This window comes from Delphinus delphis, chromosome 4 (assembly GCF_949987515.2).
Source record: "Delphinus delphis chromosome 4, mDelDel1.2, whole genome shotgun sequence".
Lineage (NCBI taxonomy): Eukaryota > Metazoa > Chordata > Mammalia > Artiodactyla > Delphinidae > Delphinus > Delphinus delphis.
The window spans coordinates 13403864-13692221 of NC_082686.1; the positions used below are offsets into that span (position 1 = coordinate 13403864).

At 42.2% G+C, this 288358-nt stretch overlaps 1 protein-coding gene across 2 annotated transcripts; it reads left to right on the top strand.

Annotated features, from left to right (window-relative positions):
* Nucleotides 1-78849: 78849 nt before the first annotated feature.
* TIAM1 (TIAM Rac1 associated GEF 1) lies at nt 78850-225267 on the top strand. 2 transcript variants are annotated; one of them, XM_060010397.1, is made up of 27 exons: nt 78850-78992; nt 88433-89409; nt 105312-105759; nt 111614-111786; nt 126756-126980; nt 128862-129047; nt 134751-134897; nt 136407-136448; nt 137451-137525; nt 139995-140165; nt 146200-146304; nt 153466-153547; nt 159117-159203; nt 167368-167592; nt 181576-181679; nt 191177-191356; nt 192670-192738; nt 193051-193176; nt 198578-198686; nt 202153-202332; nt 202429-202547; nt 209198-209306; nt 213290-213348; nt 214265-214367; nt 216818-216905; nt 218844-219016; nt 222817-225267. In XM_060010397.1, the coding sequence occupies exons 2-27, from the start codon at nt 88444-88446 to the stop codon at nt 223284-223286; spliced, it is 4821 nt and encodes a 1606-aa protein (XP_059866380.1). In that variant the 5' UTR covers nt 78850-78992; nt 88433-88443; the 3' UTR covers nt 223287-225267. The 2 variants fall into 2 exon arrangements, with proteins under 2 accessions (XP_059866380.1, XP_059866379.1); XM_060010396.1 differs by lacking the exons at nt 78850-78992; nt 88433-89409; nt 105312-105759; ... (10 more) ...; nt 167368-167592; nt 181576-181679 and adding an exon at nt 185196-185822.
* The last annotated feature ends 63091 nt before the right edge of the window (nt 225268-288358 follow it).

The window sequence follows — 288358 nt, forward strand, 5'->3', positions numbered from 1 at the left end:
ATTTTCTCACAATGCTGGAGGTTAGAAGTGTGAGGCCAAGGTGTTGGCAGGGTTGATTCTTTCTGAGGCCTCTCTGCTTGGCTTGCAGGTGGCTGTTTTCTCCCTGTGTCTTCACATGGTTTTCCCTTTGTAACTGTGTCCTAATCTCCTCTTCTTATAATGACACCAATCCTCCTGGATTAGGGCCCACCCATATGAACTAATTTTAACTTAATTACTTCTTTAAAGACCCTATCTGCAAATACAGTCGTATTCTGGCATATTCTGAGGTACTAGGGGTTAGAACATATGAATTTTGGGAGACCCAATTAAGCCCATAATACGCATAAAGCCTAAAGCCTAAAACATTTTCTATCTGCTCTTTTTTATTTATTTATTTAATTTAATTTAATTTTATTTTTATTTTTTGCGGTACGCGGGCCTCTCACTGTTGTGGCCTCTCCCATTGAGGAGCACAGGCTCTGGACGCGCAGGCTCAGCGGCCATGGCTCACGGGCCCAGCCACTCCGCGTCATGTGGGACCCTCCCGGACCGGGGCACGAACCCGTGTCCCCTGCATCAGCAGGCGGACTCTCAACCACTGCGCCACCAGGGAAGCCCTCTTATTTATTTATTTATTTTTTGGCCGTGCCACACAGCTTGTGGGATCTTAGTTCCCCGACCAGGGATCGAACCTGCGCCCTCGGCAGTGAAAGCTCGGAGTCCTAACCGCTGGACTTCCGGGGAATTCCCTACTATCTGTTCTTCACAGAAAAAATCTGCCCACTCTGGCCTATGCCATTGCACAATTTTGGTGTGGTCTGCTTGCCCTCCTTATTCTCCCCTCCATCAGCACACACCCATTTGGTTGTAACTGTCACCATTCTCTTCTTAGTTTATCCATCCATCCATCCATGGTTTTTGGCCACCATGGCATCAGCTGCTCCAAGATTTGTTTACAGAGAATACAGAACTCTTACCAACCATTCCTGTAGGTTGAGCTGTGTTTTACTCTCCATCCGTGGCTGATGTTCTAGTATTTTCCCAGTTCCACTATTCCACTCTCAAACATAGATTCCTCTGCTCCCCAATAACTCAACTCCAGTTGCTGGATGCAAGGCCCACAGAGTGGGTATTCAGCAGAAAACTCTGAAGGGCTTCTCATTTGATCATAATTTTAGGTTGACAAATGGAACCCCATTCATTAAGCTCCGAGAGAGGTATCTACAAGCAGTTTCATTTTTTTTTTTTTTTTTTTTTTTTTTTTGCTGTACGGGGACCTCTCACTGTGTGGCCTCTCCCTTTGAGGAGCACAGGCTCTGGACGCGCAGGCTCAGCGGCCATGGCTCACGGGCCCAGCCGCTCCGCGGCATGTGGGATCCTCCCGGACCGGGGCACGAACCCGCGTCCCCGGCATCGGCAGGCGGACTCCCAACCACTGCGCCACCAGGGAAACCCAAGCAGTTTCATTTTTACATGGAACTTTGCTTAACAAATTTATTCCACCTGGGATACTTTTAAATTTTTTGTGGCCCATAGAAATGTAAAACAATGCAGTACGGGGGCGGGGGGGGGGGGGGCTGGGGGTGGGGGTGGGGGTGGCGGTGCTCTAATCGACTCTAGGAACTGGGCGTTCTGTGAAGCTCACCATGGAATTACTTAAGAAAGCAATTGGCTGGTGCAACGAGGAATGCATTTTTATCTTCTTATAAAACGCTGAAATTATGTGCTTTATTATCAAGATAATGGAGAGATGTATGAAGTCAATGCAAATGACTCCTGCGGCCCTGAATGTTCTCCCCTGTTGTCAAGGAGCAATTTTGCTCTGTGCTTTTCCTCACAGTGTTTCTTCCTTGAAACTGAAGACCACTGATCTCTTTTAAAGCAAAATGCTTCAGAAAATATACCGGAAGCGGCTTTTTTTTTTTCTTTCTGTTGTTCCATTACATGTGGTTGCAGAGGCACTTCCTTTGGTTGCCCCAAGCATGGAGTTTCCTCAAAACTAGAGACGTTTCTTTTGGAAGAGCTTTACGATCATAATCTGGATATCGCAGAAGCATCTTTAGCCACTGCTCCGTTTTCACTTCCTAATTTGGGGCTGATCACCATTCTCACAGAAGAGAGGAAAATCTGAGATATTCGCCATGTGGTCATTCAACATTTGGAAAAGAAAAGACAAAGATTAAATAAAGAAATAAATACAAAATCAGGGAGAAAATGCACACATAGGGTACAGTTTTAAAAGAAATAAAAAGAGAAAGCTTAGATTCTGCTTATAAGCGAACTTATTTACAAAATGGGAACAGACTCACAGACTTAGAGAATGAACTCATGGTTACCAGGGGGAAGCGTTGAGGGGAGGGATAGTTAGGGAGTTTCAGATTGTAGGTACGCACTGCTACATTTAGAATGGATAACCAACAAGGACCTACTGTACAGCACAGGGAACTCTGCTCAGTTATATCGCAACCTAAATGGGAAACGAATTTAGAAAAGAATAGATACATGTATATGTATAACTGAATCACTTTGCTGTACACCTGAAACTAACACAACATTGTTAGTCAACTGTACTCCAATATAAAATAAAAAGTTAAAAAAGAAAGAAGAGAAAGCTTAGGTACTCACAAAATATTTTTTCATAAACATGTTGTGTAGAGGTGTGCTGGGGATCGCAGGGACAGATCTTTGCTTCTTACTCCAGTAGAACAGCAACATCAACAACAAAACCATAAAAAAAAGAAAAATGAAATCCCAACGCTATTAGTTAGAACTTCGTGTTGCAAGGTTTAGAAATCCAAGTTGATTTAACGTCAAAATGGGAACATATTGGACCCTGTAAGGAGTAGGATAAAGCTGGACTCGGGGAACAGTTGGATCTAGGGAAGTCAGCACATCAGGCCTCTCTTTCTGTCTTTCATCCCAGTTTTTCCGAGTCAAATTAGATTTTTCTCAGTCTAATTTGAATGCAGCAGAGACATGGCTACCAGCAGCTCTAGGCTGACTTCCTCAGTTTAAAAAATTATTCGCGGGCCTCCCTGGTGGCGCAGTGGTTGAGAGTCCGCCTGCCGATGCAGGGGACACGGGTTCGTGCCGCGGTCCGGGAGGATCCCACATGCCGCGGAGCGGTTGGGCCCGTGAACCATGGCCGCTGAGCCTGCGCGTCCGGAGCCTGCGCTCCGCAGCGGGAGAGGCCGCAACTGTGAGAGGCCCGCATACCGCAAAAAAAAAAAAAAAAAAAAAAAAATTCCCAAGGAAGTTCTCTGATTGGCTAATATATATAGTTAACCCACCTTTGGACCAATCACTGTGTCCGGGGGCTTGAGGTTTAATGATTATCCCAGCCTGGATCATGCGCTCATCTTTGTGTCTGGGGATGGTGGAAGGAGAAAGTGTGGAGGTGTGAAGTGTGCAGAGAAAAATAGTAACAAACAAAGGAGGAAAGGAATGGTTCCCATCACCACACCTAGGCAAAACAGACATCAGAGAACTTGATGTTCCTGTTTCTAGGCTGGATACTAATCAGAAATTAAAGAAATGAACTGCCTCACTGTGCAGGTAGGAAAGACAGAGTGCTCATTGCCCCAAGAGGTGATAGATGGGCCTTTCTTTAAAAATAAAAATATAGCACATTCATGGGTAATGGATCCATGATTCATCATGAGGACAAAGGCAAACACTGTTGGGTGGATGGCTTGAATCTTTGGGCTCAGTGTGGGGGTGACCACCGCCCCTTTCTCACTTCCTTTCTGGTGCCCCTGGGTTGTAAGCCTCGGGCCCATAGCTCATGCTGTCCAGGGACTCCAGAGAAGAAGTAGGGAAGAGGGTGAGGGTTCTGAATCCACTCTTACCTGCAAGAGGTATATTCTTATGCTGACCATATACATAAACATGTATGTATATGTGTGTGGGGGGGCATATACATACATAAATATATATGCCATATCTGTCTATCAATCATCTAATCAATTATTTTTATGACAGTATTCCTTAAAGAAGACTCACCAGAATCTATAACCATATGACCTCCTATTAGTTTAATGGTTGGAGGAGAATGCCTTGATGCACTAAGTATCCCCTTTAGAACAAGTACGTCATCTTATGTGTCATTAACTGTCTTACTCATTAAACTTTTTTTTTTTTTTTTTTTTCCTTTTTTTGCCGTACGTGGGCCTCTCACTGTTGTGGCCTCTCCCGTTGCGGAGCACAGCCTCCAGACGCGCAGGCTCAGCGGCCATGGCTCACGGGCCCAACCGCTCCGCGGCATGTGGGATCTTCCCGGACCGGGGCACGAACCCGTGTCCCCTGCATCGGCAGGCGGAGTCTCAACCACTGCGCCACCAGGGAAGCCCGTTAGTTAGTTTTCATGTGGATTTTATTAAACTCTTTTTAAGTTGTGAAATCTGCCACACATCCAGAATAGTACACTTGAATGTACAGCCTAATGGGGGTGTGGTCATCACCAGCTCAAGAAATGGAACCTTGTCAGCCCTCCAGAAGACCTCCCCTCCATCCTCAATCACAATCTCCTCCCACCTCCTAAAGATAACAACTGGGCTAGACTTCTATGGAATCATGTTTTTGCTTTTCTTCACAGGTTTATTACTCAAGCATGTCTCTCTGAGCACTGTAGTTTAGTTTTGCTTGTATTTGAACCTTATATGAGTGGGGTCATTCTTCACTTACTCTTTTAGGTCTCGCTTCATTTCCTCACTTTTTAAAAATGAGATTCATTTCTGTTATGTGTAGGTCTAATTGTCTATTTTCATTAGTACACAGTTTCACTGTATGAATAGACTTTAACTGATGTAGCCATTCTAGTGCTAGTGAAATTTGGGTTAGTTCTAGCATTTGGCTACTGTGAATAACGCTGCAAAGAACTTTTGGGGACATCTTTCCCAGTGCACACGTGCATGCATTTCTTGGGGTTTATCACTAGGAGTGGAATTGCTGATTCTTCATCTTTAATAGAGAAAAGGTGGTTGACCCAGTTCCATGCTCCCCAAGAGTGTAAAGGAGTTCCTGGTGTTTCAGGTCCTCAGGGACACCTGGCATTATCACTCATTTTAATTCTAGCTGTTCTAGTAATAAGTGGATTTCCTGGGTTTAATTTACATTTTCCTGATAATCAATAAGGCTAAGCTCCTGCTCATAGGTTTATTGGCCATTTGGAATATCCTCTTTTATGGCCTGCCTGTTCAAATCACTTGTCATTTTTCTATTTGGTAGTTGGTCTTTTTCTTATTGATATATTGTGTGTGTGTGTGTGTGTGTGTGTGTGTGTGTGTGTGTGTGTGTTAACATATTCTGGATAATATCCTTTTGTTGACTCTATGAATTGTAAAGATTGTCTCCCAGTGTGGCTTGTCTTTCATTCTCTTATTTATTAATTAAATAAATAAGTTTTTATCCTGAATGTAATCAGAATTATTAGTAATTTGCCTTTTATGTCTGACCTATTTAAATAAAACCTCTTTTTGACCCAAGATTACCCATAGGTACCTGAGATTACAAAATCTTACATAAATGGTATTTTTATCCTTCCCAGATAATACTGGGATATTAGAGTGATTTAACTCTCTTTGCCCCCAGCTGGTTTATAGGATACTGTTATAGTATGTCATTTTTCTTTTATATTATTATTTTAAACGTCCTAAGACATTATGATTTTATTACTGTCTTAAATGGCCTTTATTTCTACAATATGGAATTCTCAGTTGGCAGTTCTTCTCTTTGAACACTTAGAAGAACCCATTCGTCATCCTTTGGCTTCTGTTCTGTGGAGAAGTCAGCTGGCCACCCAGTGGATGGTTTGCAGGCATCAGTCTTCTTCTTACTACTTGTACCATTTTTCTATCTTTGGCTTTTCCAATTCTCTGACATGTCAAGGTGTACATACCTTTTTATTTCTTCTGTTTGGGGTTTGTAGGACTTGGATCTTTGCCTTTATGAATCTTGAATTTGTGTTTTTTTGAAATTTCCAGCCTGTATCTCTTTTGCCCTTTTCTCTTTTCTCTGGCATGTTGCACCTTTTTGCTGTATTCTCTGTGTCTCTTAACTTCTCTTCCTCTATTTTTCATATTTTTGTCCCTCCCTTCTACCAACTAGTGTTGTAAAAAAGAAATACTATTTATTCACTCAACAAATGGTCTTTTTGGTCCTACTGTGTTCCAGGCACTGTCCGGGGTAGTTGAAATACTTCAGTGAACAAAAGAGACAAAGATCTCTGTCTTTGGGAATTATCATTAAGTAGTAAACAGTAGTTTGTTAATTGTGTTAGCTATCATTATTACTTCTTCATTTCAATTAATTAAACCTAAATGATATAATGTGTTAAGGAAAGCAGATCTGCTTTGGGAAGAAGGGCGGTCTGTGGTGGGGAAGTGCGCCCAGTTAGGGTACAATAATAATAAGGTACCATTTGAATGAAGACTTAAAGAATGTAAAGGAATTAGCCAACGGCATATCTGGAATGTTCCAGAAAGATGGATCATGTCTGGAAAGTTCAAGGAACATCAAGGAGGCTAAAGGAGCGTGAGCAAAGGTAGAAGGAGCAGAAGACGAGGTCAGAGAGGTAATGATGAGGCCCAAGCAAGAGGTGCCAGGCTTTGTAGGCCCCTCCTAGGAGTTTGGGTTTTACCCCTGGGTTGAGCAGATGAAGGATGTGGTCTCATTTTCACATTAAAAGGGTCCCCCTGGCTCCTGGGATGAGAATGGACTGTAGATGGGCATGTGTAGAAATAAGGGGACTTGTAGGAGGCTGTGCTGTGGTCCAGCAGGGAGAGGATGGAGCTCAGAGTATAGTGGCAGCAGTGGAGGTATTGAGAAGTGACTTAGATTTAGAGGCAAAAAAATCATATTTTCATACCTATGCAAATGCTCCAGTAGGATGAGGGAATTTGATGGTGTGGAGGAGAGAGAGGGAAATTGCTAGAGCATTGTCCTTGAGTGGAGGGAGGGGGATGCAGAGGGTCTAGGCACGGGTGGAGGGATTGGTTTGAGGTAGGATGTGGATGGTTATCTAAGATCCCAGGCAGCAGGGTAGAGTGGGTGCAGATAGATGCTTGTTGGTAAATATAGATAGACAGTCTAGGAAGTGGTGGTGGTCCTATGTGATTGCTTCAGTTTTGTCGGAGAAGTAGGATGAAAAATCATCAGCTGAGAAGCAAGATGGGGAGAAATTATTGGGCATCTGGGAAGAGAAGAGTAGATGGGAACTTCATGAGTGGGTGTGAATGGACTGGGAACTTTGGTTTTTTTAATTTTTTTAAATTTTTATTGGAGTATAGTTGATTTACAATGTTGTGTTAGTTTCTGCTGTACAGCAAAGTGAATCAGCTATACATATACATATATCCACTCTTTTTTTAGATTCTGTTCCCATATAGGCCATTACAGAGTATTGAGTAGCGTTCCCTGTACTATGCAGTAGGTCCTTGTTGGTTATCTGTTTTATATATAGTAGTGTGTATATGTCAATCCCAATCTCCCAATTTATCCCTCCTCCCACCTTTCCCCTTTGGTAACCATACATTTGTTTTCTATGTCTGTGAGTCTATTTCTGCATTGTATATAAGTTCATTTGTACCATTTTTTTTTAGATTCCACACATAAATGATATCATATGATATTTGTCTTTCTCTGCCTGACTTCACTCAGTATGACTGTCTCTAGGTCCATCCATGTTGCTGCAAATGGTATTATTTCATTCTTTTTTATGGCTGAGTAATATTCCATTGTATATATGTACCACATCTTCTTTATCCACTCCTCTGTCAATGGACATTTAGGTTACTTCCATGTCCTGGCTATTGTAAATAGTGCTGCAGTGAACACTGGAGTGCATTCATGAGTGGATGTGAATGGACTGGGAACTTTGGTGGGAGATTGCTGATTTCATTTAAAGGCACTTGATATTAGTGGTCATGGGTTTAAAGTAAGACAAGTGGGTTGTTTTTTTGTTTTCTTTCCCCCTCAGCCAGAGCCAACTGTCTGGGTGCAGTTACAAACCAGGCACTTTGTTGGATTTGACCACGTTAGCATATTTGCCAAACAGATGGGACCAAGTAATAGAGGGGCAAGGAAGTAAGAAAGAGAATTTAATGATGGGCCATGGAGGGCTGTGAGGAAGCCGGCTGGGAGGGCCAGCAGGAGGTGGAGGGGTATTTGGGTTAGGGCCTGAGAAGGAGTGGTCCGGGAGGATGGGAGCCAGTGAACTGAGGGTGGGATCCTTGAGGTTGACTTTATGGAGGCGTTATTGGCATCTTTCCCCCTTTCTGTTAACAACCCTATGTATTTTGGGTGCTCTGTCGGAGCAGTTCCACGTGTAGGTGTATTTCTGATGCATCTGTGGGGAGGAAGGTGATCTCCGCGTCCTACTCTTCCGCCATCTTCTCCTGTCTCCCTCCATCCTATGTATTTTGGAGATTCAGCATGCAGTGTCTTGAAAATTCTTAGTGAGGGTTACAAGTCGCAAAGCCCAACTATTTGTGTATTGGTGGAATAAATGTATACTTCTCCCCTTGTTCACTATTTCCCTTCTTGCTATGTGGGATTCTAAAGGAAAGTGGCAGAGAACTTTGCTCTGTGGTTTAAGGAGCGATCTCAGGCCTGGGTGGTCTTGATCATGCTTCTGATCTTGGTTATCATCACGAGGGTCTATTCAGTTTCAGTCCACAGATATTTGTTGAGGGTCCACCATGTACCAAGCACTCTTCTAGGTACTTGAGATAGAGTTGAGAGCAAAATAGATAAAAGTCCCTGCTCTTGTGGAACTTACATTCTAGTGGGTGGGGAGAGAAACAATAAATAAGAAAATAGGAAAATAAGAAAATTTAGTGTGTATAAAGGAGGAGAAAATAAAGCAGGGAAGTGGGAAAGGAGATGTGTCGGGGGAGAGAGGTGGGGGAAGGCAGCTGGGGGAGTGGCTGGGAGGACCCCACAGAGAAGGTACCTTGAGTAAAGAGCTGAGGTCTGTGGTCCATGTATATTTAGAACAAATGCTGGGCCCCATGGGAGCAAATAGCACGAGCTGGCACTACAGCCTTATGAAAACGAAATCCCATGCTGATGCCAAAGGCCAAGAATATTGTTTTTGGTTATTGAAGTCCACGGAGTCAGTAGGCTCCATGTATGTGCTGGTAGTGTCTATGAGACTGGAAATGGGCAGTTCATTAACAGCTGTATTTGATATTTTTTTGTGGGGGGTGGGTAGGGGGTCTTCCTTCAGGAGGCTGCTGACCTCAGACCCAGCCGCCCTGACTAATTTTCGCCAACGGAAAGTTATGTGTGGACGGGATTACAGCTGTTCTTGAATGGGCTGAGTTCATCTGTGGCCAGAAAAACCAACAAAGGCTCTCAGGATACAGGGCTTTGGGAGGAGTGACGAGTCTGAGTCATAAGCCCAAGCCTGAGCAAGTCGTGTGAACGCGTTGGAGCCGAGCCAGCCCTCTGCAAGGATTCTCAAGCTCGGCGGGTTGGCGTCCTTGTGACCCAATGCCGAGAAGTTCCTTTTCTCAGAAGCCACGAAGCTGGGAGTGGAAGACTGAGCTGTGGTGATTCAGGTGATCTAGTGAAGCAGTGGTCAGCCTGCTTCCACGAGCCTCCTCTATACCAACCAGCAGGCATGCGTAACTCTTGGTACCTACATCAAGAGCAGTGTGTCATCCTGTGAAACACCTGCTGTACGTTACCAGGAAGTCTGGGAGAGTGCGAACTGGTTGAGCTCAGGCAAGATTCTGCTCATCATGTATTTCTTTTGGCTGTGAACCAACATTGCACATAGCTTAGTATAAAATACCCACCCGATGGTTCATTATCTCAACCCGGACCTTGAACTTGCCTCTTGCAGGAGATCTTGCTTATGGGAGAGGCCCCTTTGAACGTATTTAGAAATTTTCTACGTGTGTATGAGGCATATTCCTTGACTGTTGCCCAGTTTAACTTGCTCATCTTAGATACTTTGTTCAGTCATCTTTCTCAGACAGGGTGATGATTACCTTCTAGGAGCTTCATGACAAACCCTGAAATATGTTCTTTTCCCACTACATTTGGCCTCGGGAGGGAGATGAGGTGCCCCGTGAGTAAGTGCAGCCTTCAGGAATCAGACTCAGCTCTGTGACTTTGTGAGCCCAGAATCTGAATACTAAAGGTGATAAGAATAATATAGACAAACGCAGTGCGTGTGAGGCTGCCCAGGCCAGTGACGATGACAAGCCTACAGGCCAACTGTAGCAATAAGATCCGGGAGAGCTGGGGTCCAGCCTAAGTGAGGCCAAGTTCGAATTTCAGACCTGCCTCCTACTTGTTGAGTAGCTTCGGGCAGGGCAGCTCACGTAACCTCTGTGTCTCAGTCTCTTTTTCTGTAGAATGGGTCCAGTCATAGTACTTTGTTGAGTTGGCATGAGGACCAGGTACAAAAATAGATGAGCAGACCCCAGCCCTATGGTTTTCACAAAGTACTCAGGAAATGTCAGTGACAGCCTTGCATAGCCTCATGAGCGAGATACTATTATAACCCATTTTACAGATGAGGGACTGGGGCTTTACAAAAATTTAGGTGATAGGCTTGTGACCAGAAAAGGAATTCCTGGCCAGTCTAGGCCTGTTGAATGGGATAAATGCGTAAAATGTGGTGTGTCAAGATGTGTGCCGTTTAGTACTTTCAGTTGGTAATTCGAATTTGATTTATTTCCTCCTCTTTCGGTTCTCGACTTAGATCCCACCCTCTCTGTCTTCATGTTCTGCTTCGCCATTTGGGATTGGGATGGGTTACTGGAAGTGGATCCATGACATTCCGTACAGGTGTGACACCTGGCACCTGGGAAAGCTCTTGATGTGCAAAGGTGTGCCTCGTTTTGTCTTCATGCTTATAAGAGATTGAATTTTATAGATTAGACAATCCCATTTTATCACTTACAATCAGAGAAAAATTTGCTCTTTCAGGTGTAGGATTAAGATCTTGGTGATGTGACAAGGAGAAAGGCACCTTTTAAAGCTTGGTTAATGTGCTTAAAGTTTCGATTACTTTTGGTTTTAACAGCAGTATTTTGAAAAGCTACCTGTACCTGAGCCAGTAGGCTGAAAATGATATGTCTTTTTTGAATCATTAAAAAAAATTGTGGTAAAAAATATATAGCATAAAATTTGCCATTTTAACCATTTTTATGTGTATAATTCAGTGACAGTAATTACATTCACAATGTCGTACAGCCATCACCGCTCTTTACGTCCCAAACTTTTTCATCACCCCAAGAAACACTGTAACCATTAAGCAATAACTCTCCATTTCCCCTGCCCCTCAGCGTCTGGTAACCTCTAAGCTCCTCTTTCTCTCCATGAATTTGCCTATTCTAGATATTTCATATAAGTGGGATCATGCACTAGTTGTCCTTTTGTGTCTGACCTTGTCGCTTAGCATAATATTTTCAAGGTTCGTCTGTATTGTAACATGAATCAAAACTCCATCCTTTTAATGACTGAGTAATATTCCACTACGTGGACCAGACCACGTTCTGTTTATCCATTCACCTGCTGATGGACACCTGGTTTGTTTTCACTTTCTACCTGTTGTGAATAATTCTGCAGTGAACATTCATGTGCACGTGAGAAATGATGCTGTTTTTCAGCATCTGTAGAGATATATTTTAACTTCTCGGGACTCTAGGAGTAGGACTTCCCTAACTGGGGGAGTCCTTGTCTTTGACCATGGCACCCCCATGACCCCTTGGGCGTACCTGAATGTGTCCCATGTCTCTACCAGGCTTCCCCCACAGTCTTGCCAAGCTCACCACAGTGATTTGGGAGGATGCTGTCTGCTGGTGAATCAGCCTGCCTTCAGCCATCCTAGATTGACTGTATCCTTCCATCCCAGGTCTCTGATCCTCCTGTTTGCTTGCTTGGGATTGAGCCAAGAATTTTCTCATGCGTCCAGTTATTATGGTTAGCTCTTAGTTTCAGATGGGATCAATGTATATCACTTTTTATTTATATATGCCTTTTGTACTGTGTTGGGGTACAGAATTATATTTGCATATACTGTCTTTAATGTTTATTTGATGGAATTTTTTTTTTAAAGCAGGTAATAATTGAGTTGGTGGAATGTACAGCAGGTTTGTTTCAGTAGATCTGGCTTCTAGGCCGAATCTGCCATCATTTTATTCTGTGCGCCTGAGGGGGGTCACTTAACCCTCTGACCTCAGATGAATGAGTGATTTGTAAGATCCCCTCCCCCCTTTCTGCTCTTAGGTATATGGGTCTGTGACCCTCCATGTGTCTATTGCCTTACCTCAGGCCATTTAATATTTTGAGATACAGGCTTGTTGTATTTCCTGATTGAAAATAACCTTTGCAGTTGGATCTTTGTTTAGGGAAAATGGTACCCTGTGCTCCTAGAGACCATAAAATCTCATGCCTGAGCGCTTGGAAGGGAACGCAAGACAAGTGGATTCCATTAGCATGTTCCCAACATTAGAAGTCCCCTAATTGTAATTGATTATGTCCCTGTCACTAGCAGAGAGCTCTGTCAGGTGTCAGGTGTTAGAAATGCATCTGTGGGTGTAGTCCTTTTCACCATTGTACCCAAGTGTTTGGTGTGTCCTTCCCACCCAGCTTCACCTGGATATGTTCCGGTCCAGACAATGTGAAATGACAATTACTGATGTATTTTAATATAAAATAAAAGTATTCTCGCTCATGAAAAACAGAACCAAATACTGTTTTATTAGCTGTCCCTGGTGAGTGCCAAGGGCTGATGTGGCTCACTGTTAGTGACACTCTTTTTTGTTTGTTTGTTTGTTTTTAGTTTTTTTGGTGGTACGCGGGCTTCTCACTGTTGTGGCCTCTCCTGTTGCGGAGCACAGGCTCCGGACACGCAGGCTCAGCGGCCATGGCTCATGGGCCCAGCCGCTCCGTGGCACGTGGGATCTTCCCGGACCGGGGCACGAACCCGTGTCCCCTGCATCGGCAGGCGGACTCTCAACCACTGCGCCACCAGGGAAGCCCTAGTGACACTCTTGAGGGGACTTGATGCTTCTCCACAATAGGGACTCGACAGGGAGGGCTCAAGAGGTCTCTCTGTTGCTCTGGGGTCTTGGAAGGGCCCCTGCTCTCTTATCTGACATATAACTAGTGTCTCAACTGTACTTTATCCATTACCAAAATATTGTAGTAATATCAACATAAAAACATCAAAAACATTCTAAACACTACCATAGCTTGAGATACAGGCTTTGCTTCTTTCCTGATTCGAAACTGACTGCCTGTGTAATGCCCTTTACTGTTTAGGGAAAATATTAGGCATGTGCCCATACAAAGCCTGTTAACCTATGCAGCCCATTGTCAAAGGCATCGATTTCAACTTCCCATTTCACTGAAGGGGAAGCTGGATGGCTTGCTTTAAGTTTCTCACCTGGCTGTTGGTGGAGCCTGGACTTGAACAAGGTCGTCTTACTTCCTGTCCTTGCTTCTCCCAGGACCAGATGAGGCCTCCCCAGTGGGAAAGCTCCCTGACCCGGCTTTTCCAGGAGGCTCTGTAGTACTGAATGGTAAGGTTATCCTGGCTACATGTTCTTTGGAAAGAAGGCGGGTCTGAAAATTAGAACTTGACTTCTTATCTTTGTCCTTTCGTTATTCAGCGTGATCCGACTTTCAGTGCCAGTGGTAATCATTATTGTTTACTGTGGCCAAGCAGAGAGGTGCCTGAAAGATCCCACACCAGTGAGAACCCAGATGCTCTCACCCCCAGCAACCACATGTACCTCTTGTGCAAGGCACACAGGGCCCTTGGAAGCGACAGCTTCACTGTGTGTGTGGGTAGGACAGCATCTGGCCCCCTATGGGCGATTGCTAGTAGGGACTAAGGGTTCATGGACTTTTCCTCTGTCTTCTTTGTTACCTTTATCCTCTGGTTGCACTTCCTCCCCTCTCCCCTTCACCCTTCCAGTTACAAGCGTGGGTTCAGTTATACGTATGTGGGCCACCACTGAGTCCTGAAACTCTCGACCTTGGCATGTGAGATAAAAGTTGTTCTGTAAAGAAATGTAATTTGGGGCAGCGAAAGCCAATGAGAATTTTAAAATCATGGAAGCATATAATTGGAAGATATATATATATATATATATATATATATTTTTTTTTCCCCCCCCTCTGGCTAGGAAGCCAGAGAAAATTAATTTGAACACCATCACTTAAATTGTTGAGGAAGGTGAAGCCTGCAGATTTTAGGGACCTTGCCACACACTCAAGTCACTGCAGTGTATCCTGGAGGTGGCGTCTAAAAGCAAACTATTAGAGTTCGCTTGGCCTCTTTTTTGCAGACATTGTATTTCTCAGGAATATTTCTGCTTATTGGTTAGGCATTCGGTTTTCAGACAGAGAAAACTATGTTAAGAGTCTCTAAGTTTGGTGGGTACAGAGTTTCAAGTTGTAAAACGTTCTTGTATCAAATCAAATTTAATGAGGGCTTTGCATATCAAGACATTGCCTGAAAGGACGAACCTTGGTTTTCTCTCAGAGAGAAGGAAGGCCTCGTCCAGGGCTGAATCAAGGGTTTTCAAACATGTCAGTTTCCTGAGCGGATCCTCAGATCACCAAGCCCGGGAGTGGGTGGGATGGATCCATATTTAGACTTTCAATCAGCTTCAAATATAAAAAATTGATTTTGGCAATCAGTTGTCAGCCAGCTGCAAAATGTATTCATGAATAAGCTTCTGAATTTCCATGGTGACATCATAGGATTAACAGGATCTGTGTTTGGATCTGTAATTATGCTGGGGAATGTCTTTTTATTTGGATTCAGCTCATTTGACTGTGTTAATTAACACCCCTTCTGGGCCTCACCTAGCTTGATGAGGAGAACACACTTTCTCCCCAGCTTTGCTGCTGATACAAGGTGACACAGGTAATGGCAGGTTGGTGTGAGCACTGCTTACCTTGTTCCTGGGAACCCTCCTTCCTAGCTCCGTATGCAAGCTGGGGATGGTGGTGGGGAGCTCCATTGCAGGCACTGGTAACAACTTTGCAGACCTTGTCAGTTCAGCTGATTGTAATGCTTTTGGGTTAAGCTTTCTCGATTCCTGAGCAGGTTGGTTTTGAAGACCCTTGAACAGATAATCCAGAAGCTTCTTGTTTAAGGAAGGCATTTGTGTTGTCGAGAGCACAATTTAAAAGGAATTTTAAAAGCCAGTTATTGTTGATCTAATGCAATAGCTGTATGCAGTGAGATCTACAATGCAATTGTAGATCTAAGCAAGTTAAAGACTGAGTAAAAATCTTTGGGGAGGATAAACTCTCTGGAATTTTTTGGTTTCTTAGTGTAAATTCAACTGACAAAGGGAAGGAGAGAAGTTTAATTCTTTGTGGCTTTCTTCCCCACGTACCAAATGGTGTTTCCCAACAGGTATTAATTGAGTGATTAATTAATTATAATTAATTATGTCTGTTGAGCTAGCTCTTGTGTAAATATCCATTTACAGTATAAATACCATATAAGGGCGTCATGGCTTGTAGTTTTTTTCAAAATGTTTTTTGTTTTTGCTTTTTTAAACATTTTAATTTATATTTTTCAAAAGGAAGGAGGTACAAACTTTATATCTGCAAATAATTCTAAGCCTCTCGATAGTGAAATACTAAGCTTATTGAATCAGATTGTGGAAATTTGAGAGCCTACAGAAATGGGAAAAATAATGCTGGATGACTTTTAATATAAGTGAAAATAAACATTTTGGAAAAATATTCCAAATTTTTGGATTAGTGACATGGTGGTGTTGGTCTAGCACCATCACTTAGTAAAGGCTTTTGAAAACATTTACAGTAGACATTAGCGTATGAAAAACTTACCCAACATGAAACTAAAAATAATAAAAATAAAATAGAGCATTATAAATTATGGAGCAAGTTTAATTTTGCTCATTCCTAGGAAAAAAAGAAAAACATTTTAGTTTTACATTAAACATGCTGTGTTCAGTGCCTATCTTATCTACTTAAATGTTGTATTATGCTATTATGATGCCATTTAAATTTGGAAAACAGTATATATTTTGAAGACCTGAAATCAAACCTATAAAATGAGGAGGCTAGCTTTTAATCTTTTTTTTCCCCCCATGTGTGGTAGTGCGTGATTATTTTTGTGACTTGTTTCATTTAACATCGTCCCCAGGTTTATCCTGATGGTGGATAATTGTTAAAAACAAAAGTCAGTTGTGCGCCCTCTACTGGTTGCATTTCTCTGGAACAGAAATACAGTACTTTCACGCTTAAGTTCATTTCTTTTGGTCTGGCTCATAACTGTGGTCGCTTTTTCTTTTCCTAAATTCATATGACTTTTTAAAAGCAAAATGAGTGGCATCAGAAACCTCAGGTTAAGAAGCTGGTAACTTAAGGAGGGCTCAAGTGTCTTCCTTAACGCCAATTTGTCAAGTGGTGTTTGGAGGGGACCCACAGCTTGGCACTCTTCCTTCTGTTATAGGAGTAAGCGCTTTGGTGCACAGAGACGTCCCACTGTGAGGCTGGTGGCCGCTGCTTGGGGACCTCTTGGGTTCTGATCTTGACGGGCTTTCACCTGTGTCAGGTCTTTGGCAATCTGTCAGCCGCTGAACGAAACCAACAGGTTTTCTATGCACTCACAGGTCACTCAGACTCTTGAACTCAGGGTGCCCTGCGGATTCCCCCAGAAGCAAGTATAGGGGACTCTTTATTTCCTGGCCTGAGAGGTGAGCAATAAAGTGGGGTACTCCTTCAGTTTAATCCCACATGCATTTATTGAGAACCTACCATCTGTTAGGTTTCAAGGGCGATTTAAGATGAACAAACCCACTGCCCCCTGCCTGGCCACACCTCCCCCCACCCCCCAGCAACAGCAAAACTCTTTCTTATTCAAGAAAGAAAAAAAAATATGGCATTCCAGTTAAAAGAAATACTTATTAGGTAATGATAAGACCAGAAAAACCTGTAGAAAAGATGTCTCCACTTTGTAAGTCCTTCACCCTGACCGGTAAACTTTGTGGTGTTTGCATTCTTTTTCTTGTAAGTGATTTGTAACTTGCTTTTCGATAAGCTGTAATGAGATTAAATGTCCTTCCTGTTCTCAATGGAGTGTCTCCTGCTAGTGACCGTCAATAGAGAAATGACTGATGTGTCCGGGATAAGCCTGACCCCATGTATCTTTCACATGTCTTTCACTTTGCACACCTTGCCTCCTTCCCCAACCATGCAGTGATTCTAAAGCTGATACTCTGGCTTTCCATCCTCTTCCTCCCACCCTTTCTTGATTATCATCCTCCAATTTCAACACAAGTTGTTGGCTTAGTGAGCTGCATGGACCTGAGGCTGTGCCCCAAGCCAGTAAACTGCTTTACTGATTCTGACCCCAGTGCCCAGTTTCTTCTGAGCCCACATAGATGGTTCTCAGCCATCAAATGCTGCACAGTGGAAATGAAGGAGAAATGCTGTGCTATATTTTCGTAGGTCCCAGGAGAGTCTCTTTATAATGTTGATGGTCATAGATGGAATAAGTCAATTAATCGACAGTTGATAGTGAAACCTCTATGTGAGAGTTTCTCACTAGCAGCATTGGCATCTTAGGCTAGATAACGCTTTGCTGTAGGAGGCTTTCCTGTGCTTTTTAAGATGGTTAGCAGCGTCCCTGACTTTCACCGATTAGACGCTAATAGCACCCCCAAGTCGTGACAACCAAGAATGTCTCCAGACATTGCTACATATTCCCTGGGGGCAAAGTCACCTCCTGTTAAGGACCACTGCTCTATCCACTCTCTTTTCATTCTGCTCCTTCAGAAGTCTTCATGGGCATTCTCTTGTTTGTTTGCTTCATTCATTTATCAAATAGTTATTACATTTCTACTTACGCTAGCCTCTCTGCAAGGTAGTGGGAATATAAAGATGAACTAGGCATCTACTTCTTATTCAATTTTGAATCAGTTTTGAACGGATCATGGTTTTTACCATTTTGATTTTTATCATGATTTTCTTGAAGGTTCCCTTTTCTGAGTATTGCTCCCAGCCTATAATAACTCCAGCAGGCACTTGAGCAATTAGGACTTCTTTCATGATGAATGCTGTGTTTCTATTTCTGTAGGCTGTTTGTTTGAAAAAAAAAGCCCCTTACAATGCGGGTCAGTATCCTTGGCTTTTGACACAGCTATTAATTAACCTTGTAAAACGATAATGCTGTATTAATCTATCAGTTTCGTCCATGAATGCTTCAACTCTTTCAGATACGGCCTCTTGCTTGTCATTCCAGATATCCTATTTTCTTATACTGTGATTTCTTTCATTCTCTTTAACCAGCCACCTGAGGCTTGATTTAATGTCTAGTCCTTTTAAGTTTTACTTAATTTAACTTCTGTTTGGGAAATAAGAGCAAGCCCAGGTGAAAGATACTCATTGGATTGCTTTCGGGTGAACTTTGTTAGCATGTGTCCTTTAGAATTTTTAGAAACTGATATAAAAATTGCTCTTGGGAAATCAAATTTATAGCAGTTATATTTCAAAGAGGAGGAAAACGGGGATGCATTTCAGGGAGGTGTTTACAGATGGCTTCAACAAGATTGGTAATTTTAATTTTTTGTGTTGCATGGTTCATTATATTATTTTCAAATATATTTCTGTATATCTGAAATATTTTGTAATAAGCTTTAAAGGAAAGATAGCCAGCTGAAAGGTGTTTTTTTAAAAATAAATTTATTTATTTTATTATTTTATTTATTTATCGTTTCTGGCTGCATTGTGTCATCGTTGCTGCATGCGGGCTTTCTCTAGTTGCAGCGAGCGGGGGCTACTCTGCGGTGCGCAGGCTTCTCATTGTGGTCGCTTCTCTTGTGGAGCACGGGCTCTAGGCATTCGAGCTTCAGAAGTTGTGGCACGTGGGCTCAGTAGTTGTGGCTCTTGGGCTCAGTAGTTGTGGTGCGTGGGCTCTAGAGCGCAGGCTCAGTAGTTGTGGCGCACCGGCTTAGTTGCTCCGCGGCATGTGGGATCTTCCCGGACCAGGGCTCGAACCCGTGTCCCCTTCACTGGCAGGTGGATTCTCAACCACTGCGCCACCAGGGAAGCCCTGAAAGGTGTTTTTTTGTTTTCCTTTTTTTCCCTGTCCTCCACTATTTTAAACTAGATGTTCAGGAATTAGGTCTCCACTTGCTAAAGCGCCCACATTCCTGCCGGGGAAGAGGGGGTGCTGAGCAGTTATTGAAGATTTATAGCCTCTTAAATCCGGTAAGAGGCACTGCTTTCTTGCCACGTGCTATCGAAAAATAATTTGAAAAGAACTTAGGCTTTCTGCAGGGCGACCAGGTTCATCTGTAAAATGGTTAAAACCTGTTAGGAATTAATTTCCCCTAAGGATGGGAGGAGCTGAGCGCAGGGGAGTTTGCGGCGTTGCCAGCTCCAAAGGGGAGAATTAAACTGGAGGAGGCGGAGAGCAGGGAGGTGACGGTGGGCGGGGAGGAGCCACAAACCCTCTCCAACACACCCAAATGACCAGATTCATCATAGCACGAAACTTCACAAGTTACGCCCACTCCCACTGCCAGAAGCCGGGGGAAGGCTGCTGCTTCCTCATTTGTGTTACTGGAAGTTTGAGAGATGGGAAGCAAGACGCGAGAAGCATGTGCGCCTTGCTGAGCAGTGGTGAGCTTGAATTTAAAAACCCTTTCTTTTCACCGGCAAATTTCTTTGTATTGGGTGGTGTGGGCCAGCCTCGGAGGGTGGCTCTGGGCTAGGAGAGGCGGGATGAGAGCCCCGGGTTCTGCAGCTGCCGCTCGGGGACTTGTGCGCCCCGAGCCCCACTCCCGGGGCCGGCGAGCCGCGACTCCACGCTGCCCTGGGGCTGCCCAGCGACGCCACCCATGTAAGTTTTAGCTTCAGGGAAAAGGGGTTCGGGCTTCGAAAGCGCTTCACTTGCCTTCTGTAACCAGGGACCGTGCACAGAGTCCGGGATTGGGAAGGAGGCTGTGGGATCATGTTACCCACCAAAGATGCGCCCTGTCCCCAAAGGTCCTGCTGCGCGTTCAGTAATTACGGCTCAGTGTCTTTGAAAATGAACCCCGTGAAAGTCTTGGGATTTAAGTGACAAAAACTTCCAAAGTAATACCTGAAGCTGTGGCACCCAGCAGGCTCCTGGATGGCAGTTCTGGAGTGAGGCATCCATCGGAAGTCTCGGTTTCTCGTTAATTTTGTGTCTGATTTAAGTGAGTTCAGCTCAAGGCTTCCTGGCTCTTGAGGTGTTATATATGTTTACGTGGATCTTTTTTCTTTTTTGAAAAATGTTAGTTTTTCTGTGGCAGCTGGTTTATCTTTAGATTGATTGCCTAAGTCAATTTCGGTTGGGAAGGGGAGAGGAAGTTTGGGTGGAGTGTGGTACCGGGGTTGGGATGATTGCAAGAGACACTTCATACGTCTCAGTAAACGATGAACTTGGCCAAGTGCAAACATTCTTTAGGTTTTGTTTCGAGGCCCTCAGGAGCTTTCATTTGACACGTGTGGTGTTTACTCACTGCAGAGGGAGTTAGGTGGAGGCTTTAGGGTTAACTGTTATCTGTGTCATCTATTTCATATCTGATCAGCAGGTCAGTACAGAGCAGTGTGAGCTGTGTGTGTGTGTGTGTGTTTTGTAAGCTAATGCTTTGTAAGAATTTTTAGAGAATTGTCTTCCTTTTAGGGCCAGAAAAGAAGGTTAATAAATGTGTGGATCTCACTCTATTTGTAGAAAACCAAATTGCATTTTACAAATGTTTCTCCCAGTTCTGGGGTGGGTGCGATTAGGAGGATGTTAGTAGCTGATTCTGTCATTCTTCTAATACCAGAACGGAAGAACCTGGCTTTCCCAGCCCACTTGAACTTCGGGGCTCAGGGGACAGGTTGCTGTGGCCACAGTTTTACATAGTTTGCTTTCACCCTCCACCTTCCCTGAAGTTTATGATACAGAAGTAAAATGAAATTACTTTTCAACCACTCTAGACATGTCCCAGGGAGGAACAACAGGCTGCATGGTCCAGGCTGGCACGGCTGCTGGAGCCCTGCTTTCTAGCTTGCTATGGGCTCAAAAAGAACATGCAGGTAGATACGAACTTGCTGCTGATTCCTCCTACCTCCCAAGCAACCTTTAGCAACTCACCCAACAGGAAAGACAACCAGACTGGATCTGGTGATAGTTCTGGTGAAACTGACTAATAGACCCTCGTTGGTGGACTTTTATGGAACAGGAATCCTCCTCTGGAGAAAGGGGAATATATTATTCATAAAGGTTTCTAGACACTGTCACGTGGGACTGCTGGGGAACATCACACAGACATTTGAAATTCGGTTAATTCTACTCTATGACCTTGCAGGTGTTATAACTTCTGTATCATTTTTTTTTCTTACAGTTCCTTTACCTCTCCCATAAATAACCTGGTGTGGCTCTGCCTATTTGAATTTTTTTTTTAATTTATTGCAGGTTCAATTTGTTCAATAGCAATAGGACCATTAAGACAATCTTGGTTTAGTAGCTAGTTTTGTTTTTTTAAATGGAAATTTTCCCATTTCATTAAAAAATTTATTGGTATAAAGTGACACATAATATTCTTTCATAATATTTTTAAGGACTATAGCATCTGTAGAAATGTTTCCTTTTTCATTTCTGGCATTGCTTATTTGTGCCTTTTCTCTTTTCTTCTTGATCAGCCTTGCTAAAGTATCATCAGTTTTATTGGTCTTTTGAAAGACCCAACCTTGGTTTTGTTTGTATTTTAAATGAAGCATAAACAAAGACTACTTCTTTTAAATTTACATGCATTTAAAAAATTCTGCCCTGTGGAACTCTGTCAAAAAAGATCTCAAGATCCTGTAAAACTAAGTAACTGAGTCTACTGGTTGTGTGAAGACATTATGTATTTATCTTTATGTGTCTTTGACATAATGTTTTTTAGTTTTATGAAAACATACCTTGTATTCTTGAGTATTACACACGTTGGATCAAGTTGTTGTAAGGTGGGTTTTGTATATTCACTGGGACACACCCTGCGAGATTGTTTTAGAAACATCTAACTAGAACTTACACAAGGCTTGCTGGGAATTTAATGTGGATTGGAGGTGCTTTCAACACGCTTCACAATGCAGGTTAACTTTGTACTGAGGCACAGAAAATTTGCTGTAATGACTGAGGAAGAATGTTTCATTTTGGTTCATATTTAATGCATGAGCCTTGGCATTTTGGTTTTCTCAGAAAATCTTTCTGAGTATGTGGCAGTATAAGAACAAGAACTTCGGAGGCAGAAGGAGCTGGGTTTGAATTCCTGCTCTGTCACTTTTAGCTGAGTGGCCCCGGGAAAATTACCTAACCTCTCTGAGCCTGCATTTCCCCTACTGTGAGATGGAAATAATGAAAACTGCTTTGGGGGGGCGGCTGCTGTGAGATTTCTATATGAGTTATCATGTAAGGTACCTGTCTTGTGGTTTGGCACAAAGTAGACACTTATTAAATTGTAGTACATTGAGTATTTTCCTCTCCTACCCTTTTCCAATACTATAGTTCTCTCAGTGCCTTCCTTCAAGGTCATTGCAACAGAATAAAACAATACCACTTCTATCATTTGTTTTTTCTTCATTATGGGGAGATGGAATTACCAGGGGCACTTTCCACATTTTCAGTATTTTCATCTTATCCTAGTTGATTGGTGGTAAACTGGCTGTATATTCTTTCCCCTCCACTTTTAATCTTATCTTCCTGGGATCATTGTTATTTTTCCCTTCAGTTCATCTCACCTCCTTGAGGGTCTCACTTCTGTGTTCTTATTTCCTCCCTCCCTCCCTCCCTCTCTCCCTCCCTCCCTCCCTTCCTCCCTTCCTTCTTTCCTTTCTTCCTCCCTTTTTTTTTTTTGCTGTCTTTAGGGTACAAATGAAACGGGTACAAAGCTCAAAACTTGGCAGAAACTGGTTTGTAAGTTAGCGGGGTTGCTTCTTTAAAGGCAAAGTTTGTTTAGTTACTCACAGAATTGAACTGTGAGGTAGACAGGGAGAATTGAACTGGGAGGTAGACGGGGCGGTGATCACCATATCGAGTTTGTATCGCCGCTGCATTTTCCTAGAATATTTTTCCTGAGCTTGCAGTTCCTCTGTGCTTTGGGGGGAAGTGTGGATTGTTGGATGCTACGGCTGATCTCATAACCAAGAAGGGAAAGGAAGAACACGGGGCGGAGGAGGTTGGCTGGTTAATATTCCTGCACAAAGGATTATAGTGTTATTGAAGTCACCAAACTAGCTGTTTGCTCCGTGGGGTTTCTCCACTGAAAAGATCCTGGGGAATCTACGGCATAATTAGTTAATATTTATTTAGGCATCCAGTATTGCAAAGTGCTGAACAGGGCACAGGAAGGGATTGTGAACCGGGAAAAGGCTTTATGGGGCGGTGCCAACGTCATTTGCTGTTCTGCCCAAGGAGTGAGTCTTGGTTTGCATTTTGTGGAGTGAATTGGCCTCTGCCATGGAGTTACTTTCCAAGACAGCAGATTGATTAACTAACTACCCTTGGTCTGGCCTGTCCGCTCTGCCCCCGAGTACGGACTAACAGCACCGGAGCTGCTGTTTGTTTTAGCTGGTGTTTATGAGGATGGAGAGCAAGAGAGCCCCTCGTCTTCCTTAGCGTTTTACAGCACCGCTTCCCCAGTTGATTTTGATTCTCTTGCTTGACCACAAAGTATGAGCATGGTGTTCATTGGTAAAACTTTTGGGAGAGAGGTCATCACTTTTGGAAAGCTGTATGTTTTAATGGTTCGGGGTGGATTTGTGAGATCTTGGACTAGATCATAGAGCCTCATGTGATACCTTGGAATCCTATGCTTTAGTGTTTGAGAATTCTGACTTTCATAAATTATGAGCTTTGGGTGGGCAAAAATAAGCGTGGCCAAAGTGCTTTCTACAAAGCCTTCGTGGAATAAGGGCCTGGTAAATGCTTCTTTGACCATTAAAATATGAATACTAAATACTGATTTATTTAGTGTCTACAACATATGAGGTACTTTTCCTGCATTATCTCATTAAGGTTTGAGAGGAGGAGCTTGCAACCTCTAGAGGAATATAAAAAATGAGCATGAAACCCATTCTTTACCTGTGTCTGCTCTTGTAGGTAGAACCACAGTGGGCTGAGGCCCACCTTTCTGGACCCGAAGGCCAGGAGGAGGGGAGGAGGGTTGGTACCATGGGGTGTGATGCTCTGAATCCTGGCCTCTCACCTAGAATGTGTGAGCTGCCCCTGCGGATGGCACGTCTGGAGACCTTGCGAAACCTCTTCTGTTTGGGATGGAGCAAGTGGGGTATTTGCTGAAGGCTGGGACGTGAAGAGTCAAGCTTTTAAAGACCTTCTTGTCTTAGATCCTGCCCGAATCCTCCTGTTCAGGACAATAGGAGGTTCCTTCTTTGTGACTGTTGTTTGGGTGGGAAGAGGGGTTCTGATTCTACCCAGTCAGAATCTGAGGCTTTGAAATTGATTTCCTGGGAATCCTCTGATGCGGGGTCCCTTTCTTCTTGGGTCATTTGCATGGACAGGCCAGTCTTTCGGGCTTGATGAGGCGGGGGTAGGGGTGCACCCCAAGTCAGGGCCACCGTGAGCTGGGTGGGTCTGCCCCTTGTGACCCTTCACCCCTGTGCACTGATTCCTTACGCCTTGAGTCATGAGGAAGAAGACTCCCGTGGATTCTGATTCTATTATTTTAGAGACTTTCCAGGGTAACCTTCCTACCTTTGTTTTCCTGGCTTCTCCTTTGCCTGCCCTCATGACACCAGAAAAGGGGAACAAGGAATCCATTTGGACAGCAGCAGGGGAAGCTTGGTATCGGAACGGGCTTTTTCTGGGCTGTTGGACAGGAGATCATGTTATTTTGAACAGAGAGGGTGAGCCGCCATCTAAACTTCATCTAACCTGGGAAGTGGGTGTGGTTACAGTGGAATATTTCACGTGGGCGTCACTGCTGTGCTCAGATGGGATGTCATCATTGCATGAGAGGCAAGGGGCTTCCCGCTGGAAGGATCCAATGGTAAAGGAGCACGATGTGCGGGCACTTGGAGGAAAGAAATCTGTTCCAGAGACCCCTTTCCTACTTCCTGTGTGTGGCACGAGGCTCTTCTAGGGAAGTCCAGCAAAAAGGGACTCGTGCCCTTCAGTTCCTTCTGCCATGTGGGGACCGTGACGTGTGCCCTGAGCAACCCCCCTCTACTTCACTGGGAGAGAATGATTTAGACCAAAAGGGGCTTTATAACTACACAGAGTTGTACTTATTCTTTTCAAGTTTGCCTTCCTCCCAAAAACAAAGCCACCCAAGCCTTGTTAGTAGGTACATAATTCTGTCTTACTTAACATGTATCAGATTTTGGTCCTATGCTTGTTGATCCAGGATTTGAACAAAAGATGTGACACCGATTTGATGGAGACGGTGAATCGCAGGTGCTTCCTGAGGCATGAGCCCTGCAATTTAAAAAAAAAATGTTTTTTTAAACTGTATTAAGAACCCAACATGCGATCTACCGTCTGATCAGATTTTTAAATGTACAATACAGTATGAGCAATAGGTACAGCATCTTACAGCGAGTCTCTGGAAACTACCCATCCGGTGTAACTGAAATTTAATACCTGTTGATTAGCACCTCCCCATTCCCCCTCCCTCCAGGCCCTGGCAACCAGCATTCTGTCCTTCACTTTCATGAGTTTGACTATTTTAGATACCTCATATAAGTGGAGTCACGCGACATTTGTCTTTCTGAGACTGGCTTATTTCACACAGCATAATGTTCTTAGGGTTCATCCGTGCTGTCACATATGGCAGGATATCCTTCTTTTTGAAGGCTGAATAATATTCTGGAGTGTGCGTGCACGCATGTGCATGTGTGCACGTGTGCACGCATGTGCACGTGTGCACGCGTGTATACCGCCTTTTTTCCCCCTCATTCCTCCATCGATGGACATTTAGGTGGTTTCCCCATTTTGACTACTGTGAATAATGCTGCAGTGAACAGTGCTGATATCTTTTTGAGATCCTGCTTTTATTTCTTTTGGGTAAATACCCAGATGTGGGATTGCTGGATCATATGGTAGTTCTATTTTTAGCTTTCTTCTGTGACGGCTGCACGCTTTTGCATTCTAATCCCTGTAGTCTGTAGTTTCCCACCAGCATCGCAGGCCTGCTTTGTGGGTCTCGGTGACCTGTTCTTCCTGTCTTACCTGTTCTCCTGGCCGCCTGAATCCAGACTGGCAGCTTTAGCCACGCCTTTCTCTGTCTGCACATGGCAGCCTGGAGACCTCTCACTCTACTTTACATCCCATTATATTGTCATAATTGGGTTATTGGCTTTTTTTTAAGGGGCAAAAATAATATAAAGGATAACACAATAATGATAAAAACAACGATTAACCCCTTGAGCACATGCCGTCTGTGCTCTGTCCCCATCCTTTCAGATCCATGTTATCTTCCGTGCATATAAGCTTCCCACACGTGCTTTCACCCCACCAGCCAGCAACCCCTTCTCTTTGTTGGCCAGCTGTCCTCAGGGTTTGATTCCCCTTTGACTGGAATCCTTGTACCCCTGGGGCAGTCCTTAGCTAGGGCTGACCATCAGGAGGGCACAGGTATTTCAGGACAGCTCTGAGGTTTCCCCTGTCCTGTCTCCAAAGAGCCCCTGTGGCTTCCTTCTCCTACTCTCCAAACTGGTTTTCTCTGGAAATGCTTCTAACAAGTAACTTAAACACGAGTTCTCATCTGTGGCTTAAGTAACTTGTTCCAAGTAACAGCGTTAGAAGCGGGGGGTGGGGGTGGGGGAGAGCTAGGGTTTGAAACCCGGTCGCCTGACTCCAGGGGCTGTGCTCTCAACCAGAGCGCTTCCGTGTGTCTCTCCAAGGCGGGACTACTCATCCTTTTCTGTATATTTGCCTCATCGTGGATTATAAAGACTGCCATGGCATATTTTGTAAATGCTTGCTTGATGAGTGGCTGAACAACCCAGCTGACCTTTGCACTGTCCCCAAACAGCCTTACTGAGACCTGTCACTGGGCAGGTGTCCACTGGCTCTCCTCCTGGAGTGACTTTTCCCCAGCTGTCTTTCGGAGTCAGTGCAAGCCCACCTCCTCCTTGCTGCTTTTCCAGCCTGTTGCAGCCCAGAGTTATTCTTTTCCCCTCAAACCAGTATTATTTGTCAGATGTTGCCTCTTCTGTCTTCTCTCCTCCCAACCCGACTGTAAATCCTTGAGTGCTGCGATGGTGCCCAGAACCACACAGTAAGCGTTTGGTGATTTGATTCTTTGGGAATTAATCAAAACCTGGTCCAAGCTGTCCAAAGAAATGCCACGGTTGTTTCCGGGTTCTATGAATGAAGGGAAATCACGAGGTCAAGGGGACAAAATTGAAAAAATGAAATAAGTGAGGCAGCAAATCTAAAAATTGTTAGACCATTTTTGGGCAAGCCCGTGTGCGCGTCTTCACGCTGCAGCTGTTCTAGCTGAATCACAGGGTGGATGGATCATCTCTTGGCTTCAAGCACGGTGGCTAGCGTCTTCCCCCTGAGGGAATTTAAGCAGACCTATGTGATGAATAATGTAGATTCTCTTCCACTTCTTGGGATGTGGTTTGACAAACTTTATGAAAATGGTAGGTGAAGGATGTCAAGTGTCTTTCTTTCCCCCCATTTGAAAAATGACCATGATGTCCCTTAGTAGAGTTTGTGTGTTGAGTTTGAGCTGGTGGTCAGCCTCACCGTCCACAGAGGCCTCTCCTCTTGGGCCAACTGGGTGTGCCCCCATTGTGAGGTCCTGGAAGGAGGGCTGCGCTGGAACTGAAGATGCAGAGGAGAAGAGACCACGTACACTGAGCACCTACTGTGTGCCTGGGATTCTGCCCAGTGCTGTCAACAGAGTCCGCGATGGAACCTCACCACCACCTTGGACGTGCTGTCCTTCCCAAGTCCGGCTTATGGAACCCACGTGACTTCACCAAACTCACACCGATGCGGTGCTCCTGGATTTGAACTGTGGTTTATCTGACTTTTACATCCATGACCACTCTCACGCATCTTGACCTGCCGTTCTAGATATAGACAGAGGTGTTTAGGTGAGGATTCTAGAATTCTGAGACCCCTGGGTTTGTTTCTGATCTCTACGTTTTCTACCTTAGCCAATTCCTCTTAGCACTTCATCGTTCATGAATTTGGTAAAGTCGGTATTGCCCGAAGTACCATGTTTAGGTAGGACTTTTTGGGGGTGAGTTGTGTCATATTTGAAAAATATTACAAAATTACTGCAAAATTAGGGAGCTGATTTTATTTTTAGATGCGTACCCACAGGTGAAACGTATCAAGCCCGTTCCTTGCACACCCTCAGGAAAGTTAGATAGTTTCAGCTTTCTTTCTAAGAAGAAGGAACCTCTCCAGGCAGACTGAGGACTTTCTTGTCACTTACTCTGTAGCACACGCAGCCTGGGGTGTCCTTGCCTTGGGTATGATGCAGCAGGATGCCCAGGATTCTTCGGTCGTCCTGTCCCTCTCCTGCCCACATTGCATAAACATTGGCATGGCAGGGACAGATGGCCACTCCGGGGGCTCCTTTGATGTCACATTTGGTTGCCTGGGTAGGGGGTAGGGGTGGTTGCCGCCAGTCTCCGTGGGAGGAGAGGCTGACTGGGAAATACCCACTTGACAGTGGGTAAACAAAAGCTTAACTCCAGAGGAGCTGGGTGCCCTGATGCGTGTGCAGGCTGGGCTGCAACGGAGTCAGGTTTACATAAGTGTGTTTAGCTTGGGAAGAAGCCAGTTAGCGCAAAGCACAGGCTTTTCCCTCTGCTCCTAAATGATGCTCCGTGGAGTTCTGTTTTATTTTGAGAATGTGAATGGACTGGGGTGGGGAAGAGAGAGATGGGACTGCAGATAATTACTTTCAGAGCTAGAAAAAAGAATTCATTCCAGAGGCCTGGGTTATCTTTGCTGGAGGTGCAGGCGAAAGTGTCTGAAATCCCAGGAGAGTTGAGAGAGAGAGTGGTGGGGACCCTGTTATCAGTGGGCCCCTTTGCTGGTCCTACAGCATCAATCTGTACAATGGGGACCGGAGGCTTTGATGGAAATGGGAAGCGTGGTAATGAAGAACCCCCAGACGGGGTGGGCATGAGGCAGCAGAGTCACGCCTGGACGAAAAATCAAGGGCTGACAGCCTGTGACAATCAAATAGTTTGTGGTTTTACCTTTAGAAGGAACACTGGAGGTAATTGCAGTTGCCTGCATGCAAACTCCAAGCATGGAGTTCCATCCAAGTGGAAAAGGCAAAAGCCACAAGGGTTGATTGAAAAAGCTTTTCCTAGTCCAGCCTCTGGGTAATAACTGTAGCTATTTATTTCTCTAATGCATTTACAAACCAAATTGAGATAATGTATTCAAGTTAACGGATTGACATCTAGTTACTAGGCTTCCTACTGATTGGGAGGGGGAAGGGGGGTTAGTTTATTTATTCATTCCACAAGTCACTCATTGGGTAGCTATGGGTATTGTCCTTGGAGGTGTCCTCGGGTGATTCAGTGAGGTGTGAGCGCAGCTCACACGCCCTCAAGGAGCTTATAGTGTAGAAGGGGAGAAAAGATAATTCCATGGGAAAGTTAGTAGGGGGCCAAAGAGGAGAGATATCATCTAGAATTTTGGTACATTTGAAGGGTCAGGACATTTGTCATTCAATGGTGAAATGATTGGGAAAATCATTAATAATAATATTATTACTAATTTCTCTTGTTTATTAAGTATTTGCTCTCTGGACTAGTCCATTTGCTCATGGACTAACACATTTAATCTTCCCCATGACCCAATGAACTATTATCATTCCAGCTTTACAGGTGAGGAAAGTGAGGCAGAGAGAGAGAGAGACAGAGACAGAGACAGAGACAGACATAAGCGTGACACAGCTGTGCACAGTTAAGTCCAGGTAGACACGTGGGCAGTTTGCACGCCCAACTCCCCCAGGCCTCTGTGGCTCTTCCCAATTCTGATTTTCCTGTGTTGCTGGGACAGTCCGTACATCTTCAGTGTTTCTTTCTGTCTAAGAGTCAGCAGCAAACCACCAATATGAGCAATTAGTTTCTGCTCCACTCTTTTCAGTATTTAGAGGAATCTAGTTTGTGTGGATGTCTGATGGGCCATTCAGTCATGAAAAGATCTAACCTACTGACTTTAGATCCTTGGAGGGTGATTTCAATTATCGTATAAATAGCATGACTATGAACATGGGAGTTGTATTACTCAGTTCCTTGGTCGTGGTTCCATTGTCAGTGTTGATACTGCTAGAAATTATCTCCTGCTAGGGCACAGTGAGTTTTCTCTTTTGGCGAATGGTCATTTTTATTTTTTTAAAAAATGAGGTGAGGGAGGTAAATAAACTCAGTCATTTGTGTTGAAACAAAGTGATTATCATTATTTGCTAGTGTTTATTCAGTAAAATATGAAAAGAACACTGGGCTACAAGTGAAGAGACCCAAGTTTTCTTGACTTGAGCTCTTCCTAACCCTTGGACATTTGGTGAGCCAGTTGCTTGGGTCAGGAAATTATATCCTTGGGGTCCTTGTGACGTACAGAAGTTTCTCTCTATATGGTAAGCCTGTAATAGGGGTATTATGTATCAAGACTCAACTTTTAGCTTGATATTGCTGTGTTGTTTATTTAAACATGTTGTTTTAGACCCGGATGCTGCAGCTGGATTTTGTTTTTGGTGTTGTATTTAAAATATTGTGTTATCTTCTTTCTTTCTTTCTTTCTTTTCTTTCCTTTCTTTCCTTCTTTCTTTTTTATTCCAGGAGTAGGGGGTTTCATATAGGATGGAAATGGAAACTAAAGAAGAGATTGGATCTGGAAGTAATTTTCAGCAGTGGAGAAATTAACCAAAATGGGGAAACACACCATTTTGCTGCTAGATAAAGGGAACACAGGAGTGTATACTTGCTTTCTCCGAGTAATCAGATACATTATACATGGATTACTTTTTCATTGGGACTTTATGGTTTAAAAGAAAGCAAAAAGCAGATCTGAATATTAAATATTTCTGTCTTTTCAAGAACACATCAAGTTGGCATTTAAACTCGGATTGCCTGCCTTTTATTTCTACAATTTGAAATCAGGTTGAAATCCTGCAAGTGGGGGCATTAGTTCGGGTGACCCCTGTCTGTTTATCCACCTGGCCTCCTCTCTGGTCTTTTTTTAAACTCACAAGTGGGAGTGGGTATGAAAGCCCAGGAATACTTTGAATGTGGTAGATACAGGATGTGGGAAATTTGTCTGCAAAATGTCAGCCTTGAGTAGACATTTTGTAAATGTCTACATTTACAAATATGAAATGGAAGGCCTTCTGAACTGCCTTGTGATTCGATTTGAGTTTTTAAAGCTGGTGTGGTACGGTCGAGGATTTCGGTCCTGAGTAGTATGGTTGCGTGGGAATTCATTTTGATTTTAGAAACTGAGAGTGAATTTTGACTTCAGAAATCGTTGAGAAGTGATTTCTACTGGTGTTTCATGTCCTACACGTTTGGGCTCTTGGGTACCATCTTTGCTCACGTCTCCCCTGAGAGGTGCTGTGGCGGGTAGTCCTTTGAGCCGTGAGGGCCTTAGGGCCTGCAGTCTGTGTTTGGAGGTGGTAAGCTGCTCTTTTCTAAAGAGATGGATCTCTCTGACTTGAGATGCCCACCTTTCTCTGGTTTTTGTTTAATAGTTAGTATGTGGATGTTGACATAGTTGATTGAATGCATGCTTACTTTGCTAATTTGTTTCTATACCTGTGTCCAGGGACTTTTATGAATCTTTGTCTGGAAATTTGTCATAATCTTGGTTGAATACTTGGTGGAATGTTCAGATGCATTTACCAGTTAGCAATTGTTTTTAGCACCTACTGTGTGCCTTACTTAGTGAGAGGCTCGTGGAATTCAGGCATGGATAGATATGTCAGGTATGGTAGATCCCGCAACAGAACTCAGGAGCTGGTGGTACCAGTTGGGGAAAATGGACTAAGTGGAATGGAATTGACAAGGAAGTCCCACAGAGAGACGTTATTAATAGGGACAAAAGAAAATATTCAAAACCTGTATGACGTTTCAGAGTTTATAATCCATTTGAAGTGCTTGAAAAAACCATAGTGTTGGAAATGAATTCATGTGTGTATAAATCTAAAACCAGACTTCTTTGACAAATTTAACTGCTCAAAAATATTCTTAGAAAGAGGGACTTTCTTCGAGAGTGTGAAGCCTATTTTGTCTTCAGCTCGCTAAGGTTGTGCTTTACATTTCTCTCTCTCTCCCTAAGATGCTATTAAAAACGTACAAGCATCGGCACAAAAACCCTGCACACGGATGCCTGTAGCAGCTTTATTCATAGTTGCTAGAACTTGGAAGCAACCAAGATGTCCTTCAGTAGGTGAATGGATAAATAAACTGTGGAACATCCAGACAATGGAATGTTATTCAAGGCTAAAAACTATCTTTCAAGCCATGAAAAGACATGGAGGAAACTTAAATGCATGTTACCAAGTGAAAGAAGCTAGTCTAAGAAAGTTACGTACTGCATGACTCCAACCATATGACGTAGTTTTGCTGGAAAAGGCAAAACTATGGGGGGTGGGGGGCCAGGATGAATAGTCAGAGCACAGGATTTTTTCTTTTTAATTAATTAATTTATTCATGACTGCGTTGGGTCTTCCGTTGCTGCGCGTGGGCTTTCTCTAGTTGCGGCAAGTGGGGGCTACTGTTTGTTGCGGTGTGTGGGCTCATTGCGGTGGCTTCTCTGGTTGTGGAGTGCGGGCTCAGTAGTTGTGGCACAGGGGCTCAGTAGTTGTGGCTCATGGGCTCTAGAGTGCAAGTTCTGTAGTTGTGGCTCATGGGCTTAGTTGTTCCGTGGCATTTGGGACCTTCCCGGACCAGGACTTGAACCCACGTCCCCTGCATTGGCAGGCGGATTCTTAAGCACTGCGCCACCAGGGAAGTCCTTAAGGATGCAGTTTTTGACGAACTGATTCCTTGGGTAGATTCCATGTGAGCCAGTCTTCCCTGCGTGGGGCATGGTGAGGGAGGAGCTGGGCTTGATAGTATTTGAAAGTGCTGCAGTCTGGGGACCGGAAATGGCCCAATCCTGCCTTGATCCTGTTACCTTTCTGCCAGGGGTCGCTATGGGCACAGGGCATATTAACATGGAACTGAGTGAGTTCAAAGATTTTTCCAGAAGTTTACATCAGCGTTTCTCCTTGAAACCTTTTACTTTTTTGAAGTCATCATTCACGTCTTCCACAAATATTTATTGAGCCCCTCACTTGGGGCCATGCGCACTTCCAGGTTGTGAGGGTATAGGAGTGAGCGAGACCCAGAAGAATCTCTGCACGCGTGTGTAGACATTCTAGGGGCGGAAGACAGGCAGTGATGAAGTAGTTAAAACGTGGAGTGTGTTGGAAGGTGATCATTGTGGTGGAGAACCAGGGAGCTAGGAAGGGAGCTAGGAAGTGCTGGGAGTTTGAACTTTTAAACAAGGGGGTTAGGGAATTGCATGGGTGACTTCGAAACAAAGGTGGCAAGGGGTTAAGAGAGTGAGATCTTTTGTTAACAGATGGGGAGTGATCCAGGTAGAAGGGCTGAGGTTGGGCCTGGCATGTTGGAGGCCACTGGGACCTGGCTGGAGAGAGCAAGGGGGAGACTCCAGGAGGTGAGTGTGGTCAGGGGAGGGGGCAGTAGGAGGGAGGCCTTTGGAGGATGGTGGGCGGGAGACATGATCTGACTGAGGTTTTTTTTTTTTTTAATTTTTTTTTTTAATCTGTTTTCCAGAGCAGTTATTTCCTTCTGTCTCATTTATTTATTTTTTATTTTTGCTGTGTTGGGTCTTCGTTTCTGCGCGAGGGCTTTCTCCAGTTGTGGCAAGTGGGGGCCACTCTTCATCGCTGTGCGTGGGCCTCTCACTGTCGCGGCCTCTCTTGTTGCGGAGCACAGGCTCCAGACGCGCAGGCTCAGTACTTGTAGCTCATGGGCCCAGTTGCTCCGTGGCATGTGGGATATTCCCAGACCAGGGCTCGAACCCGTGTCCCCTGCATTAGCAGGCAGATTCTCAACCACTGCGCCACCAGGGAAGCCCCCTGACTGAGGTTTTAATAGGATCCTTCTGCCTGCAGTGTTGAGAGTAAGCCAGACAGCCTTCTCCTTCTCACCCGTGTGGCCAGTAATCCTCATGTCTGAGCAGTGATTCGACTTTGTTATGGCTCACACAGCCCTGATCCCACTGGTGTTATTGGGTCTCTATTAGTAAGTTTTTTGTTTATTTGTTTGTTTTTGACTTCTCTAGGTGCAAATCTCTTTCTTCATAGCTGATGAGGAAAAGGTCTTTAACCATGCCAGGGTAGGTACCTGATGAGTTCCATATGGAGTTCAAGAGTGCTCGAGAGGGCTTCCCTGCTGGTGCAGTGGTTGAGAGCCCGCCTGCCGATTCAGGGGACACGGGTTTGTGCCCTGGTCCGGGAAGATCCCACATGCCGCGGAGCGGCTGGGCCCGTGAGCCATGGCCGCTGAGCCTGCGCGTCCACTCCGTAACGGGAGAGGCCATGACAGTGAGAGGCCCGCGTACTGCAAAAACAAAACAAAACAAAACAAAACAAACAAACAAAAAAAGAGTGCTCGAGAAATGCTCCAAGATCATTCAGGGTTCTCTGCAGTCAGATGCTTCATTTACCTTCAAAACAGAAAAATCCTCCTCTTCTTTTGCTCTGAGAGCCCCTTTCTTGTCTGTAATCAGGTTCGACTCTCTTTTCCACTTCACACACCCCATTTTGGTTCAGTCTGATCATGTTTTGGTTCTTAGAAAAGTGAACCATTTGTCCTATGTGTTACCTCCTCATGATGGCCTGAACATAGCTGGAGGGTACCTGAGCCTTTCAAAAATCCCTTCCTAAATATTTTGGTATTTGACCCTCGTTAGCCCATTTTAAGTGTCATGCGGTAAACTTGTCCACAGATGTTAGTTTACCAGTGTACTTTGAACAGAATAATAATAACTTTCACATCGGGTCACCTTTGCATCTAGGGATCTTAAACCCCAAGTGCACATTAATTAAACCTCACATCAATGGAAGGTAGGGAAGGGATGGAAGGGGATGGCTTTAATCACCACTGCAAAGAACTTAGAGGGACAGCCTCTGGGCCCAACACAATAAGAGGGATTTTGCGTTTCACGAATGCCTTTCATCTAGCATCTTAAGTCCTTGGCAAGTATTACCTGATGGGTAGTGTATTACCATGCACATCTACAGGGAGAGGGCTACAGGGTCTTGCCCTAGTTCTTCAGTACTATCATTGCAGAGGACTTCTTTTTTCCTAGTTCATGGGTCCTTATGGCTTATTATGGATTGTCTGGGATCTCATAGTGTGGACTGAAGCATGGTAGAGTTGACTGATAAGGTTGTTTGATTTTCTTTCCATTTTTTGGTTTGATATTCCAATAGGTAAGGAGTTCCTTTTTCAATGTCAGCTGCGTTCCAAGTTGGTAATGGATAATTCTCTTGTAGGGGCCTGAGACATCTCCCTCACCTTAACCCTGTTTCTCCAGAAAGTTTCCCAAGTGAATTGGGTCAACAGAAAGGCAGGAGAGAGCCATGTCTTTCTCCAGAAGAAGCTGCTTGAGTTCATTCCTGATAAATGAGGGCATTGGTTTAAAAAATGGAACAGAACCAAAAAATACAAATGGGAAGATGTTATGGTCATAGTCATTGATGGATGGAGAATTCAGCTGCTAACCTGTGGGAGGGAAGTGAAGGATCTGGCTCTCGCCAGGATCAGAGTGTTTATATGCACAGCCGCAGTCCTTCTGGAGCCAGAGCCAGGGGTCATTCCACAAGGGGACGCTGCATGGCAGTTGAGAAAGGCAAACGTTGGCAGCACATGGGAATGGTGTGAAATACACAGTTTGCAGAGAGATGGGCTTCTTTATTTTATCTTTTTTTGATTTTTAAAAAATTGAATTATAGTCAGTATACAATGTTGTCTTAATTTCTGCTGTACAGCAAAGTCATTCAGTTATATATATGCATTCATTTTATAAAAATATTCTTTTCCATTATGGTTTTTCATAGGATACTGAATATAGTTCTCTGTGCTGTACGGTAGGACCTTGTTGCTTCTCCATTCCGTATATAATAGCTTACATCTGCTCACCCCAGCCTCCCAACCCCCTCCCCCTTGGCAACCACCAGTCTCTTCTCTATGTCCGTGAGTCTGTTTCTGTTTTGTAGATAGGTTCATTTGTGCCATATTTTACATCCCACGTATAAGTGATATCATATGGTATTTGTCTTTCTCTTTCTGACTTCATTTAGTATGATAATCTCTAGTTCCATCTATGTTGTTGCAAATGGCATTATTTCGTTCTTTTTATGGCTGAGTAATATTCCGTTGTGTATATGGACCACATCTTTATCCTTTCCTCTGTCAGTGGACATTTAGGTTGTTTCCATGTCTTGGCTACTGTAAATAGTGCTGCTATGAACATAGGGGTGCATGTATCTTTTTGGATTAGAGTTTTGTCTGGATATATTGGACTTCTTTATTTTAAATAGAGTCTTCAGCTCTATTTTTAGAAATTCCCAAATGCCACTATAAAGTATGTTACTGATTTTATAATGTAATATTGCCTTATTTAGAGTTGCATGTGGAAATAAACAACATAATGGAAAAATGTTGAGTAGTATGGTTCTTTTGAATGTCTCCTCCATGTGGCACCTCCAGCCCATTGATTCCTGGTTTCTTTCCATCTTTATGACCTAAGAGGTAGAAAGATATCCATATTTCCACAGGTAAAAGATAAACGTGTGTATTATTTTAGATGAAGGCCCTTCTGAGTCAATTCCAAAAGCACACCCTCAGAACGTGTGTTTCCATGACTGTCCGTGAGCACTGTTGAACTGTCAAAAATCCTTAATTGTTTTAGTGTTGGTGTGTTTGTTTACCTTGGTGGAACAGTAATGGAAAGATCATCTGTTCTTATGTGGTGGGATTTCCTTGTGCTCCGGGAGCTCTAGTTGGTGAGAACATTACTGGAATGTTCCTTAAATACATAAATAATTTCTGCAAAGAAATGACCTAGAAATCCACTTAGTTGTTTGGAAGCCAAAACATGCAAACATCTTTGCCTTCAGCGTGAACGTCGGACTTTCAAGTTGGGTAGCTAATGTTTGCTCATGGCCGTGTCAAGAGCCCTGTAGATGGAATCCTAGAATTCTGAGGTAGCTCTCCGAAAGGTAGAGACAGAAAAAAAGGCTAAGAGCAGCAGACAGAATAAAAATCATAGTTCTAGCACTTACTAGCTGTGTGACCTTGGATAAGTCACTTAAACTCTCTGTGTGTTGGATTCTTCATTTATAAATTGTGGGTATTTTCCTTCTAGAACTGTTAAGAAGATTAATACATTTCTCCAGTGTCTGAGTTATGGTTGGTCCCCTCCCCCAAACTGTCAGCTTTATTGTTGTTGTCATTATTTCTCTGCTCTTAGGCTGGAGTCAAATGAGTGATATTGGGGCTTTTAAAAGATTTCTATTTTTTTCTCCTATTAAACCTTTGTTGGATTTAACCAGTTCTAAGCCAGTTCTCTCCATTTCCTGTCTGTGGAGCTCCATTAACTGCAGTAGGTGGACATCGTGAAATGATTGTGATTGACATGATTATCCGGCCCCTGTTTTCTGTTTCCTCTCCTGATGTGTCTATAGCACTACTTTTCATGGCTTCTGTATGACTAGTCTGTGTTTCTTAACTTTGGCTGTGAAGGTCAGAAGCGCACCTAGTAATTTCCCATGAACTTCACCAGCGAACCCGTTTCCTGAAGAAACATTTGGCTAACTGCTTCCTGGCTGAGGGGCTCATGCCTGAGCTATGTGGGAGGATCAATGAGCCACACTTGGCTCTAATTATCAGTGACTGCTTACCACTATCATGGAAATAGAAATAGAGGCGTACGTGTTCTATACAAGTATTTAAAAAATTCATTTGGTTTGGGACATACAATTGAGTAGTGACCAGTTCAGTAGCTGGACTAGAGAACCTAGTATGGGATGGATATTGCAGGTGGAGATCCGTCGGGGGCAGCTCCTGTCTCAGTGTGGCAGAGGTGACAGGAATGTCATTGCATAGTGCCAAAGAGAAAGGCAGTGACAACAATAGAAGTCCATCTAGGAGGGGGCAGGGTGTTGAGGCTAAGAATGCGGATTCAGGAGCTATACTGCCTGGGTGGGGGACCAGCTCTGTCACAGATCACTAGAGTGACTGTGGGCAAATTACAGTCCTCTTGGGGCTTCTGTTCCTTCCCCCATAAGATGGGGGACAGTGGTACCCACCTCATCAAGTTGTTGCAAATAGTCAATGGATTAGCATGTGTCAGAACTTAGAGGAGTGCCCAGCACTGGCACACCTTCAGTAAATGTGAGCTAGAACTGTCCTCTACATCGTGATGAGGCAGATGGAATACGTGAGTGTGAGTGATGGACTCTGGTCGGGGAGGGGAAGAGGAGGCAAGGAAGATTTGAGAGAAGTTGAACTCCAAGCTAGCCTCTTCTTTCTCTTTTGTAAATAATATTTTAAAATGATCATGCACCTTCATTACAGAAAAGTCGGAATATAGAGACAAGCAAAAAGAGAAGAATCAAAACTACCCCTTGGCCTGCCTCCAGAGGTACCCACTATTGACATGTAGCATATTTCCTTCTAGACTTCTTTCTTCCTTCTCCCTGAGTTGGATTTTGAAAGATGTCAGGGAGGGTTAATGTTTTCTTACACTTAATTCCATCAATTTGGTTACATCAATATGTTATATAAGGAGCAATTTTTACTTGCTTTTAAAATTCTGTCATGAAATATTTCAAAAAACACAGAAGAGCATGGAGGGGGCAGTGTCTAGATTGGGCTCAAATCATGTGGAGAAGACTGCGGTCTTAGGAAGGGGGGAGGTGAAGGCCGACTAAACGTACTGAGTGTCCCCTTAGGTCTGTCCCTGTGTTGGGCTTTTCAGGCAGGTGACTTCCTGTATCCCTACAGTAACCATCTGAGGTTAATCCCCAGCCCCCCACCCCCTTTTTGATCCTGTAACTAAGGAAGCTTTGAGAGGTTGAAGAATTCTCCCACCCTAGCACATGAATCAGCGTAGAGCTGGAAGTGTCGTGAGCTTGATACCACCTAACCTGAATGCTGTTTCCTCTTCACAGCTGCCTCAGGGCCCCCTGACTCAACCATCTTTGTCCTTCTTTTATGTTGTGAATATTTTTTTTTTGACAAATTATATTTGGAAGCATACAGTGAACAAAATTGAGCTGATTTTTTTGTGGTAAAATATATATAACAAAAGATTTACCATTTTAAACATCTTTAAATGAACAATTCAGCCAACTTAAGTATATTCATGACGTTGTGCAACCTTTACCACTATCTTTTTCCAGAGCTTTTCCTCATCCCAAACAGAAACTCTGTACCCATTAAGCAATAACATCCCCACCTCCAACTTCTGTTTTACATTCTGTCTCTACAAATTTGCGTATTCCAGATAGGCAATTCTTCACATAAGTGGAATACTTGTTCTTTTGTGACTGGTCGACCTATTTTACTTAGCATAATGCTTTCAAGCTTCATTCCTGTCCTAGCGTGTATCAGAAATTGTATTTCTTTTCGTTGACTGAATAGTATTTCATTACGTATACATACTACATTTTGTTTATCCGTTCATCTGCCAGTGGACATTTATGTTTCCACCTTTTGGCTATTGTGAATAGTGTAGCTATGAACATTCGTCATAGAACTCAATGAGAACAACAACAGAAAAACAACCCAATTTTAAAAATGGACAAATAGACATTTCTCCAAAGAAGATATACGTATGACCAATAAGCACATGAAAATATGCTCAGCATCATTAGTCATTAGGGAAATGCATATCAAAACCACAATGAGATCACTGTCCACCCACTGGAATAGCTATAATAAAAAAAAGGAAAATATCAAGTGTTAGTGAACACATGGAGAAATCGGAACCCTTGACATTGCTGTTGAGAATGCAAAATGGTGCAGCTACTGTGGAAAAGATTTTGATGGTTCCTCAAATTGTTAAGCATAAAATTACCGTATGACTCAGTGATTCCACTCCTAGGTATGTGCCCCAAAGAATTGAAAACAGGGACTCAAACAGATACTTTATACCAATTGAGCTCATTTTGAATGTGCATTATTATTCTTGTTTATCAATTCATCTTTCCTAAAGATGATTTACTTATGTTGCCATCTGGGCATTTAGCATGGAGAGCAGCAGAAATGAGAGCTCCAGAAAAAAACCCCACCTACACAATACAATGAAACTGAAGCCCTAGAGACACAAAAAGTTTGGTTCTACCACGGAGGCCAGCTTGTCATGTCAAGACACAAAGGGAACGTTTTGAAGGAGAATCGGGGCTGAATCAGATTTCTTCTGTCTAATAACATTGTCAAGATAATGATAAAATAATGTCAAGAAGATTTATCTACAGAACTTTTTTCTTCTAGTCTCAGAGCCCCAAAGATTTATTTCCCAAGTATTAGATTTTCTTGGTTGTACCGTGATGAAATTGGCAGGTCTTGCTAATCAGAGTTGGGAATAGAAAAATCTACTTAGAACATTTGTTTTGAGTTCTTAGGTAGTTATTCTGCAGAGTTGAGTCTCTTGACCACCTATTAACCATTGATAATTTATCCTGAACTTAAAGCCTTAGGGGGTGTATCAAAATATTCACACTTGAATACTTCTTATTCTGGAAATGCACTTTGAATTATAGAATGAAATACTCTCTCTGCAAAGATCTGGGAGCTGTAACTGCCCAAAGTGTTGTTAACTCCACCCTGCAGCCCTGCCATTAGTTCTGTGACTGGGCATTCACCTAAAGAAAGATACCTTTTGGGCTTCCCTGGTGGCGCAGTGGTTGAGAATCTGCCTGCCAATGCAGGGGGCACGGGTTCGAGCCCTGGTCTGGGAAGATCCCACGTGCCGCGGAGCAACTAGGCCCGTGAGCCACAACTACTGAGCCTGCGCGTCTGGAGCCTGTGCTCCGCAACAAGAGAGGCCACGACAGTGAGAGGCCCGTGCACCGCGATGAAGAGTGGCTCCCGCTCGCCACAACTAGAGAAAGCCCTCGCACAGAAACGAAGACCCAACACAGCCAAAAATAAATAAATAAATTTATTAAAAAAAAAAAAAAAGAAAGATACCTTTTTTCTGAAATCCTCTCTTGAGCTGGGTCAGTAGTTCCCTGTTTTAGTTTCTCTGCTGGGTGGCAGCTGCTTAAGGATGGGTATATGTAATATAGTTGTCTGATTAAGTTGGCACAGGTAGTCTGTCCTAAAATTACGAAGTAACAGCCGAATCAAGCACAGTCTTTTTTTCTTCTTTTTAATTCATTGATTTTTAATATATTCACAGAACTGTGCAATAATCAACACAATCAATTTTTAGAGTGTTTAAATTACCCCCATCCCCCCAAAACCCATGTACCCATCAGTTGTCACTCCCTGTTCTCCCCACCCTTACTCCCGTCTAGCTCTAAGAAATCATTAATTTACTCTATTTTTTTTTTTTATGGATTTGCCTATCCTGGATATTTTTTTTTATACAAATGGAATCATATAATATGTGGTCTTTTGTAACTGGCTTCTCTCATTGAGCATAATGTTTGCCCATGTTGTAGTGTGTAGCCTACTTTCATTCCTTTTTATTGATGAATAATATGTCAGTATATGGATATACCACATTTTGTTTATCCATCCATCCATGGATGGACATTTGGGTTGTCCCTTATTAGGTACATGATTTACAGATATTTTTTTCCCATTCTATGGGTTGTTCAAGCACAGTCTTTCAAGTGCTGTCAACCCACTTGAAATCCAGAATGTGGAGAGGATCGAGCCAGTGGGATTTGAGAAGCTCTCCTCCCTGCCCAAGTTCTGAACCAACTGGGAAAGACAGAGGAGTCAGCAGGTGGAGACCAAAAAGTCAGCTTCGTTATTGATAGATGTGGGATTGGAGGTTGTGGCTTAGAAGTAGGGCAACAGTAAGATTCTTGAAATCCTTACCTGGAAGAGTTAGATGGACTGGCCCACCTATGCAGACCTAGCCCTGGACAATAGTAGGTGGCCCCCCTACTAAAATTACCTTCTAAACTCACCTACCACATGATCCAGAGTGGGTCAGACCTTGGGTTCTCCGTGGGCCTGGGAGACCCCAAAGAGAGAGGGAAGAGAGAGGCTTGAGCTAGGCATGCGGGGGTCATTTTCCCAAACTAGGTGAGTGACCCTGCCCACCCACCCCCGTTAGCAGTCCAAGCAGTCAGTGAAGCCAGGGAGTTTCCTGTGCTTTACTGTACATGGATCTTCCCCAGGGAAGGAAACCTCAGGCCTGGGGACATGGTACACATGTTCCATCGGGATGAATGCTATCATAGTTCCCAAACAATTATTTTATCACCTTTGATCTGATAAAAGCGAACCACTTAGAGTCTTGATGCATTTTCAGTGAGAGGGCTGATTCTGCCCCAACCATAGGGTGAGGAGAAGGCCACGTTTGTGTGTGTGTTTTTTTAAAAAAATTTATTTATTTTTGGCTGCATTGGGTCTTCGTTGCTGCATGCAGGCTTTCTCTAGTTGCGGTGAGGGGGGCTACTCTTCGTTGTGGTGCACGGGCTTCTCATTGCGGTGGCTTCTCGTTGCAGAGCACGGGCTCTAGGCGCACGGGCTTCAGTAGTTGTGGCACGCAGGCTCGGTAGTTGTGGCTCACAGGCTCAGTAGTTGTGGCTCACGGGCTCTAGAGCGCAGGCTCACTAGTGGCGCACGGGCTTACTTGCTCCGTGGCATGTGGGATCTTCCCAGACCAGGGCTCAAACCCGTGTCCCCTGCATTGGCAGGTGGATTCTTAACCACTGAGCCACCAGGGAAGTCCCACGTTTTTGTCTTAATAGACATTCAGGTGTTTACTCCCCATAAAATGCTCCCCTTTGTGAAATGCGGACACCCCTTTTCATCCGAGGGTGGCTGCACTTCACGATTGTCTAAATCAGTGCAAACCTTTTCTTGAAATATTTCGGCTGTTTAATTAGGAATAAGCAGTGATGAAGCAATGATTTTGAAAGTAATTAGCTTAACATTCTGTCAGTTCTCTGTTGGACAGAAAATGTAGGTAGGTGACAGTCTTCCGTTCTGCAGATTCCAGAATCCTAGTGTCGTAGCGCTAGGACACCACAAAGGCATCAGGGACCCTCTAGTTTAACCCCCTCTCCTAATTTAACACCCAGAATCTTAATATGGTCAATCTTCCTTGGTAGGCACTCAAGTTTGTAGAATAAATGAATGAATGCTGTATATGTTCTGCTCTATTGCTACTCTTTCTTTTGTGACATAATTTCATGGCCATCTTGGCTGGAATGACCTGCTCTCCTGGCATGTTAATTTTATTTATATATAGGGGAAGCTTTATGTAGTTTGGTTGCCAGGTTTGGTGACCCTCATGAGATAAATACATTCATACACAAAACTTCTGTGGGTTCCACTCATTTGAAAAGCTGGTAAAAGCCATGGAAGTGCTCTTTTTACAAATGCAGATATGCCTATGCACATAATTTTGTCTCCAATTCCAGAAGGTTCAAAGGCCTTTGAAAGTTCTCCAGGGATCCTACTCTGAGAACCTTTGTTTTAGCGTCAACTCCCAAGACCTATGCAGAATTGCTAAAGTGAGCAAGGTTATGTGACCCCTGCCCTTTAAAAGCATGAATGTTTAAAAGAAATACAAATAGCTTCATGTGGAGACTTGTAATTTCCATCTGGGCAGTGATTTTTAACTGAGGGTTGAGACCCTTTTGGGGTTTATTAAATAATGTTAGTGGTTTGGGGCCAACATTACCAAAACAAGGTAATGGAACATAATAGTAAAGAAACCAGGCTATACATCTATATATTGAGTTGAGATGAAAAATATGGGCCCCAGTTTGAGAAGCCTGATGTCTGCTCTGCTTGTTTTGCTATATATATTTAGGGCAGTGGGAGCAATTTAAAGAAATTCATGCTTTCTTTTCATGATCTGTTTTGACTGTGTTGGCCCTTTTTTCTTCCTTATAAAAAAGGTCCAAGAGTCCACTGGTTCCACTAACATTTTAATGTCTTGACAGCCTATCCCAAGTCATCACTTATCCACAGTTGTGAAAATAAGCTTAAATCCTACTCTTGAAGGCTCTCCTGATTTTTCTTTATATTCAGTCTTTTTTTCCTCCTCTCCAGCTAAGTAAAGATCAGTGTGATCCCCACCAGGCCACCACTTAAGCACTTTTAGATAAGAGACTTAATGTTCCTAGACTCAGTTTCCTCATCTGTAAAATGATCCTGATAATGATAATTTCCTTCTCCCAGGATTATTGGGAAGATTATGAGTTTACACATGTAGAATGCATAGCATAAATCCTCAATAAGCATTAATCAGTATTCCTAGTAGTGGTTGAATTGTTTGTATACCGTAAGGGAATTGCATTTTTTAAAAATAAATTTATTTATTTATTTATTTTTGGCTGCATTGGGTCCTTGTTGCTGCGCGCGGGCTTCTCATTGCAGTGACTTCTCTTGTTGCCGAGCGTGGGCTCTAGGTGTGCAGGCTTCAGCAGTTGCACACCTGCCTGCAAGTAGTTGTGGCGCACGGGCTTAGTTGCTCAGTAGTTGTGGCGCACGGGCTTAGTTGCTCAGCAACATGTGGAACCTTCCCGGACCAGGGCTCGAACCTGTGTGCCTGGCATTGGCAGGCGGATTCTTAACCACTGCGCCACCAGGGAAGCCCGAGGAATCTCATTTTATACTTCCTTTAGAACTTCTCAGAATCCATCCATTTGGGCTGCATTTACCAAGGAGATGAGCACTCTGGTGATGTTCTTGTTTTAAAAGCATCTGCCTATCAATTTTTTTAAAATGTACTCTATTTAACTCCTCATTTTTTTGGTATAAATTATTTTGCCCCCGCACGTCATAAATGACATTAAAAGAACAGTCTCTCTTTCCTCTCTTTGGATTGTGAACCAACATTCTGTTCACTTACAAATGTTACAAATGTTGCAAGTGTTGATTTTTGGAACCCATATGGGAGTCTCCACAAAGACTCAGAATATCATTAAAACTCAAGTGCCAGGATCTGTTATTAAAGTAAATGTGGTAAAAAAAAAAAAATTCTCAGAGTTAAGTGACTTTCCTGGTGTTTTTCCCCCTCAGAAGTACTTTTTGTAGGTACTGTGTCAATCTTTAAGGAAAGGAGTTTATTGAATTTCCAGAGTTATCAACAATGCTCAAAGCAAATATTTCCCCCGAATCAATGTATTCAAATTCTTATAAATTTATTTATTTATTATTTCTTTTTGGCTGTGTTGGGTCTTCGTTGTGCACGGGCTTTCTCTAGATGTGGCGAGCAGGGGCTACTCTTTGTTGCTGTGTGCGGGCTTCTCATTGCGGTGGCTTCTCGTTGTGGAGCACAGGCTCTAGGCACGCGGGCTTCAGTAGTTGTGGCACGCAGGCTCAGTAGTTATGGCTCATAGGCTCTAGAGCGCAGGCTCAGTAGTTGTGGCGCACGGGCTTAGTTACTCCGTGACATGTGGAATCTTCCCGGACCAGGGCTCGAACCTGTGTCCCCTGCATTGACAGGCGGATTCTTAACCACTGCACCACCAGGGAAGTTGTCAAATTCTTAGAAGAGATAATTTATGCATGAAAATCTTGCTTCTCTACCACTCAGTGTATTGCCAGAAGATTTAAGTTAAAGCTCGTTGTAGCTTATAACATATAGGATGTACTCTATGCATATAAATATTATTTTTTGCTCCAGTAGCTGCTGTAATTTAAAGGTTGTGTGTGATGTGAGTTTGAGAAGGTTGCTGAGCTCTCTCTCGTGGGGCAGCCCTACCTTCATTAAAATGCTTCCTGACACTCCTTTCTGTTCCATGCCCTGCCCTGTTCATTCCTTCCATCTACATAATGTTTTCATATTCTCTTTTCTTCCTTTCACTCTCTCTAGCTATAAAAACTTTCCCCTCGGAAGGAATGCAGTTACTAGTATCTGGCAGAATTCTATAGGAAAAGGCCATCTATCTAGCGTCCAATGGACCAACGTTGGAATTCCCACTCAGCTACTTCTAAGAATTTGGGCAACACCATTGACCTCTCTGAGCTTCAGTTTGTTGTCTGTAAAAGGGGCCTCCTATTATCTGTGGATTCAGTGAATGGTTCATACTGATAAGGCGCAAGTTTACTTCTCTGAAAGGTATGTGTTTCTCGAGAAATAATTAAAAATCAACATTTAACAGTGGATTTTTTGGTTATTATTCAGCTGGGTAGGGAATGTATTTTGTGAACGAGGGGAGTCTTCTTAGAACCCCTGAAATCTCTTTATTTCTGTTTTCCTACTGTTTGCAAGGGCTCTGACATTACATGCTGAGTGATAGGTGCTAATGATAACTTTTATTGATCCATCTTTTACGTTCCAAGTCAAGTATGTGCTTTTGCATATTATTACATTTAATTGTCACTGGTCATTTGGGGGTAGGATGGTGGTGGTACAGTGTTACTAGGAACAATCACTAGAACTGACTTCTTACCATTTACAGATGAGACATTGAAGTTTAGTGATGTTGAGAGACTCACCCCATAGTCTTCCTGGCCCTCGAGGCTAATTTCTCAGTCACTGTTCAATCCTCTCTTTCCCTGTGAAGAGGTAGACAGAGATAATTAGACTGCTGAGTCAAAAATGGGGTGTCCCATCCACCGCCCCCACCCCCCGCCCCCGTCTCCCCAGTCCAAGAACTGCCCTTTGTGCACTGCTACACTCCAACACGGAGGAAATGGACCTGTTCTGAAATTGATCCATAGACCCAGGTGTGGGAGGATGAGTCTTTTAAGAAATTACTAAGTTGACTCAAACATGATGATAAACCACCTCCCATGGCTGTTTGGGCCAAAATCTGTGTCCCAAGTTACCGGGAACCTTGGTGGACATTTTTGGAGTGATTTCACTTCCATGTTTAAAGCTTCTATCTTTCACTGGGTGGTGTCATTGAAGAGAAAACACTTTCTTAGTAATATCAGCTGTTCCCTAGGTGGGGTCCTTCCCCTTTTTAGAAAACTGGCAGCTCAATTCAGGGCCTCCTGTCTCGCTTTGGAGGATATTAATTCCCCAGAGTGAGCGATTTTTGACCCTGTTCCTCTCTGTGCACCAACAAAGCAGTGTCAGAAAACATTTCGTGACAGTGAAGACGCTGGGCAAGGGAATCCAGGTTTTCCTCCTTCGTTCCAGCACCAGCGTAAGACGGTTCATGATTTACATATTGTGAGTCCTGCCAAGCCGATGCAGGTGTTGCTGACTTGTGAAGACATGTCGACTCTCCTTTCTCTAAAGAAAGGTTGAGATGCGGTCCTTTGTCATAGGGATCACGCTGTGCCAGTCACCGAGCTACACGTCAGTGTCTAAAAATACAGATTACACTGTGCTGTAGAAGTAAACATTTTGCCGTACTGCCTTGAATAGGTTTTCTTTCAATGAATTTCGTCCTCCTTCCTGCTCACATCCCACGTTGCTGGGTAGCCCTTCCTTTAGGGTTGCTGGCTGTGATGATGAGATCATCTTAGTTGGCTTTGCCTTTTTGGTGTCAGTAAATTGTTAGGAGAGAACACAGTCGCTGGGAGTTTCCACGTGGGAGTGGTTAACTTCTACTTCTGAAAGGTAGCTAGTAAGGCTGGGTTTTCAGGAATCCAGTATGTCTCAGTTGTAAGTCTGTGAAATTAAGTTCACTTCCATGATGGTAAATTTCGAAGGATTTTTTTGGAGCTGGTAGCTTTGTGACCACCCAGAAGATTCTCACCGAAGTTCTTTAACCCAAGGCAGTTTTTTGTCTAGATAGGCTGACCCCTTTAACATACAACCCCAGATTTCAGTGGCTTCGTATACTCGGAGGTTTATGATGGCCCTCGTCAATCTATTGCAGGTTCTCTTTCTTCACAAGGTCATCCAGGGACCCAAGGCTGCTCCACCTGCTTGGCTTCTGGCTTCTCTGCATTTGATGTGTAGGGAAGAGAAGAGGCACCACCCGGAGGGTCTCAGGGGAGGTGTCAGGGCTAGATTCTGGAAGTGGCCAACATTATATGAGTTTGTATTCCATTGGCTGTGACACAGGCACGTGGCCCCCGCATAGGTTTTTTTGTCTGGGCTGGGAAGCTACATTTCCTCACTTCCCAGGTGAAAAAGGAATAAATTTAACGTCACAATTTCATGTTATAAACTTAATCTTAAGCGTTTCTGAAGGTGAGGTGTGTCTATTAGGAAGACCTTGACAGGGGATTGACTTGGTAGCTCGTTATTTGATCTGAATTCCGGATTTATTTTTACCTTAGGTGTTCATGAGCTTCCCGCGAATGGGGAAGAAGGGAATTCTTTTTTTTTTTTAAGTGCTGCACTGGGGACTTTGCTTTTTTGCCTGATGATGTATTTATAACCTGTGTAAAGATCCAAAATTAACGTCTGGTCATGCATGATGCATTCTAGTTATAATCAGATTTGGGTTTTTCAGATGGTTCCTCTGTGGATCTGTGCTAACTTCAGAGATTATTCCCTGATGTCTGTCTTTGTACCTCACCTTGCCCTGAGTTTCAGGGTTAGAAGGCCACGTCATCGAGTTTCCTCGTTTGAGCAGCAGCTCTCTTGACTTTCAGGAGGATCCCAGCCAGACTTTCCTATCCAGGAGTGTGGAATTCCAGCCGTGTGATTTTTTTCCACCTAAGACATGTTTTCCCCTATAAATTCCAAAGCTTTTCATCTTTAATAATAATTTTGGAAGCATTTAAAACATTTCATACTTTCTCAGTCATCTTCAACAGAGTATGTGGAGCATAATTTAATCTGTAGTCAGTTTTTTCTTTCTTTCTTTTTTTTTTCTGTCCAGCTGAGATTTGGTCAAGTAGAAGTTATTGAGGTTGGAAGGCCCAGAAAGGCTGAGGCCATGAAGCTAATTGCACTGTTCTTCTCATGTTGCTTCATTTCCTCCTGTCACATCTGGTGTGGTATTCTGTCCCTTCTTCCTTCTTCCCATCAGCCACTGGTCCCTTGAACTCTCTGCCTTTGGTTTACTGTTGGCTGTCACACCAGATAACTCAGTGTGTTAAATCAAGAATCAATAGGTTCTAAATGAGGACTTACAACAGAGAGACTCCCGCTACTGACAGAGTCAAGTTCACACTCCTCATCTCGTGGTCTACAGCCTTTGGCAGCTGGCTAGTCTGGTCCTGGCTGGTTGCACAAATTGCAGCCACCCCACGCTCATCACACACACACTGCACCCTCTTTCTGAGCCACACCAAGTTATAATGCTCATAAACCATATCATTGTAATAAATATCAATGAATGTTAATTGAGTATTTACTATGTGCCAGGGTCTTTTGTAGAATATATTGAAGCATGAAACCTTCCCAGAGACCAAGGCATTTAGACTATATTGAATGTAGATCAAATTCTCAAATATTTATAATAGTTAAATATTGTGTTATTAATATATACTATTACATATCACATATTTATAATTTAATAATTAAGTATAGATTAAATGTTACCTATATAGGTGCGTGTGGCATACATTAAAGCGTTTAACCGTATCAAGGACGGGCTGGGTAATGTTATTCTGTCCCTTTTACAAACGGAGAAAGGAAATGCAGAGGTTACATAACTTACCCAAGGTCACACGGCTAGGGGGCGCCAGAGCAACCCATTGTGTAGTGCTGACTGCCTGAAGTAGCTAGACTCCCATGGGTGAATTTTCCTCCCCAGCCCTTTATTCTACTTGGGGGAGCCCCTTATTTCTATGCTCAAAATTCAGTGGAGACTCAACATCTTCCTGTAACTTGCCCCTCTTCTCATGCTGTCTCTTTCCTGAACAGAAGCAAATCTGTGCTCAGAAATGAGATCATTACACATTCCATCTATCTGCAAGCCCCCGTTTCTGCTAGACTGGAGCTCCTCGAGGACAGGGCCAGGGCTGGGGAGGCCTTTGTTCAATGCTGGTGGAATTGATCAGCATGAGAGATTATCATGCCAGCTTCCCATTTTCCAGATGACAAAACCGAGGCTCAGTGTGGTTGCATCGCAGAGCTGTCTGGGAGGATCTGGGACTAGTACCGTTGTGTTCCGAGTCTGCGGCAATTGGACTTTGAAAGCAGAACACTCGGCAGTTATTTTGGTCTGGTTCCTTAGTTCCTGGCAGTGTTCTGGCTGGCGGGAGGTGTTCCTGAGTGTACCATGCGCTTAACATGCACTTGGAGTGATAACAACAGTTGTAGGAGTGGCTTGGCATGAAAAGACAGAGCAGGGCCCTGAGTTTACACCAACCTGCTGACTGAGGGTTCAGATATTCTGGTGAGGACAGAAGGGCACATGAACATGTGTGGCTAAAGGGATTTTGTTTGATTTTTTCCTAAGATGAAACTAGCGAATTTTATACATCCTTTCATTCCTCCTCATATGTAATGTAGCAAATCACTTGCTAAATTATGTCTCCTTGTACAAATGATCCATAACTGTTCTGTCCCTGTGTATGTAACTTAGAATAAACAAACAATCAGACTTCAAATTTTGTTTTTAATTTGAGATTGTCACAAACTTTGGGAAAAGTTGGCACTATCGTATAAAGAATGTTGTTTTCTCTCAGTCATTTGGGAGTACATTGCTATTACCCCCAGGCATGAGTGTTTTTTTTCCTATAAGCAAGGGCACTCTACTACACAACCACCCTACAGGGCTCAAAATCATGAAATGAGCTGATACATTACCGTCAGCTCCACATCACACCCTCTTCCACTCTTGTCATTTGTCCCCAGCGCCATTTCAAGTAACAGGTGTTTCCAGTTAGCAGCATGTGATGCCTTGAGTTGTCATGTGTCTTCAGATGCCTTCAGTCGGGAACAGCTCCCCCATCTTGGTGCTCATGACTTTGACTCTGTTGAAGAGCCCAGGCCAGTTATTTTGTTGCACGTCCGTCAGTTTGACTTTGCTTGAGGCTTTCTCGAGATCAGATCCACATTCCACACCATTGGCAGACACACTAAATGGTGATGGTGTGTCCTTCCCACTGTGTCTTCCCTGGGAAATCCCAACGTGGACCCACCCCATTTCGGATGATAGTCACTCACCGTAGTCTCTTGGTTAAGATGGCATCTGCCAGCCTTCCCTGCTAGGAAGTTATTCTGTTCCCCTTTGTTAGTAAACTTTTTTTTTTTTTTTCTGCGGTACGCGGGCCTCTCACTGTTGCGGACTCTCCCGCTGCAGAGCACAGGCTCCAGACGCCCAGGCTTAGCGGCTATGGCTCACGGGCCCAGACGCTCCGTGGCATGTGGGATCTTCCCGGACCGGGGCACGAACCCGTGTCCCCTGCATCGGCAGGCAGACTCTCAACCACTGCGCCACCAGGGAAGCCCAGTAAACGTTTTATAGAGAGACTTTGAAACGGTGTCGAACCCCTATTTCTCAACAAACTTCGAGCTTACTTATTTATAGCTATATGGACTCATGGTTTCCTATTTTAGTCAATGGTTATACTGTGTTAATGGTAGTATTTATTTTGATAACTCAGGTCCTCCCTGATTGGACCTGTGGGGGTCCCTTCAGGAGGGCTCCTCTGTGCTCTTCTGTCCAGCATTCCTCACTCTGGCTGGACTCTGATTAACCCTGGATCCTTCCCTTTGTGGGTGCCACCCCTATCCTGCTTGGGCTCTGGCACGCCTGTGCCAGGCCACTCCTGTGAGTGGATACCCTCCCCACTGTAGTTTTTAAAAAACTCATGTTTTTTTTTCAAAATGCATACTTCTGGAGAGGGTGTGGAGAAAAGGGAACCCTCCTACACTGTTGGTGGGAATGTAAATTGGTACAGCCACTATGGAGAACAGTATGGAGGTTCCTCAAATACCTAAAAATAGAGTTGCCAGATGATCCTGCAATCCCACTCCTGGGCATATACCCAGACAAAACTATAATTCAAAAAGATACATGCACCCCTATGTTCATAGCAGCACTATTCACAATAGCCAAGGCATGGAAATGATCTAAATGCCCATCAACAGATGAATGGATAAAGAAGATGTGGTAATATACATATATATATATATATATATATATATATACACACACATAGATATACAATGGAATATTAGTCATTAAGAAGAATGAAATAATGCCATCTGCAGCAACGTGGATGGACCTAGAGATTATCATACTAATTGTAGTAAGTCAGAAAGAGAAAGACATATATGATACTGCTTATATATGGAATCTAAAAAAAGGGTACAAATGAACTTATCTACAAAACAGAAACAGACTCACAGACATAGAGAATAGACTTGTGATTGCCAAGGGGGTGGGGATTAGGGATGGATTGGGAGTTTGGGGTTAGCAGGTGCAAACTATTATGTAGAGGATGGATAAACAACAAGGTCCTGCTGTACAACACAGGGAACTATATTCGATATTCTGTGATAAACCATAATGGAAAAGAATATGAAAAAGACTGTATATGTATATATGTATAACTGAGTCACTCTGCTTTACAGCAGAAATTAACACAACATTGTAAATCAACTATACTTCAATAAAATTTAAAAGAAAGTATATTTCACATTATCTTGGGGTCAGTATACTATAGACATATTAATGAAGGTTTTAAGATTGCCAATAAACACTTGAAAGAATGCTCAACATCATTAATCATTAGAGAAATGCAAATCAAAACTACAATGAGATATCATCTCACACCGGTCAGAATGGCCATCATGAAAAAATCTACAAACAATGCTGGAGAGGGTGTGGAGAAAAGGGAACACTCTCGCACTGCTGGTGGGAATGTGAATTCGTACAGCCACTATGGAGGACAGTATGGAGGTTCCTCAAAAAGCTACAAATAGAACTACCATAGAACCCAGCAATCCCACTACTGGGCATATACCCTGAGAAAACCATAATTCAAAAAGAGTCATGTACCAAAATGTTCATTGCAGCTCTATTTACAATAGGCAGGACATGGAAACATCCTAAGTGTCCATCATCGGATGAATGGATAAAGAAGATGTGGCACATATATACGATGGAATATTACTCAGTCATAAAAACAAACAAAATTGAGTTATCTGTAGTGAGGTGGATGGACCTAGAGTCTGTCATACAGAGTGAAGTACGTCAGAAAGAGAAAGACAAATGCAGTATGCTAACACATATATATGGAATCTAAAAAAAAAAATGTCATGAAGAACCTAGGGGTAAGACAGGAATAAAGACACAGACCTACTAGAGAATGGACTTCAGGATATGGGGAGGGGGAAGGGTAAGCTGGGACAAAGTGAGAGAGTGGCATGGACATATATACACTACCAAATGTAAAACCGGTAGCTAGTGGGAGGCAGCCACATAGCACAGGGAGATCAGCTCAGTGCTTTGTGACTGCCTAGAGGGTGGGAGGGAGGGAGATGCAAGAGGGTCGGTATATGGGGATATATGTATATGTATGGCTGATTCACTTCGTTATACAGCAGAAACTAACACACCATTGTAAAGCAATTATACTCCAATAAAGATGTTTAAAAAAAAATGAAGGTTTTAGGGGAGAACTGGTTTTGTTCCTCAACTGAAAAAACCCCAACGAAGCCTGTTTAGCATTTGTAGCTGGTATGGAGGGGAGCTTCTGTGCTCCAGGCACATTTTTTTTTTTTTTTTGCGGTATGCGGGCCTCTCATCGTTGTGGCCCCTCCCGCTGCGGAGCACAGGCTCCGGACGCGCAGGCTCAGCGGCCATGGCTCACGGGCCCAGCCGGTCCGCGGCATGTGGGATCTTCCCGGACTGGGGCACGAACCCGTGTCCCCTGCATTGGCAGGCGGACTCTCAACCACCAGGCGCCACCAGGGAAGCCCCCAGGGAAGCCCCCAGGCACATTCTTAAACAAATTACTAAAAGACTTAGGAGAAGTTCAGTCCTGTTAAAAACCCAAGGTTTGAAATTGCTGTCATCACTTTCTTCTCCACAACTGGGTTGTGGAGAAAAAAAGATTTGCAAGGTGATTGAAGGGCATCTGCTCAAGGAGAGTTGGGTTGGAAGGAAGGGCGGCTCACAGGAACCTGCGAGGATTACTTTTTAACTGTTCCCCGTGGTTCTGGAAGGGAGGGGAAAAGGTGAGAACCACTTTTATTTATTTATTTATTTTTAATTGTCTGTGCTCATCTCTCCTTCCTCCCCTTTCCTCTTCTTTCCCGTCCTTATCCATGCTGCCCAATCTTGTGCCCCAAACACTCATTCATCACCACTTACATCTCTATATGACTAACTCAGATTTGCCGCTCTCAAAATCATCAACTACAATTCTTGGCCCCAAATTTAATTTTTAAAAATTGTTTATAGATAGATTTTTTTTAAAGAAAGATTTTAGTGAAACAGTGATCATAGTGAACATGTTCAGTGGCACATCCTTGTTAAGAAAAAATATATAAAATGTATACTGTTGGGACTTCCCTGGCGGTCCAGTGGTTAAGACTCCCTGCTCCCAATGCACGGGGCAAGGGTTGGATCCCTGGTCTGGGAACTGAGATCTGGCATGCCACGTGGCCAAAAAAATAAATAAAGGAAAACCCTTCTCAACAACTGATCAGTCTATTAGAAGAAACATTAAGAGGGAAAAAGAAAACTGTGTTTAAAAATAAATAATTAAAAAAATAAAATTTATACTATTTACTTTATAAATATGTCTTCTCTGCCCCCTTCTCTCTCTCCCTCCCCCTCCCTCCCTCCCTCCCTCTCTCTCTCTGTCTCTCTCTGTCTCTTTCTCTCTCTCTCTCTCTCTCTCTCTCTCTCTCTCTCTCTCTCTCTCTCTCTCTCTCTCTCGCCAGGCAGTTTCTTTTTTTTCTTTTTTTTTTTTTTACATCTTTATTGGAGTATAATTGCTTTACAATGGTGTGTTAGTTTCTGCTTTATAACAAAGTGAATCAGTTATACATATACATATGTTCCCACATCTGTTCCCTCTTGCGTCTCCTTCCCTCCAACCCTCCGTATCCCACCCCTCTAGGTGGTCACAAAGCACCGAGCTGATCTCCCTGTGCTATGCAGCTGCTTCCCACTAGCTATCTACCTTACGTTTGGTAGTGTATATATGTCCATGCCTCTCTCTCGCTTTGTCACAGCTTACCCTTCCCCCTCCCCATATCCTCAAGTCCATTCTCTAGTAGGTCTGTGTCTTTATTCCTGTCTTACCCCTAGGTTCTTCATGACATTTTTTAAGATTGGGATTTAGTCGGTATATACCTGATTCCTTTTGGACCCTAAGCTTCCAAGATTTCCTTTCTTTTTTCCCGTCCTCTCTGTTTTTCTTCACTCCACAGGCTGCTGTTATTTCTGTGGTTGCTGTTTTTCATTTTTCATACCTCTGGTACCAACTTAGGAAACCTTTAGGTTGGCTTGGAGTTTCTGAGGAAATTGAAAAAAAGGACCTTTTCTTTGCTTTAGGAGTAAATAGAATATATGAATGTATCTGTAGCTTTCACAGCCAAATAGAGGCCAAAACTCTCAGGAACCCCACCAAGTGAGTGTCTTACATTTTATTGCTTTTGGTGAGCCATACCTTGGGATAGAGTTTCATACATATTCACGATATCATTTGCTTTTGGCTTTATCTTAGTCATTCTTCCCCAAAGAGTGTTTTTTTTTAAGGTCTTTTTTGTTTTAACAATTATAAATCATTTTGATGCTGATAACTGGGAAGGCAGTGCCATGCTGCTCTATAATCCAGAAGTTACTTAAAATTGACTGTGGATAGTATTGGGGGAGAGTTTTGCAAGATATTTGACATCTCAACTATATGTTGAATAACACTGTTTTTATTCTCTGAGTCTTATATCCCACCTGGATAGCAGGGGCAGGTCAACGGCATATGTCTGGCATACTTTGATGAACTTACCTAGAGGATAATTCCTATCTGAGCTTCCTCTTTATGCTTCTCAGTTCTAACTGTGTCCTGATTTAATGCCCTTGTCTGTATTCCATAGTTATAAGGGTTGTATAATAAGAGTCTAGAGAAAAATAAGAAATGCAACCCAGGGTTTTTATTGTATAGTTTTAAATTCCACTCTATTAATCTAGCTCTTGAGGCCCTGTAGGAACAGGCCACTCGTCTCCAGGCCTGGACTTGTGGGGTCAGAGTTGATGGGCCACCTCGACCTCTTCCCAACCTTAAGCACTAAGCACCGTGTCTCAGCTGTAATAGCTGTTGTTTACGCTTGATAACAAAAAGTGATCACGTCATGTAATCGCACTCTGTAGAGGAACTCTGCCCTAAAATTCACAATTCAGATCTGACCTTTCTGTCTCTTCCATCCGTAACTGGGGGTTTCTACTCAAACATATGAGTCATATTTTTGGTGCTGGCTTTTCTGAGTCAGTTTAACAGCCAACACATTTTATTCTTGGCACCTCCTACCATGAGATAGCAGGTATTTGGGTTTTATCCCTCAAAACTGTGACCTTTTAAACCTAAATAGTATATCTATATTTTATTTTTAGTTTATTTATATTTAGTAAGTCTGATTTGCTTTGTGCATTCCTGAAAAGTCCTGGGGCAAAAAATAAATAACGTTTTGCCATTGGCAATATTCTTTCCAAGACACTGAAATTTTTGTCTCTGGTTATCTTCAATCAGCATGGTTACTTATATTTAGAAGATGCATGTGCTGTGACTTTAATTTGGGTAGCAATAATCTTTTCAAAAAGCTTGCAAAGGCATACAAGAGCGAGAGGATGGGTGTATCATTTTACAAGGCGGTGGTCTTTTGGGTTGTCACTTCTCATCTTTATGCTTCATCATTGAAGAGGGATACCAGATACCCCTAGTGACTATTGTTATGTGCCGTGCCTTACTACTCCATTTGAAGGCTTCATGTGTTTTGTTTTCACTGTAATCAGTAAGGAAAAAGATTTCATACGTTCAGGCACTGATTTCACTAATTTTATTTTTCTTACTTGCTTTTTTGGGAAAGCTTCTAATTGTGGTGCAAGAGCCTGGAGATTATGGTTACTAATCAATATTTAGATGTAATGAAAGATTGCATATTCCCCCCCCCCACCCAGGGTATCATTTATGGTGTCATGTCTTATGTTTAAGTCTTTAAGCCATTTTGAGTGTATTTTTGTGTATGGTGTGAGGGAGTGTTCTAACTTCATTGATTTACATGTGGCTGTCCAGCTTTCCCAACACCACTTGCCAAAGAGACTGTCTTTTCTCCATTGTGTATTCTTGCTTCCTTTGTTGAAGATTATTTGACTGTAGATTGTGGGTTTATTTCTGGGCTCTCTATTCCATTGATCCATATTTCTGTTTTTGTGCCAATACCGTGCTGTTTTGATTACTGTAGCTTTGTAGTATAGTCTGAAGTCTGTCCTCCAGGATATCATTTATTGATTACTTCCATGGCTCAGACAGTGGCCTGGGTGATTTCCAATGGATTGTCCTGTTTACCCATATTATTCTCATTCTACCAGTGAGGAAACTGAGTCTTCATGATGTGAAGTAACGGTCCCGGTGATTTGGGTATTAAGTAGCTTCAAAATTTCCACCCAGTTCTGTCTGTCTCCACCATCCATCCTCTGAGCACTAATCTCTTAGTCCTGACCACTTGATGGCTAGTGACATAATGAAATGCAGCTGAGTTTGAGATGACTGTGGTCTGGGAACAGCCCTTATTTTGGCTGATGCTGTTGGGTGTCTTTCACAGTTGCTCAAGCCCTGTTCATTATCTGTTTCAGATTTCATTTTGAGATTAATTAATTAACCCTTAAGGGCTTTTCCCATTGTGTCAAGTTCAATAAAAAGAAGCTGACAAACTCCCATTAGAAATTGAACATATGTAACAAACAAACAGCACAAGCCTCAACAAGAACTAACAGTTGGCAGGGTTAGTGTTTGCTCCACTGAAGCCTGGGCCAATGTCAGCAGTTAATTGCATTCTCAGAAATATCATGGAAGCAGGGGAGGGTGGTGGGGTAGTCACATGGCCAGGTTTACTCCTGGAAAGCCAGGGCTGTGTTTTCCTTCATTCTGAAAGGCATGGAGAAGATTTAGTTTTGATTACATCCCAGAGGGAGATATCGAGGTCTTTCTGAGAATTAAATATGCATAACGTATTACAAGTTAATTTTGAATAGTTCATTTCTGTGTCTTAAAGGTTTGGGGATACACTGTATTAAAAACACAATATAAAAACAACAAACCTATGATTAGAAATGTCATTTCATGGCTGTTGATGTTTTTGTTTCAATGAGTGGGAAGAAGCCATTAATGGGATACATTAAACTCCAAATTGAAGTATTGTTGCTGTATAAAATCACCTGTAAAACCTGTATTCCTTTTCACCCTGCACTTCCTTCTTCTGATATATTTGTTTAATACAGAGTAAAATATTTGTTTCTTTCTCTGACTCATTTATACCAGAATTTATAAAAAAGGTTTCGGGGGCATGTATACCATTATGCTTTTTATTTTTTTTAAAGCTTGTATTTTAAAGCTTGTATTCCAGTAGTCACGTATACACGTAGATATGTATGCATATACACACCACCCCTCACACACATATACATGAGCCCTAAGTGGATCAGATTTGATCCATGTCCAGTGAGTAAGAATTCTAAGAGCCAAGGATGATGCCAGGTTAGTCATTATTATCTTTCTCATGGTCTGTGTTGTACTTTTGTGGTTGATGGAAAGATATGGGTGAGTGAAGATCTAGGAAATTGGAGAGGGAAGATTACCACATGAGGATTGTGCTGGTCATGATATTGATACTTGGAGTTGCCAATTAATTAAACAGCTTGATTACTTGGCTCTTTCTTCTGCGAGGAGAGGCTGAATCTATATAAATGAGTACCTTTCATTAGATGAGTTCGTACAGTAGTAACCCATCAAATACTTTCTCACAGGCTGTTCACAGATATTCTGCAAAATAAAGTTGCACAATTAAGAAAGTTTGGAAAACACTGGATTAAATAAAGTGAAATCCATTTCTTGACTGCAAGCGTTGGAATTCCCAACTCTGATCACAGAATGCATATTCCTTAAAGTATTTATAAACATTCCCTGTATATCTCCAGAATGTGTACAAATGTTGGAAGAGAGTGTGGGGTTGAGAATTGAGTACGTGGATGAGTACACTCTTCCGCCCACTCAACAATAGACACGTCACTTAGAAAGAAACAAGTGTGAGAGTTTATACATATGCCTTTCCTCCAAGTTGCTGAGATCATTAAATGATCTAATGTATATAGAAATGCTTTTCAAATTTTGAAGCCCTCTGAAAACATTAGTTATTAATAAACCCTCTACTTTTTAAATTGTGGTATTATATACATAACATAAAATTTACCATTTTAACCATTTTTAGGTGTACAGTTCAATGGCATTAAGTATATTCACATTGTTTTGCAACCATTGCCACCATCCATCTCCAGAACTTCTTTCTTCCCAACCTGAAACTCTATGCCCATTAAACACTGACTCCCCCTTTCCCCCACCCCCTGGCAACCACCATGCTACTTTCTCTCTCAATGACTATTCTAGGTACCTCATATAAGTGGAATTGTACAGTATTTGTCCTATTTCACTCGGAATAATATCTTCAAGTATATCCTATGATTTTTTATGATGTGGGATTTTAATTTATTTTCTTAATTCACTCACCCCTGGTGCCATTCTTTTTTTTTCTTTTTTTTTTTTTTTGCCATAACGCGGGCCTCTCACTGTTGTGGCCTCTCCCGTTGCGGAGTCCGGACGCGCAGGCTCAGCGGCCATGGCTCACCGGCCCAGCCACTCTGCGGCATGTGGGATCTTCCCGGACCGGGGCACGAACCCGTGTCCCCTGCATTGGCAGGCGGACTCTCAACCACTGCGCCACCAGGGAAGCCCCCCCCCCCCCGGTGCCGTTCTTTTAACACATAGCACAGTGACAGAGAATGCACGTATTCCTAGTGTTCTTCTAGAATAGCCCTGAATAGGCAGTACCCACAATTTTAGGAGAGGAGCTTTTATGGACGTGCCTTTGAGAAAAGCTGATCAAGAATCTAGTCCATCCTTGAAGGAATCAAAAGGTACAAATTTCCAGTTATAAGATAAGTACTAAGGAAATAATGTATTCCATGATGTATATATTTATCTCTGCTGCACATTATATAGGAAAGTTGCTAAGAGGCTAAATCCTCAGAGTTCTCATCACAAGGAAACGTTTTTTCTATTTCTTTAATTTTGTACCTGTACGAGATGATGGATGGTCACTAAACTTACTGTGATCGTTTCATGATGTATGTAAGTCAAATCATTTTGCTGTACACCTGGAACTTGCACGGTGCTCTACATCAATTATATCTTAATAAAACTGGAAGAAAAATGCATTTTAAAAAATTAAAAAAAAAAGAATCTAGTCCATCCTCAAATTAGAACTAAAGTGACCCAGAGCTCTCCCTGACAAGCAGACATACTTCGTTTCTTCTTGAATCAGTGTTTGAAATAGTAGAGACCTGAGTTTCAACCCCTAAGTATTCGTTATTATCTAGATGCTTTATGCACAAGATTTTTTAAATTTTATATTTCATCATTTTTACCTGTCTTAAAATGGTGGCTCTTGATATGGGGCTCTTTTGGGGAAATCCTCTGTAACTTTCAGGATGAAAAAAATCATCCATTTCAAAACTAAATAGCCTAAAATTTGAAATGACCTGTTCTTATTTATTAAAGCCTTTGGAGTGTGTGTGTGTGTGTGTGTGTGTGTGTGTGTGTGTGTGTGTGTTTTAGAATGAATATTCTCCTCTATACCATGATTTTATAGCAAAATTATTTTCAAATACCCATTATTAATCCCCATTATTAGAAATGTTTCCTTTTCTAAGGATTTTCAATATTCTGATTATAGATGAAATGGTGCCAAAATGATCATATTTTTTCCTAAGTAATCATAACACATCGCTTAAAAAAATCACAGTCAAATTAAACTGGCATCTTGTCCTATTGTGCATATTCTTGTCATCAAATGTATGTTTTTACCTTTGCCCTCTTTAGAGCATATTTTTTCATTGTAAATAGTATTAGCGGCATCAGCGTGCTTTAGCATTAAAATTTTCATTAAAATACTAAAATGGTAAATTTTAGTATTCATTTTTCATAGCACTCTGAGCTCATCATAGACAACCTGATTGCTCTTAGGTCTTTTACTGCATTTTTGGGGTCCTTGTCTCATCTTACCTCCCCACCCCCGAGATCCTTAAGACGCTTTAAGGTGCCTTGAGCCTTCTCTATCTTAGCATCCCCAGGGAATCTTGGACCGCGCCAGCCACGGAGAAGATTCTCAGCACACATTGAAATTGAATTGGGTTGAGTTGAATTGAGATTTAGGTCTGGAAGCAAAAATTGAAGGGATTTTTTTTTTTTAGATGAAAAACGTCAGGATCTTATTTACCTTTATGGAGAACCACGCCGAGCTGGTACAGCACAGATGGCAGCCTGTTCCTGTGAGTGTGGGGATGGAGTGAGAGAAACAGAACAAAACAGGTGGCTTTAGAGCTGGCATCCTGGTGCCAACATTAGCTTGGGCCGCACTTCCCTGTGCTTGTGTGAGTGAGGCATCGGCAGAACCAGAAGGCTGATGTTATTTTGATCACGAGCTTTATTTAGTGAATACACTTGATTAGTCCCCCTCCTTCTTCTTCTGGATGCTATTTTGAATGGAAAATCACTACTGGAAAAACAAATCCCTACACTGATGATGTACACAGTACCTCTTTTCTCCCTGTCACATACCACACCCAGCTTTGGGCTCCTTATTCTACGTTTCGAAAGTGCTTACTACATGCTAGATTTTACTGAGGAAGCATCCGAAGCCATAGAGAAATGAAATGATTTGTCCCAAGTTAACAAGTTTTCCAGGTGCTCAAAGAGGAATACCTATGGCGCCCCCACTGGGTGTGTTCTTTGGTTTGGTCCTTGAAAATTCAAGGTCCCTGCCCTGGAGAGAAGCAGAATTAGAACTCCTGAGCCAAATCTCTCTGCTTGTTTTCTGTCAAGGTGAATATTTTCAGAAAGGGGTACACTTAGGGCTTGGGAGGGCTGTGCTCATACCCAAGGCTTCCAAGGGGTGGTTTGGTTTAACTGTGGGCTTGTTGGTTCCAGCCAGCTGGGAGGAATTGCTTCCCCAGTGTGATGCATTAGTCACGAGCAGAGTGTAGGAGGTGGTGAACCATCAGACACCCCGACACCCTGCCCCCCCTGCTGGGGGGTCAATTTTAAGGTCAATTTTAAGCCCAGCTGCATCAGAATTGAGGACTTGCTGGGGATACCCCTACCCACACCCTGCTGTGTGCTTGAAATCTTGGCTCAGGTGGGAGAGGGTGGTGGTTTCAGATCCAAGGCTAGGGCAGAAATGGCGTCACAGGGAAGCTTATGTACCTAGGATGCATAATTTGTTCATGTGTGTGAGGGGTGGGGGCAGACTAAGCGGCGGGGCGGGAGTTGGCGTACCTGTGTTTTCCCATCTGCGCATATATATATATATATATATATATATTTATATATATATTTATATTTATATATATATAAATATATATATATTTATATTATATATATATATATATATATATATATATATATTTGCTGTACGCGGGCCTCTCACTGTTGTGGCCTCCGGCCACGCAGGCTCAGCGGCCATGGCTCACGGGCCCAGCCGCTCCGCGGCATGTGGGATCTTCCCGGACCGGGGCACGAACCCGTGTCCCCTGCATCGGCAGGCGGACTCTCAACCACTGCGCCACCAGGGAAGCCCTGCAAATATATTTTGATGCTCTTCTCCATGCTGAAGTAAAAGAGAGCCATAACTCTGAATGTTGTTGGCTACTAGGAGACTTAAGCTTGGAGGGATGCTTTTGTCTAGAAATATATGGCAAAGTTGACATCATGAAAGTCAGGCCACTCTCTCAGTGACCCCTTCATGACCTGAAGCCTGGGGTGACCAGGGACACCCCAAGTAGACCTTTCTTCAGAGCTCAAGTCAGGTGGACTTGTGGGCTGGTATTCAGTCTAGAACACCTGCTGGCTATTCAGTTGTAAACATTCTAGATGGGATACTTTTTTTTTTTTTTTTTGGTACGCAGGCCTCTCACTCTTGTGGCCTCTCCCGTTGCGGAGCACAGGCTCCGGACGTCCAGGCTCAGCGGCCATGGCTCACATGGCCCAGCCGCTCCGTGGCACGTGGGATCTTCCTGGACTGGGGCACGAACCCGTGTCCCCTGCATCGGCAGGCGGACTCTCAACCACTGCGCCACCAGGGAAGCCCTGTATGGGAATACATTTTATTCTCTTTGTTCCTTTGGCTGATATTGACACCATTACTAGGTACTGGAGAAAAAGTCTACTGGGACATGGGATGGTTAATATTATATGTTAACTTGACTAGGCTGTGGTGCCCAGTAATTTGGTTAAATACTAGTCTAGAGGTGGCTGTGGGGTTTTCCTGTTTTGTTTTGTTTTTCGTATGTCAGGCACTCTTCATGTACTTTTTTTTTTTTATAATTTTTATTGGAGTATGGTTGATTTACTTTCTGCTGTACGGCAAAGTGAATTAGTTATACATATACATGTATCCACTCTTTTTTAGATTCTTTTCCCATATAAGCCATTACAGAGTACTGAGTAGAGTTGAGTTCCCTGTACCTGCTATACAGTAGGTCCTTATTAGTTATCTATTTTAGGTATAGTAGTGTGTATATGTCAATCCCAATCTCCCAATCTATCCCTCCCCCGCTTTGCCCCCGGTAACCATAGTTTTATTTTCTACATCTGTGACTCTATTTCTGTTTTGTAAATGAGTTCATTTGTACTTTTTTCTTTTTAGATTCCACATATAAGTGATATCATATGATTATTTGTCTTTCTCTGACTTACGTCACTCAGTCTGACAGTCTCTAGTTGCATCCATGTTGCTGCAAATGGCATTATTTTGTTCTTTTTTATGACTGAGTAATATTCCATTGTATATATGTACGACATCTTCTTTATCCACTCCTCTGTTGATGGACACTTAGGTTGCTTCCATGTCTTGGTTATTGTAAATAGTGCTGCAGTGAACACTGGGGTGATGGTATCTTTTCGAATCATGGTTTTCTTCGGATATATGCCCAGGAGTGGGATTGCTGGATCATATGGTAGTCCGTCCGTCCTTCCTTCCTCCCTCCCTCCCTCCCTATAGTTTTTAGATGTGATTTAGCATTTAAATCAGACATTGAGTAAAGCAGATTATCCCCCCATAATGTGAATGGGCCTCATTCAATCACTTGAAGGCCTTAAAAGTAGACTAAGGTCCTCTAGAAGGAAGCGATTCTACTCCAAATGACTTTGAACTCAAGACAGCAACATCAGCTCTTCCCTGGGTCTCCAGTCTGCTGGTTTGCCCTGCAGATTATGGATTTGCCAGACCTTGCAATCTCATGAGCCAGTGCCTTGACATACTTATCCATCCATCCATCCGTCCATCCATGCATCCGTATCCTGTTGGTTTAGTTTCTCTGGAGAACCTTGACTAATACAGGGGCCATGTGCCGTGGAACCATGTGATAAAAAGTAATGAGCTGTGGTCCCTTCTTTCATGGAACTTGTGATCCTACAAGAGGAGATGGATTAAGACAGGTATTCAAATAACTGATAACTGCGGGGATTCAGAAGAGAAAAGTGATGAAGAATATCTTGGAAGAACAGAGCTTTGTAAAATTTTTCAATAAAACACTCCATAAAAAGGGAATTAATCTCTAACCACTCCATGTGCCGTTTTATTTTGGGGGGAAGATGGGTATTTCATCTTAGAAAATCATATACATTTAAAATTTTATTCCGTTATCAATCTGCACCAACACCCCTGCTCTCCTTAACCTTCTGAGTAAATCTTTGAGTAAAACTGACTCTTCTGAAAGTTGTTCCTTTAGTCCTGTGGCTCTTGTCTCTGCTGGGTGTGCCAGGGGTGTTTGTACATCATCTAGCAGTGCAGGGGTTGACGTGGCGGCATTCTTGAAGGACACTGAATGTATCTTGAATGTGCATTAGTTTGGTTTTGCAGTGATGTATAACATTGAGTGGTTTGGGCAGAAAAGATGGATATTAGTGATGGGGATTAAAGGCAAAAAGACTTGCATTAAAAGGATTAAGAATAGGGGGACAGCGTAGATATAGAAGATACTTTAGGGACCTTGGAGAAAGAAAAGGGGAAGAAGAGGAAAATTTGGAAAGAAAGAAATGAACATGATGAAACCCTAACTAAATACCAATGAAGGATGTCTTCACACACGCTGCCTCACTTCATCTCCAGCACAGATCTACAAGGGGGATTTCCTATTTTGCAGTTGGAGAAAGTGGTCCCTAGGGATGGTAAGTGACTCACTCAAGGTCATGGGGACATTGAATGGCAGATGAAGACTAGCTCTGACTGCATCCAGACTCCCTGTTGCATTTATAAATCTGGCTGCCTTCTGGGAGGGATCGTAAGTGTGGAAGGTTTTGAGCCAGAATGGTGTGTCAAATTTGAGCAATCAGTGGGGTAGCCATATGTAGGTGTCCAGAGCAGCTTAGAAAGAGGGATTTGTGCTGAAGACCGAGATTTAGGTAGATGACAGTGTGGAAGGAAGGAAGGAAGTTTGTTAAAGAGAAAAGTACTCCATCTGGAGAGCTAGATAGAAGGTTGTGGCGGAAACTACATTTGGGGTGAGAGATGCAGTTGAGAAGTATAAGGTCATGGATGGAATCCAAGGGGAGGGAGCATTTTTTTTGGAGTGGGGGCAGATCAGCAGGGTCAGATGCTGATGGGAGGCCTCCAGTGAGAGGTCCTTTTGTCACCTGGATTGGAAGCTGGAGAGAGAGGGGAGTGGGGGGGGGGGGGGAGAGGGAGAGAAAGAGAGAGAGAGGATTCCTTCCAGAAGAGGAAACCGTGTTTACCCACCTATGAGGATCAAAATTTTGTTCAAAAATCTTTTGTTAAATGATTTTTCTCTATGTGTTACTGTTAGCCTTTATTCTTCCAGACTATGTAATTGAAATTTCTTGACTATTTATCCTGGCTGTGTCTGAGATAATCCCCACTGAACAGTGCAGCGATGTTTGGAAACGTGTTTTTGTTTACTGCTGCTTTTTTTTTTTTTTTTCGGTACGCGGGCCTCTCCCTGCTGTGGCCTCTCCCGTTGCGGAGCGCGGGCTCCGGACGCGCAGGCTCAGCGGCCATGGCTCATGGGCCCAGCCGCTCCGCGGCATGTGGGATCTTCCCAGACCGGGGCACGAACCCGTGTCCCCTGCATCGGCAGGCAGACTCTCAACCACTGCGCCACCAGGGAAGCCCTGCTTACTGCTTCTTGGCCAGTCATTGTATTGTCTTCCAGGGGTTGGGGATGAGGAAGTTGCAATGAGTCCTTCCTTTGTGTATCATTTTCTTTTTCTGCATATGGCATGGTTTTATTAACGACTGGTGAAGGGGTATTGATTACTGCCTTGATTGCAAAAACACAATTTAATGGCCCCTCTAGAGCTAGTGCTGTCAGCAGATAATTTCAGAGCAGCCTAAGGTTTTCAGCATGTGTCTACCGACCTGGTCTTCTGAATGGTGATATTCCCTTCTTGAAGATTCTGGGAGATTTTGACAGTGCTGTTATGTTGCTTCACAGTAAGCCCGAGATGTAGGTAAAGTTACAGAGGCATTCCTATGAGTTTTCCATTAACTGTCTTTCCTTATTTTTTCTTAGTTTCCAGACTGGTTTTCTCTGTCCTAGAACAGTGGTCTTCAATATTGGATATATGTGCAAGATGATTTCATTAGGGTGTGGGAAGGACATTTCAGAATTTGTATTTCTCTCTCTGTTATGCATTTAAATTTCTGTGTACTTCTGTTCAGTTCAAATAAATTACGCACATTATAAACAGATACAGAAATTGAAAATGTACATAATTTATTTGAACAATAGCCCAGATATGTAATTTATACATTGATTAAATAAGTGAGAGCACACACTCATTCTGTTTCGGGTGAGCATGCTTGGAACGATTTTATTGAATGGGGATTCCCATAAAGCCATTTGCACACTAGTGCCCTGGACAGGAGTGTCCTCATTAATTCTTAGCAGGCAGGGCCTGGTGTCTTTCGCTCGCCTTGTGCGTGGCCTCATAGATATTACTTGGCAATGAATGTCAAGCTTTTAAAGCTAGTTGCTATCATACAAGGAACAGATTTGCTTTGTGATTGCGTGTATCGGTTTTTCTGCTCTAGGACTTTGATGTACTCCTGTTGTAGAAATGTTCCCGTAACCTCCCAGGAGCTGTCTTTGTGTTGAAGAGGTTGATTATCCTCTTATGACGTCAGGGAGGTGCGTGTGTGCTTTGTTTGATTTTTTTTTTTTCCTTCTGCTTTTAAAAATCCAGTGTGCAATGACTTTGGCTGCTTTTTATTTTTCTCCCAATTTGTTACTTGTCTAGGATGAATGTTAGTTGTTATTTAGCCAAAAAGATCTTGTACCAGTCTTTAAAGTAAGAATTTGTTTTCCATCTCGCATTTCTGGGGTTAATCTCAGTGGCACTTTTTGCCTTAATCACGTCACCTGTTTACTGTAAAAAGAATGCCCAGCAGAGAGAATCTCATGGTGGTTTCCATTATAATACTTACAGGTTTTGACTTAAGCAAGTTAAAAAAATGTGGAGTTCTTTTCAAGTATAGGGACCATAGAAACTTCTCGACCATCCTCTTAATTTTATTTTATTTATTTATTTTTAATAAATTTATTTTATTTATTTATTTTTGGCTGCGTTGAGTCTTTGTTGCTGCGCACAGGCTTTCTCTAGTTGCGGCGAGCGGGGGCTACTCTTCGTTGTGATGTGCAGGCTTCTCATTACAGTGGCTTCTCTTGTTGTGGAGCACGGGCTCGAGGTGTGCTGGCTTGGCTCAGTAGTTGTGACGCACGGGCCCAGTTGCTCCATGGCATGTGGATCTTCCCTGAGCAGGGATCAAACCCGTGTCCCTTGCATTGGTAGGTGGATTCTTAACCACTGCGCCACAACGGAAGTCCCCATCCTCTTAATTTTAAAGGGGATGGATGGTCAGAAAGGTTGGATTGAGTTCCTTGTGGCCCCATAGTTAGTGCGTGTCTTTCCTGCCATCTCTCTGTCCCCATTGCCGTGTGCCCCACTCCTACCGTCCCTATCGTGGTCACTAGCAGACCATAACTAACTCAGAGCATTGCCTGAAATCTGCCTGGTGTTGCACAGCTGTCAACTTCTCATCTCACCCGCTCACAGAAAGGTGAAGTGAGTGCCCTTAACTGCTACCTTTCTTTGAAGTGATGCTCAGGCACAGTTATTTATACATTGCAGGTGCATTCCACTGTGCTTGGCACAGCTTTGGAACATCAGCCTTGCAGCCAGTGATCTTATTTAATTTATTACCCCCATCCCAAGGTGTGAGCAAGGGCCATAGTGGGTGTTCCTGTGGCCCTAGGGAGTCTGGGGAGCTGAACTCAAAGCTGATTTACATTTTAACTTTGTGGCACCAAACTTGAGGCATCAAGCTTTTCTTTTTGTGTTAACTTGTCAATGCTGTTTAATCCATTTATTATTATAGGTCTTGGCTTACTCAGTAAAAGTGTAGTTGAGATAGTGCTTTTAACTTGTGGCCTCTCGCAGGTTATCAGATGTGTGGGTTTTGTTGTTGTTGTTAAGTTCTTTGATTATACAATTGGCCAATATTTGTGTCTCCATTTTGATATCCTTCCTGATCTAAGCATTTTGGGAGGGTATCCTTCCTTCCTTCCTTCCTTCCTTCCTTCCCTCCTTCCTTCCTTCCTTCCTTCCTTCCCTCCCTCCCTCCTTCCTTCCTTCCTTCCTTCCTTCCTTCCTTCCTTCCTTCCTTCCTTCCTTCCTTCCTTCCTTCCTTTGTGCTGAGGCCTTGAGTGGAATGGACATCAGATTTCCAGTAGGATCGCTGCTGCCCGTGAATTTTGGCCTCTCAGGCACAAGACTTTTGAATTGGGTGCCTCATTTGCCATCACAGTGGAAGGTGTTATTATCACCTTCTGTTTTGTCAGTTACCAAACTGCAAATACCGGAGGTGTCTCTCCCTTCTTTTTCTCGTCTCCTCCTTATTTCTCACAGGTGTATGTGTGGCCACCAAGTTCTGGGGACTCTACCTGCTCACTCATAGCACAGAATGACGGAACAGGGGGACGTAGGACAGCCTCATTGCCCCAGGGCTCTCACTGTCCAAGTGAAGGCCACCTTACCTCCTCCAGGCACTGCCTGATGGGTTGGTTGCAACAGACCTCCACCTTCTCTTTCACGTTACCCCAGGGGATGTGGAGGGATGGGGGAGAGAAAATGTTCGATCCTGTAACTCCCCTAATCAAATCCCATCACAGACTCCATTGCACATAATCATGTCTAATTTCTCTGTGTAGCATCCGTAACCCCAACCCATCTTTTTAAAGGCCTCATCACTTCCAGCTCTTTTCCATGCACTTACTTCTCTACAACGTTGGACTGATGCTTTCATTCCTCAGAGCCTTTGCTCTTTTCCTGGAACGCTCTGCCCTTCTTTTTTGCAAACTCCCTCTTATCCCTGTTCATTTCCTCCCATCCTCACAAGCCAGGCCAAATCTGATGAACCCTTCACGACCAGATTTGACTGATAGTTTCCCCTGGCAGAATTAGTCTGTTTTTTTCCCATCACCCACTATTTTTAAAAAATTATTTAAGTTTTTAATTGAAGTATAGTTGATTTACCATGTTTCAGGTATATAGCGAAGTGAGTCAGTTATACATATATGTATAATTTTTATCAGATTCTTTCCCATTATTGGTTATTACAAGATAGTGAATATATTTCCCTGTACTATACAGTAGATCCTTGTTGTTTATTTTATATATAGTAATGTATATCTGTTCATCCCAAATTCCCAGGTTATCCCTCCCTGTCCCCCCATCATTCACTATTAATAAGGCCAGATTAGCCTTTACAGCCCTGTCTCAGAGTGGACAAGTGTCTATCATTTTCTTAGGCTGCGGGCACCGTAAGGAAACGGTCTATTTTCTCGTCGCAGACATAATGTAGGTGCTCAATAAATATCGGTTGAGTTGAATTGAATTGGTAACAATCAGTAAAGTTCTTATGTAGACAATCTGCTTTACCCAAATAATTCACAAGCAGTTTTTAGATAGTTATAACTATTTAAAAATCTATTCTTATATCCCCTCTTTCATAACATGCTAACCATTGTAAGACACACCCCTCTTTTATGTACCACCAAGCAAGGAAGAAAATGGTGCCGATTTTTATCACACCATTGTGATTGTGAGATAGTATATTCAACTTCAGAGACCTTCAACATGAAAAATCTGTTTCTTAGAGTCAGTGAAATAAGGAATTGTCTTTTACCTGTTAGAGCTTGTAGTCTTAAATATATAACTGCAAAACAATTTGAATTGATTTGCAAGTACGAAATTTAAGTCATTTTAAAAGGTTTTCCCATTTTAAAATGAGGAGAGAGTAAAGGAGCATTTTAGGCTAAGTACCCAGGGATTGACTTGGGAAATAGTGTTCTGTCACTCCGTCTTATGACTGAGCCTTAGTCTTTTTCTTTGAAAAGATGAAGACTTGCGGGTAAAGAATCACTGCTATTTTGAAAATCCTTGGAAGGAATTCCTTTAAAATTTTTGTAAAAATTATTTTATTTGACTTTGAAGGTTCTTTGCTGCACTGAAATTTGATTAAAATCCTATCTTCTCACCTAAATACGTATCAAGATTAATGTCCCCCTAGCAATGGTGTTACATGGGACCCCATGACAGCTTCACTTTTTAGGTTGGGCAGCTGTGTTTTCCACCTTTCATGTTTGCTCATTGACTTGTGGTTATTAAATCAACTTGCTAATCAGATATTCACATGCAGGTAGAAACTTAACATTTCTAGCTTTTCTTAATGATTGGTTCAGTAATCTATATTTTAAAAAAATAATGGTCTTTTATTTTTCACTATCTAATACATTCCTATATAGCATACTATTTCAATTTAAGATTTTTTTCCCGTTTTACTGAGAAATAATTGACAAACATCACTGTATAAGTGTAAGGCGTACAGCATGATGGTTTGACTTACGTATACTGTGACATGATTAAGATTTAATTTAAATTGACACAATGAGGATACTTAATAAGTTTTCAAATGGATGTATGGTCAACTTTTCAAATTTTTAGTATATGCACCTGTATTTCTTAACAACATTTCTAGCTTTTCTTCCTTCCTCTTCATCCTTGGTATCTGGATTACCCAGTTCTCTCTTAAACCATTTTCTCCTAGAGAAGTTTGCCATCTTGTACACACCTTCCACCAACACAAGTACCACAGTGGTGGGAACAGAACCAAGGAGGATGTACCAGGTGCCCAGGGGGAGCGATTCCTTCTGATGGGCCCTTTAGCCTCAGAGCATAAAGGACCAACAGCGTGGATTCAGTGCACCCCCGCCTGGTGGCCCCTCAGAGGGACTTGTGATATCTCCTCTGTCCTCTATGACAAAGGCAGTCCCAGCCCTCCTTGCTGGCAGGCAGAGTTGCCACACCGGCCACCTGCATGCCTGGCCTCACTCCAGGGAGCTCTTGTCTGATTCACAGAGTGACCCTCCCTTTCTGAGTGGGAAATGCAGCTCCGGGCCAGGGAGCTGTGCCTCGGGTGGTGGCGAAGGAATGAAATTGCCAGGATGACCAAGTCGTGCTCTGCTTTCCGGTGAGGGAAAAGGACTCCTTGACATCCTGACTGTATTTTAGGCTGAAGGACTTCCTTCTTGGCTGCATGATGAGAGAACAGGTGAAGGGAAAGACCAGGTTGCAGGGGCTGGAGACCATCATGGAAATTGCAAGCTGCCGTTTCCTACTTTTGGGTCACATGGGCGAGCCCGGAGAAAGTCTTAGAGGCAGGCCTCTAAGGGTCTGAGTATCCCGTCTTTTATGGTATACCTTCCTCTCCAGGGCTCACACAAGGCCAAGGCTGTGTCCTTTAGAATGGAGACTCCCCTATCTGCCTTCCAGGTTCAGCCTCAGCCTTGGATAGCCAGAGGAAATGAGAACCAAATTCCTCTCCTTGAGCTTCAGTCTTTGACAGTGAAAGAGGAGCTGCCCTCCTCCACTCTGTGTGGTGTCTCAGGAAATGAGGCCCTTCCTGAGCTCAGTGAGGCTCCTGCAGCTGATGTGGGGATGGGAAGCAGGTCTGCTGAAGGGAAGACTCCTGGGCGACTCGAGTCTGGAAAAGATGCTGTTGGGTAATGTGATCATGTTTTGAAATCTCTTCTAAACTAAGACATTGTTATATTTTCGAGAAGATTATTCTGAAGTGCAGTTGAAAGATTATACACTCTCTTGTGTTTCACAGGAGTTATGGAAGCAGCTGCAGCAGAGTACCATCCCCTCCCACTGTCCTCTGTGGGCAGCTGGATACCCTAGTTCTCTCACTAGGAACTCTGTTAACTTAAGCCACAACAGACATCAGCATCAGAAGTTAACTGCAGTCAGCTCCATTTCCATTTTCTTTTGAGATCAGTTGTTCCATTCTCTCTTACAATGCCATGGGCTTGCGTTTTCGAGGTGACTCAGACTTGAAATTGATCCAGGAGCCCAGAGCTGAACTCTCACATCGTATGGTCACTACGCTTGGAATGGTGGGTGGAATTCTCAAGAGTTCAGTAGCTTCATGGCTTCTGAGTAGGAGTGATGCTGCTTAGAGTTTTGAAAAATTATGTGATTCTCGTGGTCTGTCCTGAAAAACACCCCATGAAATCCATTTCAGTAAGCTGGGGCCTCCTTTGAGCCCTTTTTAGAGCCAAGCAGCAGGGGCTGTTTGGGAGATCTGATGCCAGCTCTGTAACACTGCCCTTTGGGACTGGTGGTTTCCAAACACTTTGCAGTGAATGATGCAATGCTGGAGTTGAGTTGTATGCATTGGCATTTGTCAGTGTCCAAGTATAGTTGCAAGACAATAAACACGAAGAACCTGGGGAAACTAAAGAGTAGTATTTTGGTCTAAAGCCACTTACATGATGCCAGTCAGATAGTAAGCATTCCTTAAATGGTACATCTCCCTGAGTGGGGGGAAGAATATATTACTTCACTTTGAAATGCACTGACGTGACTCCTATGAAATACAGTCGTGTCTGTTCCAGATGAACCTGTTGGTTAAGTATTGCCAAAGATTCACTGTTCTAAAATTAAAGTTATCATTTTAGTAGAAATTTCTCGACTGACTTAGCTAGCTGAAGAATATCGATTCTATGAACGTTTCCTCACTTAGTTACCTTGGGATGCATTTGGATGTGCTGAGAAGTTGCATTGCTCAAAATCAGGGCAGTCTTTGGATAGGGGAACTTTCAGGAATTTTGTTTGGCTGATTTGGGCGTCTGTTTTTACTTGCCTTGGAAAACATGGTTGGGCTAAAACCATTTCATCCATGCTTTAGGGAATAGGAATTTGGAAGCCCTGTCTAGCTCATTCATCTGTGTTGAGGGATCATCTTTTTTTTTATGCGTTACGCGGGCCTCTCACTGCTGTGGCCTCTCCCGTTGCGGAGCACAGACTCCGGACGCGCAGGCTCAGCGGCCATGGCTCACGGGCCCAGCCGCTCCACGGCATGTGGGATCCTCCCAGACCGGGGTACAAACCCACGTCCCCTGCATTGGCAGGCGGACTCTCGACCACTGCACCACCAGGGAAGCCCACAGTCTCAGTTTTTACACAAACCAGACAAGCTCACCCCTGATGGAACTGTCCCTTTATGCCAGGTGAGGTATGGCCGTCTGGTAGCACAAGCCAGCTACCCTTGGGCATCGAGCCAGAGAGCTCCATCTCCCTCATGCTTACCACCCCTCAGCCCAGCACTCTTTGGAGAGCAAGCAGGTATTTAAAGAGATTTTCCTGGAGGGTAAGCAGCCTCTCTACCACTCAGGATCATACCTTTTCAGACCTTCTGTCCCTGAACTGTGATTTTTTTCCTTTAATCCATTATGAAGACAAGAATCAGCCATATGAAACTTGTCGCTGAGCCCATGTGAAAGGATGTGGTTCAAAAAACGTGGCTCGTTGTATCACAGTGGCCTCAAAGGACCACTGGTGGAAATTCCTGTCTGATCTTGGTACCTAGAACGTTTGTCCTTCTTCTGAGCAATTGATTAGGACATTGTGAATTTTACAACTGCCCTGTTTTCCCTGTATGAGTTGGCTGTACCAAAAGCTTGCTGTCAAACTGAGCCAGCTGGGTAGATTGATAGGGTCTGCGTTGTTACCTTGATTCTGCCCTCCTTCACTTTGTCTTAACCTTTGGATTCCTTTTATTATTCCAGTAATAATTTCTCCTATTCTATTTTAGATAATGTATCTTTGGAAGTCACTCCTGAGTCCTTTTTTTTTTTTTTTTTGGTTGCATTGGGTCTTCATTGCTGCACGCGGGCTTTTGCTAGTTGTGGTGAACAGGGGCTACTCTTTGTTGCAGTGCACGGGCTTCTCATTGCATTGGCTTCTCTTGTTGCAGAGCATGGGCTCTAGGTGTGCGGGCTTCAGTAGTTGCAGCATGTGGGCTTCAGTAGTTGTGGCACGCAGGCCCTAGGACGCACGGGCTTCAGTAGTTGTGGCACACGGACTTAGTTGCTCAGCGGCATGTGGGATCTTCCCAGACCAGGGATTGAACCCGTTTCCCCTGCATTGGCAGGCAGATTCCCAACCGCTCTGCCACCAGGGACGTCCCCTGACTCCTTTATTGAATATAATAATGGTTAAAATCATAAGTAAAGAAAATGACTGATGAATTTTTCTTTAACCTTAATTTCTGAACCATTAAAAAATTTCCAGTGTCCTAGATTAATCCATCTGTCTGTTCATCCAAGGCTGATTTTTGGACTAAATATGAATACTAAAATCTAAATTCTTCTGGTGCTTATTGCATATAAAAATATTAAGGATTTCTGACGTGTTTAGGATTTAGATCCAACACTACTACTCCCAGACCACTTTAAGTTTCAGGGTAAGGGGAAAACTTTCTGATTCTCATTAATTCAGTAATATGAAACACTTTTGGGCACTAAATCATCATGAACAGCGTAAGAATTAACATACTTTTGTAGTCCTATATAGTTTATAGTGTTTTGTTTTGATTCTCTAATTTCTGTCTTATAACAACCTTTTCAGGTAGGTGTTAAGTAAAGTAGATAATATTACACATCGTTATTTTTCCTGCTAAGTGTCAGAATGGGTAGTTTACTTACCCAAGGTCACATAAGTTAGTAAGTAATAGAGCCTGGTATATGAACTTAGGTATTTTGAGGGCAAGTACAATATCCTTTTCTCTATACACTTTGTTTTTTTTTTTTTTGTTTTTGTTTTTTTTTTGCGGTACGCGGGCCTCTCACTGTTGTGGCCTCTCCCGTTGCAGAGCACAGGCTCCAGATGCGCAGGCTCAGCGGCCATGGCTCACAGGCCCAGCCGCTCCGCGGCATGTGGGATCTTCCCGGACCGGGGCACGAACCCGTGTCCCCTGCATTGGCAGGCGGACTCTCAACCACTGCGCCACCAGGGAAGCCCTCTCTATACACTTTGATTCCTGGAACTTGCAAACACTTAAAAGTGACAGGATGCCTCTTATGACTGTTTTCTAAAGGTGAAAAAGAAAGTTCTGGTGTGGCAGACATCGTAGGAAAAGCCATGGATTAACTGCCATGGACACCGCATCTCTGACAGTTGTCATATTTTCATCTCACGTGAGACTGTCGGGTTGGAGTGATGGGACCCCTGAGCCCTGTCTATTTTTGAGGTATCTGAAGTCTGGGATTAGTTTTGGTAATTCCTTCCCCTCCTCCAGCTCACACACTTCCCTGTGAAAACTGGTAATTTGACACCTGACACAGAAATTGACTATACGGGTTGAGACGAATCTGAGTGAGACTGTGAAACGCGGCACATTTATCGTTCACTTCACTAGGGGTCATCTTAATGTAATGCAGGCCATCCTGGTCCTGCCAGATTTTGTCAGGTTTGTGCCTGTGCGGGGGCTGTGGCTAATTGAGTCAATCACATCTTCCAGCTGGATCAATGAATTCCCCTATTGTCTCACAACACATTTAAGGCGACCAGTTTCAACTTAGAACATAGACCCAGTTTCAGTGAGTTAGGTACCATGTTTTAAGGAAGCCCCCATGATAGTGGCCCTTCTGTAGCATCCTCCTTACCATTTACAAATGTTGAATAATAGTGGAAATAATCGCTGATATTTATTGAGAACTGACCAAGGGGTAGGCGCTAAGCTAATTAGGTAACATAAATGATCTCATTTAATGCTTGTATCAACAGAATGGCTTAGGAACTCTTATCCCCATTTGTAGAGGAATAAATTGACATTTAGAGTTTGCCTCAAATCACCTTGCAAGTAAGTGGCAAGGCTGTGATTTGACGCCTGTAGTGGGACTCCAGGCTTGAACTCCCAACACTGAGTTTGGTGCTTAGCTGCCTCCCGACGAAGTTGAATTCTTTGCAGCTCTTAAAGAAAACCTGGAGTCCTGGTGGCTCTCGGGTTGCCGTGGTATATACCTTCACAAGGCCGTGGAGGACTTAACCCACTGTGAGTGCTCGATACATACTGAGTGCTTGATGACACACTGCAACCTTAGCATATTTGCTGATTGCAAAGAACAACTATGTGTCTCTTCATCCATCTGTATCAGGGGTCAGTTCCACAGCCAGGCTCACAGGTAAAAATTTTTTTCCCACCAAAATCAGAAAAAAAAATCATAGCAAATAAACAGTTTTGTTTTCCTGCATGTTTTATAAACCATGCCTGGTAACTTTCACTTTCTTCCCCATGTAGTTTTTCTGCTCAGGGGTTAGAAGAATATAACAGAGAAACATTTTAATTCTGGTAGTAGAATATGGACTTTTTTTTTTGTTTAAGTATAAAAAAAATGCATTTTCAGCCTCCGTTGTGCAGGTGGAGGACAGCCGCCTGCAAGGCCCGGTTTGCCAGCAAGAAACCAGCCTTGCAAATTATTGGCAGCTGGTACTGTAATGAGTCCATTTCAATATAAATGGGCTGTTGCTTATTAATTTCTGCCAGTTCCTAAGCAATTCAGGAACCGCTTTGAAAATTTAAAACTTTGCAGAGATCAGCTTAAGGAGGATGCCTGGGAAAGAGAGGGAACAGGACAGCAGTGGGAGAATTATGGGAAGGACATGTATTGTAGGGTAATAATGGGGTATTGCTGAGAGCTCTGCTCCTCTCCTGGCAAGCGTGAGTCACCAAGTTTACGGCGAAATAGCACGTTTTCCAAGATAGAACTGTAACTTCACTTATTGTGCTGTTCTCTATGGATGTATATATTTATTTATTTACTGTCTTGGTGTGGCAGCCTTCTACACCAGGAGGCAGTTTTCTCCGTGGTCCTGTGCAAGCTGTTTGTCATCTTGGGTTCCCACCTTTATTTCTTTATTTATTTTTGGCTGCGTTGGGTCTTCCTTGCTGACCGTGGGCTCTCTCTAGTTGCGGCGAGCGGGGGCTGCTCTTTGTTGCAATTGCGGTGGCTTCTCTTGTTGCGGAGCACGGGCTCTAGGCTCACGGGCTTCAGTAGTTGTGGCACGTGGGTTCAGTAGTTGTGGCTCGCGGGCTCTAGAGTGCAGGCTCAGTAATTGTGGCGCACGGGCTTATTAGTTGCTCCGCGGCATGTGGGATGTTCCCGGACCAGGGCTCGAACCCGTGTCCCCCGCATTAGCAGGCGATTCTTTTTTTTTTTTTTGCGGTACTTGGGCCTCTCACTGTTGTGGCCTCTCCCGTTGCGGAGCGCAGGCTCCGGACGCGCAGGCTCAGCGGCCATGGCTCACGGGCCCAGCCGCTCCGCGGCATGTGGGATATTCCCAGACCGGGGCACGAACCCACGTCCCCTGCATCGGCAGGCGGACTCTCAACCACTGCGCCACCAGGGAAGCCCAGCAGTCGGATTCTTAACCTCTGCGTCACCAGGAAAGTCCTCGGGTTCCCACCTTGATGAAGCCACCAGCAATAGGTGCCACCTGTGGGCAGCCCCACAGAGGAATGGTCCGTAGGAGAGGAATGAGGGCAGCCACCCCAAGGAAGCCCTCGGGGCTTTCTCCTATCTTTAGTATCTGCAGTCTCACCTCAGAAGGCAGGCTTTAGAAAAAAAAGACCATTAATACTGCTTGTTTGTGGAACTTATTTTGAAAATATGTATATGATGAGAAGGTCTATGTACTGAATTTGGTCTTTTGTTTAACTGTCTTTTAGCATTTTCTTCAACTTCTCTGGTAAATATAGCTCTACTTTGAGAATAACTGAGATGCCCTTGTTTCCTTTCATTCATCTCTGTTGTGACTTTTTAAACTTTAAGAGGGAACCATGGACACCATTTCCCAGTAACCTGTTTCTGTTATGCGATACCTTCATCTTTAGAGTTAGGTGAAAATGATAAAATAACTGAGTTTGTCAGGCTCTTTATTACCGTGACTGTAAATATGCTTGTGTTTATTGATTTATCTGATTATGTCTGTTATTTTATACCTGTAGCTAAATGTGGCATTGTTCAATTTGGTATTTGTGTGGTATTTCACACAAAATGGATGTTGGAGACTTGACGTAAATGGGCTCGATGGAAAATTCCTATCTCCTGTGTTCTGGCTAACCATTTGCTTTCTCTTTTTCTGTCCTTTCCAGGTTTTGGGGACATTCTCATAGACTCAGATGAGACTGTGATGGCCACCCCGAGGGGCCAGTGCTGATACGTTTCCCAGCCCCGGTCATTGTTCATCCTGACATCATTTCCAATCTCAATATCTAAATGCCACAGTGCTCTTGGGGCAAGTTGGGCTGGGAACCACTGTTGCCTTGTAAGGTAAGTTTGTGTATGTGTATTTGAGCCTGTGTATATCCCCATGAATTAATGGTGATGCCTCAGAGGTGGTGAGACAGATACATTTTAGCAGAATTGCCATTGCTGTGTTGTATGTAGCTTATGGAAGAAAGAATTTGGAGTCACTTTTTTTGGATTAAGGTTACACCCATCTAACAAGTCCAAAGTATTAGCATTAAAACTAAAAAAAAAAGAAAAAAGCAAAAGCAGGTACCTGTCTTTTTCCCCCTGTGAATTGCCCTCAGGGTCTTCTACATTTATTCCCGAGCTTTGCCATCTTTAGATGGGATTGTGTTTGAAAAAGGCAATCCCAGCTTCAAAATCCTACTTCAAAACAATAATATAGTTTGTTTCTAGTTTGGATAATCTTTTAAAAAGCAAAATAAATACAGTCAAAATAATAATCTTTCTAAATCAAAGATCATCTTTTATTTGTTGCAAAACTTTCCTGTTTAGTCTCCTGTGTTAGGGGTATTTGTGTGTGACTTGGCAAAACGCTTTTCATGGGTTTGTAAAGATTTAGCAAAAACTTTCAGAACTTTGTCTCAGTTTAATCTTAGCTCTTTTCCCCCAACCCCCCTATCCTGTCTTCAGGCTCAGCCTCCAGTAGGAAAAAAACAGGCTTGAAACCAAGCCCTCCCACTAGAATCTAATTTTAAATTTGCAATCTGTTGTCCTGTGATTTTTGCTTCAAATTTAACTTTGAAATAAATACATTTCATCCTTTCTTTTGCAGTTTTGGAGGTCTGTTTTCAAGTCATAGAAGGGTAATCATTACGTTTATTTTAATAAGTTTTTAAATACCTCGGGAGGGGTCAAAAATTTTATTAATAATAATCATAATTTATATACATCATTAGATGCCTTATGCTTGGATTTCACAGTGCCCTTATCAGCAAGAGAAACCTTGCTTTAATAGTTAACTTTTGACTTGAATATAAGTTGGGTCATCTTGCGCCCACTAATGGGCTCTAATATTTTATATTTTTGGAATACCCTTATTATAGGCAATCTGAGTGATGAGCATTTCCATTGAGAAGAGCTGTACGGAAACTTTAATTTATTTAAATGGCCAGTGTAATAACAAGTAAGGCATGGTCCCTGCCACCGGGAGATTATAATAAAATGCGAGGGGTCTACGTACAAAGCCAGACAAGTGTGTCAGTGTGCAAATAACCATGCCACAGACACGATGTGAGGAGGTCGAGCAAAGTGCCATTGGAACATAGAGAAAGAGTGATTAAATTCCAGCTCCATAGTATTTTCTTTATCTTAGGTAATTTTCTGGAGCCATCTGTTTTAAGTTTGGGTTTGGTGCTGTTTAATTGTAGCTGTCAGTGTGGTACCCCCATCCTTACTCTCTTCAATTATCCAAGAAACCTAGGAACTTAAAGCATTTATTTATTTTTTTTCTTTCCTTAAAATGAATTGCAGGTTTAGTGTAACTTTGGAAAATACAATAAACAAAGTATAATTTTGAAAATTAAAATTGCCCATAATCACTCTATCGAGGATAGTAACTTAAAAATATTTTATACATCTGTATATTCCTTCTCTCTCTCTCTCACTCTCTCTCTCTCTCTCTTTCTCTTTTTTCCTCTCCCTTTCCCTCCGTCTTCCTGTGTGTGTGGTGGCGGGGAGAGGGAGAGAGAGAAAGTAAAATATTGTTAACATTCTTAAATTTTTAATCTCCTCAAAGCCAATATCTTGGATGTGCATCTCAAATGTAAGTTTTGACTTGCTGAGAATAAGAAGAGTTTTGCTCCAGAGATGTTTGACCCTAATAGTAGAATTATCTTTTTGATGATCTACTCCTGAACAGGGCAAGCCCTGGCAGGCTGACCCACAAGGCTGGGCTTTGATCATGTGGAACATTCCTGTTCTTCAGCTAAAGGGTGGGGCATTCTGTCATCTGTTTGGAGTACTGCTTGAACTTCTGGTCTCATCTAGGGAATTAGACATCCTAAACCATAAAAATATTATTATAACCTCCTTAGATCTCAAGGTGATGAGGTTATTTCTCGTTTCCCTTGTGTCTTCTTCTTTCTCTCCCTCTTTTTTCCCTCTGACTAAAACTAGTAGAGTATTTTTCTTTGTTCTCTCTGCCCAGAGACTTTGACCATGGGTGGCTTTCTATTAACTGGAATGTTTTCTCATGCAGTACTAAGAAAACCTCACATTGGCATGATTGAAAAATTCAGCTTATGTTATAGCTTGGATCATACAGGTTTTTCCTTTCTTTTTAATTTGTGTTGTACTTCTCCACTCATGTATAATAATTGATGTTCACGGTGATCTTGCATAGATGTTGCAAGCAATTAAAATTTTCATTTATTTCAAGAGTGTTTACCTTTACTCAGAGAACACAGTTATACAAGTTGCTTTAAAAGTTTGATAATTCCAACCTCTGGGTCACCTTGGGGTTGGCATCTATTGACTGTCCTTTCCCCTGAGAACTGGTTAGATTTTCCTGGTTCTTTGGAATGCATTGTGGACATTTTGAGTATTATGTTGGGAGAATCTAGGTCCTGTGAAAATCATCTAGAGAACGTTGAATTTTCTTTTTTGCTTTTTTAGCGGGTAATCAACCTGGCTAGGTTCAGATGGCAAGTTCTGTCTGACCTCCTGTGGGTGGTGACTCTCATGTCAGTTCAGTTTTCAAAGCCTTTGCTCTGAGGCTGTAGGTTTATTCCACACAGGTGCCACTTGGGAGCTAGACTGGGAGGTGGGCTGTGGTTTATATCATAATTCAGTTCTCAAAGCCTTTGCTGTCTTGCTTTGGGTCAGTCCCAGGTATGTGCACTTGAGGGGTGAGCCTGGGACTTGTGTAGATGTACATAGCATTAGATGATTTGTTTCCTCCAGCTCTTTTTTCCTCTGAGATCCCGCTCACTCTTTGACTTGCAGGGATCATTATTCTTAGTTTCTTTGGCTAGAATGACAGGGTATGTCTCGGGAGTTTTTGCTGCCTGTGCCACAGCTGGACTGTGTGCTCACCCTCCATGCAAGGTTGGAAGAGTAAAGTAATAAAAACAAAAATGGGAAACTCACTCTTGTTAGAGTGGCTTCTTCAGGTTTTGACTCCCACCCCCAATCCATCTGCTTTTGCTTACTCTTTGGAATTCCTCGGGTGGTTGGTTTTTCCTTTGGTCCAGAGTTTTTAGTATTTATCATTGGGAGAAAGATCAGCTGTGGTGTCTTAACTTCATCTTAGCTGGTACCAACATTAGCATTTCAGTTTTGTTCATACTGTGTTAGAGACAGAAGCCCAATCCCTAGTTAATCAACTCTACTTCTCTATTTAGTCTCACTATAGACCATTGTTTTGTGTTTACTTTGTATTTCTTGATAATATTATACTAGATAATGCTCAATACATGCTTATTTTTTATTGCCTAACTTGTTGAAAAAGAGGATTCAAAAACATTTCGTGTTGAAGAATCCTCACTTTTAAACAAAAATTTCATTTAACCAGAATATTCCAGTTAGTTAAGGCTTTAACTTTTTATTTTGAAATAATTATAGAAATCGTACACAATAAGTATACCCTTAACCTAGTTTCCCCTAATGGTTGTATCGTACATAATTGCAGTAAACTACCAAAGCCAGGAATGTGACATTTTTTCCAGTGTGTGTGAATAGTTTTATATTATTTTATCACATAAGGCTTAGTAGGCTAATAAATTTATAAAAGCTGTCCCTGAGAAAGGACCACCTACCAGATGTATGTATAAACCATTCTAATGACTGTACCTTTTTTTTTTCCTTTTTTTAAAATTGAAGTATAGTTGATTTACAATGTTGTGTTAGTTTTGGGTGTACAGCACAGTGATTCAGTTATACATACATATATATATCTATTCTTTTTCACATTCTTTTCTGTTACAGGTTATTACAAAATACTGAGTATAGTTCCTTGTGCTTTACAGTTGGTCCTTGCTGGTTACCTATTTTATATATAGTAGCATATATATGTTAATCCCAAACTCGTAATTTATCCCTCCCCCCTTTCCCTTTTGGTAACTATAAGTTTGTTTTCTATGTCCGTGGGTCTGTTTCTATTTTGTAAATAAGTTCATTTGTGTCTTTTTTTTCAGATTCCTTAGTGATATCGTATGATATTTGTCTTTCTCTGTCTGATTTACTTCACTTAGTATGATAATCTCTAGGTCCATTCATGTTGCTGCAAGTGGCATTATTTCATTCTTTTTTATGGCTGAGTAATATTCCATATTGTGTATGTGTGTTTGTGTGTATAGATAGATAGATAGATAAAGATACATCTTCTTTATCCATTCACCTGTGAATGGACATTTAGGCTGCTTCTGTGTCTTGGCTATTGTATATAGTGCTGCCTGTACTTATTGATAAAGTTCCTTAAGGTACCTTTTAACTATTTCAATGAGTACAGTAAGCCCCTTACATACGAACGAGTTCCATTCTGAGAGCGCATTCGTAAGTCCAGTTTGTAAGTCCAACAAAGTTAGTCTAGGTACACAATTAACATAATCGGCTATATAGTAGTATTTAATTTGATGGGATTTAAAGGAAGTTTCTATGATTACTTGAAAAATTTAACTCCTCACTTAAAGAGAAAGATCATGGTGTTGGGAAGAATGGGAAAGTCACACTCCCTCTAGTGTCCTTGGTCTCTGGCCCTGAGAATCTCTTGATTTTCTGATATCATCTACTTTCAGATGACCCCTTCCCATCATGTCACTATGTCTCCTTTGCCCCCATTTTCTCTGGATCATCTCAGGCTGAGCAGTTCTGCACTGTCTACCCTGACAACGAGGAGATGTATCCTCTCGATTCCAAACCCCTTTCCTAAACTTCTGAGGGAATAGCTCCAAAAAGAGGAAGAATGTGGGAATTAAGTGACATGAGACAGGAGCAAGGCCTTAATTTGCTGCCCAGGTAATTGAAGTTTGGGGAGTGCAGTGAAGCAGGGCAAGCTGAAGCCCTCAACTCAGTTCACGGATCAGGGTGATCCCAAACCCAGTGGCCTGGAGTGAGGGACCTAGAGAACAGCACACAGACTGGAAACCGGCGTGTTGTCTAGGCACTCTGATATAGAAGAGCTGGCATATTTAAGGCCAGTGTGTGTTTTCTCTAGTTCACATTGTGCTAACATTCTCATCTGTTTTCTTTTGTAGTTGCATGAGTTTGAATTTTTACATTCTAGATTAAAGATTATTTTGTCATTCATTCATTCATTCATTCATGCAGTATTTTTCCACTGAGCACCTACTGTCTTTCAGGCAGTGTTCTAGGCACTGCAGATACAGCAATAAACAAGACAAGCAAACTTTCAGTCCTACCCCTGAGGCTTAGTTTCTAGTGGGGAAGGATAGAGAATAAAAAAGATAAGTATCTCTTTTCCTGCCCTGCAAATAGGTTCATCAGTATCATTTTTCTAGATTCTCTATATATGTGTTAATATATGATATTTGTTTTTCTCTTTCTGACCTACGTCACTCTGTATGGCAGACTCTAGGTTCATCCACATCACTGCAAGTCACCCAATTTCATTCCTTTTTATGGCTGAGTAATGTTCCATTGTATATATGTACCACACGCAGATGAAGAGAATGGACCTGTGGACACAGAGGGGGAAGGGGAGGGTTTGACAAACTGAGAGAGTAGCATTGACATATATACACTACCATGTGTAAAATAGATAGCTAGTGGGAAGCTGCTGTATAGCACAGGGAGCTCAGCTTGGTGCTCTTTGATGACCTGGAGGGGTGGGATGGAGGTGGATGGGAGGGAGGCTCAAGAGGGGATATATATATAACATACAGCTGATTCACTTTGTTGTACAGCAGAAACTAACACAACATTGTAAAGCAAATATACTCCAAAAAAAAAAAAAACGTAAGTAAGTGAAACACATTTTTTGTTACAATTATGATAAATGCTAAGGAGGGGGAAAAAATCAAAGAAGAGGGATAAGAAATGTTGAGTTCTGAGGGTTGTCCTTTTGATAGGGACGCCAGGAAAGGCCTTTCTGAGAAGGTGATATTTGAGTCAAGATCGGAACAAACTGGAAAGAGTGAGCCAGATGTAGATTTGTGAAAACTGGAGGGTTGCAGGCAGAGGATGGAGCATGAGCAAAGGCCCTGGGGCAGGCCAGGAAGCCAGACCTTAGACCATTGGAAAGAAAGTGTAAGACTTGAGGTTTGAATTCGGAGAACTGTTCCTATGTTACAGTCTTGCGCACTACTTCCTGCTTAATATCCCTCCCACTAAATACCCCCAGAAAGTGCAAGCTATTTGGGGCCACTAACATTCTACATAAGGAAATCAGTAACGAGTGTAATGAGTTAAAAAATGGTAACATTTTCCAGCTTGCAGTTGAGCACCTTCATTCTGACGCTCTGCTTTTCTGTTTCTAGCCCAGTTTTTGCATTTCAACCTGTTCTCCTCCCCCTTAATCCTTCCCCTCTTACCTAGTGACTGTGTGATGATTATGTTGGTAAAGTGCTGATGACTACTTTTTGCTTTTGTTACTAAAATGCATGAACGTTTATTGACTCATCACACATAGAACACTTGTAGTCTCTCTAGAGGCTACAGAAAAAGTGAAAGCCACTTTCTGCCCAGAGTTGCTTCCAGACTCACAGGAACAAACAAAGCCTGTGCAACTGTAAAATATAAACCAAGTTTTTTGTTTGTAATAAAAATAAATGATAAGGGTTAAGTAGGAGAGAGCAGGAAGAAATGAAGATGCTGAAAGTAGCTGGCATTTTACATTTGTGTGTGAAAAGGGTTAGGATTTTCAATTCACCCATGTTCTGGGGGTTGCCCGTGGGATGGGGGTTGTCCCTGAAAGAGGAGATTGTGTTTGTTGTATGCAGTAAGCAGTTTTAATTTTTCATGCTTATGTTATTTCAGGGTCCCCCACGTGGGCCTTCGTGGTTCTCACTGACCTTTCAGGAAAAGCTTTTAAATGAAGGGGTGTTTCAGCAGTCCCTAGAAACATTTTTCTGCTAAGTTGAGTTGCTTCAGACTTCCTGCTGACTCTGCTTAGATCATCCCCTGAGAATTTCTTCTCGGTAGGATTTAAGAGATTTGGCATTCATCTCTAAACTCTAGTTCTAAAGATAAAAATGGCTTCTTTCCTACCTTGGCTGGCTGAAAAGAATCTTGCTACTAAAAATGCTATTAATATAACAGACCCGTCAGAGCAATGCAGGGAGTGCTGTAATTCTTGAAGGTTGGGGCCATTTCCTTTAGGAAACCTCTCCTGAGGCTTTTAACTTGATTAGTTTTCTGTTGGCAGAAACAAGCCTAACCAGAAATTTGTTGTTGAGCATATGCCTGTGAATTTATATTTGCAAACTTTTGATGTGTACAGTAGAGGAGGGTACCTCCTAGCACATTTGAGGTGACAGTTTTGCCTTTCTATACCTCAGTTTCTGTCACCATCATTCTTTCCTTCTTTTAACTGTAAATCTGTGTGATTCTTAAAATGGGACTGTGGCTAACACCTGTTCTAAGCTTTTAATTACTTATTGGCAAAACATATAGATACATAGACACATCCAGTTATCTTAATGTACGCTTAAAAACAAAAATCAAGAACCCTGAGAAATTGGTCATGGCCTTTAGCATTACTTTAGATGCTTATTTATTTTACTTGCAAAAATGTAGTACATGATATTCTTAGGAATGTAGATAACACAAGTTATGCATGGACAGTGCATCTTTTCATTTTCCCTACACCAAGTTGAGTTTCTGTGTTTTTTCTTGGCTTCTTAAAGACGTCAGCCAGGGAGGCGTGAACTTATTGCTTTGAAGTATGCTTGCTACTAGTAAAAGGAAGATTCTCTTTCTTGGAAACTTCGCTCTCAGAATCATACGACGTGTGACCTGGTAGGGAATAGTCCAGTATGGGAATAGCTTCACATCTGGTGTCTGTATGAATTACCTCTGAACTCATCGGAAGATTCAATGGAGGAGGTTTTTCCCTTCCTGTTGCCACAAATTTCATTTCAGTGAAGATGTGCTTATAGGAGTTTCAGCCACCTTTGAGACTGAACAGTGGGATTATAGAGTGGTTCTGGATCAATGTGAATGTATATTATGTTTCAGGGTGTTTCAAACTGTAATGGTTACAATAAATTTGTTCCTGTTTTCCTCTGGTACCTTTCACTTTTTTGTTTATTGTATCCCTTCCCTGGCTAGAATATAAGTTTCATGAGCGTGGGGAATGTGTGTCTTTTGTTGTCTGCTGTATCTCTGGCTTCTAGAATGTGGTAGGTGCTCAGTATATATTTTCTGAATGAACGACTATGTAGATGATTGGAAGAATCAGCTCAGGGATGTGCCCAGCTACTCTATTTTTCTTCTTTCCTTTCTGGCCATTTTCATGTGTGTATCTTAAGTGTGTACCACTTAACTAGTCTAGAGAAACCTCATTGCTGAGCAAGGAGAATAAGGCTAAAGAGAGTCACACATGTTGAACTTTGAGGATTTTTCTATTTTCCACTCTGGGTAACAGTCCTCAGACCAATGAGAGAGACTGGAAAAATGTTAAGGAAGGAGTTGAATTAACCTGGGTAGCCCCAAAAGGCTGAATGATATTTAGTGATTTCATCATGTGAATTTCTGTTTGCAGGGCACTCTGTACCAGATTAATGTTCTCAGGTTGGATTTGCTCCCAGAAATAAACCCATTAGTTTAGCTGCTAAGCAGAGAGTGGGGTTCCTATTTCATTTTGCCCATCTCCCTCTCCCTATCCACTTCACAGCCCCTACCCGAACCTCCCAATCAGGGTTTTCAGAATGCTGTGGAATTAAGGTAAAAACCCTTTTCCTTCTTGAGTTCGATTTATTAGGAAGAGTTGATTGGACTTACATCTTGAGCTTTTCCATTTTTGATTGATTTTGAAGTGTAGATGGAGTCAGAATGAAACAAAACCATTGGGAGAGAGGGAGGTTATCCAATGCACCTCTGAGTTTTGCTTGGTTTTTTGAAATGTGTAATTTCAAACAGGAAGTTACTCATTTGGCAGACACCTTGGTTTGTACTTTTCAGAGTTTTTAGTTTATGGATAGGCATAGAGCTTTAAATATACACCTGTAGAGTTTAAGTAGAAGAAGACAACGGTTGCCAGCTCAATGAAAGCAGCCCTGTGCTGTGCCAGGTGGGCAGCTACCCTCCGGGCAGAGACAAGTGTAATTCTCTAATGATTTTATTTATGTTCTTATTTCATATCTCCGCAGGAGTAATCTCAGTACATGATGTTAGTTCTCACCTGCTACCACGTAAAAGTCCAAGTACCTGCCAGGTGCACATAGGTGCGCTGTTATCTGCCAAGCTGGCTGCCGTCCCTGTGTGCTGAACTCTTCCTGTTAACTGCCTATACCCATTGGATGACTCAATGATCCCCTCTTTTTTTTTTTTCTTTGCTACAGACCATAAAGCCATGGGAAACGCAGAAAGTCAAAATGTAGTGCATGAGTTTTATGGAGAAAAGCATGCGAGCCTGGGGCGCAAACACACGTCGCGCTCCCTGCGCCTGTCGCACAAGGTGCGGCGGACCAGGCACGCCTCCTCGGGGAAGGTGATCCACAGGACCTCCGAAGTGACCACCCGATCCAGCAGCACTCCCAGTATCCCCCAGTCCCTGGCTGAAAATGGCTTGGAGCCCTTCTCCCAAGAAGGCACCCTGGAGGACTTCGGGAGCCCCATTTGGGTGGACCGAGTGGATATGGGCTTGAGACCCGTGTCTTACACGGATTCTTCTGTCAGTCCCAGTGTAGGCAGCAGCATTGTCCTCGCAGCAGCCTCTGTGCAGAGCATGCCAGACTCGGAGGAGAGCCGGCTTTACGGGGATGACGCTACGTACTTGGCGGAGGGAGGCAGGAGGCAGCATCCCTATACATCCGATGGGCCCACTTTCACGGAGACGGCGAGCTTTAAGAAGAAACGCTCCAAATCTGCAGACATCTGGCGGGAGGACAGCCTGGAATTCTCACTCTCTGATCTGAGCCAAGAACATTTAACAAGCAACGAAGAGATCTTGGGTTCTGCCGAAGAGAAAGATTGCGAGGAGACTCGGGGGATGGAAGCCCCAGCGAGTCCGCGGCAGCTCAGTACCTGTCAACGTGCCAATTCACTGGGGGATTTGTATGCTCCCCAGAAAACCTCCGGGGTGACGGCAGACGGGGGGCGGAGGGGCAAATTTGCAGGCTACTGTCGGAATTTGGTGTCTGATATTCCTGATCTTGGGAACCATAAGATGCCACCAGCTGCTGCCGAAGAGGCTCTTCCGTACAGTAATTATAACACACTTCCCTGTAGGAAATCTCACTGTCTTTCTGAAGGTGCCACCAACCCACAAATGAGCCATAACAACAGCATGCAAGGCAGAAGAGCAAAAACAACTCAGGTAAAGTGACTGGAATCTGTTTCAATATTTTGGAGATGATGCATGACTTTAAGTGCATGAGTTTGCTCTCACACGATTCCCATCTTTTAGCCGGGTTTTGTTTGCCTGGTGGGTGCTGCAGCCGATGCCGTTTCTCTGGAGATGCAGCGCTCTTCTGCTTCGCCCCTCTTGCAGTTCTGTGGTGAAGGGGTGGGGATTAAGGAGTAAGCGTATATGTGTGTCGGGGATGTGATGAGAGTGGGAATAAAGCTGATGAGTTCACATTGGGAAGCTGCCTCTCCAACTCAGCTCTTCAGCGGCATCTCACTCCTTCTGAGCTTCCTTCCTAACGTGGTTCTATCCGTGGACAGATGGGGATGGTGGGGTGTGGACTCTGGGAACTTATTTCTTCAGCGCCACAGGTGGGAAGAGGTTAGTCGGCCGCTCGTTGGAGGAGGTGTTTTTGATTCAGGGCGGGCTCTGGTCATTTGTCAGCTGCTCTCAGAGGTTGGCAGGCTGACTGCCTTACCAGGAGCCATTTCAATTTCCTGTTCCTTGCAAGGCCGGCCAGCCCTCTCTCTGGAGGGAGGTGTTGCGGAAGGAATAACATGGGTGGGTTCCAGTTCTACGCTGCAGCCAGCTAGTTTTTGACCTTGGACAAACCCTGACTTCTAGTTGCTCTTCTGAACAGTGGGGTAAAGATGCTCGACTCACCTACTTCGGGGTCCAGGGCATGAAAGAGTGGGTGTGAAAACATTTTTCAAAGATTTAAAACGTATCTTACTTATGAAAGGAAGACCCGTTACCTTCATTAGTAATGGTAATTAACGTGGAGATAATAACCTGTCAAGTAATCCTGCATGCCTCCATCCTTTTCTGGTCCTGCAGTTCCCTGTAGTGGAGTTCTGGGAGGCCTGGCTTCTGTTGAGGATGGGTTGGTAGTTTGCAAGGTGGTGCTTCAGATCCGGAATCCAGATTGGGCCCATTTGCCTTGAAAGGTGTATTGGCCACCAGGGTGTCCAGCGAATACCACTGAGGTCAGCTGGAAAACGGCAGGTGTGCTCTGACCTGGCCAGCAGTGCATGGTGTTCACCTTCTGGTCTTGCTTCAGTGCAAGTCAAAGTTACTCGAGGGTTATTTTGAGGCTCAATTCTCTTGGGAAGGGTGTCTAAATATAATGGGCAGATGGGATGGTGGGGAACCTGGGGAGGAGGGCAAAGGAAATTGGCACTAGATTGTCTGTGTTCCTGCCCAAGAGCAAGTTTTTTTGTTTTGTTTTGTTTTTAAGTATTCAAAATCTCAGGTCTCTAATTTTATTTTGGAATTTTAAATCCCCGTATACAAGTCGTCTGGGGATACAGTTTTTTCTTTTTTTTTTTTTTTGTACCACTGTAGATTTCTATATTAGAATAATTGAAATTTACTATATATTCCTCTGGGTTGATATAGGTTAAAGGAGTCTGTGTTTGACCTTTTCCTCTTCTTTTTTAAAAGATATTTTAAACTGTGGTAAAAGTACACATGACATTTACCATCTTGGCATTTTTAAGTATATGGTTGAAGGGTATTAAGTACATCCAGACTGTTGTGTACCCTTCATCTTCAGAACTCTTTTCATCTCGTAGAACTGAAATTCTGTCCCCATTAAACAAAAGTTCTCTGTTTCCCCCTTTCCCGAGGCCCTGGCAACCACCGTTCTACTTTCTGTCTCAGTGAATTTGGCTCTAGAGACCTTGTAAGAGTGGAATCATGTAGTATTTGTCTTTTTGTGACAGGCTTATTTCATTTAGGTTGATATCCTCAAGGTTCACACGTTGTACCATGTGTCAGAAGCGCCCTCCTTTTTAAGGCTGAATAATATTCCACTGTATGTATATAACACTCCCCCCACAGCCCCCATTCATCCACTGAAGGACAGGTTTTGCTGATGGTGTCCAAGCCAGGTATCCTGGCTCCACGTCTTCTTGCCTGAGTAACTTTGGGCACAATTTTTTTTAATTAATCAATTTATGTATGGCTGTGTTGGGTCTTCGTCTCTGTGCGAGGGCTTTCTCTAGTTGTGGCAAGCGGGGGCCACTCTTCATCACGGTGTGCGGGCCTCTCACTATCGAGGCCTCTGTTGTTGCAGAGCACAGGCTCCAGACGCGCAGGCTCAGCAGTTGTGGCTCACGGGCCCAGTTGCTTCGCGGCATGTGGGATCTTCCCAGACCAGGGCTCGAACCCGTGTCCCCTGCATTGGCAGGCAGATTCTCAACCACTGCGCCACCAGGGAAGCCCTAGGCACAATTTTTAAGTCTCTGGAAGCCTTAATTTCTTCATCTGTCAAATGGGAATAATAATAAAGTTTCTGAGAAAATGGAATGTGAAGGCCAGCGCTTGGTACTTTAGAATCTACCCATAAGGGACAATGCGTAAGTTGATGTAATTTTCATTATTATTAATGTTGTATGAGTTGAGGACTCAAGGTAGTTTTGTGTTTATATCAAACTTTGTGTTAGAAACAAAATTATTAAAAAGGCTGATTCTGAGGTTTGAGAAGGTGAGTGTGAATGTTGCCTGTAGATGCACTCCTTGAATTTTTCTCCATTTCTCTTCTGAAGCAAGATTATGATGATAGAAACGACTGAATTACCCCGCTGTGGTTCCTCTGCCTACCCTGGCCGGGCTCTTCCTACACTGGCAACTTGACAGGTTGGGACGCAGGTGAGATAGGTGCCCTATTAAAGGGTCACCTGAAAGGCACTGCAGGCTCTGTCCTGAAGACATTGCCAGATTGGCAGTGCAGACCTGATTGGAAGAAATGGTCTCCTGGCCCTCAGCAGTTAAAAGGAACCTCACTTTTACCTGGAACGATGCTAAGTTAGCGCACATTCTGTGTAAGATTTGACGGGGTGCCAGGTGGTATTCTGGCTCCCTAGCTCCAGGTCTCCAACACTGCGGGACAGTTGGACCTCTGCTTCCCCCCACTCCCCACTGATGGGGCTGTGAGCCTTTGAGTCATGGCCACCCCCAGAAGAGGGGCAGAGCCGGTATCGCTGAAAGTTCTCATGTGTAATCGTTGTACGACATTTCCATTCTTTGGCTCGTCGCCTTCTAAAATCGTTAATGTATGAAAGTGAGATCATCTCAGCGTGGTGTCTCGTAAAGCACTGTGGTAGCTTAATGTAACGCAAAGTGCAACAGGACTAGGCATCCTAAGAAGTACATTTGGATCCCGGCTCGCTCCTTACTAAACGGTGACCTTGGGCAAGTCACTCCATCACTGGCCCCTTCTCTGACCGGGGTGAGTGACACCAGCCTCTGACAGGGCCATTAGGAGAACCAAGTGGGATTCCATGCATGGAAGCCTTTTGCAGAGTGTATAAAGTGAACGGAAGTCTTATTTTTGTATCGACTTTACGTGTTGAGTGAAGATCTTTAATGACTTGAAACAAACCCCAGAATTATTCACAACACTGTCCATCCACCCACACTTCCTAGTCTAAGTTTGGTGTGATCATCCAGCGCAATTTCTTGAGAACCCACTATGTTCCAAACAGTGTATTTTAAGAGGCAGTGGGTGTGGAGACTTCCTTGAAAAGAATTCTTTTTTTCTTTTTTTTGTGTTGGTAAAAGTTTCTGACCCAGGGGCCCTCTCCGGCAAGTTTGGATCGTAGATATTAAGGCCTCCTCATCTGCCCCGGTGATGTGGTTGAATCTGTAATCGTCTTGTCAGCAGTTTTACTCCCCAGAAAAGAGCTCCTGGCGGGCATTTCGCCAAGGTCATGGCCTCTGAGCCTGAGAGACAATAGGTTTTATCTGAACTAACATGAACAACATCTTTTTATTTGAAAATGATCAAAAATGTGTCTGCCACACACTGAGTGCTAAGAAATTATATTTGTCCAATTCAGTCTACTTGAGTATGTGTCGTGTACCTTCTGCATAAAAGTCTTATCTTGTCGGTCAGTCTGCTACTCATTTGTTGGGAGGATTTACCCAGACTACTGACAGCAGAGTTTATTTGTACTGACTTCTGTAAAATCCCAGGTAGCTTGCCCCTTGATGCAATGAATGCCTCATTGGTATTTTGGCCTGAACTTTACTCTCAGTGTCCCCATGGTTAACGGACAGAGGCAGGGGCAGCCTGGTGTCAGGCAAAGAAGAGGTTCTGGAGTCCAGCAGGTCTGAGCTTGTGAGTTTGAACCCTGTTACCTATGTAACCTAGAAGGATCTCAGTGCCTCTTGAATGAGGGTTCCACACAGGAATGAATGTAACACTCCTGGCACCATATCTTGCATGTATTAGATGCTCTGTAAATAATGGTTATGAGTTACGATGGTAAAGTTTGGTTTCATTGTGTAGAGTTCAGCTCTCCTGTGTTGCTAAGACTATCAGCGGGTGAGGGGGAGCGAGGAAACTGCCAGTCGATGGAGTGTCCTTGAGCCACGTTCTGTGCTTGAAAGGGAAGCTTTGGCTTGGAGCTGTCCTGCGTAACGCCTGAGGAGGGCTTCATTCATCCACTTGGGAGATGAAAGACTGTGAACAGCTGTGCTGAGGATGTCTCAGGGGGCCGCCACCTTGGGAGGGAGCGGGCGGCCCCCCCCAGAGCTCCTCGCGGGGACGTGGCGCTGGTGCTAAGGTTTGTGTGCTGGTCCATCTTCTGACACCCTCTTCCCTCCGTGGTATATGGAGTGGGATCGACAGAAGACAGAGCTCCTGGCCCCTGAGCACCTCTGCGGGGGTTCATTTCAGCCTGATGGCGAGTTGCCAACTCTCCCATCACTTTTCAGGGGAGGAAGTCAACCTAAGGAGATTAGGTGACAGGGTCTCACGACTGGATTGAAGTCCAGGTCTTCTGACCCACAGACCAGGGTCCTTTCTTCAGAAGCAAACCCACACCACACTGCCTCCCCATGTTCAAACAGGTTTCAGCTCACGTGCTCTCAGATTTTAACATCAAAACCCCCCAGTTCTGGTACAGAAGCCAAACAGGGTGGTGGGCTGAAAAGAAAATAGTAACTGTCCACTACCGTGGCCCGAATCAGCAGTCCCTGAGAGAGATGACCAAAGGCGACTTTATTTTTTATTTGTATGTTTTTAAATTGAAGTATAGTTGATTTACAATGTTGTGTTAACTTCTGCTGCTGTACAGCAAACTGATTCAGTTATACATATATATACCTTCTTTTTCATGTTCTTTTCCATTACGGTTTATCACAGGATATCGAATATAGTTCCCTATGCTATACAGTAGGACCTTGTTTTTTATTCATTCTATGTATAATAATTTGCATCTGCTAATCCCAACCTCCCACTCCATCTCCCCGCCACCTTCCCCTCGGCAACAAGTCTGTTCTCTACGTCTGAGTCTATTTCTGTTTCGTAGGTAAGTTCATTTGTGTCATATTTTAGATTCCATATGTAAGTGATATCGTATGGTATTGTCTTTGTCTGACTTACTTCACTTAGTATGATAATCTCTAGTTCTATGTTGCTGCAAATGGCATTATTTTTTTTATGGCTGAGTAGTATTCCATTGTATATATGTACAACATCTTCTTTATCCATTCTGTCGATGGACATTTAGGTTGTTTCCATATCTTGGCTATTGTGAATAGTGCTGCTGTGAACATAGGGGTGCATGTATCTTTTTGAATTATAGTTTTGTCTGCATATATATGCCCAGGAGTGGGATTGCTGGATCATATGGTAGCTCTGTTTGTAGTTTTTTGAGGAACTTTTATACTGTTTTCCACAGTGGCTGCACCAACTTACATTCCCACCAACTGTGTATTAGCGTTCCCTTTTCGCCACACCCTCTCCGGCTTTCGTTACTTGTAGACATTTTAATGATGGCCATTCTGACTGGTGTGAGGTGATATACCTCATCGCAGTTTTGATTTGCATTTCTCTAATAATTAGCGATGTTGAGCATCTTTTCGTGTGCCTGTTGGCCATCTGTATGTCTTTTTTGGAGACATGCCAAAGATGACTTTAGAAGGCTGTATCCCTGAGGACCTTCTTGCTTGGATAAACAAGTTAATAGGATTGGTGATTTCAGCAAGATAAAGGGTGCAGCACGATCGGAAGAAGATCTTGAGTTCCTATAAAAGTTGTGTTGATTTTTAAAATTTTGTTTCGTTTTACACTTAGTTTAAATGGTTCAGGGATAATAAATATGTTCCCTGAGCTGAGAACTGACATCAGCATCCAGAGATTCCTAACCTTTGGTCACAGATTCCTTTGCGAATCAGATGAAACATTTGGATCTTTTGGGATCAACACAAGAGACCACCCTTTTGCATATCATTTCAGGGGATCCACGGGTCCTCCAAGGTCCATCGAGAAGCTTCTGGTTAAGAACCTCAGGTTAATTATTTTCTTTAATTAACTTTTATTGGAGTATAGTTGCTTTACAATGTTGTGTTAGCTTCTACTGCACAGCAAAATGAATCACCCATATGTATACATAACACCCCCTCCCTTCTGGATTTCCCATCCGTTTAGGACAACACAGTGCATTAACTCCACTTAATGCTCTGTGGTGTCCTAAACCGGAGGGAAATCCCAAAGGGAGGGGATGCTATGTGTGTTTCCCTCAGTTGTCTATTTTATACATAGTATCAATAGTGTATATGTGTGTGTTCCCCTCAGTTGTCTATTTTATACATAGTATCAATAGTGTATATGTATCAATCCCAATCTCCCAGTTCCTCCCACCCCACTCCCTCCCCCCTTGGTACCCATACATTTGAAGACCCTTAGGTTAATTCTTCGTGAAACAAGATATTTTCATATAAAATCCATTTAAAAAAACCTCTCTTCTTTCGCGGCTCCTGTTTGATCCTTCTTTTTTGCCTTCCTTTTGATTTTTCTTTTTCTGCCACGTAAGTTAAGCAATGAGGTATTTATTTTGGAAAACAGCCCATCCATTTCAACAAGAATATCCCTCTTCTTTGCCAAGATCTTCTTTTGAGGAGTGGGAGGGTGAGAAGGTAGCTGAGACATGGCTTGTATCAGAAGTTCTCAGACTCCTTTATACTCTTAAAAAGTGTTACAGACTCCAAAGGGCTTCTGTCCATGTGGGTTATATCTATAAATATTTATCACATTAGAAAATGAAACAGAAATGTAAAAAAAAAACTTGTTAATTCATCTTAAAATAGCAGCAATAAACCATTACATGTTCACATAAATAACTTTATTTTTTAAATTTTATTTTCTAAAATTAAAAAAAAAAAGCCAGAAGAAGGGCATTGTTTTGTATTTTTGCAAATCTCTACAATTTCTGGCTTATCAGAAGACACTAGAGTCTCATATCTGCTTCTGCATTCACTCTCTTGCGACATGCTGTTTTGGTTGGACTATATGAGGAAAGCCTGGCTTCGAACAGATAGTTGGTAAAGGGAGGACCTTAGGGACCCCCTGAAATTATTTAAGGACCCCTGGTCCTCACTTGGAGAGCTGTTTATTTATGCTAATATAGTCTGGGGAGGCCCAAGCCTTTGAAAATCACATTCTTAGTTTAGTCGGTGAGGAGAGGAGCCTCTGTGTCCCTCAGTGTAAGTCGTGTCCCACAGTAACGTGCCATTGCTGGTTTCCCAGCATAACTGAGGAGGATAAAGGGCTGGGACCAGGAGCTTGGAGGCCTCCCAGCCAGCCTGCTGTGCAGCCCTGGGAGCATCTCCACGGATCCGCAGGGCAGAACTTAGGAAACGCCCACCAGCTTTTCTCTCTGTGTTGGGGCCCAGTGTGCTTTGAACTTCCTGTTGACAGAATATCTAGTTTGGGCCATAAAACAGCCCAATATGTCTTTCTCACTTTCTCTCCTTTTAAAAAGATGAAAGAAAAAACATGTAAGTGAGCTCTGGTTGTCTCCATAAAAGACGTAATAAATGCGGATGGCTGGAAGATGTGGAAGTCAAGCTTTCCAGTTGGGGCTCAGTTGTGACTTCAACTGGAGTTGAGCGTGAGTTGAGCCTGGAAATGACTACACCGTTAAATCAAACTAAAATGTGTTCCATGAGAAACGCTTTTCTTGGTTGGAGAGGAGGGTGGAAGATGAACAGCAGTTAAATTGTTCAACAGTGTTTGTGGGTTTTTTTTGGAAGTGCCTACGCCATGCCAGACACTATTCTTGGTGCCTTGGAATGCATCAAGAAGAGATCCCTGAGCTCAGGAAGTTAGTTGGGGTGAAGTGGAGGTGTGTCTGCAGCAAACAGTCAGCATAACAAGTACATGGCATGCTATGGGGAAAAGAGAGCAAGGCAACGAAGACCAGGCAGCGGGGAATGCGCGGCAATTCCGGATCAGGTGGTTGGGTCGGGCCCCGCCCCTCGGGATGGGCAGACTTGGGTAGGGATTTGGAAGGGAGATGGGAATTGGCCATTGATTTGAAAGGTGGGAGTGTGCCCTGCACCTTTGAGGAAGAACAAAGAGGCCAACGTGGCTGGAGCAGAGTTGGGCAGGGGGAGGGGAGGCGGGGGGTGGGGGTGGGTGGGAAGGGGATGCTGCAGAGAAGCGGCACGGGGATTGGAAGAGGGAAAGAGAAGGCTTCCAGCTGTGGGAAGAGGGACTTTGAGCTGAACCTTTAAGGATCAGTGTTCCTGGAATTCCTGGACGCAAGAAAAGTTGGGAGCATACGCCGGCATGAGTTCTTCAGTTTCACTGGTGGCTGCGTGCATCCAAAGGTCCAGTGCTAAGGCTGGACGTTGGTGGAGGGCCTGGATGGACAGCCTTGGGGGCCCTCACCTTGCTCCTGGGAGACGTACCCAGCCATGGCATGCAGGATGGATCGATGGGCGGAAGGTAGTTAGAACAGAGAGTCTGTGGCTGAACTAGGGATGTGGCACTAGGAAAAGAAGAAGAGGGACTAGGGATGTGATATATCCTGAGGTCCTGAGGAGGGGAAGGGTGACGACAGGGTTTGAGACAAGCACATAGAAAAACAGATGAAAGCAGAGAAGATGATTCACGGACTTAGACATAGAGCTGTCCCCAATCTGGAGTTACCTGAGGCAACATTTCAAGCATTTGCCAACTTACTTCTGAGACTCTTCTGGGCAGCAGTAAGAACTTCAGCAGTTGTAATTGAGAGAAATTTTGAGTGACTCCGTTGTAAATCATTAGAGAGGATGGGACTGAGTGCTGGAAACTTTAAAGGGCATGGAGATTTTGCCTGAGGAAGGAAAGAGGAAGGAAATAGAAACAGGGTTTTAGAAACGTCTCAAAGGGAACTGGGACCCATGTAAAGAGGCTAAGAGTGGGAGGTCAAGAGGTACAGTTTACAAACTTCGGAATCAAAAATTCAAAATGGGGGCTTCCCTGGTGGCGCAGTGGTTGAGAGTCCGCCTGCCGATGCGGGGGACGCGGGTTCGTGCCCCGGTCCGGGAGGATCCCACGTGCCGCGGAGCGGCTGGGCCCGTGAGCCATGGCCGCTGAGCCTGCGCGTCCGGAGCCTGTGCTGCGTGGCGGGAGGGGCCGCAGCAGTGAGAGGCCCGCGTACCACCCAAAAAAAAAAAAAAAAAAAAAAATCAAAATGGCACTGGCTCTTTGTGTAGAGAGAGGAAAGAAAAAAACCTTACAGTGATGGCAAATGGATGCTGCAGTATTTCTGTAAATCAAGAGTGGCAATTATTAGTAGCAGAGCCTAGCAGTTACTTACAGCATAGGAAACATCATTTTCTTAGTTTATTGTGCAGTTTTGCGAATGTGAAAATAATTCAAGGGGATTACATTGGCTCGCACCAGCCTTGGTGGGCCTGTGTATTTTTCCCATGAGACCTTGTTTTTCCCAAGTTCCTCAGCAACACCCATTCTTTCATGCTAGTGCAGGAAGCTAGTAAGCGAGGTCAGGCAGCGTCTTCTCTCCTTGGGCTGAGATGTAAGTAAGGCTGAGGATGGACATGACAGTAATTAGAGTTAACACTCTTGTGCAGGTACTGTGTGCTGGGCACCATTCTAGAAACTTGTGTTACCTCAATCTCACATCTTACAAAGTGTCTTACAAAGTAAATATTGTTGCTATTCCCATTATACAGGTGAGGAGACTGAGGCATGGATTGGTTCAAAATAACTTGCCCAGACATGACATTTGCTGCATTGAGATTACCACGGGAGGGTATACGAAGAGTATAGTAGAGTGTAGTACTGAGCGTACCAAGGAGAGAATGTTGGAAACCAAAGACAGTGCTTATGTGTGTGCATGTGTGGCGGAGGGGCGTCCTTAGATTTGGGAGATAAGATGAAGATGATAAGCCAGAGGGGGAATGTTTTAGAATTTAATGAGGCAGAAATTGTTCTAATTCAAGGCTTCTGAAGGTCAAAATCTCCTCCCCCAGGGACGTCCCTGGTGGCCCAGTGGTTAAGAATCCATACGTCCACTGCAGGGGGCGCGGGTTCTATCCCTGGTTGGGGAATTAAGATCCTGCGTGCCTCGTGGCATGGCCAAAAAAAAAAAAAAAACTCCTCTCCCCATTGAAATTCTGTGAACTCTTTTCTTCTGTATTTACCTTCTCTCTACAGGTGTATTGAAGCAAAGCTGGATTCAACGGGGAAATTAAACAAAGTGACCAACATACCAGTTTCTAACTGCATTCGACTTGTAACTACAAGTTGCCAATTGACCCTCCTGGTCCCTGACTTGTCCCAGGGCCCTTGAACTTTGTGTCTAATTAGCTCTTCAAAATTGTGTCCACACATCTTTAGCACAGCAAACCTGTCCCTCAGAGTCTTTCTGAATTCCCTGGTGGAAACAACTTGAGCCTTTGCCACAATGTGTCTTTAGCCTATGTTCATGCTGGGTGACCCTCCTCCAGTTTTCAAGGCAGTGAAAACAGGCTTTGAATTTACCTCTTGCTGCCTCCACTTTAGCACCAGAGCTCATTTCAGCATTTGCTGCCTGGCTAAAATGACAAAGAAAACTCTTGCCTGGCAGCTGTCGAATGTTTGGGGCAACAGCTGGCCACTTGTGCATCCAATGGGAAAGTGCATGCATTCATGCTGGGAGACTGCCAGTGGAATGGAAATCGGTGAGTGCTCGAAGAATCTGGCTTGGGAGGACTTGTCCAGGAAGAGCAGGATTGAAGAGCCTCTGTATTCCGTGAATGTTGTTTATAATTGGAAGCCTCTTCTGTGGAGTGGTTCTAACATGGGGAGTTTATTTTGAGCTAGTTTTAGGAAATCTTTGGCTGGATCATGCACCATGTTGGGAGTTACTTCTGTGTCTAGCTAGGGTCTTACCATTTCCCTTGATCTCCTCTGACTTTTGCTTTAAGTTTCAGTATTTGGTTAAATAATCTAGGACTGATCGTATGCTAAGACATCTAACTAGAGAAGAAGGAACATGCCTCGCATTTGCAATAAAGAGTGCTGGGCTTCCGTGGGAATTTTCCCTGGGGTTGATCATCTGGATTTCTTGCCTTTGGAAGAGTGGGGTGGTTGACAGGGGCTTTTTTTTTTTTTTTTTTTGGCGGTACGCGGGCCTCTCACTGTTGTGGCCTCTCCCGTTGTGGAGCACAGGCTCCAGACGCACAGGCTCAGCACCCGTGGCTCATGGGCCCAGCCGCTCCGCGGCATGTGGGATCCTCCTGGACCAGGGCACGAACCCGCGTCCCCTGCATCGGCAGGCGGACTCTCAACCACTGCGTCACCAGGGAAGCCCTACAGGGGCTTTTAAGTGTGGGGAGAGTCAGGTTTCTCCTGTGTGAAGTGTCCTTGAGACGGAGGTCGGTAGGAGGAGGAGCCCTTGGGAAAGGTGCACCAGGAATGTTTGCATCACAGTGATGCTGTCTTTCTTCTGAGCTGTTGGAAGCTGTATCACAGTGGTGTGCATCCTGCCATTTGAGAAGGATGGGCCTTTAGGATGCAGCCTTGGAGCGCTCTTTCAGTGTGTGAACCTCGTGCCTCTACATCAGTGTATCTGTCTTTGGTTTGTTCTAGAGATTCTGAGACCTGTTAACTTGTAATTCTCGTGTGGCACTTAGGCATCTGGAGCCCTGCTGTAGATGACTGTCTCCCACACTCAAGGTGTAGGGGGATGTGGAGTCCCGTTGACCATTCAGGTGTGGAGCAATGCCTCTGGCTGGGTGGACATCATTTCCCACAATGCTGGAGCAAGGGTTTCTGGGTATTTGGCACATCCCAAGCTTCATGACCAAATAGAGGCTGGAGCTGGGCAGCCACCGTCCGTTTCTGGACAGGCTGGGTCACATATCAGTGGGAGGATGTGTACCACTTAGCCTGCTTAACCACTGTGGAAAGCAGGTGGAGCTGGCTTGGATCACAGATCCGGGAGCATTCTCCAGTGGCTACGCTCCCAAAGTGTGCCAGCTCCGCTGGGGCCAGCAGGCCTCTTAACCTGGAGTAATCACTTCTTTGCTCGATTTAATGGTCGTCCCAGAGTTGAATACACACAGCCTGGGCCATTGCAGGGTTGCAGTGTCAGTTGGCATGAGCACGTGTTCAAGCCTGACAAAGAGGTGAGTGTCTATCGAGGCCTCAACTCTTAGTTGCAGTAGAGACATCAAGGCATTCTGTAGGAGTTCATGGTTTGTGGGCATGTAGTAGACTGTTAAGAGACACGCCTGTCCAGTGTCTGCCTCTGTTTCCCTCATCTTCTTTTTCATCTTCTCCTTCTCCTTCCGTCCACTTTTGAGTCTGAGCTCTTTGCTGGGAAACTCAAGGCATATAGATGCACAGTCACTCAGTTGTGCTGGGAAAACCTAGAAGGGGCACTGTTGAGAAACAGAAGGGAAGGCATGGAGTTGACTGTTGAGACAGGATCCAGTCAGGTGCTCCCTGCGGCTGAGCCATGGGGCCATCTTGTCCAGTGGAAAAGGTCGTTGGAGGCATGGGCTCCAACCTCCAATCTGCCACCTGCCAGACTTGTGACTTTCTGAGCCTCAGCATCTCCATGCATTCACCAAGGGGATGGTTTGGCAAGGTTCCTTCCTGTTCCAGAGCTCTGGGAATTACAAGATGCCTGGAATTAATTTCTCCTTTTTGTTCTGAAGTCTTTCTCTTATGACCTAGAAAGGATACCTGTGTAGCTGATCTTACAGAGGAGCAGCTCATCTCTTTTCATTTTTGAGGCGAGTTTATAGCTGGTTTTGTCACTTCTTCCAGAGAAGGACTGAGGCATGTGAAAATGAATCCAGATGTTGGTGAGAATCACACAAACTCCGCAACTCCTACCACCCGTGGTTATCTTGAATAATCACTGATGGCCAAATTTACTTATTAGATCAAAAGGGATATGTATGGTAAATGTCCTTGCCAGAGAGAAATGTGGGTTGGTAACAGCACTCTCCTGTTTGTATAGAGGACTTTGACCTACTAGATCTGGGTCCTTGATGACCATTGGTGGAGGGTAACAGGCAGGACAGCAGATGGCCAAGTGACAGAACCAGTAGTCACAGGGTCTGCGTCTGAGCCGCATCCATGGTTTCTTTGACACTCTTGAGTCCCTCTACATCCCAGGGACCTAAACTGCATCGCAGATGTCGTTGGTCCTTAGAAACTCGCTTAACCACTTCCTGCTACTATGTCCCTTCTTACCTCCTCCTTGTTTTTTCTTTTCTTTTTTTTTTTTACTGTTCTTTTAAAATTAATTAATTAATTTATTTATTTTTGGCTGTGTTGGGTCTTCGTTTCTGTGCGAGGGCTTTCTCTAGTTGCGGCAAGTAGAGGGCCACTCTTCATCGCGGTGCGCAGGCCTCTCACTGTTGGCGGCCTCTCTTGTTGTGGAGCACAGGCTCCAGACGCGCAGGCTCAGTAGTTGTGGCTCACGGGCCCAGTTGCTCCGCAGCATGTGGGATCTTCCCAGACCAGGGCTCGAACCCGTGTCCCCTGCATTGGCAGGCAGATTCTCAACCACTGTGCCACCAAGGAAGCCCCTCTTTTTTTTTTTTAAATTTTTTATTTTAAAGCAGCTTTAGAATTACATAAACATTGCAAAGATAGTAGAAAGGGTTCCCATATACCACACACCCAGTTAACCTTGAGCTCTTGGCCGAGGTGGTGTTTGCCAGGTTTTTCCACTGTCAAATTTCTACCCTTTGCACACTGTACTCCTTGTTGTGTGTTTTTGTGTTTTTTGAAGGTGTACAATGTGATGATTTAATATATGTATATAGTGTGAAATGATTACCAAAATCAAATTAGTTAACATATCCATCACTCACATAATTACCCCTTCCTCCCTCCCTCCCTTCCTTCCTTTATGTCTCTCTCTCTTTCTTTCTTTTGTGGTGAGAACACTTACGATCTACTTTCCTAGCAAATTTCAAGGATACAACATGGTATCATTAACTAGAGTCATCAGGCTATATATCAGATCCGCAGAACTTGTTATAATAACTAAAAGTTTGTAACCTTCACCAATGTCTCCCCATTTCTCCGGGCCCTCACCCTCTGGCAACCACCATTCTACCCTCTGGTTCTGTGAGTTTTACATTTTTACGTTCCACATAGAAGTCAATCATACAGTATTTGTCTTTCTGTGTCTCCTTTGCTTGTTTTCCTGTCTGGCTATGCCCATTTTAAGTTGCTCACTTAGGACCTATTCGTGACGCAAGTGAACTCTGAGGGCCCTAATTTAGAATTGACCAGGTGAGATGTGCGGAGACATGGGCACAGCACCTGTCTGGGCCTCGTGCAGGATGATATTAGTATGTGGCTTGTCTCGTTCTGCCTACCCTGCCACTGCCTCTCATCAAAGATTTGAACGCAAAGCATTGATTTATATGGCAATCGGAATAGCCCGTTAGTTTTTACATTTTCAAGCCATAATTAACTATTTATGAGACTAAAGGCTTAACAAGTGGTTAAGTCCCCAAACCACGTATTACTTTGCTGTCTCTTCCTATGTCAGACTCACATTCCGATTCTCTCCCTTTGAGAAAAACCAGTCTAATTTCTTATCCATGAGACTGTCGAGCTGTGCTGTCCAGTACTGCTGTCATTTTCCTCCCTTGATGACTACCATTATTCAATCATTGTTTATGGAAATGCCTTTAGCACTTCAGAGCAATTAAGATTCTGATTTAAGAACAGATCTTCCTGTCCCGGAAATGTTCAACACGCAAGCAGGCGCAGTGCTTTGGAAGTTCCAAACGTTTTTAAACTGGGAATTGATACCCGCCACCTCCTGGCAGTGCCCCAAGCTGTTCCTTGGCCCAGGGGCGGTGAGTAGCTTGCTTCGGGCTCCTAGCATCCCAGCTTTGAAAGGGCAAGGTAATTGGAGAGCCTGCATGGGAGCTGTGAGCCCCACAGACTTTTTTAGCTCAATGTGAGAAGTGAGAAGCTGCTTGTTTTCAAGAAGCAAAGCTGATGGGAGCCTGAGGACTCTTCCCTGCTCCTGGGCTGTGGGTCCTTGCTGGGTGAGTGGGTGAGGTAGCACACTAGTTTCCTTTTTAGTCACCAGATTATAGAATAGACCCCTAACTAGGCCCTTCGTTAAAAAAAAAAAAAAAGTTATCAGTAAAGACTTCGTTATCCCTTGGAACCCCCTACTTCTGGAATAACTCATCAGTCAGCAGAATACCCTAGAGCTCCAGGCAGGCTGACGAGGGTGAGGGTGCAGAGCTCACTCAGCAGGGCAGTGGGAGCATCTCAGTAGCTGATTTGCCAATTACCGGAAAGTCAGATAATTGATAAGTTTTCTGAAATCTTGCTTGCTTTCTGAAAAATGTTTCTTGAACATTCCAAATTGTTGGCATTCATACCGGGGCAGCTTCATGGTTTTCCTGAGCTGCTCTGCGGGCACGTTGGGTTTGTGCGGGTCAGGGGGGTGAGGAGTAATTGGTCCAGGAGAGGCTGGGAGCAGTGATGCCCTGTGGGTTGCCTGCAGCTACACAGCCCCTGGCTGGACCGACAGAAGCCCCTGGGTTACTTCCCTGCATGATGCATGTCTTCTTTTTTCTCCCTTTCGGCTCCCAAGGATGTTAATGCGGGCGAGGGTAGCGAGTTTGCCGACAGTGGGATCGAAGGGGCCACCACCGACACGGACCTCCTGTCCAGGCGATCCAATGCCACCAACTCCAGCTACTCACCCCCCACCGGCCGCGCCTTTGTGGGCAGCGACAGCGGCAGCAGCTCCACCGGGGACGCAGCCCGCCAGGGGGTGTACGAGAATTTCCGACGGGAGCTGGAGATGAGCACCACCAACAGTGAGAGCCTGGAGGAGGCCGGCTCGGCGCACAGCGACGAGCAGAGCAGCGGTACCCTGAGCTCCCCGGGCCAGTCCGATATCCTGCTCACGGCCGCTCAGGGCACGGTGCGTAAGGCCGGAGCCCTGGCAGTCAAGAACTTCCTGGTGCACAAGAAGAACAAGAAGGTGGAGTCGGCCACCCGGAGGAAGTGGAAGCACTACTGGGTGTCCTTGAAAGGTGAGAGAGGGAGCATCCTTCCTGCAGTGCTGGGTACATCCTGTGCTCCGTGGTGCACCTGTGCAAATGATGTTTTTCAATTACATGGAACTTCTATTTCATGCTAATTTCAAAACTTATTTTGTGGTGGTAAGAATACTTAACGTGAGATCTACCTTCTTAGCATAGTTTTGGGTGTACGTTACGGTATTGTTGACTAAGGCACGCAGTCGCACAGCACACCTAGAACATAATCATCTTATCTAGCTGCAACTTTGTCCCTTGATGAGTCACTCCCCATTTTCCTTCTCCACCAATGTTTTATTTTCTTTACTGTTTCACAGTTAAGCTATTGGAGCCTCTCGTCTAGTTTTCTCATATATACAGCTGGTTCTCCTGACAGTTTGAAAGGCTTGAGTTCTAAAAGAATATTTTTTTGGAATCATTCCAAAACAAGTGCCTCCCGAAGTGACGTTTTGGAGGGAAAAATCACTGGTTTGAAGCTTATGAAATTGTCATTTGGGGGGTAAAAACTGATGGAATATTGCTAATTTCATGGGGCTCAACCCAGTGCTTAATGGAATGTCTGAGCCATCTATGTTTGTGAAAAAGTCACTGTTTTATGGTCAGACTTTGAATATTTGAGTGTGTGTGTGTATATATAGAGATATATATCTGTATCATGTATATATATCTATATACAATGGTATATCTGTATACCATCGTCTTTCTTTTCATTAGTAAGCATAATACATTTATGTCTTGCTATTCATTATCGCTTTACACACACTTTAGAAGTATGTATATGTATTTTTGCACATCTGCATATATCTTGGTAGTGTAGAAATTGTAACACATTTGTGAGCTCTGTGTCTTAAAAAGAAAAACACTTCTCAAGACCGCTTAGAATCTTTGACACAAGATGGATTTGAAGCAGGGTTAGTACATGGCAGGATAGGTTAGACAGGTTAAGAAGCATGAAGGATGGGTCCAGGAGGAAGAAGCCTGGGCTCAGCTGGTGTGGTGCACCCATGACTCCATCTGACCCTGGATTTCACCAACTGTGGCTGGTGCAGAACAGCCAATCCTAGAGGCATGGAACAGCCTAGAGCTCTGTGCAGTGGTGTAAACCCCCCAGGGACATGCAGGGTTTGGGTGGGCCCCATTACTAATGCTGCCAGCTGTTGCTTCAGTACCTGGTGAAACAGAAAGGGAGCATGTTAATTAGACTGTAGGTCTTGCTGCATGTCACTGAGACCCACAATGACAGTGCCTCAAGCAAGACAGAAGTTTATTTTCCTTCCACCTAGCAGAGGTGGAGCGTCTGAGAGTGATGGGCTGACTCTTTGCTGTTAAGTCATCCAGAAGCCAGAATTCCTTTTGTCGTTGCTTAACTGTCCCTAGAGCATTGTGTTAGTCTGAAAGATTAGGATAGCTCACCAGCGGGTCCAGGTTCCAGCGGAAAAATGGGGGAAGTGGAGGGTGTATCCCTCTGCACTAAGGGTACAACCTGGAAATTGCCTGCATCTCTTCTGCTTCCATCGCATTGGCCAGAAATGAGTCCAGCCTAGCTGCAAGGGAGGCAGGGATGGGCCCAGCTGAGCACTGGGGTTTCTATTACTGCAGAAGAAAGGGGGTTGTGTGTTTTAGGGAACAACCAACTGTCCCATAGAGGAGTCTTTCCTCTTGACAGCCAGTGTAGGGTAGCTTCCCCTACTGCCAAGAGCCTGTGTGTCTAATGTTGCTGCATGTTTAGGGTGGGATGCTGTCTTTCTCTTCATGTCTAGCTTTTAAGACTTGCTGGGTTATTTCATCTTGTTGCTCCACTTCCAAGGATGTCTCAGGAAGAGTCAGGTTCTTTCTCATGTCCTTTTCTCATTTGAAAAGTCTACCTTAGTGGTTTCAAAGTTTGAATAGATGTGGAGTTCTGGAAGCCATAGTATCTTCTGTGGAAAAATCACAGGAATTACTGATATTAAGCTTTAAATTTTATTTTCTATACTAAATCAGATACCATAATATAGTCTATATAAAGTGTATATGAAATTTTGAACACACATGTGAAATAAGAATATTGAATTTGAGCAAATTCTATCAGTTTACACATACGCACAGCACACTTTGCTTTTAGTTTTCCATCGTGAATTGGGAAACGTGTATTTGATGTCATGGTCCTGCTTGTGAAACACAGATGTCCATTCTGTGGGAGCATTTTGGAGAACTGCTACTGTTTTTTTTCACACGGGACCTGCCTTGACTTAATTTAGAGGCACTACAGGGTCATGTCTGAGGGGCCCTGCTCTCTGCTCCTCCCCTAAATGTCCACACCACTGGACACTGCAACCTCTGTTCCCTTTAGCAGCCCATCTTATTGTTCATTTTGTTAACTAATGCTGAGTTGTTAACAACATGATTAGAAGACCACCTGCAGTCACGGTCACCTGAGATGCTTCCTGGGGTATATCCATACCTGCTGAATCTCACAGTTTGGAGGTGGGGCCCTGTATTAGTCCCTGTACTAGAGCTGCTATAACAGAGTACCACAGACTGGGTGGCTTAAACCAAAGAACTTTATTTTCTCACAGTCCTGGAGCCTAGAAATCTCAGATCAAGGTGTCATCAGGTTTGGTGTTTTCTGAGGCCTCGCTCCTGGGCTTGCAAATGGCCGTCTTCTTCTAGTATCTTCACGTCCTCCCTCTGTACCTGTCTATGTCCAAATCCTCTCTTCTTATAAGGACAGCGGTCATATTGGATTAGGGCCCACCCTTATGACCTCGTTTAATTTTAATGACCTCTGTAAAGACCTTATCTCCAAATACAGCCATATTCGGAGGCCCTGGGTTAGGACATCGGCATAGGAACTTGGGGGGATATAATTCAGCCCATGACAGGCCCAGAATTTGTGGTTTAAACAGGCTTCCCAGGTGATTCTTACACTAAATATGAGAATAACACCGTTAGTGGCGTAGAATAAAAATAATTAGGTGATTTTTTACTTGGGACGTGGAAGCGGGGGCTGTTTTGTTTCTGCTGCTCCTTTAGAGAATAAATGATCAAGGAAGGCAAGGTGTGGGTGCTCAGCTCACACACCCATTAGAGGAGGGAGGCTTCACTTTCTTGGTGACCCAGATCTGAGTGACACAGTCTGTCAGGATCCAGGCCCAGAGCACAGAGCTGCCGAGTCCTTTGCTTCTTGCTCCTGACAGGTCCCATTATACATTGACAGACCTGGGGCTTGTCCTTGCCAGTCAGAGGCGGGGCTTGCTGCTGACTTGGGCTTGGATATGGAGAAATAAAAAGCAGAGTGCCTGGGAACCGTAGGCTAGGAAATTCTCCTAAGTTTCTTTCACTTTTGACAGAATAATTAATTTTACGAAAAAAGATTTTATTTAGAATTAATCTCTGGAGTGTCTCCATCCACAACTGAAAAGCATACAGATTATGTTCAAGTGAAGATGAAGGTATATGGACCTGTTACCAGGGACCACGTGGTTCCCAGATTTGCTGCTTCTCATTAATCTTAAAATTGGAACATGTAGGGCTTCCCTGGTGGCGCAGTGGTTGGGAGTCCGCCTGCCGATGCGGGGGACGCGGGTTTGTGCCCCGGTCCGGGAGGATCCCACGTGGTGCGGAGCGGCTGGGCCCGTGAGCCATGGCCGCTGAGCCTGCATGTCTGGAGCCTGTGCTCCGCAACGGGAGGGGCCACAACAGTGAGAGCCCCGCGTACAGGAAAAAAAAAAAAAAAAATAGGAACATGTAGATAATTGAGTACAAGCTGATTTTTAACCACCCACTGTCACGGGCGATTGTAAACCAACTTTGAAAAATTATGAAAACATCAATTTGGGAAGACATAAGATGTTCAATGTGATGTGTGGATGCCCCGTATCCATCATCTATAGGCTTCAGTCTCTGTTCTCAAACTATGGTAAAGCTGTGTTGCTCTTTTTCTGTTACGGATTTGTTCTTCATTAGCGTAATATTAGTCCTAAGGATTATTTAGAGCAGGGTTTCTCAACAGAAGGCCTATTGACATTTTCTGGATAATTCTTTGTCATGTGGCCTGTCCTGGGCATTGTAGGATGTTTAGCAATATCCCTGTCCGCTACTCGCCTCCTTCTGTTCCCCACCCCCAAGTTGTGACAGCCAAAAATGTCTCCCGACTTCACCAAATGTCCCTCATTCAGCAAGATTGCCCCACCTCAGGAACCTCGGGTTTGGAGGAAAAGGGCCTCCCCTTTCCATTTCTTTTCTCTTTGTGTCTCTGAATCTATGTTAGCTTAAGACATGGAAAGAGGAGGTATAGATGATTCCGAACGTGACCTCTGTGTTCCTGTAAAAACTTGAGATCTTCAAAATAACAGGAATTATAAGAAAAACAGGGTTGGGGCAGAACACTCCGTAAGTATATAATTAAATTATATGTAAGCAACTTATTACTACAAAACCTAAAGAAATAGAAAACAAAACCCTACTAAAATTACTCTCATAACATTCCTAATTTCCAACAAGAAATATCACAGAAAACGTACAACCTTAAGAAAAAAATGTGAATATAACTTGAATGGATTAGAGGAAGAATTGAAACTCCTGAATTATGGAGACAAGGACAATAGTTATAAAACCATGAAATTCAGGAACACCGTGCAATAGACTTTTAGGCAGAGCTCACGGTCAGGCTGTACCAAGGCAAACACTGTGAAACGAGTGGGCCTCGCGTGCCTGCATGCTGCGTGCGTCTGTGCTGGGGGACCTTAAATCCAGCAGCTGTTACATGCTCCTGTGAAATATTACGGGCTGGGAAAAATCGCCTTTGCACTCATGTGACTTCCATTGATCCCCATCGTTCTACGATGTCAGTTACAAATTTGCTTTACAGAAGTTCATACTGCAGGCGAGTAGATTGTACTTGGAAGTCTTTGTGATTCACATAAACGGTGGCCCTTGCTTGTGGTAAGGAAGATGTTGAAGACGGACCAGGTGGCTTATGTTGAAGTTAAACAGTCAGAAAGCTGGGCCCAGGTTTCCCCTGAAATGATGACTTGAGAGCAAGTGCTCAGTGAGTAATTACTAATAAAGTGCGCCTCACATGTAGGCCATGACGGAGGGTATCTATTGAACCCACCTTGCCACAAATGCAGGAAAGGTTTCTATTGCTCCTGTCTCATTTAGTTTCACAGTATAATTAAGTGTGGACCAGGCCTCTGGCCTCCCCCAGGCCTTCATATGTGTGCCATGTGTTTCCTCTTCCAGGAGGAGCAAGGACATGGCTGATCTCTAGCAAAACATTTTATAGAAAAGATCTGAGACTAAAAGTCTGTCATTTCGTTCCTTATCCTGAAAGCACCTAAAGCCAGTGTTATATTTTGTTTTCTCCAAGGTGCATAGTCAAAAAACCCAATAAATTGTGTTCTCTGGTTGCATATCCTGTGAGACATATTGGGAGGGACTCCAGTGGGACAGAACTGGTGCCGGTCCTCACTCAGCAGTGCTTGCTGTTCAGGCCCAAGGAGTTGAATTTACAGCCACCACTGGCCAGAGGAGCCATCAGACCCCCGTATGCCTGTGAGGATATCTGTCACATTCTAAAACAGGAAGTAAGATCTTAAAGAACTTGAGGGCATGAATGACGAAACTGTGATTTAAGAGTCTTAACATTGTAAATCAACTATACTTCAATTAAAAAAAAAAAAAGTCTCTGTCCAAGCCCATCCAAGACTTAGTACAAGCATGGCCCCATTCTCTTTACTTCCTAGGTTTCACACTCATTTCCAGCCCTTTCCTGGTAACAGGGCACAAGCAACAGTTTCCACTACAGACTTTTTTGTTGCATGAGCACCAGATACTCACACGGACCCCCATTCTGTTTCCTCAGGATGCACACTCTTTTTCTACGAGAGCGATGGTAGGTCTGGAATAGACCACAACAGCATCCCCAAGCATGCCGTCTGGGTGGAGAACAGCATCGTGCAGGCCGTGCCTGAGCACCCCAAGAAGGACTTTGTCTTCTGCCTCAGCAATTCCCTGGGTGATGCCTTCCTTTTTCAGGTTTGTTGGGCTCCTCCTTTGCAGAGCATTTCAAATCTCTTACCAGATACCTCCGTCTCCTGCCCATGTACCTCACCCTGTTTTCCTTTGAGTGGTGGGTTCTATCTTTTGCACATTATAGGAACAAAAACGATGAATGACAAAATAAATGTCTCTACTGAGTTCCAGGAATGATTGAACTCACCCAGAGGCCTCCACAGTGAAGCCCGAGGAGGGGTGTGGGTTGAAGGATTTTTCACTGTAGTCTTGATATCATTTGTGTAGCACTTTAGAGAAAGGATCATGAATTCCTTAATTTAGACATGATTTGCACTGTCAAAATTTTTCATCATAATATGTTCTCTTCTAATATTACTCATAAAGTAAAATCATGACATCCCAGAGATGACTAGCTATACCCAACCAGTTTTTCTTCCTCATCTTTTCAGAACTTCAGAATGAAAGTTCTTGAAGTTTGATGGTTAATTGTATTAAAAAATACCAACCTGCTTATCGCTTCAGGGTTAACATTTGCTTCTATAGGGAATCCTTTGAGTTTGGTCAGTTGTGGTACACTTTTTGTGGTGTTAATTAGGCTTTCTTCATTTATTCCCACAATACAGGAATTCCTCAAGCCTTTATTCCATGCTTCCTATGTGCTATGCACAGCGATATTGAGAATACCAAGAAGATATTTTGATACAGTTTCTACACTTAAAAGTGTTCACATGTAATATGGGAGACAGACATTGGAATGAATTGATCTTTATGATGTGGTAAACCTTGACAGTGAATGGTAGAGTAGGGATGAACTGAATGAAATTGACAGTGAGGGTATTCCATGCCACAGAGAGAGTTGCAATAAAGGCATGGCAGAGAGTAATAGGTTATTTCACCATGTTTCTGGGTTTGTCCCCTATAGTTATTTCCATTTGGGCAATTAAAGTAAGGAATATAAAGTAGTAACTTTGTGAACAATCAAAAAGCATGTATTTTTTCTCTTTTAATCTATGATGTAAAACACACATAAGGAAGAGTGCACAAACATAAATTTATTGCTCAATGAAGTGTCACAAAGTAACCGCCACCCAGGCCAAGAAACAGAAGGTTCTGGCACCCTACAACCTTACATGAATCCATTCAGCTTACTGGTTGAATAGAGTGAACATGTATTATATTATCTAAGCCAGAACACTTTTGTTCATCTGGGGATGTCTTCATTTCTCCTTCATTTTTGAAGATAGTTTTGCTGGATATAGAATTCTTGATTGACAGTCTTATTTCAGTGCTTTGAAAATGTCACTCTATTGCCATCTGGCCCTCATAGATTCTAATGAGAAATCACCTGTTAATCTTAAGAGGATCCCTTTTATAGATAAGTTGCTTTGTTCTTGCTACTTTGGGGGTTTTATATTTGTCTTTAAACAGTTTGATTATGATATGTTTAAATATTGATTTCTTTCAGTTTATTATACCCGGAATTCATTGAGTTTCTCGGATGTACTGATGTATATACGTGTTTGAATCACATTTGGAAAATTTTCAGCTGTTACTTTTCCAAATAATCTTCCTGCTCATGTCTCTTCTCTCTTCTCCTTCTGGGACACCTATTATGTTTAAGTTAGTATGCTTGATTGTGTCTCATAGATCTCTGAGACTCTGTTCATCTTTCTGTATTCTGTTTTTGTTTTGTTTCTTAGACTGAATAGTCTCAGTTGACCTACTTCAAGTTCACTGATTCTTTTTTTTTTTGCCAGTTCAAATCTGCTCTTGAGCCCCTCTGTTGAATTTTTCACTTCATTTAGTCTACATTTTAACTTTAGAATTTGTATTTGGTTCTTTTTAAAAGAGAATAATTTTTATTTCACTACTGATATTCTCTAATGATTGGAGAGATTACCTTAAGTGCCCAGAAGTAATAAATGTCTTACTCTTTCCCAAGGACCTCTGTATGTACCTCTTTAACACTTAGGCAGTTAGTTTACAGCTCTGCCGTAGTCTTCACCTCTGCTTGCACAGAGCCTCAAGATCAGCCTGAGGGGTGAGCACAGGGCCTTCTCAGGGTCTTCTGAGCATGTGTACAGTTCTGTGCATGTATGTGACCTTGTAAATTCTGAGGACTATGGATATCTTACTCCCCAGCTTTTCCTAAAGTTTCTCAGTCAACTCTTTTTTGCCCCAGCTGTTACCACAACCTCAGGCAACTGTGATATTAAACAGTTGTCACTGATTGCTTTCTACAAACAGGCCTGGAGTAAAGGGTTGTGTACATGGATGAGTTCTGAGTCAAGTCCAATAGCTACAAGCCCTGTGAATGGGGATTTCTTATGCAGTATTAAACAGGTCAGATAATGACTTTTCTGAGAACGGTGTTTTGGGGGAGCTCCAAACCCATTCTGCCCCCTTCAGTGGCTGTGTTTTTTTTTTGTTTGTTTTGTTTTTTTTGCGGTACGCGGGCCTCTTACCGTTGTGGCCTCTCCCGTTGCGGAGCACAGGCTCTGGACGCGCAGGCTCAGCGGCCATGGCTCACGGGCCCAGCCGCTCCACGGCATGTGGGATCTTCCCGGACCGGGGCACGAACCCGTGTCCCCTGCATCGGCAGGCGGACTCTCAACCACTGCGCCACCAGGGAAGCCCCTTCAGTGGCTGTTTGACTGCTGGTTTTCAACATGAATGTGGAGATAGAGAGATGATGATGAGAATAGTGCATTAAGATACGCTTATACTTAATATTGTTACTGAGATTCAGCCTTTTTTTTTCCAATAAATGCACCTCAAGTCACAAGACTTAATTTCCAGAGTTCTGAAAAAGTCCATCTTGACAATTTTTGCCAGTGTTGTTATTGCTTTTATGGAGGATCATCTTTTTGAGGTTCTTATTCTCCCATTGCTTCTGATGGACTCACGAGGACACTTTAGAGACTAGACAATTTTAAGAATTATAGCAGCACTATTAACAATTACGCCAGGATAATAGGCATAAGTTTCAATAGTCCTAGGCTAACTGGGATGTATGACAACCTTTCCATGTGTACATTTGAGTTGACCCCAGTTTGTAGGGATCCTGAGCTGTATTGCTATGAGTATTCATTCTTCTATCTATGTTCAGGATACATTTGTCCACATTTCTTTTCGTACATACCTACGACTGGCATTGCTGGGTCATGGGATATATGCACACATTCAAGTCTGCTAGATACTGTCAGTTTCCAAAATTACTGAAATAATTTATGCTCCCATCAGCAGCCTAGGAGAATTCCAGTTCTTCCTCATCCTTGTCCACACGTGTTACTGTCAGATCTTTTTTAAAAAACTATTAGTGTGAAGTTGAGCACATTTTTATGGGTTTAATGACTATTTCAATATCATCTTCTGTGAAGTTTTTATTTCAGTCTCCTGCCTCTTTTTCCATTTAGTCGTCTTACTTCTCTTGATGATTCGTAGCAGTTTTTTACATATTTTGTATCTCATCTCTTTGTTGATTATATGCATTGCAGATATCCTTTTCCATTAGGTGGCTAGCCTTCTACTCTCTTCAAGTTATTCTTTGTTATACCAAAACTTTTAGATTTTAATGTAGTCTCATTTCTCTAGTCATCCCTAATGGGTAGCGCTTTGTGTATCCTATTAAAAAAATCTACATGCTCTGTCTCCTGAAAATATTCCTCTATATAACTTATAAACCATTGTGTTTCCAAATCTAGCATACCTTTTTATTAATTAATGGGATATCTTGCAAATGAGGAAATGCCTAACTACTCTAACAATAATAACATTATTATGATATCAGCAGTTATCTTTTACTGCGCCCTTATTGTATGCCACCGCCTTGAAAGTGTTTTACAATGTGAATCCCCTTAATTCTTCCGGAAATCAGTGAGTTAGATTGTGTATCCATATTTTGACTAATTGATGTGGCTTGTGTACCCCCTTCTGTGAAGCTAAGGCTTACAAAGGCTAATGATTGGATGTCAAGTCACAGTTACTGAGTGTTGGGGCTGGATTCAAACCCAGCCTCTCTTTCGCTGAAGCCCCTTATTGTCTAAGTATATTATTTATCCCAATACTGTTATTACTTAACCCTAAGAAGAACATGGGCAAGAATCAGTGATTACAGTAAAAAGTGACTTTTTCTCATTCTTAGAATTAAGCCACTCATTGGGAATATTTCAAAACTGTAACTTGATTTTGGCCATTCTTGCCTCATTATACAGGTTAGATGATAATCTCATTGATTTCAGGATACTCTCTTTTTTACCTGGACACCCATGATGTGAATTCCTTTTGAAAGGACTTTCCTGGCCATAAAATTGCTAATAGAATCTGAATACCCATTAGGTCACATTGAATAAAATTCTTCTGTGGCAACATAGGACCTTATTCATGAAAACCTCTGTGTCCTCTTGTTTCGGTGAACTTTTTATGCTACTTACATGGGATACAGCACAAAATGAACCTTTTCAGAGGAAATTACTGCTCTTTGGGATCCATGAGGGCATTTTCTACCTTCTACTTATTGTAATCCACATGACTCTGGAGGGGCTGAATTTGAAAGGAACCTGTGTGTGTAGGGGGTGAGGCTAAAGCGAGGGAGATCAAGCACGATTATGGAAATAATTTGTAGGTTATTCCAGCCCCAGGGCTCAGTTCAGTGCACACAGTTTCCAGAGCTCGTATGCTTCTGATCTGATGCTGTTATTCAGATTCGCGCATGGAAAGGAGATTCATGTTACCAGCAGAAGTAGAAAAGGGGTTTTGTGTGCCGGATGGGGGTGGGAATGGGCATGAATGTTAGAGCAGCTTATATAGAGGAAGTGCTACCCTGTCTGCAAAGGGAGGCTATAGCTCCTGCATTTAAACTATTTTAATTAGCGTTCTTCCCTCCAACTGGAAGCCAGAAATAGCACCCATCACCTACAAAGTACCGTTTCCTCTCGGCCCTCTCTTCATCCATTACGGGAGGATGTTACATACAATTCCAAAAAGCTCAGTGACTTGTATGGTAACGTATCCTAATATTAGTTTTAAATTCCTGTATTAAATGCCTTGGGAACATAGTTAGCAGGCAGAGTAAGAATGATGCCTGATTGGGTAGAAAATCATATGCAATTATATATCTAAAGAAGTGTAGAAAATATTATCTCTAAGGGGTCATTGCCTTTCCATAGAATATTTCTTATCATTAGGAATGTCACTTGTATGAGGCTACAGTATGCATATATATATATATGTATATATTTTTTTTTTTTTTGCTGATCCCAAACTCCTTATTTTTATAGCATGCATATTTTTAAAAGACCCTTTTAAAAGAAGAAGAGTATTTGTATCTTTATGTTGAGTTGGGGATTGGATGTGATAATGCAAGTCAGGTATCTGATAGCAAATGCTCAATAAATGTTATAGTTAGCATTTTAATTATAAGAAAAAGAGACTAGTTCTCCAAGTATCTTTACAGAAGTTGAGTGTGGCTTCTCTGTGAAAAGTCTAAGGCTTTGAGTTTTATCATGCTCTGGGGAATTATCTTCAAGTGCCACATCTAGTTCTGTGTGTCAGACTCGATGAAGGTCATTGGCATATGCCCTGGACAAGGGCAACCAGATTAAGAAAAAATCTGGAAATCCTCTTTCACAAGGAGCATCAAGTGGACTTGGTAGAAAAGACTTTAGAAAGGATTTAGTATCTTGGACTTGAGTAGATTAACATCCAGCCTCCCTCGTAAGGTAGGCACCATCTCTGCAAGGCCCCCGCAGCTGGTCAGCCTGGACAGCTGGACAGCTGTCCATCCCTGGGAAGCTCTCAGCTCTTTAACCATCTATTTTGTTAGTTGGCTCCAAGTTCTAGAAAGTTCTTCGCCATGTTGAGATAATACGTTCTTTCCGGTGACTTTTGCCATTTCCCTTTGCTTCCATATTCTCCCCCAGAATTTAAAGTAAGCCTTTCCTGCTTATTCTTTCTCATAACCTTCTAAATACTTGAAAACAGCTCTCATTTCCCTCCACCATGTCTCCTGTTTAGGTCTCCCTGCTTGAGGTTTCCGAGCCAGTCTCCCTGTGATTCAGTTCCTCTCCTTGACGTTCTGTCTTGTAATCGTGTTCCAGAACCTGACACCCTGTCAGGTTCCGCCCTGTGCTGCCTGCATTTCAGTTCCTGTTCCTCTCAGTTCGTCCATGATGCTGGTGTCAATTCCTTAATTTACTAGAAACCACAACAAACGGATGACTCATACCCAGCTTGGGGTCTATCCAGCCCTCAGCATCAAAGTCTTCTTCATCTTATTTTAATATATTTTTTGAAAAGTCCAAATGCAGAACTTAGATTTACCTCTTTGAAATTTTATCTTTGCGGTTTTCGTCCGTCTAATGAAATCATCTACGATCTTAATTTGATCTTCCCTGATGTTTATATCCCTCCTAACTTAGAGTTATCTACAGATATGACAGATTCAATGTTTGGTCTGTATTCTCATTGTTAAGTGTTGACTGGGTCTCTAGCTAAGTCCTGTTTTCTCATCACTGTAGATCGTTTCCCTGCCTCTCGCCAGCCACTTCAGAAATATTTACCTTTGGTTTTGGCATAAATTAGTTGTGAAGAAGGGTCACCAATGGCATGTGTGGAACTCCAGGCCAAATTTTTTAATCTCTGTAAAGAATTGGACTCAACCCAGATCATCTTGTCAGCACCATTCTGGTGGCTCAATCTCATACCATCTGGTGAAAGAAATAGCAGATATGACCCATGAGCCATATAGACTCAAGTTCAAGAGCTCCTTAGGGCATCCTATTAATGCCCCATTTGGGACAGAGGATCAGAGAGCTCCCTGAAGGGGAGAAAGTGAATGGGGTCCCTCCTGGACCCTGCCCATTCCCAGTACCAGAGGGGGCCTTTTCAGAGGATGAGGTGCCATTGGCCCTGCTCTAAGGAGAGTATTATGGGAGAGTATGGATGTTGAAGTGCAAAATGATGCACAGGGCTGGTAATTGTTTGCAGTGCATGCCCTACTATTAGCGTGTTCAGAGGTTTCTCCACATATGTTAAAAGTACAGTGCAGAGATACCATTGTGGCTGAGTTAGATTTTAGCATATAATTTGTATTCTGTTATGTATCATCCAAATAATGTTACTAACAGTATTCCTCTTCCTTTTTACAATATTTTAAATTTGTATTTAAGTCAATATGAACAGATAGCTTCATTTATTTATTTATGTACGTAATTGAAGTTTAGTTGATTTACAATGTTGTATTTGTTTCAGGTGTACGGCAAAGTGATTCAGTTTTATACATATATATATATATATATATATATATATATATATATATATATATATATTCTTTTTCAGATTCTTTTCCATTATAGTTTATTACAAGATGTCGAATGGAGTTCCCTGTGCTACACAGTAGAACCTGGTTGTTTATCTAATTTATATGTAATAGTTTGTATCTGCTAATCCCAAACTCCTAATTTATCCCCCTGCCCCCTGCTGCCTTTCCCCTTTGATAACCACGAGTTTGTTTTCTATGTCTGTGAGTCTGTTTCTGTTTTGAACACGTAGTTTTAAATAATTCAATTAACCTGAAAAGAATTGAAGTGAAATTCTCTTCCCATACTTCCTTACCCTCTCTTCCAATCATCACTCCCTTAAGCAACTGTACTCCACTCTTTTAACTGGTTGTTTTTTTTTGTTGTTTTGTTTTGTTTGTTTGCTTTTTCTTGCATTTACCCTCCTTTCTCATCAATGTGCTTATACTGTTACTGACCAGGATTCTTGGACTCCTTAATCAATAGAAATTGGTAAGAGGCCAGATGAGAGGTTCTGGCAAGGCTTTACTGGGACTGGAGCTGCAACATGAGGGAGAAAAACAAGTAACAGTTTCCCTTGCTCACTCTCTGAAGGGGGGCAAGCTTGACCCTTAAATGGGGTGAGGGTGGGGATGGATTGGTGGGTCGGGCAGGAGGGGTGTTTGCCCACCCCCTTGGTGGTGCTATGCGCAGGGATCACGCACAGTACCCTGCTTTTGCTCCTGACACCTCAAAAGTGGCAGTTGGGTTTTTGGTCTTTTTGTATCTTATTGTTCATAATTTGCTCCAGCTGCACATGTATGCAGTTATTTTTAGTCCCTTTTAGTTACTTTGTATTCTGTTGCTGGTGGAGATGTTTGTCCAGGTGCAAGTAATGCAGCAAAGGGTCCCAGCCTGTCTCCATACTATTTCTTAACTGACCTTGGACATTAACTACTGATTTTCTGTTGTGATAGATGAATATCTAGCTGTATTATACACACATTCTCCTTTCCTCATCTTCTGTATGGTTCCATGAACATTTGGGGTTAAGTCTGTAGTCCCTGTTACGCTGTTTTGATGTCACCATGCTGTATGACCATATAAACAGTATTAGCTGCTGAGCCAAATGGTGTACTATCATTTTATTTCCTTTCTTGAACAACATTTTGTTTTTTGCCCGTAGTTAATGATTATCGTTTTTTTTTCCTGTTTAATTTGCGTATTTCTGGTTACTTCACAATATTTTCTAAATCTCCAATTCATTAAATAGTTGATTAGGACTGTTTTCTTTCCCCTGGAGCCTGCCCTCCCCTGGCCCTCTATCCTCCTGCTTCAGTCTCGTCTCTCTCTAGGCCTCATGCATGACAGTCACCGTGTTAACTCATCCATGTGCTCTGGTGTCTGCCTTTTATGCTGGAGGCTTTTCGTCACATGTCTGGTGATCCTTAGCTGTCTGACCACATTTAAGCATGCGATACCAAAGAGGCGCTTGGTTCTCATCAGTGCCCGTTGTCATCTACTGGGGGCTATGACAGCATGAACAGATTGGGAGGCCTTCTGTGGAGGGGGTCCGGTTGATAATATTTGTTGGCCTTTTCTGGGGGCTACTCAGCTTTGCCATGGCCGCTCACGGGGTCAGGTTTCCGTGTATTCCTTTGTTTGCAGTAAACAGTTCCTTCTTTTTTTGTGTCTGGCTTCCTGGAGTCTGGAGCCCCTCTTATTCTTGAAAGAGTTCACCTGGGGTGGGTGAGAGGTGGGGAGGTAAGGGTGGGAGTGGTGCCCAGTTACATGACTTTCTCCAGTGGATGAGAGGAGCCCCAGGTTACAATTATGGGGTCCTATCTGTCATTCTCTTTATAGGTATTACCACTGATGGTTTAATTAAGTCTTGTATAAATAAAACTCTAAAATGTGTTAAGCAGAGAACCAATGAGAAAAAAAGACTTTTCAGGAACTCACACAGGAACTTCATTCCCACCTAGCCTCTTAAAATGAATGCATAACTTTATTCTCCTTTTTGTTTTTTTTAAAGTGGAAAAACGTTCAACCTACTTTACAATTATTCTTGTGCTTCTATAAACTCAAATTATCTGACATTTTAGTTTCCTAGATCTGGTGCCACCTCTCTTGTTTAAAATGAATTTCCCTTTTCCTGCCACTCACGTAAACCATTGATCATCTGGAATCACGAAGTATCCTCTATCCAGTTGGGTAATTGAAGCTGGATCTATTTAAATACATGATAAAGCCCTGTGCTTCATCTTAACTCTGCGCTCAAAGGGGCTCTTATGCAAAATGCACTTTTTGCTGATTCTATTCCTCTGTCAGCAAAAACTGTGCTTATTCCCTTCACTGAACTTGATACAGTATTTATGGCATCCCCAGCAGGCAGAAAGGAAGAAGCACACAATTCGCTCTCTCTGCCTGTCTGCTGCTGTTTGTTTAGTGGAAAGTGACGCATGTGGAAGAAGTTGAGACGGGACCACTTGGTGGTCTCTCCTTCCTGCCTTTTTGACCACTAGATTCTGATGGAGGGCGCTGGAGTGGACCTGGTATCCGTAATTAAACTTGCCTGGTTCGAGAAGGTGATGCAAGGTTGGCGGCTTTGAAAAGCTTTTTCTAGCATGTCAGAGTTTAAATCCTGGCGTGGCCACACTGGAGAACACTGTATCAAGTTAGTGGTCTGCTGTGATCAGCTCAGAAGTTAAGTGTTAAGCCTGCAAACGGCTAGGAACTGTTTCAAGAGTTGTCTCTCCTTAACCTGCTGCTGACAGCAGTCAGCGCCGTCTTTGCCCACCCTCTCAGTCACACGTAGCCCGTGTATGCCGCTGCCAAAGGACAGACTCTGCTGAAAAGCTCATTTAGTGAATTGTCCTTCTTAGAAATTGATTTGTCCTAATGGTAGAGAATGGCAGAGACCGCTGTTTTATTTAGGCAGGACAGTAGGAGCAAAAATTCTCTCTAATGGAGCTGCCTTCAGCCTCTGACAGGTTTTAAAAGCAGTTGGAGACTTGAGCGTCCTTAATGGTTAAAAGGCTGATGGCTAAATTTTTCATAACGTTGTGATCATACTTTTCTAAACATCTTTCTCTGTGTTATGAGACTTGGTATGTTTTTTCCCCTTCTTTTTATTTTATCTCATTAAAAAATTTTTAAGTTGTGCTAAAATATATATGACATACCATCTTAACTGTGTCCAAGTGCACAGTTCAGCGGCATTAAGTGGCGTTCACATTGTTCTGCACCCATCACCACCGTCCATCTCCAGAGCTCTTTTCATCTTGTAGAGCTGAAACTCTGTACCCATCCAACTCCCCATTTTCCTCTTCCCCTAACCACTGGCAACCACCATCTTCCTTTCCCTTAAATAAATAAATTCCAGGATAGCTACACCTTTCAAAGGATGTTTAGCTTCATCAACTAGTATCGGTTTCCTTCATTTCCACCTCTGAAGTGGGAGGCAAACATAAACTCTCTGACATGAGAATGGGGTGTGTTGCCCCTGGCTGAGTTTGAGGAGAATCTCACAGGCGGAAGGAAGAAGGGGCTCTCTTTACATTAAGTGAAGAGACCAAAAAGCTGTTGTTCTGCAGAACCTATCAGCTTGTGGCTCCTCTTGGAGGGTAACAGTGTATTATACAGACTCTTATTTAAAAAACATCACTTATTTTGAAATGGAATTCTTACTTTGCTAGTGTATCAGTCAGGATGGGTTAGATTATGCTGCAGTAAGGAACAACCCTCACATCTCCATGGCTTAACATACCTTTTCATTCTGGCCCTGTGTCTGTAGGACATTGGCTATGAAGCTCTTCTCATCCTAGACACTTAGGGACCCAGGCTGACGGAAGCTCCATCTTGCCCCACAATTCCAGGACTGCAAGCAAAGGGACAAGAATTGGGTGAATCAGGCTTTTGTTAACTAGTAACACATGGTGCTTCTACTCAGATTCATTGGCCCCAGCCAAGTGGCATAGCCACACCTAACTTCACAGGGACCAGGAAAACTCCATCCCTCTGTGTCCCTAGGGAGAGCTCGAAAGGAGTGGGCAACACTAAAAGCCCCACAGCTAGGTTTTTAGAGCAATTGGTGAGAGCTGGGGGGCGGGGCTCTGGAGTGGTGTGTGTAGCATATTAAAAAAAAATTTTTTAAAGAATAGGATTGACGGAGATCAGGGTTTATAATAAATGACTGTGTCATCTCTAATTTTACTGGCTTTAGTTTCTTCATCTGTAAAATCGTCACCTGGACCCCTTCTAGATGAATATATTTATTTAAAATGTTACGTTTGTAACTTGTATTTAGCAGAGTTTGTATCAGGAGTTTTAAGCTCTTTCTAACTATTCCTCAGATATTATGTCAGGGTTGTAGGTATTTACTTTTCTTCCCCTGGGCTGGGGGTGGGGGAGGGGAGGGGAGGCAGAGATGAGTGAGGATCGTCTTGGGGGAATACATACTGACCTCTCACTGAGCACTGATGCACCAGCTGTTTTTACTGGAGACCCATCCTCTCCTCATTAGTGACATGCTACCTCTGCATGGATTCCATCTGAAACACCCCCCAATATCCTTTTCACACGGGTGAAAACACCAGCTCCCTTCACATCTAAAAGCTCCTTGTTTCCATGGAGCTGTGCATACAAAGGGGAAAAGCATATTTTGGCTCAGGGGACTAGCTGTTTATCAGATGCTGCCAGGCACTTTAGAGGACAAAGAAGTGATGCTGGAAAAGGTCATGCTGTTGGGAACTTCCATTACAACCTTGCAGTGACAATTTTTCCTGAAACATAGACTCTGAAGGGTAATATTTTTTAAGATAGTTATAGAAAAATTATGCTTAAATATTAGGGTAATATATCTTGGAAGGATCTTTTAAAAACTGTCTATTAAAGGATACCATATACACAGAAAAGTACACATCTTGATGATGTTTCACAAGCTGGGCACACCCGTGACATAACACTCAACATAACCAGCACCCAGATCCAGAAGCAGAATGTGGCCAGCACCCCGGAGACCTCCCTGTGCCTCCTTCCAGATGCTCCCCCTCTGCCCACAATTCCCATCAAACAACTCTTCTGACTTCTAACAGTGTATGTTAGTTTTTGCCTGTGTTTGTACTTTATATAAATAGAGTCTTATAGTCTGTACTCTTCCGTGTCTGGCTTCTTTTCCTCGATGTTACGTGTGTGAGATTTATCCATGTTGTAGTGGGTAGTTACTGGTCTTTCATCCTCGTTGCTGTGTAGTATGGCACTGTGTGGTTCTACACATTATTCACTCATTCTCCTGTAGACAGGTGTTGGGATAGTTTCTAGTTTTGTCCATTGCAAGTTGTACTGCTGTGAGCATTTTGGGACATATATTTTCGTGAGCACAGGAATGCATTTCTGTTGAGAATAGACCCACGAGTGCATTTCGGGGGTCACAAGGTGTGCCTATATTCCACTTTAGGAGGTAGTACCAAATAGTTTTCCAAACCAGTTAGACCAGTTTACTCTCCAGCAGCTCATAAGAACTCTGGTTGCTCCATATTTTCACCAGCACTTGGTGTTTTCTTCTTGGAAGTTTTTCTTTCAGAAAAGAATCCTTACTTGATCGTTTTCCCATCTGAACTGATTCCTTCTCTAATAAATTTTAGAAAGTGGGGGGAAGGGGGTGGTGAATAACCCCATCTGGGAAAATACCCACTGACGCGGAGGCACGGAGAGACAGCAAACGTTTTAGTTGCACCAGGCAGGAGGAAGCACGGTGGTTTTATATGTTGGGGGATCTTAAACTCTGGGTTTTTCTTGAATAACTTTAAAGTGATACACAAAGACAAAATGTAACGTAGTTACTTTCCAAGAGGAGATTAAATATTAAGAATTCGAAGTGGCGTTTTTAACTCTCAAAGAATTAAAGGAGGGAATGGGGGGTGAAATGGATAAAGGTAGTCAGTTCTAAGCTTAGTCAGTGCTAAGCTTCCAATTATAAGATGATTAAGTCCTAGGTGTGTAGTGGAAAAAAAGATGAATCTCATATACACACATTGCCTTTTTTCCTAACTTTCTCTACCTACAAGTGTTTACCTTTGACTTCCATTGTCTTTTTCTCTTCTTCTTTTCCCACGCAGTCCTCACAAAATGATTCCATTTGCTTTATCAGGTGGTACTTCTGTTGTTTCTTTAGGAGAATTTCTAGCTATTGAAGTTTTCTTTAGATACAGGCAAATATTTTGTCGTAAACATAACAACTGACAGATTGTCTAGGTTTGTCCAGTGTGTGGTGTCTCTGCTGGCAGACACCATTTGTAACATTTGATGCAGTTTCTTTTGTGGAATATGATGAGATTCAGAAATAACATAGACACCTGCAGTGGTGCCTTCACTTACATTTCAGTCATGTGGGTGGGGTCCTCTTAATAGAATTTTGTTTGCAAACCATGGCTCAAATGAGTCAGGAAACTAAGAAGATGCATCAGAGGGAAAAAAAAAACCAACACAGTGTTTTGTGCGTGAAAAATGATGCCGTCAGCTACTTTAATATTGAAGTAGCCAAATAGACCCTTTGTTCAGATGAGCTAACTTCTGAGCATTTACTAAACTTCTCTAGGTTTGAGGCAATACTCATTGATTGAGTTCCTAAAGAATTAATCATGGCACATTGTTCCACATGAGCTATTCCCCCAGCTTTTGCCTTTCAGAACACTGTGAGTCACAAGCAAGCCCACTTTGAGGTTACCTGCCCATTGGTGGGTGTTACCCAGCGTTGTCTTTAAATCCCCTTTGACCTGGTCATTCTTAGTGGCTGGGATCCTGCTGAGTGGTTGCTATTCCTAGACACTTCCCCAAGACAGTATTGCTTCTCATTCCTTGAACTACCTTCCCAGCCCTAGTTTTGTCATGGCTGCTTGGCTCTGGCAGGGGACCTGTGGATTGGGGTCACTGTGGTTCACTGGGGAAAGGTTTGTTGCATCTTCCTTGGCCAATAATATCCCTCAGCCACACTCTCACCATGGAACTGACCAGTCCTGTCTGGAAACTGACCTTTGCTTCACAGCAACCCACTTAACTGGAAACTAAGCTGTCTGTATAGGATTATCACATATACAAGTATTTTAGTGCAAACTACCGTAGCCTGGGTGGCTTAGAAACATTCTGGAGGCTGGAAGTCTGAGATCAGGGTGGAAGCATGGTTGGGTTCTGGTCAGGCCCATTCTGTGATTCATAGATGGCTGTCTCCTTGTTGTGTCCTCACACGGTAGAAGGGAGCTAGCTAGCTCTTTGGCCTCTTTCTTAGAACGGCACTAATCCCCTGTATGAAGGCTCCACCCTTATGACCTAATTACCTCCCAAAGTCCCCACCTCCTAATACCATCACACTGGGGGTTATGATTTCAATGTTTGAATTGGGGAGTGGGGGACACAAATGTTCGGTCCACTGCAACAAGTGAGTTCAGTAAGTACATTGGGTGAGCAGACATGGTGGCCTCATTCCCGTCAGCCGTTGGGGGCTGGGGGTGGGGTGGGGGGCTTGGTGTCTGACCTAAGACTAACTTCTTTTAGGTGTTCTCTGAAGGAGGAGTTCAGAAAGGTTAGCCTTCCTCATGGGCTGTCTAGACCTGCCTCCTTGACTCCCAGCCATGGCTTGTCTGGAAATGCACTGGTTTGTCTATGATAACCTAAGAGGTGGCTGTTTCTTCTTGGTCCCCATCTCCCCCATCACAGACCACCAGCCAGACGGAGCTGGAGAACTGGATCACTGCCATCCATTCTGCCTGTGCAGCCGCTGTCGCAAGGCACCATCACAAAGAAGACACGCTCCAACTGCTGAAGTCGGAAATCAAAAAACTGGAACAGAAGATTGATATGGATGAAAAGATGAAGAAAATGGGCGAAATGCAGCTGTCTTCAGTCACTGATTCAAAGAAGAAGAAAACTATATTAGATCAGGTAATTGTTCTTCCGTGTTTAGACGTGGGCAAAATCCTTAGGTCTCGAAAGTTTTTCTGCTGCCTTGGAATCGAGAAACAGTATTGGTTATCTCACTGTCAGCCTGTCATCCTGACTGCTAAATTCTTTATTGTGACTGTCAGTTTTCCTCACCCATTGTTCACAGTTGATTGTTATGAACTAAAGGGAACAATATTAAATTGAATGAAAGACAGAAATCTAATAGCAGAGCCCACCTGCTCCTACCAGTGGCATGCTGTTCTTGGGGATCTGTTGGAAAGTCTGCAATTTCATTCCCCACGTTATCAGGTTAACTTGGTGCTTAACTGTGATGGGGATTTATTCCTGACTCCTCAATAAATTTAGACTTCTAAATTTAGGGGAAAGGTAGAGTGTGTTTTAAAAATACATGTATAAATTGCTGTATTTGTGCACAAGCATATTTCATGCTGAAAAGGAAAGATTTCGTGAGATAAGAGAGGACATTTTTGCCTTCAATTTAGTTGTTTAGAAGTCAGTGATAGCCACCCAGTAACACTTTGAAACTTTGCCTAATATGTTGGGAAATAATTATGTGAATAAATACTATTTAAATAATTGACCAGCATGTGATCTTCCATGTTTCTGTCTATTCTTTCCCTCTATGACCCGGTACTGTATTTCTTTTAAACAGAGGTCAAATTTACATAACACAAAATTAACCACTTTAAAGCGTACAGTTCAGTGGCATTTAGTACATTTACAAGGTTGAGTAACCACGACCTCTGTCTGGTTGCAAAACATTGTCATCTACCTCAGAAGGAAACCCGTACCTTTTAAGCGGTTGTCCCCCTCTGCCCCGGCATTCTGTCTCTGTGGATTTACCAATTTCGGATGTTGCGTACAAATGCACTTGCATAATATGTGACGTTTTGTGTCTGACACCTTTTAGTTAGAGTAATGTTTTGGAGATAGATCCTCATTTCAGTATGTATTCTTCATTCCTTTTATGGCTGAATCTTATTCCATTGTATGTATACACCACAATTTGTGTACCCGTTCATCTGTTGATAGACGTTTGGGCTGTTTCCATTATTTGACTGTTGTGAATAGTGCTGTGGATATGTGTTTACAGTAACACTGTATTTTAAGTTGAAGTAAAAAGGTAGATATCAACCATTAATCAACGTCCACATCACAGCTAACCTCTCTGAGCCTCCACTATAAGCCAGACCCTGGTCCCACTCTTATTCTTGCATTGTCTTATTCAACCATCACATCAGCCTCAGGAGGTAGGTATTATTTTGCCATTTTGAAAAATGTGGAAATACCTTGGATATATCCTCTGGTTGGAACTATGTATTCCAGAGTCTGGGTCTACGCCATCTAGTTTTCCACTGTCCCACCCTGTACTCTCTACCACCCACCTCTTCCCAAAAGCTCTTGGCCTATTTGCCTCTGATTTTGAAATCACCTCGCTTTTCTTCTTCTCTGTCTTCCTATGAAAAGCCACCTCTTGGTAAGTCGTATAATTCTCCAGCGCTGGAAATCCTCCATTTTTTTACGTCTTCTCCCTTGGGTTTGTGGTCCAGAGCCTGGAGCTGATGGACCTATCATGGCCGCAAATGTGAAATCTATGATGGGAGGGAAGAGAGCAACTAAGGATATCTCTTCTATTTATCATACTGAATTTATGTCTATAGATGTTTGCAGAAAAGCATGTAAGCTATGGAAACAATAATACTTGACCTATTACCTAAGAAATTTAGGGTACCTGGTATTTACCCCTTAGGACTACAATTAATACTTTTATAACAGAAATTTGTACATTTGTGTGGGATAAAATTAACCTTTGTTTTCCCTCTCTCTCCCCACTCTTTTCCCATATTTTCCCCACTGTAGATCTTTGTTTGGGAGCAGAATCTTGAACAGTTCCAAATGGACCTGTTTCGCTACCGCTGTTACTTAGCCAGCCTCCAAGGTGGGGAGCTGCCCAACCCTAAAAGGCTACTTGCCTTTGCAAGCCGTCCAACGAAAGTGGCAATGGGCCGCCTTGGAATCTTTTCTGTATCATCTTTTCATGCGCTGGTGAGTAGAAGCTGATGTATTTTTGAAAAATATTCATCTTGACTGTTAATCCTGAGCCCGACTTGACAAGAGTCTCTGAAGTCGTTTTCTAGTTTACTGCTCTGTGTGGATTTCTGATATGTCCTCCCTTGGTCACGGATGCAAATCTTCACTTGAATCTATTCTGACATTTATTACTTAAGCCTCTCTTGATGGGCCCTTAATTATTGTGCAAAGAAAATATGAAAGGTATTACCTTAAGAGATCTTTGCATGTGGTGCTGTGGATAACTCATGGCATTTTTAGGCAGTGTCATGTTTTTAACCCCAATACGTACTTTTTATATTTACCTCATGGAAATGGTAAGTGGAAAGCTTGTTCTCTCATACATAAATGTGTTTTTTCTCTCTCTCACTTGCCCACGTGAAAACACGTACACCGTATATTGAACATAGATCTCTTTGGAAATCTTCCTTTTCACTTTATTTTTTACCATGGTTTTGGTGACCATAAATACCTGAGGCATTTGAAGAAGGCCATGACCTTCTGTGTTTATCAGCCCAACGTACGTAGTTGCTTGGGGAAGAGAATTTTCATCTGACCTCCAGAGGGGCAGGTTGTGTAGTTGTATGTTTGCAATCTGTAATTTCATGTACATGCTAAATTGCGAACAGCTTTATGTGCTTTGGGCCCCTTTCTTCTCAAAAATTGCTATGCGAGTAACATGGTTTTAGCCCATCCAAATCGACACCCACTTAAAATGTACCGCACCTTAGCACATTTGCTGTGAAATTAAATGTTAAGTCCTAGGTTCCAGAAACCGCCTTGAAGAACCTTAGCTGTGCTGCTCTTGGCGTGTCAGCTGTACCCTGCAATTGAATTCAGAGCTGTAATTCAGTCAGAGCCGTTTGTATTCTTTATAAATAGATTAGCGTCATCATTCAGATAATTGGGGCAGATTTACATTTTTAAAGAAGTCTTAAACAAATTTCTGGAGTTATTAAAACTGGCATCCCGATTTGTTCTACTAATTACAGCTCAGCTCTTGGTCTCCCTGGCTACCACCTCTCCATATAGCTATTAAGTTTTTTTAGTAGGCATGGATCAAAGTGCTGTGATGAATAAATCTGGCAGTTTTCAGCTTGTGGCTCTCGGTCTGTTTCTGTGAGACCTGGACACCACTTTGTAACTTAGCCAAATCTCAGTTTGCCTGCTCTGCAAAAATATTGGGATACAAATTCTCGTTTACCACACTGAGAATGTCGTAAATCGAGGGAGCATTTTTATTTAGGAAGCTTCTGATGCCCGTGATGTGGCATCAGTATTAATACTAAATCCCAAGCTATCCAGAAGGCTCTTTCCTTCTCCTGGGCTTGGTAGACTTCGGAGAAAATAATTTTGCTGTCTACCTAAAACTTCTATGACTTTATTATTTTCTTCAAAGCCATTGGAGCTAACCTCTCAGAGACGGGGAAGTAGAAGCCACTGAATTACCCTTCCATAATTTATCTCCAGACCTTCTAATTTCCCCTGTCTCAGTATCTGTGATTTGCATGTACTTTTCTTTTGATGGGCAGGCTATTAAAATCTGACCAGCAGAAGATGGGGGTGGGAGTGTTAGTAACTCTTTTAGGTTTATTTGGTCAGTGATTTTGAAGGAGAATATTTAATTCCATATGTGCCACTCTCTGTTCCTTTGTTCTTTTTTTTCTTTTTTTCTTTTTTTTTTTGCTAGCTGCAACAGTGACATGGTTCTGGGTGTGTATATGTCCTTGCAAACTTCTCTTTTCCGTGAGAGGTTTCAATCAGACAGAACAAGTTAAGCAAGCCTGTTGGGTATCTCTTCCTGTTTGTTGCTCTATCTCCTATAGAAGATCCTGGGCAGGGAATTTTTACTGTCTGATTTATTGGATACTTATTTTTTCCTTCTTTCCTTGTCATTTGACCCCAGAGAATTTTTTTCTCCTGGGGTTGAAACATTCTTCAATTTAGCCTTTGTCCAGACTTTTTTTTTTCTTCCTTCTATTAAGTGGGGAGCATGGGAGGAGGAGGTGTGAGGGCAACAGGGCTAGAGGAGGAGATTTGAGCTACACTTTAAGTACCGTTCACCAGGAGGGCTTCCCATCATGCTCAGTGATTTTTAGTAATTAACTGAAGGGTCCCCGCTGTACTCTTTGAAAGAAGGTTATCATTGTTCTTGTTTGCACAGATGAGCAGAATGATAGAGTAATCAGGTTCCGGCCACAAAGAGAGGCATTGTCTGGGCCAAGATCATTGAGAAACTCTTGAGCTCTTGTCCAGCAGTTCTTTTGCCAGCTTTTTTTCCTCTTCCTCTAAATCCCTTTGCTCATTTTGAGTCATTATTGTCTTGGGAGCAGCAGTAACTTTTGCAGTTTACAAGGCCCCCAACAGTTTAGAGTAGTTACTATAAGAACCTTAAATAAACAGTCCATTTGTTAAACAGACTAAACTAACTGGTCAGCTGGTAACTGAGAGTATTTATGGTTGCTTGCCTTTCTCTTCTGGACTGTGTTTTTCTAAAATTATACACGAAAGAGTTACTGTTTAATTGTTGTGACTGTGGTATGTAGGATATCTGCTTCTGCTTTTCCGTGTTTGTTTAATTATTCATTCAGTCAATAAATAAATGTGAGTGCCTGGCGTATGTCAGTTACTATCCTCTGATTAGGGTTATAGCAGCGAACGACTCCAGAGTTCTTGTCCTATTGGAGCCCATCTTCTTGTGGGAGAGATGATAATAAAGAAATAAACAATCAGGCAGACACAAGAAGTTCAGATATTGATGTGTGCTATCACACACACACACACACACAGGGTCAACCCTTTGTTTCCACGGGTTCTGCATCTGGGGATTCAACCAACCATGGATTGAAAATATTCAAAAAAATAAATTACAAAAAGTTCCAAAGAGCAAATCTTGAATTTGCCCAACTATTTACATAATATTTACATTGTCCTTACAACTATTTACATAGATTTACGTAGTATTAGGTATTATAAGTAACCTAGAGATGACTTGAAGTACACAGGAGATTGTTATGTAGGTCATATGTAAATGCCGTGCCGTTTTATATAAGGGACTTGCGGAGGGGAGGATTTTGGTATCTTCGGGGGTCCTGGAACCAATTCCCCATGGATACTGAGGCACAGATGTGTGTGTGTGTTTGGGTATGTGTGTGTGTCTGCCTACATGTGTGTGTATATGTATCTATGTATAAACATGAGACTGCATGTATTTTTTTTCTAGAATTTTTAGCTCTAATACCATTTATACAGTGGTTCTTAGCATCATTTTGTGGTGATAAGCTTAACTGATATTGACATAGTTAGGTGAACATCTATGTGTGTCAGCACATTATCATTTATTCCTTTTATAACCTTTGTTTACCTTTAGCTTAGAAAGTGAAGACAATAGAGAAGAGAAAATGTTTACATATTTAACATAAACACGTGCCCTTTGTTGATTTTGTTCCCTACAACACCTTGAGTGTAATAGTGGGTTAGAACTCTTTCTGGGAGCACTTTCCCACCATTGTCTCGAGTACCACATTTTCACATACCCTGATCTGGGTTTTCTTATGTGCTAAGCTGAGAAAATACAAGACCTCGCAGCTCCCTCCTCTTTTTTGTTTGGGACTAAAACTTTCCCCCTAATACCCTCGTAGAGAAACTGTTCTGATTCCTGGTTTTGATAGATGTGGGGGGTCTTTGCCAATCTACTCATGGGGCTTCCAGGGTGTTGACCCTGTCAATACTGAAAACCCCAGAAGGGTGTGCCTTGTAACCAACGTGCTGAATGCTGGGGGGGGGTCCCCTGTGTTACCCAACAGTATTCATCCCTGAGAATGCTGCCAGTTGGCAGCCGTCACACTGGGAGTTGACCGTGTGGGAATCTATGACAAGTAGGTTCCAAGATATATACCTCCAGTGACAAAGAGCAGGCGGGGAAGTTTCAAGTCTAACTCGCAGTACCTCCTGACACTCCCTCTTTTGAAAGGAGAGCCCATGGGTGGCCTATTGAGACCTCCTGGCAGAAGTTCCCTCAAGTTCCTGGGACTTTGCTTACAACCTGTAGTATAAGGCTCAAGCCTGAAGGATTGCCTGGGAAGACGATGTGGAGTCCTCAGAGATCTTGCATGTGCCTGAGTGGCGATCACAGTGGCAGATTTAGTTTGGCATGTTCCCTTCTGCAATATTGAACTATTTATCTGGGTCGCTGGCACCTTGCAAATATCTCAACAGAGTTTAGCTTCCTTTTAAAAAAAAAAAATACAATTTTTTTCCCGAAGTTAAAATTTGTTTTAATAAAAAGATGCATACCGTATTTTAAGTGAAAATGACAGAATTGCCAAATACGTTCAGTACATTCCCATTTTTGTAAAACGATTATATAGATATTTGCTTGGAAATAAGGTCTGGAAGGATATAAGCAAAAAATTAATTGTGGTAGTTTTCATGTTTCGGGAGAGGAGGAAAGTGAAGGATAATGGAAAACCCCCTCCTTTCGAGGACCATTTCTGGAAATTACAAATACAGTAAGTCCCCTACATACAAACGACTTCTGTTCCAAGAGTGCATTCGCAAGTCCAATTTGTTCGGAAGTCCAACGAAGTTAGCCTAGGTACCCAACTAACACGATTGGCTGTATAGCACTGTACAGTAATAGGTTTATAATACTTTTCACACAAATAATGCATAAAAAACAAACACAAAAAATAAAGAAAACATTTTTAATCTTACAGTACAGTACCTCGAAAAGTATAGTAGTACAGTCCAACAGCCGGCATACAGGGGCTGGCATCGAGTGAACAGGCAAGAAGAGTTACGACTGGAGGAGGGAGAGGAGGTGGGAGATGGTAGAGCTGAAGGATCCTCAGCAACAGGAGATGGAGGGCAAGCTGCAATTTTACTCACGCCTGACGTTGATGGCTCAGGTCCTGGTTCCTCGCTGGAACCAGATGCACGTTCGCATCTTTGAAAGTTTGCAACTTGAAGGTTCATATATAGGGGACTTAGTGTAACCCTTCTACTTCCCCTTGACCAGAACTTCATCACAAGCCCATGCCCTGCTACAAGGAAAATAAGTTCACTTCGGTCAGCCAGATGGTCAGCTATGTTTGGGGTTTCTCTAAGGCAGAAGGGACATTGATATTGGGGGACAGCTATCACTTGCCTAATAAGGAAAGTGATTTCATGTAATTCTGAGACAACTAAATAGAAGAGATTGGTAAATTTAGATTCAATATGGAATCACAGGAACCAAAATGTGCTGTCTTCACTATTTTTGCTGACACTCAGCCATCATTTTTTGTTAGAGCGAAGAAACAACTCTGTACCATTTGGAGAGAATCTCAAGAAAGTATGGTTAGTTTAACTTGATGCTGGAGTTCAGGGATGTGACCAGAAGGGTATCTAATTCTTGGAAACCTAGCATACATTCCATTACTATTTTACGTATTTTTACTGATGTTTTCAGACAGTGATTGAGTTTGCCAACCTTTCGTTTATATTTTGAATCTAGGAAGGGCCCTCAAAGCCCCTATATGTGTAAGTCATGGATGAAATGCTTTGGGTGGTGGGGTCAGGGTTGGCTGGCATGAGGGGGAAGGGGCTTTTGGAGGGTGGGACTTACAGGACGGCTTGGGGAACAGGTGAGTGGTCTTGACACATCTCTTGTTGATGTCCCCTCTTGCCGTTCCTCAGGTGGCCGCTCGCACTGGTGAAACTGGAGTCAGAAGACGTACTCAGGCCATGTCCAGATCTGCCAGCAAGAGGAGGAGCAGGTTTTCTTCTCTTTGGGGTCTGGACACTACCTCCAAAAAGAAGCAGGGACGCCCAAGCATCAATCAGGTAGGTTCCAGGGTGGATGAGAAAGCAAGCGTAGATTGCTCCCACGGACACCTCACTTTGGGGTGTGCATGTGTGTGCATTGTTCCTTGATTGATACTGTTATATCACATCAACTAGCTGACACAAAGAAGTTAGTTGTGCTAGATGCTTTTTTTTTTTTTTTTTTTTTTTTTTTTTTTTTTTTTGCGGTACGCGACCTCTCACTGTCCGGACGCGCAGGCTCAGCGGCCATGGCTCACGGGCCCAGCCGCTCTGCGGCATGTGGGATCTTCCTGGACCAGGGCACGAACCCATGTCCCCTGCATCGGCAGGCGGACTCTCAACCACAGCGCCACCAGGGAAGCCCCTAGATGCTTTAAATAGATAACGTATACCCATAACATTGAACTCTGCTATTAGTCTATCACCAAGCTCCAGTCTCCCACCTGCAACCTTTCCAAACCCTGGGTAATTACAGAGGTACTGAAAGTGCACTTCTTCCTGAGTTTTCAGAAGAAAAGCAGGGCCTGATGATGAAGGCAAGTGGGCACCTGAGCAGTCTTTTAAGCTGCCTCTGGCACTGGATCAAAGGCAGCCTCCAGGGGAATCTGATTGTTTCTTTGCCCTTGACTTTTGGGGGTTGACATTAAATGGGCAGTTCTTCTGCCTACTTACATCAGGAACCAGGAATCCGAGAGCGCTCACTCACCACTGTGACTCCCTTCTACTACCCAGGTGCCAGGGCTTGAAGGGGACCTACCTCAGTGCATCATGAGTGGCACCCCCTAGGGTGCTGCATCATTGGGCCTCTGTTAACCAAATGCTCTGGCCTCATTACTTTGACTTTTTTACTAGCTAAGTCCACTTTCCTGCGGGAGTTACTTCTGGGAAACTCTCCATTGTCATTGTCATCCACCTTCTTTGGCTTTGAGAAACAAGTGGCTCCAGAGCCGCTTCAGATTTTAAGAACTGGAAGAACATAGGTATTTGTCTTTCAGGAGAAGGAGAACGTCCAGTGCATGAGCCGTAGAGGCACTGAACAGTTTGAGGTCATGACTAGGATTGCCAATTTGACCTATTCACTCTGAGCCCGTAGGCAAAGTGAGAATTCCATTGACTGACTCAATAAAAAAGATCTCATCATTTATTCGACCAGTTCAGCCATTAGTTTACTTAAGAACTGACATTTAAAAAATAAATTAATCCTGAAAGCTGATGTATTACGTCCTTAGCTGACCACCACACTCATTGTTTCCACCTGGAGTGTCTGGACCATTGGTGGAACTTGCAGGGGACCAGACGAGCAGATGGGAAGAGGCTGAGCGTTCATGCAGTTTGTTCTCTGGTCTTTGGGGAGAGTAGAGCATCATCAAGTTTGCTACCTGGGGTTTTGCTTCTGTGTAAATCCGAAGAAGAAACTGTTTGGAGGAAAGTCAGTATTTCTTCAGAAAAATCGCACGAGACTTGATGCTCTTGGTTAAACCTGCAAAAGGGTGGCATTAACAATCAGCATTTCCCCCCTTGTTTCAGGAGGTGGTGGTGTCCTTTTGTGTGCATCGTTCGGCATTGCAGGTGACTCAGACGGACACTGTAAATACACGTCAGGGTTCGCAGCTGGAAGTTTGGGTTGTATTTCTCTTCTATTGAAAGCCTTAGTTCACTTGTGTGCTTCTACCTTATGGGTGCCCACTTATGTTACAGTCCATTGCTGCTGAAACATATGCCTGAATTTAAATGAATCCAAGAGAATGTTTTAACTTTTTCTTTTAATCAAAGGACCATGTAATGTCTTACAAACAATTCTTGTTATTCTCTCTTACAGTAAGAGTTTAAAAAAACCTCTTACTTAGCCGTAAGTATACCAATAGAAAGTTACTTGTTAATTTAGTACTTTGAAATGGATAAAAATTGTATGTTTCTATATATCTCATTTGCATTGGAGCAAAGACTTTTTCTTAACCATGTATATTATACCGACCGTACACAATCGGTTGAGAGCAAACCTATGAAATTTTCCCATGTGTTTAGGTTTTGACTACCTAGTGGCATTGGTACCCTGATGTGATTTTAGTCATATCTTTAAGTTAGCAGGATTCATTAAATTTCAAAGGATAGACAAGTTTCTATTTTTTTAAATAAGAAACTTTTCCTTGGTGTTATGGTAATATAATTATAAACATATGTTCTCAGGTTCTGAGGTAAAAAGTAAACTCATTATTATTGATAAATTTCTGATTAGGTATGTGATGCTGTAGCTGAAATTCTTCACTGTGAATGAATCTGGTTCATTGCATTTGCAGGTTTATTTTCTTTAAATTTAGATGAATTGTCCAGATCTAAAGCCAATTTAAAAAAATTGCCCAAGACGTGGGAAGTGATCTGATATAGATAGAGGGATGATTTTCATGGTCTTTTAGCTAGTACATTATTTTACCTACTTCAGGATTTGATGTAAGAGTATCTGAAACTTCTGTAATGTTTTCTAATAGTCAGGCCTGTTTTCATCCCCCTTCTCATGCTTCATTTGCCCTTTTGCCCAGATTTCTTCTTAAGATGATACTTTTGTGTACGCAGGTGTTCGGTGAGGGAACTGAGGCTGTAAAGAAATCCTTAGAGGGAATATTTGATGACACTGTTCCAGATGGCAAGGTAAAAACAAACACATGTTCCTTTTCCAAAAGTACCACAAATACATCAACACTACACAATGCAGCGGTTTCTTGGGATCCTAAGATTAAGTACGCTCAGTATTAAAAACTGAAATGATCGGTCCTTTAAAATTATGTAACAGGTCGAGAAGAGATGGAAAACTTGATAACAGTAAGAATATTCTCCTGCTGACGTAACATTTTCAATAACTATCATTTGAATGTTGAAGTTTCCATGTAGACTATAAGAGGAAATTGTGGGGTACTGGGTAGCAGAATATTTTATGCCATTGTTAATTCCTCTCATATACAACTTTCTTCTCAGGAGGTGAGTTCTTACTGCCCTCCCTCTCTACCCACACATGCTGCTTTTTTCCTTCAATTAATTTCAAAGAACTGTTCTGACAGTTTGTTCTTTAAAAACAAAATGCGTTTGCCTCCCAAGACAAGCGTTCGATTAAAGATGCCCAGACTTGATTCAACCTTGTGCTCGGATTTAAAAGGGTCTTTCCAACTGCTCTGATTGAAAGCCCATAAAGAATATTGATTTTTTTTTTCTAGGCCGCTTTTTTTCAGCCTCTAAATAAATGGACATTCCTTGTTTTAAAGACCCTAATGATGATACAAGCGGCCTCGTTGCTGGGGGCAGTGGGGGGATTCTGGTGTTGATAATGGGACCTTGGTATGATCCTCTGGTTCTTGGACTCAGAATCAATAGGACAGGGTTCAGCTCTCGGTGGCCATGCAGCCGAGCAATGGCTTGCCCCTCGTTCTAGATGGAGCTGAGCCTCCAAAATCAGAGTGTAGTAGGGGAGTTCTGGCTGTTGGGGGGAGGGGGGATAAGAGTGGCCGTGGACAGGCCTTCTCTCCCTTGGATACCTAAACTACTCCTGGATTATGTCATCGTGGATATAAAGGCTGCTGTCCTTGGAAATACCCATCCACAGCACTCTCTCTGAGCATCTGTCTGTTTCTGATGAAATTAAATTGCTGTTCTTATGTGCAATCCAAGCATAGATGTTTTTGATGTTCATGTAGTCATTTCTGAAGTTAGCTAATTCATCTTGCATACCATTATTAGTGCACTTTTAATTTTCCCCAGGCACACAGATCCTGGAAGCTGCAGAAGTTGTTCCACTGGATTTCTGTGTCGCTTTTTTGTTTTTCCAAGATACCCCTTTATCCTCCTCCTTGGCTGGAATGCCTTGTTCTCAAAGAGCAGGTTAGATGCAAAACTTGGGCTGATGTAGTGCTAAGGGCAGTTATTTTAGGTGGCATGTAAGGACAGAATGGGAAGATTCCAATGATAGTTAATGGGATTTGGGCAAGTTGATTGCGTTCTGACAGTTCCTTCCCTGGGGTTCAGTTTATCTATGAAAGCCACACCATTCAAAGGCAGAGCTGAAATTGTCTTCTCAATTGAATTGAGTTTAGTAGCCTTTACAAAAATCTTTTCCCCATTCTGGGATCTGTTCTTTTTACATATGGAAGTTGTTATGTTACTACTTCTCAGCCTTCGTTTGGAAACTTGTTTCTTCTTATAATTTGCTGATAGTGCCAAGTGTTCAGTAATCTGTAGATATGTATTTACCAATCCGTGGCCTGGATGTAAACCACATATTGAGCATCAGTATTATTTTTCCATTGCTAAAATCTAATGGAATGATTTCTCTGCTTATTTCAGAGAGATTAGGCTCCTAATATTTCATCAATCTGTGGAGTGTTTTTAGCTTTAGCTGTTTAGCTGACTTAGATATAACCCAGCTGCTGAAGGGTATACATAGGACACGGCTCCTCCCACCCTTAGAAACTTGGTGCTACTCCCTGATGTAGAGGATGGAGTGATGGCAACAGCCTAAGAAGGCCAGAAAGCTGGTCTTTGAAGTTCTCTAAGCCTCATCTGGGAAATGAGGCTGTCTCTCTCCCAGAGTTACATCAGATGTCGAATGTGAGCACACAAACGATGCTGCTTGTCAGTAGGTAATGCCAGAACATCATCTTTTCTTTAAAAATTTCTTTGCAGCCTCATGGTTGCCTTTGAAACATATAGCTCACATGGTAGATAGGCTTTGCTGGAGGAATCTCAGTTCTAAATTTAAATGGTTTGTGGAAGAAATCGTGGCAATAAAGCCGAACCGAACGGATAGCCCATTTCTTTCTTCTTTCTTTTTTTTTTTCCATTTCTTTCTTTCTTCCAATTTTGAAACCCACTCAATCATGCAATGCCCACCCGTGGTTGCCGTGGATCAGGTGCGAGGTCTGTCTCTCTTCTGAGACATCTTTCCTACCTCCAGGAAGCTCCTTTCTCTATAATTTCTTCTTTTCTCGGAGGAGCTCTCTGTCCTTCACCACTGCCGCCACTTCTGCCCTGGGCCCTTTTCATTGGAGTGGGTAATTCCTGTGTGCCATCTGGGAATCTAGATCTTGAGAGACTAACTTGCTGCTCTGCTAACTTTATTTCTTATCGTAGAGGGAGAAAGAAATGGTCTTACCCAGCGTCCACCAGCACAACCCTGACTGTGACATTTGGGTCCACGAGTATTTCACTCCGTCCTGGTTCTGTCTGCCAAATAATAAGCCAGTTCTGACAGCCGTCCGGCCAGGGGACACAGCCCGGGACACCCTGGAGCTGATCTGCAAGGTATGAGGCTACTTGGGGTTGCTTTCTTGAGAAGAACAGAATGCAGCGGAGGAATCCATGAACACTCAGAAGCGTGTGGCAGGGGAGGGTACTTTCAAGAACATCTCCATTTCATTTCAGAGCAGCTTTGGATTTCTTTGTGATAATATGCCTAATAAGTGGAAGTGAATTCTTCAGCGCTGGGAGGAGAGGGATTCTTTTAAGTAGCCTCTTTCAACATGTGTACTCGATAGATTTGTGATAAGCATCTTCCATGCTCATTGCACAAGGTTTAGAGAATTCAGGTAAAGGACAAAGCAGAAAATTAAGGCACCCTTACTTTACAATTCAGAGATCACCTCAGTGAACATTTTGGCATCACATTATGTGCACTATTTGTAACCTGTTCTTTTGACAGTAACTCATACACGGGCATCTTTAGGGTAGGGAAAAACTGAAATAATAAATATAAATTTGACCTCCATGATGAGAAATTCCTCTTCCTAGGAACACACAATTAGCCTCTTTTGTTTTTTAGAGACAAATGATTGAGCTCACTTCCTCTGTTTTTACCTTACGCTGTAGAAACTTCTTGATCTTTTTCAAGGTAATCCCTGTTTCTTTTTTTTTTTTTTTTCTCCCTCCCTGAAGGACAGGTGGATGAATTGGATTGCCTTGAGTGAGGGAAGGGAAAGAGGAAAGAAAGGAGCTTTCCTAACATGCCTGCTTTTCTTTTACATAATTAATAGCATTAATAGTCTTATTTAGTAGTCATATCAAGTCTGGGCAAGAACGATACGTCCCCATTGTACAGATGGAGAAGGCCAGGCTCAGAGAGCCTTAGTTCCTTGCCTGAGTTCACATCACAGTCATAATCACTTGCAAAGGAGGTTTTGAATCCATATCTGGCTGTTCCAAACTTAGATGTATCCCTTTGTGCCAAGTGGATGGTCACAAGAACTGTCAGGAGTCAGGAAGGATGGTCCGTAAGGGGTGGAAGAATCTAGAATATATTCTTAGGAGAGTGAAATGGTCTTCTCTGAGGCCACTAAAGGGAAAGTGGAAACCTTTTCTGTCATCATTTTATCCTAGAAGAAGCTGGATGAATACAGTGGTATTTTTGGACCTCCTCATTCAACACAGTGGTTTATAAATGTGGAATAACTTTCACTACCTCAGTTCTATAATTCTGCAATCAGCAATTTTTGTACTTAAAAAAATAAATCACTAGGGCTTTGATAAAGGAAAAATATGGCTTCATATGAAGGGGAAATGGAACACTCTGGCTCAGATAAGCCTGTTGGATCGTCTTCTGTGGAGGAAAAGTAGAAGGACCATTTGTTTCAGGACAAAGCTACAATCAGCTCCCACATGGGTGTTAAAAATAAATGATGCACTCTTGCATGCTTTGACTCCTTCAAGTACACGAATTCTAGCTTTTTAAAGATAATGGTATTTCTGTTCACATTTTTCATTTTAATTACTTAACAAAATTGGTCTATTGAGGATTTCTGCATTCTTTTATTTATAGATTAGCACGATTCTTTAGAGACCCATTAATATTCTGCAGAGCTGTGGGAAGTATTCTCAGAACTGCAGCTGAAGGTGTCAGAAGTAGGACTCTGGGCTTTTTGTATAAGCCAGACTCTGGAGGGTCCTTCCAAGGAGTTGCCTTGCTTTGGAGCCTCCTGTGTACATTGGCTTTAGACTCCATCAGATATCAGAGGGTAGGTCAGAGTTCAGCAATAAACATTGATTGGTGGAAAATTGAACAGTGACTGGGGAAAAGAGTGATTTTAGGTACTTCTCAAGCTTTTGCTTAGATAGAAACTAAGGGAATCAGGGAGGAATAATACTGTCGTGGCCACTTAGAGACCATCTTTAGATAATGAGTTAGACCAGTTCCCCTGTAAAGGGTTTATTTCTGTCACTTGACAGGGTTTTTAATGGCATCATGACGACACACATGCCTTTCTCTAACAAGAGAAGGTCATCCCACTCAGTTTTTCTTGAATCCTCAGGTTTTTTCCCCCAAAACATAGAAGAAAATAAGGTGTGGAACAAGCTTACATCTCTTGAGTTTAAAAACAGAAAAATTTTGTGTGCACTTTAAGAAACTGATGGTCTCCAGAAAAGCACCTGTGTAGGATAAATAATATAGTGTGCTTGGAGCCAGGCACCTTCTAAAGCTTGCTGCTTCGGAAAACACTTCATTGTAATTAGTGGAGCCGATTTTATTCTTCAGAGGGAAAGAGATAATGGGGAAAACAGTGCCACATGTTATTAATGATCTGATTAATGTTGAGTGATTTTTTTTTTCTCTTGGAGGAGGGACTGAAAACAACGGTGATTGTCAGAATGTCTGTCTTTTATTTCTTTATTGTCGTTCTCAACTTTGGTGATGGGTGCTTTCTCTAATATTTAATAATCAATCTTTTTCTTCTGTCTCTTGCATTCAGCCATTCTCTTTCCTATTCTGTCTGATCCACATCATTTCACATCAGTTTGTCATCTGCCATCCGAGCACCAGTCAAGTTCTGGTACAGTAACTGTTTCAAGATCTACATTTCATGTGCAATTCATGTTATGAGTGTTATGAAAGTGATAGTTGCTAAATATAGCAGGTAACCGTGTTAGCCTGTGGGTTGTGGACATGTTCTGATCATTGCAATTACTAAAATAATTGCAAAGAAATTCATTTATTCATACTTGTTATTATTCACGTGTGACCATTGGTATTTATTTCATGGCTTCACTCTGTAGACCTATGGCCTTGGATATTCTAATAACCATGGACATTAAAAACAATAAAAATCACCTCGAAGGGGAGGATAAGTCTCTTTGGAAATTCTGCAGTAGCACTTTGTGTGTGTGTGTGTGTGTGTGTGCGCATGTGTGTGTGCGTGCGTGCGTGCACGTGTGGATCTCTGGATGTCCTAACTGCATGCGTTTATGTTTCCTGAAGAAGTTTGATTGAAATGGAAGAATATGAGGAGACATGGAAGAACAAAACATTGGTGGATTTCAAGATCGTGTTATTCTCTGTTTTAATGGACTCAAACTATTTGTTGAAAAGACCTACATTATGTTTTGTTGTTTCATCCTTTGAAGGAGTCATAGGAAGATGAAAAATTTTTAAAACATGCCAACTAAACAAATAATATTTGTCTTATGGTATGATTTGGGACTGCATTGTCTCAAAATGAATCAAATGCTTTCTACGTAACTTAATGAACACTGGAAAACAAATTTGGACCATTGAAGTTGTTTTCCCAGCTGAATTTCTCTTACGTTGTAATTGAACATTTTACAAGTGTAAAGCAGGCCAAATCGTTAGAATTACTATCTTAAAATATTCATTAATATTTGGAATTTTTTCTTGCACATAGATGTATTGTGAACATGGTAAGTTGTTAAACCTGCCTTGATACTGACTTGTAAATATTGGAGGAGCATGAAATTCTTGAGAGTTCTGATAATCTGATTTAGTTAATTCATTACGATTTTCCCTTTATGTTAGACCAGCCATGACTAATGGGGGCTCATAATTGAGAAACATTTACCAAAATGATAAGACACATGGGTATGTTGATCCAAAGTCCCATTTTTAAGGTAACTATTTACTGACCAAACCACGGGCTCTTGGGTTACAAATAAGATCATTATAATTGTTATGTTGGTTACATGTGCTCATTTTTATTTTTCGAAGTTATCAAGACATTATTGTAACTTAAGGAAGTTTGAAAAATACGGTGGTGGAGGGGAAGACGGCCAGAGCCACCCTTATTCCTGTTGCTCTGTTCTCTTTGCTTTGTTAAACACTTCAAGGTGTCGGCCGTTATTTGGCGTTCTCTGTGTATCTGTATAAATGTTTTCAGCGTGGTAGCATTTAAGGAATGATGTCTCCATCAGGACCACCTTAAGACGTGGCACCAAACATCTCTCTTTCACACTGAGGTTTCGGGAGCCCGAAGCTTCTTAGGTGAGGTGGCTGTTATGGTCTGGTTTCCAGAAGACTGTCTAAGTGGCAGCCCCATTGGGAGTGTCTACAAAGTGTTGATTAATGATGACGATAAAGTTTCCGGGTGGATTTGTTCCTGTTGACCAAGACGCCATGAAGTTTCATTTCTCTTTCCCTCCCACCTCAGTTGGAAACAGATGGTGAACCAAAATATTTTGCTTCTAATTAAAGATTTCAGTGGGGATCTAGGTCAGTGGGAAGCATTTGCAGCTTTTATCTCTGTGAGGGAAACTTCTCTTGCTTATCGTAGCACCCTGAGTATTATTAATTTGTTGTTTGTCTCAGCGGCTCTTTGACAAGCAGTAGGTAGCACACTTTGAAACTTCCCTGCTTTTGCTTCCCTGGCTTACCCACCCACCCTGGTTATTTGACATCAATGATCTGGGTCTGGCAGACACTGAGCGTTTGATTTTCAGTACCGACAGCGGAAACCCGAAAGCCAGGTGCAAGGAAGGTGCTGCCTCAGTGGTGCCTGTGTTCGGACGGTGGGCTTCAGACTATCACGTTACTCAGAAAAGGATACACGTTGGAGGTTCCCGAGAATCACTATAGAAAACTTCTTTATCATTCTGCTAGGTGTTTAGAACAAACTCACTTCTACTTTCCATAGCCATGCTTTTCTCTAGTGCAGGATCCCTGTCTTGCATGTGTGTTTAATTACGAGGCAAAGTCATCACTGTCGCCAGCTCCCATGTTCTGCAGGCCCCTTCCCACACTCCTGAAGACTGCTTCACGCGGTATCTGGCACACTTCAGAATTAGTTAGGTGTAATTGAATGACTATTATTGGAATAATTATTAGAATGTTCTTAGCTTGGCTTTAAAATTTGGGGCCGGGGGGAAGAAGGTAAACAGAAAGAGCATTAAACCAGTGAAAAATTAACTTCGCTTATTTTGAAATAATTCTCATCAGTTGAGCTTTTGGTGTGAAGAGATTTTATATTGATGAAAAATTTCAAATTTACAAAGAGTAGGCAATAATGTAATAAACTTCTGTGTCACCATCACCAAGGTTCTATAATATCAAATTATGTTTCTCCATTGACTAACTCACTCCCACCCCCTGCTCTGAATGATTTTGGAAGCAGATTCCAGACATCATATCTTTACTAGTACTTCAGGATAAATCTCTAAAAGATAAGGATGCTTTAAAAAAAGACTTGATGGAAACATTTTCTCTCTAGCAATACATTTTCATGTAACTTGCATGTAACTTTTGAAGAGCATTTTTTTCTTTTTTCCTCTGCATCTTCTTGAATGTGAATTGAGGATGTTAGTTATAAAACCATGTTTCCACTGTTGCCTTTTCCACAAAGTTAATTCACGAATGACTTTCTAGATGGAAAAAAGTCATTTGACCCATCCTGAGCAGTGGAGAAGGCCTGGAAATTTCAATCCTTAACTGCTTCAGAATTGTTTTCTTTGGGCAAGTCATTCATTGTGTTTCCAAAGTTGGACACATGCCTGTCTTCGCTGCCCCCGGAGGGAGTCTCACTCGGGGTGTATATAAATAAGACTGAAATCCAAATGCCTTGTCTATACACCAACTCACTTGCAAATGAACTGTGAACAACTGTCCCAGTGTCCCCATGTGGTTAAAAAAATAAGTTTGCCTGGGCACAGATTTCTTCTGTCACTGTAAATCCTTCCTTGCCTTTCTTGTCACTTTTCTTCTCCAATCACCTTTGTATGTTGGAAATTATGTTTAAAGGCCTTTTGGGTCTGATAGGTTTTCTTGCAAACCCAGTGTTAAAGAGCGTAATGGATGAGATAAGCAGAAGTGAAGATGTGACTTTTTTGTTTCCATTGATCATAAGATACCCGTGGGATATTATTAATATATTCAATGAAAATGAAAGTTTGGTTTTGGGTGGAAACCTTTTAAGAAGTATAGAAATTTTACACCTCCCTTCAGTAGCAAATCACCATTATTCTCAGGAATAGATGACAGTACATCAGTGGAAAACTAATTATGTCTATTTACTATTGAAAAGACATTTTCTCTTCTCCTCTTTTTTTTTTGTTTTGGTCCCAGGCACATAGACTGGATCATTCTGCTCATTACCTGCGCCTGAAATTTCTAATAGAAAACAAAATGCAACACTACGTGCCAAAGCCCGAGGAGGACATTTATGAGCTGGTAATGTTTATGTCTGTTGTCCAAGTACATTCTGTAGGAGATTATTTTTAAATTATATGTGTGCTCATGCTAATTGTGGTTGGTGGAGTGGAACAAATTCTAAAATAAATGAGCCTTATTCAGCGCTCTTAAGTTTGTGGAGATGGCCTTACATATCACAATATTTTTGCAGAGTGAAAATGCCACCTTAGTTTATGTGGGGAACGATGCTGTGCTATCATGAAAAAGTGAAATCCAGAACTGACTCTCAGATAGAATTTTAGTTATTATGCCTAGCTTTCGTTGTAGCTTTGACAGGCTTATGTTTTAAATGGGTGACTCAAAGGTGAGCTGGCTGTTGTCAGATAAAAAGTACTAACTCCAATTTTGTATGACTTCTCCCTGCATGTTGAAATTGATGGGTCAAATCCTGTTGGGTGAAAAAGCTGCCATCTAATTATGTGTCCTGGCCTTTTGGAATTGTATTTATTATATAGATTCTTGGGCACACTTATGTGGGTTTGAGTTTCATTATGGGACTTGGGTTCTGAACTGTATCTGGATTTTTATATTGACTCTGTTGCTTACTAATTATGTGGTCTTGGCAAAAAAAAAAAAAATGAGGTGATAATACTTTCTAGGATTTCGCAAAGATTAGAGATAACGGTTCACATAGTAGATGCTCAATAAATGGTTGTCATGGTAACATGGCAAAATAATGACAAGTTCCTTTTTCGTTAGCCAAAGGGTGCTTTTTTCAGTTCCAGGAAAGAAACATTTTGGGAGCAAGGCCCCCTCTCTTGGAGTTTGTTCTTCTTTCTCTGCACTTAGTCATTCCTCTGGGGGCCACCGAGCTTCTTGCCATGGATCTGTGAATGATAACAGTATGACTTCAGACAGGCTTTCACCACAGAAAACAGAACTGAAAATTGAAACCCGAATAGTCTCTTTTTGAAAAGGGGAAGCGTGATTTAAAATTTAGTATATTTAGTAGGGAATTTTGTTTCTAATCAATTTTTTTTGAGGTTTACTTTCTCTGCAATAAAGCATCAATTTTGAGCACACAATTTCATGAGTTTTGGCAAATGTATACAGACAGTGGTGTTTCCAGCATTACAGTCATAATTTAGAACTGCGGTCCCCAACCTTTTTGGCACCAGGGACAATTGTTTCGTGGAAGACAGTTTTTCCACAGACCGGGGGGTGGGGGGTGGTTTGGGGATGATTCAAGCGCATTACATTTATTGTGCACTTTATTATTATTACATTGTAGTATATAATGAAATAATTATACAACTCACCATAATGCAGCATCAGTGGGAGCCCTGAACTTGTTTTCCTGCAACTAGATGGTCCTATCTGGGGGTGATGGGAGACAGTGACACCTGAAGTGTGTTGCTTATGTCTAGTCTACTCCGTAAGATGCAGCTTAATTGTCACTTGTCAGTCACTGATAGGGTTTTGATATGAGTCTGCAAGCAATTGATTTATTATGGTCTCTGGAGTCAAACCTCTCTGCTAATGATAATCTGTATTTGCAGCCGCTCCCCAGTGCTAGCATCACCACCTCGGCTCCACCTCAGATCATCAGGCATTAGATTCTCATAAGGAGCGTGCAACCTAGACCCCTCGCATGTGCAATTCACAGTAGGGTTCACGCTCCTATGAGGATCTAATGCCACCGCGGACCTGACAGGAGGCAGAGTTCAGGCGGCAATGCGAGTGATGGGGAGCGGCTCTAAATACAGATGAAGCTTTGCTTGCTCGCCTGCTGTTCACCTCCTGCTGTGTGGCCCGGTTCCTAACAGGCTCCTGTTCCGTGGCCCGGGGGTTGGGGACCTCTGATTTAGAACACTTCTGTCATCTTAAAAACTTCCCTCATGTCCCTCTAGGTGTTTTCAATGAAATACAAGAGAGGGTGTGCTTTTATACACTCTTATCATGTCACGAAATAGAAGAACGAAATAACCATTTTCAACCATCGCTTAAATCACTAAGTTTAACACAGAGGAGGGTACTTTTAACAGTGGCTGATTTATTTTTTTCTCTGGCATGGGGAAAGCCCTGACTTTGTGCTCCGTGAGTAGAGGAGAGAAAGCCCTTTTTCATACTTAAGAAAGGAAAGTGCTTTGCCGGTAACACTGGAACAGCTATTAGGCCATATATTTTGCATTTCAGAGTTAATGAATCTTTTGTGTCGTAAATGACAGGGGTCATGCCTAAGCAACTTCCATGTCCTTCATATCTTACACACAGTACATGCTTAAGACATACCTTATGAAATTATATTGACTCTTTTATTATTTTTAAGTTTTGGCCATTTTGCGGTCTCATCCAGTATAGGAGACTAAGGTGTGCCACACTTACTCTGTATCTACACTGCTATATATATATATTATAATTACAATTATTTAAAAAAAGAATCCAAAATACAGAGAGATTATGGTATTCTTTCTTGCCCTGTTACAGAAGGTCTCCAGCTCTGAGATTCCTGAGGAAGTAAACAGTACTCACTTTACTGTTCAGATTGTGAGTGAGTATTGCTCACGGGCACCTCTGTCTTTACCAAGATTTTAAACTCTTTTGTTCTTAGGATATCTTTGGCAGCCTGGTAAAGCCTCTAGGTCCCATATCAGAATAATGTTTTCAATTGCATGAAATATATAGAATACATAGGATTACCTATGGCCTAATTGTGTTGAAATAGTCATCAAAACTATTTTTAAAATTATAGATAATATACGTGCTTACTTATTAGCTCATTAAATAACAAGACCCAGCGTAGGTCTAACACCTGCCACTGTTTTGAAGTAGTGATGAGCATAACTGGTATTTTGAGATCCTGGCAGCAACTAGAATATGGTATAAAAATACTGTGATTTCTGTTTCTGACAAGGTCGCAGGCATTGCTCGTATTGCCGTGTTTGTTGCCTCCATTCATTTATAATTGAAGGAAATGCTAAGTCTCAGTTACAGGTTAGGGAATATAAAAATTTCAGGCTTTTTCACTATCCCAGTTCACAGACCCCTTGAATTCTATCCATACATCCATGGTTTCCAATCCGTGCTTTCGGCCATTAAGCTGGTATGAAATGTCATTCCAGGGCAGGGGGTTTCTGAACACACAGTGTTCTTGGATGCCTTTTGAGATTTTACAGGTATTGGATTTATTGTCCCTTACTGAACAAGTATCGGGCCACTTATGGCTAATTGGTTTCCATAACCCACCCCCATTTTATTTTATTTTATTTTATTTTTAATTTATTTTGTTTTTGCAGTATGCGTGCCTCTCACTGTTGTGGCCTCTCCCGTTGCGGAGCACGGGCTCCGGACGCGCAGGCTCAGCTGCCATGGCTCACGGGCCCAGCCGCTCCGCGGCATGTGGGATCCTCCCGGACCGGGGCATGAACCCGTGTCCCCCGCATCGGCAGGCGGACTCTCAACCACTGCGCCACCAGGGAAGCCCCTCCATTTTATTCTTGATGGACTAGGGAAGCTCACACATGTTCGAAGTCCTGTCCTGAAAAATGACTCCTTCATAGATGACTGTCCCAAAACATTTTATTCTCTGCTACTGTTTTGTCAAGTATTCTTGAGTAGTAAGGTCAGTAGTTATTAGCGGAAGTGTGTACTACATTTTAAAAATCTTTTTGGAGGGTCTGGTGCATGTATTTGGTGGGGCTGGGGATTCTTTTGCTTATGAAAGACCATGAATAGTTAGTTTTCTACTTATCTGCTTTGCTAATATAAGTAATACCCGTTTGGCTACTTTTTCATGATCAGTTGGTTATTGGGTCCAATCTGTAGAATGATAATGAATATGGAGGCACTGGGTTTTTTGAAAACCCACATTAAATATGTTTTTCTTAAAGTGACAGGTGGGAATAAAGAGTTTGCAGAAACACTGATTGATTGATTGATTCATTCATCCCGCAAATATTTATTTAGTGTTTATTGTGTTCCTGGCACCATGCTAGCTGTTCTAGGCACTGAGATACACAGAAAAATCTCTACTCTTCGTGGAAAATACATTCACGTTTGTGGATACAGATATAAAAACATGTAAATGTTTTTAACAAAGACAAGTAAATGTGTAATATTTCCCGGGATGTCAAAAGCGGGGAAAGAAAACGTTAGGACAAGCAGATAGAGAAAGATAGACATCTAAAAGCGATTGCGCTGCTCCTTTAGGTGTGATGTTTGAACAGCGTGGTGAGTGAGGTGAGAAGGTGAGTCATAGAGGTATTTTGGAGGAAAGTGTTCTAGGCTCAGGAAACAAAGCTGGGTAAGGCCTGGCAAGGGGAGGGGGGTGATAGTAGAGGTAGTTTACTCATGTTTGAGGAGGATCAGTGAGGAGGGTAAGTGAGGGAGTGGTAGGGAGAGGGAAGGCGGGGTGGGGAGGGGTTTGGATGCACAAGGAGGGAGGATGCAGAAGAGTGACCAGGAGGGCTTGTAGGGCCCAGGTGAGAAGGGAAATCCCCAGAGAGGAAGGGCATTATTTGACTCCTGTCTTAATAGGCTCGCTGTGGCTACTGTGTGGCCCATGAACCTTAGGGCCTTAGGGAAAGAGCTGGGAGAGCAGGCAGGAGGCTAGTGAGCTGTTGTTCAGGCCATGGGTGATGGTCGCTTGGACCAGGCACGCCAAGGAGACCTGGTAGGAAATGAATGTGATTTCGTGATAATTCAAGCGCCAGGGTAATCAGATTGTTTCTTAACGTCTGATGGTGTTTAATCTGCTTTTTGAAAAGAGGGAAAACATGCAGCATCACTGATTTAATAAAAATAAAGGGGTCTTCCCTGGTGGCGCAGTGGTTAAGAATCCACCTGCCAATGCAGGGGACACGGGTTCGAGCCCTGGTCCGGGAAAGATCCCACATGCCGCGGAGCAACTAAGCCCGGGCACCACAACTACTGAGCCTGTGCTCTAGAGCCCGTGAGCCACGACTACTGAGCCCCCCACGCGCCTAGAGCCCCTGCTCTGCAACAGGGGAAGCCACCGCAACAAGAAGCCCGCACACCGCAGCAAAGAGTGGCCCCCTCTCGCCGCAACTAGTGAAAGCCTGCGTGCAGCAATGAAGACCCAACACAGCCATAAATAAATTTAATAAATAAATGCAATGTGTGTGATACTTCTTTGCGAAAGATACATTTAAAGCTACGAAATTTCTGGTTTCAGATATTATGACTGCATCGAAAATATATTTTAAAGTGCAGCTCCTTCTTGAAATTTTACAGGTTTTAGAGATTTTTACCAAACCCAATTTTAGTCCAGCCAGCCTAAGGACAGTGGTCAAGGGCCCTGTCTATATTATACTAAGTTATTGTCTGAAACTGGTAAAAAACACAAAGACTTTCACCCCAATTACAAAGAAGAGAGGAGGTAATATTATAAACAAATAGCAAAGCTTATTTACAAAGCTAAATTCCCACGGGATCTATGGACAACCATTTGGAATTTTCCAGAGATGATTAGAACAAACGGTGATATACTGCCACCTAGGGGGAGAGTTTGGCTCTCAAGGAAATTGAAAAAACTAAGGTTCAAAGTAAGTCGAAGTGAATACATTTCATAACATTTTATTGAGCATTCCATGACATTACAAAATAATCATGAAATTGATTATATTTGGTATGTATAGTTTTGGTGACTGTAATTTTCTGAACTAAAGATCAGTAGATCTAATAGAACTGATTTCCTCTAACTTCAGAATGCATTGGTTTGAAACTTCTTCTGAAGTATAAAAAGAAAACCACATAAAGTTATGCCCTCAACATGAAGTTACGCATTTGGTGGAAGTGGCATTAAATTAGGGAGTTCTAGAGGATCTAGGCCGTTGGGTCGATGTTCCCAGCCCCTGCCCCACCCCTTGGCTTTCTAGTATTACAGCAGCCCGTTTTCCAGACTCCCGAATCCTAAATATTCTGCTCACTTCTCCCACCTGTCAACTGCCCTAAGAAAGTGAAGAGAAAGAAACCTGCACTTTTTTCATACTTGTCTGAACAAAATTATTTCTGGACAAATGACTGAGATGGGGGCAAGTTTAAATAATCACCGAGACTTCTCTTTAATGCTAAAGGACAGTTCTCTGTTATTGACTTTGGCTCAAAATAGATTTTCATTTTGAAATTAAATGACAAATTTTAAGTTCTATATGAGCGTTTGACACGTCAATATGTTTTGGAATTTCTATCATAAAGTTTGGAAGTGGTCTTTGGCTTACTTACTGAAGAAGTAAGGTTTGGTACCCTTTACTGTGGTACCCCTGAGTCCCACTAGGAAACAGTCTGGGAGGCATTATAGTGTAATGGGGAGAACTTCAGGGCTGGAGCAAGTGAGACCTGGGTTCAAATCCCAGCTCTGCCCAGGCTGGCCTTTTGACCTTAGGAAAGTACTTTCTCTGTAGCCTTTTTCTCGTCATTTGTAAAATGGGGATCACATTTGTCTCATAGAGAGCATGTGAGGGGCAGGAACACATGGTAAAACTTTCATAAGTTACTGTCCATGATGATGCTAGGTCCAGACATCTAAGCATGAAGTATAAATTAAATTAATTGAAATAAAGTTTCTCTGTGAACTGCCAGTTTCTCTTATTTTTTTTCCCATGTTTTCTTGGGTTTCTGAGAGAGGTGATTGATTTATGTACTTCAGTTTTTTCAGTAATTTGGTATAATCTAATGGCTAAAAGAGAATATTGTCATTTACATAATCTGTCATCTGTTTTAATGCTATAATTTTTCTCTGCATATTTGTACTCTGGTGGACTTTTTGAGCCAAAATGGTATATGAACAGAAGAGAATGGAAGCACAGAGATTTCTCCTATTCCTACGGATCCCATATCAAGATCTTTATAACCTCTTCTTGATGTTAATAATTTTTTCCCCAGTACTGAAGATTTTCGATTACCTTAGCATTCTTTTTCAGATGTGTGATAGATAATAGGGTGGGAAGAGACATTACAGAGTGATGTCAAGGAATTATTTAGAAACTGGAACTAGAGCTAAATCTGGGAATGTGAGTTATAAGTTTCCACTTTGAGTCTTAATGGGGTCAGTTCAAGAAAGATACTAGGATGTGATGAGAATTGGATTTCAAATTCTGAAAAAATAGATTTACAAATTGATGACTATTTCTAAGTTATTTTTAATGAAGTCTTAATTAGGCTTCTCTTTGTCATTTTCAGCTGTACAAAGAAATTGAAATTTGTCCAAAAGTCACTCAGAACATCCAGATTGAGAAGTCAGATACAGCCGGTGATAATTATGGTATGTTTCCTTTTCTTTGATCTTTGGTGTTCTTCACTTTAAAACAATTCCTGTGTAAACATGCACTTATTTACAATTCCATAAAATGCCTTTGGGGCCTATTTAAAACAGATAGCCCATCTGGCTTCTGTGCTCTGCGGAGCAGCCAAAGTAAGGGGAAAAAGATATTTACCCTGGGTATGACGAAGGTTTTAGCTTTACATTTCTTAACTTTAATCATCGGGGTTCGCCTGTCATAGAAAAGAAATGGATCCATTGGGAGGAGATTATTTTATCTTATGATATACCCTAGTAATGAAGAAATTATCCTTTCGCACCTCTGTCCCCCAAATATATGTATTATTCTCCTTTCCCTCACAAATGATGTTAAAGGAACTTGTTTTGGTGGGAGTTGGGGTCCCCAAGACCACCTCTGGGTTTTTTGGTTCACTAAGAGGACCCGCTGGACTCAGCTTATTCATGACCACGGTTTATTCCAGCAAAACTATACAAAAGAGCATCAGTAAAAGGGAGAAGGACGTGGGGTGAAGAGCGCAGAAACCAGGTACAAGCTTCCAGAGTCCTCCCCAGTCACACAGAAGTCCATAATTCCCCCAGCCACAAGCTGTGACAATGCGTGTGAACTGTGGTCTGGTAGGAAGTTTGTTAGTGACTCAGTGCCCAGGAATTTTATTGAGAGGCTGGTCAGGGAGGCACCCTCTGCCTAGCATAGACCCAAATTCCAGCCTCCCAGGAGGAAAGCAGGTGTTCAGCACAAACCACATTGTTTGTACAGATTTTAGACACAATGAGCTACATTAGGGTGTTGGGAACCCTCCCAAAATCCAAGTTCCCAGATACCAGCCAGGATCCAAACTGAGAAGCAGGCCTTTCAGAGAATAGCCGTCAGGCTTGCTATGTTAAGGCTTTCCTATGGTCTACCTTCTGGTATAGTTAAGTATGTAATCCTTTCCATAGATTTAAGACTAGTCGTCTTAGCATTACACTTTATGACTTGGATAGTAGTGAAGTTGGTGCTCGAGTGAAATACGTAGGGAAACCCATATGCCATATCAGGGCTAGATCAGTCAGGAGGGCGAGGTTAGCTGAGGCAATGACAGTCACCAAAGCCCAGCGGCTCCAAACAGTGACATTCTTTCTCCTGTTCACCATGCATCCTCTGTGGGTTGGCTGGGACCCTTTCTGTATGTTATCCTCACTCTAGGACCCAGGCCTGCGGCACCTGCCACCTGGGACATTGTCTGTCTCTTGGCAAAGGAGAAAGAGGGGAGGTGGTGATCTGGGTGCCGGCTCACTCCCAATTCACTTGTCAAAGCACGTGACTGGAGGGGGGGATGGGTAGGTGGCAGAAGAGTAGTCCTACTATGTACTGGAAAAGAGGAGAACTAGAAGGTCTGGTGGAAAGACCTAAAGGTCACTGCACATGCTTGCTTACTGCGTATTTCTCTCTGAATTAACTTATTAGGCTTTTTCACATTTGAAAGCCTTCAAACCCTTTACCGGGCAGCAGCATCTTCAGTATTCCTGCCGAAGCCTCTCCTGCAGGCAGCCAGTCCACCTCTCAGAGCACTCACTGGAGTGCTTTGGCCTAATGAAGAGAACCGAATTTCCAACCCCTGGCCACTTGCGTTACACCCTCACGCTGTTTACTTCTTGACCTTAAAACTAAAGACAGCATTAAAGCCAGAGGACGGTTTTTGATGGCAAGGGATCAATGTGTCTGAAGGCTTATTATGCAGCAGAAGCATGACCTCAGTAATTAAAGCAGTAATTGGTAGCAGTGCTACAAATGAGCATCTGGGTCCTCCAAACTGAATTGTACCATATCCCTTACTCTTTTGTCTTTGGTTTAGTTACTTTCTCTAAGGGGAAAATGTAGCAAGAAGCAAGAGAGGGCTGAATTTCACAGCTCTTGGAATCCAATGCCAAGGTGGACTGGTTTTGGGGACTTCCCTGGCAGTCTAGTGGTTAAGACTGCGCTTCCACTGCAGGGGGCGTGGGTTCCATCCCTGGTTGGGGAACTAAGGTCCCATGTGCCGTACAGCGCAGCCAAAGAAAAAAAAAAGAGGGTTTGGTTTGGTTTGGGGACTCAGGAATAGAAACTGGGCATAGAACCGCTGTATTTTTTATACTTTTTTTTATTAAAGTGGCTGAAGTACTCACAGAACCTGTTCAGATTTCCACGCTGAAGCTGTTACAGGGCATCAGACATCAACCCAGAGGGTACTGTTGGCCGTGCTGCTCACATGACCTGACATAAAGAAGCAGGGGTTTGGGGGTTTTGTTTTCATTCCGGATCTGTCTTGGAGCACCCCTGCTTTTGTAAACTACAAAATCCCTTGCTTAGCGGTTGTGGCAGTGTCAGACGATGAGGTTCGCAGTGCTCAGTCTTGCTTTCTGTCCTTACATCGCTGTCAGTTGCAGCCTATCTGTAGTGGTTCCTGGACTTCACCTTGGAAGGCCACCATGCATGGCTAATAACCTTGGGTAAAATCATTTATTCTCAGTGCCCAGTTCGATGTTGGCAGAAGGCGTTCCCACAAGCAGCTAAAGAGTCCCCGAGTCCTAAGAAGACCTGGTTGTCTCTGACCTCAGAATCTACCGAGGATTCTAAGTTCAGCCCACCTCTCTCTGACATTAGCACCTTAGTGCAGCTTCTATACATCAATTTCAGTATCTGTAAGTTCCTAGCACACATCAGCACACATACAAGATCTAACTATAAACCAGATGCTGCTTTCTATTGTAGAACGCTTTAGGGAGGAAATTATGACTTAATAATTCCACTGACTAAACAAATGGAAAGATTTAACACTTGCCTAATTTCTCTCTCTTGCCCCTCCCTCTACCTCAGCCCTCAGGACTCTCTCAGACTTGTTGTTGAAGTTGGTTCAAATAGTTTTGTAATAGACTAAGCATGATCCCCTAGGCCGCCTCGAAGTGGATGAATGCATCGTTTCAGCAACTGAGTATTCCTTCTTCTCTGGGGACTGCTTAGACTATTAGACTTTTGGTCTTGCGTCCCCTCTATGTCAGAGGTGTCTGCACTTTTCTCACTTTCTCTCTTTCACGGTATCCTGGACTCTGGTTCTGAGTACTTCTATTTTGTTTACTTTGTTGTCCTGATTTTTCTTTGGTCATGAATTTCAGTATGCGGAAACTTCTGGTTATTTAACAGATGAGTCTGTCTTCTTCGTTTCTTCACTCAGTTTTAATCACTTCCTTCGTTCTCAAGATCATATGCTATTCATGGTGCCTCCTGGTCTTTGTAATTCTAAGCCTTCTGATGGGTATCGGATATATTGGGTTTATATTGAATAACTCTCTCTGTCTTCTGTTGGCAGTCATTTGGACCGCATTACATTTGTCTGCTGGGAATTAGATTGTTGCTATCCTATTTAAAAGAAAAAACTATTCTGACGTGGGCGGCTGACATCAAAAAGTCTACAAATAACAAATTTTGGCAAGGATGTGGAGAAAAGGGAACCTTTCTACACCGTTGGTGGGAATGTAAATTAGTGCAGCCTCTATGGAAAACAGTATAGAGGGTCCTTAAAAAACTAAAAATAGAACTACCATATGATCCAGCAATCCCACTCCTGGATATATATCCGGAAAAAACAAAAACGAATTCCAAAAGATACATGCACCCCAAAGTTCATAGCAGCACTATTTACAATAGCCTGCACATGGATACAGTGGAATATTATTCAGCCAAAGAAAAGAATGGAATATTGCCATTGGTAGCAATATGGATGTGCCCAGAGAACATTATTTCACAGCTTTAGTGAAATAAGTCAGACAGAGAAAGACGAATACTGTATGATATCACTTACATATGGAATCTAAAAAATAACACAAATGAGTACATATTTGTTACTGTAGGAGATGGTTACAATCCCCACCTTCCCTCCATTGTGCAAATTATTGGCATCTTGAAATGGAGGCTGCTCCTTGGGACTCTTGACACCCTTCATGGTAAGGAAGGAAGGTAGCAAATGAATACCCATCTCCACTGACTTTGGTTTAAGGTGACTTGCAGTAGGCTGTCAACACATCACCTCTCCTGACAATGTGTTCCTTTTATTTTTAATAGAATAAAATTTGAATTAAAAAATTTGGTCTCAGAACTTTATAAAATGGTAGGAGTTTAGAAAGGAAATGCCTGTATTTTAATGAATTCTCTTCATCCTCTCCCTGTTGTAGTCCTTGATTCTTATCTATTCTAACAGATAAAGGAAAAAGAAAATCTCCGCTGCGATGCAGATAAATGCACCTGTGTTAAGGCTAATGTCATTTAAGTGGCTCGTGTCTAAAATTATTTTTATTTCAGTGGGACTTCTTGAAGAGTAATCTGAAAGTTAGAAGTTGCTGTAAGAATGGAATTTAAAATAAGAGAATAAAATAAAGACTTTGGAAAGTCCTCAGGGGGTGGGCTCGTATAGTTCCCTATCCGAGGGAGTTTCGGTACCCTAGTGGGTGATGGCATCTGGCAGTTTTGCCTACGTGTGGGTATCTATTTCCTGGTCCTGTGAATGATACAAGAAAAACATGTGTTCATTATGACATGAACTGAGAAGTCTCAGTGAGTCCCTGGGCCCCAGTCTTTTAATTAATTATTCTATTTTGTCGTTAGTTGCCTGTTTGTTTTTTTAAACCACTCTTTTTTTCCTTTGCCTAAGCCTTATTTTTCTCCCAGAGCTGAAATCATTCGTGTCATATCTTTACAATTGTATTAATTTCCATTGCCCTTTTAAGATTATCTACCGAAGTATTTTATCCTGAGGGAAAGTCGGTGTTGGTTGTGGACATTCCATTGATTGATCAGAAAGAGTTTTACGTGAGACTGTCTAGAAACAGACGTGACCAAGTCTTGCAGCCATAGGATTGGGAGCACTTAGAACCTCAGGGCCTTGTTCTGCCTTATTTTCCGAAGGATGTAACAAAACCCAAGATTAATTAACTAATGGGCTTTGAGCTCTGGAAGCCTAGACAGGTATAAGATAATCTTATGATCAGACACTAGGAGAATGTGCAGTCCATCAGTTTCAATATGAAGAAGGATTTCTAAAGTTTGTTGCTACTTCTCCCTGTTTGCAGAATTTTACTAATTAAAGCAGTGTCCACACAGCAATATATATGGAGGAACACACAGCATACAGTTGTTCTGTTGTGACATGTCCTAGGACATAGATTTGCTGAAAAAAGTCAAGGGGACCCAGATGAGATAAGCTGATTGTTTCTGTTTTGTGCTATGGAGGGAACTGTGAAAAAAAAAAAGGCAAAACTATGGCATTTATTAGCAAGCAGGGTAAAACAAAATCATTTTCTTCCGTTTGAGTTGATACGTAGGTTGTATGAAGATAGATGTACCTGGTAATATTAATTTTTACAGTGACTTCTTTTAGAGTGATCTAAACATACATTTTTCTGCTTTGTGAAACAATACAAACAAGGAAAAACTATAACCCCAAGCAATGAACATACCTAGTTCACAGCAGATTCTTCTTATTGTTCGCTCAACACTCAGAGGGTGTGAGCCTTACCTGGCTGTCCCTGTGTTTCCTAGGCTTTTCACTTTCTTCTGTGGAAGAAGATGGTGTTCGAAGGCTCTACGTGAATAGCGTAAAGGAAACTGGCTTAGCTTCCAAGAAAGGTAAGTTATTAAGTGTCTTGTCTTGACTTGTTTGTCTTCAGTTCCCTTTTGCGTTTCTCTAGTTGGCGGATGAGAAGGATATGCCCAAAGGGTTCACCCCTGAAGAGTATTTAAATGTTGTCTCATCGAAAACTCTTCCAGGGAATATGAGTATTATTTCCATCAGCTCAATTGTGCAAGGAATGTTGCCTTCTTGGATTTGAAATCGGATTTTGAGCCCATCTCCATGGGGTTGATGGGAAATTCCCTTCTACTCAGAAGTGGTTGTCCTTCCCTACCATCTGGGATGGAATGGAGGTCCCAGGGATCTTCTTGAAGCAGATTATTTGGGAAGACCCCTCCGTGCTTTGGTCTGCACTGGTTGAAGCTGACATGGGCCCTTGCCTGAGCGTGCAAAGCTCCATCATGTTCTTTTGCTGCCATTCGTAGAGGAATCTTTGTAGAAGTTGAGAACCTAGGGGTTCAGGATCCTGACTTCCTGCCCTCCTTCGAGAGCTCTTCCCTGCTACACCCTGCCTGTGGCCCATAGTGTTGTCTGTCTAGGCTACTTGTGGAACCCCAGCTCTCCATACTTCTTCTACTCTGAGAGAATCATTTCAACCTACGTTAGTTTCCTAGGGCTGCAGGAGCAAATGGTCACAAACTGGGTGATTCAAATCAATAGAATGTATTCTCACACAGAGGCCTTTCAAACTTCCGGCCTCCTGATGTATTCTCATCAGGAGGCCGGAAGTTTGAAATCAAGGTATTGGCAGGGTTGTTTCTTTCTGGAGCCTCTGCAGGAAGAATCTGTTTCATGGTTCTTTCTGGATTCTGCTGGCTGCTAGTAGCCCATGGCGTCCCTGGCTTGTAGCTGCATCACTCTGATTTCTGCCTCTGTCCTCACATGGCCCTCTTTCCCATGTGTCTCTCCATCTTTACATGGCCTTCTTACAAGAACACCAGTCATTGGATTTAGGACCCACCCTACTCTGGTATGACTTCGTCCTGACTTAATTACATCTGCAAAGACCCTCTCTCCAAATAACGTCACGTTCTGGGTGGACATGACTTTTGGGGGGAACCTGGGCAGGTAGGTAGGGCTTAAAATCCACCTTCATTTCATTCTTCTTGCTATGGAATTTTTAGGTTCATCCAGGCAGTGGCAAAATAATGCCCATTGAATATGAAAGTCCAACATGTCTTGGTCAGTTACACTTGGATGTGATACCTGTATCTGTTCTGCTAGAGGACAGTGGAGCAGCTGGGAGAGGATCGAATGCCTGCCTACCTTTCCCACCTCCTCCCGTGTTCTGGGGCAGCTTAGTTCTGCGTGTTCATGGCTTACAAGCTCCCTGTGCAGCGTACTTTGCCCTGTGCTGTCAGCACTGGAGAAGTGCTACCCGCAGACTTGGCTCTGCACAGAGATGGCAGAGGTGTGCCCAATCAGAAACAAAGTGCAAGTAATTTATCCACTGCTAACGGCCATGGACAAGGATTTTCCTTCATTTTCCTTCCATATTTTCGAGGCCAAAGGCAGTCCAGAGGCCAGAGTTTGACGCATTCAAAGCGTATCTCAGCTAAGAGCAGAGGTGACGGGGTTTATTCCCCTTTAAACCCCAATCTGATTTTTATCTCTTTCAGCACGAATGTGCCGGTTGGCGTGCGGGGGTGGGGAAATACGCTGCCCTGGTTTTTAGTCACATCCTGTTTTAGTCCTTTGAATCCAGGAACACTGGTGTTAGATAACAACAAACGGTCGTCTGCTGCAACTCCCTTGCCCCATATAACACTGTTCTCTGCGGATGCAAGAGTGGTGCCCATTTGTCCACCTAGGTCGCAAACTATTCCCAGTATCCCACCTGCAGAGGGCTGTGTCGGGAGAGATATTTGATGTTAAACGTAACCGCTATGCGAAGACCTCCCAATAACGGAGAGTTCCCTGTGGACCATACGGCCTCTTTGTGGGCGTCTCTGATTATAAAACATCCTTCTCCCTCAGCTTCCGTTCACTGTTTGCCTCCTCGTTTATAGCCAGCCATTGGTGTTCATGATGTGCTTCATGTTAAAACTGCTAAGTCTTTTCCACATTTGACACTTCCAGATCTTTCAACAAGTCATTAGAATGTAGAATACAACTCTGGTCATTGCCCTCTGGACACTCTCCAGATGCTAGTTCTGCTAGAGGACGGTCCAGGTTTTAGTGTTTCTGAAAATGACCAGAATGTGGTGCCAGCAAGGAGCATCTGGTAGCACGCAGCCTAATGAGATCTGAATATTCTGTTTGCATTAATCGAACCTACACTTGATTTATTTTTCTTAGCCACCTTGGGCTTTTGGCCTGTGATGGGCTGATGGGTAATCCCCATATTCCTGCTTTCTCTTGCCTACCTTTTGCTCTGTGTCGGATCTCATGTTGGCTGTACTTGTAGAACTGACTTTTGGAACCAAACTGTGTTTACACTTATCTGTGTTCATCTTGGGCCTGTTTGGCGCATTGCTCTGCTCTTGGAATCATCTGAGGTTGGGATCAGGCATCTTCTTTGCTGTCATCTAAGTGTCTTCCAGATGGCTCCACAGGACACAGAGAAAGCTCTGTGCTGTATTTTTCTACACAGATAGATTAGATGCTTCACAAATTTTACCGTGGGTGGGTGGTGGGGGTCATTTTTGAGTAGGCTCAAAAATTCCAAAAAACAGTTTTCCTCTTTGTTCTACCAAATATTAATAATGAGAGTTAATGTCTTGAATATCTTCCACATGCCAAGTGCTGTGCAAAGAGTTTTATATGGATTATTTTGTTGAATCTCATTTAATCCATGCCCCTCTTTACGTATGAGGAAACTGAGGCTGGGAGAGATTCAGGAACATGCCCACGGGCACAGAGCTGTTACACAGTGGGGTTGTGACAGAAGGACCCCAACAAGGTACTTCATTGCCCACCACTGCTGGGCCCCCTGCTCTCACTTATTAATACTGAGACTAGCTCACTCAGGTAGGCCCTGTATTAATTTCCTAGGGTTGCCATAACAAACTACCACATATTGGGTGGCTTAAGAAACAGAACTGGATAAAACTAAAAGCTGGTTCTTTGAGAAGATAAACAGAATTGATAAACCATTAGCCAGACTCATCAAGAAAAAAAGGGAGAAGACTCAAATCAATAGAATTAGAAATGAAAAAGAAGTAACAACTGACACTGCAGAAATTCAAAGGATCATGAGAGACTGCTATAAGCAACTATATGCCAGTAAAATGGACAACCTGGAAGAAATGGACAAATTCTTAGAAAAGCACAACCTTCCAAGAATGAACCAGGAAGAAATAGAAAATATAAACAGACCAATCACAAGCACTGAAATTGAGAATGTGATTAAAAATCTTCCGACAAACAAAAGCCCAGGACCAGGTGGCTTCACAGGCAAATTATGTCAAACATTTAGAGAAGAGCGAACACTTATCCTTCTCAAACTCTTCCAAAATATAACAGAGGGAGGAGCACTCCCCAACTCATTCTACGAGGCCATCATCACCCTGATACCAAAACCAGACAAAGATGTCACAAAGAAAGAAAACCACAGGCCAATATCACTGATGAACATAGATGCAAAAATCCTCAACAAAATACTAGCAGACAGAATCCAACAGCACATTAAAAGGATCATACACCATGATCAAGTGGAGTTTATCCCAGGAATGCAAGGATTCTTCAATATACACAAATCAGTCAGTGTGATACACCATATTAACAAATTGAAGGAGAAAAACCATACGATCATCTCAATAGATTCAGACAAAGCTTTTGACAAAATTCAACACCCATTTATGATAAAAACTCTCCAGAAAGTAGGCATAGAGGGAACTTACCTCAACATAATAAAGGCTGTACATGAGCCAGCATCATTCTCAATGGTGAAAAACTGAAACCATTTCCTCTAAGATCAGGAAGAAGACAAGGTTATCTACTCTCACCACTGTTATTCAACATAGTTTTGGAAGTTTTAGCCACAGCAATCAGAGAAGAAAAAGAAATAAAGGGAATCCAAATCCGAAAAGAAGAAGTAAAGCTGTCACTGTTTGCAGATGACATGATACTATACATAGAGAATCCTAAAGATGCTACCAGAAAACGACTAGAGCTAATCAATGAATTTGGTAAAGTAGCAGGATATAAAATTAATGCACAGAAATCTCTTGCAATCCTATACACTAATGATGAAAAATCTGAAAGAGCAATTAAGGAAACATTCCCATTTACCACTGCAACAAGAAGAATAAAATACCTAGGAATAAACCTACCTAAGGAGACAAAAGATCTGTAGGCAGAAAACTATAAGACACTGATGAAAGAAATTAAAGATGATACAAACAGATGGAGAGATATACCATGTTCTTGGATTGGAAGAATCAACATTGTGAAAATGACTCTACTACCCAAAGCAATCTACAGATTCAGTGCAATCCCTATCAAACTACGAATGGCATTTTTCACAGAACCAGAACAAAAATTTTCACAATTTGTATGGAAACACAAAAGACCCTGAATGGCCAAAGCAACCTTGAGAAAGAAAAACGGAGCTGGAGGAATCAGGCTCCCAGACTTCGGACTCTACTACAAAGCTACAGTAAACAAGACAGTATGGTACAGGCACAGAAACAGAAATATAGATCAATGGAACACGATAGAAAGCCCAGAGATAAACCCACGCACATATGGTCACCTTATCTTTGATAAAGGAGGCAAGAATATACAGTGGAGAAAGGACAGCCTCTTCAATAAGTGGTGCTGGGAAAACTGGACAGTTACCTGTAAAAGAACGAAATTAGAACACTCCTTAACACCATACACAAAAATAAACTCAAAATGGATTAAAGACCTAAATGTAAGGCCAGACACTATCAAACTCTTAGAGGAAAACATAGGCAGAACACTCTATGACATACATCACAGCAGGATCCTTTTTGACCCACCTCCTAGAGAAATGGAAATAAAAACAAAAATAAACAAATGGGACCTAATGAAACTTCAAAGCTTTTGCACAGCAAAGGAAAGCATAAACAAGACGAAAAGGCAACCCTCAGAATGGGAGAAAATATTTGCAAATAAAGCAGCAGACAAAAGATTAATCTCCAAAATATGCAAGCAGCTCATGCAACTCAATATCAAAAAAAAAAAAAAACCAAACAACCCAATCCAAAAATGACCAGAAGACTTAAACAGACATTTCTCCAGAGAAGATACAGAGATTACCAACAAACACATGAAAGGATGCTCAACATCACTAATCATTAGAGAAATGCAAATCAAAACTACAATGAGGTATCACCTCACACCAGTCAGAATGGCCATCATCAAAAAATCTACACACAGTAAATGCTGGAGAAGGTGTGGAGAAAAGGGAACCCTCTTGCACTTATGGTGGGAATGTAAATTGATACAGCCACTATGGAGAACAGTATGGAGGTTCCTTCAAAAACTAAAAATAGAACTACCATAGAACCCAGCAATCCCACTACTGGGCATATACCCTGAGAAAACCATAATTCAAAAAGAGTCATGTACCACAGTGTTCACTGCAGCTCTATTTACAATAGCCAGGACATGGAAGCAACCTAAGTGTCTATTGACAGATGAATGGATAAAGAAGATGTGACACATGTATACAATGAAATATTACTCAGCCATAAAAAGAAAGGAAATTGAGTTATTTGTAGTGAGGTAGATGGACCTAGAGTCTGTCATACAGAGTGAAGTAAGTCTGAAAGAGAAAAACAAATACCGTATGCTAACACATATATATGGAATCTAAAAACAAAACCAAAACCAAAATGGCTCTGAGGAACCTAGGAGCAGGACAGGCAGAAAGATGCAGACGTAGAGAATGGACTTGAGGACACGGGGAGGGGGAAGTGTAAGCTGGCACGAAGTGAGAGAGTGGCACGGACATATATACACCACCAAACGTAAAATAGATAGCTAGTGGGAAGCAGCTGCATAGCACAGGGAGATCAGCTCAGTGCTTTGTGACCACCTAGAGGGGTGGGATAGGGAGGGTGGGAGGGAGATGAAAGAGGAAGGGGATATGGGGATATATGTATACATATAGCTGATTCACTTTGTTATAAAGCAGAAATTAACACACCATTGTAAAGCAATTATACTCCAATAAAGATGTTAGAAAAAAAAAAAAACCCAGAACTTTATTCTCCCACAGTTCTGGAGGACAGAGTCTGAAACCAACGTGTGTGCAGGGCTGTGGTCCCTGGGAGGTTCAAGGGGAGAATCCTTTCTCGCTTCTTCTTTCATCTGGAGGCTCCAGGTGTGGCCGCATCGCTCCAATCTCATCCTCCATCTTCACATAACATTCTCCTCTTTTCTCTGTGTCTTTCTTTTGTGTGTCTCTTACAAGGACACTTTTCAGTGGGTTCAGGACCCATCAGATAATCCAGCATGATTTTATCTCAAGATCTTTTACTGAATTACAGCTGCAAAGATCCTGTTTCCCAATAAGCTCGCATTCCCAGGTTTTGGGACATGGACATATCTTTTTAGGGGCCACCCTTCAACCCACTACACATTGTTATTCAGCCAGTCACAGCAACCTAGAAATTCTTTTTTTAAAAATTATTTTATTTTTATTTATTTAGTTTTTGGCCGAGTGGCTTGCGGGATCTTAGTTCCCTGACCAGGGATTGAACCTGGACCCTAGGCAGTGAGAGCCCAGAGTCCTAACCACTGGACCACCAGGGGATTCCCGCAAACCTAAAAATTCTTTTAAAAAAACAAAAAACTTGCAGATGGTTTTAGTTTTTAAGTCGTTTTTTCTTTTTCTCCTTATTTTACCTCCTCTAATATCTAACGAAAAGAATTGTTTCCAAGAGAACACTTAAAAACCAATAACTGCCTTTCACATGTGGAAATTTTGTGTTTTCAAGTCAAATGCTGTGATGCCAAAATCTTTCACCTAAAAAATGGAATGGTTAGTCTCCCAGAATTCTGCCTCTGACGTGGAGGAAAACCTTCTCATTTCTCCCCCATTGCCTCCTCACCTGCGATGTTTCTTGGAGTATTTTATGATAGAAAATTGATTTCAAGTATTTTGGAAACCTGAGTAAAGCTGGCCGATAGGTGTGACCCGGTGAAGTTGGGAAGTGAGAACTTCTCTGCGGAATTATTTTTCTGTGGAATCAGAGTGAGAACTGCGGGTGTGCCTGAGGGACTGTGTGGCTTTGCGTTTGGCAGTTCATCCTTTGTCTCTGCCCTTCAGTCACTCCCTTTTTCAAGTTAGTTTTTCCACAAACAAACTTAGAAAATAAGAAATATTCTTAGAAAATAAGAATCAGACTCCTTTCTTCTTCTTAACTGAAGGGAAATCTTATTTCCTCTCCTGTTCTTCCCTAATCTCTCCCTCTCTCAAACTGCTGGAATGTTCTTGTAATGTCAGGGGGACCTGCCCAGGGTCAGTCACAAGTTCTTGTTCTCCTAGGCTGAGCTGGTTCACGGCTGCTCCTTTGGGTCCCAAGCTTCGGCAGCTCCCCAGCATGCTTTGCAAAAGTAGCAGAACCTTTGGGGACCTTCAAAAGGCCATTCACCCCTAGGTCCTGATGTAGTTTCAAATAAAAGGTGGGGGAGGGGAAAATATGATTGCATTTGGTTCCATAAACTATCATCTCTCAATGTGTTTGGAATAAGATGACCTTCAGTGGTTGTAGCCGAGGAGATGCCTGCATTTTGATTCCGTAGAAATGATTCATAGACTTGAGCTGGCTGTGCACACGTGTCCACCGTAGCACAAGAAGGCATAGAAATGGCTGCAGTTGGGGAGCCTTTCCGTCTTTTCCCCTCAAAGTGCCAGGACGATAGCCAGAATTAGCATTTGCGAGGAGCAATTGGCAGATGCTTAGAGCACATAGATTCAAGAAGGAATAAATTTGTTTAGCTGGTGTATTCAGGACGGGATGGGTGTGCTGTGACATCCCAGTCTAGAACCTTCCAGACCCAAAGACCACGTGATCACCTGATGATCCCCTTTGCGCACTACAGCCTGTTTGCAGCAACACCTATAACAGGAGAGCTCGGTGTGCCCTTTCGAAACAGGGCGTCTAAGATGCTGTGATCTGATTTGACGCTGCAGCTGCTTTTATGCGTGTGTGACATTAAACATTTTCCGTCTCGCGTTGGCAGGCCTGAAAGCGGGAGATGAGATTCTTGAGATCAATAATCGTGCTGCGGGCACCCTGAATGCCTCCGTGCTCAAAGATTTCCTCGCGCAGCTGTCCCTGGGCCTCCTGGTGAGGACCTACCCGGAGCTGGAGGGAGAAGCAGAGCTGCTGGGGAGCCCGCCCCTCCGGCTGGACGGCCCCGCCGACCTCAGCGAGAACCCTCTCGCCTTTCTCACCAGCAACACAGGTATGGCTGTGCACCGGGCTGCCCCTCGGAGGCTGCCCACGCGGCTTGCGTATTTCTGTGGATTTCCTGCATCTGGTAGGTCAGCTAAGATGTGTAAGATGAGCAGATTACTGAGCTTCCTGTCGAAATTTCAAAGGGGCCAGGAGCTCCTGTGCCGGTGGAACTGCTGTTTGGCTGCAATGGAAATCTTTGTCGTGCTGCTCTTGTTGGTCATTTGGGAGAAAGATACATGGGTGGAGGCCACTGTCTCTTGGCTGTGGACGAGAGTTGGAGACACAGAAGTGCCAGGAATCACTTAAGATGCTGGGGCTCTTGGTGCTCTCTTCCCTGCCGTCCGTGGCACCATCCCCCAAATCACCCAGCCCTGCTTTTCCTTCTGTGGAAGAGGAAGATGTGGGGTGAGATGGCCAGAGTGGAAATATGCCCAGAACTGGTGTTTGGTCAACTTTTCTCTTGGGCCCTTGTGACCTAGAGTCTGGACAAGAGCCCATCGGTGGAACCCCCTGCCCTGCCCCATCTGCCACTTCTCCTGTTTACACGTTTCTTCCCACTCCATCTGGCAACTTTATACTCATTCAGAAAGGGACAGCTTGAATGCTGCCTGCCCCGGGGAGCCTTCCTGGCACCCCACCAAGCTCCTCAGGACCCTGCGAAGACATCTTTCACGTGGGCCCTGCTCCTCTTATGCTCTTCTTACTTGCTTGCATCTCTCTCCTGAGTTTGTTTCCTGGTACGAGGCTTAGGTTTTCTTCCCCTTGCTACACAGGCGCCCGTTCTTGTTCAGTGGGAGAATCAGGGAGCAAGCCCATAGGGGAACAGATTACTGCTGTCACTTATCTCACCATGACCTGGTTCTAGAGTTGGGGTTGATCTGGTAAGCTGGAGTTTGGGATTTATTTTCTCTTTAACACTCGGCTTAGAAGAAGTCTTCATTTTCCACTTCTGAGTGTAGGTACTCTGAGTATTCTTATTTTTCGAAGTCCCTTCTGAAGCTTGGCTTGGTAAGAATAAATCACAGGCGGACGCCTTGTGACAGTTCATCCTTTTATTGGGTGGTTCCCTAGGAGAATCTGACAAGTTGAGGCTCGAGAGAATCAATCACACTTAGTTACTGTTGACTTCTGACTCATTTTGTCGTTGTAGTACCCACACGCCAATCACATCTTTAGAAAAGGACCCCAGGGAGCTGGGTACCCTTTAAAAAAATTTTTTTTTAATTTTTTATTGAAGTACAATTGAATTACAATGTTGTGTTAATTACTGTTGTACAGCAAAGTGACTCAGTGATACATATATATATATACATTATTTTTCATATTCTTTCCTCTTATGGTTTATCACAGGATATTGACTATAGAACCTTGTTGTTTATCCATTCTATATATAATAGCTTACGTCTGCTAACCCCAAACTCCCACTCCACCCCTCCCCCGCCTCCCTTCCCCTTGGCAACAACCAGTCTGTTCTGTATGTCCCTGATTTTGTTTCTGTTTCACACATAGGTCCATTTGTGTCATATTTTAGATTCCACATATAAGTGATATCGTATGGTATTTGTCTTTATCTAACTAGGGAGCTGTGTACCCTTAATGATAGGGAATGGATACCATGAAGGTTGTTCTTTTATGTGACCACAAGATGGCAGGCTCAATCCCGTAAAACTCCGTTCACAGTGGTTTCTGTAAAATGACTGAGTAAGGCGTGTTGTGTTAGATTAGGTTACTGAAAGGACTTTATAAGGTCTGGATGTACATACTACGAACAACAGTGTGTACTCAACCTTTTTTGGATGTTTTTTCCTGTCTGAGCCCTTCCTGTGGGTTATGGATATAAAGTAGGTGTTGGCAAACTAAGACCCCCTGGCCAAATCCAGACTATGGCCTGTTTCTGTGAATAAAGTTTTATTAGAACACAGTCACGCCCATTCATTGATGTTTTGTCTCTGGCTGCTTTCCCATCGCAATGGCAGAGTTGAGTAGTTATGACTGGGACTCATGGTCTGCAAGGCTGAAAATATTTACTATCTGGCCCTTTACAGACCCCTGATATAAAGTGTGATTGCTCATGATTTGTTCCTTTAAACCCAATCATAGTTTTGATATATTTCTTTCTTTTGAAAAAAGATTTGTGTGTGTGTGCGTGCGTTTGCACATGCACACAGTTTGCCAAGTTTTAAAACCTTTTATTAAATTTTTTTTTAATTTAAAAATGTGTTTGTACATAGGTGTCTGGGGAATATTTGAGTATATTTTGTATCTATAGCCCTATCCTGTCAGCAGCTGACCTTACATCCTCCTTCAGACCAGACACCTTTGTAATCTGCATGCTACATCCACTGAACCTACTGTTGTTTAAACCACATTAAAACTTTCATTTTGGAATCATCCGTAGAAGATTTAGTTATTTGTTTCCAGATCATAACTTGGAACTGACATTTCTTAAGTATTTGCTCTGTCCCAGACATTAATCTGGATGTGGAAAGTTATAATGATGACTATGACATGATTCTGTCCTCATACTTAACATTTTAGTGTAGTCCTTTGTTTTTTAATTGCTTCACCTTTTAATATTTTGTAGGGATCAGAAATCCTTCAGAGCCAAGTGTGTGTGGTCAAGTTAGGTAATCTACGTGGTTCAAGAATACAGCATGAAAGTAAAGTCACAGTGTGGGTTTTCTGGAAAGTTTCTAAGTTGGTTTCAACATTAATAAGTTCCAGAAGAATTCTCAGATGCTCTCAGTCGTGGCGGCCCCATCGGACTGCCTGGAGGCAAGCAGTCACTCAGGCTCCCCACCTGGGTCTCAGCGTGTCTGCCTCCTGGTTACTGCCATTTCCTAGTCCCTATTTACCAGTGCAGGATAAAAGAGGGGGCAAGTAAACAGGATAAAACAACCTGAAAGATGGTTCCATAGTGAGGCAGAGTTTATGAAGCAGTGTGCACAGACAGCTGCAGTGACGATAGAAAACAACTGAGAAAGTGTGTACAATGGGCAGGCTGGACTATAGCCTTCATCTAAATATAGAAGTAACTAAAAATAAGAAGCCTCCTGAGTGACGGATTTGAGGTTTGACGCAGGGACCATCTTAGGGTGGTTATAGTGGATGTGAGGCAGCCTTGATGGAAAGCCTGGCCGGGTCCACAGGCACCCTGGCTGGTGCCCGTCTGTAGGAGGCTGGGTCTGTGGATTGCCCCATTTTACGAGTCCAAGTATGCAGACGTGGCCTTGATGCTGCCCTGATAATTCTGATTGAAATATGTGATTAGCTTTCAGGGCTGGATTATTTCTGAAGCCTCTTTTATGGAGAGGTTTGTTTCCTCCAGGTAGAAGTATCACTACCTAGTGGCTAAGAGTGGGCTCTGGAACCAGGTTCCTTGGGAATGCGTCCTATTTTTATGTTTATTAGCTTCATGACTCTGAACAGATTACGCTTAATCTCTCTGTGCCCTGTGTCCTTGTGCATAAAATGGGGATCGTACCACACCACTGTCGAACGCGGTTGTTGTGAGGAATGACTGAGTGATGAAAGTGAGGTGTTTAGAATATGTTCTAAGAGGTACTCAAATGTTATGCATTCAAAGCACAGTCTCTTGTGGGGATGGGAAGATTCTCTAGCTAGTAACCAGAGGCTGCTTGGTTTTGATCTCCTCACTGCCCTCTCTTCCACTTCAATCTGCGCCAGGTGGATTGTCTGATAACTAAGTTTATGAAGTATACTTAAGGTAGTTTCCTTCCCCAGGTAGAAAGAAGTAGATTCTGCAGTCTGGAAGGCTGAGACCCCTGGGCCCCTTTTCAGAGATCAGGATTCCCTTGGTCTGAGGTCGGGGCTGTGTTTGCACGTGTTAGATGGTTGCTTAAAAATCCTCAGGTGATTCTAACGTGCAGCTAAGATTGGAGGCTACTCCCTTAGGTCACCGACTATTCTTGGTTAGTGATCCTCTTTTTTTCATCTGGGTGGAATGGTAAGATGATTGGAATCTTACGGTCCCATGCAGACCATCTACAGGGGTGTTTGTGGATAACATTCTGTGGTCTGCTTCATGGAGATTTCTGTAATGACAACCTGGTAGGTAAACTCCTGCATCCTCCTCTTCCTCGGTATAGGAGGGACACATGGTGACTGGATTGCCGTGTTGGCTTGGAAAGCCAGGGACTGGAGAATAGATTCCATCCTAAGTGTTCTCTCAATAAGACTCAGTTTCCATTCTTGGCCATTGGCCATCCACGTGTCCTTGCTGAAATCTTCCTGGGGCTATTCTTCATCATTTTTCTTGTTCTTTTTTTTTTTTTTTTTTCCAACAGTTGTTTAGGGACAGACTGGTAAGAAAATGGGGGAAGAGGATCCAGGCAAAAAGCTAGTTCCTTCAGTGGCTATTACTTTAGAAAGAGCCTGAAGTGAAGGGGAAGCTGGCGTAGGAAGTTGCAAAACTCTGTTTCTGTGAGCTTTCCAAAAAGCCTCTGTAATGTTCCTGTGTGATTTATTTTGAATACTGATCTCATCTGGTGCTACTGACAATTGGGGCCAGATAATTCTTTGTTGTGGGAGGCTGTCCTGTGCCTTCACGTTAGCAGTATTCCTACAAACAACTCTCAGCTAGTCGTTTTTAACCCCCTCCCCCCAAGTTGTGTCAAAAATAATCTTCAGACATTGCTAAATGTCCCCACAGGGGCAAAGTCTCCAGTTGAAAGCACTGGCCTGGTTGATTAGAATGTATATACCTACACTCCCCAGCTAGGGAACTGTTACAGTGAACGTCAATATAGGAAAGCAGGGCTTCCCTGGTGGTGCAGTGGTTGAGAGTCCGCCTGCCGATGCAGGGGACACGGGTTCATGCCCCGGTCCGGGAAGATCCCACATGCCGCGGAGCGGCTGGGCCCGTGAGCCATGGCCGCTGAGCCTGCGCATCCGGAGCCTGTGCTCTGCAATGGGAGAGGCCACAGCAGTGAGAGGACCGTGTACCGCAAAAAAAAAAAAAAAAAAAAAAAAAATATATATATATATATATAGGAAAGCAAATCTAGATCTAAAATTATTTTAAAAATAAGTTTCAGAAAAGCAAAAGCCCCCAATTTTATGCAAGTTATAAAAATCATAATTCAAGGGGCAAACATGGTATCTTTCCGAGGCTTCAAAATGTCTGTTTGTCTCTCTCACTTTAAGTTCTGTCCTTAAGGCTCACATTCATTTGACTTTAGCACTGGTTTCTACCTGTTAAAGACAATTAGGGCCAGCCTTGGGTTTGGAGAGTCAGCCCCCTTGATCTTACTCTGTCTGATGCTGAGTGAAAGATGGCAATCCACAGTGAGCACAGATAGCCCTCCTGCAGGAAGTAGATTAAGCACCCTTTGCTGTAACAGGAAAGGCTTCTGTGACAGCCAGGAGAGCCAAGGCATCTTGGTCAGAGCAAGGAGTCGTTAAGCACTCAGCAGCCTTTGATTTGCCAGGCAGTGCTTGCTTCCCTGCAGTGCCTGTGAAATGCAAGGTTCTATTTTGGGCTGATGTTCCGTGCGGATTGTCTGGTGCTCCATTCTGCAAACAGAAGACAACCAGACAGCAGGAGGGGCAGCCAAGAAAGAGGAACTGCACAGATTTACCTTCCTACAAACAGATATGGTCCCATTCTCCAGATTCACTGAAGTCTCACAGATACCAGTAGCACATGGCCTTCTAGTTGTTTGTCGATAAAATGTGGAGCCATGTGCGTTTTGTAAACTGTCTGTGTGCGATGCTTATCGTCACACAGCACATGGCCCGCTTCTGTGGGCCCTGCTAGGGAAACCCTAACACCTAGTCCTGATTTCCAGCTGCATTTGATTAATGACACCCGTTGAGTCCTGTGTGTGGAAAAAAATGTCGGTTCAGAGATTAAGAGCCTCCATTTGTATCATTTTAAAGAACGTTAGTGGATTATATATTATTTGAGTTTCACAACAAGTTCATAGGATTGGGAAGGACTATATCTACAGTTTTTATGGATTAAAAAAATGTTCTCTGGAGAGAAACAGACACTGGGGTTTTGTGAAATTTGGTTGGAAAGAAGTTATTATTTGTCTCCCAAGTTAAAATTGTAGTGTTTTTCCTTTTTTTTTTTCATAGTGTATATTTAGCTCTCCCCAGTTTTTTTTTCCTTTATAAATTGTTTTGGTTTTGTTTTCTTAGCTTGGGGGAGGGGCAGGTGTTTATGCTGATCTTATATGAGTGTATCTATGGAATTCTTATTCTTATATGACAGTAAAATGGCTGAAAAGCAAAATAAAATCATCGCTTAATGATGAGATTCCAGCTAAATGTCTTTATTGGCCGCGTCTAACCTTTTCTTACTCCCTTCCCCTCAGTCGTTTTTTTTCACTCAGTAACCAGTTATGATTGGTTCCTCTTCGGAAATGTTTGAATTGGAGAATCTGCTAGTTTAACTTACATTGTTCATGTATCTCATAAGGCAAAGATTTTTTTCCTTCCTCCATTAAATTCTTGGTGAATGTGTCTCATCCAAGTAAATCAAAGATAAATCAAAATGTAAGCTTACGTTCACGTGTTTGCACTGCCCCTGACCTCATTGCTGTCTATCCGGCTAATGGTGAGTGGGACGTGCCAGCAGCAAAGGTTTCCTCTGTCACAAAACCATCACATTATGATGTGAAAATAATTTGAAGAAGCAGAGAAGTGATCACACCTGTTCACAACAATGAATGTTATTTATGGCCGCTTTTGAGATAGTCTATAGGTCCTGTCCTGCTGGGCCTCAGCCCTGCCCTGTACTGCCTCATTCTCTGAGACTGTCCACCCACTGTTCATCTTTTTTTTTTTTTTAATTGGGGTAGAACTGACATATAACATTATATTAGTTTCAGGTGTACAACATCACGATTTGATATTTGTATACATTGCAAAATGATCACCACATGTCTAGTTAACATCCATCACCACACGTAGTTACAATTTTTTTTCTTGTGATGAGAACTTTTGAGATCTACTTTCTTAGCAAATCTCAAATATACAACATAGCGTTATTAACTATAGTCGTCATGCTGTACATGACATCCCCAGGACTTATGCATTATAGCTGTAAATTTATACCTTTTGACCCATTTCACCCACCTGCCCCCCAACCCCCTACCTCTGACAACCCCCAGTCTGTTCTCTGTATCTGTGAGGGTTTTTTTGTTTGTTTTTGTTTTGCTTGTTTTGTTTTAGATTCCGCACATAAGTGAGATCATACAGTATTTGCTTTTCTCTGACTGGCTTATTTCCCTTAAGCATAATGCCCTCAAGGTCCATCCATGTTTTTGCAAAGAGTAGATTTCCTTCCTTTTTATGGCTGAATAATTCTCCACTGTATACCCCTGCTCATCCTTTGTCTCTTTAGTTTTGGCTCTGCTTCCTCTCTGTGCTGCCACGCGTTAACTGGCGCCTCTTTTATGCCAGGTGGTGATGTGCTAAGTGCTGGGCATAGAGTGAAGTGGGACAGGAAGTTCCCTGCTTTGATTACTTCCTCAACCACCTCTCAGCCTTGTCTTCAGCTTTCTGGAGCTGTCTGCATGTGTACTGGTAATTAAATGGGGACAGCTACCTCCACCACAAAGGGAATAATCCCTTCAGGGTCTGCTCTTAGAGGAAGGTTTCTTGTGGTAAAGGAAGAGTAGGAAGTCTCAAATCTGTGTTTGTATAAGCCTCTTCAGCTGGAAGGTGTTCAGAGAAGGCCTTGAAGTGTGAGAGCAAAAACAGGACTTTTTCCTGGTTTGGATTCCCTGTTCCTGCCATGCCAGAGTCTCTCTTCAGCATTCTTAAAGGGCACCACTGTCAATTCCTGCCTCCCTGGCTCTCTTAGATGACTAAGTTCCCCCTAACCACGTGTTGGCTATCTACTACTATGTAACAAACCACCCAAAACAACCATTTAATTTGCTCACTGTGCTCAGCAGTTTGGGCCGGGCTCAGCTGGACGGTTGTTCTGCTCTCCTTGCCTCAGTCACTCTTGTGACTTTGTCATCTGGGCTTGACTGGGGCTGGTTTAAGATGGCCTTACTCACATATTTGGTGATTGGTGGGCTGGACCCCTCTTTCCTTGAGGTCTCTCATCCTCAATAAACTAGCTTGGGGGTTTCATTGTATGGTGGGTCCAGGGTTCCTGGGGGACCAGACAAGAACCTGCAAAGCCACTTGTAGCCTTAGCTCAGAAGGCTTCATATTATCACCACTTATGTCACATTCTGTTGGCCCAAGCAAGTCACAAACCAGGCCAACCCAAATTCATGGGGTGGGGTCATTGACACAAAGATCCGTGCTTAAAGGGATGGGAGGAATCATCACTGTCATCTTTGCCAATTGTCTACCACAACTGCATTGCCTTTTCTCTTTCTCTCCTATTTTATTAATTTTTATCTTCAGAAGCATAGCTAACAGGGTAAAAAAAGAATATATACTGTAGAATCAGATAGACCCACAGTTATTGATTCATAGGACTTCTTTTATATTCTAGATATTAATATTTTTTGCCAGTTATATGTGTTGAAGATAACTTTTCTCAGTCTATAATGTATCTTGTTGCCTTTATGGTGCCTTTTGACAAAGAAAAGTTTTTAATTTTAGTAAAATCTGATTTTCTATCTCATAGGATTTGTGCTTTTTATATCCTGTTTAAGAAATCCTTCTCTCTCCCCTGGGCAACAAACGTTTTCTTCTATATTTCCTTCTGAAAGATTTATAGTTTGGACTGTTCACTTTCTGGTTTATACCTCCCTGGTACTGATTCTTATGAATGATGTGAGTTAGGGTTCAGCTTTTTATTTTCCCATGTGGGTAATCTGCTGTCCTAGCCACATTATCAAATGTTCCATTCTTTTCCCCTGGATCTGCAGTGACACATCTGCTGTACATCACACTTCCATACACGGGTGGGGCTGTTTCTGGGACTCTCTGTTCTGTTAGCCTGTCTTCTTGCTAATTCTGCACTGCCTTATATTATTGTAACTTTAAATACATTTTGATATCTGGTAGGGAAAGTATCCCAGTCTTGTTTTTCTTCTCTAAAACTGTCTTTGGTATTACTAGCCTTTTGTTCTTTCATAACAAATTTAGTTCCAAAAATAATGCTGCCAGTGTGGTCTGTCTGAATTCGGATTCTTTGGCATTTGTTGAGATTTGTGTTATGGCCTCATATGTGGGCTCTTTGCATAAACTGCTAGTCCTTGTGAATAGGGTTTAAAATTCATGGATCAAGCATAATAATTCTTGATGTTTACATCTTCTATAGTCTGACTAAATCTATTTTGTGTGGCATTTGGAGAGCGTTCTTTACGTTTGCCTAATATATTTCCCATCCCTATACTTTCAGTCTTCTGTGTCTTTTTGTTTAGGTCTATTTCTTGCCTATAGGCATATAGGTGGGGCTTTGTATGACATTATTCTGGTTTTTATCTAAACATGAAGTTTAAATATTGAGTTTAGTCTACATTACATTTATTTAGAAGATCCATGTATTTTGTCTCATTTCTATCATTGTATTTTGCTGTCTTGATCTTGTTTGTTCTTCCTGCCCTTTCCTGTACTCTCTTTTGGCTGAATTTCTAAACTCCACTTTCCCCTTTCAACTTATACAGTCTAATTCTTTTCTTTTAGTGGTTGCCCTTAAAATTTTAACATGATTTCTAACAAAACAAGACCAAATTCTTTTTACTTCTCACTTGAAGCATAAAAGGACCATGAAATGGTTTAAATACAATCACCCACCATTGCTTTATAGTTTCATCTTATATGTTTTACCTCCAGATGCCTTTTTGGATGTGTGTGGAGTGTTGTTTTATACACTACGACTTGCCCGTGTGAATATCAGCTCTCTATTTATCTCTCTGGTAACCTCGTATACCAGATTATACATGTGTGCATGTGTGTATATGTGTTTTCCCACCCAAAGTACATCCTTTAGAGAATTTTTTTTAGCAAGGTTCTGTATTAGTAAACTTGCTCACTCTTTGTCAAATGATTTTTATTATATTTTTCTTCTTGAATACTATTTTAGCTTGAAATACAATTGTGTTGATAGTTTGAGCATTTGAGAATTTCTGTGCTCTAGTGAGATAATGTCTTCAGATAGGCCTTCCTAGCTTCTTTCTTCAACTCTTATCCTTATCCATTGAGTGTTTAATTTCAGTGATTATAGTTCTTATTTCTAAAAAATTTACTAATTTACCTGGTCTTTTCTGAAAGTCTCTCTTTTCTTGTCCCCTGCCCCCTTTTTTTTTAAAGCCTACTCGTTTGACAATCTCTATCTGATAATTGCGGTATTATTCCTTGGGAGTCCTGTTGTAGCTGTTGCTTCTCCCTCATGGGGACTTGCTTCTCCTGTGTTTATAATAATGGATTATAGGTTCTTGTTTGACCCAGCTTATGTGTGTCTGACCATTAATATGATCCCATCATTAAGGATGAATCCCTCTAGAGCAGACTTGTTTTGGCTTCTGCCAGATGCCCTTGGAATACAAATTTAGAACAACTTTATGGCAATTTTTCATCTTGAGGATCACGGACTGAATTCCTGTATTGAAGTCCTAACCCCTGATGTGAGGGTTATTAGGAGTTGGGGGCCGTTGGGAGGTAATTAAGTTTAGACGAAGTTATGAGCTGGATTAGTGTCCTTGTAAGAAGAGGAAGAGAGACCAGGGTTCACCCCCTCTCTCCTTGCACACACAAAGAGCAGTCATGTAGGTGCCCAGTGAGGTGGTGGCCATCTGCAAGCCAGGGAAAGGGCCTCACCAAGGAAAGAATCTGCTGGCACCCTGATTTTTGATTTCCAACCTCCAGAACGGAGAGAAATAAATGTCTGTTGTTTAAGCGACCCAGTCTGCAGTCCTAGTTACAGCAGCCTGAGCAGACTAAGACATTGGAGTCCCCAGAATGTAGGACATAGTGTAAATTTGAATCTCAAACACCCGTGCAGCCAGCCTGTGGTTGTCACCTCCAAGAAGAAACCCTTCTTCCTCCATCCCCACTCATCCCAGAGTATGGGCAGAGTTAAATCAGCTTCCTTTTTCCTTCTTTTTTTTTTTTTTTCTCTTTTGCCAGTGAGTACTTTTGAAAAAAAATCTTTGTGAGTCTTTTTGGGGTAAAAGTGTAGCCCTTCAAAGGAACCATATGAATGTGGGAGATTTGATTCTAACTCTCCAGTTTGTACTGACCCAACAGTTGTTTTCTGTCTCACGGCTTCACAGTTGACACCAAAGGCTCCAGGGCTGTGGTTCCCAAGCTGAGATGGTTCTGCTGTTGGGCTCTGTAGGGGTGTGTGTTTGATTGTCACAGTGGCTGCGGAGTGCTCAAGGTACTTAGAACCCAGGAGCCCGGTGGGGGGGGCTAGTGCCCTGTGTACCTGCCGTGTGTACAGTTTTCCTCCTAAACGTTTTCCCCTCCTGACACCAACAGGTTCCCGCTCCCTTTGGGAAACACTGCTCTAGGGTTTGGAGTTTGGGGACTGATGGATTACTCAGCACAGCCATGGCTTTGGGACTGGCCCACCCCTCCTGCTTCCTTTGTCTTCTTCATTTTGGGCTCTGGGGATTTCTTGGAGCTCAGCTTTATGTTTAAAAAGGATTTGGGGAGACTTCCCTGGTGGTCCAGTGGTTAAGACTCTGTGCTTCCACTGCAGAGGGCACGGGTTCAGTCCCTGGTCAGAGAACTATCCGCATGCTGCATGGTGCAGCCAAAAAAATAATAATAATGGGGCTTCCCTGGTGGCGCAGTGGTTGAGAGTCCGCCTGCCGGTGGGGGGGACACGGGTTCGTGCCCCGGTCCGGGAGGATCCCGCGTGCCGCGGAGCGGCTGGGCCCGTGGGCCAAGGCCGCTGGGCTTGCGCGTCCAGAGCCTGTGCTCCGCAGCGGGAGAGGCCACAGCAGTGAGAGGCCCGCGTACCGCAAAAACAAAAACAAAAACAACAACAACAAAAAATAATAATGAAAAAAATATAAAAAGAATTTTGTTCTATTTTATTGATACTTAGAATTTCTAAGTGTTTTGTAGAATTAGGGTTTTTTTGCTTCCTTTTTAGGATACCTGACCCACAGTATTGTTAACAATGAAAATCCTTTCATTCCTTTTCCCACTATTTTGTGAGCAACCTCTAGAGCCCAGGCATTATGATAAACAGTGGAGATATGCAGGGTCACAGTGTTTGGCTGTACCATCTGGAGGTCGCCATTATGCAGATTACAGCGTGAAGGTGACCTTGTGTACAGCCTCGCCACCCTGCTTAGTGCTGAGGGAGCGTGGTTCCTGCCATCTCAGAGCTTAACGCTGTTCAAATCTTCCCCTTCTTTCTAGCCCCAGAATCTAGGTCATTGCCCCCATTTAAAGTATTCAATCACTCTTTTTTCCTCTGGTGGTGACGGTGTGACATTGTTGATATCCACCAAGTTAAGTGGGCCTCTCTCTTGGATGGCTCCCACCATGTTATTGAGTGAGCAAGTAATTAAAAGAAGTGCAAGAAAATCGTAGAGCCAGAACTCTGCGACTAGGTGCGGGGAGGCGAGGGGGTTCGGACAGAAACTTACAAACCATAGAAGGTGGGCATTCGCTTCATTGGTGCTTCATTCCAGAGGATGCAGCCTTGGAGCAAGGTTTGCTCAGGGATTGGCTTCTTTCCTTAGTTTCCCAACCAACCTAGAATTTGATCAGAAAGTCATGCTAAACAGCTTGTGACTGTAACCGTGTCATTGGAATAAGGCAGCCTCTTTGCAGACTGACGCTTTCATCCAAAGAGTCAGAAAGTGGCTCCTCTTCTCTTCTCTTTTTTCCCTTCTCTTCTTCTCCTCTTTCTTCCCTTCTCTCTCATCGGGTGAGAGTGATGATGCTGTAGTCCCTGACCCAGTGCCTGACATATTCTAAGATAATGGTCATCAAACCACTGTCTTATCAGACTAGCTAGAGGTTTGTAAATATGCTAGAGACTTGTTATTCCAAGTGTGGACCATGGACCTCTTGATTGATAACATCTTGGAGCTTGTAAGAAATGCAGAATCATAGGTACAACCATATACCTACTGAATCTGAATCTGCATAACATGAACCCCCAGGCAGTTCAGATGCTCTTTAAATCTGAGAATCCCCCCAGAGGAAAGAGATCTTAATGTTCTCTTCTCCACTGCAGGGGGCTACCATAGCCAACCACTGTAGTAGGGACTTGGTAATATAGGAAAGAAAGTTGCCTGTACTTTTGCATACATAGACTATGGTGGGAAGAGTGGGTGAAGTTTGCCAGGTAATCTATATGAAAGTTATTATTTTTTTAGTGTTCTTCTCAGAATGGTTTATTCAGTTATTTTAGCAATGAAGTAATTGATCCAGCAATTAATTTGATTATAAATCAATAAAATAATTTAATTTTATTTAAATTTTATTTCATAGATAGATGGATAGTAAATTATTGTCTTAGTCAGCTGGGGCTGCTGTGACAGAATACCACAGACTGGGTGTCTTAAACAACAGATATTTATTTCTCACAGTTTTGGAGGCTGGGAAGTTCAAGATCTGGGTTCCTGCTGAGGGCTCTCTTCTGGCTTGCAGACAGCTGCATTTTCTCTGTGTCCTTACATGAGAGGAGGGGAGCTCTGGTGGAGGCCCATCCTCAAGACCTCATCTAAACCTACTTAGCTCCCAAAGGCCTCATCTCCACATACAGTCTCATTGGGGATTAGGGCTTCAGCATATGAAATTGAGGGGGGACATAAATATTCAGTCCACAGCAATGATTGTATATTATAAAATATGTATTATAAATAATAAAAATATACTATGTTATAAAATAATAATAATAGTGGTAACAATAAAAACAACAAAAAGTGACATTTATTGAACCAAGATCATGGAGCACATACCTGGAGCGTCTAACAATATATGTACACGTCATGAGCTTGACCCCACACTCCCTTGCACTGGCATGGCTTATAGCAATGACTGTACGTGCTGACCCATGTGTTCTTCTGACTTGACCTTGCAGGGCACAGCCTCTGCAGCCAGCAGGGCAGTAGTCCTGAGAGTGCTCCGGAGGAGACCGAAGGGCCAGACTTGGAATCCTCAGATGAGACTGATCACAGCAGCAAGGTGAGAGATTTCCATTTGCACATCCCATGTCTTGAACCACCAAAGAATCACAGCTGACACGTCACCTCTGCAGCTGTATGTGGTTAGAAGGCCCCTCCACGGGACCAAAGTGTTTTTACTTCTGAGATGTCACTAAATAGGATATGAAATCCAAATTATAGTCTTGAGAACAAACCCATACGTGAGAATATAGGGCAGAGCTCACTCTTAATGAATTAAAGTCTCATTTCATCCTGTTTCCTTCTTATGCTTCCATATATGTATGACAAAACAGCATCTAAAATGTGTACAATTGGGTCCGTTATACTTTCTTGCTACTCATGGTTTCTATAACAGACTCCCTTTGCATTATCTCTGTTTAGCTCTTGTGAAAGGTGAGCACCTTTTTTTTTCATTAAAGGGAAAGAAACAATCTTTTTGTTTAATCCAAATACAGTGATTCTTACCCGGTTGAGCACTGTGACAAAGCTCTTATCCTGACCCTTTGGTGCAACTGCGAATTTGTTTTCCATAATTCATCATGCTTTTATTCCACTTCCTAAAGAGTTCTCTGTGTCAATAACCTCTTCTCATCACAGTCTCCAGAGTATAACAATTTGAAAACTCTGTTACCTGTATCTGAAAGACCCCTCCCCAGTAAAAACAGTGATACGTGATTATGTCCGTATTTATTCGTCTTCTGTTTTCAGAATGTCGTTGACATATTTATGTTGGTCCCCCTGTCTGTCTCCTATTCTTTTGCTTGACCTTGACCAGTCCCTTAACCTGAGCAAATCATGTAACTTTAAATTATACCTTTGTTTTTCTCATCTACAATATCAGGTGATTCTTGCCTTTGTCCAGTAATTGGATGACTGGCTGGGTCAAAAATATAACTGATATTGATAATGGAAATATACTCTTCAAATCCGAATGATTATTTCAAAAACCTACATTTCTCTGTGTATACTTTTCTGCCTCTTTTTGTCTTTATATATCTTTGTAGGACTTTCTTGAGTGCATATGTTAGACTATCTTCAGCATTGCTTTTATCCATATGTTTCTCTTTTGCCATCATAGGATCATCACTCTCAGTGTCTAAGTTGAGCACAGTATAAAATTTAATATTTTAAAGTAATTTTAATGTTTATAAATTTAATATTTGTAGACTGAAAGGGCTTTATGTTGTTGGTTATTAATTAAAAAGCCAGTAAACGGAAACATGCATGTTTCATTTAAAGGCAAAAAAACAAACAAAAGCTGTTTAAAGTTACTTGTTATTTTTGTGGCCTTTTACCTACTTTTTCGGGGAGGTGGGGGAGGGTGAGTGGCCCTCAAAAGAAACAGATATTTCCGTGTGAGGTAAGATATTTTGAAAGCTATTTATTAAATGGTTCTATTATTAAACTAAAAATGTTAATTCTCAGTTTCTAATTTGATTTGGGAGTACAGTTATTTTTCCTGTATCTAAGACATTTATTTCTGAATACTTTTTAACTTGGATCATTTTTACCTCACTATAATAGCTGTGTTCCACTCCCTTTGTGGATTTTGAGAGATTGTTTCCATTTTAAATATAGTGAGTCATGAAGTCCCAAACAGGGTCCTCTATAATATGGGGTTCTGGCAGCAGAGAGGAAGGAAGAGGCCCCAGGGTTTTGTTGACTCATCCCAGGTGCCTCTCTGATTTCATGGTTCTTTCTCCTGAGAACAAGACCCTGAAACGTGCCTGGAACAGCCAGGGTCAAGTATAGGAGCAGGCGATGAGGTTCCTGGATTTCACTGTAGAAATGCGCGGTAGGCTCTCATAAAGGAGAATATCTTTGAAGTTATTGACAAGTTTGGGTAATGATCTGAGTATTTTTAAAGATCATAAGGTGGACTCATTGACACCATAGGTTCACAGTCCTTTTTTTATAGACTGGATGTACGGAGCACTGTGTGATTCTGTACCTGAAAATACTCCTGGTGTTGGTTTGATTCAGATTTTATCTTCTTTATTTGAATGATTTTGTTATTAGTAATAAATGAGAGCTAATACTTAGGTAGTGTCTTGTATATATTAGATATTAACCTCTCATTCTCACAATACCACTGAGAGATAGACACTGCTATTCCCCCTATTTTATAGGTGGCAATATTGGAACAGAGAGGTTAAGCCACTTACTGAAGGTCACACAGCTCTGAGATGACAAAACGAGGCTCTCTGTTGTTAACTGCTTTGCTGAAATGACCTTCTGGCCAGATTGTTAAGGTCTGGTATTAAATACCAGGTTTCAAAAAAGGAAGGAAGGAATTAATTAGTGATAGTATAAGCCAGTTTAGATATACAGTTGAACCTTGAACAACACGCGGTTGAATTGTGAGGGTCCACTTATATGTGGATTTTTTTCCAATAGTAAATAGTATTACCAATCTGCAGTGGGTTGAATCTACGGATACGGAACCGTGGATGCGGACGAACCACGTGGATACGGAAGAACTACGTATATGGGGGTAGGGGGGAGTATAAGTTATACGTGGATTTTTGACTGCAAGGATATTCGGCACCTCTAACCCCCGAGTTGTTTAAGAGGCAACTGTATACTCATTAGCCACTTAAATATTTTTCTAATGCTTAAGCTTCGTGAAATATTTTTCTAACGCTTAAGCTTCGTGTCTTTTTTCATGATTTAAAGTAAGAGCAAGTGTATATCTTAAGTTTCTTGATTAAGGATCAATATTTTTTGATGCGGCTCCTATATCAGTGTGTCATTTTTCTTGAGGATAAACCAAACATTTGTAGTTAAGCTGTAAGCTGCCTAAAAGTGGAAGGATGATTTAGCCTTAATGTGAATGCACCAGGCTGGGTGTAGAATGTAAAAACTAGATAAATAGATAAACAAACAAATGAATAAATGAAATGAAACAGGACATCATTTTTTATCTGCCTGAATACGTGAGGGCTGTCGATTTTTTTTGTTTATTTCTTTAATATTTTTGCTGCTCTTCCTAAATGAATCATTTTGTGAAACAGTGGGCAGGATAAAGAGAATGCACGTTAGAGTTTTGTGTGTTGTTACAAATTTTTTTTAGAGGGCAGTTTTTGCGGCACGTGGTCTTCGGGGGTTGAGCAAGTAGGTAATTGTGAGTTTGTTGCTGAGCCGTGGTGACACGGGACTGTCACATCCACGGGGCTGGAGTGTGGGACTTCCACACCGCAGGGACAGTCTGGCGGCCTTTCTCTTTATAAGCCGCGTCCTTCCTCTTATGACTGTGGGTGACAACCTCAGAGGACCTCCTCACCACCCCCCCCACCCACTTGTTTCCCTGCTTCTAATTGAAAACTCTTGTCTCTGGAAACGAATGCTAATTAGCTCCGGGCAGTCCTATCATGCATTCCAGACCCCCTGGCAGCTGTGATTTTGTTTTCCACTTAGCCAATGTATGAGAATCATTTTCAGAGCATTTCCAATTGGAAAGCCTTCTTTTTTCTTTTCAATCCAAATTGTTGTTGTCTTGGAAGTGTTTGGTTTTTGTAACAAAGCATTCGGGGGACATTGTGAAAATATGAACTGTTAAAAAATGTTTTGGTTTTTAGTGTCTGCTCTCAACTCTGTGAGGGGTGTCTTCAAAGTTTGAGCCGGGCGGGTTTAATATTCCTGTGCAGTGCAGGATGCAGGCCAATCAGCTGATCTCAGTCTGCAGGGTAGAGACGCTCACATCCCCGGGAGGCGTTTTTTTTTTTTTTTTTTTTGCATTGTTTTCTTGCCTCCTGGCTCTCCCTTTCTGGAACTTCTGCTGTTTAGCCAGGTGAAAACAAAGCATAAATTCTGGTTTATCGGTTAGCCTTTGACTCCCTCCCAGAGGGCACTGACGGGCAGAGGGGGCTGCTGTCGGGTCGCGCTGTCGCTGTCCTTGCTCTGTAGAGATGCAGCCGTAGGTCTTCATGGCACAGCCGGCATGGGCTGTCTGCATGGGAGGATGCTCTCTCAGGAGCCAGAAGGCATTTGGTGCTCTCCGAGTATTTTAAGAAACTTCTGTTTCTTTGTGGAACGTGTCAGGAGGTAGAATTATCATGAGAATACCTTCCCGATGATGTCTGCTTTGTGGAAAATAAAGCGCAAGCCCAGGATTGAAAACAGTGGCAAGTCCGGTGATTCTGTATATCGGACGCTTCACCTGGTGAGCACTGTTTGAATTCTATCTTGCTAGCCTTTGTGTATGTTACGACTTTCTAGCTGATTTGTTTCCCAGTTCAAATGATGGTGATATGCTTGTCCCATGTCTCCATATTGCAGCCTTCTGCCCTTTAGATCCCCTTGTGGATAGAGAATATACATTTTAACATGGGAGTGGGGGGCATCAGTAGTTGGAGTGAAGTCGAGTTTGCCAAGAATCTTTACACATATCTGTTTTTTCATTTCTAAATGACAGAAAGGTGGGTTGTTATTATTATTTTTAAAATTAATCGTCACTTGAATGTTTCCCTTTTTCTTTTGGGTGTTGAGATTTTGAACATGTTTGTGTTACATGTGTGATAAGTCTCCCCATCTCCACCTCCAAACGGGTAGCCTAAGTATTCAGCAAGCATTTCTGGAAGAAGAATGTTCAACTTGCCTCCTACAAAGTTTTAAGTGCTTTTGACTTTATTTCTGGTTACTTATGAAGCAGGTGGATTTACATGTGTTGGCCCAGGGAATGTATTAATGATTTAATGTCAACTGACCTATATTGTGTATGCCAATTCCTATGGTAACTGTTGCCTCTTTAATAAGAAAAATTTTTAGTGGGTTAAGGGGGAGGAATAATTTAAAATCAAGTTAAACCATTTAATAGTTAAATATTAATATCAGAGTCTGTTGACTATTAGATTTCGTGTCACTTAATGAAATTGAACTTGGACAGTGAGTACACGTGATTTACTCAAGCAAGCCTTTATCCTTATGGAATGTTTCTTCTTCAAAGTTTGTTCAAAAGGAGACCAAAAAGATGCCAGAGAACTATAGGGGTTATCATTGTATATGAGGGTCTCTGAAATTATGGAATATGTTACTTTGGTGTTTGTTTCCCAAAAAAGCTTAAATAAAGGCTATAAGATTTCAGGCCACTCTGGCCCCTTTTAAATCTGTGGGAAGTGTTAAATCGGTCAGACTCAAAGGACAGTTTTAGAACTCTGAACTCATCCCGAGATAGAAATTGCCTTTAGTGGTTGCATAACAGGAAGAGCTTTAACAGCTGGGTAGCTTGGGTTGGTAGTGTGTACTTGAAAGCCTACCCCCCTCTTTTTGTACTTTCTTTTCATCTTCCACAGGAAGAAAGTGATATTATAAACATTGAACTTCATGCAGACCTCAGTAAACGAGCCCATTTCCTCCTTCAGTTGTCATGTTCATTTCTGTACGTTGGGTGGGTAACTCTTCATCCTGACAGTAGAACAGCTCTGCTACCCTTTAACAGTTTTAACTGGCAGCTCTGAAATGCCCATAAGCGCTTTTTGTGTCCATGGTGACTGATGGCAGTCCTCAAACGGGGAGAGGTTTGGACTTGGAGAAACTGTGTCTGTCTTCTTCCTTCCAGCAATCCTTTGCTACTTGTACCGATTCCAGGAAACTTGGCTTTTAGGAGCTATGTTGAGGACCTCTCATGACAGCTCTCTTTCTGGGCTACGGTGCTTGATGTGCAAATGACCAGAATGCCATGTATCACTCAGTGGGAGAGTGAGGAAAGCACCGCACTCAGCTCCTTCTACATCCTATATCCTGGCCAAGCTACATGGAGAAGCTCCTAATGGGTTTTTTTTAATTAATTTTTATTGGAGCATAGTTGCTTTACAATATTGTGTTCGTTTCTACCGTACAGCAAAGTGAATCAGCTATACGAATCCATATATCCCCTCTTTTTTGGATTTCCTTCCCATTAAGGTCACCACGGAGCATTGAGTAGCGTTCCCTGAGCTATACAGTATGTTCTCATTAGTTATCTATTTTATACATAGTATCAATAGTGTATTATGTCAATTCCAATCTCCCAGTTCATCTCCCCCCGCCGACCCCAGGTCCTAATAGGTTTTGATGCAGACAAGTTTGGCCACAGTATGGGGGCAGGGGGACTTAAAAACTGGGCCACAACATGTAAAATCTCTAGGTTAGAGGTATTCTAAAGGCGACCTGCATTTCATTTTTTGGGGGGGTAATATTTTAGTAAAACAAAATTCTCACACTTGATGATATCCTTTGAAGTTGTTTCCAAGCAAAAATTTCATTAAAAGCCTTATAAGTAACACCCCTTGACGATATATACAATATAACTTGTTATTCTGTCTTTTTGTTTGTTTATTTATTTTATTAAATTTATTTATTATTTATTTAGATAACATGGAATTGACAGTAAAAAGATTATGTCCATATTGACCCAGTTCCTTGATAAACCTGAGAGTTTATAACTTGAATCAGAGAAGGGGCTTGCCAGTGGAGAAACTGCTTCCCCCCCACCCCCCGATAAATCTATCTTAGCTTAGGAAGGCTGTGTCTTATAAGGAAGGGATGCCTAAGGCTCTGAACTCTCAGAAGAGGACTCAAGGATATTTTTAGGTATCCCCTGGGATGCTAAAGGTATTTCCTAATATAATCCGGGAGGGGTGTGCCAGGAAGAAGGTGGGGAGCCTGGCTGTTTGACGGGGGGTTGGGTAGGAGATGGCTAGGTGTAGAGCACTAGAGCCCTGGCCCTCATCTCACTAACCTGAGCTTTCCCTGAGTTTTTCCCTGAGCTTAAAACTCAGAATACTGAACCTTAGAGGTGGTGGACTTGACATAGGCAAAGTCAGGAACCCTACTCACACTCTTAAAAATGGAAACCTTAAAGTATTTATCGTGAAACGGAGGGAACGAAAACCCAGAAACTCCATGTCATGCCTTTCATTATTCAAGCCAGATATTGCTGAGAATGGCAACAAGTCAGCGTGGTGCAAATTGGGAGCACAAAGGGAAATGTCTTTTGAATTTCCTGCCTTTGATATGTCAGAGTCCCAAGGTTATAACTTGCCTTTTTCTTAAAGTGTGGGACATCCTTGGTGTAATCTGTGAGGACATTGGAGTTCTCATGGCAACTTGTCTAAATGATAAAACTGCAGAAAGGTCTCCTGTGTCTCTGATGGGAATATGGGAATGGATTTAGGTATCATGAGTAACAGCTATGTTATTAATTTGTATGTAAATGACAGGCAGCTGTGGTTATTGTTGGGACATTTAGAAAAGCATTGTGTAAGCGAAGGTGCCAGTTATACATTTGTTGTTTTGACGAGTGACAAATCAAAGTGACAGAGGAGAGTTTGGGATTAGCTGGAGGGCAGGGCACTTAAGCTGTCAGCTGTTATCACACTGTCTTTCCTTGGGATTTTCATTTGGTGAGGCACAACCCCACTTCCATGATGTCTGTGTTATAATGCAGTTGCCTTTTACAATTATCATGAGATCATCTAAAAGGCGTGTGGACGTTTTTGTTAAAATGGACCTACTTGTTCCTTTTTAATTATTAGGACAAAGCCATATTTAACTGTTTATATCGAATGATGACACTGAGTTTGTAAAACCCTAACATAACTAAATCAAACTGTTTATTTCTACTGAAACAGGCTGTGATTAAAAAAAGGAGTTTTGCTTTTTTAACAGCCTTATTGGGTTATAAGTCACATGCTTTACAGTTCAGCCCATTTGGGTGAGTTTTTCATCAGTCACCAAAGGGAGAGTTCTTTGTGGAGATAGTCAGTGTCTGACACACTGATTCCGTAGGGAACATTTAACAGTGCCACTGACAGGTAACTAATACATCCCGGCATATAAGACCAGGATCTGCGCTAGCAATAAATAAGCTGTGTAACCATAAGAAAATTGGATCAATAATTATGTGGATTTGGGTCCTGGCTCTGCTCTTTCCTGTCATGACATTGCTGCTAATGCATCCTTGTTAGGTTCTGATTTCCCATGTCCTTGTCCTGTCTTTATTCCGGGCTTCCTTCCCTTTGGGCTATGCTAATGAGGGAAAGGCAATATGCTAATGAGGAGAAGGCATGCTAATGTTAGCTACCTTCCTCTGTGTTTAAGAATTACCCCCATGGGATACACTTGGTTTGGTTCCTCTGCCTACCACGAAATGCCAGCCTTGACTTTCAGCTCTTGGCACCAACAGTTGTTTTCGGAAGGATGGTCTTCTCAGGATGTTCACTTTCAAGAGTGAGCAGGTGGGATACCCACCTACTCGCTCCTGAAAGTAATCCTTTATCTGCGCAGGTCTGTATTGGAAATACTTTGTGCCTAGGGGTGAATTGGACAATAGAAACAGGGAAGAGCAGTCCAAGAAGATATGCAAGGAGATATGCATGAGATATTTGCAGAGTGGTACATTCGAACAAATACTAATAAATTAATAAACTAGATGTTGTGCTACAAAATAGCCTTTGGAGTAATACCATAGAGAGCTTTAAAAAAATGCTAACACTTGCACATCCCGTCCTAGAGATTCGGATCGAATTGATCTGGATGGTGCACTGGGCACTGGGAGGTTTAAAAACTCCCCAGGTAATTCCTACATGCAACCAGGGTGGGGAATTACTGATTCCACAGGATTTTCAGTGGTCCATCTTCAACCCTTGCTTTGAAGAACTGTTTTGCATAACTTGAAAAGTTGGAATTTTAGAATTCTAGATTCCCAAACTTCCACCTGAATCATCCTGGACAGAGATTGGGTGGGGAGTGAGCTCTCCTATTGAGGTCTTTTTCAGGGGTCAATGCCCCTTAGTTTTAGATGGAGGAGGGGGGAGGTGGTGGGTGCTGGTGGTGGTGGAATCTTTCTGCCTTGGAGAAGTTGGAGAGACAGAAACTTAAAAAATATATATATATATATATATATGTATATGTATATGTATATATGTATATATATATATATATCCGTTGTTATCTAGAGAGTTGCCTCCGTGTCAACTTTTAATAGAGACAGAAGACTCTGCTTATAAAATCATCTTCCAGCTTTGCAAAGTAAATATGTATAGTGCAGTGAACTGAGAGTCTGATAATGAATTACCCTTGTATTTTGGGTGAAATGCACTTGTCCGTATCTTCCTCTCCTCATTGGAGAGCTTCTTGCAGAGTAATTAAGGACACAGGCTTTGAGCCATGCTGCCTGGTTCAGATCCGAGCTGTGCAATCTTGGATGAGTTACTTAACCTCTCCTGGCCTCTGTTGTCTCGACTGTAAAATAGGAATGATAATAGCCCTCACTTACCAAGTGGGAGGATTAAATGAATCAGACCAGTGCCTGGCATGCAGTGATCATTCAGTATATGTCAGCAGTTGTTATTATGGTTGTTATGAGCATTCAGTGAGCTCTCAGATGTGTGGAGCAATTTGGGGAAACGAGAGATGTGATTCATGTGTGGCAGTTCATTAACCAGGAAGAACATCTTTAGGAGGGACAGATGTCAGACAAGTCTCTCTAGTGAGGGATAACTTCGTCTGTCTTGCCTTTTCATCTGTGCTCTGAAGAGCACGGAACAGGTGGCCGCATTTTGCCGCAGTCTGCACGAGATGAACTCCTCTGACCCGAGCCCATCCCCCCAGGACTCTGCCGGGCCTCAGCTGGCCACCATGAGACAGCTCACGGACGCCGATAAGCTGCGCAAGGTCATCTGTGAGCTCCTGGAGACGGAGCGCACCTATGTGAAAGTACGTCTTCTCCTGCCCTGCATCCTTCCTTCCGTCCTTCGGAAGGATGCAGGCTCTGTGTTGATACTGATGTTGACTAACAGCAAAGCCAGATCACCGTCTTGAAGGGTATCTTGGTCTCTCTATGGAATTTGGCCTTGATTCTGAATGTTACGATCTCCTTTTGTGTTTTAGGGAAGCATATCTATTCTTATAGCACTTCGTTGATATAAATAACTGATTGATTGACTCAGAAAGGAGATGATGGTGGATGTTAAGTGAACCTTCTGACCTTTCTAAATATGTTGTTGAGCTCATACTAAAATTGAATTCGTTTTTGACAAATTCAACTAGTAGTATCTTCACAATCTACTTTGAGTCTAGGCAGAAAGATATCAGGTCTGTTTTGTGTTATCATTTGTTCTGACATTTAGTTATATTCCTGAAACTATATCATTTGTTCCTATATAATTTATAATACATACAACTATTGTTTAAAAATGATTAAAGAAGACAATTTAAAAGTGATAAAAACTTTATTTAAAACTTTATTCATGAAGTGGACAGTCTCCTTTTGTAGAACTGTAAAATGGGACAGAAGGCAAGAAGCTTTCATAGGGTAAAGAATAAAGAACAAGGAAGAGACAAGTAGATAATACTTGATTGGCCGGGGCCACGTAGTCAACCTTGGTTGGGGTGAGAAGGCCCAGAGTTGGCCTGGCATTTGGAAATTGGCTGAGTGGATATACTACGTTCTGGTCAAGTGGTGTATTGACAGGCACACAAAAATGATCTAAATTTGGGTTTGCTGACCCGACACCCCAGGCAGAAATGGCTCCATCTTGGGCCTGGAAAGTTATTTCAACACTATATAATTTATAATATATTCCTATAACTATATAATTCATCTAATTATGATAATTGTATAATGATATACTCCTCTAACTGTATAATTTAGTTATGTTTAGTTCCATGTTACAATAGTATGATCTGTTTTAGTCTTTAAGTCAGAGGTCAGCAAGTTATGGTCCTTGGGCCAAATCCAGCTCTCTGCCTGTTTTTACAAATAAAGTTTTATTGGAACACAGCCACACACATTCACTTATGTATTATTTATGCCGCTTTCCTGTACAGCAGCAGAGTTAAATAGTTGCAACAGAGACCATATGGCCTGCAAAGTCTGAAATATCTTGAGAAAAGTTTGGCTCACTTCTGCCTCAATGGACCTCAGTGACGTAAAGACTGAAATGTTAGCATTTGGGACATAATTTTTTTTTCTTTAGATTCTTTATAGACTTTTAGATGTGCTAATCACATATTCTTTCAACCCTTAGGACTTAAACTGTCTCATGGAGAGATACCTAAAACCTCTTCAAAAAGAAACTTTTCTCACCCAAGATGAGGTATGGTGGCAATTGTCTGAACTTCGTGAGGGTCACACTATAGCTTGACTTGGTGAAGAGGAAGGACTGGGGAGTACACACAATACTGAAAGCATTTTGAATTCATTTAATTGTAATAAATAGATCAAATTATTGCCTGCGGAGCTCTTGGTGTGCACTTGGAGAGGAAGGAGGGAGCTGCCCCACCTTCTGGTGGTGGGAGCATTACCGTAATTTATAAATATGGGTAGAAAAACTTTGAAATCAGAAGCAAATAAAGGTTCTGCACACTAATGAAATACGGGGTTGATGAAATTCTTTTGCATTTTCCAGCTTGATGTGCTCTTTGGAAATTTAACTGAAATGGTAGAGTTTCAAGTAGAATTCCTTAAAACTCTAGAAGATGGAGTGAGATTGGTACCTGATCTGGAAAAGCTTGAGAAAGTTGATCAATTTAAGGTAAGTCTCATCCTCAAATAGTGTAAAGCTTCCTCTTAATGTCAAGGGTGGGCTATCCTATAGGTCAAGTCGAATCTCCTAATAACACATCGCAGGAGGCATTGTTGCCGTGGTCTTGAGTCTTCACTGAACTGCCAGTGGAGTCATTTCCTAAAGGGAGTCTGAGAGGGGAACGCACTGCATCTTGCTTTTCTGGCTGAGGTAGAACCAGTGCCACTGACTTGCATTAAACTGGTGTATCTGCTGCCTTCTGCTTTGGAAGATGTGCCTACCCTTTGTTCTGTTTATGTAGGGACCTTTAATACTTGCTATTAACAAATTAGACTAGCACTCTTGGTTTTCCAATAAACAAATTAACTTATCTTGTTCTGGGAAACTGGTTAATGGAAGTGCTTATCAATTATCTAGGAGGAAGACAATCTTCCAGCACACAATGTCCTTGTAGCCTTTTTTTTTTTAATTTATTTATTTTTTAATTTATTTTATTTTTGGCTGCGTTGGGTCTTCGTTGCTGTGCGTGGGCTTTTCTCTAGTTGCAGCGAGCGGGGGCTACTCTTCACTGCAGTGCACAGGCTTCTCATTGCGGTGGCTTCTCTTGTTGCGGAGCACAGGCTCTAGGCGCGCAGGCTTCAGTAGTTGCGGTGCACTGGCTCAGTAGTGGCTCCCGGGCTCTAGGGCGCAGGCTCAGTAGTTGCGGCGCACGGGCTTAGTTACTCCATGGCATGTGGGATCTTCCCAGACCAGGGCTTGAGCCCGTGTCCCCTGCATTGACAGGAGGATTCTTAACCACTACACCACCAGGGAAGCCATGTCCTTGTAGCCTTAGTGAGGATTTATGACTAGTACCTCAGTGAGGATGCTGACAGCTTGTCTCCTTCTCCTTGGTTGGCTTTCCCTTATTGCAGAAATTTCCTGTGCTGTGTTTCTGATTGACAAGCGTTCACTGATTTGTGCACAATGGTGTTGGCTTACATGTCACCCTCATGTACTTTTAAAAAACAGATTAATTGAGGTACAATTGATAGACAATACGCTACATATATTTAAAGTGTACAGTTTGATGAATTTTGACATACATGTACACCTGTGAAACCATCACTTCAATCAGGATAATGAACATAATATCACCCCTAATTGTTGTTCCTGCTCTTTCGTGATTCCTCTCTCCTTCCTCTTTACGGCTGCCTCTTAGCCACGGGCAACTATGTCTGCTTTCTGTGACTACAGATTAGTTAGCATTCTGGAATTTTATATAAATGGAAACGTATAGCATGTACACTTTTTTATGTGGTATCGCTTACTGTGTAATTATATTGAGTTCCATCCCTGTTGTTACATATACCCATGATTATTTTTTATTGCTGAGTAGTGTTCCATTGTGTGGATGCACTGCACTTTGTGATCCTTTCCCCTTTCTTGGGCATTTGGGTTTTTTCCAGTTTTTGGTGATTACACGTAAAGCTGCTGTGAACATTTATGTACAAGTTTTAGTATGAATATATGCTTCCATTTCTCTTGGGTAAATACCTAGGAATGGAATGGTTAGGTCATATGGTAAGTGTATGTTTAACGTTTTAAGAAACAGTGGAACTATTTTCCAAACCGGTTCCAGTGTACAGTCCCACCAGCTGTTCGTCCTCATTCTTACAACAAGGTCGGGTCACTCTTGAATTTTAGCCATTTTAGCAGGTAGGTGGTGGCACTTCATTGTGGCTTTAATTTTAGTTTCTCTAATGACATGACTATGAGTATCTTTCTATGTGCTAATTTGCTTTCAATATATCCTCTTTGGTGAAGTGTCTTTTCAAATCATTTGCCCATTTATTATATTGGATTGTTTTCTTATTGTTGAGTTTTGAGAGTTCTTTGGAAATTTTGTGTATGAGCCCTTTACCGATATATGATTTGTAAATATTTTCTCCTTGTCATACAGTATCTCCCAAAGAGAAGTTTTTTTTTTTAAGTTGATTTCTTTTTTTTTAATTGAGTAGAGTTGATTTACAATGTTATGTTAGTTTCAGGTGTATAGCAGAGTGATTCAGTTACACACATACATACGTATACGTCTGTTCTTTTTCAGAGTCTTTTCCCTTATAGGGTTATTACAAAATATTGAGTATAGTTCCCTGTGCTATACAATAGGTCCTTGTTGGTTATATATTTTATATATGGTAGTATGCATATGTTAATCCCAACCTCCTAATTTATCCCTCCCCTGAGAAGTTTTTATTTTTTAATGAAATCCAAGTTTTCAAATTTTTTCTCTTTTGGGTCATACTTTTGCTGTCTTATCTATGAACTCTTTGCCTAAACCAGGGTCATAAAGATTTTCTCCTAAAAGTTTCATAATTTGGGGATTTATATTTAGGTCTCTGATCTGGTGTGAATCAAAGTCAATTTTTTTGCATATGAATATTTAATGTTTCTAGCACTATTTTTTGAAATGACTATCCTTCAGTCCTTTTCCACTGAATTGCTTTTGTGCTTGTGTTGAACTTGGGTTCAGTTGTCCATATAGGTGGGAACCCTCATACACTTTGACTCTCTTCTAACACTTGCAGAAACCTGGCTGTGTAATGTTAGTATGTATACAGGTTTGTAGGATGAGATGAAGACTACCCCTTCGATATATTTTTGTGTGTCATCTCTTTACAGTCCCTCTGCAACAGGAGTCATTTAGAATGCACACACATATTCATACACATAAGCATATGGACATATATTCATGTATAGTTCTCTATTTTTATTTGGATGTAATTTTAGACTTACAGAAAGGTTGCAAGGATAGTATAAAGAATTCCCAGATAGCCTTCTCCCAGCCTTCTTCCAAATGTTAACACATTTGCTTTATCCTTTCTCTCCCTACCTATTTCCTTTATGTGTGTGTGTGTGTGTGTGTGTGTGTGTGTGTGTGTGTGTGTGTTTCTCTGTATATAGAATATCATTGTTTTCTCTGAACCATTTAAGTGTAAGTTGCAGGCATAATATCCCTTTAACCCTAACTACTGCATATAGTTCATTTTTTGTGTGTTCAGAAATTGCTTGTGTTAGTTCGTTTTTCTTCTCTTCAGGGTAGTTGGTCATACTGTCCATTTGAAGTACAGTGTGGTTCATTGATAAATTAATTAATAGGATATTAGAACACCGTGATAAGGGCCAGTAGTTTGTCAGTTAATCAAAAAGTTGCTTAATGTGGAACATAATAAAAATGCGGACAGACCGGAAAACATTTGGTTTTAATCTAAAATATCTAACATTCATTCTATTCATGTAGCAGGCTTTTGCTGTGAGTCCAGTTCTTTGCGTTTAGAGTCAGTTGATCACTTCAGGAGAGTTTAGTTATCAGAACGGTGATATGAACATAACTGTGTTGTGAGCAGAGTTCTTCTAGGGAGGGGTTGGTGCGTGATCCTTTTAGCAAGTTTACTCTAAGCAGTCAGTGCTGTAAATTCCATTTAAGTGGAACTTTCTTCCCCGACCTTCATTTCACTAATTTAGTGCCTCATCTGACCCTCTCCATTCCATCTGTCAGACATGACAACTGGTGCACATTCAATAGTCTTGGCCCCGGGGCTGCTCTCTGGCACTTCTGAGTTGGCTTCTGGACAGTCAGCGTTCACTCTTAAACCTGTTGCTGTTGGTTTCCGCCATTGCTGCTTCATTTAAATCCTGATTATATATTTGTCAAAAATATAAACACTTGTTAAAATATTCAAATTGTGTTGCCTAAGACAGTATTAGAAAAAAAAATTGGTCCTGAGGTCAAATAAGTTTTGATAAAATTTCCCCTTGGAAGTTTGCAGTGTCCGTCAGCCAGTGAGAGGCTCTGGGAAGTCCTGCAGAAGAGAAACACAGGGGAAATGCAGCCTTTGTGTAGAAACCCCTCATGTTTGTGCACACTTTGTGCTCTGAGATCATTTTTTAAGGCTGGAAGAAGAAATGAATACCTTAATGTTCTGTCTGTGTTTGCTGTATGGTATGTGCCTAGTAAATATAAAGTTAAATGAATGGCTTGATATGGCTAAAGTAAGACGTTACAATCGAGCTTTTTCTTCTATATTTTTTCTCATTTGATTGTTGAATATAGCTCAAAGGATGACTATACCTACAGAGTCAGACTGCCCCTCCCAAAACCCTCTCGGTCAAGGGGGTGAGGTTTGGGAGGGATGGGGCTTGAGAAGTAAAGGAGGAAAAATACAACATGTAGGAAAATAATTTAGGCCTCTAATTACCAGTTATGTGTGGTTCATAATAAACCTTTTTTGTTTTTAATATTCTATCAGATTTCTCTACATTGTTCATTCAATAAAGTGCACTTTGTGGAACCCAATTTATCACTCAAATCCAAAACACACATACATGGAGTCTAAAAAATAAAAAGTGGTTCTGAAGAACCTAGGGGCAGGACAGGAATAAAGACGCAGATGTAGAGAATGGACTTGAGGACACGGGGCGGGGGAAGGGTAAGCCGGGACGAAGTGAGAGAGTGGCATGGACATATATACACTACCAAATGTAAAACAGATAGCTAGTGGGAAGCAGCCACATAGCACAGGGAGATCAGCTCGGTACTTTGTGACACCTAGAGGGGTGGGATAGGGAGGATGGGAGGGAGATGGGAGAGGGAGGAGATATGGGGATATGTTTATATGTATAGCTTCTTTTTTTGCTTTGAACATACGTTTTAAATTTTAAATTTAAATAAGCAGTAGCTCTTTCTGAACTAGAATAGATCATTGTGAAACCTCATAGATACTTTTCTGAGGCCTGTTACATATATTTCTATAAAATGTGTAAGATAAAAAGTATCCCACCTCAGGCATATTAAATTCCTAATAGGGAAAGTCTCCACCTAGTTTTGATCCTGTTGGGGCAGAGGGTATGGCCTGGGAGACAGTACTAATTCCTTAGTTGAGTCTATTTCTTATGTTCTTATCTATTCCTGCTAGAAGAGAGCATGGCATTGGAGAGGGTGGAGTTAGTGATGTGTTTTCTATTTCGGGAGATATATGCGTTTCCTGCCTTTATTTGGTTTGTCACTTCTACCTCCCAACAGGAACTAATGAGAGAATTCAGATTTCTGTCTTTTCCAAAATGCCGTATCTACTTTCTCGGTAACATTCAAACATCCCAGATAGGTCACTGAAAGACACAAGCCTGGAAAACCAGTGACATCTTGACTGTAATTACCGAGAAAGCCAAATCCAGCATCTATTACACCAACATGTAAACCCACACACGTTCCCATAGGCCATCAGTGAGCTGAGACAGGCTGTGACAGGTGTGAGTGGTGCTGATTTGTGGGGAGAGTCAGGCAGCTGCGAGCTCCCTGCTATATCCTGCTGATATTTCCACATGAGGAGGACCCTAACCTAACTGCATTGTTTCTTGTTAAATCCAGAAGGTGCTCTTCTCTCTGGGGGGATCCTTTCTGTATTATGCCGACCGCTTCAAGCTCTACAGTGCCTTCTGTGCTAGCCACACGAAGGTCCCCAAGGTTCTGGTGAAAGGTAAGGCCTGGGAGGACTGGGTAGCAGGTGGGCCTGTTCATTGTCAGTTCACATCTGTGTGGCCAACTGTGGTTGGGGGCTTTTGGACAGAAATCGGAGTCATTGTTGTGCCGGATGGATGTTCCAACAGGCCACAAATTAAGGGTATGGTTGTTCCTCGGTATCTGTGGGGGATTGGTTCCAGGACCTGCCCCCCCACCCCCGCACAGATACCAAAATTCGAGGATGCTCAAGTCTGTTATATAAAATGCGTAGTGTGTGCGTATAACCTGTGCACATCCTCCCGTACACTTTAAATCATCTCTAGATTATTTGTAATACCTAATAAAATATAAGTGCCATGTAAATAGCTGTCCGTGTGCAGTGTATTCAAGTTTTGCTTTTTGGAACTTTCTGGAATTTTTTTTTCCCAGATATATCCTATCCATGGTGAGTTGAATTCACAATGCAGAACCTGTGGATAGAACCTGTAGATACGGGGGCCCGGCTGTACTGAGAAATGAAATGCATTATATCTTGAATTAACAGTTTTGTCAATTTTCTTACCATCAACGTTTTGACTCAGTTATTTGGGGCCAGAATTGATGAGTCATTTTGCAATTATGCAGAAACGTAGGGAGTTTAGAATTCCCCTGCTTTATTTCTATTTTTCATTAATTTTGTTATAACCTACCACACTTCATATACCTTTTTCTGGCATTTCATTTTTCCCTCACCTATTTTTGTTCTCAGGTGTGTGCTAATAGTCACCACCATCACTACTAAAATTGTTTCAATTATTTACAAAAATCATTCCAGCTGTAATTATATTTTGCATGGAAAAGAACAGAATTTTTAGATTGGCAAGCTGCTGTTCCTAAGTGTTCTAGGAAGATGATGGGGTGTTCGGAGAGTCTCCAGAGAGTTGTTTCGCTTCCATAGTTCTGCATGCGACTGTTGATAGGTTCAAGGATTAGAGAAACATGTCCTTGGTAAACAGTAGAACCAATAGAAAGTTCGATTTCAAAGAATCTCTGGCAATCAGCCTGCTCTTCTTTAACACTTTACTGTGGCTGCCATGTAAACAGCTGCTGAATTTGTAAGTAATTTACTTATATTTATGTTTGTTGCCAAAGAGAACTAGCTTGATTTAATTCAAAACATATTATAATAAACATTAATACAACACAGGTCTCTGGACAACAAAAGATCCTGCCCCAGATAATGCCATACTTAATGATAGTCGTAGTCTAGGCAAAAGAGTTCTACTTCAGCACAAAAATTTAAAGGGAACCTGGGAATTTCCTTGTCCTGCTGTAGGACAAGGAAATTGTCCCGCTGTATGGCCTAGTCTGTGGTTTTGCACATGCTGAATTGGTCATATAGTTCTGTGTGTGTGCATCTTTTTAAACTTTAATTGAATGCTATGTTATGAGAGTTTTTAACATAACAGTGTTAGAGCACTTTGCTCTATGGTAAAATTATATACTCATGAGAGTTCTTAAAGCAATTGTGTTATTTTTAATCCTTTGATTAGATTAAATTCTGCCCCTATAGAGTTTTAAAATTCAAAACCATTATTTGTTGCACCTGAAAAATATTAGAAAATCCTTCAAAACCATCCCTTAAGACATTAGGTGTGACCCACAATTTTCTAATGGCCAGATGTGCCAAGAAGATGAAGAGAACTCTTTGAGGACAAATAGCCTATGATTCTTAACAGACTCCCATCTAGGTTGCATGGGAGTGATGCCCTTTACCGCTCAAAGAGCTGAGAACCGTGCCCTCTTTTGCCCTGATGTGTGAAATACACTTGATGGGTTAAACGCACATGGACGTGTTTTTGGGCATGAGGACTTCAGGGGGAATTCCTAGGCCCCTTATGGGCATGGACCAAGACTTGGGATGTCCACGGAAGCTGCAGCCTCCGCATGCATCAGCTCTGGGCCTGGGCTCGCTTCCGAGGCCATGGGCTTCTTCTCAGTCACCTCATTCCCAGTCTTCTTTCCCTTCAAGGATTTGGTGGCTGGACCCGTGGAGTCTGATTGCTCTTAATGGGGCTTAAACAGATGAAAAGATTGTAGTCTTTCCAAGGCCTTCCCCACATGACTGCTGTTTTTCTTAATTGAATAAAGATACTGAGAAGAATCATGTTACAGTTTCATGGTGTCCTTTTATAACATCTTCTGTTCTTAGCTCACATTCCTAATTACTGGAGACGGAAATATATTTTTATCAGAAGCTTAAAAAATATATGCCTACAGTTAGTCACTTTGATATATTGTCCTTTCTTCTAACCATTCTTTGCCCTCACTTCAGCCTCTCTCTCTGCCATTTCTTTGCACCTGGAGGGCGTAAGTCGTGTCTTCCTAATTATCCACTGGCAGGTACCTTTGTAATTGTCTGGGGACCCACAACTCCCCAGGGCTGCTTTTCAGCCCCGCTGGGACACAGATAAATGCTCAGCTGGTGAGGAAAGTGCTGCCTGAGTTACCTTAGGTCAGATGTATGTTTCCCTCTGAAATAAATCCTAATAGCTCGTATCACCGAATTAACATAGAACAGATCTTAAAAGGCGTTCACTGCAGGGGATCAGCCTTGCTCCACTTACCAGAGCTGCAAGGTGCCGCTGCTGCTTTTTATTTTCCTGCCTTTTCTCAAAAGAGGTTCTACCAGCAAGGACATGCTTGAAGGATTAGAAAAACTGGCGTAAGGAGTGTTTTCAAACGTAGGCTTTCATATTATTCAGATATGGTGAGGCCAACAGATCAGGAGACAGTTGCCATCAGAAAAATAGTTTGTTACTCACGGCTCCCAAGAGAAGGGGGAGCACTACGCCATGCAGGGCCATGGGGGGAAGCACCACAGCCCACCAGGAGACAGGATGAGTGAGGGGGAAGACATGGGCAAGACCCTTTATTGTGGTTTCTGCAGGAAGGAGTGGGTGAGGCAGGGTAAACAGGTTTAGGATTGGGTAATTTGAATAATCTCAGCAGGCTCTGGGGTGGAGGGGCAGGGGAGATAGTGGCCTAGAAAACGCTAACAGAAGAGGGAAGGAGGCAGGTGGCTCTGCACTGGTTGGCTTGCATGTGAAAGGCATGCTTCCAACTGAGTCCTTTACCATCTAGGAAGTGGCTAGCTCTGAGATGGGCAGTTTCCCCAGGGTCTGTAAGGCCTCAGACGTCAAAGTATCAGAATAAGAAGACATTCTTAATGCAAGGACGATGAACAGCAGCCCCTGAAAGTCCATGTGTATGAGATTGACAGACTCTGCTATCCCTTAACTCACTGGGCCGCCCCTCAAATAAACAAATAAATCTGATGGACAGGCCCTTCCAGTTGTGCCTCTGAGCCCTCTTTCCCCCCTCTGACAACTCACTGGACTCTCAGTCCTGTGAAAAGGCACCTTGGAATTAGTGAGTGAAATTGTGAGAAAGGGAGTCATTTCGACATCCTGCCCAGACAACCTGTATTTAAACTCTTCCAGCCAAGATGGACGCGGCTTTCAAGGCGTTCCTGGATGCCCAGAACCCGAAGCAGCAACACTCGTCCACTCTGGAGTCTTACCTCATCAAGCCCATCCAGAGGATCCTCAAGTACCCGCTGCTGCTGAAGGAACTTTTTGCTCTGACGGACGCGGAGAGTGAGGAACACTACCACTTGGATTGTGAGTCATGGGCCCCTGAGATCCGCTCCTTGCTCGGGTCTCCACGAGAGCCTTTAAACAGCCTTTTCATTTATTTCATGACTTGTTTTCTTCTAGTGGCCATCAAGACTATGAATAAGGTTGCAAGTCATATCAATGAAATGCAGAAAATCCATGAAGAATTTGGGGCTGTGTTTGACCAGCTGATTGCTGAACAGACCGGTGAGAAAAAAGAGGTAAGGACCCCCACTTCTTCCCAGCACACCTATCCATAGAGCTGGGCTGGTTTGTTTCTTTTTAAGGTGCTATTTGTAAGTAAAAGAGTTACAAGGATAGTGTTTTTGTGGGTGAAACCTTTTTTTAAGTTAAAGTATAATTAATTTACAGTGTTGTGTTAGTTTCTGGTGTACAACAAAGTAATTCAGCTTCTTTTTGAGATTCTTTTCCATTGTAGTTAATTACAGGACATTGGATATAGTTCCCTGTGCTATACAGTAAGACCTTGTCATTTATCTATTTTAAATATTAGTAGTTTGTATCTGCTAATCCCAAACTCCTAATTTTCCCATCTCTCTCCCCCCTACTTTCCCTCTGGTAATCGTAAGTTTGTTTTATATGTCTCTGAGTCTGTTTCTGTTCTGTAAAATCAGTTCATTTGTATCATTTTTTAGATTCCATATGTAAGTGATGCCATACGATATTTGTCTTTCTCTGTCAGACTTACTTCACTTAGTGTGATAACCTCTAGGTCCGTCCATGTTGCTGCAAATAGCATTATTTCATTCTTTTTTTTATGGTTAAGTAATATTCCATTGTGTATATATACCACATCTTCTTTATCCATTCATCTGTCAATGGATATTTAGGTTAATTCCATGTCTTGGCTATTGTAAATAGTGCTGCAGTGAACATTGGGGTGCATGTATCTTTTCGACTTAGAATTTTCTCCAGACATATGCCCAGGAGTGGGACTGCTGGATCATATGGTAGTTCTATTTTTAGTTTTTTAAGAAACCTCCATACTGTTTTCCATAGTGGCTGCACCAGTTTACATTCCCATGTTGGTGGAACTTTTATCCTTTACGCAAGGCTACACTGTGAATTTTCTTTCTCAGCTGAATTATTTCTTAATATAGGAAACATGTCCTGATTCCACCCCTTCACCCTCGAGACCTCTGGTTTTGTTTTGTGTTAAATGTGAGAGTGAATTTCCATGACCGTAACTTGGGCTGTTTCTCTAAACACCAATGAAGGCGGAGGCTATATCCCCAGAGATTAGAATAATAACTGGCATGTAGTATGTACTCAATAAATACTTGTTGAGTGAATGAAAGTTTCAAATGACTATGAATCTTTTTTTTTTAAGTCTGCCTGAAAATCTACTTAGAAGAATTAGTCACAGGAACAGATATACTTGAGAAAACCGTAGCATGAACTCTAAGTTGTGCCTGAGTTATTGAGAAGAGCTTATGTGAATAAAAATGCTGATAATATTAAAATGAATCAGTATATCATTACAGATATGATATGTAATGATATTCATCCGTGCCTCTGTACCTCACGATTTGATTGGAATATTGTCCTCGTTTTGCTTTCTGCCTCAAAAAAGGAGACAAGCTGGGAGGGAACTATGAAGAAAAACTCTCTTGCTGTGATTGGAAAGAGGGGGAAAGGCAGTGGGGCGGTGGGGGAGAGAATGGGTGTAAGGCTTGGTTGTTTAGTCTAGACGTGAAAACAGCCTTATCTTCAGAGGTATAAAGGGTTATTATCTAGGTTCACGTTTATGTCCTCAGTGAAACAAAACAAGGTTTCGGACTATTAAAAGATTTTTCAGAAAAAGGTAAATTCATGATATCTCATAGAGATGTACAAGTGAACACATATGAAGGAATTTATTTTACTCAGATGATGTGAGGGAACCAGACAGTCAAAATAGCACAGGTATATGTATGAAGTGAAGAAATGTCAAGATGATTTGTGAATGGAGACAAATTGGTTTCTCTACAGCACGAGGAAGTCGCTACCAGACTAGAGAGAATTTATACATTTATCTGTTACCTACGCCTTACAAAGAGTGGCAAAGGAGTTCAAAGGCTCATAGATACAGGGCTGGACTCTGATAGCCCAGGAGGGTGTGCATAGTTTTCCACTGAAATACAATTTATTTTTTCAACATGGATATTTCAGGCAGAGCATGAGAATGTTCTCAGTCTACCAGGCAGATAATTTAATCTATCAGAGTGTAGAAAGGATGGACACTGCTACTCTTGATTTAGTTCCCATTTTCTTGTAAAACTATTATAGTAAGAAAAACATACTATGTTTATTAAAGAAAAGGGCAAACCTCAGAGAAAGGCAAGGAGAAAAATTATCTATGATCTCAAAACGTAAAACCTCTTGATCTTTTGGTGTTTATTTTAATTTTTACAAAAGTATGTATATTATATACTTGAATATTAAATATGGTTCTTTATATATTCTTGAATATTTTGGAAGTTATTTTGTACCTTGAATTTTTTTATAGTGAACAAAGAATTATTTAATTTTCATGTTATTTTAAATGATTCAAAAGAATCCTTGAAATTATTGTAGAACATTTTATTGTGTGAATGAACAATGATTTACTTAATTCCTATTGTCAGGCAGTTCGCTTGGCTTCATTTATTGATGACTATGAATAATACTGCAGACGTTTTAGATCATAAGGCTTCTTCCATCCTGTATTTTTAGTTTATTTCATTTTGACAGGAGTGAATTTTATTGGGTCATGGAAATGAATAATTTCAGTGTATTTCATTATATTTTTCATTATATTCTGAATTGATTTCTGAATTTTAATGAGAGCAAAGCATTATGCTAAAGACTAGAAGGTGATATGGATAGCAGATTGCAAAGACTTTAGAAAAAAAGATGAATACGATTCAAAAGTCAGAGACTATAAAAGGGGATATGGCTTTGGTGAGACTGCCTGTCCTCTAAAATAAAATTCTGTCAACCAAGTAAGAAATCTTTCCAACGAGGAACAAAGAGATACAGTGCTATACACAGCAGTCTCTTGTGAGCAGAGATTTTGTTAGGAAAAAAAAAAAAATGTGCAAAAGATGGAAGGAGGGACATTTGATCATATACCAGTATTACAGGGTAGGAAAGTCCTATATCAGTATTAGGATGTCTGAAGACCGGAAAAATGAAGGCTTGGAGAGGATACCAGAGAGAGCGCTGAAAGATTATGTCTTAGCACTATAGGAAGAATAAGAAAGAAATAGGCCCCTAAAAGGGGCCATAGGTATTGTAGCCAAATACAAATTGATTACTCAAAGAAAATGACTCAGATCTACTTGATCTCTTTTTTTCTCCATAGAAGAGAATGGTCTTCTAACTGGAAAGGATAAAGTGGTCTTGATTCCACAAAAATAAAACCACAGGGAGAACGGTCCTGGGGAAATAGGATGCTCTGTGCCAACATCAGTTATAATTCTGCAACAGTACTTACAGCAAGCAGTATATTGGAACAGCCATGGAAACAGCCTATAGAGGCAGACATTTACAAGTTATGGCCTGATTTTCACAAAGGTGATTCCTGATCCTTGAGTAACCTTTTAATGGCAATATCCAGGAAAAAACCTAGACTGGTACTGTGAACAGTTGGTAAACAGGAATGGGGATATTTATCAGTATCTACTGGGAATGGTAGGTCTATAATGAAATGGTAACATTCCAGGGATACAGAGTACCTGATGCTATCACCAACCAGCTGTCCCCAGGAGGTCCCTGAAGACAGATATCCACAGAGGACAAAGAAACATTTTATGATGAAGCTGGACCTTCAGTCCCTACCCCGTGTTAAACTCTAGGGAGTTGGGCTGGACCACACAGAGCAAGCATCCCTTTTCCCTAGGTCAGAGGAAGAAAAGGCCAAGGAGGGCATTTCCCCTTAAAAGAAGGGCTCAGAAAACCTGACTCAGCAAGGCATCCCAGTCCTTGTTGGGGTAGAGGCCTTTTAGCGGAACTCAGTCTCAGAGTTGTTTTTTTTTTTGGTTTTTTTTTTTTTGCGGTACGCGGGCCTCTCACTGTCGTGGCCTCTCCCGTTGCGGAGCGCAGGCTCATTGGCCATGGCTCACAGGCCCAGCTGCTCCGCAGCACGTGGGATCTTCCCGGACCGGGGCACAAACCCGCGTCCCCTGCATCGGCAGGCGGACTCTCGACCACTGTGCCACCAGGGAAACCCAGTCTCAGAGTTTTGATAGGATGTTGGGAAGGGGCCCAGTGGAAGGCCAGGGGAGAGGCTGTTGGCCAGAGGGAGCAGCCCTGACCCCCTTAATACATTTACAGTGTGGAAACTTGTCAAGAGAGAGGAACCATGTGCACTGGGACTGTATCAGCCTGTTTTTACCAGGTAACAAAGAACTAAAAATCTTAGTGTTCACTACAGCAAGTACTTGTATTTCACTCACAGGGTGTGGGTCAGCTGGGCTTTGGCTCGTCTTGGTGAGCTTCAGAGCTTAGGTCTCAGAGTGTTCCATGTCTCTTCATTCTGGGATCCAGGCTGAAGCAGCAGTGATTGTCTTGAGCATGTCCTTTCCATGGCTGGAAGGCAGAAGCTTATGAGGGCTGGTAGAAACTTCTGATACCAAGTCCACGGCCCAACTCATATGGCCAAGCCCAGAGACTTTGGGGCTTAGCCTAGTCTAGTGGGAAGTACTAGAAAATCACATGGTGGAAGGTGCAGATACATAGAGGGAGGAAGTAGAGTTTGGGCAATGATCTACCCCAGTGATCTTTAATCACTTTTTAAAAATTGAAGTATAGTCGATTTACAATTTTGTGTTAATTTCTGCTATACAGCAAAGGAAATCAGTTATATATATACACTCTTTTTTAATATTCTTTTCCATTATGGTTTATCACAAGATATTGGATATAGTTCCCTGTGCTATACAGTAGGACCTTGCTGTTTATCCATCCTATATATCCTAGTTTGCATCTGCTAACCCCAAACTCCCACTCCATTTCCCCACTCCCCTTGGCAACTACAAGTCTGTTCTCTATGTCTGTGAGTCTGTTTCTGTTTCATAGATAAGTTAATTTGTGTCATAGTTTAGATTCCACATATAGGTGGTATCATATGGTATTTGTCTTTCTCTTTCTGACTTATTTTAGTCAGTATGATAATCTCTAGTTCCATCCATGCTACTGCAAATGACATTGTTTTGTTCTTTTTTATGGCTGAGTAGTATTCCATCGTATATATGTACCACATCTTCTTTATCCATCCATCTGTTGATGGACACTTAGGTTGTTCCTATGTCCTGGCTATTGTATCAATAAATAGCACTGCAATGAACATAGGGTTGCATGTATCTTTTTGAATTATAGTTTTGTCTGGATATATGCCCAGGAGTGGGATTGTTGGATCATATGGCATTTAATCACTTTTAAAAACATTCCCTCTAAGGCTGTGGACCAGAATGGTTCCAAGGAATTTGACTTATGTATGTACCACTCCGCTGTGGTGTGTGGGGCTTGGATAGTGGAGACTATATAGTTCCCTTAGTGGATACTCACCTGGGTGTTTGGTTGACTAGTTACTTAATATGTACAAAGTAATACAGTTGCTTAATGTTTTTAACCACTGACGGTACCACTAATAATATTGCTCAATAATAATTAGAGTAATTATTAATTATTATAATGATCCCAACCATTATAGTGGCAGCAATACCACTGTATTCTGTACTGCTGGAGCCCCATCTGCAGCACTGTAGCCTGACCTGGTGGCTTGAGAAGGGCAGTGTCAAATGGCACCGTGCCCCGTGGAGGGCTGCGCGGCAGCTGTTGTATCTAGAAACCCAGTCAGATCAAAAGCAGCAAAAAAAAAACAAACCCAGAGCCATTTGTCCTTGAAGCTCAACATCAAGTTTTCAAATATTCAAATTGCTGCTTTGAGGAAGAAGGACTCGGGCTTGGTTTCTGTGGACGCAGAGCAGAAGTGAGAGGCTGGTGGGCAGGTGCTTCAGGGAGGCGTGCTAGAGGGAGACCCTCCTAACAATTTATGGTGTTTCCCAGTGGGATGGACCGTGGACTCTGATTTCTGCAAAGCCTTGTGCTCTGACATGTTTGCACAGGGAGCACATTGAGAGACCAGATGATCCTTTCGCCTGTGATTAGGATGCTGAGTGGGTGGGAGGATGGGATTCTGATAGACTTGGAAGTGGGCCAAGGACTCCAGTGAAAAAGGCACACATGACTCTTGTGAGGTGTAGACACCAGTGGAATCTCAGGATCATCATATCTCTACAAGGAGAAGAGGAACTTGTCCATCTGAGATGGTTTAGATTTGACCTTCGGGGACACAACACTAGACCTCATGGTTTCCAGAGCTGCACAAGCTTAAAGAACAATCTCCCAACTCCTCAGTTGGCTTCTTTTCCCTCTTCTAAAGTGAAATGAAATCTTCCTTAAAATGAGTCGGAAGAAGAAGAAATAATTGATCCCACTGCTTCCCAGAAGACCCTGGCTCCAAAGGGAGTTAAACTCCGGTGGCAATGTCTGCAGTTTCCCGGGCTGGATCTTTGTTGTCGACAGCCATTTGTGCTCCTTAGCTAACTCTCCATTTGAACACAAACCCGCTCCAGTTTTGTTCATCAGTTTCGACAGGTTTACTGCGTGTGAATTTCAGAGGCCCGATTTGTACCTTTTGGCCACCTTATTCTTGAAATTCTGATAGGCAAGCAGGATAAGGGAAAAAAAGTTGACCAAATGAGAGACATTATTTGGAGACATTATTTTCTTGAAGTTGAGTTGACACCAGCCTGTTGAATTTTAAAATGTCATGGATATCTGAGTGTTTTTAACATCGCCCAGTAAGTTTTGCCCTGGATTTCAGGTTGCAGATCTGAGCATGGGAGACCTGCTTTTGCACACCACTGTGATCTGGCCAAACCCGCCGGCCTCGCTGGGAAAGTGGAAAAAGGAGCCCGAACTGGCAGCTTTTGGTATGTGTCACGAGAAGGTTTGGAGGGGAAGAGGGAGGCTGGCTTATTTTTCGCAGTTAAGTTAACCTTTCTTTTCCAAGACACAATTTATTAAAATATAGTTAATTACAGTTTTCTGCATTGCCTTCCTGCTGTGGCCACCAACATGTCACAGATACTAAATTAAACCTTCCAGCTAAGTATGACGAACGTGGCCACCCAGCTACCAAGAGGGAGGGAATGGCTGTTCAGGTCTCCCCCAGGTATAGACATATGGGCAGGAAAAGAGTTTTTTTAAGCTGCTGCTCTGAATATCTTTTCAAAATAATAAGTTAATAATAAACCAAGGAAAAATCAAGTGAAAAATCAAGACAAAACTATCTGTGTTTCTGAGCTCCCCAGTCCTTTTATTCTCTTCCCAACTCTGTGTTGCTCTGTGTGATGCCAGGATTCAGGGCATGATTCTCACCTCACCTGTTGTGGCATCACTGGACGCCTTGATCCGTTACGAGGTGCTTCTCAATCGCATTGTGGCCAACAGCGGCGAAAGTAGTGATGTTTGCGAATGATTAATTTTCCAATAAGCCAGTTCAGATGGATGCAGTTGCTGCAATTAGAACTCTCATGTGGTTATGTTGTAAAATGCTTTTTGAGTGAGAAAAACTATGGGTTAGTCCACTGGGCACTGTACATATTCAGGAGACATGGCTCACTGTTGTGCGTAAATGCTTTTACAGCATGCAGTGTTATTCCTGGGTATAAAATGGTCAGTCATGATCAGTGATCAGTGTTCATGCTTTTGTTTTAGGTTGTGTCTTTTCCTAGCCTCCCGCTAGAAGATTCATGGGCAGGAACATAGTATAAAGGAAGTCTAGTATTTCCATTCTCCTTCCTTACCTTATCTTTCTGGGGGCAGAAGAGGGAGGGTGTTCCTGCTTCCTGCTTCTTTAACTGAACTCTTTTTTTTCTTTTACGATGTGAACAGTGCATTCCCAAATGGAACATCCTAGTGATATTAAAATCAGAGTATTTAATACAAAGATTTATTGGACTTCCTAAGTAGATGACTCAGCTTTCATTGAAAACCTTAGTGATATTCCTAAAGGTTCCAAAGAGCCACTGTAGCTGTGGATGCCATTTCATTAAAAATAATAAAGGAGCCTATAAATGTGAAGGAAAAACATGTGACTAAATATGACATACAGCGGAGTAGTGGGGTATTTTGACATGCTGGTGGGTTTTGATAGTAGTGGATATTTTGGGCAGGGGGAGGGATACTGTCTGTTTTGCTTTGTTTTGTTTTTCCATCATTAACAGTTGCATTTCTTATGTGGCAATTTCTTCTTGGAGAGGTCTGGGAGCTTTCTGATGCTTCTGAGTAGGTCACTTATGGGGTGTAGGATTCTGAAGGAAATGATGCAAACCGTCTCTCTCCCTCTTTCTGATGCTGGGCTATTGGTGAACCATTCCAGAGTTCAACATTGGGATTTTTCATGCCTGTCTCCTGAATTTTACATATTTCCTATAGTTAGAAATAAACAGATTTAGAAAAAGAAAATCCTTTGACTGGGACAAAGTAGGAGGTTGGCAGACTAATTCTGTAAAAGGCCACATAGTAAATATTTTAGGCTTCACAGACCAAGAGGCCATAAGTAGCCAGACGCAGCTGTAGACAGTATGTAAACAAATGGGCACTAGTATTGGCGGGTTGTGCGGAAACAGGCAGGCCCTAGTTTGCCAGCCTGTTATAGAAAGGGTTCAGGAGAATGCCAGTTTTGAGGTTTGAGGGGCAACGTATGTGTTTGGCTCAAGGCAGGCTGTCGTCATCGTAATGAGCTTATTTACGGATTCCCAGTCCTTAAAAGGTAACATGTTTGGCAGTTTTGGTGTGATTTTTAAGTAGCAAGCAGAACTAACAGAGCCTTAGAAATGTGTTTTTTTTGTTTTGTTTTGTGTTGTTTGCGGTACGCGGGCCTCTCACTGTTGTGGCCCCTCCCATTGCGGAGCACAGGCTCCAGACGCGCAGGCTCAGCGGCCATGGCTCACGGGCCCAGCCGCTCCGCGGCACGTGGGATCTTCCCAGTCTGGAGCACAAACCCGTGTCCCCTGCATCGGCAGGCGGACTCTGAACCACTGCACCACCAGGGAAGCCCTAGAAATGTGTTTTGAAACAAGGAAGAGTTGCTGTGAGGGAAGTAACTTAATTACCACTGAACAGGCAGCTTTGGGGTTAAAATGTGGTTGTCTTATTTCCGTTGCTCTGATCTCAGGACATAGTGCTGCTTTCTTCCGAAAACAAAGTTGACCGGCTGCCCACCCAGCACCTTGATGTTTTACTCCCAGGACGGCTGTTTGTACTCAGGGCTGACCATCACCACCTTTAAAAGAAGGAAAGAGATAGTTTGTTTAGGTTTCAGCCTTAAAGGGTGTTAGATGTTCACCTTTGGGGATATCGAGAGAGGGATTTAGGCTGGTCAGGGCAGCCAGGCGTTTTGGACATCAAGGCCATGTCTGAAGGGATGGGCAACACTTGGAGTCAACTGAGTGATGGTCGGCTGCAGATCAGGGAGAGATCAAGGCGGAAATGCTCATAGCCCAGACTGAGGTCCACTCTGGCCCTACCGCTGTGATCCTAGATGGTCCAGGTAAACCGAGGCAGACCAGTAGCCTTCTTAGAGTCACAGCAACAACCTCATTGAGCCCTGGTCCCAGTGAGATGGTGGGTCTTCTGAGACTAAGTTCACTGGCAACCTCACCCTCTCGTGCAGTGGAGCTCCCTCCGTTTTAAAGGGACCTGCTGTCCTGAGCACTGATTTCTGAAGGCTTCATGGTAAGGACAGAGGGCCACCTCGGGTGCTCCTGTGCAGCCTCCATGCAGAGCTGGTGTGGCCTCCTGGGGTCAGTGGGAACCTCGCAGTCTGTCCTCTGGGACTTTTACGAAGTCAGGTGCTGTGATAGCTCAGACCCAGTGCCTGGGGTCCGCTTCTTTGTACCCGAAAGCTTTTTTTCCTGCAGTCTTACACAAAGGGAGCCTGATGGGTCAGTAGGATAAAAAATGATAAAACATGTACCAGACACGTTGGGTTAGTCTGCAGAGAGTCTGGGAGCCTGGGGAGCCTGTCCCTGAGAATTCCCTGTAATTGTGTGTCTGGTACACCAGGTGTGCCCCCTCCCGCTGCCATGTGACTAACGTGGTCCCTGCTATGCCTTGGGGTCAGAGTGTGAAGGGAGATGGAGACCCTGATACAGGGAGCCAAGGATGGGCTGGGGTCACCCTTCCTTGTCATTCTGGACACCAATTCTTCTTTCCTCTCCAGGGGGAGTCAGAATCACTGAGTGCTGAACGTTCTTGGCGTTGTTTAAGGAATTCTGTGGAAGATTATGCATAAGTCCATTGTATCTTCCCCCACCCCCAAAGAATATAAGAATAAAACTACAGACTCCCTGCTTCTAAATAGTTTATTGCGATTCATCCTGTTTGGAAAAAGTAAAATTGCATTCTACTTCCTAAACTGATTTTTATTTATTGAGGTCAAAAAACATGAATTACATTTCCTGAATTAGGAGCACTCTGCGTGTGTGTAATATTAGCTTAATTTGCATAAATATAAGTTACCGTAAGCATTATTATTATTGATGTTCGTATTGTTCCTTCAGCTGCTGAACTAGTACATTTTTGTTAAATGTGTATACGCTGAAGTTTTAAGCCTGAATCGATACCATAGTGAAAATATATTTTACCCAAAAGTTTCCAGTGGGGCAGGAGGGTTTATTTCCATCTCTTAAGGCTTTTTCTGTTTATCTGGGACCTGGAAAATTTTGTCTTAACAGGTTTTTGCATCTCTCAGATGTGCTGAGTGAGTGGAGGGTGGAATGGGAGCCGATTCATGGGGACTGTCTGTCCTCTTCATAACGGTAGTGTTTGTTACCACAAGTTATTGAAAGTGAAGGGGAAAACCCAACCCCTTATGTGCCCTAACTGCCTTCATTTTCTGTTTTTCCAGTCTTCAAAACTGCTGTGGTCCTTGTGTACAAAGATGGTTCCAAACAGAAGAGGAAACTTGTAAGACTTCTTATTTCACCCCATAGTTTCAAAGTATCTCCCTTGCTATCTGTTCCTCAGCTGTATCTGCGTACTTGTAATTCTGCACCTTTGTCGGGCGTGAGTGTTTTATGATTTTTTTTGAGTGTTTTATGACTTTTTTTAAGTATTGCTGAGGACTTAAGGAAATTGCCCATCCTGCCTTCCTGCAGGCAGACTCACGTTTAGAGCATGAAAGTAAACAGCTATTGGGCCTACCATGGCCAGAACCTACCTTCCTAATACTATTTTTATCCACTACCTGTTCTTCCTGCCCCTCTGTGCTTGTTTGGGATCCTTTTCTCTTTCTTCCTTTGTCTCTCTCTGGCCTGACTTTGGTTAGCAAGCTTATTCGCGCACCCTCAGCAGATTGGTCCCATGGCCTCTGGCTTGCTGCTGGGTGAACAAAAGTGCACACGGGGGAGTGACCCGGGGTTCCAGCATCACTGCTTTGTTGTTGTTCTTGTTGGGTTTTCTTTTGAAAATTAAAACAATTTATTTATTTGTTTTAATGACATATTTTAAAAATTTTATTATTTTATTGAAGTATAGCTGATTTATAGTGTTGTGCCCGTCTCTGCTGTACAGCAAAGTGACTCAGTTACACACATGTAGACATTCCTTTTGTTATATTCTCTTCCATTATGGTTTATCCCAGGATATTGAATAGAGTTCCCTGTGCTCTGCAGTAGGACCTTGTTGTTTCTCCATTCTCTATGTAATAGTTTACATCTGCTCACCCCAAGTTCGCAGTCCTTCCCTCCCCCATACCCCTCCCCCTTGGCAACCACAAGTCTGTTCTCTATGTCTGCAACATCACTGGTTTAGAAAGTGTGTGCGGGTCTGGTCCGGGCTGAGCACAGACTTCTCATGCACCTAGTTCCTTCTCTTCCTGCAGGTAGGATCTCACAGGCTTTCAATTTACGAGGACTGGGACCCCTTCCGATTTCGACACATGATTCCTACCGAAGCTTTGCAGGTTCGAGCTTTGGCAAGTGCAGGTAAACTCTGAAACAGGTTGGGTACCTGTTTCTGTGTATGTATGAATTGTTTTTCTGAATCCACACTCTTGGTTCTAACCACCCTACCATCTTTTTCCTTCTATGCTTAAGTCTCCTTTCCCTCAGTCTCTCCATTGCCTCTTATTTACCCAGCTGTTTATTAAATGAATGAACTAAGTGAATGGAGGTAGTGCCTTTAATATTGTTCCAAGGAATTCTATTCATTCTGTTATATATATTAATAATACTGCAGGGACTCACATCTAAGTAGCAATGAGTCTTGTACTTCTGGGAAGAATCTTTGTGACCATCAGCAGACAAAGCCTATGTAAATAACTCACTTGGCTTTTAACTGGGAGATCCAAAAAGACCACCCGAAGCCCAAAAAACACGATTGAATACATTCTTTCTTCCTGAAGCCTTACAAATCTTTATCTTTGTATCAGCACGAAATGTCAGTTCTTTTTCTATGACCCACGTAGCCGTGAAGCAAGTTGTTAGGTAGTGATGAAGGTACTTGCTAAGATGATCAGTTGATGCTTCAGCACATGAGAAGAGAAGTGAATGTCAGCACGGTATTGACTAAGAATAGCAATATTGCTATGACTCGGAGGCCCCATCCAGGGCTTAATTTGAGGCTGTTTTAGGGAGGAGCAATCAGCAATGGTTCTCCCGGGCACACCTGAGAGGGAGCACCTTTGGGGTCAAGTGGAAACTCTCGGGACACCCCTATTCCCGTCCCACTTGGACAGCAGGTACAGCTTTCTGGTTGTAAGAGGGGCCATGGAAGTGGACCTCTGCAGGTGCACAGTGGATCTGTATTTCTCTTTTGTGTTTCTGGCATCTAGCATGAACGATAAGTTCTTCATGTCCGGTTGGTGTCACTCATTTTCTCCCCGTTTTCATTTGTCACCTCCATGAGCCATAAAATTGGCTCTAATCCTTATAGAACCACCTCTTCCCTAGTCCAGTGTCATGAGGAAAAACCTTCTGCAGTATTTGGGAAACCTCCAGTTACCCACCCAAGTTAAAGTAGATGCCACGTCCTTCTCAGTTGTTATGCATTGCAGGAGGAGAACTCAAATGCAGAAACCACGTCTGGCAAATGTATTGGGGATGATTATTTGCCTTAAGAAGGTTTCTGTCTAACCTACTGGCCCAGAGGACCCTTGTGCCTTTTTAGCTCTGATTTGATTTGTAAAATTGATTTACACATGAATTTTCAGGCCCTTATACATCATAGGTCTACAAACAGCTATAATAATATTTTGAGGTTTGGGCACTTAAACACTAGCATTGTCTTACTTTGCAATCTTAGATGATGAATTATCTAGTTCATATGTTTCCTTGCGCCTGGTTTATAAATAGGAAAGCGTATGCTTATAACAAACCGCAAAGGCTCCTTAGCCAGGAATTTTGCCTTCATTGAGGACGAAATACATGAAGAATTTAAGTTTGGAAAACAAAGCCAGCTTTGTGAAGATGATATTCCGTTCCCGCCCTCGGCTTTTCATTCAAATCAAGTTTAAAATCAAGATAAAAGTTTATTTTAATGGACTTACAGAGACTAGCCAACACATCTCTTGTTATGAAATAAATTCCAGTGGATATGAGAATCAGAAGATGGAAATTTCTAGATTTCGTCTTCGTTTGGGAAAACCTGTGAAACTGTCTGCATCTGGGTCCTGCTTGGTTAAATAATGTGGGCACGATGAGAGTTTGTAACTAGGGTTTTGAACCATTAGGTAAGGATGAGACTTCACGACGTGCAGTCTTGAGGTCTGCAGTGAATTGTTTCTTTCATAAACACTAATGATGAATAACCCGGCAAGATAATATGATATTCAGGCACTGAAAGACTTAGAAGTTGTTTCTAAATATAACTGTTTCTCACTTTCTCAGTGTACCATTCTGGCTTCCTTCAGGTTGGGTGCTGTGGGCAGGGTGAGAAAGAGGAATCCCATTCGTTCCCAGGACGTGCTTGTCCAGGGCACTAGTCCCAGTCGCTCAGGGGGAAGGCTGTGCTGCAGATGGCAGGGGCCTGCCTCTTTATATCACTGGCCTGATGAAATCAGCACTGGAATCTTGGGCTCTGTCTAGTCCAACTGTTGCCAAAACAACTAATCACTTAATTAAAATAGTTCAGCCAAACGGGCTGTGCAGCTAAAAGGGTCAGTTTTTCCATCAATATGATTGACTGATTGTCCTTTTAGACCATCCAGAAGGAGATTTTAGCAACTGGTAATTTTCCAAGCATTCTTTTTCTTCACGCCCATTAAGTTCTCAATCATTTTGTCTCTTGAGATCACGGGATAGGAATGAAGTTTCTTTGGTCATATGTGGCTCTGCTCTCTTTAATCCTACACCAAAGCATGGGAAATGCTTTTGTAAAAATGCAAATAAATCTCTTTGAAACATGCTCTCATTCGTCCTTGTTTTAATTTCTCTAGATGCAGAAGCAAATGCTGTGTGTGAAATTGTCCACGTAAAATCGGAGTCTGAAGGGAGGCCGGAGAGGGTCTTCCACCTGTGCTGCAGGTGAGCCTGGAGCCGTGAAGTGTGGGAGGTGCCGCCCAGAGGGAAGGGATGTGACAGTGCTTGGTGTCCCCAACCCCTCTGGGTTCTGCACACCAGCCTGTGCATCCCTAGAAGCTGCATTCTTTCTCTTGTGCACCTGAGAAATTATTTAACACTTATCAAGTAACAGTAATCGGATACATTAAACTCATTTTATCAGAATGTAGACAGTAACCTGGTTAATATCTTTCTAAAAGGAAATCGGAATTTTCACCTATATATTTGACATTCAAACGAGGGCTTTCTTCCTATACGTACATTTGGTGGGTTAGAAGGACATGGTTGTCTCATGTTTTGTTTGGGTGTTTGGGTGCATCATTTATACTGTAACATCTCTGAGGCACAGCAGATGGAGAGTCACCTGGGAGGAGGTGAGGGTGTGTGCAGTGTTGCTGGGATTCCTCGTCGTGTGGGGGAAACTTCGACCTAGGGAGGCTGGCTCAAGTGACTCAGGTTCACCTACGGATCTGGAGTGGAAGCTGAACTTACGAAGTGGGCTTCCACTTCCTTCTTCTTCTTCTTTCCCTCCTCTCACCATCCCCTCGTCTTCCTCATCTTCCTCCTTTTTGGGCTCTGTCGTTAAGAATTTGAGAATTGTACTTTTCTCAAGCGCAGCCAGTTCTCTCTCTCTCTCTTATTTTTGGCCTAAAGACACCAGGCTGGATGGTGCCAACAGCCAGCATTCTGATACATTTGGCTTTAAATATGATCTGTACTCCATGATGCTTTAATTTTATCATAGGTGCTCAGTAATTTATTCAGTACTTACCCCACACCGTGGGTAGTATACTATGGGTTGCCCACACACACAATAGAAACTCAACAGAATCAATATTTTATGGTTGTTAGTAATATTTTATAACGTGGCTGCTGATACAGTAAGAAGGCACGTTTAGGGAGACGCAAGAGGGATTACATGCATTATTTCACTTAGTCAGACCGAGCTGCTGTTATTCCATTTTACAAATGGGGCGCCAAGGCTCACAGAGGGTACTTGGCTAAAACCTTATAGCAAATGAATACTGAGTTCAAACTCAGTGGGTTTGACTTCAAAGCCCATGTTTTGTGTTTCTTCATTGCCTCTTTGTTGGATGTTGGGTGACAGGGATCAACAAATCCAGATCCCAGGAAGCTGTTGGAACTAGAATTGAATTTTTTTTTCAGATAATCTACATGTGGTTTAGCACCATCTTTACAGTCTATTTAGGCTAATCTGCTTGCGACTTTGTTGATAAATCCACAGGGTCCAATGAAGCCGCCCGTAGAGATGCCATATTCATTGTTAATAAGGAATGCCAGCTAAAACTTGCCTGGGTAAAACTATTAAGAACTTAACAAGAAAAATAACTAACCTAAGAGGCACTTTTTTTATCGTGCAAATTGGGAGGATTTTCCAGTTCTTACCAATGTAACTTTAATATTTACATGCTGACGTGTGTCATGGAAGGTGTTGATATTTAACAGGCATTGATATACAACTCAGAGGAAACGAAGGATGTTGGGACATCAGTTTCCAAGTGCGCTGCAGAGCAGCAAGAATCTTGTGGTTCCTTTGTCTGTAAAACATTTTAGACTGAAAGGCTCTGCCTTAAGTACCAAGAGCAGAATCTGGCAACTTTGTGGTGCAAAATCCATCTCTCCATCAATCTATTCATTTATGGGCTGCTCGGTCCCAAATTGGCTGCGGGAGATGAATCACAAAGCATAAAGGGAAAGGAATACGTGTTCTTTATCTCCAGCGGTGAAAACACTGCTGGTCGGCAGTGAAATTGGAGTCGCGGCCTCAGTCTTTAACCTTTGGTCCTCAGGGATATTTGTTTGGCTGCACCTGATAACATCAGAAGTTCCATCGTGTGTTCAGTGCTGTTTCCCTAATAGGTGTAAATCTTCTTTTCATAGCTCCCCAGAGAGCAGAAAGGAGTTCTTGAAGGCTGTGCATTCCATCCTGCGTGATAAGCACAGAAGACAGCTCCTGAAGACCGAAAGCCTTCCCTCGTCCCAGCAATATGTCCCTTTTGGAGGAAAACGATTGTGTGCGCTGAAAGGGGCCAGGCCAGCCATGAACAGGGCAGGTACTGTGGGGATTCAGACGTTCAAGATCCCTGTCATCCCCACTCCACTGTAGAACTGACGTCCTCATTGAGCAAGACTTAGACGTGTCCTTGCGGGGGCTAACGCTGGAGTACATTCTGCCCTGGTGTGAGGTTCCCGGCCCTTGCCTCCCTCCCTTGGTTGAAGCCTCTTGCCCTCCCTCAAGCTTTCCCTTCGCTGCCCTCCTCCTTCTGGCTGGTGAGCTCCCCTCTCATTTGCCAAGCTGGGAGGTGAGCGCATTCTCTTTCTAGAGGGGCTGTCTTAGCCCACTTGCCGAATGAGAGTTGCTGCTTTGCATGACAGCCAGCTTTGTCCAGCAAAAAGCAGTGTGTGATGTCTCAGCATAGTCACAGCCCACCGTTCTGAGAACGTGGTGGCTTTGTCCTCGAGAAACAACAGCCATGCCTATTCTCAGTAAGGAGGCCATGTTTGGTAGACCAGATGACCCATCAGATTTTTACCCTCACTTTGGGCCTGCAACTTTATTTTTAGCTTCCATGTTCATTTAGGGAAGCCTTGAGCTGCTATTAGAAAAGAGGAATCTGGAGTTCAAGTAGTCCCAGGGTAAATATTCTTTTAGGACTTATTCTACCACCTTGAAGCAGCAAACATCAATACTACTACCTGTAAATGGCATTAAAGTCTATCTAGGAAGAAAGATATTTTCATAACACTTAGGTATTAATGACATCAAGACATTAACATTTTTTAATCACTCCTTTCTTAAGAGGCAGTCCAGAATTTTGCAGGGAAGATTCCAATAAAAGAGGCTTCCTTTGCATTTGACAGAAAGGCTTCTGATCTCTGTTCTAAAGAATTTTCCTCCTGTTCTCAATTGTGTTGAAGAGGCAGGTATGGTACTGTGAATGGTTGAAGGTTTTCATAGACATAACCCTGATAGAGTATATTATACTCTTTAAGTACTTTAGTTTAACTAATGTTAAGGGGCTAGTTATCTTATATCTATTCTCCAATCAGTTGATAAGTGTTTACTGAAAACCTGGTATGGTGAACCCCTAGTACTCTTCTGGGCTCACCAGTGTCTTGCCTACTTCCCTATCCACAATTTCTCATGGAGTCCTCATGTAAAAAGCTTTCTCATCCCTTTAGAGCTCACAGCAGAGAACTTCACCTTGGAATTGTCTCCTTTGTTCCTTTTACTTGCCACGTATATTTAATTAGGATCGGGAATATGCGTGCCAACCTCAGGAAACCCCACCTGTCTTTGGTCGGGTTTCTGTTGTTAGTCGAGGAACCTAAAGTCAGAGCTGCATTTACTTTGAAACTAAGCATTTTTAGTCTGTAGGACACTCAGAAGTTTTCCTGCTGAGATGCCTCTGGGAAGAGAACAGAGTTGCTACAACCTACCGCATCATCTTGAACATCAAGGGAGAGAGCCTTGATGTCAGAGCCTGTTGGCTTCGGCTGATAGGAAGATGTGCTGCCTGGTGGCTCATTTTTGGCTGAAGAAAGTCTTTATCACTCTGCTTTTGAAGCACCTCGCTATTGTCAGGATCTTCCAATTAGGTGATTTAAAAATGGTGTTGGAGTGGGTCGGCACAGCACCAGCTAGTCAGTCTTAATAGTGAACAGTGGAAATACTCAAATCAAAGATTGTCTCCTGGAACCCCGTAAGGCTGGCTGGGTTTTTTTTTTTTTCGGTACCCGGGACTCTCACTATTGTGGTCTCTCCTGTTGCGGAGCACAGGCTCCGGATGCGCAGGCTCAGTGGCCATGGCTCACGGGCCCAGCCACTCTGCGGCATGTGGGATCTTCCCGGACCAGGGCACGAACCCGTGTCCCCTGCATTGGCAGGCGGACTCTCAACCACTGCGCCACCAGGGAAGGCTGGCTGGGTTATTCTTACGCTTCATTATGCATTGTCATGAATACCCAGCTAGTTTATTTCTCTTTTTGCTCAGTAAAGGCAAATAGCCAGTCTCCCTTAGTCTAAAAGCACTTTATGTCTGCCAGTAACCTAACTACACGTTTTTTGTTTTTCCAACATTTTCTTATGAAAATTTTCAGGCATCTAGAACAAATGAAAGAATTGTATACATTCATACCTACTGTCTGTAATATTTTTTATATTTTCATTGTCACATATTTATTCATCTGTCATCCATCAACTCATCTTACTTTTGACACATACTTTACTCCTAAATACTTAAACCTGCACATCATTGACAGATATTTCCAATATCCCAGTTTGGAATTGAGGTAAATCTAATAGAGTGATTGGAGAGAGCCAGGCTCCACTCTGGTGGTACTGAGATAAAATTGAACAGTAATTTCTGCATCTTTCCAATGGAGTAATAGTAGTAGTGGTAGTAGTTTTTTTTTTTTTTTTTTAATTCTTTCTTTTTTCCATTTTTCCTGGAAATGATTTGCATTCCCCTCCTTGAGTGAGAGTGGTGTCTATTTACTCCATGCTTTAAGATGATAGAACACTCAGGAATGATGATGGAAGCACAGGGATCTGAGACAGAGGATGGTCAGAGCGGGTGCCAGTTTAGACCACTGCCCAGCTCACTGACCTTGTACCTGCTGTATTTGAAGTCAAGGCTGCATTTGGCGGTAATTGTGAATAGTCACCTTACTTCTAGCAGCACTGAAGCAGTTTAATGGTTTTTCAGGCTTAGATTTCAGGAAAGTAGCTCCTAAGTGGTATCTAGGCTCCTGCCTCCCACTGGAAAGCCCATGGTACATTTCAATATCCAGGGAGAAGTGGCAGCGTTTCCATGTGTCTTTGTGTGTGTGTGTGTGTGTGTGTGTGTGTGTGTGTGTGTGTGTGTGTGAGATTGTTTGCTTGATTGGGTGGTGTCTTTTGTTTGTTTTTAATAATACTGGCTTCCTAGAGGGCAGTAGGGTGAAAGAATGAATTCAAAGATTTGTTTTTCTTAACTCTTAGTCACTTTATCTAGCACTTTGTTAATCAGCTGCTTGGGTGTTGTGTTATTTATTTCTCCTTCCACTCCGGCACTGGTAGTTTAATTGCTTTGTAGAAGAGAAATTGGGGATACACAGAACAGAGACAGGAGGGACGAAGGCTCACATTTGCTTTAGCCTCAAGTTCACATGGGTCTTTGTCAGAAAGAGGACTTAATATCTCTGAGACCCACTCTTTCTGTAGCTTCTCCAAAAACAGTGCTGTGCCCTTAAGGTAACATTCAGTTTTCCAGAAAGCAATATAACTTGGACCAGTGTTTTTCCCTCCTTGATATATCATGGTGATTTCTACAAAGACAATGAAACTCTGGAGGCCTCCCCCATCCTTACTAAAGATTTATTCCAGCTAAATGACTCTAGGACAGCCCTGGGAGATTCCCAGAGCACTGTGACATGGGCCATGGTCGGAACTGAGGGCACTGATTAATCCCAACATCAGTGGTGCACTCGACAGCAGCAAGAATCTGCACTCCCTGTCTCCCAGGTGCACAGGGTAGAGAAATTATTTCAGAGGGAGTTGAATCCCCTTTCCCCCGTAACCTACAACCCACCCATATGCCGCCCCCAGCTGCCCCCCGTCCTTGCCCTTCCATCGATAGCTGTAACATCCTCCACGTCCAGACACCTGTGCAAGGTAAAGACCCCAAGACAAAAAAAAAAAAGGCCCCAAGACAGACTGGTGAAATCCGGACTTTAAGCCCCAAATGACATCCAGGTCCTGAATGCATATCATGTAGTCTTTCCTTTCCTCTTCTTGTATTTGCTTTCTGGATTTGCATCGCACGTAAAGCATGTGGGCGTTTTATTTTTATATTTTTGTGTGTGTGCGCAGTGTCCGCCCCAAGCAAGTCTCTTGGGAGGAGGAGGCGGCGACTGGCCCGAAACAGGTTTACCATTGATTCTGATGCCATCTCCGCCAGCAGCCCGGAGAAAGAGTCCCAGCAGCACCCCGGGGGCGGGGACACTGACCGCTGGGTAGAGGAACAGTTTGACCTTACTCAGTACGAGGAGCACGATGACGTCAAGGAGACAGACATCCTCAGTGACGATGATGAGTTCTGTGAGTCCGTGAAGGGCGCTGCGGCGGACCGAGACCTGCAGGAGCGGCTTCAGGCCGCCTCCATCAGTCAGCGGGAGAGATGCCAGAAGGCCCTGGATAGTCACGCATCCCGCATGACGCAGCTCAAGAAGCAAGCCGCCCTTTCGGGCGTCAACGGAGGCCCGGAGAGCACGAGCGACGAGGTCATTTGGGTTAGGCGTGAAGACTTTGCCCCCTCCAGGAAGCTGAACACTGAGATCTGACGGCCACGTGCCCCGGTAGAGACAGTCCTTGTAGATACGTCTCCCGCCCCGCCCCTACTCCACGCCCCTCCCGGATTCGCGAGGGGGAGAATGTTCCCTTTAAGTCGCACTCTTGCACACACGGTTTCGGCAGCTGACTTTGTTCTGAAGCCATGTAGCCGCCCAACTTTCTCGTTTCTAACAACATCGGAAAGAATCGTTCAAGAATCCCAAATCAGCTTGAGTCCTATCTCTCTATATTACCAAGGGCTTTTATTTATTCTCAATCAGGGCCTAAAGAATTAAAAACAAAAAAACAAAAAATTCTATAGCACTGGAAAGCAAATTACCCCAGGAGTTGAAGTATGTACTACAGATTAGTTTAAAGGGTAGCACACGAAAAAATAAAAGATTCTATCTGAAATCAATCCAGGAGCCATCTCCTAGTTGGGGAAACAAAGCAACTGTACAGCTTGCAGTGTTCTTACTCCTTTCCCTCTTAAATGTCTGAGAATATCTGTGTATTTTAAGAATGTGTGAGGAGAAGGTGGAGATTTACGTTTCCATGAGCCTTTTTCTTTTTCTTTTTTTTCCTCTTCTGTTTAGGTCTATGGCTGGTCTTACTCGATGTCGGTGTTCGGAAGTTCTAGTTTTGCATAGAATTATAAAGATGCCAAACTCCTTGGAAAGAGATCCAAATTTATCACTTGAAAAAAAAAAACACTATTTTTTGTATTTTACCTGAGATGCAGGGGGCACAAACAGATGAGACTTTTACACAGTGTTAGTGTAACTCTGAGTTTAAAAAAATGAGGATTTTACCTTTTACAGAGAGAGTGAGACGTGGTGATTTTATATTTATATATGAAAGGCCAACAAGATGCTTAGGAGAAACTTTTCCCAAGAAGCAGCTTTGTTTTTGTTTTCTTTTTTTTTTAATTTAAATGTTTGAATCTCTATTTGAGATGGGAGCTTGGTTGGATTAAACGTGACACCGGGATGGGCAATGTGTGTGTCTGTTGCACATGGCGGGGGAGGGGAGACTCCTCCTCGTGGGGTTGCCATGGTGATCATTGGTTTTCCCATCATAGTTGCATCTTCATCCATAGATTACCTACTCCTTCCCTGACAGTCCATAACCAAACTGTTTAACAAAACCACCTCTTCAAAAACATGTCTTGGGTTTAATGCCTTCTTCATGCCAACAAAACAGGGTAAACATGCTAAAAAAACTAATGTTCTAAACAGATTTCCAAATAGGAAGAACAAAAACAAGTTAAAGCACTTTCAATATTTTCTTTTTTTAAAAAAAAGGTTTATAGCTTTTTTTTTTTTTTTTTTTTTTCCCATTTCACAATGTCCACTTCCTAAGAAAGGTTTAAATAATATGAAAACTTTCTTTTTGGGGAAAATATCTATTTGATGTTTGACACATCAGTAGGTACTTTAAAGACCTGAATTTTATAGTAGCTTTAGGAATTATATTTTATAAAAATCAGTTATGACTTTATATTTCCAGACAATAGAGAGTTCAGACCATCATGCTCTTGTGCCCCTGCTTGCTTTACCTGCTTTCCCACCCTGTATCCCTCCCCTTTCGGGTTTCCAGGGCTTTGAGCTTGATCTTTTGAGAGTTTTATTCTATTAAATTTTTGCTATATCTTCTGATTTTCTTAAAGAGCTTTAGGATGATTTCTATACCCTTCGTATCACTGCATTGTTCCATTTCATCTCCAGTTCGATTGTGTCTGGGTGGAAAAACTGAAGCAGAGGCTTCTAATAGTCCCATTTACCAGTCCCAGTGCAACGGGTTTGTCTGAAAATGCTGGAAAGTCTGGTGCTTGGAGAGGGTGCCATTGTCTCTTGTACATAAGGTCATGATGTGTCTATGTCAAAAGTTCTTATATATTTCTTTTATAAGCTGAAAGAAGGTCTATTTTTATGTTTTTAGGTCTATGAATGGAACGTTGTAAATGCCTGTCAAACAATAAAAAATATTGAAAAGTGTCTGGACAGTCCTGTGCCTTTTTGGGTGGGAGGATGGATGTGAACTGTAGAATATGTGGGAGAAGATACCTAAGGATGCCTTTTTTTTGGATAAATAAATATCGTGACCATCAAGGGAAAGCTGATTTGGTGGAGCTTGAAGTTTTTTTTATCTTTTTAATTGAGGTATAATTGATATATAACATCGATAGTTTCAGATACTAAACATAATGTACATGTTGCAAAACGACCACCACAAAAAGCCTAGTTAACATCCATCGTCATCCACAGTTATAAAAAATATTTCTCTGTGATGAAAACCTTCAAGACCCACTCTCCTAAGCTACTTTCGAATATGCAATACAGTGTTACGAGCTACAGCCCCCATGCTGTATATTACATCCCCATGGCTTATTGCGTAACAGGAAGTTTGTACCTTTTGATGTCCTTCACCTTTTTTGCCCATCCCCCCACCCCACCTCAGGCAACCACCTCTGTTCTCTATATCCATGAGCTTGGTTTATTTGTGTTTTTTTGTTCGTTTTTTAGATTCCACATATACATGAGATGATAATGGTGTTTATCGTTTGCTGTCGGTAGAGCTTGAAGCTTTTTTTGTTTTAAATGTTATTGGAGCATAGTTGATTTACAGTGTTGTGTTAGTTTCAGGTGTACAGCAAAGTGATTCAGTTATACATATACATATATTCATTCTTTTTCAGATTCTTTTCCCATCTAGGTTATTACAGACTGCTGAGTAGAGTTCCCTGTGCCATACAGCAGGTCCTGGTTGGTTATCTATTTTATATATAGTAGCGTGTGTATGTTAATCCCAAGCTCCTAATTTATTCCTCCCCCCACGTTTCCCCTTTGGTAACCATAAGTTTGTTTTCAGAATCTGTGTCTGTCTTTGTTTTGTAAGTAAGTTCATTTATATCATTTTTTAAAAATTAGATTCCACATATGAGTGATGTATCTGTCAGTAGAGCTTGAAGTTTTAACAACAACGACAAAAAGACATTACAGTTCCTCGACATCTTGGTCTACTGATAGTGGAGAATACGAAATAGCACAGATACGGATCTGTACCCGCGCTGAGCACTCTTTTCCAGTATCCTGCGCCCTCCTGGTGCGAGCAGGGAGAGGGGTGCCTGGGGAAGAATTGGGGTGAAGTGCAGAGCTTAGACTGACCTGGGCGGGTGAGCTCTTGAACACAAGATCTGCCTCTACATTTTGTCCCTGGGGGTCTTGCTGCCTGAGTCTTCCACAGGCTCACAGAAAAAGTAAATGCAGTTTGGGGCTGCCTCACCTTTCCCTTTCAGAGCCCCAGATCTCACTCCTCCCCAATCCCTTAAGAACCTTCCCCGTCAAAGTTGACCTCAGCCACCCCTCCCCTCCAGGTGAATAGGTTTTCTCTGCCTGCCTTCCCTAAAATAAAAGACTTCCTCTCACAGCCACAGGTGAGCGGTTCCTGGATGAACAGCATCAACGTCAGATCCTAGGAGCTTGTTAGGAATGCACCCAGACCTACTAAAGCGGGACCTGCATTTTAACAGGATACCCAGGTGATACAAATGCATGTTCAAGTTTGAGAAGTGTTGGTTTGGCAGTCTCTAAACGTTTTGATGTTGAGCAGTGATCTGGAGCACATACCTTTTTAAGTATATTCAGGCTCTGCTGTACCAATATGTACATTTTAAGATACAAAAAGATTTCTTCCTGTACCCGTTGTATTTCTTTGGGGAGATAACTGAAGGACACCTGATGCAACTATTCCAACACGTTGCACTCGGTATAAGTGAGAATTAGGCAGTTTGGGCTGCCTTCCAGTTTCTGAATCTGTCTGTGTGGAAAAATTGAGGGCTTGAAGTCAAGTATACAGAAATAACCATTCCTTTTTACCTGAACTTAATTTCTTTTTTGGGCTCGCATCCCACCAGGCTGGCAGAACACGCCCTCGTTTCACCTTTCTCTCCCTGGTTGTCAAGATTTGGAGGTAATAAGGGTGGAGTCCTCCCTCCAGTCTTGGGGTCCATTCATCCACCGAGGTAGCTCTAGCCGCGACCATTGTCCTGGTCAGTGTCCACAGGCTCTGTCAAGTTGGCTGGTGTGCTCTCCAGGGTTTCCTTTTGCCCAGCTCAGGTTTCCCACCTTCGCAACCAGGTCCGTTGCATGCTGTGTCCCCCGCTGGTATGTTACCAGGATGCCTTTCCTAATCTTGCCCCTTCCACCCCTCAGGCCTCCCTCTCCTGCCTGCATCCCCAGGCAGTGGATATGCCTTTCTGTGTGTGGGTGGGTTGGATGAGAGTGTGGAGTGCAGTGTAGACTAGCCCTTACTTTTTCCTCCGACTTTTTGTTGATATCCAATTTTTAACCGAGTCTTACAGGCAATTTCTGCTTTTCATCTTGCTACAAGCCTATCCCGGAGTAGGGAATCCCTGTGACAGTCCCTTCTTAGAGGTAAGTATTGGGCAGGTAGGGAAGAGGGAGAAATGAAAATACAGGGAGAAAAATAAAAAAAAATACTCAAAATATTCGGCCACTTATTTATAAAGCATATGAGATCAGAATTGCAGTGTCACGTTCTCCACAGCCTTCTCTAAAAGATGCCAATGTTTGAAGGAAGAGCAAAGAATATTCAAAACACAAATCATGAATGTGTAGAACTTTATAAACCCCACATGAGTACGGATGCTGTTGGTAAGTTACCAGCTTCGATTGGAGCAGAGGTAGAAACCCTCCCAAAACAAAACCCCGGATCACTTTGTTTATACTGTCCTTCCTGTTAAAACCCTCTGCCGCTAATATCAATAGAATGCCTTACATACTAAATATCACTCATCTGTAATGGTTTATTCTGGTCTGTTCCACCGTTTCTACAGTATGAAACAACTTTTAGCCTATAAATTACCCTGTTGAAGTAAGGCAATGTCACCATCAACCATGGCCCCTACCTCCACCATGTGCTCAGTGTAAAGTGATGCATAGACAAGTCCTCCCATCACTGCTTTTAACAGCAGACTCTTAACTGTGGGCTGGTGCTTTCTAACTGGTGGGTTCGAGGTCCTCTGCTGTTGTCCAGTGATTTCAGATTATAATCCACCTATTCACATAGCATTATCTGGATAGTCAATTACTCTCAGATAGGGGAGGCATGACACATTTTTTTTTAAACCTAAATGCAGGATCCTTAATATTTAAAAAATCAGGAACCACTATAGAACATAACCCCTATTTTCCTTATTGTTTCAATATGCTCCACACCCAGACCAAACCAAAGTTGGGTTTTTTGGCCAGTGGGACCCTAACCGAGTTGCTGTCATCTTTCTGAGCCCCAGCTCTATCCTCTCTGGCTTCAGGGCTTAATCTCTTTTTCTGAGAGCCATTTGAGGATTCCTGGGCTGTTCCCAAGAGCTACTTCATTTCTGATTTTGGCGTCTTCCTCTTAGAACGTCCTGTATTCTGTTGTGCTCTGCTCTGTGCTGGTGTTTTCTGCCTGGTATCATTACCTTGAGCTTTAGACAATAATGGTTGGTTAATTACTACACCTTCGCTTTCAATCAAGATGTTAACATTTTGGCTTGTGTCCTCCTGACTGGTTTCTTGAATACATGCATGTGTGCAAACACACACACACAATGGGTTCATACTATTTTATTAACCTGATTTTTAGCTTTTATGATACAAATTGTGGACATTTTCCTATGACATTATACATAGGCCTATATCACTCTAAGTCATAACTCCATAGAAATCCATGTTAATGAATGGACTGGTTTACCATAATTTATATATCCAATTCCCTGCTGATGGACAGTAAGAATTCTAGTTTTTATCATTATAAAAAAATACCACGGGGCTTCCTTGGTGGCGCAGTGGTTGAGAGTCCGCCTGCCGATGCAGGGGACACGGGTTTGTGCCCCGGTCCGGGAGGATCCCACGTGCCGCGGAGCGGCTGGGCCTCTGAGCCATGGCCGCTGAGCCTGCGCGTCCGGAGCCTGTGCTCCGCAACGGGAGAGGCCACAACAGTGAGAGGCCCGCTTACCTCGAAAAAAAAAAAAAATACTGTGAACATCCATGTTGCATACTCTTTGTGCAGGGGTCCAATTATGTCCTTAGAGTACAGTCATAGAAATAGCTTTGGGTGCATTTACATGCGTTTTAAAGATTTTGACTTACATTTCTAAATTGTAGGCTGCCGTACTCCTGTTTGGCTTCTGGTGAGTGGTCAAGATCCTATTTCCTATCTAGTGTCTTTACTTTGTCACAGAAATGCCTGTGGCTTTGCTGAGGGAAACTAGCTTTTTCACCTGAGCTTGTATTTAGATTCTTGGGCTGGATATGCTTGGTGAGCTGGGCCTCCTCTCTGTTCCATCCTCCTTCCTCCAGTCCATATTCAGTTTTACTGGAATGTTCAGCCGTTGGTCTATAGGGTATTTATGGTGATTCGAGTTGAACATCAAAGCATTCTCCCTTTCAGAACTCCAGGGATTGTAAATATCCTTCACCTCATTCACGCTGCTTCTTGTTTTGCCTCCAGATTTAAATGAAAGTTGAGCTTTTATAGTAGAGATAAAATCAATTTTATATCACAGACATGCTTGGGCAATCCGTTTTCCCAGCATATACTAATAAAGGAAATGACATTTTCTTTTTGTTTGTTTTTGTTTTTATTTTTGCGGTACGCAGGCCTCTCACTGCTGTGGCCTCTCCCGTTGCGGAGCACAGGCTCCGGACGCGCAGGCCCAGCAGCCATGGCTCACGGGCCCAGCCGCTTTGCGGCATGTGGGATCTTACCGGACCGGGGCATGAACCCGTGTCCCCTGCATCGGCAGGCGGACTCTCAACCACTGTGCCACCAGGGAAGCCCGGAAATGACATTTTCAAAGAAATAAGTATTTATAGACCTTTTTTTTTTTTAGATTTAAATAAGACTTAATTGTTGAAACAAAGATGCCACAGGATCAAGCTCTGGCTCAAGTGGACCACAATTTAACAACTCATTAATAAAATCCAGCAGATGGGAAAGTGGTTACAACACCAAGAATAGGATTACTTAGTGTGGGGAATGAATAGAAAATCAAGGTAGGCATGGGTGATTGGATGAAATTTTTGTTCACTTGCAACAAATCATGATGTCTTATTAACAGCCATTATGGGAAAAGAAAGCTTTTTGTAGAACAGGGAAAGGGACAATGGTAGATTTTCGATAAGCCATTCAAGTCTCGGAGAGTTTCTCACCACGAGAGAGAGAAAGATGAATAGATACAACAGAGCAGTGATTTCCTTGAACCAAAATGTGACTTTCCAGGGGGTTCAAGGGAGCCAATAGTTTAAGGAGAATACACACCCAAATATTCTCTCCTAAAATTCATCCAATGTGCCTGTGATGGACGTGTAACTTCCCTCCGTACTCTTTCACAGTCTTATTTCTACCACTTTATAAAAGAAAGAGACTTCTCATCTTTCCCACATCACATGTAGGGGGAGAAAACCTCTGGGACATCAAACAAATAGACACAGAAAAATAGCATGTTGAGAAAGTCAATGACTACTAACCAGGATGCTAATCCCTTTATAAATCAGGTGGTCTCAAATTTGCTTTCAGTCACTTTGAAAGAGGACTTAAGTTGTCAGGTGAGAAATCAGTAAAAATAATTGTTGATGATATCTCTTATTTTTGTTATATAATTCAAGAGGTCGAGGAATCGAGTGGCACCACCGTAATATAACTCCTTTCACTCCCCAACAAGGTTTCTCTGTGCTTGTATCTGTAAAAATGAAAAGTAGAAACGCAGTTGATGCCAAATTCTATCTGTATCTATAGCTAAAAGTAAGAGCCATTCATGGATACATGAACTAATTGGAGAAAAAACCCGAACATTTCTGTGCCATGAAGATATCACCTTCAGTGAAATTTTACCATTTACATTTAATAATTTTTAATTTATATTTTCATATTGATCAATTATGTACCGATAATAATTATAATCATAACTCAATCCAAAAGTGATTTTTTAATAGTTGGAGGTTTATGGTCATGGAAAATGCCAAAACTTTTAACAAATAAACTTATGTAGATATTTTTATCGTAAAGTAGTGTGTTAGGGTAATAGGGGATTCAAAACCTGAATTCAAAGGAAAAAGAAATGATGTGAAATTTTTCAGTTTTTAAATATATATTTTAAATGGATGATGGGCATAAATTGTCACAGTATTTAGATTATGTTACATACATTAAAAGTGACCTAATAGTTTTGTTTTAAAACATCAAATTTTACAGTACATGAGTGAATCAGTTGCTATGTAACAAACCACCCTAAAGTTTAGTGGCTTCATACAACAAATATTTCTGATGTTCATGATTCTGTGGGTCAGCAGGCAGTTCTGGTCTTGACTGGGTTGGTCGAACTCTGAGGTCAGCTGGTAGCTCAGCTCAGCTGGGACTGGATGGTCTCACATCCTATGGCCTCATTCATGTCTGTCAGTTGGAAGCTTGCTGGGTCTAGGTATCCTCAGATGAGATAGCTTCTTTCTGTTCTATGTGGCCTCTCTTCCACCAGTGGCTAGCATAGGCTTCTTTACATAGTATCTTACTCAGCTAGGGCTGCTGTAACAAACATCATAGACTGGGTGGCTTAAACAACAGACATTCATTTCTCACAGTTATGGAGTCTGGAAATACAACATCAAGTTCCCAGCAGATTGAAATCCTGATGACAGCCCGTGCCCTGGCTTGTAGACAGCTACCTTCTCTCTGTGTCCTCACATGGCCTTTCCTCCAAGCATGTGTGGAGAGAGATCTCTCTCTCTTCTATTAAGGGCACTAATCCCCTCATAAGTGTCCCACCCTCATGAACTAATCTAAACCCTATCTCCTCTCAAAGGGCCCACCTCCTAATACCATCACATTGGTTGTTAGGACTTCAACATACAAATTCTGGGGGGAACACAAACATTCAATCTGTAACACGTGGTGGCCTCAGGGTTCCGAAGAGCATGGGGACCAAGCCCCAATGCACATGCCATTTTCAAGCCTCTCCCTAACTCAAGTTTGCTTATGTCCCATTGGCTAAAGCAAGTCATGTCACCAAACCCAGAGGCAGGTTGGGAAAGAACTGCCTAAAGGCATGGATCCAGGGAGGTGTGACTCATTAGGGACCATTACTGCAACAATCTACCACAGCCAGAAATGACATCCTTTGAAATGATTTAAATTAATAATGGAAAACATTTAGATGTTAATGAGAGAGGGTACATAGTTTTAAAAAAGTATTTGGGGGACATTCTGAGAAAAAATTGAAAACTATTGCCTGAGAAATTGGGATTATTTTAGAGGGCAGTCCACGCTTTCTCACTTTCCACTCTCCATTGGGCATCAGGGAAGCTGAATGGATGGAAAGTGATGGGCTTTGGCACGGGATGCCTGTGTGCTGAACCCTGACATTTTGTCTACCAGCTGTGTGATCCTGGGCAAGGCACCAAACCCTTCTGAGTCTGTTTCCTCTCCTCAGATGTGGGTTAACAGTACCTACTTTATCATGTGACTCAATTAATGGTCACTTTCTACTTCCTCCCACCCCGTACCCAGGACCTCAGTCAACCTCATGGACATCTCAATTTATCAATGAGATAATAACCTGGTACCAAGTTTGCTTTGGAACCTTCAAGTGAAAGATGGTCTTTGTTGGGAAACATCTGGAAAATATTCTTTTTTTTTTTTTTTTGCGGTACGCGGGCCTCTCACTGCTATGGCCTCTCCTGCTGTGGAGCACAGGTTCTGGACACGCAGGCTCAGTGGCTATGGCTCACAGGCCCAGCTGCTCTGCGGCATGTGGGATCCTCCCGGACTGGGGCACGAACCCGCGTCCCCTGCATCGGCAGGCGGATTCCCAACCACTGCGCCACCAGGGAAGCCCTGGAAAATATTCTTATTAGGGATTTGTATTCACTTGTAAAGTTATTCATCACCCCATTAAATATGCAAAAGTAAATCTAGACTGAACAGTGATATACATGATTAGAATAAGAAAGTTTTTATATAGAACTTAAAAGAAATGGAAAAACGGCCTTGCAAGTGCATTTAACTTATGTACATGATTTTTGAAACAAACTTGGAAGCTTTGATCAAAATAGCAATTAGTGGATGTGTCCTATGTCACTTACCATAGTACTCAATAATTCATAGGTGGATGGCTGAGTCTGATGCACCCCGATTTTAACATCAGAAAAGAATGAAAACCCATTGCACAATCTGTCTTAGCTAGGATAGGAAAAATTTACTAAAATCTTTTTTTCTGCTTGATTTTTATGTTACTCAGATGACTCTAAATATGTAAAGAAATCTAAAACACAAATATGCATAGAATTCCACAAACTATTTTTCATTTTTTTTCCCTTCTTTTTCTTACTAAATCTTATCCAGGGCACATGCAATTTCTCTCAGTTAAAATCACATCATTGACTCAATTTTTATAAGGAACACATTTGGGAATCCTACCATAGTTTTACTGATACTTCCTTTCCCCATCACTTTTTTTTCAAACTCTTCAATCAGTTGATGGTTCTTGAAATTATTATTTTTTAGTTGATATATTTTTTTAAATTACAATTGACTTATTTTCTTCTGCTCATTTTTCTTAATAACCTGAAGAAGTTGGTTTGGTTTTTATTTATGGAGAGCTGTCTTCTGAAGACCTACACCCTCCAGCAATATCTCTAATCCTGGGAGTGGACCACATGGCTGCCACTACTGTGTGGTGGGGCTGAAGAGGGGGAACCCTCTGCCCTGGATCTTGTTTTCATAAGTAAATAAATGGTAATGACTTTCTTCAAGGAAATGTTCCTACTGTACCTTAGTGGATATTATGTGTAAGAAATCTTGACATTATAAAAATAAAATTCCCTTAGGGAGGTAGAAAGGAAGCTGGTGTGTCAGACTGGAAAAGGCCAGGTCCTTTGTTAGGCTTCAGAATGACAAAGAGTTCTGCTTTATTAACTGAGAACTAGATAAGAGATACAGACTTACAGGGTGTTTCTGAGTGGGAGAGGGATGTTTTTAAAAGTGAATTTTAAAATTGAGGTAGGGCTTCCCTGGTGGCACAGTGGTTAAGAATCCACCTGACAATGCGGGGGACACGGGTTCGAGCCCTGGTCCGGGAAGATCCCACGTGCCGGGGAGCAACTAAGCCCGTGTGCTACAACTGAGCCTGTGCTCTAGAGCCCGAGAGCCACAACTACTAAAGCCCTTGAGCCTAGAGCCCGTGCTCCGCAACAAGAGAAGCCACTGCAATGAGAAGCCCGCACAACCCAACGAAGACCCAATGCAGCCAAAAGTAAATAAATAAATAATTTTTAAAAAATTGGGGTAGAACAGATATACAAAGTGCACAACATAAATGAATACCTTTGATTTTTTTGTTTTTGTTTTTGTTTTTTTTTTTGTGGTACGCAGGCCTCTCACTGTTGTGGCCTCTCCCGCTGCGGAGCACAGGCTCCGGACGTGCAGACCCAGCGGCCATGGCTCACGGGCCCAGCCACTCCGCGGCATGTGGGATCTTCCCAGACCGGGACACGAACCCGTGTACCCTGCATCAGCAGGCGGACTCTCAACCACTGCGCCACCAGGGAAGCCCTACCTTTGATTTTTGTATGTTTACCCCATGTTACCACTACTCAGAGCAAGATATAGAACATTTCCTGTACCCCATAAAGTTCCCTGTATCTCTTCCAGTCAAAACCCACCCCCTTCCTTGGGTCACCACTATTACGACTTCTGTCATTGCTGGGGACTAAATGTTTGTGTCCCCCTGCCCCCCAGCCCCAATCATATGTTGAAGTCCCAGTCCCCATTGGGATGGTATTAGGAGGTGGGACCTCTGGAGATGATCAGGTTATGAGGGCAGAGCCCTCATGAATGGGATTAGTGCCCTTATAAATGACATGGAAGAGATCATTTCCACCACATGAAGACATAGCAAGAATGCAGCATTCTGCAAACAGGGAAGGGGGCCTTCACCAGACACTGAATCTGCTCAGCACCTTGATCTTGGGCTTAGCCTCCAGAACTGTGAGAAATAAGTTTCTATGGTTTAAGCCACCCAATCTCTGGTCTTTTGTTATAGAAACACTAACTACTAAGATCATCATACTTGATTAGTTCTGCTTGCTTTTGAACTTCACATAAATGGGAGCAGATAGCGTGCACTCTCTTATGGCTGGCTTGCTTCACTCAACTGAAATTGGTAAGATTCGTCTGTGTGTCCTAGTAGTACATTCTGTACCTTTGTTGCTAGATTTTATTGCATGAATAACTCCAAGTTTGTCTATCCATTGGTTGATGGGTCTTAGGCTGCCCAAGTGAAGGGACGACACCCACCATCAAGGCTACAAAGTGACTCATGGGACCAGACTCCACTGCTTGCCTCAGACAAGTAATTCATTTATTCAACAAATATGTATTGATTTTTTTGAAATTGAAGTATAGTGGATTTAAAATATTGTGTTAGTTTCAGGAGTACAGCAAAGTGATTTTGTTTCACATATATTGTTTCACATATATTTTGTTTCACATATATTGTTTCACATATATTGTTTCACATATATTTTGTTTCACATATGTTTCACATATATATATATTTTCAGATTATTTTCCATTATAGTTATTACAAGATATTGAATATAATTCCCTGTGCTATAGAGTAGGTCCTTGTTGTTTATCTGTTTTGTCTATAGGAGTGTATATCTGCTAATCCCAAACTCCTAATTTATCCCTCCCTCCTCCCTTTCCCCTTTGGCAACCATAGTTTGTTTTCTAAGTCTGTGAGTCTGTTTCTGTTTTGTAAAGATACATTTGTATTATTTTTTAGATTCCACATATAAGTGATTAGATTTAGATTCCACATATAACATTTGTCTTTCTCTACCTGACTTACTTCACTTAGTATGATAATCTCTAGATCCATCCATGTTGCTGCAAATGGCAATATTTCATTCTTTTTTATGGCTGAGTAATATTCCATTATATATATATATATATATATATATATATATATATATATATATATATATATATGGAATATTACTCAGCCATATATATATCTCACATATTCTTTATCCATTCCTCTGTTGATGGACATTTAGGTTGTTTCCATGTCTTGGCTATTGTAAATAGTGCTGCTATGAACACTGGGGTGCATGTGTCTTTTTGAATTAGAGTTTTTGTCTTTTCCAGATATGTGCCCAGGAGTGGGGTTGCTGGATCACTCGTGAGCACCTGCTCTGTGTGTGAAGGCCCAGGCACTGTTCTGTGTGCTGGAGGAGTCAAGGAAGCACACAACCAAATCCTTAACCTCATGGAGCTGACACTGTAGTGGGAAGGGATGGGTATGGATGCTGAGCTGCATGTGTGCCCAGCCAATCCTAGCAACCAAATGGAGAACTTGGGAGAGGGTTTCAAGCTCCAGCAAAAGGCTGACACTTTCAGGGATCAGTGCCGTGGGGACTTTGGAGAAAGGTGAGAGTGACCTCCCCAAGGTCAAGAGAGGTCATCCTAAAGCCACACAGGGAACCGATTTTGAAGAACCTTCTTCACCATCCTTTCTTAGATGGAGACTACACATTAGGAACCCAGTTCTAAAGGACCTGGAGTTTCCATCAATCCTGGCAGGTGCATAAAGTGTGGAGAGTTTGACCTGTTTAAAGTGCAGTCAACACCTGAAACTAACACAACATTGTAAATCAACTATACTCTAATAAAAAGTTTTTAAAAATTGATATAATGAACCATGGTACACAATTTGAAAAAAAAATAAATATATAAAGTGCAGTTAAGTTTAGCTCCCCAGAACAAGAACTAGAGGAAATTCCCCAGGATTGTTTCAGATGGAGTCACAGACGGGCTAAGGGAAAGATTAGGATCTATGAAAATGTCAAAATAGAACCTTGACAGGGGTTTAAAATAGAAGTTTCATGATTTTTTTTCCATTTCCCAATTTTTAAAATTGAAGTATAGTTAATTTACAATGTTGTGTTAGTTTCAGGTGTACAGCAAAGTGATTCAGTCATATATATATATATATATACATATATATATATACATATATATATATATATTCTTTTTCAGATTCTTTTCCATTATGGGTTATTTCAAGATATTGAGTAGAGTTCTCTGTGCTCTACAGTAGGTCCTTGTTGTTTCCCTGTTTTATATATAGTAGTGTGTATATGTTAATCCCATAATCCTAATTTATCTCCCTGCCCATCACCTTTGGTAACCATAAATTTGTCTTCTATGTCTTTGAGTCTATTTCTGCTTTGTAAATAAGTTCATTTGTATCATTTTTTAAAATTCCACCTATAGGTGATACATGATTTTTAACTTGCCATATTTGTTATTTTTATTTCCTGTTTCTTCAATGAAATTTCAACTGAAATTTAAAAAAATGCTGGTTTATTTTTTGGGGACAGCAATAAAGTGGGGAATCATTCCATCGATACTGACTCCGCATCCTCACTGCTAATATCTGGTAACTGAACTTGGGATGTGGCAGCTCTGAAGAGGAGGGGCACGTGGAGAATCCCTGGCTCTTTCCGGAGGAGTGGCAGTGAGTGATGCACAGACAGTGAAGGGACCAGGCAAGTGGAAGTCCCCACCCCCATCCTCCCAGCTGCCTCCCGCTGCTGCTCCGTGTCTCTGGGCTTCTTGTAGTCCTGGAAGAGGCCAGCCCTTCCTCCAGAGAGGAAGCACATGATAGTTCAATGTGCACACCGGACGTCTTCTGGTGGCAACAGGAGAAATGTAATCAGGAAATCTTACCCATCTGTGGTACTCAACCCCAGGCAGCTTTGAAAATATACTGGGAGACTGGGATTGACATATATACACTAATATGTATAAAATGGATAACTAATAAGAACCTCCTGTATAAAAAAATAAAGTAAAATTCAAAAATTCAAAAAAAAATAGCAAAAAAAAAAAAAAAAAAGAAAGAAAATATACTAATGCCAGGACTCACCTCAGACCAGGAGAATCACAATCTCTGGGTTGGGATCAGTGCATCAGTGTATTTTTTTTAAATGCTAGGCTATGTAAAATCCCTACTTTTATTCATTTTATATGAGTAGTAGAGAGTCCCAGAGCTTTTTTTCAGTCTTTGGAAAAGCTTAATGAAATGATACATCAACCTTCAAAAAGGATCTGAGATGAACTCAAATATTACATTTCTTCACTTTGACTGGACTCATAGTAACTCAGTGCAATCACCCTTGTACACTCATGCTGATAGGAATGATGGATATATTTCCCTATCTGTGACACTTATAAAATTAAATGCATGATTAGTAAGTGCGATTTGGTGGCCAAAAGGAAACCCTTTAAATTCTGAGGTGACCACAGTTAGGAAAAATACACCAGGAGGGAGGGCATTGGTGATAGAAAAGTCTGGAGCCATGCAGTTCGGTCATTTAAACTCCATAGCAAGGTGGGATAGATTAGTAAATGAAGAAGCACAGAAGCTGACTTCTGGGATTCTATTTCTGTGTTTACTATAAAGAAAAAAGAAGGACGACCCACTTGTAGCCCCAGGGAGAACTTCCTAAAAGCCAAAGAACAGAGGAGACATGCAGAATTGGAAGACCCTCAAAGCCAGATCAAAAAATGTTGAACCCAGGTAGGTTACCTTTAGGCAAAGAGAATTGAAAAGTATCACTCACTGGACTCCTACTACCCCAAGATTAAATTTCACATCCATTTGCAAAAATAAAAGAGTGAGCCCAACATTAACTATTATATACCTATTATGGACTAATTCTAGAGGTAATAATATCTAACCTCTTTCTCTCCTTTTTTTCTTTCTTTCTCTCTCCCTCTCTCTTTCTTCCTCCTCCCTTTCTTTCCTTCTTCCTTCCTTCCTTCCTTCCTTCCTTCCTTCCTTCCTTTCCTCTGTCTCTCTGTCCCTCCTTCCCTCCCTCTTTCCCTCCCTCCTTCCCTCCCTCCTTCCTTCCCCTCTCTTTCTGTCTCTTTCTTTTGCAAGAGCTTGGCTCATAAACTTGGCTCATAAACATTTAATAAATGCTGGTAACAACAACAACAAAAACATTTTTTCCATTTGTGTTGATAGCAACTCAATTCCTTTGGTTCCAAGATACAGTACTTTTGGACCTCTTAAATATTAGATATAATTGACATGCTGCATTATATTAGTTTCAGATATAAAACGTAGTGATTCCAAATTTGTATATACTGTAAAATGCTCACCACAGTAACTCCAGTTAACATCCACTGCACATAGTTACAATTTGTGTGTGTGTGAGATGAAAACTTTTAAGATTTATTCTCTTAGCAGCTGTCAAATGTATAATACACTATTATTAACTATAGTCCCCATGCTGTACATGACATCCCCATGACATTTGTTTTATAGATGGGAGTTTGTACTTTTTAACCCCTTCACCCATTTCGTTCAATTCGCCACTCTTCCTCTGGTAACCACCAATCTGTTTTCTGGGATCCATGAGTTTGTTTGTTTGCTTTTTAGATTCCACATATAAGTGAAGTCATACACTATTTGTCTTTCCTTTCTGCCTTAGCATAATTCCCTCCAAGTCCATCCATGTTGGCGCAAATGGCAAAATTCATTCTTTTTTATAAAGTTGAGTAATATTTAATTGTATATGTATATACCACATCTTCTTTATCCATTCATCTATTGTTGGACACTTAGGTTGCTTCCATATCTTAGCTATTGTAAATAATGCTACAATGAATATGGGGGGGGGGTACATATGTGTTTTCGAGTTAGCTTTTCACTTTGATGTGGTCCCACTTGTTTATTTTTGCTTTTGTAGCCTTTGCTTTTGGTGTCATATCCAAAAAAATTTATCCTTCAGATAAATACCCGGAAGGGGGATTGCTGGATCACATGGTAACTCTGTTTTTTTTTTTTCTTTTTTTTTTTTGCGGTACGCGGGCCTCTCACCGCTGTGGCCTCTCCCGTCGCGGAGCACAGGCTCCGGACGCGCAGGCTCAGCGGTCATGGCTCACAGGCGCAGCCGCTCCGCGGCATGTGGGATCTTCCCGGACCGGGGCACGAACCCGCGTCCCCTGCATTGGCAGGCGGACTCTCAACCACTGCGCCACCAGGGAAGCCCTAACTCTGTTTTTAATTTCTTGAGGAACCTCTATATTGTTTTTGTTTTCTATAGTGGTTGTACTAATTTACATTACTACCGAGAGTGCACAAGGTTTCCCTTTTATCCTCATCGTTGGCAACACTTGCTTTTTCTTGTTTTTCTGATAATAGCTATTCTAACAGGTGTGAGGTGATCTATCATTGTGGTTTTGATTTGCATTTCCCTGATGATTAGTGATGTTGAACACCTTTTCATGTACCTGGTGGCCATCTGTGTGTATGTCTTCCTTGGAAAAATGTCTATTCAGATCCTCTGCCCATTTTTTAATCAGATTTTTTTTTTTTTTGCTATTGAGTTGTATGAGTTCTTTACATATTGTGGATATTAACTGTTTATCAGATATATAATTTGCAAATATTTTCTGCCATCCCATAGGCTGTCTTTTCATTTTATTGATGGTTACCCTTTGCTGTGCAGAAGCTTTTCACTTTGATGTGGTCCTACTTGTTTATTTTTGCTTTTGTAACCTTTGCTTTTGGTGTCAAATCCCAAAAAAATCATTGTCTCCTGTGTTTCCTTCTAGGATTTTTGTGGTTTCAGGCCTAACAGTCAAGTCTTTAATTGATCTTGAGTTAACTTTTGTGTACGGTACAATATAGTGGTCCAGTGTTACTCTCTTGCATGTGGGTGTCCAGTTTTCCTAACATCATTAATTGGAGAGACCGTCCCTTCCCCATTGTATATTCTTGGCTGTTTTGTCGTAAGTTAATTGACCCTAACCTATTTCTAATTTGTTTCTTTATATTAACTTTTACTTTAGAAAATAAATGTTTAATATTATCACTTAAGCAAAGAGGCATGTATAAGTATTATAGGATTTATAGTAGCAGCAAATAGATAGATGGCACAGAGAGAGAGACAGAGAAAGAGAGAGAGAGACAGAAGTTAAATGAACGATTCATGCTAAAGAATTTTACCAGCAGTTAACAAGAATAGAGTAGAGCTACATGCACTGACTTTGGTGTATTTAGAAGCACCCAGGTGATTCTAATGCATCAGTAGAGCCCTGAACTACAGGTCTGTATCAACCACAGGCAAGAAACCTAATCCTTTTCTTGTTATCTTGTAATTGGATTGAAAATTATTGGATTTAATTTACCTTTGTAATTTGAAAACCCATACATCTAACTAGCATTTATTGAACACCTATTATATACAAGAGATTGGGGACATAATATGGATAAGCATAATTCCTGCCCCAAGGAGCTCACAATCTGGCAAAATGAACGCATGAAATAAATGCCCCGATACACGCATGTCCATATGATGCTTCATTCACGGAAGGCCGTTTTCTCTTCCTTCCCCAGCACTTCCTGCAAAGGAGATGGATATCTGAAGTAAGAATGGGGAAGCAAAATGCAACATGATGATTTTCAAGGGTGTGAAATATAAAATCCCTTGCACTTATTGAAGTACAGTCACTTGAATCATTCTTTTTTGTGTTTATGTTTAAAAGTAAATGAATGTAAGTTCAAATTTATGCAGTTTATTTATACTACTATAAATTAATAATAAATTTAAATGGGGGGAAACTCACTTAGTTGTCCCATTATCCTACTTCTTATTCTTTAGTCTGTAAAGTGACACAAGAAGGCACATGCAATGGATCTAGTTGCCCAGACATAACCATTGCTACCATTTTGGGTATCATCTTCCATCTCCCCACTGCCATTTTTATATGTATATGTATATATCTAGCTAATATACACATATAAATACATGCGTATTTAAAGGGAGTCATATTGTACCTTATTATACTGTGGTCTGATTTTTTTTTCACTTACCGTGCATCATTAATAGTGTCACTAAGCTTCCTTTAATATACTTTTTAAAAATTGGAGTATAGTTGATTTACAATGTTGTGTTAGTTTCTGCTGTACAGCAAAGTGAGTCCATTATACATACACATATATCCACCCTTTTTTAGATTCTGTTCCCATATAGGTCATTACAGAGTATTGAATAGATTTCCCTGTACTATACAGTAGGTCCTTATTAGTTATCTATTTTATATATAGTAGTGTGTATATATCAATCCCTTTAGGTGGTTATAAAGATTTCTTTTGAGTGGATACACCATATGCACCCTCAAATACTTGCTGCAAAATTGAGGGTCTCAAATTTGATAATTTTGGATGTTTGGATTATTTATGTTTTTGGCTAATTGTAAATGAAACATTGTGAAGTGACCCTCACCTGTAAAGTAGTTTCATCTGGCATTTGCATCCCTTTTATAGATTTCAAAGCACCTTGTTATATGTTATTCGGTGTGACCCTCACAAAATCCTGTGAGATGGATTGGGCAGATATCTTTGTTGCTAAATTAGAGGTGAGAAAAGAAGTCTCAAAGAAATTGTGACTTGCACCATAGCAGCCTTTCTGTTAAGTGTTAATGACCAGGATTAGACCCCCACTAAGAGGGACAGACTGGCAAATCCATGCAATTCCAGCCAGAAATTCATTGATTGGCGGTAATAACAATTCTAGAATTATAGGTATCAGGACGCTGTTTCTGCTTCTTTGAAAAAGAACAGACGGAACGTTCTGGCCTCTAAAAGCCTCCAACGGTATTTCCTTTATGGGTTTATCTGGTTAATAAGGATGATAATAGGACTAAATCCGCATTAACCTCCACGTTAAAAGCTCTTTACCAAAGCAGCTTTGAAAGTCCCATGTGTACACCACTGCCCCCTGCTGGAGACCTTCCAGATGGCCTCAAGTTTTTCTTCCGCACCGTAGACGCAGGGAGGAGCTGAACTTGATTTAGTAATGAGACTGTGAGTTCGAGGGAGTGAGGTGGGGGGAGGAGAGCAAGGGAGCTGGAATCTGTCTCAAGTTCGTCTTTCAGCTGAAGGGAGAGCTGTGGCCTCGCAAGGGGTTGCTGCTGCTCTGGGTTGGGATCTGGTCATCAGTAAATTTAAAAGCATCCTGGTGATTCTGATGTATCAGCAGAGCCTTGAGCTACAGGTCTACGTCAACCACAGACAAGAAACCTAGTCCCTTTTTCCTTGTCTGTTACATAATTGGATTGAAAATTATTGAATCTAATTTACCTTGAAAATTCATATGTCTGACTGACTCAAACTCCGGCAGTGAAGAGCTAGACAATGCTTTTCACCTTAATAAAGTCATAAAGAGTATAAAGATAATAGAAAGTTGGCTGCCAGTGCTGTTTATTGAGCAAGTTTTTTCAGACCTATGGCTTTGACTGAGTAATCAGGGTGTGGAAGGATTGTGTTCCAAATCTCATTTTACCTCAGCACCCTGTGGGTCCTCTGGCTGGATGAGGGCCCTTCCACTGCAGCCCTGCATGAGGGCAGCTCTCCGTGTGATAGGGAAGAACGAATCTAACTCCATTTTAGGTCTGTTCCTTTAACTTTAACCTTTGCATTCGCTTGCTTTTCCTACAAGTTAATCAGGAAAGGGATGTTGCCTATAAGCTTTAATTATACATAATGACCCATCTCTGGGCACCCTGCCTCCCAGGTAATGAGCATTAAGCTAAAATACCTTTGTTTAGCTCACAGCAAACATCCTGACCAGATCCACCTGTGAATGGCTGCAGGAAATAAATTAACACATGCTCTCTGGAGGCTGATCAGAACCAGGACTTTACCTTCTCCCCTTTTAGTATAATAGAGTCTGAATTCTAACTTGGAAAAGATGGTTCTTTGGGGCACTAGTCCACCATCTTCTCGGTTAGCTGGCTTTCGGAATTAAGTCTCTATTCCTTGCCCCAGCAACTCATCTCTCTCGATTTATTGGCCTGTTGTGTGGCAAGCAGTACCAGCTTGGACTTGGTAACATCTGGTGCCCCCTGGTGATAGATCAGTGAAGCGCCATGTATTCCTCTTTGGAACCAGAGCTGAGTGGGCTAAGAAGGACCCTTGGAGGTCATCTTTTCTAACTTCTCTCATTCTACAGGCGAGGAACTGAGGCCCACAGTGGTGACGTGGATTTCCCAGGTTCACACAACACGGTAACTGGGTTAAGTGGGGTTTAGCTGGGGTGCATTGTTCATGGATGGGAGACAGCGACTCAGGCTTCTGAGGTACAAGGCTTGGAGATGAGAATCAGCTGGGGATGGTGAGTTAGAACAGCTCCTGGGGGCCACTCACAAGGACCCCAGGTGATGGTTCGTGGCACTCACTGAGCCTGACAATCTGGAAACTTTTTGAGCTATAGACTTACAAGTCCCTCAGGCCATTCCTCAAACTGAATTGATTATATCCAGCCTCACTTTTTCTTCCTCTATTATGTTTCTTCTCAGTAGATGGCATCACCTGCTATTGGACTGATCAAGCTGGACAGCTAGTCACGTCTCTGTCGTCCAATCCATTACTGAGTCCGTCTCTTGAATTTTGAAAAAATAACCAGTTTACTTATTTAGTTCCCATTTCCTACATCGGCTTCCTTGTCTTCCATATGGGGCTCTGTTTCCACCCAGAATCTGTACAGGTCAGCAGCACCTATGCTCCCAAACTCCTGTGCTGGCCTTCCCAGCTCATCAGTTCTACTTGGAGTCTTTGCTTGATCTACAACAAAGCAACTGTTTTTGCAAGTTAAGAAAATGAAAAGACAACCTACAGAATGGGAGAAAATATTTGCAAATCATACATACGATAGTGTTTATTATCCAGAATATAAAAACACCTACAACTTCACAACAAAAAGACAAACAACCCAATTAAAAAATGGACAAAGGACTTGAATTGACATTTTTCCAAAAAAGATATACAAATGGGCAATTAGTGCGTGAAAAGATGCTAAACATCTTTAGTTATTTGGGAAATGCAAGTCAGAATCGTGACAAGTTACTACTTCACACCTGCTACGATGGTGATAATCAAAAAGCAGAAAATAAGCAAGGATGTGGGTAGATTGAAACAGTTGTATGTTGTGGGTGAAAATGTAAAATGGTGCAGATGCTGTGAAAAATAGTTTAGCAGTTTCTCAAAAAGTTAAATATAGAATTACCACATGACCCAGCAATTCTTCTCCTTAGGTATTGAATAATTGAAACAATAATTGAAATAATTGAAAACAGGGACTCAAACAGATACTTGTACATCATTCTTCATTGCAGCATTATTCACAATAGCCAAAAAGTGGAAAAAACCCAAGGGTCCATCAACAGATGAATGGATAAACAGACTGTACCTACCAGAATATTATTTATGGCTGGAATATAATTCACCCATGTACAGGAAAACAGTTTTAATACATGCTATGACAATGGGTGAACCTTGAAAACAGTATGCTAAGGGAAATAAGCCAGACACAAAAGGTCAAATATTGTATGAGTCCACTTACATGAAAAATCTAGAATAGGCAACTTCACGGAGACAGAAAGTAGATTGGAGGTTACCAGGGGTGCCAGAGCGGGAAGCTGTGAGGGAAATGGGGAGTGACTGTTTGTTGGGTACACAGTTTCTGTTTAGGGTGCTGAAAAAGTTTTGGGAATAGATAGCGGTGGTGGTCACACAAAATTGGGAATGTAATTAATGCTATTTCAAAGTCGTTAAAATGATTTGTGTTGCCCACACTTTACCACAATCAAAGAAATATTTCTCTTCAGTGTTTTAAAAGACTAAATGTAAAAACAGAAGAGCTGATACACAAATGTTGGCTGCACAGTTTAATTAATTATATCTGTATCGTACTCAGTGATACCCACCCAGAAAGGGGTCCAGCCTTACCAAGCCTCTCCTACCTGCCTAGTGCTTCACAAACTCTCTCCTGGAGTCGTCGGAACAAACCCTGAACAGGTGTTACTCTGCCCATTTTACAGCTGGGAAAACAGACTGTTAAGCCTTGGCTCAAAGTTACCTATTTATATAAACCCAGCTTTCAAATCCAAGTCTAACTGGCTCCAAATGGAGCCCAAGGGAGCCATCGTGACCTCATGGAGAGCTCAGATGTTCTGCTACTTCTGTTACTTTGGAGCAGTAAGTGTAGTCTTTACTCCTGAATTATATTTCGGAAAAGTTCCTTTATCATAAGAGGATAAATTTGACTTGGCTTTCCATAATTTAACAGGGGGAGAAGATCTCTCTGAAGAAGGGTAGATTGTGAGCAAGGTCATATCTACGTCTGCTTTCTCACTGGGTTTGTTGAAACATCATCCTCCGGCACTGACTCTGAGTTGAGTTTTCTAGTTTATGGGGTTTATTTCAGTGCACAATGGCAGATTTATTAAACTGTGAATGCAGTTCTTTTTCAATGTATCAATAGTAATTCACCCATCTTTGAAGTCTGAACTTCGCTGAGAGAGAAGTTCTTGAATTTCCTTCATGTGACCAGAAGAGGTCGCTTTTTCACTATGAATATTTTTATGGTCCAAGGCAAATTCAAGAATATTGCTCTGACCAAAAATTATCCTTTTACTCTCTCTCTCTCTCTCTCTCTCTCTCTCTCTCTCTCTCTCTCTCGTCTCTTCGTTCCTCCTTCCCTTCCTCCATCCACCCTTTTTTATCCCTCTCCCATTATTTTAATCAGCATCAGATGTGATAGCAGGAGAGTGATGTTTCTGCTCGTCACATTCCCTGAACCTCTTTCCTACTGAGTACAGTACCGCCTAATGGCAAACTCCCTGAGTAAATGGACCAAATGGCAAGGACATTTAACCTTCCCCTTTACTAGCTTTCATTTTTGTGTGTAAACAGTTGAACATCCATGTAGCTGAGGTTCAGTGTTCCTTTTTTTCACTGTCCTGGCCCCAGAGAGGGCAACGGTGGGAGTTGTTTAGAAAAATCCATTGTCAAATCGAGAAGCCTGAGATTCTGACATTTGACAGGTAAAACTCATTTTCTGCCTGGAGTTTAGCTTTCCAGAAGTTCTTTTGTTAAGGAATTCACAGGAAATTTAGGTTTTTTTTTTTTAACTGATCACGAATAAATTATTTTAGAAAAAATATTTCTGTTTTAGTTTTTTCACCCCAGTTTTTATCTTCTTTTCTCTTCCATATCTCCACCTGTGTTATTCAAGAGAGGTATCCACTTAAGGTTTCAGTTGGGAGTTTTAACAATCAAAATCAGATTTTATCAATTAGAAAAATTTGATTAAATATTAAAAAGAACTTTGGAGTGCAAGAAATAAGGGGGCCAGTGTGTGTGTGTGTGTGTGTGTGTGTGTGTGTGTATGTTGGGAGGTGGGAAAGGTGTGTCACAAATACAAATGTCCTCTATTTTAAATTACCTTGACGTGAGGAAAATTAATCATTTACTTTAAGTGTGAGGTGACCTAGAGCTCCAAAGAAATGTTGCCTGTCTGCAGAGGTGCTGCATCCCCAACTTGGCTGGTGAGACCTTCAATGGACTTGGTCCTTGTGTCTTGGACTCCATAGTTTTTAAGGACCTGAAATGTCCTGGGGACGAGGAGTTAGGAGGGAGACAATCTTCCTCTGTTGTAGTCAATATTATCCCTGCTTTTCCTTCAAACCAGCAAGGGGAGCCTGCCCACCAGGTGGGTCGCAACCAAATTTTCCTTTGCTTGTGTGACCTTGAGCCAGTCTCTTATTACTCTGCCAGGTTTCAGCTGTCCCAGTCACAAATGTACATGTGGAATTATGTTATCTGCTAGATTTTCCAAATGCAGTTTTAGGATTCCTACTGTCTTAATCTCTGAGGCAACATGATCTGACTCTGATTTACTATCCCAATTGTATTAGTCAGGGTTCTTCAGAGAAATGGAACTAATGGGAATTTTATTTATATATATATATATATATATATATATATATATATATATATATATATATATATATATATATATATAATCCCAAAGGATAACAGCACCAGGCCAGCAATGCCTAGAACCTACAGCTTCCCCAGGCGTTCTGCCCTGCCAGAAACAGGGACTTTGGAGAAAACCATAAAGAAGCAAAGCTGGAGTGAGAAGTTATAGGTCCCAGGCCAGCAGTAATTACAATATCTGTGTTTATTTTTCTCTTAGTTCTGGAAACCCTTTTGCCCGTACTCTAAGACTTTATTTGGACAGGAGTGGGAAAAAGGAAGGTGAACCAATAAAATGAATGAACAAGAGCAGACCTTTGGAGCCCAACTTCCTGGATTTCAGTGCCAATTCTTCCATTTACGATCTAGGTGGGCAAGCTTTAAAAATTCTTTTTGTCATCATTTTCTCATCTCAAAAAATCGGATAAAAAGAACACCTGCCTTGTGGGATTGTTGAGAAGAGTAAATTATTTAAATTTGTATGTTTGTGTTTAATAAGTGACAGCTATCACCACAATAATGATTATTCTAGCCAACTTTTAACTATGCTTTTTAGGAGATCAGCTTCTTCCTTCCTACTTATGACTCAACAAGAGTGAGCGGTATTCTTTTCTGTGAAAAACACTGTCCTGGGCCCCAGTTCCTGCCCTCACAGTATTCACTATCAAGTTGAAAGGTAAGCTCAACGTATTAGTAAATTCTAGACAAATAGTCCAAGAGGAGCCTGCTGTAGGAATGTGTTTCAGAGGTCACAGGTCACACTTTTGGGTCTCCCATGGTGGCTGTTTTGCTGATACCCCTTCAGAGAGGAAGAATCGTCATGGCCGGGGTGAACAAGAGCTGGGGTGAACCGATGCACTGGGTGTTACAGGCTGGAAACCATGCAACAAGATGGAAAAGGTGATTATACATGTAGAGTATATTGTATATAATTATAATACGTATATTATACTATACAATATATATTATATGTATCTGATGAAGGATTATTATGTGTGATTTACAAATCAATAAGAGGAAAAACTCGAAACAAAAAATGGACATTTCAAATTGGTGATTCACTAAATGTGAAAGCTGAATGTCTAGTCAACATGAAAAGATGTTCGACCTCACTAGGAATGAGGGATACACAAATGAATTCCACAGTGAGATAATATTTTGCACCATCAGTTGAGCAAAAAATAAAGACAGATAATACCACGTGTGGATAAGGATCTGGAGAAATGGGAGTTATCAGTCATGATTGGTAGGATTGTGTCACTAGTAACTTGAGAGGGAAATTTGTCACTATTTAGCAAATTTAAAGATTCTGTAGTCCTCAACTCAGCCATTCCACTTCTAAGCATGGATGATATTTGACGTACTTAACATCCCAGAGGGCAAGGCACCCACCAATAAGGATTTGCACCTTCTCCAGTCAGAATGGAGGCTTCCTGTACCCAGTGGGTGTATGTTTCTTGCTAAAAACATGCTGAATATCCGCCCTGCTTCTGGGAATATTCCCTAGAAACTGTACACAGTGGATACATGGAAAGATAAGTGTACAAGAATGTTTACTGCAACATCATTTATAAAAAAAAAGTAATAAAGCAATCTAACTGTCCAGAAATGAGTGAATAAATACACATGTGTCTATTATCCAATAGAATACAGCGGTGAAAAGTGGATAAATCTCAGAAACCTGAAGTTTAGGGAAATAGCAATGGCAATGCTGTAAATAGAGTTTGAAAACAAAGCAATACTATATTTACATGTAATAACAGTTGAAAGCATGCATGGGAATGACCATCACCGTTCAGAATATTGGTTATTTCTGGGGAAGGAGAGAAAGGAGGGAGAGGGGGAGGGGGACTTCAGCCTGATGACTTGTCTCTTAAAAAACGATGAGGAACAAGCATGGAAGATGGTTAGGATTTGATCAACCCGGTGATTGGTCCCCAGACACTCAGTGTGCCATTCTTTCTATTCCGTGTGATGGAAGTATTTTACAGTGCAAATTTAAAAAGTCTACTTAAACAAGGTTACGAGCTGCAGATCAGTTTTCAATGGTCTCTGGGCAAGTGGCTTCTGCAATGCTGAGTTCTTTCTTGCTTTTCACCAGTGCCCTTCAGGAAAGATCCTTCCCCTTCCACCCTTACTCCCACCTGCCCCTCAGCTCAGAGCCCCTTTCCCTTTGCCAGTTTCACCCCTGGGATGAGGCTGAAATGCCATTTTGCGGCTCTTCAATCTCTAAGTGTGCTTCTGTGCCCACCTGTCCCACTCAGAGATCCCTGTTATCCAATGGCGCTGTACTTGAACTTGGGACATCATTACAGACGGCTCCAGAACACTGGTTGTCACAACATTCTTCATTAACTTGAAAGTGTCAACCTCTCGTCCTCAGCCAGGCTTCACAGACCTGCCTCGAAAGCAAATGGTGTTCTTTCTTGGCATCTTAACTAGGAGGCTCTGCAGTGCCCGTGGGCTGACCTCCATCTGACGGATGCTGCCCATGTAAGATTTACGACTCCACTTGAAAGCCTGAGGCTTTGGAGGAAGCGACGGAACACAGGTGCTTCAATGAACAAGGCGAGTACCTCTGACAAGGCACATGCAAAAGCTCTGAGAAGTTGCTGAAACACACTGATTTCTTCCAGAGATGACCCTTTTCATGCTGCTTTCTGGCGTAACATTTAATGTATTCTGTCCTTTCCTTTGAATTGGGTTAGATTTAACGGTGCTCCCAGCCCAACAGAAAGGACCGACTGGAGTTCATTTCTTGACGGATCATAATTTAGAGATTCTGGCTTTGGGGCGATTGGAAGTGGATACAAATCGATCCCTGGGTTTCTGACTGGAGGAAGCAAATCTGAAGAAGGGACATTTATATTTGGGAACTCTCTTGACCCTTTCCCCAGTTCCTGGGGTCACGTGAGAGAGCTGGGTGTGTGTTTGGGGCACCATGGTCTGGCAGATTGAACGTGGGCTCTGAAGTTAGACCTGGTTTTGAACCTCGTTGTGTGGCTTTGGGTAATTTATTTTACCTTATCTAAAGGCTTTGATTCCCTCAATTACAAAGTGAGGGAGGGGTGCCTTCCATTGAGAAGCTGAGTCAGCATTAAATAAGATGGTGGCTAGATGGCGGCCCGTGCAGTACGGGGTACCCGACTCATTCCTTCTTTTCGCCAACCCTCACCCATAGCTCAGACACTTCAAATCCCCGGGGTCCTGCAGTTGCTATTTCCTTCCTTACTCATGCAAATCTGCTCGTAGGAAGGTTTTAACTGGGGGCAGGTGGGAGGGGGTAATGGAGGAGTGAGGCAGGGGGCTGCAGGGGAGTCTGTGTGGAGGTGGGGGGAAGGAGGCTGTGAGGGTCTTTCATGGTCATCATAAGTTACTGCCTGGTGTTACCCAGTTATCCAGTTTTTACAAAAGTTAATCTCTAATTATGAAATCAAAAGCTCTCTTGATCCAGTTTCTGGGATGGTGGGAGTCGGGGACAGAGGGCTGTCCCAGCTCCGGAATCATACCCTAGCCTGTTTCCTTTGTCATCCACGCCTGTAGTCAACCGCATCACAAAAGGGGAAGGCTACCCAGGCCTTTTTCAATCCACTTGGGAGCTAGCTGAGTAGAGGCAAAGCTTCACTGTTCTCCTATTGAGGCCAAAAAGGCAATTGTCAGATTCACCAGTGGTGTTTTAATGGACTGAGTCCTGTTTTGGAACAAGAGCTGTTTGGTCTTTTGACTTTTCTGAGCCTCAGTTTCCTCATCTGTCACAAGGCAGGGTGTCAATTCTGTCCCAGCCTACTACTGGGGATATGGAATGAGAAAGTAGATGAAAAAGCATTTGTAAACAAGTGCTATGTAGATCTCAAACGTCGTTAGTACCCGTGCCTGCAGCCTTTACAGACGCTGCCTCGGGGAAGAGGAATGTGAATTGGCCGCTGCTTCCAGCAGGACGTGGGGCAATGTCCTTACCTAGTTAACCTCATGCTCAGTACATTCTGCTCTCTTTCATGTCAACAAATCGATTATTTTGTACAGCATTTCCCTGAAGGCCAGAAGAAGGGTTTAGAGATGCTGATAGGAGTCAAATGTAATCACTGACTTCGAGCCAGAAAGATGGGATAACTCAGTGCCTTAGTAGTCAGAACTGGGGTGAAGTCATAGAAAACTGTACCACAAGTAAAATGAAGGTTTTGATTTGTCCTTTCACTTTTTCTTGGTCTAATTTTAAAGCCACAAAATGATAGGCATTATTAGTCAAATGAATATTGGCTTTCAGAGTGTTCTCATGAAAACTTATCAGTTATCATTTATGTTCTTGGGGTCCAGGGTGTTTTGAGCCCAGAATTTGTTAGTTGTAAGTGAAAGAAAGTTAATCAACTCAAACTAAGGAAAAAAGGACATGTTTACCTCACTTCACTGGAAAGCTCAAGGGTAGATAAGCTGGATTCAGGGGCTGCAAGGTTGTCTCAGGGCTTGACCTAGTTTTCTCTCATCCCAGCTCATCTCTTTTCTGTGCTGGTTGATCTCAGCCCCATGTTCCCCTGTGGTCCCAAGGTGGCTCTCAGGATCCCCATCCAATCACCCATTGCATTGAAAGACAGACAATTGCCTTATACTATCCCTTACAGGCAGACAATGAGAAACCATGGATGATAACCTCATCAGTGTCTCCAGGGAAACTTAGGTCCCTGTAAGGACGCAAAGCTCATAAATCTGCGGCATGTAGAGTTGCACGTTTCATTTATAGTAAATTTAATTTTCTCCCATCTCTGGCTGGTCCCCCTTTCCTGAGAACTGCTCATTTCACCGAATGAAAGGTAATTCACAGTTCACGTGTTTACACCAGGGCATGTCAGCCCACATTGCTGGGGAGCAGGTCACGTGCATTTTATTTAGTGCTTGGCCCACCTGCACTGACTTTGGCATCGTCACTCTCGCTGCTTCTCCCGGCTCCCAGGGGTTCTGCGGTAATTAGCAAGAGCACCTGGAAAGCTCTAGGCGCTCCTTAAAAATTGAAGTGCCACGTGATGTTACTCTGCGACTAGAAAGGATGGTGGATCACAAGGCGGGGCTGATGCAGGTCTCTCTTGCACCCTCCATCACTGGGAACCAGCCCCTTCGTCACAGTGGATGGAAAGCTTCACACCTGTCTGCGGCATTTGGGTGAGTGAGGTCCCATGGTGAGAGCTTTGCATGGTCCTGTGTAGGCACAGTCAGCTCAGATGGGTGAATGCGGAATTAGTTTCCCTTCGGTGGCATCATCTGTGCTGTGCTCCCAGAAGAAACTCAGGGCTGTGGTTCACTCTTCCCACCACCTTGTCGCCTAAGTGAAAGTTATCAAACCCGCCAGTGCCCCTTCCACGTGGACTACAGAAGTCTCATAATCTGTCTCTCTGTTGTCTCCGCCTCCCTTCTCATTACCGTCGCAGGATTATCTTCTGGAAGCGTGTATGTATGTCATTCCTCAGCGGCTAACTCTCTCCCTGCTCGCCTCAAAGCTACCAAATAACAGCGCAACTCTGTAGCCTGGCTCTGAACACCCTCCTAGGTCTGGGAGTTACCTACCTCTTACAAAGCTCTTTTTCTCGTCTCCTTAATGATCCCTCTACTCTCCCATACGATCGGCTTCCTGCTACTTTGAATGACCTTCACTAACTGTGTGTCAGCTTCCTTACTTGTGTAATAAGGTAACGATGATTATCTCCCCTGGACACAGTGGTAGATTAAATGGAATATTTTATAGAAAGAGGCTAGGATGGTGCCTGGGACATTCATGGGCTATCAGAATGCTGGTTGTTATTATTATAATCTCTCCTTCCTGGCTCAGCCTGAGAACTGTTTCTTTTCTGATGCCGTTCCCAGTCCTTGGTCTTGAGGGATTTTTCCTTCCACTGAAATCCCAAAGTGCCGTCTCCACATCATAATTTGGTATCATGGAAAAATTATCATGTATTTACAGTTTGTATCAAGTCCAATTTTACATGTCTTTCTGATTTGCTAAGCTTCAGATTCCCTTGTGTTATATCTTTATTTTTCTTTTCAATATGTCTCAGACTACAACTTCCCCTGTGGTAAGGGCTCTCTGGGTAGCTGCCAGCTGGCCTCGAAGCCCCTGGCTCACCTCGGCCACGGCTATGCACCATGGCTATTGTGACTGCCATCGTGCTCATGGAAGCAAGAGCCAGGGCAGGTCCAGGGCTCAAGGGTTGCAGAGACGGCCTGTGGCCAAGAAGGGACAAGGTGGAGGGACAGCCTAGGTTTCCTGGGGAAGAGTTGTCTGAAATAGTTTGCTGAGGCCCTGAATGCAATCACTAAAGAGTGAGGCCAGGAAGGTTTGAGGTTCCGAGCCCCTACCCAAGTCTGTCCTGAAAAGGTGGCTCTAGAGACAGAGGGTCAGTTGTGTTGGCTTTGGAGCTGGCCAAGACCAGGCTCATGGGGCACTGCTCTGTTCCGAGTCTACCACGTCAGAACTGAGATGAAGGGCCATAACTCGGGTGTTCGAACTGGCTCCCTAGTGGCTGCTCAGAGGGGCCAGGTCACACAACTTGGGTGAACTTGGACCAGCAAGAGGCAGGAGACAGGAATGAGCCTGCAGGTAAATTGTTCTCCTTCCCTCCCCCGTTTGGTTCTTGGGTCCCAGTTTCCAGGCAGCATCTGGAGACAGTCCATGCGAGTGGGCAGAATGTACTTTATGGGTAAGGGTCCACCTTCTATTTGCTGTATTTTCTACTCTGCTATCCTTTCCCCCTCACTCTGGCTTCCAACGCATTGCACTCCCCAAGTAAACAGGCTGCAGATGTTGCCTGTTTCCTAGGGCACCCTGCCAAGAAAACGTTACTCTGTTATCTTTCTCTTCTCTCCTAGCCTCTCCTCTCCTCTGTTCTTCTTGCTTCCTTTGTTCTCCTCTGTCCCTTTTATTTTGTTTCAAATAAGATCATAGAGAGTAGTTTTTCGGGGGAGGAGTCCCAGTGCTTCTTCATCTTTGGGGCTAATGCCCTAAGGAATCGTGGGGGTGGTAGCTTTCTGAGCAGGATTCAGGATGCTGATCTTAATAAAATAAACGTGGGTGCACTCAACTGTAAGTAATCCCTTGTATGTACATTCATTCATTTTCATATTTGCCCAAAAGATTAAATGGGAGAGTCATTATTTTCTTTACAAAAGAGTTCACATAAACTTCTATCACACATAGATAATGATTTGATTCATCACTTTCAGCTGGCAATGAACTTTGCAGTTGTAATCCTTGTGTAAGAGGCCATGAGGAGGCTGGCCATTGCTGAGAGCTGCTGCTCTGAAGTGAAGACAGATCCACTCTTCCTATTCTTCCCTGAAAGTTGGGGGTAGTGCTGGCTTTCCTTTGCTCTCTCATTGCCTCTATAGTGGGGGAAATGCTAAATACTCTGTCTGAAAACCCTCCATCTCAGCACTGGGGTCCTTCACAAATGTCTGACATGGCTACGTAGCCACTCGTGTGTGTGTGTGTGTGTGTGTGTGTGTGTGTGTGTATGTATGCGAGGGGGTGGGGCTGGTAAGTAGAATAATGGTCTCCTGAAATATCTACCTCTGAATCCCTGAAACCTGTGACTAGGTAACCTTACATGGCATGAAGGGCTTTGTAGACGGGATGACGTTGAGGGCTCTGTGATGGGAAGATTATCTCCAATTACTCAGGTGGCCCCTAAATGCAATCACAAATGTCCTCATGAGAGGGAAGCAGGAATATCAGAGTCTGAGAGATTTGATGATGCTATTCTGCTGGCTTTGAAGATGGAAGAAGGGCCCATGAGTCAACAAATGAAGGCCACCTTTCTGGGAGCTGGGAAAGACAAGGAAACAGGATTTCCCCCTGAGCCTCTGGAATGAATATGCCCAAGAGCTCCCTGTGTCTTATAAATGTGGACAAAAACTAGAGGCAGGTCAAGATTGCACAGAACGCTTACGAGCTCCCACCGCAAACACGGGAAGGAAATGCTTTTAAAAGCAGTCCATTCACCTCATTGTTATTCCTCCAGCAAAACATCTCCCTCCTGTGCCCTAATCAGCTCTGTGACCCAAATGTGCCTCAGTGCTTTATTATGAGTTGGCCAAAAAGTTCGTTTGGGTTTTCTGTAAGATGTTAAGGATCTTACAGCCTTGGACCTTACCAAGTTCTAAATGGGAGGAGAGGAGACTTGGGCTCCCCGTAGAGGTCAGGGTTTGTGTGTGGCCAGCTCTGCTAAGTGCCTCAAGAGACTCCTGAAATTTCAGAGGATAAATGGACCCCAGCAGGGGGATGTATCAGGAGGTCGGTGGGTCAAAGAAGCTTTCACAGAGGAAGGGAATGACCTGTGCTCAAAGGATGAAAAAGTATAACTGAACAGAGAGGAGGATGTGCGTGTTCACAGGCAGAAAAGCGAGAATCTGTAGTGTTTAGGGTCCTGATCCTAAACTATTTTGACCTGACTCTGCAAATGCAAGTCTTCTTGTCTGATTTGAGTCTTTCTGAAAATATGACTATTTATAGGATAGTTCTATAGCTGAAATACTTAAGATGGAGTAAAAAAAAATGATTATGCTGAGAAATCGGGGAAGCTTAGGACATGGATGTGCTCTTAATCCTTTTGAACTGGAAGACCCTGAAGAAATACAGCTGTCTCTGGCCCTTTATTCACCTGCAGATTAAATGGACCGATGTTAATTGAATAATGAAACATCTGCAAGGTGGTGAGGATTGCGGTAGTTTACTGTGGTCTCACTATTCGCGAGCAAAGACAAAAACCAGCAGCAGGAGGTAATGCGGGTGGACTCAGATCTCGGGAATCTACTCTGAATAAATAGACTGCGGTAACACCTGCTCCTCGTGCTGAGAGGGTACACGATGTATATATTTTTAATATTAGATTTTTCTTTTTAAAATATATTTATTTATTTTTGGCTGTGTTGGGTGTTCGTTTCTGTGCGTGGGCTTTCTCTAGTTGTGGCGAGCGGGGGCCACTCTTCATCGCGGTGCGCGGGCCTCTCACTGTCTCGGACTCTCTTGCTGCGGAGCACAGGCTCTAGACGCGCAGGCTCAGTAGTTGTGGCTCACGGGTCCAGTTGCTCTGTGGCATGTGAGATCTTCTCAGACCAGGGCTCGAACCCGTGTCCCCTGCATTGGCAGGCAGACTCTCAACCACTGCGCCACCAGGGAAGCCCTAGATTTTTCTTTTGAAAAATTTGAAATAACCCCCAATAAATCTGAGTGTGGAAGTGACTGAGTATAAATTTTCATGGTCTTAGGTACAATATTCAGTAACTGGTTAATTAAGAATCTATACAGAGAGATTCTCTAAGTGTGAGATTTCATAAACCATGGAGATATTCTGGAGCAGAGGTCCTGGATGACACTGTTCAGATGACAGAACAGTAATTTTTTTTCAGACTATTTTTAAAATAATTAATTAATTTGGTTGGGTCAGGTGTTAATTGCAGTATGTGAGATCTTCATTGAGGCATGTAGGATCTTTCGTTGTGGTGCACGGGCTCTTCATTGCGGCATGGGCTTCTCTCTAGCTGTGGCACACAGGTTCCAGGGTGCGTGGGCTCTGTAGTTTGTGACACCCGGGCTCTCTCACTGAGGTGCGTGAGCTCAGTAGTTGTGGCGCACGGACTTAGTTGCCCCGTGGCATGTGGGATCTTAGTTCTCTGAGCAGGGATGGAACCTGTGTCCCCTGCATTGGTAGGTGGATTCTTTTTTAGTTATTTATTATTATTTTTTAACATCTTTATTGGAGTATAATTGCTTTATAATGGTGTGTTAGTTTTGGTAGGTGGATTCTTTACCACTGGACCACCAGGGAAGTCCCAGTAGTTGTTATAGATTGTGCTAGAACAGACTTTTATAGAACAACCTACTGTAGATATTTTACTTAGTGTACGTGTGATCCCACTATTAGAATCTCACTTTTCTGTGTCTGCAACATTTTCTAGTTTTCTTGGGTTTCCTACTAAATTAAAATCTCTTCTAGTAGATGATACAATTTGAGCCATTGTGAGTTGACCATTTTAGATGGGATTAGCTGATGATGGCAAATTGATAAGGGAAGAGCACATCCTGCAAACACATGTGAAAGGAGTCACAGGCATCCAGGAGAGAAGGACCCGTGCAGCCCAATGTTAGCAGTGACATGAGAATGTGTGACTCTGCCTCCACATAATATGTCAAGGCTTGGACATATTATGGTTTATCATTCCAGGGACTCAGGTTGCTGGCGACAGAAACTCATTGTACCTAATGAAGGGAAAATAGAGAAAGGTATCGAAAGGATATGAGATGCCCATAGAACTGAAGGAAAGTATGAATAAATAAGCCATAAGCAAGAAAAGAACCTGGACAGAGTTGGAGAAATGATGGGTAGTGTCTGTGGGCCATCTTTCCGATGAATCTAATCGTTTTCCTGTTGTTTTCTCTCTTTGAATCTCTCTGCACAAAATCTGGGTAGGAATGGGGAAAACCTGGCCTTGGTTTATCTCCCGTTGGTCAGAGGAGGGAAGGGCACCTTGAATGAGAAATAGCTTTGTCAAAACCATCAGCCCTAGATGATCTCTATCCCGAGGGAGGAGGAAAGGCAAGGAATTGTTCCCCAAATCAGTGAGATGAGGTTTGGGTTGCCAGCAATGACAGCTATCATCTCGAGACAGCTAGAAGTTCTCTAATGTTTCACATGGGAGGACAGTTTTGTCTATTCACTTTCATTGTAGACTTTAGGGTTTCTGAACAAATTTGTCAAGGCTTAAACATGAGGGTGCTTATAAACTGGGTAATAAACACTAGAGCAGAGGGACGATCGGAAGAGGTTGAGATGACTCTGACTCATGACTTTATTTTCATCCTGAAGCACAAAAAGGTAAATGACATCTTGTACAACAAGTTCTGAGTTTCTAAGAGAAGTTTGTACACAGAGTTAATGTATTATTGAGAAAAGCCTGGACTTCTGAGGTGGAAGGATTTATCAAGTTGAGTTTGTTTATTTTTTTTTTTGGCGGGGTGTGACTTCTTTTCTTTATAATATGAAATTAGGAAATTAGGAATAGGAAATAATATTTCATAGGGATTTTTGTAAGATGTGTGAAGCTCTTGGTATATATCAAGCCCTTAATAAATGCTAGCTTCCTTCTCTGTGTGTTTATGTGTATGTTTCTCTTTTTATATGAATCGTATGTACTAATGTAGTTTTCCTTTCCCTGTAATGAGCTGCAGAGCAATTCTCTTCCATTTTATTTTTCTGCTTTGGAGCTGGTGTTGGTAAGTGGTGCAAATAGCAGACTAGACTGTGTCTATCCCAAGGTCCGTATTACAAACATACAATCATTTTCCCCTTGACTATAGATGAAGCTATTTATATACCTGGTTGTCTTAAACATCTCAGGTAGCAATCGTCAGCTGTAGTTGAAAGGCAAAATGAAATCCTCTGTGGATTTGAATCATACCTAGAAGCAAAATCATGTAGTTATGAGTGCTTGGTTGGGCAAAGTAAAAGAAATGTATTAAAACACCTAAATTGCACTGAATTGTAGTTGTGTCATTCATTGCAATTTAAGTATTCTAAAAGATTTCTTTTTATTTGTTCAACCAGTCCCTCATATTGAAATGTCTTGATGGGGTGAGTCTTCCAAATATTTAAATGAGGCTGAAAGTAGAAATTGGCATAGAAATAAACAAGAAGCTGTTTAGGGAGGCATCTAGGGGGTGAAGGAAATAACTTTGGAACATGTACAAGGAGGAACAAGTCATCTTGGAAAATACAGTAAACAAAATTTACCCATTGGCCCCAAGCCATGGGAGAAATTAACCCAGGGAACCCAGAACATGGAGAATGGCCTTCAACATCAGAATAGAATTTGAAATCCAGCCTTGCCTCTTCCTGGTAGCTGATTGACTTTGGACACATTTCTCAGACTCTATGATTTTCATTGTTCTCATCTGTCAAATGAGGCTAAATAATAACTTCATCTGCAGGGTTATTGTGAGAATTAAATAAGAAGGTAAAGGACTTTGGAGTGATCGGAACATACAAAACATTCGATAAATGATGCTGTGTTACTAGTTTAATACATTGAATAATACGTGTTCTGAGATATAAAAATTTTCATTCATTAAGAATATACCTGAAAATGATGCCTTTGTTTATAATTGATAATCTTATTAATTTTCACATACTAATGCTGAACCTTGTACAGCATGAAAGAAAAAACATGGACTCTGGGGGCAGACAGATTTCAATCTCTTCTGCTTGGGAACTGAGAGGTTTGGCAAGTCACTATAGCTTGTTGAATCTCAGTGTACTTATCCACAAAGTGGGGATAAAAACTTATCTGTTGGAGTTTTGGGAGGATTATGAAATAACCAATGAAAATTGCCTGAGTATATAGAGTATGCAATAAACACTAGTTCTTTTCCCCCCATGGTATTATTCTGAGCCTATCGTAATCCTATTATATCTCATAGTCACCTCAGAATATGGATAGCATTTAGAATCTTACAAATGGTAAATAATATAACAGAATCATAGAATATAAAATTTGAAAGTACATCTGGTGAAAATGTAGTTTAAACACTGCTGATTGATGTGCTAATATCTTCTGAAGCATCCCTGGCTAAGTAAATTGCTAGTTAGTTTCTGTGATACCTAGACCCTCACTACCTTAGAATGGAGAGGCAGTTCCATTTATAGGCAGCTTTAATTGTCAGGAAGTTCTCTGTATTGAACAGAAAGCTTCTCTTGGCGATTTTCCCTCGATAGCCAGAGTTCTAGATCCTGAGGAGCTCCACATCACAGCCCTCTGTGTACTTCAAGTCTGCTCTCATAGAACAGCACCTGGCCTGTATTGAAGATTTCCTAAATGAATGAAGGAACGAATGAATGAGCAAATGAGACAAGAAATGAGAACTGTTTAACAGTATTAATGCTTTATTGTCTCTGCTGAGAGTGTTAGCACGTTTTCTTTTGCATTATATTGTATCATTCACGGTAAAATAAGGCAAGTAGAGTCATTATGTGTTTTATAGAATAAGATTTATTATAGGAGTAAGGCCTTACACAATTATGGAAGAAGCTGGAGAGGTAAGGGTTTGAAAAGAGGAGTTGAGGGATCAGAGAAACATCATTAACCAGGCTTTCTGAAGCACTAGCACAAGTGGACCAGTGCAGGGCTCACAAAGAATATGAGAAGGCAGGGACGTTGCCTGGGAAGGGGGCCTGGTGGAGGCGTCTAAGGAAGGCTGTCACCTCTGCACCTGGCTGTTGGTCAGTGGGTCAGTGTATTAGTCAGGGTTCTCCAAAGAAACAGAACCAATGCAGGAGTAAATACATATACATATATATATATTTGTATTTATTTATATATAGATTTATTATATATACATATATAATATATACAATATTACGTATGTACATGTATATATACAATTATTATACAATTATTATAAGGAATTGGCTCGCATGATTATGGAGACTGGGAAGTCAAAAATCTGCAGTGTGTGGGGCTTTCCTGGTGGCGCAGTGGTTGAGAGTCCACCTGCCGATGCAAGGGATGAGGGTTCGTGCCCCGGTCCAGGATGATCCCACATGCCACGAAGCGGCTGGGCCCATGGGCCATGGCCGCTGAGCCTGCGCATCCGGAGCCTGTGCTCTGCGACGGGAGAGGCCACAGCAGTGAGAGGCCCGCGTACCGCCAAAAAAAAAAAAAAAAAAATCTGCAGTGTGTGCCAGCAGGCTTGCGACTCAGGAGAGCTGACAGTGCAGTCCTGGTCCTAAGACAGTCTGCTGGAGAATTGTCTCTTGCTGCAGAAGGCCAGTCTTTTTGTTTAGTTCAGGCCTTCAACTGTTTGGATGAGGCCCACCCACATTCTAGAAGGCAATCTGCTTTACCCAATGTTCACTGATTTAAATGTTAATCACATCCAAAAAAAACACCCTCTGGGGTGACACGTAACATTCACCATCACAGTCATCAGGGCTGGCAGTTAAGAAGAGTTGGATACAGAGGAGGGAAGAGCAAGGATAGAAGCTGGAACCTGCCAGCACTTCTGCCTCTATCCTTTATTGCATCTAACTGGTGATCTTCAAAGAATAATGGATACTGTTCACTTTGTCTTCCAAATCTTGCATTTCCTGGGAGGGGATTCAGGGACTCTTAAAGCTGGTAGACAAGTTGACGTAGTATAAAGGCAGCACATTCCACTCCCTATCAACTTGGCATCCATACACACCCTCTTAATCCATATTTAACTTTCTAACATGATGCAACGATCCCTCAAACAACCTAAAACATGCTACCCCTATTTCCCCCAAAAGATACAAAGTCTCAGCGGTCACTTAATCCATCGCCAGGTGATGTTATTCCTTTTCAAGCTGCATCATCCTCTTCCTTTGATATCTTGTAACTTAAATACTGAGATAAAAGACTAACCAACTATTGAAATGTCTGATGATAGATATTAGGATGATGGGAGAGGGGGAAGAAAAGAAAAATAATTGGTTAATATATGCACAAATATTCATACCAAAGTAAGAAGAACAATGCTCAAAATTACTGCAGTTCTTGTTGCTATAACTACTCAGGTGGACCTACCTGGTTTTTAATTTTCTTCTTCCTCTGCCCATTCTGGCTGGTCATGGTTTTTACCTGGCAGGATGTCCCAAACTTGCTTTCGTTGTTACAGTTAATTTAACAATGATACAGCCAGTTATAACTTCATGCTCATAAAGTTTTTTCCCCCCAGCTGGTACCATGACTGAGTTATCAAAAGGCCATTCAGTTGTTCTGTCAGACCAGTGACGGATCGGGAGTGACTAGTGACTTCCATATACATGAGCTCGTTGTCACACTTTGTTGGATGTGAAATAATTCCCAAGTTGATCACGAGGCTCTGTGGAATACTATGATAAATAACGAGGCATTCTCTGGGTCCTTAACTATTGATTTTTGGCAGAAGCATTGTGGGCAGAAAAGGCAAATTCCTACGTAGAGCAAGTATCTCTTTCAGTGAGAACAGAGCACTGCCCCTTCCATGATGCCTGTGGATGACTGGATGGTTCTCCCAGGGAACGATTCTGTATCAGAGATTCAGTGTTGGGCTCTGCTGCTGGCAGATTGAACAGTCAGCAGTGGCTGGGTCAGACCAGTGTTACCCCGTGTATAATCTCCGTCCCTGTCACCATGGCCATTTGGTTAAAGAGGCTTTGGGGCAAGGGCTGGGGTGTCTTGGAAAAGAGCCACGTAGACATCTACAGAATAGGTCATCTTGTATCCCTGATTATCCTCCTCTGTTCAGGTGCCTCTTTAATGACCATTCACATAAAATCCAAACATCCTCACACTGGGCCCATTCAGAGAGCTCAGTCCATATACCTCTTCCCAAGACCTATTTCATCATGACTTTTTTTCTCTAATCATGTGTTCCTCCTAAGTCTTTGTCCATAAGCTGAGTCAGTGTAGATCTCTATGTCTGGCCATCTGTCCTTGCTTGAAATTCTGTCTACTGGGAGGATTTTACTTCACTGTTGCCCTTTAGGGCCACTCCAGAGTGGCGCTGTGGTGCTGCAGTTGTCTATTTTGGGGGTAATGCCAGAATATCCTGCAGAACCATCTATAAATCAGGTCTAAAAGTTTTCTTCCTCAATCAACTGATTATTAGGAACTCCCCATGAGACCATATCTATCACTACATAGCTAACCTCTTGCTGAGCCTGGTGGCTTCAAATAACAACCATTTTATTTGCTTGCTGTTCTGAGAGTCAGGAATTTAGAAAGGACACTGTGGAGACAGCTCATCTCTCTCCATGTGATGTCTGCTGGAGCTGGGCCATTCCATATGGCTTCTTCACTCGCTGGTCTGGTGGTTCAGCTTGGCTGGGTTGACGCTGGTCATATATCTGGGGCCTCAGTTCTCACTGTCAACTAGACTTCTGGGCTCTTCTCCATGGCCTCCCTCTCTCTTTGTGTCATCTCTGGATCATCTTCCAGTAGGACAGCTGTATGTCTTACATGAATTCTCAGGGCTTCTAATAGCAAAAAAGCAGAGGTTCTAGGCCTTCTTAAAGCTTAGACCCAGAACTGGCATAGTGTTGCCACCACTGTATTCTAGTGCTTATTAAGCAAGTTGGGCCCAGCATAGATTCAAGGGGCAGGCACTGCACAAGGGCATGAATATTGGAAGGCATACATCTTTGGGAACTTCTGTATCTGACTAGTATATATACCACCAAAATGTTTTAAAAGAATATTTTGTTGTTCATATAAAACCCTAATAAAATAAAACCCTAATAGCTCTGTAACTTATAATTTATAGACAGAGGATATATATAAACAACATACATATATATAAACAATATTCAGGGCTTCTCCTAACATCAGGCTATAGGAATACACTGATATTGATAGCTCTCGAGTAAAAGATGAATTCATTCTCTTATGTCCTTGTTTGGCTACCACAGGAGTGGTAAATAAAATGTCCCTAGCCAGTCAACTTATTTCTCCTCTGCTGGTCATTGGCTGTTATCAAACCATTGGAATAAACTAGTTTGGCAGGTTTATTGGGCATTGCCCCAAATTTGGGGCAATGCCCCAAATTACTAGATAACATTTAAAAATATAATCCCGTGTGTTTTTTCTTCTTTTTACTCCTTTTGGCAATGAAGTTCTTTTATCATTTAAACTAATCCACAAACTGTAGGCTGTCAGGAAAGGAAGGACCCAAAAGAACACAATGTGAACAAACACTCAAATTCTTGGCTTTTAGTTGTAACACAGGCTTTAAAAATTCTTGGTAGAGCCCATAGTCTGAAAGCCACAGCATTATAGGTTTGTAATGCCCAGACATCTTAATAGAGAAAAGTATGTGAGGCTTTAAAGTAGCCATTGCCTGGAGGACAGAGAACATAGAGTTTATATCATAAACAATAGAAAAGGGGGAGATGTGAGATGACCAAGAGCAGTATTCCCTCCAAAAAGCATAAGCAGTTGCTGTCCCTTCCTAGCATCACTGAGATATAATGGACATGTACCTTTGTATAAGTTTAAGATGTACAGTGTAATGATTTGATATGTCTATATTGCAAAATGATTACCATAATAGTGTTAACACGTCTATCACCTCACATAGTTACAATTTTTTTTGTGTGTGATAAGAACTTTTAAATCTACTCTCTTAGCAACTTTCAAATATACAGTGCTGTGTTGTTAACTATAGTCACCATGCTGAACTTTACAAACGTAGAATTTATCTTCCACCACCTTCACTCATTTCCACCCCCCTCCCAGCAACCACCAGTCTCTTCTGTTTCTATGAGTTTGGTTTTTCTAGATTCCATATAAGAGTGAAATCATACATTAATTGTCTTCCTCTGTCTGACTTATTTCACTTAGCATAATACCCCTGAAGTTCATCCATAGTGTCACAAATGGCAAGACTTCCTTCTTTTATTATGGCTGAGTAATATTCCATTGTATATGTATATCAAATTTTCTTCATTCATTCATCCATTGATGGACACTTAGGTTGTTTCAATTGGCTATTGTAAATAATGCTGCAATAAAGTGAGGGTGCATTTATCTCTCTGAGATAGTGATTTCATTTCCTTTGGGTATATACCCAGAAGTGGAAATGATGGATCATATGGTGTTTCTTTAAAAAATTTTTTCTATTTTTCAGTTTTTTGAGGACCCTCTGTACTGTTTTCTGTAGTGGTCCATACACAGTATACAGTCCCACCAACAGTGCACAAGGGTTCTCTTTTCTCCACACCCTCCCCAGCACTTGTTATTTCTTATATTTTTGATAATAACAATTCTAATAGGTATGAGGTGATATCTCATTCTGGTTTTGATTTCCCTGATTAGTGTTGCTGAGTACCATTTCATATACCTGTTGGCCATTTGAATATTTTCTTTGGAAAAATGTCTGTCCAAGTCCTTTGCCCATTTTCTAATTGGATTATTTATTTTTTGTCTATTGAGTTGTATGTATTTCTTACCTATTTTGGATATTAACATCTCATCAAATATGTGGCTTGTGTATTTTCTCCCATTCTGTAGGTTGACTTTTCATTTTTTTGATTGTTTCTTTTGCTATGTAGAAGCTTTTTAGTTTGATGTAGTCCTACTTGCTTATTTTTGCTTTTGTGGCTTGTGCTCTGAATCTCATAACCATAAAAATCATTGCCAAGACTGATGTCAAGAAGCTTTTTCTCTAAGAGTTTTATGACTTCAGGTCTTACATTTAAGTATTTAATCCATTTCCGGTTAATTTTTAATCCATTTTGAGTTAATTTGTCAGTTTCTAATTAAGTGAAGCGTACATCTACCCCATGATCCAGCAATTTTACAGGTGGATATTTCCCCAGGAGAAATGAAAATATATGTCCAAAAAAGACTTGTATGTGAAAGTTCATAGCAGCTTTATTCATAACAACAACAACAACAAAAAAAACCCACCTTGAAAATAACCCAAATGTTCATTCGGTAGCTGGATTAACAAATGGCACACTATTCATAAAATACAATAAAATGGAACAAACTACTGACACACAAGACAACATGAATGAATCAAAAACATGATGCTGAGTAAATGAAGCCAGACGCCAAAGAGTATGTACTGCATGATTTCAGTTCCATGAAATTCCAGACGCACAGAACTAATCTTTGATGATAGAAATCACGAGTGCCTGCCTGGGGGTGGGGATTGACTGGGAAGGGCATAAGAAGAATTTCTGGGTGATAGGATATTCTATATGTTGACAAGTGTACACGTTACACAGGTGTATGCATTTGTTAAAACTAACCAAACTGTACACACTCTATGTTGTACTATATGTAAATTATATTTCAATAAAAGGAGTAGATAAAAGTTCACCCAGCTGGTGTGAAGTGGCGATTCAGAGAGAAAGTATATATGATTTGGATGCTGGTAGGTGTTGGAGATGCCTCTCTCCAGCCTTATTCACTGTATTTTCTTTCTCATATCCCAAGAATGTCCAACGTGGCATCTGAGCTAGCCAGCTATGGTGCCCAGGGGATGAGCTGAGAGAGCCCCAGGGTCTAGAGCTCCCTGTGTGTGGAGCAGGATAAAGCCACTGAGAGTTGCCTAATGCCTTTTTGTGTCTTCCCCCTGGCTCTATCCAAGGTGGGCTGGGGCATTCTAGGACAGAACTAATGGACCTAGAGACTTGGAGTTGGGTCGGAGGAAGTCAGCTGTGGGTGCTGTCTATAGTTGTCTCTTCCAACTGACACAGGCACAATGTAAACAACCCACTATTCGAAACCACTGCCAGGGAGAAAGGTGCTGGGGAAAAGGCTTGTGATGACAGACTTTAAATCTTAAATTGCTACATTAAAAAATGGCAGTGATGGAGTTTACCTTGAGTGGCAAGATTAGGTGTTTCAACTGCCAAAGAGAAATGAGCTCTCAGGAGCCTAGATGATTCAGTTAAAGAGAAATGAGTGAAATCATGTTTCTGTTTATCTGAGTGGTTTACTCATTACACTTGGGTAAAGACTGCTCATACCTGGTCCACTGTAGATGCTCAGGGTTACTTATTTATTTAATTTTATTTTATTCATTTTTTTGTGTTTTTTTAATGTCTTATGGATTTTCAAATTTTGTAAACTTGAAGATTTAAGGTGACCTTAGTTATTTAAGTTTTTCCCAGGGATTTTAAAAATATTTAATTAATTAATTAATTAATTTGGTTGCAGCAGGCAGGCTCCTTAGTTGTGGCATGTGGGCTCCTTTGTTGTGGCATGTGAACTCTTAGTTGTAGCATGCATGTGGGCTCTAGTTCCCTGACTGGGGATTGAACCCAGGCCCCCTGCATTGGGAGCGTGGAGTCTTATCCACTGTGCCACCAGGGAAGTCCCTCAGGGTTATTTAAAAGACTCTTTCTCTCTCTTTCCATCGGCCAAATAATCTTCAACAACTTAAGGCTATAAATGTAAAAGTAAGTCCTATATCATCTACCAGTGGTAATGTGGGCTCAATTGAAGTATCAGGGAAGAACTCCAGACATCAAATTCATAGGTTTCCAAAGATTAATATGAAGTGATATTTAGAAATATGAAATTACCTGTGGAAAGTAATTCCTGTACTTGTAGACTGAAAGATGATTTTTTCCATTAATTTCAGGATGAATGGCATCTGGAAAAAACACTGACAGAAATTTAAAAATTACTTTGTTAGCAACCTTTTATAAGTTTTTATGGACTTGAACATATTTTATTTGATTTTTCTGATAATTTCAGTTATTTGCATCAATGAACAATTTCATTAGGTAATATTTAACGAATTTCCAACACCAAAGTCCTCACTTATGAAAAAACCACCTCTTTATGTGGGGTATAGTAAAGCCCCAGCTAGGTGATCTACATTTAACAGGTAAAATTATTCATAGTATGATAGTTAATGACATACTTGTTAATGACATACAAGTAGAGAAATTTTACCCACTGAGCTAAAGTAGGGTCTTCTATTTTTTTTTTTTTGCGGTACGCGGGCTTCTCACTGCTGTGGCCTCTCCCGCTGCGGAGCACAGGCTCTGGACACGCAGGCTCAGCGGCCATGGCTCACGGGCCCAGCCGCTCTGCGGCATGTGGGATCTTCCTGGACCGGGACACGAACCAGTGTCCCCTGCATCGGCAGGTGGACTCTCAACCACTGCGCCACCAGGGCAGCCCAGGGGTCTTCTATTTTTATTGTTTATTTTCAGGCTAATTCATTCATTCCTGAGTTTCTCCTACGAAATCCATTATTATTTTTCTAAAAGGGACTAGTTTACTCTCTCCTGACAGTTCCTTATGGATGTTTAAGTCACCTTCCAGGAAAAATGCAGTAAACTGTAGCATTTTAAGCACTAGAAGCACATAACTTTTCCAGAAAGTAGACAAAGCTGTATGGTCAAGGAACACCTAGGCACTGACTCTGTTCTAACTCCCAAGGAAGATAAAGCTTTGCTGCATTGAGCTGGGTTCAAGACCCAGGAGAACTTGATGTTTGTAAATATTTCATTAAATGGAAGCGCTCAGATATTTTAATGTAAATGCTTTTGGAATGATGACATAAGCCCTGAGTACAGAAGGGCAGTGGCCTGGCAGTTTTCCAGATTCACCAAGACCTTACCTTGAGCAAAAAAGGTCAATGGTGGCTACAAGCCCTGCATTAGTTACTTTCAGGGTGAAGGGAGAACTTGTTGAAATATGTGGCATTTGTTCCAGCCCTGCATGGTCACTGTACTTTCAATAAGGTTTGCATCCTTGATGAAGTAGAGTGAGAATTTAATCTCACTGTGAGGGGTAGGTTTGTGGTTATATAGCCCACCAGAAAATCCTTAAAAACTCTGGAAAGATTTTATTCTTCCTTTGCAAAAAGAAGCATTTTTTAGAGTAGGTAAGATCTAAGTTTTCAGGGGTTAAGGTTCAACATAATCACCCCAAGGATGTGAGGGTATTTCTGAAAGTAGCTTGCCATTGTTTCTTGGTTGGCTGAACTTCAGCTGAGCAGGGAGATTTTAGTGTTAGCAGTGCTCAAGTTAAACATGAAAAATCATTTTGAGATTTGAGAAAGAGGAGCTGATATAAATATTATTGTATGGACTAAGTTGTGTCCCCTGCCACATTGATATGTTGAAGCCCTAACCCCCAATGTAACTGTATTTGGAGATAGGGTCTTTAGGAGGTAATTAAGGTTAAGTGTGTTATAAGGATGGGATCCTAATTTGATAGGATTAGTGTCCTTATAAGAAAGGAAGAGAGACCATAGCTCTGTCTGTTTTTCTCTGTGCCATGTGAGAACACAGCAAAAAGACAACCATCTACAAGCCAAGAGAAGAGGTCCTCCAAATGAAACCTACCTTGCCAGCACCTTGATCTTGGACTTCCCAACCTCCAAAACTGTGAGAAATGAATTTCTGTTGTTTAAACCACCCAGTCTATGATATTTTATTATGGCAGCCTGAGCAGACAAATATCATTACTGAGGACCAACTTTAACATTTGTTGAGTCCCACAAACTATGTATGCTTGCTCCCTTGTTAAATTTATTTAATCAGATGTTTTGCAATCACATGCAAACACACACACACACACACACACACACACACACACACACACACAGATGATACCAGTAATAACCTTTAGAAGTGGGCATAGTGGTAAAGCCACATCCCAGGTGAAAGGAGGATCTGGGTGACATCAGTGGGTTTTACAGTCACTGGCCACCTTACCTGGCTTCATCCTCTTGTTACATCTCACAGTGGAACCACACAGGTCTATATATACTACAAGTCCCCAGCAAAGCAACCTATTTCCCTCTAGACCAAGATTTCTTTTTTAAAAAAAATTTTATTGAAGTAGAGTTGATTTACAAATGTGTTAATTTCTGCTGTACAGCAAAGTAACCCAGTTATATATATATATACTTTTTTCATTATGGTTTATCAGAGGATATTGAATATTGTTCCCTGTGCTATACAGTAGTACCTTGTTGTTTATCCATCCTATATATAATAGTTTGCGTCTGCTAACCCCAAACTCCCAATCCATTCCTCCCCCACCCCCATCCCGCTTAGCAACCACAAGTCTGTTCTCTATGTCTGTGAGTCTGTTTCTGTTTCTGTTTCATAGACATGTTCATTTGTGTCGTATTTTAGATTCCACATATAAGTGATATTATATGGTATCTGTCTTTCTCTTTCTAACTTACTTCACTTAGTATGATAATCTCTAGGTCCATCCATGTTTCTGCAGATGGCATTATTTCATTCTTTCTAAAGGCTGAGTAATATTCCACTGTGTGTGTGTGTGTGTATATATATATATATATATACACACACCACAACTTCTTTATCCATTCATCTGTTGATGGACATTTAGGTTGTCTCCATGTCTTGGCTATTGTAAATAGTGCTGCTACAAACATAGGAGTGCATTTAACTTTTTTTATTATTATACATTTATTTATTATTTTTGGCTGCATTAGGTCTTCATTGCTGCGCGCAGGCTGTCTCTAGTTGTGGCGAGCGGGGGCTACTTTGTTGTGGTGCGCGGGCTTCTCATTGTGGTGGCTTCTCTTGTTGCAGAGCACAGGCTCTAGGCACACAGGCTCTAGAGCACAGGTTCAGTAGTTGTGGCGCATGGGCTTAGCTGCTCCATGGCATGTGGGATCTTCCCAGACCAGAGCTCAGACCCATGTCCTGTGCATTGGCAGGCAGATTCTTAACCTGTTCCCCAGGGAAGTCCCGCATGTACCTTTTTGAATTATAGATTTTTGGGGTATATGCCAGGAGTGGGATTGCTAGATCATATGGCAATTCTATTTTTAGTTTTTTGAGGAAACTCCATACCGGTTTCCATAGTGGGTCCATCAATTTACATTCCCACCAACAGTGTAAGAGGGTTCTGATTTCTCCATACCCTCTCCAGCATTTATTATTTGTAGACTTTTTAATGATGGCCATTCTGACTGATGTGACATGGTACCTCGCTGTAGTTTTCATTTCCATTTCTCTAATAATTAGTGATGGGGAGCATTTTATCATGTGCCTATTGGCCACCTGTTTGTCTTTGGAGAAATATCTAAATATTTAGGTCTTCTGCTCATTTTTTGATTGGGTTGTTTCTTTGTTATTGAATTATATGAGTTGTTTGTATATTTTGGAAATTAAGCCCATGTCAGTTGCATCATTTGCAAATATTTTCTCCCACTCCATAAGTTGTTTTTTCATTTTCTTTATGGTTTCCTTTGCTGTGCAAAAGCTTGTAAGTTTGATTAGGTCCCATTTGTTTATTTCTGTTGCCTGAGGAGACAGACCTAAGAAAACATTGGTACAATTTATGTCAGAGAATATTATGCCTATGTTCTCTTCTAGGAGTTTTATGGTGTTTTATATTTAAGTCTTTGAGCCATTTTGAGTTTATTTTTGTGTATGGTGTGAGGGTGTGTTCTAACTTCATTGATTTACATATGGCTATCTAACTTTCCCAACACCACTTGCTGAAGAGACTGTCTTTTCCCCATTTATATTCTTCCCTTGTTTGTTGAAGGTTAATTGTCCATAGGTGTGTGGGTTTATTTCTGGGCTCTCTATTCTGTTCCATTGATCCATGTGTCTGTTTTTGTGCCAATACTATGCTGTTTTGATTACTGTAGCTTGGTAGTATTGTCCAAAGTCTGAGAGGGTTATGCTTCCTGCTTTGTTCTTTTTCCTCAGGATTGCTTTGGCAATTCTGGGTCTTTTATGGGTCCATATAATTTTAGGATTATTTGTTCTAGTTCTATGCAAAATGTCATGGGTAATTTGATAGGGATTGCATTAAATCTATAAATTGCTTTGGGTAGTATGGCCATTTTAACAATATTATTTCTTCTAATCTAAGACAATGGGATATCTTTCCATTTCTTTGAATTGTCTTCAGTTTCCTTTATTAATGTTTTGTAGTTCTCAGCATATAAGTCTTTCACCTCCTTGGTGAGCTCTATTCCTAAGTATTTTATTTTATTTGGATGCAATTTTTAAAAGAGATTTTTGGCTTATATTCCCTTTTTGATATTTCATTGTTAATGTAAAGAAACACAACCCATTTCTGTATGTTAGTCTTGTATCCTGCTACCTTGCTGAATTTGTTTATCAGTTCTAGTAGTTTTTATGGAATCTTTAGGGTTTTCTACATAGAATATCATGTCATCTGCATATAATGACAATTTTACCTCTTCCCTGCCAATTTCAATACATTTTATTTCTTTTTCTTGTCTGATTGCTGTAGCTAGGACTGCCAATACTATGTTGAAGAGAAGTGGTGAGAGTGGGCATCCTTGTTCCAGTTTTTAGCGGGAAGGCTTTCAGCTTTTCACAGTAGAATATTATATTGGATATGGGTTCTATAAATAGCTTTTATTATGTTGAGATGTTCCCTCTCTACACACTTACAGAGTTTTTATCATGAATGGATGTTGAATTTTATCAGATTGATAAAATTGATGTGATTTTATCAAATGTTTTTTCTGCATCATTGAGATGATCATGTGATTGTCTTTTCTTTTGTTCATGTGGTGTATCAAATTGATTTTGTGTATGGTAAACAATCCTTGAGACCCTGGGATGAATTCAACTTGGTGAGGTTATATGATCTTTTTTTTTTGGTTTTCTTTATTGGAGTATAATTGCTTTACAATGGTGTGTTAATTTTTGTTGTATAACAGTGAATCAGCTATACGTATACATATATCATCATATCCCCTCCCTCTTGCGTCTCCCTCCCACCATCACTATCCCTCACCTCTAGGTGGTCACAAAGCAGGGAGCTGACCTTCCTGTACTATACGGCTGCTTCCCACAGTTATCTATTTTACATTTGGTAGTATATATGTCAATGCCACTCTCTCACTTCATCCTAGCTTATGCTTACCCCTCCCTGTGTCCTCAAGTCCATTCTCTATGTATGCGTCTTTATTCCTGTCCTGCTCCTAGGTACTTCAGAACCATTTTTAATTTTTTTAAGATTCCATATATATTTGTTAGCATACAGTATTTGTTTTTCTCTTTCTAACTTACCTCACTCTGAATGACAGACTCTAGGTCTCCACCTCACTACAAATAACTGAATTTCATTTCTTTTTATGGCTGAGTAATATTCCATTGTATATATGTGCCCCATCTTCTTTATCCATTCATCTGTTGATGGACACTTAAGTTGCTTCCACATCCTCGCTATTGTAAATAGTGCTACAATGAAAATTGTGGTACTGACTCTTTTCGAATTATTGTTTTCTCAGGGTATATGCCCAGTAGTGGGACTGCTGGTAGTTCTATTTTTAGTTTCATAAGGAACTTTCATACTGTTCTTCATAGTGGCTGTATCAATTTACATTCCCACCAACAGTGCAAGAGGGTTCCCTGCTCTCCACACCCTCTCCAGCAGTTACTGTTTGTAGATTTTTTGATTATGGCCATTCTGACTGGTGTGAGGTGATACCTCATTAATAATAGGTGATGTTGAGCATTCTTTCATGTGTTTCTTGCCAATCGGTGTATATTCTTTGGAGAATGTCTATTTAGATCTTCTGCCCATTTTTCGATTGCGTTGCTTGTTGTTTTGATATTGAGCTGCATGAGCTACTTGTATATTTGGGAGATTAATTCTTTGTCACTTGCTTCGTTTGCAAATATTTTCTCCCATTCTGAGGGTTGTCTTTTCGTCTTGTTTATGGTTTCCTTTGCTGTGCAAAAGCTTTGAAGTTTAATTAAGTCCCATTTGTTTATTTTTACTTCCATTACTCTAGGAGGTGGGTCAAAAAGGATCTTGCTGTGATTTATGTCATAGAGTGTTCTCCCTATGTTTTCCTCTAAGAGATTTATAGTGTCTGGCCTTACTTTTAGGTCTTTAATCCATTTTGAGTTTACTTTTGTGTATGCTGTTAGGGAGTGTTCTAATTTCATTCTTTTACATGTACCTGTCCAGTTTTCCCAGCACCACTTATTAAAGAGGCTGTCTTTTCTCCATTGTATACTCTTGCCTCCTTTATCAGAGATAAGGTGACCATATGTGCATGGGTTTATCTCTGGGCTTTCTATCCTGTTCCATTGATCTACATTTCTGTATTTGTGCCAGTACCATACTGTCTTGATTACTGTAGCTTTGTAGTATAGTCTGAAGTCCAGGAGCCTGATTCCACCACCTCCATTTTTCTTAAGATTGCTTTGGCTATTCAGGGTCTTTTGTGTTTCCATACAAATTGTGAAATATTTTATTCTACTTCTGTGAAAAATGCCGTTAGTAGTTTGATAGGGATTGCACTGAATCTGTAGATTGCTTTGGATAGTATAGTCATTTTCACAATGTTGCTTCTTCCAATCCAAGAATATGGTATATCTCTCCATCTCTTAAATTTCTTCCATCAGTGTCTTATAGTTTTCTGCATACAGGTCTTTTGTCTCCCTAGGTAGGTTTATTCCTAGGTATTTTATTCTTTTGGTTGCATTGGTAAATGGGAGTGTTTCCTTAATTTTGCTTTCAGATTTTTCATCATTAGTGTATAGGAATGCAAGAGATTTCTGTGCATTAATTTTGTATCCTGCTACTTCACCAAATTCATTGATTAGCTCTAGTAGTTTTCTGGTAGCATCTTTAGGATTCTCTATGTATAGGATCATGTCATCTGCAAACAGTGACAGATTTACTTCTTCTTTTCCAATTTTGATTCCTTTTATTTCTTTTTCTTCTCTGATTGCTATGCCCAAAACTTCAAAAACTCTGTTGAATAATAGTTGTGAGAGTGGCCAGCCATGTCTTCTTTCTGATCTTAGTGGAAATGGTTTCAGTTTTTCACCATTAAGAACAATGTTGGCTGTGGGTTTGTCATATATGGCCTTTATTTGTTGAGGTAAGTTCCCTCTATGCCTACTTTCTGCAGGGTTTTTATCATAAATCGGTGTTGAATTTTGTCAAAAGATTTTTCTGCATCTATTGAGATTATCATATGGTTTTTCTCCTTCAATTTGTTAATGTGGTGTATCACATTGATTGATTTGCATATATTGAAGAACCCTTGCATTCATGGGATAAACCCCACTTGATCATGGTGTATGATCCTTTTAATGTGCTGTTGGATTCCGTTTGCTAGTATTTTGCTGAGGATATTTGCATCTATGTTCATCAGTAATATTGGCCTGTAGTTTTTTTGTGATGTCTGGTTTTGGTATCAGGGTGATGGTGGCCTCGTAGAATGAGTTTGGGAGTGTTCCTCCCTCTGCTATATTTTGGAAGAGTTTGAGAAGGATAGGTGTTAGCTCTTCTGTAAATGTTTGATAGAATTCATTTGTGAAGCCATCTGGTCCTGAGCTTTTGTTTGTTGGAAGATTTTAAATCACAGTTTCAATTTCAGTGCTTGGGATTGATCTGTTTATATGTTCTATTTCTTCCTGGTTCAGTCTCAGAAGGTTGTGCTTTTCTAAGAATTTGTTCATTTCTTCCAGGTTGTCCATTTTATTGGCATATAATTGCTTGTAGTATTCTCTCATGACCCTTTGTATTTCTGCAGTGTCAGTTGTTACTTCTCCTTTTTCATTTATAATTCTATTGATTTGAGCCTTTTCCCTTTTTTGATTTTGATGAGTGAGTCTGGCTAATGGTTTGTCAATTTTGTTTATCTTCTCAAAGAAGCAGCTTTTAGTTCTGTTGATCTCTGTGATTGTTTCCTTCATTTCTTCTTCATTTATTTCTGATCTGATTTTTATGATTTCTTTCCTTCTGCCAACTTTGGGTTTTTTGTGTTCTTTCTCTAATTGCTTTAGGTGTTGGGTTATGTTGTTTATTTGAGACTTGTCTTGTTTCTTGAGGTAGGATTGTATTGCTACAAACTTCCCTCTTAAAACTGCTTTTTGCTGCATCCCATAGGCTTTGGGTCATTGTATTACATTGTCATTTGTTTCTAGGTACTTTTTTATTTCCCCTTTGATTTCTTCAGTCATCTCTTCATTATTTAGAAGTGTATTGTTTAGCCTCTATATGTTTGTATTTTTTACAGTTTCTTTTTTTATGTCTTTATTAAAGTATAATTGCTTTACAATGGTGTATTAGTTTGTATTTTATAACAAAGTGAATCAGTTATACATATATTGTATGTTCCCGTATCTCTTCCCTCTTGCGTCTCCCTCCCTCCCACCCTTCCTATCCCACTCCTCTAGGTGGTCACAAAGCACCGAGCTGATCTCCCTGTGCTATGCGGCTGCTTCCCACTAGCTATCTATTTTACATTGGTAGTATATATATGTCCATGCCACTCTCTCACTATGTCACAGCTTACCGTTCCCCCTACCCATATCCTCAAGTCCATTCTCTAGTAGGTCTGTGTCTTTATTCCTGTCTTACCCCTAGGTTCTTCATGACATTTCATTTTTCCTTAGATTCCATATATATGTGTTAGAATATGGTATTTGTCTTTCTCTTTCTGACTTACTTCACTCTGTATGACAGACTCTAGGTCCATCCACCTCACTACAAATAACTCAATTTCATGTCGTTTTATGGCTGAGTAATATTCCATTGTATATATGTGCCACATCTTCTTTATCCATTCATCCTATGATGGACACTTAGGATGTTTCCATCTCCGGGCTATTGTAAATAGAGCTACAATGAACATCTGATACATGACACTTTTTGAATTATGGTTTTCTCAGGGTATATGCCCAGTAGTGGGATTCCTGGATCATATGGTAGTTCTATTTGTAGGTTTTGAAGGAACCTCCATACTGTTCTCCATAGTGGCTGTACCAATTCACATTCCCACCAGCAGTGCAAGAGTGTTCCCCTTTCTCCACACCCTCTCCAGCATTTATTGTTTCTAGATTTTTTGATGATGGCCATTCTGACTGGTGTGAGATGATATCTCATTGTAGTTTTGATTTGTATTTCTCTAATGATTAATGATGTTGATCATTCTTCATGTGTTTGTTGGCAATATGTATATCTTCTTTGGAGAAATGTCTATTTAGATCTTCTGCCATTTTTGGATTGGATTGTTTGTTTTTTTGTTATTAAGCTGCATGAGCTGCTTATAAATTTTGGAGATTAATCCTTTGTCGGTTGCTTCATTTGCAAATATTTTCTCCCATTCTGAGGGTTGTCTTTTGGTCTTGTTTATGGTTTCCTTTGATGTGCAAAAGCTTTGAAGTTTCATTAGGTCCCATTTGTTTATTTTTGGTTTTATGTCCATTTCTCTAGCAGGTGGGTCAAAAAGGATCTTGCTGTGATTTATGTCATAGGTGTCCTGCCTATGTTTTCCTCTAAGACTTTGATAGTTTCTGGCCTTACATTTAGGTCTTTAATCCATTTTGACCTTATTTTTGTGTATGGTGTTAGGGAGTTATCTAATTTCATACTTTTATATGTACCTGTCCAGTTTTCCCAGCACCACTTATTGAAGAGGCTGTCCTTTCTCCACTGTACATTCCTGCCTCCTTTATCAAAGATAAGGTGACCATATGTGCTTGGGTTTGTCTCTGGGCTTTCTATCGTGTTCCATTGATCTATCTTTCTGTTTTTGTGCCAGTACCATACTGTCTTGATTACTGTAGCTTTGTAGTATAGTCTGAAGTCAGGGAGCCTGATTCCTTCAGCTCCGTTTTTCGTTCTCAAGTATGCTTTGGCTATTCGGGATCTTCTGTGTTTCCATACAAATTGTGAAATTTTTTGTTCTAGTTCTGTGAAAAATGCCAGTGGTAGTTTGATAGGGATTGCATTGAATCTGTAGATTGCTTTGGGTAGTAGAGTCATTTTCACAATATTGATTCTTCCAAACTAAGAACATGGTACACCTCTCCATCTATTTGTATCATCCTTAATTTCTTTCATCAGTGTCTTAAAATTTTCTGCATACAGGTCTTTTGTCTCCTTAGGTAGGTTTATTTCTAGATATTTTATTATTTTTGTTGCAATGGTAAATGGGAGTGTTTTCTTGATTTCACTTTCAGATTTTCCATCATTAGTGTATAGGAATGCCTGAGATTTCCGTGCATTAATTTTATATCCTGCTACTTTACCAAATTCATTGATTAGCTCTAGTAGTTTTCTGGTAGCATCTTTAGGATTCTCTATGTACAGTGTCATGTCATCTGCAAAGAGTGACAGCTTTACTTCTTCTTTTCCAATTTGGATTCCTTTTATTTCTCTTTTTTCTCTGATTTCTGTGGCCAAAAATTCCAAAAATATGTTGATTGAGAGTGGTGAGAGTGGGCAACCTTGTCTTGTTCCTGATCTTAGTGGAAATGCTTTCAGTTTTTCACCATTGAGGATGATGTTGGCTGTCAGTTTGTCATATATGGCCTTTATTATGGTGAGGAAAGTTCCCTCTATGCCTACTTTCTGGAGGGTTTTTTTTATGATAAATGGGTGTTGAATTTTGTCAAGAGCTTTCTCTGCATCTATTGAGATGATCATATGGTTTTTCTCCTTCAATTTGTTAATATGGTGTATCACATTGATTGAGTTGCATATATTGAAGAATCCTTGCATTCCTGGAATAAACCCCACTTGATCATGGTGTATGATCCTTTTAATGTGCTGTTGGATTCTGTTTGCTAGTATTTTGAGGATTTTTGCATGTATGTTCATTAGTGATATTGGCCTGTAGTTTTCTTTCTTTGTGACATCCTTGTCTGTTTTTGGTATCAGGGTGATGGTGGCCTTGTAGAATGAGTTTGGGAGTGTTCCTCCCTCCACTATATTTTCGAAGAGTTTGAGAAGGACAGGTGTTAGTTCTTCTCTAAATGGTTGATAGAATTCACCTGTGAAGCCATCTGGTCCTGGGCTTTTTATTTGTTGAAAGATTTTTAATCACAGTTTCCATTTCAGTGTTTGTGATTGGTCTGTTCATATTTTCAATTTCTTCCTGATTCAGTCTTGGCAGTTTGTGCATTTCTAAGAATTTGTCCATTTCTTCCAGGTTGTCCATTTTCTTGGCATAGAATTGCTTGTAGTAATCTCTCATGAACCTTTGTATTTCTGCAGTGTCAGTTGTTACTTCTCCTTTTTCATTTCTAAATCTATTGATTTGAGTCTTCTCCCTTTTTTTCTTGATGAGTCTGGCTAATGGTTTATCAATTTTGTTTATCTTCTCAAAGAACCAGCTTTTTGTTTTATTGATCTTTGCTATTGTTTTCTTCATTTCTTTTTCATTTATTTCTGATCTGGTCTTTATGATTTCTTTCCTTGTGCTAACTTTGGGGTTTTTTGTTCTTCTTTCTCTAATTGCTTTAGGTGCAAGGTTAGGTTGTTTATACGAGATGTTTCCTGTTTCTTAAGGTAGGATTGTATTGCTATTAACTTCCCTCTTAGAATTGCTTTTGCTGCATCCCATAGGTTTTGAGTCTTCGTGTCTCCATTGTCATTTGTTTCTGGATATTTTTTGATTTCCTCTTTGATTTGTACAGTGATCACTTCATTATTAAGTAGTGTATTGTTTAGCCTCGATGTGTTTGTATTTTTTACAGATCTTGTCCTGTAATTGATACCTAATTTCATAGCATTGTGGTTGGAAAAGATACTTGATACAATTTCAGTTTTCTTAAGTTTACCAAGGCTTGATTTGTGACCCAAGATATGATCTATCCTGGAGAATATTTCATGAGCACTTGAGAAGAAAGTGTATTCTGTTGTTTTTGGATGGAATGTCCTATAAATGTCTAATAAGTCCATCGTGTTTAATGTGCCATTTAAAGCTTGTGTTTTCTTATTTTTCTCATTTTGGATGATCTGTCCATTGGTGAAAGTGTGGTGTTAAAGTCCCCTACTATGGTTGTGTTACGGTCGATTCCCCCTTTTATGGTTGTTAGCATTTGGCTTACGTATTAAGGTGCTCCTATGTTGGGTGCATAAATATTTACAATTGTTATATCTTCTTCTTGGATTGATCTCTTGATCATTATGTAGTATCCGTTTTTGTCTCTTGTGATAGTTTTTATTTTAAAGTCTATTTTGTCTGATATGAGAATTGGTACTCCATCTTTCTTTTGGTATCCGTTTGCATGGAATATCTTTTTCTATCACTTCACTTTCAGTCTGTATGTGTCTCTAGGTCTGAAGTGGGTCTCTTGTAGACAGCATATATATGGGTCTTGTTTTTGTATCCATTCAGCCACTCTGTGTCTTTTGGTGGGAGCATTTAATCCATTTACATCTAAGGTAATTATCTATATGTATGTTCCTGTTCTCATTCTCTTAATTGTTTTGGGTTTGTTATTGTAGGTCTTTTCTTTCTCTTGTGCTTCCTGCCTAAAGAAGTTCCTTTAGCATTTGTTGTAAATCTGGTTTGTTGTGCTGAATTCTCTTAGCTTTTGCTTGTTTTTAAAGGTTTTAATTTCTCCATTGAATCTGAATGAGGTCTTGCTGGGTAATCTTGGTTGTAGGTTTTTCTTCTTCATCACTTTAAATATGTCCTGCAAGTCCCTTCTGGCTTGCAGAGTTTCTGCTGAAAGATCAGCTGTTAACCTTATTGGGATTCCCTTGTGTGTTATTTGTTGTTTTTCCCTTGCTGTTTTTAATATGTTTTCTTTGTATTTAATTTTTGACAGTTTGATTAATATGTGTCCTGGCATGTTTCTCCTTGGATTTATCCTGTATGGGACTCTCTGTGCTTCCTGGACTTGATTAACTATTTCCTTTCCCATATTAGGGAAGTTTTCAACTAAAAACTCTTCAAATATTTTCTCAGTCCCTTTCTTTTTTGCTTCTTCTTCTGGAACACCTATAATTCGAATGTTGGTGCATTTAATGTTGTCCCAGAGGTCTTTGAGAGTGTCCTCAGTTCTTTTCATTCTTTTTTCTTTATTCTGCTCTGCAGTAGTTATCTTCCAGGTCACTTATCTGTTCTTTTGCCTCAGTTATTCTGCTACTGATCCCCTCTAGAGTATTTTTAATTTCATTTATTGTGTTATTCATAGTTGCTTGTGTCCTCTTTAGTTCTTCTAGGTCCTTGTTAAATGTTTCTTGCATTTTGTCTATTCTGTTTCCAAGATTTTGGATCATCTTTACTATCATTATTCTGAATTCTTTTTCAGGTAGACTGCCTATTTCCTCTTCATTTCTTAGGTCTGGTGGGTTTTTATCTTGCTCCTTCATCTGCTGTGTGTTTTTCTGTCTTCTCATTTTGCTTATCTTAACTGTGTTTCAGGTCTCCTTTTTGCAAGCTGGAGGTTCATACTTCCCATTGTTTTTGGTGTCTGTCCCCTGTGGCTATAGTTGGTTCAGTGGGTTTTGTAGGCTTCCTAGTGGAGGGGACTAGTGCCTGTGTTCTAGTGGATGAGGCTGGATCTTGTCTCTCTGGTGGGCAGGTCCATGTCTGGTGGTGTGTTTTGGGGTGTCTGTGGACTTATTATGATTTTAGGCAGCCTCTGCTAATGGGTGGGGTTGTGTTCCTGTCTTGCTAGTTGTTTGGCATAGGGTGTCCAGCACTGTAACTTGCTGGTCATTGAGTGAAGCCTGGTGTTGGTGTTGAGATGGAGATCTCTGGGAGATTTTTGCCGTTTATTTTTATGTGGAGCTGGGAGGTCTCTTGTGGACCAGTGTCCTGAAGTTGGCTCTCCCACCTCAGAGGCACAGCACAGAGCACAGCTGGGTGCAGCACCAAGAGCCTTTCATCCACATGGCTCAGAATAAAAGGGGAAAAAGTAGAAAGAAAGAAAGAAAGAGGATGAAACAAAAAAAATAAAGATAAAATAAAAGTCATTAGAATAAAAAATAATTAAGAAAAAAATTAAAAAAGGACAGATAGAACCCCAGTACAAATGGTGAAAGCAAAGCTATACAAACAGAATCTCACACAGCAGCATACACATACACACTCACAAAAAGAGGAAAAGGGGAAAAAATAATAAATCTTGCTCCCAAAGCCCACCTCCTCAATTTGGGATGATTCATTGTCTATTCAGGTATTCCACAGATGCAGGGTACATCAAGTTGATCGTGGAGCTTTAATCCGCTGCTTCTGAGGCTGCTGGAAGAGATTTCCCTTTCTCTTCTTTGTTTGCACACCTCCCGGGGTTCAGCTTTGGATTTGGCCCCGCCTCTGCATGTAGGTCGCTGGAGGGCGTCTGTTCTTCGCTCTGACAGGACGGGGTTAAAAGAGCAGCTGATTCGGGGACTCTGGGTCACTCAGGCCGGGGGGAGGGAGGGGCACAATGTAGGGCGAGCCTGAGACAGCAGAGGCCAGCAGGACTTTGCACCAGCCTGAGGCGTGCCGTGTGTTCTCCCAGGGAAGTTGTCCCTGGATCCTGGGACCCTGGCAGTGGCAGGCTGCACAGGCTCCCCGGAAGGGAGGTGTGGAGAGTGACCTGTGCTCACACACAGGCTTCTTGGTGGCAGCAGCAGGAGCCTTAGCATCTCATGCCTATCTCTGGTGTCCATGCTGTTAGCCATGGCTCGTGCCCATCTCTGGAGCTCCTTTAAGCAATGCTCTTAATCCCCTCTCCTCATGCACCAGGAAACAAAGAGGGAAGAAAAAGTCTCTTGCCTCTTTGGGAGGTCCAGATTTTTTCCCAGACTGCCTCCTGGCTAGCCGTGATGCACTAACCCCCTCCAGGGTGTGTTCATGCTGCCTACCCCAGTCCTCTCCCTGTGCTCTGACCGAAGCCCGAGCCTCAGCTCCCAGCCCCGCCCGCCCTGGCGGGTGAGCAGACAAGACTCTCAGGCTGGTGAGTGCTGGTCAGCATCTTTCCCCTGTGTGGGAATCTCTCCACTTTGCCCTCTGCACCCCTGTTGCTGTGCTGTCCTCCACTGCTCCAAAGCTTCCCCCCTCCACCACCCACAGTCTCCGCTTGTTAAGGGGCTTCTAGTGTGTGGAAATGTTTCCTCCTTCACAGCTCCCTCCCACTGGTGCAGGTCCTTTTCCTATTCTTTTGTCTCTATTTATTCTTTTTTCTTTTGCCCTACCCAGGTTCGTGGGGAGTTTCTTGCCTTTTGCAAGGTCTGAGGTCTTCTACCAGCATTCAGTAGGTGTTCTCTAGGAGTTGTTCCACGTGTAGATGTATTTCTGATGTATCTGTGGGGAGGAAGATGATCTCCATGTCTTACTCTTCCACCATCTTCCCCCTCTCTATACAGTTTTCTTTGTATTTAATTTTTGACAGTTTGATTAATATGTATCTTGGTGTGTTTCTCCTTGGATTTATCCTGTATGGGACTCTGTGCTTCTTGGACTTCATTGACTATTTCCTTTCCCATATTAGGGAAGTTTTCAACTAAAAACTCTTCAAATATTTTCTCAGTCCCTTTCTTTTTCTCTTCCTCTTGGACTCTTATAAGTCGAATGTTGTTGCATTTAATGTTGTCCCAGAGGTCCTGAGACTGTCCTTAATTCTTTTCTTTCTTTTTTCCCTATTCTTCTCTGCAGTAGTTATTTCCACTATTTTATCTTCCAGGTCATGCATCCGTTCTTCTGACTGAGTTATTCTGCTATTGATTCCTTCTAGAGAATTTTTAATTTTATTTATTGTGTTGTATGTCATTATTTATTTTCTCTTTAGTTCTTCTAGGTCCTTGTTAAATGTTTCTTGTATTTTCTCCATTTTATTTCCAAGATTTTGTATCATCTCTACTATCATTACTCTGAATTCTTTCTCAGGTAGACTGCCTATTTTTTCTTCAATTGTTAGGTCTGGTGGGTTTTCATCTTGCTCCTTCATCTGCTGTGTTTTTGTGTCTTCTCATTTTGCTTATCTTACTGTGTTTGGGGTCTCCTTTTTGCAGGCTGCAGGTTCGTAGTTCCCAGTGTTTTTGGTGTCTGCCCCCAGTGGCTAAGGTTGGTTCAGTGGATTGTGTAGGCTTCCTGGTGGAGGGGACTAGTGCCTGTGTTCTGGTGGGTGAGGCTGGATCTTGTCTTTCTGGTGGGCAGGACCATGTCCGGTGATGTGTTTTGGGGTGTCTGTGAACTTACTATGATTTTAGGCAGCCTCTCTGCTAATGGGTGGGGTTTTGTTCCTGTCTTGCTAGTTGTTTGGTATGGGGTGTCCAGCCCTGGTGCTTGCTGGTCATTGAGTGGAGCTGGGTCATAGCATTGAGATGGAGAGCTCTAGGAGAGCTCTTGCTGATTGATATTATGTGGAGCTGGAAGGTCTCTGGTGATCCATGTCCTCAACTCGGGTCTCCCACCTCAGAGGCTCTGATCTGACACCTGGCTGGAGCACCAAGACACTGTCAGCCACATGTCTCAGAAGAAAAGGGAGAAAAAAAAAATACAATAAAGTTATTAAAATAAAAAATTTTAACTATTAATATAAAAATACAAAATAGTAATAAAAAAAGAAAGGAAGACAGCAAGCAAACCAGTAAACAAACCCACCAATGATAACAAGCACTAAAAACTATACTAGGATAAACATAAAAATCAGAAACTAGTCAGTCACATACAGCATTTCCCAAGTCTACAGTTACTTCCAGTGTCCACTGCCTCCATTTTGTGATGATTCATTGTCTATTCAGGTATTTCACAGAGGCAGGGTACATCACGTTGATTGTGGAGATTTAATCTGCTGCTCCTGAGGCTGCATGGAGAAATTTCCCTTTCTCTTCTTTGTTTGCACAGCTCCTGGGGTTCAGGTTTGAATTTGGCCCTGCCTCTGCATATAGGTCACCGTCTGGTGTCTGTTCTTCACCCAGACAGGAGGTGGTTAAAGGAGCCGCTGATTTGGGGGCTCTGGCTCACTCAGGCTGGGGGGAGGGAGGGGTACGGAATGTGGGCCGAGCCTGCAGTGGCAGAGACCGGCATGACGTTGCAACACCCTGAGGCACGCCATGTGTTCTCCTGGGGAAATTGCCCCTGGATCACAGGACCTTGCCAGTGGCGGGCTGAACAGGCTCTTGGGAGGGGAGGTGTGGATAGTTCTGTGCTCACACACAGGCTTCTTGGTGGCTGCAGTAGCAGCTTTAGCATTTCATGCCCATCTCTGGTGTCTGCACTGATAGTCGCGTCTCGCTCCTGTCTCTGAAGCTCATCTAGGCGGTGCTCTGAATCCCCTCTCCTCGTGCACCCCGAAAAAATGGTCTCTTGACTCTTAGGCTGGTCCAGACTTTTTCCTGGACTCCCTCCCGGGCTAGCCGTGGTGCACTAACCTCCTGCAGTCTGTGTTCATGCCACCAGTCCTCTCCCTGTGCTCTGACCGAAGCCCAAGCCTCAGCTCCCAGCACCCCCCCGCCCCGGTGGGTGAGCAGACAAGCCTCTCAGGCTGGTGAGTGGTGGTCTGCACCGATCCTCTGTGTGGAAATCTCTCCACTTTGTCCTCTGCACCCTTGTTGCTGTGCTCTCCTCTCTGGCTCCAAAGCTCCCCCCACCACTCCCTCCCCCCCGTCTCTGCCAGTGAATGGGCTTCCTAGTGTGTCCAAACTTTTCCTCCTTCACAGCTCCTTCCCAGAGTTGCAGGTCCCATCCCTATTCTTTTGTCTCTGTTTCTTCTTTTTTCTTTTGCCCTACCCAGTTATGTGGGGCGTTTCTTACCTTTTGGGAAGCCAGTAGGTGTTCTGTAGGAGTTTTTCCACATGTAGAGGTATTTTTGTTGTATATGTGGGGAGGAAGGTGATCTCTGCGTCTTACTTCTCCACCATCTTGAAGGTCCTCCTGTTGTATATGACCTTTTTTATGTGTTGTTGGATTAGGTTTGCTAATATTTTGTTGAGAATTTTTACATCTATATTTATCAAAGGTAGTGCCCTTTAATTTTCTTTTTTGATAGTGTCTTTGTCTGGTTATGTTATCAGGGTGATGGTGACTTCATAGAATGTCTTTGGGAGTGTTCCTTCTTCAATCTTTTGAATGAGTTTGAGAAGGATTGGTATAAGTTCTTCTTTGTATGTTTGGTAGAATCCATGTTTGATGCCATCTGGTCCTGGACTTTTGTTTGTATGGAGTTAAAAAAATTTTTTTTTATTACAGATTCTATTTCATTTCTAGTGATCAACCTGTTCAAGTTATCTATTTCTTCTTGATTCAGTTTTTGTTGGCTGTATGTTTCCAGAAAGTTGTCCTTTTCTTCTAGGTTGTCAAATTTGTTGGCATAAAATTGTTCATAGTTTTCTCTTACGGTTTTTTGTATTTCTGCAGTATCAGTTGTGATTTCTCCTTTTTCACTTCTTACTTCATTTATCTGGGTCTTCTCTCTTTTCTTCTTGGTGAGCCTGGCCAGAGATTTGTCAATTTTGTTTACCCTTTCAATCAGCTCTTTGTTTTATTGATTTTTCTATTATTTTGTTTTTTAAAATCTCTATTTCCTCTCTAATCTTTATTATCTCCTTCCTTCTGTTGACTTTAGGTTTTGTTCTTCTTTTACTAACTCTTTTAGGTAGTGGATTAGGTTGTTTGAGATTTTTCTTGTTTCATATAGAAGTTCTGTATTGCTATGAACTTCTAGTAAGTGCTTTTGCTGCATCCCATAGATTTTTGTATGGTTTTCATTGTCATTTGCCTCAAGGAATTTGTATATTTCTTCTTTGATTTCCTCCTTGACCCATTGGGTTTTTTTTTGTTTTTTTTTTTGTGTGGTACGCGGGCCTCTCACTGTTGTGGCCTCTCCCGTTGTGAAGCACAGGCTCCGGACGTGCAGGCTCAGCGGCCATGGCTCACGGGCGCAGCTGCTCCACAGTATGTGGGATCTTCCCGGACTGGGGCACGAACCCATGTCCGCTGCATCGGCAGGCAGACTCTCAACCACTGTGCCACCAGGGAAGACCACCATTGTTTTTTTAGTAGCATGTTGTTTAGTCTCTGTGTAATTGTTTTCTTCTTTTTCTGTGGTTGATTTCTAGTTTCATGCTGCTGTGGTCAGAAGAGTTGCTTGAAATAATTTGTATATTCTTAAATTTGTTGAGGTTTGTTTTATGCCCTAATATGTGGTCAATCCTAGGGAATGTTCCATGTGCACTTGAAAAGAATGTGTATTCTGGGTTTTTCTTTGGATGTAATGTCCTGAAAATATCAATGAAATCTAACTGTTCTATTGTATCATTTGGGATCTCCATTGCCTTATTGATTTTCTGTCTCAAAGATCTATGTGTTGATGTGAGTGGGGTGTTAAAGTCATCTATTGTTATTGTATTCTTGTCAATTTCTCCCTTTAGGTCTGTTAGTGTTCGTTTTATGTATTTGGGTGCTCTTATATTGGGTGCATATATATTGATGAGTGTAAAATCCTCTCTTTGTATTGATCTTTTTACCATTATATAGTGTTCTTCTTTATCTTTCTATAACATTTGTTTTAAAGTCTATTTTGTCCAGTATGAGTATTGCAAACCCTGCTTTCTTGTCATGTTTTCATCCCCTCACTTTCAATCTGTGTGTCCTTTGACCTAAAGTGTGTCTCTTGTAGGCAGCTTATTGTAGGCTCTTGTATATATATATATATGTGTGTGTATATATATATATATATATATATATATATATACACACATATATATATATATTTTAATCCAATCTGCCATTCTGTATCTTTTGATTGCAGCATTTAGTCCATTGATAGATATATATTTATTGCCATTTTAAACTTTGTTTTCCCATTGATTTTGTATTTCTTCTTTGTCCCTTTTTCTTTTTCCTTTTGTGGTTTGATGATTTTCTTTTGTATTATGCTTACGTTCTCTTCTTCTTATGAATCTACTGTATGTTTTTGATTTGTGGTTGCTCTGTTTTTCAACTATGTT

Bases quoted from the DNA above. Each gene is read 5' to 3' on its own strand.
- TIAM1 (XM_060010397.1), top strand. From the start codon at position 88,444: ATGGGAAACGCAGAAAGTCAAAATGTAGTGCATGAGTTTTATGGAGAA. The intron at 89,410-105,311 runs GTAAAGTGACTG...TCGGCTCCCAAG, and splicing joins GAAGAGCAAAAACAACTCAG to GATGTTAATGCGGGCGAGGG. The intron at 167,593-181,575 runs GTATGGCTGTGC...TTGACCTTGCAG, and splicing joins CTTTCTCACCAGCAACACAG to GGCACAGCCTCTGCAGCCAG.